The sequence below is a fragment of the Vulpes lagopus genome, chromosome 1 (assembly GCF_018345385.1).
Source record: "Vulpes lagopus strain Blue_001 chromosome 1, ASM1834538v1, whole genome shotgun sequence".
NCBI classification, from domain to species: Eukaryota; Metazoa; Chordata; class Mammalia; order Carnivora; family Canidae; genus Vulpes; species Vulpes lagopus.
Genome location: NC_054824.1, coordinates 15,205,974 through 15,416,162, shown reverse-complemented (window position 1 = coordinate 15,416,162; position 210,189 = coordinate 15,205,974). Strand labels below are relative to the sequence as shown.

The 210,189-nt window shown below is 38.0% G+C and overlaps 5 protein-coding genes, 1 long non-coding RNA gene and 1 pseudogene across 18 annotated transcripts; 2 read left to right on the top strand and 5 right to left on the bottom strand.

Annotated features, from left to right (window-relative positions):
* Positions 1–3,382: 3,382 nt before the first annotated feature.
* On the bottom strand, positions 3,383–19,846 carry COQ3 (coenzyme Q3, methyltransferase). The gene is made up of 7 exons (XM_041773740.1): positions 19,692–19,846; positions 17,448–17,565; positions 14,490–14,642; positions 13,836–13,935; positions 12,673–12,915; positions 5,654–5,813; positions 3,383–4,250 (listed from the first exon to the last, which is right to left on the bottom strand). The coding sequence occupies exons 1-7, from the start codon at positions 19,798–19,800 to the stop codon at positions 4,030–4,032; spliced, it is 1,104 nt and encodes a 367-aa protein (XP_041629674.1). The 5' UTR covers positions 19,801–19,846; the 3' UTR covers positions 3,383–4,029.
* A 526-nt stretch (positions 19,847–20,372) lies between these two features.
* PNISR (PNN interacting serine and arginine rich protein) lies at positions 20,373–47,025 on the bottom strand. 6 transcript variants are annotated; one of them, XR_005990625.1, is made up of 14 exons: positions 46,900–47,025; positions 39,172–39,251; positions 37,059–37,177; positions 35,265–35,453; positions 33,657–33,880; positions 32,019–32,190; positions 30,459–30,649; positions 29,195–29,332; positions 28,594–28,693; positions 27,787–27,840; positions 26,576–26,746; positions 24,458–25,568; positions 23,307–24,215; positions 20,373–20,662 (listed from the first exon to the last, which is right to left on the bottom strand). XR_005990625.1 is itself a non-coding variant. In XM_041773646.1 (13 exons), exons 3-13 carry the CDS (start codon positions 37,144–37,146, stop codon positions 24,185–24,187), a joined length of 2,469 nt encoding a protein of 822 aa, XP_041629580.1. In that variant the 5' UTR covers positions 37,147–37,177; positions 39,172–39,251; positions 46,900–47,025; the 3' UTR covers positions 21,957–24,184. The 6 variants fall into 6 exon arrangements, 4 of the variants coding, with proteins under 4 accessions (XP_041629580.1, XP_041629604.1, XP_041629597.1 ...); XR_005990627.1 differs by having other exon boundaries at positions 24,098–24,215; XM_041773646.1 differs by lacking the exon at positions 20,373–20,662 and having other exon boundaries at positions 21,957–24,215.
* Positions 47,026–47,353: 328 nt separating this feature from the next.
* Positions 47,354–48,267, top strand: LOC121501572. Its single transcript, XR_005990639.1, has 2 exons — positions 47,354–47,699; positions 47,860–48,267. It is a non-coding gene; the product is annotated as an uncharacterized LOC121501572 (long non-coding RNA).
* A 4,112-nt stretch (positions 48,268–52,379) lies between these two features.
* Positions 52,380–124,831, bottom strand: USP45 (ubiquitin specific peptidase 45). Of its 7 annotated transcripts, none has more exons than XM_041758691.1 (18): positions 124,787–124,831; positions 119,676–119,785; positions 115,146–115,318; positions 113,693–113,796; positions 108,799–108,899; positions 96,168–96,307; positions 95,302–95,397; positions 91,820–91,950; positions 85,499–85,586; positions 70,102–70,183; positions 68,101–68,192; positions 66,791–66,847; positions 66,328–66,465; positions 63,647–64,214; positions 61,894–61,991; positions 60,220–60,306; positions 55,950–56,103; positions 52,380–55,139 (listed from the first exon to the last, which is right to left on the bottom strand). In XM_041758691.1, the coding sequence occupies exons 2-18, from the start codon at positions 119,773–119,775 to the stop codon at positions 55,009–55,011; spliced, it is 2,340 nt and encodes a 779-aa protein (XP_041614625.1). In that variant the 5' UTR covers positions 119,776–119,785; positions 124,787–124,831; the 3' UTR covers positions 52,380–55,008. The 7 variants fall into 7 exon arrangements, 5 of the variants coding, with proteins under 5 accessions (XP_041614625.1, XP_041615372.1, XP_041617671.1 ...); XM_041759438.1 differs by lacking the exon at positions 124,787–124,831 and adding an exon at positions 124,225–124,522; XR_005988581.1 differs by having other exon boundaries at positions 55,009–55,139; positions 55,882–56,103.
* Positions 124,832–130,485: 5,654 nt separating this feature from the next.
* TSTD3 (thiosulfate sulfurtransferase like domain containing 3) lies at positions 130,486–144,373 on the top strand. The gene is made up of 4 exons (XM_041753139.1): positions 130,486–130,673; positions 142,961–143,134; positions 143,231–143,390; positions 143,662–144,373. Exons 1-4 carry the CDS (start codon positions 130,601–130,603, stop codon positions 143,732–143,734), a joined length of 480 nt encoding a protein of 159 aa, XP_041609073.1. The 5' UTR covers positions 130,486–130,600; the 3' UTR covers positions 143,735–144,373.
* Positions 144,374–151,112: 6,739 nt separating this feature from the next.
* CCNC (cyclin C) lies at positions 151,113–178,139 on the bottom strand. Of its 2 annotated transcripts, none has more exons than XM_041767679.1 (12): positions 177,843–178,139; positions 172,187–172,293; positions 171,200–171,284; positions 170,963–171,032; positions 167,730–167,781; positions 159,886–159,941; positions 158,958–158,993; positions 158,189–158,280; positions 157,480–157,547; positions 155,057–155,136; positions 153,796–153,914; positions 151,113–152,363 (listed from the first exon to the last, which is right to left on the bottom strand). In XM_041767679.1, exons 1-12 carry the CDS (start codon positions 177,872–177,874, stop codon positions 152,309–152,311), a joined length of 852 nt encoding a protein of 283 aa, XP_041623613.1. In that variant the 5' UTR covers positions 177,875–178,139; the 3' UTR covers positions 151,113–152,308. The 2 variants fall into 2 exon arrangements, with proteins under 2 accessions (XP_041623613.1, XP_041623623.1); XM_041767689.1 differs by lacking the exon at positions 151,113–152,363 and adding an exon at positions 152,536–152,994.
* Positions 178,140–181,844: 3,705 nt separating this feature from the next.
* LOC121475460 lies at positions 181,845–181,989 on the bottom strand (annotated as a pseudogene).
* Positions 181,990–210,189: the final 28,200 nt, after the last annotated feature.

Sequence of the window (210,189 nt, the reverse complement as noted above, 5' to 3'; positions counted from 1 at the left end):
CATTTGGGCAGCTAAATAAAGGGTATATGGGAATCCTCTGGATTACTTTTGGTACTTTTTTATAAGTCTGAAATTATTTTATAATTATTTATAAACGTAAAGTTTATTTTTTTTAAAGATTTATTTATTCATTCAGAGAGAGCGAGAGAGAGGCAGAGACACAGGCAGAGGGAGAAGCAGGCTCCACGCAGGGAGCCCGACACGGGACTCGATCCCAGGTCCCCAGGATCACACCCCGGGCTGCAGGCGGCACTAAACCGCTGCGCCACCATTATAACTAACTCTACTGTTATTAAAATCCAGCATACTGGGAGCACCTGGGTGGCTCAGTCAGTTGTGTGCCCCTCTTGATTTTAGCTCAGGTCATGACCTTAGAGTCATGGAATCAAATCCCCTTCCCTCAGCTCCTCACCCTGCTTGTGCTATCTCTAAAATAAATAAATAAAACCATTTAAAAAATATTCAGCATACTTGTCAAAAATAAACAATGAGGATTGACAAGCAGGCAGGGCTAGATCATGTCAGGACTTGGTAGCCATGTTAAGGAATTTAAGTCTTCTTTCTACCTTCAGAGCAATGAGAAACGATTAAAGAGTTTTATTTTTTCTTAAAGATTTTATTTATTTATTCATGAGAGACACACAGAGCGAGAGAGGCAGAGACACAAGCAGAGGGAGAAGCAGGCTCCATGCAGGGAGCCCAACATGGGACTCGATCCCCAGGATCACACCCTGTGCTGAAGGCAAGCACTAAACCGCTGAGCCACCCAGGCTGCCCAAAGAGTTTTAAGAAGTTAGGAGGAGCGCCTGGGTGGCTCAGTAGCTTAAGAGTCTGCCTTGAGCTCAGGTCATGATCCCAGAGCCCCAGGATGGAGCCTGACAATGGGCTCCCTGCTCACGGAGGAGTCTCCTCCCTCTGCCCTCACCCTACTTGTGCACTTGCTCTCTCTCAAAAAAAATAAAATAAAGTCTTAAAAAAAAAAGAAGAGGAGGTTGGGAGTGGGTCAGTTTATCAGTGAGGGCCCTAATGGGAAGCAGATGGCCCATTGAAACAAGAAAATTTGAGGAAGATTTATCTGCAGGAGACTATAAAAGTATGGGTATAGGGAACCATCCAATTAAAGCCAACAGGTGGGTGGGTAGAACAAGAAAAGAGAACTTAGGCTGACAAGGAGTGCTGTCAAAGAGGGTGAAGTCATGGAAATGAAGGAGAACATTTCAAAGAGGGAGGTAATTAACAATGGCAGGGAGCAAGAAATAAGCTGAAAAAATGGTCTTTGGGTATAGTCATATGGCCAATCTGTAACTTCAGTGAGAACTGTCGCAATGAAACAATGATGGAGGCAAGCCGACTGGAGTGAGTGGGGAAGTGAGAGAATGACAAAATGGAGACAACCCTTTTGATGTGTTTGACTGTGGTGGGGAGAGGAAACCTAGGACACCAAGTCCATCTGCAAGCTTTCCAATTATCCATTCTGAAATCAACTGGAACAGTGGGAATGCCTTTAGCAAATTCTCTAAAGCAACGCAAGTTCAAAGAATGGCTCTTTGTGGAGTCTGAAGCTTATCTACAAAATGACTTTGTTAACAAATCATAATCATATAAGATGTTCAACTTTAGTGCCCAAATGGCACCCCTGTTTTCCAAATCCAAACATGTTCATCAAAAACCAGAAAGTTTCCTAAGATCACAAGTTGCAACGATACTGACATTTTCATTTGAGAGCACTCAGGCATGATTTCAGGGGAAAGACAATGTGGTAGCATTTTTAGCGCCTCAAGGAAACATCTAGATATAAAAGATTTAAAGACGTTTGGTCTTCAAGAAAAATATAGAACACACAAATACAGCATCATTTTATATACCTGCATAGCACTTATTTACCCCAGAACAGAGCAACTTTGGGAAAAATCAAAGCTTTAGTAGTAACTGCAGTTGCTTTTTATTCTAGTCTCCTAACCAGGTTAGTTTCTGGAATCCTGTTTCCAGAAGGCTCCTCCAGGTTCCCAAAGGGTTTGGCATGTATGTGCTGGGTGCTGGATCCCACTGTTTGCAGAAGTTTTGGGAAAAGCTACATCATTTGATATCGCTCTTGTCACCACCTGCCTTGCCATGTGACTCTCCCTACCATCATTTTTAGCTACTTCTAAGTGCTGAAAGTTTTGCTCTCCTAGTGCCCATAGCCCTTTGAGCCAACCTAAATGGTCTGGCAGTATTTGTAATTACAGCCCCGCTGAGCATGCTGACTTCCTTTATGACCACAAAAAGGTGGTCAAGGTCATTGCCCAGCTTCCTATGGTTGTTCCCCTTACCCCAAATTAAGATTGTCTGCAAAGTCACATTCTTGCTTTCTCAGACTTGTTCTTTTTTTTTCTAAGACAGGTTTATAGTCTCTTTTGCTGGACCATTAGTCATAAAGTCTCCATCATTACTTCTTGCAGGGCACACTCATGAACCCAGAGTTACTGAGGGAAGGTGTGCAGATTAAACTCCCCAGCATAACCCTAAATGCTAGATTACTGCTTTTCAAAAGTTAGTAGTTCCATATTCAAAATTTTCAGCTGGGCAATCCTTACTCTACAAATATCCACTTAAAAAAACTGTAGTATCTTTTTGTGCCTATTTCTCCTGAAATTGGTCTGAAAGATCAAATTAGATTATACATGGAAGCATGAAATTTTCATCTCTTCCTTCCATCTCTTTCTTCCTTTCACTTTCCTTCCATTGGAAGTTAAGTGAAACACAGAAATAGCTATTATTGAATTACCTGTATCTCCAGCACTTAAGAATATATTTTTTAATAACTGAAAGTGTTTTTTCTCTAAAATAAATGCACTTGTTTGGGGAACTGCTTATTAATCAATTCCATTACATTGTTCTTAATCTTGTATACCAATACTTTTTTTTCCTGATAGAACTACTAGAATTTGGACTAAGAATTAAACTGTTAAATGGAGGCCAATGGAAGCTCCTAATTTTTAGCACCCTAGTTACAAAATAGCAAGTGAAGTTAAAATTATTTTTATTCTTTAAATTTCAGTTTCCTTCCCTGAAATGCCGCTGAGAACAAGCAAATATTAAGCTAAGGTAGCTAGAAAGTGTTTGCCTGAGGAGCTAAATCTAACAGATACTGACAAAGGAATATAGAAAAAGTGAGCGTAAAAGTGAAAAACAAGAGTAAGTAAAAAGCTTACCTTCTATCTGGGTCATATGCATTCAACCCATGTTTGTCACACTGGGTCAACAGCCTCTATGAATGTCTTCATATAGAGCATCTGGACTTTCAGAAAAAGCCAGAGACTCATATACTTCAAGAAGCATAAAAATACATTTCAAGTCAGTCCCTTCAATTATAAAAATGTTAGCCAAAGAAGAAAATTTCCATAACTGAATTTTTAATTGAGTTTTAAAAAGTCCTCTCTACTTAAAAAAAAAAAAAAGTCACAATAAAACATTTATGGAACTGTATAGAAATATGTCCAACATAATCCGAACTTCTTGATTTTAATGTTTGAATCCAAATGCGGCATATATTTAACAATCCATTTGCTTTCCAAACTAAAACTTAAAGGAAAAAATACATTTTATCTTCCCAAATATAAGTGGCATAAAATTATATTTGGTTTTCATAAGCCAGGAGCATAACTGCCTTTGGCTAAAACTCGATAAAGAACATAGATAATGCAGATTCCTTTAAATTAAAACACATTACGGCATAAATGTATGTGCGTACATGCTGGATGAATATATATAATCTGTAAAGTGAAGTCAAATATGCATTCCCTATTTATATAACAAAAGCTGAGGAATTTAGATGCCTAGATTACACAATACCTTGCCAAAACTTTTTATCCACAGAATAATCCCTTGAAAGTGGGTATTAAACGAAATAAAGTTTTGCCCAAGGTTTTAGCCCTTTTGGTTGGCCTTCTTTTCTTCACGCTCCACTCGCAAAAGATAAATTGTATATTTTTTTACATATGTAAACATCAGACTTTTAAGCAGTATTATGCAGTCCTTGGAAACAATTCATTTCTTCAACTCTTCCTGTACACCTGGGTTGGTGGAGTCTTTGTCTCTGAGCTCTTCTGTTTCCCCCTTAAAAACAAACTCAGCAGGTACTGGGTGTTCCTGTGCCTTGGATTTCACAGCGTGAGCTGCATAGTTAAGGCTGGTATTTTCACTCCAATGCCAGTAACCTGAGAGGGGGTTGTAGAGCATTCCTGTCACAGTTTGAACTGATAGACCATCTGAAAAAAGCAATCAGAAAGGGTAGATTTAATAAGTAATTGCCTTCCAAATGCCAAGATTCTAATGTGACTCTAAAAAGGAGTCCTAAACTCAATGGGAAAAAATACTTTGTAACCAAGTACAAATCATTCTTCACTGTAGCACAGAACATAAACTCTAAAACCAACTGCTTGGGTTCAAATTCCAGCCTGGCACCTATTAGAGGGTGACCCCAGGGAAGTCACTTAACATTTCTGAGTCTTAATTTTCTGTCATGTAAGGAACATATAGTCCTAGAGTTGTTAGAATTATATGAGATATGTGTATAAAGTAGCACAATGCTTGGAATTTGGTTAAAGTACTTAAGAAACATAAGCTTTTATTAGAAAATATCTTCCAGCAAGTGATTGTTCCTATACAGCATCTTTTTTTTTTTTTTAAAAGAGATCCTTTATTTTATTTTTTTTTAAGATTTTATTTATTTATTCATGAGAGACACAGAGAGAGAGAGAGAGAGAGAGAGAGAGAGAGACAGGCAGAGGGAGAAGCAGGCTCCATGCAGGGAGCCTGACGTGGGACTCGATCCTAGGACTCTAGGATCAGGCCCTGGGCTGAAGGCGGCGCTAAACCGCTGAGCCAACCGGGCTGCCCCCTATACAGCATCTTTACAATACTTTTTTCTAGTCTGTTTTCAATAATATTTATTTGCAGAAATCTTTAGAACTTCTTATATTGGATTGACAATACTCCAATATTCCAAGTTTACTGATATACTGTTATATGAACAAAAAGCCTGAGACATACAAGAGTTAAGTACTCAGCAGGAATACCAAATACCAACTAAATGTTTTTACTTGACAGGAACTCAACATATAAATCAAGAGCTCACAATGTGTAAAGCAGGGATAGGCACTGCAGGGAGAACAGTTTGCTTCCAAAGAGCTTACAGGCCAGAAAGGGGCTTAAAAACACCAGAAGAACCATAATATAAAGCATGCTATAAGTAGCACAAAAGACATAAAAGGAGACAAGGAAGTTCAAAGTATACCTGAGTATGGAGGAATCAGAAAAAAATATATACATAATAAGCTGATACCCGCAGGGTATCAACAGGACAAACTGAGGATGAGTAAGTAATAGACACTTGTACTTCATCCTCTAACAGATGAGGACTAAGCAGCCAAAAAGTATTCACTGATCATCTGTGATTTGCTTGGCCCTAGGTTAGGTGCCACAGGTGAGAGACATGTGGTATTTAATACTTAATCCTAACTTCAAGGAGTTTGTGATCTATTTGAGAGATGAAACCAACATCCAGAGAATAGGCCCATTTAATTCAGTGCCAGGTTGTGTGATTAATAATTATAGGTACATTAAAAGTTTTCTAAGGCCTTGAAAACTGGAAAAAATTCTTAATACTTACTTGATTCCAGAATGCTCTCTAGCTTTTCAGGTGAAATAAACTTCTCCCATGTATGAGTACCTTTTGGTACAATACCTGCAATTTGCTCTGCAAAAACAATTCCCAAGGCGTAAGACAGCTGTGTTTTGTTGATTGTAGTAATGAATAAAGAACCACCAGGCTAAAAAAAATATATACGGAGAGAAGTACCATTTTAGATGTCACGAGTATCAGTTAGGTAAAGCCTTGGCTTCCCCCACCCCCTTCCTTCCTTCCAAATAATTTAACTGCAATTAAGATGCATAAATATAAAGTATAATTTACCAAAATACTTTTTCTTTTGGGAAATGCATTATTAAAGGTAGTCTACTACAGATGTACTCACTGGGTTTATTCAACAGAGCTTAGAACTCTTAAAATCAAGCTGTGACATATTATGTACTTTCTTTTGTACATAACAAATACTTTATAATAAAAATATAGGAATGAGATCAGGCTACACTTCCATGTTACATGTCCACATTTACAGTCTAATGTGTCAACACTGTTTTCTCTTTGGATGCGGAGTCTAACTTGTTCTGTGCAGCAGAAGTGCCACATCTTGTAGAGGTGAGTAATGCCAATAAGTGTTCTCTGACAAAAACATTAATGATTGAGGTGGGACTGTTTTGTTTTGTTTTGATTTCATTAGTATAAAGAATATGAAAAGATCAAGATAAACCCTTAGATGAATACAAACCATTTATGGGACTCTGTGGGCTCTTTTTTTTTTTTTTTTAAAGATTTATTTATTATTTGAGAGAGAGAGAGAATATGCACTTGGGAGTGCTAACACAAGTGGAGGGAAAGGTATAGGGGTCGGAGAGAGAGAGAATTTCCAGCTAGCTCCCCACTGAGTGCGGAGCTGGGTCTCCGAGCTCAATCTCAAGACTGAGATCTCAAGACTGAGATCATGACCCGAGTCAAAACTAAGAGTCAGATGCTCAGTCAACTGAGCCACTCAGGCACCCTGAGTCTGCCAGGTTTTAGTGGCTGTATTTATGGTGTTTCCTATATTTACTCCCGCAAATGACAAAGATTAATGTCTGTTCCCTCTTCTACATATTCTCATTACCCTGATGGGGATAAAATGCCAAAAATTCCTTCTAATTATTACCTATATGTGTATGTGTATATATATAGAGAGAATATAGCTCAAATATCACCCCAAAACCAAAAAAAAAAAAGAGGAGACCCTGAAATGCTATAATGTGCCCTTAAATTATAAACTGAAATATAGGGCAGCCCCGGTGGCCCAGCAGTTTAGCGCCACCTTCAGCCCTGGGTATGATCCTGGAGACCCAAGATTGAGTCCGACATCAGGCTCCCTGCATGGAGCCTGCTTCTAACCTCTGCCTGTGTCTCTGCCTCTCTCTCTCTGTGTCTGTCGTGAATAAATAAATAAAGAAAATCTTAAAAAAAATAATACATAAACTGAAATATAGGGATGCCTGGGTGGCTCAGTGGTTGAGCGTCTGCCTTCTCTCAGGTAGTGATCTTGGAGTTCTGGGATTGGTTCCACATGGGGCTCCCTGTGGGGAGCCTGCTTCTCCCTCTGCCTATGTCTCTGCCTCTCTCCGTGTGTCTCTCATGAATAAATAAATAAAATCTTAAAAAAAAAAAAATGAATATCTAATCTATGGCCTACGGAATCTTAGTCTATAGAAACAGTGATAAGCAATGGTCATTTTCTTAAAAGGCTTTCCATAAATGCAAAATTAGTTTTAAATTTCACAATGCCAGCATTCCTAATATGTGTGAAAGAACCTCCATTCATACATACTGCCTGACACACAACACAAAAAGTAACGATTAAGGGGTTTTGCTTGGAAAATAGAAGATAAGCCTAGTAAAACTCATTTAAGAGGAAACACCAAGAAACTATTACATACTTAAGGAAACTAAGGAGACACAGCAACTAAATCCAACACAGAATCCAGGGCTGGATCCTGACCAGAAAAATGACATTAGTAGAAACACTAATGAAATTTAACAAGGTCTGTAGTGTAGTTAATAGTATGATGTCAAGGCGCCTGGGTGGCTCAGTCGGTTGGGCATCTGCCTTCAGCTCAGGGCATGATCCTAGGGTCCTGGGATCGAGCCCAATGTTGGGATCTCTGCTTGGCAGAGGGCCTGCTTCTCCCTCTCCTTCTGCCTACTTGTGCTAGTGCTCTCTCTCTGGCAAATAAATAAATAAATCTTTAAAAAAAAAAGTATGATGTCAATGTTAATTTCTCAATTTCAAGAAATGTACAATGGGTTACATAGAAGTCTAGGTTACATAGAAGTCTAGGACTCTGATGAGGCAGGTGAGGTGCCTATGGAACAACATGGAAGGATGCACTCACTTTCTGGAGTGTGCAAAGGTAGGGCTGGCACCTCAGCTTGAGTGTCTCCTTCCATTTTGTACCCAACGTGCCTCACTTGCCTCACCCTAGTTCCTATCCTTATTGTGTGAAATGTTAACAGTAGGAGAAACTGGGGGAAGGATAGATGGGAACATTCTGTACTATCTTTGTAATCTTCTCTAAAACTAAACTTACATGAAAAAGTATTTCTAAAAATTCTATTTAGGTAAGGGCTAAGCATTTCATCCTTTCAGCTCTTGACCTTAGGGTGTTACCTCCATTAACAACAGAATCAATATAGTAACAACAACAATAACAACATTTTAAGGGACTTATTTAAAAAAAAAAATTGGAATCACCTTCAGAGGACTACTTTTGTGGCAAATTATGTAAGCATAATCATATAATGGGAAGAATCAGACTTGGAATCTACAGATTTGACCTTAAGTCCCACTTAAGTGTCCACTGAACTTTGACATAAAGACCAAGTGACCTCTGGATTCTTGGGAGAAGATGGTAAAGTTGGAGCTCACCTCCTCCCATGGACACACAAGGCAACAACTACATATCTTCCATGGCTAAAGACATAGAGCAAAAGCCACACTGAGAAAGTTAATAGTATGATGTGATTTGGTAGGGAACCAAACCCCTGGCACAGCAACCTATAATTGGGAGGGATATCACAGGCACAGAGGCCCACCCTGAGGAGCCAGGGGTTCAAGCCCCACTTTGGGTACCCCTGGTCCCAGGGACCAGCACTGGGAAGATGAGCTCCCATAATGTCAGCTTTGAAATTCAGAGGGGCCAGAAGGCTATGGAAACCAAGACTCTGCTCTTAAAGGACTAGCCCAATACCTCACTCAGGCTGACATTCAGCAGAGTCAGCAGTTTGAAAAGCACCAGGGTTATACATGAAGGAGATTTACTGACTAATTTTAGGGCATGTGTTGGAAAGGCAGGAATCTGCAAGAAGCTTTCTTCAGGAATGGAAATACTGGGGGACATATTTTTCTTGCCCTCCTTCAGCCTAGCTGGCCTGATTCTTACAGAACTAGTTCTGACATTCTCCATCTATCTAGCTAGCACTACTCGCCCTGCTCTGGCATTCCTCCGTGGACCCCTCTGCCCTGGAGAGTGCCGATCTAAAGTAACTCCCACTCTGCCACACCCAGGAGGCAGCCTTGGTCAGATCAGTATTCTCCCAAAGCAACTACTGCCCCACCACATCTAGTGGCATCCCCAGCCAGGACTGGGGCCCCTCCAAAGAAATTCCTTCTCTGGAGAGAGGATGGGCAGCCCCACACACCAGCTTGTGGGTACCAACTGCAGCTGAGCCACTCAAGCCAGCCTGCCTGGAAACCAGCTCTGCATCCCAGTAGATCTGCAGAAGTCACAGCTGGTCATTGTGCACAGCTGGGCTGAGGGTCAGCTCTGCCTACAGTGCTTGCACAGAGTTACAGCCCAGTCACAACCTGAGGCCGCACATAGCCCATACAGGGGACACTCCAGAATGTCTGCTTCTGGTAATTGGAGGAAGGCACTATAGGGCCCACATGATGCCTTTTGACACAAGGCCACTACTTTCAAGACCAGGATACATACCTGACATACCTAATACATGGAAACAAACACAGAAAGTGAGGAGATAGAAAAATATGTTCTGGGATGCCTGGGTGGCTCAGAGGCTAAGCGCCTGCCTTCAGCCCAGGGTGTGATCCTGGAGTGCCAGGATCAAGTCCCACATCAGACTCCCTGCATGGAGCCTGCTTCTCTCCCTGCCTATGTCTCTGCCTCTCTGTGTGTGTGTGTGTCTCTCATGAATTTAAAAAAAAAAAAAAAAAGTTCCAAATGAAAGAACAAGCCAAAATTTCAGAAAAATACAAACAATGGAGATAAGCAATCTACCTGATAAGGAGCTCAAAGTGATGGCAATAAAGATGTGCATCAGATTTGAGAAAAGAGTGGATGAACTCAGAGTTTAAATCAAGAAAGAGAGAAAAAAACATAAAAAAGAATCAATCAGAGATGAAGAATACAATAACTGAAATGAAAAATACACAAGAGGGAATCAACAGCAAATTAGAAGATGCAGAAGAATAGGTCAGCCAGTAATCTGGAAGACAGGGTAGTAGAAAGCACCTAAGTTGGACAACAGACATGAAAAGATGCTGAACATCGCTGATCACCAGGGAAATGCAAATCAGAATCACAATGAAATTTCACCTCATACATGTCAGAATGGCTAAAATCAAAAACATAAGAAATAACCAGTTTTTGTGAGAATGTGGAGAAAAAGGAACCCTTGTGCACTGTTGGTGAGAATGTTAACTGGTGCAGCCACTACGGAAAACAATACGGATGCTCCTTAAAAAATTAAAATAGAAATACCATAGAATCCAGTAATTCCATTTCTGGGTATTTATTTGAAGAAAACAAACTAATTTGAAAAGATGTATGCACCTCACAGATGGGAGAGGGGGTTAAAAAAAAAGATACATGCACCTCTATGTTTACTGCAGCATTATCTACAATAGCCAAGATATGGAAGCAACCTAGATGTCCATCAATACGTGAATACATAAAGAAGATACGATAGATATATACAATGAATTATTACTTAGCTTTAAAAAAAAGAATGAGATCTTGATATTTGTAACAACATAGATGGACCTAGAAGGTATTATGCTCAGTGAAATAAATCAGTGAGAAAGACAAATACTATATGATTTCACTTACATGTGAAATCTAAAAAACAAAACAAGTGAACAAACAAAAACTAGAAACACACTCATAAATACAGAGAGCAGGGATCCCTGGGTGGCGCAGCGGTTTGGCGCCTGCCTTTGGCCCAGGGCGCGATCCTGGAGACCCGGGATCGAATCCCATGTCAGGCTCCCGGTGCATGGAGCCTGCTTCTCCCTCTGCCTGTGTCTCTGCCTCTCTCTCTCTCACTGTGTGCCTATCATAAATAAATAAAATTAAAAAAAAAAAAATTAAAAAAAAAAAAAAAGAAAACTTTAAAAAATAAATAAATAAATAAATACAGAGAGCAAACTGGGATTGCTAGAGGAGAGGGGGGAGATAGGCAAAATAGGTAAAGGGGACTATGAGGTATAAATTTCCAGTTATAGGGATCCCTGGGTGGCGCAGCAGTTTGGCGCCTGCCTTTGGCCCAGGGCGCGATCCTGGAGACCTGGGATTGAATCCCACATTGGGCTCCCGGTGCATGGAGCCTGCTTCTCCCTCTGCCTATGTCTCTGCCTCTCTCTCTTTCTCTCTCTGTGACTATCATAAATAAATAAATATTTTAAAAAAATTTCCAGTTATAGAACAAGTAAGTCATGAAGATGAAAAATACAGCATAGGGAATGTGGTTAGCAATATTGTAATACCTTTTTAGGGTGACAGATGGTAAGTACGCTTATTGTGATGAGCATTTTGTAATGTCTATAATTGTCGAATCACATGTTGTACACCTGAAACTCATATAATATTGTATGCCAACTATACTTCAATTAAAGAAAACAAAAAAGGGGGTGCCCACATGGTGCAGTTAGTTAAGAGTCCAACTCTTGGTTTCAGCTCAGGTTACAATCTCAGGGTCATGGGACTGAGCCTCATGTGGCCCTCCCCACTCAGCAAGGTCTCTGCTTAAGACTTTCTCTCCCTCTGCCTCTGTCCCCTCACCTCTCTCAAATAAATCAATACATCTTAAAAGAAAAGAAAAGAAAAGAAAAGAAAAGAAAAGAAAAGAAAAGAAAAGAAAAGAGAAAAGAAAAGAAAGGAAAAGAAAAGAAAGAAAAGAAAAGAAAAGAAAAGAAAAGAAAAGAAAAGAAAAGAAAAGAAAAGAAAAGAAAAGAAAAGAAAAGAAAAGAAAAAACCCAACAAATAAAAAGGCTATGGGATGCCTGGGTGGCTCAGTGGTAGAGCATCTGCGTTGGGCTCAGGGCATGATTCCTGAGTCCAGGATCGAGTTCCACGTCAGGCTCCCTGCATGGAGCCTGCTCTCCTTCTCTCTGTGTCTCTGCCTCTCTCTCTCTCTCTCTGTGTCTCTCATGAATAAATAAAATCTTTAAAAAAAAAAAAAAAAACTGGCTAAGTGACCTTTGACAGCTCTCAAATTCTGATCTCCTTTGGTCCAAGTTGGTCACAACAGTACCTGCTTACCTTCCTTATCTGGTGGTATGGAAAATCAATGAGATCATATATATGAAATATTCCTTTATAAGCTTAAAGCTGTTATATATATATATATATAAAGCTGTCAGTTACTTAAGAAATGTTATCTAAATCAATTTATATAAATTAAAAATGGTTTTTGTTTTTTAAGTATCAATCCAAATCAATTTCTTAGTAACTGTCATTCAATATCTATTAGGAATTTAATCCAGAGTATACCAATGAAAAAAACTTTAATTCCATTGTTTGTAATTATGTTCAGCACCAACACTTTTCAAGATTCTGGGATATCAGGATACTGTATCTGGAAAAATCCCGGTATTGAGTGCAAGCTGAGAAGCAAATGTAATCTCCAGCAGAGATACTATCCCCTAACCCTAGCTTCCTGATTTCAAGTATTATAAAACTTATTTCTATGGATACATACACACACTCAAAAGAAAAGACAAACAAGTAAAACCAAGTAAGACTTACTTTTAACACTTCACAGCAGCACTGTATAAATGTTTCTAGATCAATCACATGTTCTACAACTTCAGAAGCTACAACGGCATCAAATGTTTCTGCTGTCTCTTGCACAATCTCTTCCAGGGAACACGCTCTGTACTCTATTCTCTTATCTAGGACTGGATCAAATGATTTATGGTGCTGTGCTGTCTTAATGTTCTCATCCACAGGATCGATTCCAATAACTGAAGCTCCAAGCCGCCCTAGAGGCTAATTGGATAAAAAAAAAAAAAAAAAAAAAAAAAAGCTATTATCTTCAAGAAGAAAACAGAATACATGCTAGCAATAAAGAACTTATCAAAAAGGAAACAAGCTCAATCGTGAGGGGCTAATTACTGGAGATTATTTATGGGTACATGGAAGTTCATTAGACCATTTTCTATAGTTTGTACACATTTGACAATTACCATAATAAAAAGCTTAAGAGTGAACAATAGTCACAACAACAAAAAACTTATGAAGAACTATTTGAGAATAGCGGGGGAGGAGAGTTCTATATCCTATAGTACATTTACATGCACATAGTAGATTATTAACATACTTAATGCACTAAAGTTACTGTGTTGATAGAAGAGAGCTACAAAAGAGAGCTGCAGGGCATAAATACAAGTTTGCCTCATACAAGTTGAGACAAGTATTTTTTTATAGGGGTGAATTAGTATTCTTCCAAGCAGTCCAAAGCACCTAAGAAGGGGAGAGCACCACAAGCAGGCAATACTCTGTTAGGTTTTGATACCGAAGCAAGTACAAAAGAATTGCTTATCATTGCATTTAAACCAGTGGAAATTGACTAATCTCTTAGAAGAGACAACAAAATTTTCAAAGCTATTTGAAAGATCAGTGCTCAATTTTGTGCAAAAACAAACAAAAAACAAAAAAACACCAAAAGAATCCTCCTTCCTGTGATTTTCTGAAATTTCTATATATTTTTTAAGAAAGTAAAAAGCATATATTAGTTTTATGATGGTAAAAACATTAAGAACAATGTTAGGCATTTCTCTTTTTTAAAATAAACAATACTATTTGTTAAAAGGTTAAATGAATCATAAGCCTACTTTTTCCTCAATTATTTTACCAGTTTAAAAATGGCAGGAAAATTGTAAACCACCTAAAAATTGTAAACCACTTACTTCAGTTAACAATCCACCACCACAGCCAACGTCAAGTATCTTCATCCCAGACAAAGGTTTTCCTGGCTGGTGATGAGCAACTGTTTTTAAAAGATTGTCTCTTTTTTAAAAATCCAAAACATATAAAAACAAATTATTAATTTTGCTAATAAGATCTTAAAAGTGTACAATTTTCAAGGATATATTAAACTCTCATTTTATTTTTTTAAGATTTTATTTATTATTTGAGAGAGAAGAGAGAAAGAGAGCATGCACAAGTAGAAGGAGAGGCAGAGGGAAGGGGAGAAGCAGTCTCCCCCCTGGGGCAGGGAGACCTACACAGGGTAGTGGGTGATGGCAGGCGCTTGATCCCAGGAGCCTGAGATCATGACCTGAGCCGAAGGCAGACACTTAACTGACTGAGCCACCCAGGCACCCCCAAGAGTTGCATTTTATTTATTATTTTTTAAAGATTTTATTTATTTATTCATGAGAGGCACAGAGAGAGAGAGAGAGGCAGAGAGAGAGAAGCAGGTTCCATGCAGGAGCCCGATGCAAGATTTAATCCTGGGTCTCCAGGATCATGCCCTGGGCTGAAGGCAGGCGCCAAACAGCTGAGCCACCCAGGCATCCCTAAGAATTGCATTTTAAAAGACTTAGAGCTTCCAGAATTACCTAATAAATGGCACCCTCAGGTCATTCATAGAATGAAGAGGTGCATATACTCCTTGTTCATCCCACCACCGATGAGCCAGGGCCAGGAATGTTTTTATCTCGTTGCTGTCTACAGTAGTTTGAGAAGTACTGTATAGTCTTGTCCAAGGGTACCTAAGAGGTCAAAGTGAAGAGCCAGGCAAAAACAGACATTTAAAAAAATGTCACATAAGATCTATTATGTATATTCTAATTAACAATGTATCAGCTTCTAACTACATGTATTGCTCATTTTTGATGCTTTACAACCAGGTTTTCTCATATAATCACACAGCAAATAAATATATTCACAGATGGAATGAAGTGCCATCAACAAAGTTAATTTGCTTTCAAAGTAAATTACAATAGAAATGGAATGTTTCAAAACTTGGCCTTCTGGGTCACATCTAATAGTAAGGATGATAATAATAACAGCAACAGTAGCAGAAGTAGAAATAGTAATAGTAACCATTTATTTTGCACTTACTATATGTGGGTACTATTTAAGAACTCCATATATGTCATATGTTACCTTATTTAACCATTCTGGCAACTCTATAAGGTAGGTACTATCATTATCCCTATTACACAGGTAAGAAAAGTGAGGCTTAGAGAGATTAAGTAAATGGTAGAGCCAGGATTTGAACCCAAGTGCCCCCATCTTCTCTTCATTTCTATTATCATCATGGTCTAAGATACCATCATCTCTTACTTGAACTATTTGTTGCCCTCATCTGCTTGCTTCCTACCACATCCCCCTTCAGTTTGTTCCCTACAATGGATCCAGAAGGTTCTAAAATATAAATATGATCATGCTATTTTCCCACTTAAAATACTTCCATGGTTTCCTAGTGATATTAGGGGAAAAAAACCTCAAAATCCTTAGCATGACCTATAGTGCTCTAAATTATTTGTTCCCCATTTTCCTCCCTCCCCAAATGTACTACTCTCCTCATCCTCCCCTTTCCAGTCCTATGGGCCTTCTTTCATTTCCTTGCACTGACCCCACTTGTTCATTCCTCAGATACTTTGCATATGTTGTTCTCTCTACCTGGATCATTCTTCTCACATTCCCTTCCTTCCTGGCATACCTAATTAATTCCTTTTCATCCTTTAGATCTTAGTTTAAATGGAATGCCATCTAAGAAGTCTTCCCAGACTCTCAAAACCTGGGTTATATTCTCCTATTTTAACTCCCATATAACTTGGTATTTCTTCATGGAGCTATGTGACAATTTGATCATGTTTCCCCATTAAACACTATGAGGGCAAAGTATGGACTATTTCATTTACCATTTTATTCCCAGTGATTAGCACAGTTCCTGGAACACACTTGGTACTCAGGAAACATTTGTCAAATGAATAATCTAATAAAGAAGGCCCAGGATAGTATATAATTCACCTAAATTTAAAAAAAAAATAAAATGGGATCAAGCAGGGACTAAACAGATCAGACATTATGCCAAATTCCATGTCAAAGTATATGACAGGAAAATCCTACAGAAGTTCTTGGGTAAAAAAGGATAAGATTGTTACATTAGAATATGTAATGCCATTAAAGTTTTCTTTTCTTTTTTTTTTTTTTAAGATTTTATTTATTTATTCATGAGAGACAGAGACAGAGGGGTAGAGACACAGGCAGAGGGAGAAGTAGGCTTCTCGCAGGGACTCAATCCCGGGACCTGGGATCATGTCCTGAGCCAAAGGCAGATGCTCAGCACTGAGCCACCCAGGAGTCCCTGCCATTCAAATTTTTACTGTGTTTTTCTTAGTTACACAGAGTACATTCTACATTGATTACTTACTATCCTTTTGAGATTTAAATATCATGTTTCTTTAATATTATCCTATGAATATTATCGTCTTTTTTCATACTTCATGCAAAGCCTCAATAATCAATGACTAACATACCATAGGTAACAGTAGGTGGTTGCTTGGTTGTCTACAAATGATTTCACATACACCCAATTTGATTTTTTATTTTATTTTATTTTTAAGATTTTATTTTCATTTATTCATAGGAGAGAGAGAGAGAGAGAGAGAGAGAGGCAGAGACACAGGCAGAGGGAGAGGCAGGCTCCCTGTGAGTAGCCCAATGGGGGACTCGATCCAGGTCCCAGGACCCTGGGATCCCTACCCCAGCCATAGGCAGACTCGTAACCACTGAGTCACCCAGGTACCCCAACACCCAGTTTTAAAAAGAGCTAGCTTATTTACAAGAAGCAGCACATGCACTTGGAAAACAGAGTTCATACCTTAACTCTATGAAGCATTTTTCACAAGGTTAGAAATTGGTTTATAAAATACAAATACAAAAAGACATTACTTTGGAACGCCTGGGTGGCTCAGCAGTTGAGCGTCTGCCTTTGGCTCAGGGTGTGATCCCGATCCCGGGATCAAGTCCCCACACTGGGCTCCTTGCGAGGAGCCTGGTTGTCCCTCTGCCTGTGTCTCTGGCTCTCTCCAGGTGTCTCTCATGAATAAATAAATTAAAAAAAAATCTTTGAACAAAACAAAAAAAACCAAAAAGACATTACTTTGATTCAATCTTACCAACTGGAATTGTACAGTTATCTACCTTATAGTATTTATTGTACTCAAATCACTTATGATTTTAAGCACTGCATTGGCTGTGTCTTGTCACAAATGAGGAAGTCAAAAGTATTTCTCCAAGTAATAGTCTTACATTAAAAATAAAAGCTACCATTGAATATAGATATTCAAAGGGCATGTACTAGGTGCTTGCTGTGTTACAACTTTTCTGTAAGTTTGAAACTTTCTAAATGTAGAAGTTGTTGGAAGAATATTTAGATAAATAAAAGATACCTTAATAAAACTACATAAGCTGTTCATACTAACAGTGTTTATTAACATAATCGATACTAAACTATTCTTGTACATGATTTTGTAAATATTTGCCACAGTAATGAATAAACTTACCTGTGGATTTTCATTCTACTCAAGCAGGCAAAAGTCATTCTATAGGATTTGAACCACATGATTCTGCAATCACTGAAAACCCATGGTTTAGTTTGTGGAGTCCAATTGAACTGAATCTCTGAATAAATTGAAAAAAAAAATTGTTAAGTAATCTCTACATCCTATGTGGGGCTCAAACTCACAGCCCCAAGATCGAAAGTCATATGCTCTACCTAACTGAGCCAGCCAGGCACCTCCGAAAATAAAAATTAAATGTCTAGAGAAAGCGCTGCACAGTATAAATTCCTGATATGCATGTAATCGAAGAAACTATTTTACATGGCAATCTCATATTACAATTGATAAACAAAGGGTTTTTCCCCTTAATTTTGGATTTTATTCTAAAATATAAAGTAAAGGCCTTGCAGTCTGCCATCTAACTCTAATCAGAAATTTCTCCAATTTTAATTTTCAAAAATAATGTAGATGTAAAAGTTTTTCATACCCTCCGTTTCCATACCAATATTATGCTGCACAATTACAAAAAAATGATACTCAAAATAAAACTTTTAAACTAGGACAACACTAATTCTGAGATTAGTCAGAACTAGTTCAAATTCTGTCACGTTGGCTACATGAAATGGATTTATACATATGCTCAAACCCTTTTACACAGAAGAAAAAACTGTATGTATGTGTGTGTATATATACATATCACCCTAAGATAATCACTCATCCAGTCTGTATGTTCACACTTACTAGAGACTTGCTCTATAAACTAGTTACTCTGCTGGACCTTCAACTGCTCAATAAACATTCAGACAAAGTGGACCTTACAGCAAAGAAAATTACCAGAAACATAAAGTTCACTCAGCTGATTTTTTTTGACACTGGTGCAAAAGCAGTTCAATGCAGGAAAAAATAGTCTTTTCAATAAACGCTGTTGAAACAATTGGATACCATAGGCCAAAAGTCTCACATCTTGTACAGAAATGAACTTAAAAAAGCCCATGGACCTATTTTTGCAACTTCTCCTAAGTCTTAAATCAATTCAAAATTAAGAATCATTTAATTTCAAATTAAAAAACACAAACTTAAAAAAAAACACAAACTTAAAAAAGCCCATGGATCTATTTTTGCAACTTCTCCTAAGTCTTAAATCAATTCAAAATCAAGAATCATTTAATTTTAGATTAAAAAACACAAACTTAAAAAAAACCACAAACTTAAAAAAGCCCATGGATCTATTTTTGCAACTTCTCCTAAGTCTTAAATCATTTCAAAATTAAGAATCATTTAATTTTAAATCAAAAAACACAAAAGGGTACGCCACAAAGCTCCTCTCCTCCTACTCTGCTTTTCTTCTACCTATCGGGGCATCTCGGAGATGGAATCATTTTTCCATGTGGACACACGTGGGTTTGAATGATCATTTTTACTGGCTGCACTGGTTTCCATCATATCACGGCACCGCTTCTCAACTCTATTTGTGGCCTGTGAGTTTCCCGTCTGATCCACTGTCCTAACTTCAGCTCTAACGTCGTTTGCAGAGACCCCCGAGGTAGCATTCAAACCCCCTGCGCGGGGCCCGGGCTCAGGCCCTCGGGGCGGCTCTCGGCTCGGTCCGGGTCACGGGCCCAGGGATCCAGCCCCCCCCCCCCCCCCCCGGGCCTGCACACTCGCTCCGGCTTTCTCTCTGAACGTAAAGAAATGAATTTTAAAAAACAAAAATTTCCCAGGGCCTAACACACAGCCCCTGTTACAGGAGTTACACGTAAAGGGCAGACTTGACTTTGGTTAGTATCAGGAGTTAAATAACCAAACTGTCTTCTACAAGCAACGGGGTCAGAGAGTCATTTTCTTGATTTTCGTGTGCCCGATGGGGTCTGTGGAGTCCACAAAATAAAGCGCTACGGCTGCGTTAAATTCTTTAGGGGGGGGGGGGTAGGAGCTGGCGCCGAGAGCGCAGAGGCGCCGCCACGCAGCACGCAGAGCTCGGCGACGGCCGCGGGCGGGCCCAGGCAGGCCCCGCGGGGGCAGACGGCGGCGCCGGGCGGCCGCGCGCTCCTCGGCCAGGACCCCCCCACACCCGCCCCCCGGGAAGCCGGGGCCGAGGGGCCGCGCCGGGCGCCCGGCGGCGGCGAGGGACGCGGGACCCGTGGCGCTCGCGCGCGGCCGGAGCGCAGCTCAACTCCGACCCCCTCCGGCCCGCGCCTGCGCACAGCAGCGGCCGCCACCCCGCGGGCGCGGGGAAGCGACACTCACCGGCCCGACGGGTGAAGCGCGCAGCCTGAGCTCGCGCGCCCCGCGACCTCGACCCAAGCGCTCCTAGGAGCCGACTCCCGCAGGAGCTTAGCTCGCGGCCTCCCCACATCGTGACAGAAGGGATCCGCCCCCTTTCCGGTCCCTCCAGCAAAAGATCCCCGACACAAAGGTTCCGAGATCCACGCGCACCGCCTGGGCCAGCCTCACCACGGTTGCATTAACGGGGGTTAGAGACGCGGGACTCCACTCAGGCCCGACGTCCTTCAAACCGCGCGTGCAGTAGGTCTGTTACCATAAAGGAACTTCCGAAGTCTCTATTATGCCTATTTCTATACGACCACCTCAAGCCTCACGGCCAAAGTAGTGCTGGATCCCGCTACTTCGTACCACGTTAACTTTTATTCTCGCGTAGAATTTAGCATTTCTCTGCATTTAGCAGAGATCTCCCAAAGATACTTCTACTCCTGTAGGCCACTGACCCTTGGAATTACAGATGCATGGAAGCACCTCCTAAGAGTACAATTGCTTCCCCTTTCAAGGCACTCAAATGTCATAGAAGGGGAAGACTCTAAACTGAAAATTCAGTTTCTCCAAGTAACCTGGGAATATTCTGGGCAGGGAATACATTATGTAGTAGGTCTGTTAATCACTCAAGCTAGGCAAACTTCATTGAAAACTAAAAACGGTGATCAGTATCACTTTACTTCTAAATGTACAAAAAGCCCTTCCTTGAGTAAGAAGAGCAATGATACATTTCCAAGATTAAGAGGCAAAAAAATCATTGTACATTTTCAACAGGCAGGGTCAAATTGGTAAAGGGTTCTTTGAATGAAATTTACTGCTCAGTTAATAGTCTTTCACATATGGCTTCTTAATTGACCTCCTCCTAAGAGTGGCTGCAGATTTTTGCTATGTCCTCTTCAGAGTTCCTCAGGACACATGACCATCTCTCCAAATGAAGGCACAAAACTCTGGCACAAAAGAACATTTAGCACGTGTTATATTTGTTGGAATGACAAATCCAAGGAAAAAGCAAAGTAAAAGTATGATTAAAGTTTTAAAAGCTTTATTTAAATGTACTTTGTACCACTTCCCTAGGCTTCAGGGTCTTCCCATTACCTTTTCAACAACAAAGGCAACAACAAAGGCAATTTATAGTTATTTGCCTTAATACAGGAAACAAAAGCCTCTTGAATATCCACTAGTTTGGCCCTCATAAGCCAAACTAGCTCATTATACTTTTCTCTATAAAAATCAACAAAGGCTTTTTCAATGATGCTTAAACCTGAGTTGTGTTGGAAAGACTAGCAGTTGTAGTATTATGGCCATTGTTGGGAGATATTTCCTAGACCAATGCTATGGCCTTACCCAAATGTTGTAAAACAGAGTCTACAATTTATTTTACTATAAAAAACTATTTAGTATTTTGAAACTTAGTATTTATAAAAACTGTTTTCATTCAAATTAAGTGTAAAGTGCTCCCTTTACAGCTAACAGTTTTAACCCTTTTGAAATGATGTATGCCTACTCAGAGTTTAACTGCTGTATTTTCATATTTACAGAATTCCACATAAATTGGTAACACAGCATAATTCCATCTTAGTTTACACTATCATAATCAGATTGTGGCAGATTTAATCTTTGTGTAGAGGAAAATTCTATACATGACAAACCTTTAAGGTATATAATGTAGCTCATCACACGAGTTATGTTAAGAGCTAATAAAAAGCCTATTTTCCCATTCAGTGTTAGACATTACAGCCAAATGCAACTGAAAACCAAAAAACTTAAGAGCTAGAAGTACTCAATCAACACCTTAGAAATAATCAAATTCCACCCTTCTATAGTTGAAGAAATTGAGGCTCACAGTATTTACAGGATTTGCTCAAAATATATTAAGCAGCAGTCAGGACAATCCAATGGATCTAATAATATTTCTATCAAACCATGATTAGTACATTTTAGAAACGTCAATAAATGAAAATAGACTTTAATGTATATAAGAGAAGAAAAACTCCATTTAAATGTAAACGTTTCCATAAGACAGTATTACAGGAATTTTGGACCTTATACAATTCCTATGTAAAAATTCCCACATAAAACAAAAAGTCTCACCTACTACTTATACTTCATGTGTTTCTTTGAAGAAACAGTAACTTAGACATTGAAAAAAAAATGAATATTTGGGAAATTCACCTATTGTGTATTATACCATTAGAAACAGATGCTAAAAAAAGACATTTTACAATGGCAGAAAACATACACTGAGATTCCACACCAGTCTTTATTTATATTTTGGGGCCTTCATTAAACAAATATTGTAATTCCCTCTTTCAAATTACATTTTATTCTCTTAATGGTGTGGTATAACCCCCATTGCACAAAAACAAATATGATTAATACACTAGAAATACTTTAAAAGAGAAACCCAAGACAGTTTTATTAATCAATTCAGACCCATGATTGTCTCAAAAATCGAATCTACTGACTTTCTGGTGGTGTCATTTTAGAAGATTTCATAACCAAATTAAGTATCTAGTCAACTTATGTGTGTTAGCATTCACATCCCAAATCATGGAAGCCCTATTTCAGAAAATCTTACCACTAAGGTAAACACACTTCATTACATGTCAGTGAAATGATGATTTCTCTAAATTATCCATAAAACCTGAAAAACCCAAATACCTAATTATAACACTGATGTAGCTACTAATAATCACATATATCATGACTGTGTTTTAAAAAATATCTACAGATTTAAATAAGAAGCTTGCATATTATGGCAGAGTAAATAAAACTGTCAAATACTATTTTTGGCTCTAGTCATTTGTCTTGCCCAAAAATGTGCATATCATAGCCAACAGAACTTTTCTGTAGAATTTTATTTTGAAAATATTATTTCACCTGAAGATTGATCTAAAAAACATTTTAAGATATGAAAATGTTATACAACTTATCTATTACAAATTAATCTGATAATTCTGCAATTAGGTACATTGTGTTAGCTCACCTACATAAAAAATATTGCACATTTTCATTTTGTCTCCACGTGACTGATGTCTAAACTATATAGAATTCCAAACTATTTAAAAGTTATTCTGTGAAATATCAACTTTATAAATATCAGAACTAAATGCACTGTAAAACAACCATTTTGGTAAACATGCATTTATTCACAGTTGATTTATTTCCTCTAGATAAATGCATAACTGCTCAAAATTTAAGAACCTATGTAGAGGTACAAGAGCACACTTACAAATCTATTTCTACCTTCATTTTGAAGAAACACTGATCTTGGCAAAAATCTGGCTTATTTTAAAATGAACTATTGCTGGTAAGAAGGCATTACTTTAAAACTTTTCCGTGACCTGAACTTGTTCTTTTCCTTTTTAAACTAAAATGTAAAAGCGTTTGTTTTCAGAGATGTATCTATTGTGGCATAAGTGAATAATCACATAAAAACAGACCCTGAAAGCAGTTGAGCATTTAGATGCCTGCAGAGCCTCATTTTACTTGTAAGTTATGACTGCCTTAAATAGCTAGACCACTCACTGATCATAATTGTAAGAAAGTGACAAAACCAAATCATTTTAAGGTCATGAAATTGACACAAACCTGCATAATACAGCATTCCTCCACTGAGCTGAGGTCATATTACACTTTAAAAATATAAATAAATATACTGAATTGTGAGTCTTATTTCTGTCATACCCCAGTGTTTAAAATACGCTTCTAAAACAGAAGTGGATAACTGCAGAATACAGTTCCAGACTTGACTATTAGTGTCAAACACAATTGTTCCTTATAAATAACTCTAATGATGCACTGGCTTGATTGATTCCAGCAATTTCATTGTACAGAAGAAGTAAACCATACTTTATACACAGAAAATATATTACTTGAAAATCCTCAAAATAGGAAGAAAAGTTTAGAAAGCTTTCAAATGTTTCCAAATGAAAAGATCTATTTTTGGCCCTCTTCTACACCCTTAAAGTTGGAATTTGACAAAAATCCATGGGTACAATTTACAAACTTTGACAAACTACTAAGTTAAAACCATTTTCTTTGGGGAAGATGAGAGGAAGTACCTTTAAAACCTGTTATACAAAATTCCAGCTGCCTTTTTATAAAAGTACGTTCCTTAGATTAAAATCATAAAATTAAGGTGCAAGAGGTTAACAAAAATGAACTGAAGAGCTTTATTGACATCACAGTACATTCAAGAATAATTTTAAGAACATTACAGCTGAAAGAGAATGGCATGTTTATAGTCTTATTAAGCACTATTTTTTTTGAAAAAAATGTAATACAAAGAAATCCTATTAAGTAACTTGGAGCAGCATTTGGAAAAAGTACACCTATTTACAGATTAAAAAAAAAAAAAAAAAGATTCTGGTTTCACCTACACAGCCACAATGTGCCTCTATAATGAGACAAGCCCTTAAAACTCATGGAATTTTTTAAACATCATGGCATTCTTGCCACATCATTCCTCAGCGTTTACGACGGGGAGGGGTTGTTGATCTGAAAAAAAAAAGGGAAAAGACAAATTTAAAAATAAAAATGTATTTTAAACTAAAGAATCTGCAATTTTAAATAAATATTATTATATAGGATTTCTAAAATTACTTAAGACTATGATCATTTATCAAGTACCAAACTGAGTTTATTAAAGAGAGAGAGAGAAAGGACACTTTCAACTTTGAATAAATTCAGTCAAATTTTTTTTTTAAAAATCAGACAAAATACTTTAAAAAGTATACTACCTTGATCGGGACTTAGACTTGTGTTTGCGGCTTGCCTTCTTACCAGACCTTTGAGATTTCTCCATGGATCGCGATCGACTATGTTTAGGCTTCTTAGCCTTCTTTTCTTTGCTACTTCCTGGAGATTCAGAACTGCTCCTTCCACTAGAATCAGAGCCTGAATGTTTTTTGCTATCTTTGGTAGTACTTTTCTTACTATCCTGTCTAGAATCATGTCTGATAATTTTAACAGATATAGAACCACTCCTAGAGAATGTTCTTTCACTTTCTCGTTTCCTTTTTAACCTATCATCCTGACTACTGAACTTAAAATCTTTTTCTTCCCTTTTTTGTTTCTCTTTTCTTTTATCCTGTTCTCGTTCCCTTTCTTTGTCTTTCTTTTTCCTATCTTTATCTATACTTCGGCTCCTCTCCTTTTTTCTCTCTTGTTCTTTAGCCTCACCTTTATGCTTATGACTGCTCCCACTAAGATTTCCACGTTGATCATCAATTTTACGCCTATCTCGACTCCTACTGCGACTGGACCGATTGGTTCGCCTATCCCTTGAGCGACTTCTACTTCTACGTCTCTCTCGAGAAGGACTCCGATTTCTTCGTCTTTCCCTTTCAATGCTATTTCTATTAGATCTCCTCCTATCTCTAATCTTTACTCTAGCCCTATTGCTCTCTATTTTTATTCTGCGTGAATAACTTCTACTTCTACTCCGTCTAGCTTTAATTGTTGGAGATCTACTCCTACTATGTCTTTTTTTCCTTTTAGGAGAAGAAGATCGAGAAGAAGTGCGACTACTACCTGAGCTAGAACTGTATGAAGAGCTAGAGACAGTACTACTAGTACTACTAGTTCTGCTATTGCTACTGGAACTACCACTACTAGAACTTCCTGATCTACTCCTTCCTTGTTTCTCTTTCTCTTTATGCTCTTTTTTTGGTTCTAAAACTGACGTAGTTTCATTTGGAGTTCTTTTCTTTTCATTAACCACATCACCATCTGCTTCTCTTGCTTCTAGTAGTGATAAACTATTTTGCTCTTTATGGATAAATTCATTCATCTCTTTTGTAACCCTTTCTGTTTGCTGCTTTTCTTCTGAAACAGAAAAAGACAAAAATACTATGAAAAGTCAATTGTATAATGAAAATAACTCCCGAACTACCAAATTTCAAGCTATCAGATGATAACAGAACAGCATTGTTCAACAGAAATAGGATACAAGCCATAAGCAATTCAAAATTATCTAGTGAATACTTTAAAAAAATAAAAGGAGATGAATTTAATTTCAATAGTTTATTAACCTAATATATCATAAATATTACCATTTCAACATGTAATAAATTTAAAAGCATACTACGATATTCTGCTATTGGGGGGACACAGAAAATCTTTCAAATCTACTGTGTATTTTATACCTATGGCGTATTTCAATTTAGGGTTAGCTACATTTCAAATGCTCAATACACCAACTAGAGTACCAAAGTGTAAAGGTACATTTGAAGCAATGAGAAAAGATTTCTCTTTTGTCCAATAAGGCAACTAAAATAAGTTAGGTAATTTATAGGGAATTTTCAACTGCTAACTCAATAATTACCTTTCCAATTGTCCAAGTACGACTTTTTCAAAAACTTCAAACTATTCCTGCAGTATTCCTAGTATTATATCGACTATAAAAAACTAGTCATATGTAGTATTTTGCATTTAAAAACTTCTATAAAAAGCCCTCTATTGAAAAAAAGCCCTCTATTTCCAAAATATTACTAGCTGCATGTTAAATATCCTAGCTACAAGTTATTTTTCAATAGTTTTATAAATAGATTTCTGCCATCTCAAAAGCTTTCTTTTTCATTTTTGAGAACTTTAGAAAGAAATAAAAATACCCTAAATAGCTTAACTTACAGCTACTGAAATTAATATCTTACAAAACTAGACAAAGTTTACCTTTTATAAACTACATATTTTGAATACTAATTTTGAGACTCCAAATAAGCCAAAACTTTGGTTTCGGTTGTATCACATAATGTCTATATTCTAACGTTAATTCTATCCTTGTTATTGTTAGGTTGGTTAAAAAATAAAAATACAAATAAAACTGGACAAAAATTAAGAGAGTCTAAAAGGTATACCTTCCATCTGTTTATCATGTAACAGCTGCTGTTCTTTTTCTTTTCTCCAAAAAGCTTCCTGTTTTTGCCGGATTCGGTGCCGTAATTCCTCATCATCAGTGTCAGATGACTCAGAGCCTCTGTCACTCCTCTCATCTTCACTGTCTCCCGATCCATAACCACCCAGTCCACCTGTGTGTATAAAGCGCAGTCTATCATATAGAAAAATTATTCTATACACTAAAAAATTTTTAAGGTCTGAGAAGAAAGCTAATTTCTTTTTTCATTGCCTTATCTTGGAAGGATATGCTTATTCGGGGTGGGGAGAAGTATAAATTCTAATTCTTAAGGAGTTCATAGAGCCCTCCTGAAAATTAATAGAATCTCATTCTTCCTGGAATATTTCATATATTTCTCACCATGAAGGAATGGTGTAAGGTATAATGGTATAAAGAAAGGATAATGGTTTTGTTTTACTGTCCATACTAATCAACAAAACCATTTAACAGGGCAATAACAAAGCCTCACTAAACCAGTCAATTCAACTACCAATGATCCTAAAAATACTTCTAAAATTAATCCTTTCATTGTTCAAAGCTCAAAAATCCCAGGTAATACAATTCTCAAAGGTACAGAAATGGTATAGTGCTAAAACTACTCCCCACCCTGAAGTGACCTAAATAGTAATCATAACAAAATCACATGGGCATTTGGTTCTACCCATTTCTGTTGATCCCCACAAAGATTAATTTGAAATGATGCGGAAAAGGCACATTCAAGCTTTTATATACTTGAGAATATATCATGCAAAGAGCAAATTATGAACACATCACTACTATTATACTATGATAAGATAAACTCCTTTCCTCTACGTTAAAACTCAACTTGCTACAACACAATCTAAATAAAGGTGCTTAAAAGCATTAGTGGATAGGTTCTTCCCTAAAGCATGGATGCAATAATTTTGAAGGTGAGCTTAAATATTATCACAGCTTAATTATGAACTATTACAACTTGCCCCAATAAACTATGAATTAGTCACATTTATAATCCCTCTGTGAATGCTTTAGTAAAAAAAAGATAGACAAACCTTTTAGAGACTGATATAACCCTAAGACCTAGATTTTATAAACTGAGTAGGAATAGTACAGTTTCAAAACAGAACATGTAGAGAGACAAGGTAAGTGTGATTTTCCCTTTAAGGCCCTCTCACAAATAAGGAAAACACTTACCGAGTCCAGTGAGGGAAGCCAGTGCACTGGACTGTGCCAGCTGTTTTGCAGGAGCTTTGTATCACATCAACAACAGGAACAACATGTTAACACAAATAGCCACGATTTCATAGTCATGAGAGTCTATGGTATTGTTAAATCTACTACTATTGCTGCTTTTTGGGGAGAGAAGAAACATTAAAAACATAACATTCACTTTAAACCAGTAGCATGTCTGGCCTTGAAATTTTAATTCTGAAGTGAGCTGAAATTGGTTTATAACGAAGAAAAATGTTGACCAGTACATCAGTATTTTATTTTTGAGGCTATGGCCCATAATTTAAAATCTGCTTTTGATATATTTTCTAAGTGTTACTAAAAATATGGGAGGTGGGGATGGGTAAATTTCTTGCTTCTGTAAGAACTACAAGTGGTAAATTGTGAAAACTAAAGGTTCATAATTCATTAATGAAACTAAACTGTATTAGAAGTTATACAACAATACCACAATATCTATAAAAAAAAAAAAAAAAGCCTCTGAAATAAACTGAACATCAAGAATTTTTCCACTACGCTTTTTATGGAACAATAGCATAACTGCTCATTTGTGCTCAGGCAAGTTGGGTAAAAGAAAAATACTTGTATACTTGTATAGCTTTAATATGGTATCTACAAATCTAACCTTTCCCAGAGAGTTAAAACATGCAAGAAGAAATATTCAAGTATCTGCTAGAATTCAGCAAGGACAACAAAAAAAAAAAAGTCCAAAAGAGCCACCAAAACCAAAATACTCCCAGAAAAACAAAACTAAGAACACCCACAATATACCTTTCGTTGCTTTCCGGTGTGCATCTTTGGCTACATAATAAATTTCTTCATCTGTGACATCCAGTAGAATTTCGGTCAGAAGCATTTTTGTCAGCAACATCTATGAAAGGGTATTTTATGTGTTTATAAAAAATTAATAGCCAAAGCCATTTTATAAACATTTTTTTAAAGATTTATTTATTAATGAGAGAGAGAGAGAGAGAGAGAGAGAGGCAGAGGCAGAGGCAGGCTCCATGCAGGAAGCCCAACATGGGACTCAATCCCAGGTCTCCAGGATCACACCCTGAGCCAAAGGCAGACACTAAACCGCTGAGCCACCCAGGCGTCCCGGAAAGCAAGTATCTTGAAAATTATTCTAAAATACAAAAACTGGGGCAACCTGGGTGGCTCAGTCAGTTAAGCACCTGACTCCTGATTTCAGCTCAGGTCATGATCTCAGGGTTGTGAGATGGAGCCCCATGTTGGGCTTCATGCTAGGTGTGGACCCTGCTTAAGATTCTCTCTCTCCTTCTGCACCCCCACCTTTCCCTCTCCAAAAAATAAACAATAAAAAAACAAAATTTTAAAAATCCTATACATGGTAAGAAATTTAACATTCTACCATTTGATACTCTTTCTCTTCTTCAGTCATCTCTGGTTCACTCTGCTCTTCTTGAGGAACTGGAGATGGACTTCTGGTGACTTTTCCACTACTAGCAGCCTCAACATTTTCAGTGTCTTCATCTTCCTCATCACTATCCTAAAAAAAAGTAATAGTATGGGTAGCCCAACTTCAGGCTTATAATATAAAATCATTATCTTACACGTTTTTTTAAAACCCCAAATTAAAAAGTCTATGAAACAAATATATAAAAATGAAATTTCTAAATTATATTTTTGATATAATTTAGAAATTATAGTATATAAGTTATATAAGTTAGTATATAAGTATATAAGTTAGTAGTATAAAGTTGTTACCTGAGAGGAAATGTAAGATTATGAGATAGCTTATAAGAATCAATTATTTTAATTACTTTCCAACTTTTTTTCCTTAGTCAATTTTGACCTTATTTTACCAGTAAGTAACTAGGAATATATCACGCCAAGACTGATTTAATATCGATTATATATGATGGTCCTGAAATGAGTGGCTTGTAAAACTTTGGATAAATGGACCACATTCATGTTATTCAGTATAACCTTTTTAACTATAAATTTAAGCTATTTACCTAAAATCATGTGACTTAAAATTCTGTAGTTTCTAGATCTTAGCTGGCTCTGAAACTTAGTGAAATTTGTCCCTTTTCACTGTAAAACGGACAGGTAAGAAATGAGGTCTACGTCAGATAGGGAATGCCAGCAGTCTGTTTCTAGCTATCCGTTTTCAATACCCAAATAGCACACCTTAGAAAGAGAACTCTTAAAAAAAAAAAAAAAAAAAAAAAAAAAAAAGAAAGAGAACTCTTAAAAAAAAAAAAAAAAAAAAAAAGAAAGAGAACTCTTCTTTAGGCAAACTGTTCTACAGTTACCCTTAAAAATCCTAAGTAAAAGCTGATCATTGTAATACTCCAACAAGAAAATACAGATTTGTTTCTCAAGGTGAGATCTATCTAGCATCCCACAGAATAATTCCTCTCTGAAAAGAACATTTTCAAATTGAACTCCAATTAAAAAAAAAAAAAGAACATTTTATAAGCTTACTGCTCCTTTCCTCCTTATTCACCCTCAGTAACAACATACACAATCATAATTCTCAAAATACTTACTAAAAGTAATCTCAAGAACATTAAACTAATACTTTTCTATAGGCTCCATTAGTTTTTTCTTTTAATAATTTTCACACATAAATCACACAGACTTCCACGTTAAGTGATTCTAATACTCACAAATTTACTTCTCTGAGGTAAACGAGGGCCATCTCCTCCTTCAGCATCTTCTGTGGCCTTCTTTTCTTTTTTGGACAACTGTGAACGTTGTTGCTCCATTCTTTCTTTCTCCAACTTCTTTTGCTTTTCACGTTCCATTTTTTCAAGACCTTCTCGAATCCAAGCTGGAAGAGTCCTGCGTTTTACTGCATCTGTTTCACATGGAAAAAAGTACCTGTAAGTTAGTTAAGTAAAAATCATAAATGCAGGAGTTAGTTCCTTATTCTTGAATTTCTACAAACTTTGTGAGTAAATTAAAGAATTCTGAGTAAATAAAGAGTGCTTGTAACTATCATTCTCTACTAAGACAGTGGTAAAGCAACCCATTAACCATTATGCTTCTCTTTAAGATCATTTTTAATGATAGCAGTGAATATTGTGTTAATGCTTATAATGAGCCAGGCACTATGAAAGCACATTAAATTATCTTGCTTAATTCTAAAAAAATATATATAATAATAAAAAAATAAAAAATCACTATTACTCCATCTCTTTTTCAAATAAGAAAACTGACACTCAAAAAGATTAAGTGATGTGCTCAAAATTAAAAAGACAGTAGCAGAGATGTGGGCTAATTCCAAGCCAAACTTACACTACATTGCTTCTTAAAATATGAAAATAGAAACAGAGTCAAACAAAAGTATAAGTCTATTTTCACAATGAGAATTCATCTGAACAAATATGATTCCATAAGTTAAAAAAGAAATTAGAATCAAAAGTTAAGACTTAAACGTTCTGGTCTATTAAGTGTTTGATTTGGATTTCTAGATATAAAGTAGTGTAAGTTTGTAACTTGTCATTAGACCTAAATTAGTTGTAATATAATGATGAAAATTTAAATCTTCTGCCAAAATATTTCTGGAAAGTGAAATAATAAAAGGAAAATTAATCTGACATTAGTGTGTCAGATGAACTGGGAATGGAAAGAGACCAGAGACAGAGAACAACTAAGAAGTTTTTAAAGGGGAAACTTCATATACTGGCATAATGTATCAAACTGTCAACAATGAAAAAAATATCAAGATGCTATGGCCATGGGGCGCCTAGTGGCTCATTTGATTAAGCGAATGCCTTCAGCTCAGGTACTGATCCCAGGGTCCTGGGATGGAGCTCTGCACTGGGTTCCCTGCTCAGCCAAGAGCCTGCTTCTCCATCTTCCTCTGCCCCTCTCCACTGCCCATGCTCTCTCAATCTCTCTCTATTCTCTCTCAAAAAATTAGTAAAATCTTTAAAAGCATAAATAAGACCAAAAAAAAAAAAAATGCTATGGCCACGATAAATTTAAAATTCATCACAAAATCTGGAGTTTAAGGTAACAATTTATCTTAAAATTATTCAGAATTTTTTATTTTAGACCATTATCTTTTTTTAATTTTAAAGGTTATGCCTATAAAATCATAGGGTTTTAAACTGTCAATTCCTAACATATCAAAAGTATAACAAAACTTAAGAAAACAAAACACTCTCTTTACATGATTAAGAAATCACGTCAATTGTGGTTCACTAAACTTAAATAGCTACCAATTTGTGGAGGCTCCTGCTTCACAGGAAGTGCAATAGGTGATCGCTGCCGATCCCTGAATGATGATGGCCTTTCTCTTCGATTCTGGGGAGGTGCTGGAGGTCCTGGAGGTCCTGGTTGCCAATAAGGAGGATGAAATCCACCTTGCGGTGGACCAAAAGCAGCCCCATGCTGAAAGAGTATTGCAGTTTATTTTTCTTCACATTAATACAATATACTCTCTGGGACACACGTGTGTTATGAACTGGGACAGTAGAAATCCATGTGTGCAGCAAATCCAAGAATTCCATGGTTCTAATATCCACCGATATTTCTGTAGCCCCAAGACCTAGGCTTACTTTTTCTTAAGAAAGGTAAAGATTTTCTACCTATGTAAATGCAAAGAGCCATCTAAAATTCAGCTAATACACTATTTTCAAGAAGTATAGAAAAGGATATATGTATGCCCTTTTTCATTCTGAATCCATTTATAAACTAATCCTTCCACTACCAAGAAATCAAATGTGAATTTTTCTGGAACTAGAAAATACAGGAAAAAAATTTTTTTAATCAATTCCAACTTATTTCTTATGGGAACTTAAATTGTTTCTATAATCTAGCAAGAAGTATCTATTTTAACAAAATAAAACTATCATTAAATATTTTTTGCAATTTTGCGATTTTCAGAGGCTTTTCTAAGCCCATTGCCAACGGAGCTGTCTTGTTAACATAGGGATCTATCAAGATAATAGGGTGTAAATAGAAGCTCCTGCTACTACATCTCTTCAAAACCAAACCAAACAAAAACAGTCAGATCTGTATACCAAGTATGAGTATACCACAATGATGTGAATATGTATGAATAAAGATTATTCTCAAGGTGAATATTATTTACATTTATGTCCTTTATTAATCTAGTTAGTGAAACAACATATGCCTTTTTTTCAAAATTTTAAATTATACTAGCTCAGTTTATAAGGTAACAACTGCAATCAGTTATTTCAAAATGACGCCTAGTACCATAATTTAAGGGTGGACCCTTCCTTGGCAGAGTAGTTAGAGAAAATAAAGCCCCACATAATAATACTATTCCCCATAGAGTTCTATGTCCCTAGGAATGAATTAGATGCTACAAAGGAAATTATGTACAATTCCATTAACATGTCATGTCAGAATGGAAAAAAAAAATGACATCACTAGAAAAAGTCATAATTCTACATAGCAGAAGGAACTGCATTTAGGAAGATGGTCTGTTCTTCATGTATTTTATTCATGTCTTATCCATAATCTATTATTGACAAATAATGTATTCAACTACTGCGCATTTTCTAAACTTTATTCAACATTTAAATATACCATTTTGAAATTATTAGAAAACAAAACATCATATAGCTATTGAACTTACACATTTTTCATTTTATCCAAATCTTTCCTAATGATCCTTTATATCATTCTCCTAAGCAAATCAAAAACCAGAAAATAAGAATCTAATGATTTTAATACTCAAAAATTGGTAACTTTTCTGAGACATAATATTATGTGTTTATCTGTACAAGACTGAAAAGTGAAACACAGATCTTAGGTACTCTTGATGAGACACTTCCAAAGAATGGATTACGTGCACATCTACAATATTAAAGCAACAAAATATCTTTCACCTGATAGTCAAACTGGTTCACTGGCCCCACTGCAAAATTATCGGGTGGTCCACCAAAGTTGTGATTGTTCTGGTTAAATATATGCCTGTTGTCAGGGGCAAATTCCCCACTGTCCTGACTGTTGCTGTCTTCGGAAGGAGGAACAATGTCCATTGGGCCTGGTGTTGGTGGCATCCATGGCTGATCTGGAGGGGGGTGTGGGGGCTGCTGATGCATTCCCCATTCTATTTAGGATTTAGGCATAAAAACATTCAACAGGGGGTTATAACAAAATCAACACAAATTTTTAAGATCTCAAGAAAGATTTTTCAGCAAAGAAACAGATTTAAAAATTTATGACTTCTTGGTCAAATTCCTCTAGTATATCTTTAAAATAAGCAATTAATTAAACTAATAAATAATTCAAATGAGCTAACTCCACTCTAATTCATATCCTAAACATACGGAAATCAAATGCCTCAAATTGTTTTTTTTAATAAACGTAACAGAATCCAAAGCAATTTTTTTGTTCAATTTTTCTATTTCTGTTCAGTAACAATACCATAAAAAATAACACCTTGAGATTTTATATATAATTTCTTTCTCACATGAACACATTTATCCTCACAACATCCCTGTGAGGTAGGGAGAAATCAGGTATTATTTTTGCCAATTTCAGGAGGGGAAACTGAGGCACACAGAGGTTAAATCACTTGCCCAGGTCACAAAGAAAGCCAGTAGAATAAATTGGGGAGTGGGAATGCCAGGGTGAATCATTTATGAACTTGAACTTGGGAACCAAAACATTTTCAAACCTGGGGAAATTTGGGGTAGCTTCGAGGAAACTAGAAATAAACTACCTCACAGTATCAAAGATTAGAATACTCATTATTCTTTTAAAAGTGAGGTTAGAGTATTACCTCCTAAGTTTTCCACTCTTACATTGAGGAACAATAAGTGTCAATAGGGAAAGGGAGATTAAAACTTCACCATCAGCATACTCAAATGTAAGATTCCTCTATAAATATTTTAAAGTGACTATTAAGTTAAAAATAGCATCACAAGACACGGAAAACTGAACTAGCATCAAGAAATCTAAATCATACTGTGAAGTAAAAAAGCAAGCAAACAAACAAAAAAATAAAACATAAAAACTTATGGAAGATCTTCACTATCTGAAAAAAACAGGAAGAAAAAGATGGGTGGATGGTAGGGGCAGAGAATATTTGACAGACTAATTTGTCACATAGTGACACAGTATTTCTTTAATTAGAGGCTAGACATGTTTTGCTCTGCCAGTGCTGCTTCTGAAAAGGCCAGAGGTTGCAACAGAGAGACATAGAATGCTCTCTTCCCTAGATGCCAAGTGAGGTTTCCAGTGTTCCCAGCCCCTGTCAGCCTAGGAATGAAGAACCGAGAAAAGAATCAAACTGAGTGCCACAATGCTAGCAGACTGAGTACAGAATAAATTTAACCATAAAATTTCAAGGTCAAATCTAAATGAAACTGCCTATTCTTTAAGGAGCATTAATTTCAAGAAGTCATAAAACTAAGCAAATGAAAGTTTCATTTAATCCACATTTTATTTTTAAAATAGTCCTAAAATCTGGATAACATGAAATAACAAACCTGGTTGCCACATTCTGTTAAAGTTTGAATCCCCTTGGAAATTCCCATGATTGTTTGGACCGGATTCCATTGTAGACATGTCCTGTCCATTTGGCATCATTCCTGGTGGCTGTTCTACCATACTCTGCTGCCCCGAGGCTTCTCTTTGGGCAATCCAAGCTTGAGCCAACGCAGCCCAGTCAATCTGGCCTGTAATTTACCATAGCAGAATTTAGCAGTCAGAATTTAAGAGCTAATAGAATAGTGCCTCAACGTAAAACAATCATCTCAGCTATGCCTTACTAGAGATTTTAAATATTACAGAATATTATGGCTGAAAGGATGCTTAGAAAATAACCCATATTCGGGCTACAAAATAATGTAACCATAAAACTTTCAGAAAACACTCTTAACTGATTTCTGACACTAACTCAAAAGAAATTTACCCCCTGTATCTTAGTTTACTATAAAAACCAATGATCAGGGGCACCTAGGTGGCTCAGTCAGTTGGGCGTCTGCCTTCAGCTCAGGTCACGATCCCAGGGTCCTGGGATTCAGCCGCACCTTCGGGGGGGGGGGGCGGGGGGGGGGTGTCCCTACACAGCAGGGAGCCTGCTTCTCCCTCTCTTCCCTGCTCATGCTATCTCTCGCTATTTCTGTCTCTCTCCCTCTCTCTCAAATAAATAAATAAATTCTTTTAAAAAAATGATCAAACTCAATTCTTCTTCCAACAGGTCCTATTTAGGCCTACACTGGAGCCTAAGACTTCAGAGGAGTATAATTACCTATTCCTGTTCCTCCTCACAGTCACCCTTCTTTACATATAGCTCCCTTCTCTAGTCAAATACATCTCCCTTAACAATTTCCTAGTCATTCTTTACTCAAAATGTATTCCCTTGCAACATTAAAGGTCCTCTTCCTTCTCCAATATATATACATAATATTTTAAAATCTTATATTTTTAATAAAGAAGACAAAATAGAATACAATGTTTTTTTCACATCTCAATAAAGATCAAATAAGTATTCTCACATATTTTGGTGGAAACAGACTGGCATAACCCAGGTGGAGCTGAACCTGGGCAACGTGTATCTGATATATCTAAAACTTTTCACATGTGCAACATTGCTGTAACAAACCTAGTTCTTGGAAGTTTTTTCCCCTCAGCAAATAAATGGACAAGTACAATGCAAAAACATGTATACAAAATTATGGTTATTATTTCAAAAAGTAAAAAGCTACACCCAATCATCCAAAAGTGATGTATTAAACTATAGTCCTGTAACAGAATGCTATGTAGCTATTAAGAATAGAAATAGTATCAGATTAACCCAATAAAAGGGCAGTGGAAGGGGTCACGTTAATGAAATAAAATTATGGTGAATAACTGTTAAAACTAAGTAATACATGGGGGCTCCCTATATTCTTCTCTATATCCATACATGATCAAAATACTCCATAATAATAAGAAATTTTTAAATAATATCTATAGCATACCATCAGTCAACTATGAGTTAAATAGAATTCTAAGACCTGGCATTAACAACAGAAGTATGCTTTACTTAAGCAACACATTTAAGGAAGAGTTTCCCCTTTCTTGTGAAAAGCAAGAACTAAATCAGTCTTATAATGAAAAATATTTGTAAATCCTTTTACTCTTTGGGGAAGTCCCCTAAAGAGAAATCCATTCCCTAATATGTATGCTTTGTAATAATATTTCCAATAAACCAATTCCACTTCCCTTAATCCCATGGCCTATCTCCTACTCATCTCTATCTCTCCTTCCCCAACTTCCAATTCAATTTGTTTCCTTACTTGGATCCTGCTGGTGCTGGAATGACTGCATCCACTGTTGCTGGTTCAAGGGCCATTGCTGCCAAGGCTGTCCTCCTTGATCCCACATGCTGACTTTTAAAATAGATCTGATTTTCTACCTTTAACAAAATAAATAGTTTAAAATGAGAATGAGAGTTCTTTAATTTTAAAAGCTCACACATCAAAATTATAGGATGATACATTTATGTGATCAGAGCTCTAAAATTCTGGTCAACAGGTTGCCAGAGGCAACTGGAATTTTTAGGTTGGCAAGCAAGAGTATAAAATCTCATGTTAATGATGGTATCAGAGCTTGATGGCAAGCATAACTTTTAATCAATTTAGCTCAAAAATATGGAAAAAAATCTATTTTTTTCCAATACAGATCTCTGGAAATGGAGTTATTTTAAAGATTATAGGGAAAAAAGTGATTTTAATCTCTCCCCAACCAAGACTCACTAAAAAGGGTAACAAAACAGCTCTAGCTGGTGAAGGAAAACTCTTCCTTATAAATAATTACAGCTAATGAATGCAGAAGTAGAATAGACTTAGAAAATCACCATATTATCAAACCTAATGAAACAACTGATTCAGGAAATCTTAAAAGTTGATAGGAAATCACAAAATCAAAGGGTGCTGAACCCTACAAGGAGCCTCCCTCAAGAGGTACAGCATTATGCCCCCAGAATCACTATGAATATTTTCATCAAAAGTGTTTAACTGAAATCCACTGGAGGTTTTTTTTTTTATATATTTTTTATTTTATTTATTCATGAGAAATACAGAGAAAGAGAGGCACAGACATAGGCAGAGGGAGAAGCAGGCTCCATGCAGAGAGCCCAATATGGGACTCAAACCCGGGACTCCAGGATCACGTCCTGAGCCGAAGGCACACGCTTAACCACTGAGTCACCCAGGTGTCCCCATTTGAGCTTTTGGATCTCACTTTCAGGATAAAGAAGTTGCAAGGAACAAAAGAATGACATAAACAGTATCAAAAGAAACAATCTGACAAATCCAGAAGGTGAGATAGCCTACAAGACCAAGTTTCTTAAAATGTAAATAGCATGGAAAATAGAAGGAGAGAGAATACATGTTAGTAACTATTAAATCTAGCTGATGGGTATGAGAAAGGGGTTTTATCACATAGTCTACTGTTCTCTAAACTACTTTGAAAACTTTCATATTAAAAAGTTTAGAATTCATACAAATCTAGTATATTTGTGCTTTACCCAATACTGATATACAACCAATGACATACATGGTAAGTAGGGTATGTTTCTTTATTTTTGTACCCTGAGGCAGAGAGCAGGGATTAAATAAATATTTACTGGGACACCTGGGTGGCTCAGCGGTGAGCATCTGCCTTTGGCTCAGGGTGTGATCCCAGAGTACCGGGATCGAGTCCTACATCAGGCTCCCTGCATGCAGCCTGCTTCTCACTCTGCCTGTGTCTCTACCTCTCTCATGAATTAAATAAACAAAATCTTAAATAGATTTTTATTAAATGAATCTTTTTAGACTGACCCTTTCCTCTATTCTAAAAAACAAGACAAAAGCAAGCCTTATCATTGCAGGATCACAAAAAATACGTCAGATTAATAAGGAGTAAGAAACACCCACTAAAATAGGACAACTGTTATAATTCGGTCTCTTAAGAGTATGCAGCTCTAGTCCTTGCAGCATTCATAGAATGTTAGAGTTCTATCAAAGGCAGATTCTGACCTTTCAACTGAAGAACACCATAAATTAGGAAAGATGCATTCTTTTGTTACCTTGACTTACTTATAGTCAAGTGCACTTGATTTCTGGTTACACTAATAGTCTATTATAATGACTTCACTGGACTTTGGCAAAATAAAAACTTAATAGCACCACACCTGAGACCAACAATAGACTGGGTATCAGCTGCAAGCTACATATGCTTCTTTTTCTAATCTCTCTTCAGATTTTCTTTCTTCTTTCCTTTTTCCCCTCTCCTCTTTTGCAACTCTACCTTTAAACACTTTAAAAGCTATACAACTTACTAGAACTCTTTACAACTTTAATGAAGAGATAACAATAAATAAAATGGAAACACCCAGAAGAAATACCAACTGCTATTTTGACTGACCTCAGAGGTTCACCTTCTGTTTAAAATTTAGGTTGATTCAGACTACAGCTTGGAAGCATAGCAGCAAGATTACTTATGCCCTGAGGGGAGGGGAGAAAAAGAGTATATGTTTACTCTTAGATTATGAAGTTATTAAAATTAATAAAAACAAAGTCTAGAGTTGCAATATAAAAGTGCGATCATCTCCAAATTAATTTGGAGCTTTTTCTTCTATTTAACTTTATAATGAGAAACTATTTACCATTATAAAGTTAAGGGAAATAGATACATTACAAATGAGAAAACTTTTTAACATTTTTTCCTCTCAAAATATCTATTTACTGAAATAATTAATACAAAATAATAAACAATTTATGTACTGTCATATATGCTGAGAAACAAACATTTGAAAAAATCTCATCCACCTGGTATTAACTTAAATGGCACAAAGAAGTAATACAATGCATTAATTTAGATTTTTCTATAGAATACTAAGTTTAAAAATTAACACCAGTAAGGTGAAAAGTTTGTCCCTCAAACGTTTGCATTTTATTCCCATTAAATCAACAGCTTTTAAAAGTTGATAGAAAGACAAATCTATTCACCTTTTTATCTTCCAGCTTCTCGCACACAGCAGTCATTAAATACCAACTGAAAAAATGGAACGGTCTCTGGCTCCATTTACTTTTAAAGGTTAATGATAAAGAAATTTTGTATTTATGAGAACCAAAAAGCTAGTGGAAGCATGGTTTGCTGTATTTCCAAAGCTCTAATGGTATATCAGAACTCAATGCATAGATTTTTCTGTCATAGGTTATAAACTCACACAGCATAGGCATTATAACTAGCTATATATACAGTGCTTACCAGAGTTGCAAACAGATGTGCACTCACTCCCTACCATCATTTCCAATACACACATTTACTTCTCTAAAAATAACTCTAAACGAAGTTGCTTTTACCTATTCATTTTACTGGTTGTAATGAACAACTTTTTCTATTCTCCTTTTTAGTTTTCTGAACATCACTTGTAACTTGACCTTCAGAGCACAAGCTCTGTCTGGTTCATCACGCTACCTAAACCATTCACTAGCTGTCTGAACATGGGCAAATTATTCTCTTATAAAGAATAATCTATAAAACGGAAGATATGTGTCTACCTCATAGAGTTCTTGTAAGGATTAAATGAGAAACACATGAAAACTCAGCAGAAGAACCTTCAAAAAGGTAGAGTTTAATTCACCATAAAGATGGTCTCAGTATCACTTTAGATAGCACTCCTCAAGTTTACAACTGGGCTGGGAGGGTGGGGGACTGTAGAGTTGGTAATCAAGCCCTGCCAATTCTACTCAACTCGTTTTTCTTCTTTAAAAGCAATCTGAGACTTAACCAGATTTCATTTTGTATTTTGGAAAAAAACCTCTGCCTGTCCCTACCTCTCACAATATCATAAATTGAAGCTTTTATTACTTAAAAAAAGAAGAAACTTCAAAAGTTTCCTTATGCACAAAAAATTTTTATTTGCATATTTTCAGGAGTTTAATTTGTATTACTTGTAGCCATTTTTGTTTGTTGACCAGTCACTTCTACTTTTACTATGTTTTTCAATGCTTCTTGCCCCAAGTTTTTATGGAAGCTACTGTTCATATACAGTGTTTAATACACTTAGGCTGCAAAAAATACAAGAAGAGAGGTGAAATCGTGAGAAGCAGAACAGAAGAAAAATACAACAAAGAAGGCAACAGCAGAAGTCAAGGAAGTAAGAAGTTAGGTTTTTTTTTTTTTTTTAGAAGTTAGGTATTTAATAAAACGCTTCAATTCAGTCTGCAGTTGAAAAACTTGACTTGTCTACAGAAGATGTGTGTTAAATGAGGAAATAGGTAAAATACCAAATGGCTAGTCTTTTTGGGAAACAATTTAGCATTACAGTATTTTCTCAACATTGTAAATGCACATTTCTCTGACCCAGCAATTCCACATAAGAACTTTAAACCGAGTATACTTCCCATGTTCCTCAAAAACTTGAAGCATGTTTATAACATGGAACATCTGCTTTTAGGGTCACTCACAGGCAGAGATAAAAGTGAACCATACAGTGAATTGTTATTCAGCCATTAAAATGAGTGAGATAAAAGACTTTTATATGCTGACATATATTGATATATAAATTGCCTTAAGAAGTAAAAAAATAAATTATGATACAGCATGAATAATTCTGCCACTTGAGGGTTTTTTTTCTTATTAAGGATGCAATTTAGTGGTGCGTGGATGGCGCAGTTAAGTCTGGATTTGGTTTTGCCTCAGGTTGTGATCTCAGGGTCGTGAGACAGCCCCACATCAGGCTTCACGCTCAGTGCAGAGTCTGCTTAAGGTTCTCTCTCCATCTGCCCCTCCCCACCACATACACACAAGACACACACACTATCTCTCTCTCAAATAAATCTTTTTTTTTTTTTTAAAGAATGCAATTTGGCATAGAAAATTCCCACATTACAAAAACTCTTAAAAACTAGTGAGCTCTGGGAAGCAAAAAGAGACCAGGAAATGTTGATTATTTTGTATTTTTATCTTCTTTGAATTATTTTACCATAAATGTGTATATTTCAGATTTTATTTGAGAGAGAGAGAGCACCAGCAAACAGGGGGAAGAGCAGAGGGGAGAGACAAGCAGACTCTGCACTAAGCACTGAGCCTAATGTGGGTGGGGCTCAACCCCACAACCCCTGAGACCTATGACCTGAGCTGAAACCCAAGAGTTGACTGCTTAACGGACTAAACCATGAGTGTGTATTTTTTAAAAGTAAATCTACAGATTTTTAAAAGTCAAAGCAGCAGCTGATCAGCATAGCCCATAGTGACTGATACAGACAATAAACAACATACAATATAACTATGAGACTTTGGTTAAATTACCTAACCTCTGTCTCATTTTCTTATGAAGGATTTAGAGTAAATTTCTATAATCTAGTTAAAAAGAGTTATCTCTGGTCATGAGAATAAAATGTAGAGATATGCTGAATTTTGTAAAGGGATAGATTTTAAGAAAAGACTTAGTATAGTATACTCAGATATTTAATATAAACTTTTATGTATGTTTCAGCATCTATCACAATGCTTGATAAAGGGCTTCATTAATTATTTCCTGATGAAAGAACAGGACTGATTACAAGTGATTTGAAAGCAAGGATTTAGAAACCCCACACTTTCTTCTTCACCATATAATCTTTTTTACTAATAAACATAGCAACTGCAAAATCTGAAAAACAAGACTATGAAGTCACATACGACAATAATAAAAAAATTTATCTTGTGGGCAGCCCCAGTGGCGCAGCGGTTTAGCGCTGCCTGTGGCCCGGGGCATGATCCTGGGGACCCAGGGTCGGGTCCCGCGTCGGGCTCCCTGCGTGGGACCCGCTTCCCCCTCTGCCTGTGTCTCTGGCTTTCTCTCTGTCTCTATGAATAAAATCTTTTTTTTTTTTTTTTTTTTTTTTGATTTTAAAGAGAGAGAGGCAGAGACACAGGCAGAGGAAGAAGCAGGCATCATACAGAGAGCCTGACGCGGGACTCGATCCAGGGTCGCCAGGATCACGCCCTGGGCTGCAGGTGGCGCTAAACCGCTGTGCCACCGGGGCTGCCCTAAATAAAATCTTTAAAAATAATAATAATAATAATAATCTTGTAATTCCAGTATTTTTCAATGAAATAGCATAGCACTGTATCATTAAAAATGACATTTACACATTGGTTTAATAATAACTTAGAAAATACTGCTAACTGTTAAAGATGAGTGATAAGTACATTATGGTTCGTTACATTCTACTTTTGCACTGTTTGAAAATTTCCATAATGGTAAGTTAAAGATGATTCAGTGTACAGTTACAGAGACTTTCGTTAAATTCTTTTTTTTTCTTTCCTCAAACAAGATCTTCTTGAGAACAATCATAATTATTTGGATTCTCCAAGGTGCTTTGCCCATATTGAGTGGTAAAATATTTTATTCTTCGCTGAAATTTATCATCAAGTAAATACACTAATATTCAATGAAGAAAATAACATCCTAATACTGCTACTCTGATTTTATAGCATCAAAAGTCAATTCCAATTTATCTGTCCTTCCTTCAGTCTTAATATTAAAGATCCTTAGGCACAACTTCTCAAGTTAGGGAAATTTGATTACAGATTAGCCAGGCTGCAAACCTTTCCTTTATGGGATTAAATTAACTGCCATCTCCTTGGAAACAATTGGGATTTAGGAAAAACAAAAGTACCGATAACCATGGTCTGGTTCAGATCATCCAAGTTATCACATATGGCTAGAAAAATCTAGCTCATGACAATGATCACTGTTATGGAACGAACTGTGTCCTCTTAGAGAGATACGATTAAGTCCTATCCACACTCCCATAAACTTTGAGTGTGACCTTATCTGAAAATAGCGTCTCTGCATATGTATTTTCAAGATGTGAGGTCATACTGGACTAATGTAGGCCCTAATCTAATGATTGGTGTTTTTATTAGAGACACAGACCCACATAGGGAGAACACCATTATGACTGGAGGGATGTGTCTACGGCTAAGGAAAACCAAGAATTGCTGGGAACCACCAGAAGCTAGGAAGAGACAAGGAACGATCAAGGGTGGGGAGCTGGGAGTGGAACAAGCAAGTATGGCCCTGCAAAAACCTTGATTTTAGACCACTAGCCCAGAGAACTGTGAAGAATAAATTTCTGTTGTTTTAGGCCCTCAGTTTACGGTAATTTGTTACAGTATCCCTAAGAAATTAATACAACCAGAAATGATCATCATTTATCTATTTCTTAAATGACATTAGAACATTTATTGCTCTGAGGTTCTTAAAATTACTTATTTAAATGACAATCATTAATATTTGCAAAAGTCCTCTCACAGACTAACAGAGATGAGTGAGGATGAAAATGCAGTGTTTGTTTTAAAGCACTTAAACATCAATTGCAAAATCAGAGACAAAGAAACACATCTATCCTTTAATGGATATGGTGAAACGTTTCTCACAACACACACAAAGTTTAGAAACCACAAAATTCAACAGTCCTCTTTTCTGCCATTTCAGGCCTACAACACCAGGTGACTGACCTCAAAGCCAAAAAGAATTCATTTGTTCAATTCAGGTTAGGTGGAAATGGCCCCAGTAGAGACTAACCTTGTAATCATTTAAAATGTAGTAACTTTTGCTACTTGATGAGACATACATTCTAGTACATATTGAAATACTTTGCAGCTTGCAGATCAAAAGAGGCACTCAAAAAATATTGGAAAATTGGATAGTTTGGTCATAAATACAAAAAAAAGTGATAATTGAAAAATAAATGTAAAGAGAGAGAGCAAGTCTAAAGGAAATGACATCCCAGGAGCAGAAAGCATACATATCTTGGTTCTAATACCACTCCCCAATAAAGAGAATCAGAACCCTTAGAGAAATAACTGATTCTTCAGAGTGAGGAAAAAACATACAGTATGATCCTGGAGCATCTTGTAGTGCCAAGAAGAAAACCACTAAAAAAAATTTCTTTCAATAAAAAAATTTTTAAATTTAAAGGATGGGGGCATGTCACAGTAGACAACTGAAAGAGCTCCCAATGTCCAAAGCTGTTAAAATTTGAGCAACAAAATAAGGTAACACTGCATTACAACACAAATTAGGACATAAATATCTAAATACTGATATAAATAAATTATTAAGTAAATTGGCAGGGACAAATTTTCCATGCAGAAGAATTCCAAATAAATTGTGTAGATACTCCACCCTAAAGGAAAAACATAACCCTCTAATCCTCAAATGTAAACTGTGCAAAAGGACTTCCTTCCAATGAGTACAGTATGGAAAAGAGGAGGTGAATAGGAAAGAGTAACTACAGTGTAGAAACTTGACAAACACTACTTTAAGCAGGTGATCAAGGTCAGTATCAATGCGATAAATCACATTCATATTACATACCCTTGATAAGATGTCCTGAAAAAAGCACTGCTCCTCTGCGATCTTCCTCTCCAAAACTCCTAATGCCAGTCTTACCATGAGAAAAACATCAAATTCCAGTAGGAGGGCAACCCACAACATATCTTACTAGTGATCCTAAAAACTGTCAAGGTCACTATTATTTTGCTAGGGCTGTCATAACAAAGTACCACACACTATGTAGCTTAAAGAACAGGAATTTATTTTCCCATACTTCTGGAGGCTAGAGGTCCAAGATCAAAATATCAGAAGGGTTGGTTTCATTTGAAGGCCCCATCTCTTTGGCGTATAGTCCGCTGTTTTATATGATCTCTACTTATAAAGACACGAGTCATGAGAGATTAAAACCTACTCTAATGACTTCATTTTAATTCTTTAAAGACCCTATCTCAACATACGGCTACTTTTGAGGTACTGACTTCAACACATTTTTTGTTTCGTTTATTTTTTTGGAGTTCAATTTGCCAACATACAGCATAACACCCAGTGCTCATCCCGCCAAGGGAGGTGGATGGGGGGTTGGGGTAACTGGGTGATGGGCACTGAGGGGGGCACTTGGCGGGATGAACACATTCATTTTGGAGGGACACAATTCAGCCTGAAACACTCATCAAAAATTAAGAAAGCCTGAAAACTGTCTCAACCAAAAGAAAGCTAAGGACACATGACAACTATACATCATATAGCGTTCTAAATGGAAGCCTGGGACAGAAAAAAACACATTAAGTTAAAACTCAGGAAATATGAATAAAGACTTCAGTTGTTAATAATGTGTCAATATTAGTTCATTAGTTGTAACAAATGTATCACACTGACCTATGTTAATAATAAAGAAACTGTAAGGCAGGGATGTTTATATGGGAACTCTGTACCATCTGCTCAATTTTTCTGTAGATCAAAAACTTTTTAATTTATTTTTTGTTTTTTTTCAAAAGCCTCTTAAAAAATACAGTGTGTTAATAAATTTTTTAAAAATACAATCTCGTGAACATCTTCCAATAACCAGTTTACCATTACTATCCCTATAGCCCCACGACAGTCCCACGGGTGAATCTTTAGCGTTCAAGTTTTGTTTTGTTTTTTACTTTTGCTTAGCTGCACTTGTCACAAATTCCAAGTTAATTCTGCTCTTCTATGAGTTAACCACCAACAATCAAAATCCGTCGCGTGCCCATCAAGTTCAGATAATAATATTCACCACAAGATAACACAACTGAAGTATTGGATACTCCTCTTTCCCTTGTGAAGCCTAACACATAATGCCCATCGCTGGATAAAAAAACAGCAAAAATTCCAACTAGGGAGCCTAATTGTAGTTAACCGGAGCGTTTGCCCTTGGCTGCGCCTGCGTAGTCGGAACTCAACAGCGCAAAAGGTCCAGGTCCGGGCCCCCGCCTCCTCCGCCCCCCAGCACCCCCTGCCCATAAGGGGGGGGGTTCCCACTGCGCACGCGCAGTGCTTAACGGCCGGTCAGGAGCCCAACAATTAGTCCCTTCTCATCCGAGAGAAAACTCCCATAGTTAGAGAAAGGGGCCATGAGCAATCTCTCTAATAACCACGTTTCCTTTTCACTAAGAGCACGGCTCTGACTCACCAAGTCGGGCGGACACCGCCGCTTTAAGGAGATGAGGTTCCAGCGGTCGCGCCAAGAAGCGTACGCAGCCTACGTGTTTAAGTTATGCTACCTTCGCCCCAGAAACTAAGAAGGCTGTAATGGCCTGCCAAGTCCCCACGCGTAATTGTTCTCCACCACTTACCCACTCTGGTTCCGGAACACCGTTGTCGCCACCGTTCCGGTAATACCTCTCCAAACCTTTCGATGCTTCTACTTCTTCACGAACAAGACAAGATGGCGCCCGATTGGTTGCACCCGGAAGTGAATAATAATAACATCCGCTTGTCATCTGAAGCCATGTTGCCCCCCATCCTGGTCTTTGAGCACGTGACTATTCCCCCATTAACTTGTCTCGATGCCATCTTTGTTTTGGGCAGAACCGCCGGGACTAAGTAGTCCCCATCATGCAAGTGTCTGAACATTCCTGTAGGACACCTCTTAATTGAATCATGCTGAAACCCATTTTCATCTTTACAATGGTCAGAAGGCCAGGAGCTTAAGCGGTCAGTACAGAACGCCCTCAAATTTATTTATTTATTATTTATTTATTTATTTATTTATTTATTTATTTATTTATTTATTTATTTTTACTTCGGCAACGTGAGCCTCCTTCATAGGGGAAGTTAAGTTCCCCGCCAGGAGCATTTTCGCTTCGGAAAAGGGGGCTGAAGTCGCGGCGCTGCTTTCAGACTACGGAGGGGCGTCAGGGTCAAACCTAACCGACTCGGGCGAGTTGCTACGTAAAGCCCACAGCGGCGCGTTTCTGGTCGGGACTTGTGGAGCGCTGGGGTCTCAGGGAGCGTTGCTGAAGGGCTCCGCCTCGGGGAGACCGGACGGGAGCGACTGCCGTAGACCTTCCCTGAACCCGCGGGGATTGCTCTTTGTTAACCTCGGGACATCGCGCCCCCTCCTGGCGACATTTACTCGGCTCTACGTCACCCGGTTAGTCCCGACATGTCGTTCTTTACCCGTGACCCTTGGGGGGGGGCGGGGGGGATCCGTTTCTGTCCTTTTGCCTCCTTTCTCTCGCCTGCAAGATGGCCTCCCTGATTGCTGTGGTTGCACCGCGTTTTTAATTTTTTTAATATGAACGACTTTTAAGGTCTCGAAAGGATCTGTTTCCGGGCCAGGAGCCACAAGTCATACAAGAGAACAAGATCATCCCGGAGATACAGTGTATATTTCTCAACGAAATCTTGGAAAGTGCCTTCCTGGAGAGGAACGTGAAACTTTTGCGGAACTCAAGAGTAAACAGAGCTATCTCACTGGGGAAGTGTGGAGGGGGAAAAAAAAGGCAAATTACAACAGAATAAAATGAAGTGCATCTACATAGATATGGATGTGAGGATATAAATGCCACTTGCATGAAATTCCGTCTTCCTTAATAAAACCCTTGAAACCGAGATAGTCCTGGATGAGCATGAGAAGAAAGTCCTAGCTGAAAAGATGTGCCGGTCCTCAAACCCAAGTGGCCTTTGCAATAAAAATTTGTCTTGGGAGAGACACTTAAGAGATCACACACCTGGCAACACCATGATGGGAGGGCATGAATATTACTACAGGAAGCAAAAAAAGACTCATTCTTTTAGCCCTTTCCCCTAATTTTCACTTAGCACAAAAAAGACTACCCAAGTAGTCTAATAGATTTTTAAAACCAAAATCGTGGGGGGGGGGGGGGGGGAGGGAAGGACATATACCACATTTTATCAAGTGGTTCTCTCTGATTTTGCTCTGTGACTTTGTTTTCCAGATTTTTTTTTTGCACAGGGCCTGATTTTCAAATCTGTTTCTCTGAGAAATTATTTTTTTGTTTTTATTATTTAAAAAAAAAAAAGATTTTTTTCATGAGACACAGAGAGAGAGAGGCAGAGACACAGGCAGAAGGAGAAGCAGGCTCCATGCAGGGAGCCTGATGTGGGACCCGATCCGGGGTCTCCAGGGTCACGCCCTGGGCTGAAGGCAGTGCTGAACCGCTGAGCCACCCGGGCTGCCCAGAAATTCTTTTTTTAAAAGATTATTTGAGAGAGAGAGAGAGTGTGCGTGTGTGTGTGTGCACACACGAGTCGGGGAGGGGCCGAGGGCAAGAGAGAATCTCAAGCAGACTCCCCAGTGAGCACAGAGCTCTACTAGGGGCATCACCCCAGCAGGAGCCCAAGATCATCTGAGCTAAAGTCAGACACTGAAGGCCCCCAGGGCCCCTCTGAGAAACATTCTAATCAGAAAAAGTGCTCTGTGAAACCTGATTCCCCTACTGAAACTATCACACCTTCCTACACCCTATAATCATGTTGTAATTGCCTGTTCCCTAGTTAAAGAAATTTTCTGGTACTGTTACCCCTGCCCCCATCTCTGCTCTCCAACCAGTTAGCATACTGCTTATCATAGAAGATTTTTTTTTTTTAATTTTATATTAGGAAGAGGGAGCACAAGCAGGGGGGACTGGCAGAGGGAGAGGGAGAAGCAGACTCCTGGGCAGGAATCATGGTGTGAGCAGATGGCAGATGATTAACAGACCCAGGTGCCCCCATATAACAATTTTTCCGTTTGTCAAAGGGCTGAATATTGAACAATCCCAATCATTTTGGAGACCCATTGTCAAATGGAGATAATTATTAAATACCTCATGGTTTGTTCCTGGTGCCAACTCAAGACACTTAAGCAATCACTCATTAACAAATTGGGAAATGAATTTTATAGTCCCACTTTCCCTTGCCTCACCACTGTCATCTAGGATTGCTGGGTAATATTAGGATCTGAAGGAAACATCACACACATATACATATTGCAACACCAAACTTTCAGAATGTTTCTGTATTAAAATGTCTGTTTGAATAGCAATTGTGTACGTTTTCTGCTGCAGTCTGGTCATTTCACACCTTGATCAGAAAGTGCTGAAGCAGCCACCACCTTGCCAGTCTTGGCAATATGCTGTTTATAACTAATAGGTTAGCCAACTTCGTAAATTAAATTTTCATGAACTTCCCCTGTTTGCATTGTTTGAACTAGAAAATTCAAAGGGAGGGTATGTTCAAGTTAGTACTTTGCATGATTGTGAAATCAAGTTAGCCTCAAAATTAAATGGAAAAAAAATTAAGATGTGGAAAAGATGCAGAATTTGGAAGTATCCCTATCATTCAAGACATGAATCTTTAGTGCTAAATTCCACATAACATTCACCTTAACATTTAAGAATAAAAGTATTTAAAGCTGTGGTATATACATACATACAATGGAATGTTATTTAGCCTTTAAGACAAATTCTGATACATACTGCCCTGTGGATGAACTCTGAAAAGATTATGCTAAGTGAAACAAGACAGCCATGGGAGACTTTTTTTTTTTTAAGACTATTTATTTAATAATGAGAGACACAGAGATTGAGAGGCAGACACATAGGCAGAGGGAGAATCAGGCTCCATGCAGGGAGCCCAATGCGGGACTCGATCCTGGGACCCCAGGATCATGACCTGAGCAGAAGGCAGATGCTCAACTGCTGAGCCACCCAGGCCTCCCTGGGAGACTAACCCTTTTTTACTCATCCTACCCTACCCATCCCTCTTTGCAACTAGACAGGGCCATGTGACTTTCTGGCCAATGGGTTGTGCGACATCCAAGATGAATTTAATTGCTGATGACTGTTTAATGCTCTTTTCCCCTGCTAGAGTAGGGAGACCTGGTGTTAAAATGATAGAAGCACAATATAAAACCCTGGATTACAAAATCATCAACTGGAAAACAGTTGGTTGTACAGACTGCACAGATTCACAGGGGGTACTTTGGATGAGGAAGAAATAATGGGACGTGTGGAGTTAACTTGTTACGGTAGCAAAAACTAGGCTGTCTTTATATTGGAACGCAAACATTTTGGCTATTTCTGCTTGAGTGCAACTTTATAAATGTATGAAAATGGCTTTGGGGAGTAGGGTCCATGAAACCTCTGAAATTACATACAAAAATCTGGGTTATATGTTTTTCTGAGACTATATAACTGACAAAATGTCCCTACCCAACCTCTACATTGTCATTAACAAAAGTGAAGAGAGGGCCTCCAAATTAAAACCCTCCTCCTTTCCCCAACCCATAGCTTTGATAAATACTTATTAAATTATTGTGCAAATGAAAGATGGTCTATAACTTTCATTCTAATCTCAAAGAGCTTCATGACCCAAAGAGTTTAAATCCAAACAGGTAGATGAAACATTTTCTAATAAATTATCCTGTCTAGATAATCCAAACATTTTGAGAAACATCTGAAAGGATGAAGACTCACCCATGGTAGATACTGAAATTTGAGTGAAAATGACTATAATAAGATATTTTGTTCTGAAATAATTTCTAAAATGCAAAGGATATTTTGAATGTACAGCTAGATAAGGAAATAGTGTTGATAAATATCAATAATGTGCATTGCAAAAACTCCAGGACCAATTGTGAAATAATTTAATGTTTATTATCCATTTTTATACAGTAACATCAAAATAATGCTCAATAAGTTACATAGTGATTTTCTAAAAACACTGCAAAAAAGTAAAGATAAAATAGTAGGAATGCTATATAACCAGCATTACTCAAAATTTAAAATATAGTCATTTATCTTTTAAACAGATTTGAATTGATGACTTCTACATGAACCAAAACATTTTAAATATCTAAAAATCATCTTTCTTAATGCATTAGATAATTTTATTGCATATAACATATTTGGTTTAAGTTTATTTGATCAGGTAGCATGCAGACAAATTATGAATATGATTTTAGGAAAAGTAGAATGTTATTTTGTACTATAAAAATTGGATGAAAGTGATACATTTCACAGCTTAATCTTCAGGAAATTTTATTCAGCTATTGTGTAAAATCACTGACTAAACGCACCGTACATGCGAACTAGGAGCTATTATATATAGTAAAATAGCTGTTGGAGCATTTAAAATAAGAAAACAGGAATCAACTCATGGAACTGACACCAATTACCAGTCTCCTTGCCACCCAAAAAGGTGGTTTTCACATCTGTTTTAAGAACATTAAATAACAGAATCTTAAATACAGACATATTTGGCTATGCCAAAAAATATTCACATAATTGACACAATCAAAATTTCATCATCTTAAATAGGAAAAACTAGAGGAAACTGGGACTAGACATACCCTGTAAAATAGTTTCTATATACAGTTAGTGAAACTTCTGATTGGCCAAGCACTACTGTAGTTGTTTCAAGAACCTGTAAACATTTCTCACTTATTTGTATGGTTTCCTGAGGTTATCTAGAAACTATCATTATAGAAGCTCCACAATTTTGTACCCCTGCAAATGTACTTTCAAAATGTTCAGAATAAAAGCAAAAATTTAAATGTAGGCCCATGTGTCACTTGACATACCTTCCCTATTACAAATCTTTAGGAAATTCTTAAATATCAAAATCAAATTTATTCCATTACCAGCAGACCCTGAAAAATATTCATAAACTCTAGGCCATTAAAAAAAAATAGACTTCAGGGGATCCCTGGGTGGCGCAGCGGTTTAGCGCCTGCCTTTGGCCCAGGGCGCGATCCTGGAGACCCGGGATCGAATCCCACATCGGGCTCCCGGTGCATGGAGCCTGCTTCTCCCTCTGCCTATATCTCTGCCTCTCTCTCTCTGTGTGTGACTATCATAAATAAATAAAAAATTAAAAAAAAAATAGACTTCAGATTCTGCCTTTTTTTTTTTTACCATGAAATGAAAATAAAATTTCTTCTTTGCATTTTACTTCTGGAATACTGTCTAAAACATATATATAGGCCTCTCCATATTAAAACATGTTAAAATAGTGTCAGCACAGCCCCTGATCCATAGTAGGTATTCAAAAAATACATATTTCATGAATAAATGTGAGGTTAAGCATAAAAACTACTGCAGTACTTGAGTATGGAGGTAATGTTCTGAAGCTACAATGTATCACTCAATGAACAATCACTGTTAACTGGTACTCAGAATAAAGGTCAAAAGGTCTCCTCTTTGATAATACAGTACTGGTCCATTTCCTGGCATCCTATTAATGAAAAGAGACTTGACCTGATTCCTGCCCTTGCCTATCTCACCATCTCTGACTTTAGCTGTGTAAGGAAGGATAAAGCCAAGAGGCAACAGACAAGAATGTTCTTGTTTCTTTCCTATCCTGTTTTCTTCTTTTCCCTGTCTTTCCTTCTCTCCCCTCTCACTTTTTCTTTTGTCTATCCATCTATCAATGAAAACAGGTGACCACCCAATGAAAAATATATGCCTCAAAATGGTATCTTTTTTTAGGAGAAAAATGAGGTGACTTAATATTTACATTTGGGGGAAAGGATGGTAATTGCCATTACCAATACGGCTAACTTGAATACAGAGATTTAACTACTATTTTTCCAAAAAGTTGACTGCTCTGGTACTGAAAACTTCAATGTTAGTGGATTACAACTAGACATAAAACACTTCTTTACCTCCAAAAAAAAAAAAAAAAAAAAAAAAAAAACCCCAACATAAAACACTTTAATTTAAACAGCTTAAGCTACTTTTTCCAGGACACAACCTGAGTTTGCAGATTTTATTTTATAAAGATATATTTCTCCATTACTTCAAGTTAAAAATCAAGAAAACACTCTTATTGAAATTTCAATACCTTAAAAATAGAATTTGTGCACTGACATTTTTAAGCTCTGAGTTTTGTATATTATTGCCATCTTGAACACTAATCACACTAATCTTCAACACTCATTCACATATCAAAAGACAGCACTAGCAAACCTGACAATGTTATACAACCTTAAATGTTAAGAAGGGTCAGAGATTTGGTTAAAATTTTTTACAGCCACTATTCTTATCCTTCCTTCCTAAGAGGAGAATGAACTGGAACTAGGCACTTATCCAGTAAGTAGCTGCCTGTATATGATGTGTTGGCACTAATGATTAGGATGTTTGAACCATGCAGTTATGTGTTTTGATTCAGTAATGTCAGACACAAGTAGCCATATGTTTTAAAAAATTTTAAGCCTAAGTAATAGTAATATTTTCATGTCAAGTTCTGACAGTTTAATAATTTGTATTTGGGGGGGGGTAAACTATCATATTTTTGCTATTATTTAATTACTTAAAATCTGAAATGCCAACTTTTACACCCCATTAAAATATAAGCTAGACCCACTTGAACTTATTGATGCTTGTAAATGACAAGGAAAAGTTATCTCAAACCTCAAAACCATGATTAATATTTACCGACCTACAGAACTAGAAAATGCATATTTCCCTGTCAAGTATAATAAGAACATAATTCTCTGTCCTTTACAAATATAATTTGGTAATTTATATTTCAAAGGTATCCAATGGTCTATTTACCAATTCTGCATGTTACAATTATCAATAATTATATTATGACCTTGGCTAATTACATGCAAATTATCTTCAACTTCATCATGAATAGCCTGCAAACAATATGTTGATATGTTTCAATATTTTTTCTAGTTCTCAAAACCTGAAAGCAATAAGCTAATCAATAAATTACTTGTAGACCCCTATGATTGAAGCTACAGTGGTATCATTTTATATGGCTGAATCACACAAAATATGAGGTCACTGTGCCTACTGTATATGTTATACCAGTGTTTCCCACACAGTGGTATACATACACCACTGGACAGCCCTGAGATGATTTTAAGTGGAGTGGTACATGGGTGAACAATTTTTCTTCAATAGTTACATATTTATGTTAATGTTTATTAAAAATAATGGGACTAGCACATAAAATGTAGATACTCAAAACAAGGCTATGTTTAAAAATGTAAGGCTAAAAAATAAGATTAAAAATAATGAGTAAACAATGGCATAGGAGATAATATACACACATATATAGGACATGAGAATGGTGGTATGTGACTCACATTTAGTAAACACTGTTTTAAGGAACAATTTGATTAGCCAGCATCATTTCTGAATGTTTGGAGTAATAAGCCACATTATAAGGAGGTTTCCTTTACTGCTCAAAATCTGGGGTGTTTGTCCAGGACAAATATTCCTTAAAAACATGTGTTTACATATATTTTAAGAATATACATTTGAAAGCATTGAGTAAATTTAATTTGCTTTAAAAGAACACCAAAATGGTAAAAATCTTCAGGGGCATCTACATGCTATTTCTACAGAAAAGACTATAAAGGCACATTATGCATTATGGTTATCATTGCAGCATTTAAACAAAAGTGACCTAAATAATCACTGCCACTAATTATTAACAGATAATTATAATATCCTTTCATAAAAAAGAAGGTATGCTTGTGCACTAAGTGCTCTTGATTCTGGAACCACCTGCACGTAAGTGTCACTAACATGGACCCACTGGCCTGCTGATTCACCATCAGGTTCTTTCAAACCTAACAAGACAAAAAGAAGGATAATTTTACAATAAATATATTCTTTTTCCACATTATAAACAATATATTCATCACGAGCTATATTTATCTAATGCTAGATCTTACTGTGTGTGTTTCTTCTTGTGTTAAAAATCTTCTAAAATCAACTAACTCTTTCAAAGCATTAAGATTAATATCATTTCATTTTATTTTTTTAAAGATTTTATTTATTCATGACACACACAGAGGCAGAAACATAGGCAGAGGGAGAAGCAATCTCCCCATAGGGAGCCCGATGTGGGACTCGATCCCCGGACCCCGGGATCACATCCTGAGCCGAAGGCAGATGCTCAACCACTAAGCCATTCAGGCATCCCAGTATCATTTCACTCTAAAAACCTAGTGAAACATTAGATATACTTGAAAATACTTATTTGCTCAAGGAAAATAATCATTTTCACTGAACTAGAAAAAGGAAAAGTCAGCTTGCTGATCCATAGGCAAAGATTGTAAATTTTCGACCCCAACTCTATTCTGAGGATCTGCTAGGTCTTCAAAATCTTTTGTTGTTAAATAAAATGCTACTACTCCACTGCGATACTCAATGACTTAACACCCTGAAAAACAGTGTCACTTCACATCATCTAGAAGGGTACAGTCTTATGATATTTAAGGTTCTCTACAATTATTTAAGTACTCCTAAAAGTTTTTCACTTAACTTTAAGAAAGTGAATCCACTTGCAGTATCCATGAAACAGCTTACCTCTTCCAGAAAAGGAGGGATACATTTATTTGTTTTTTTAAGAAGAACATAAACTTAGGATGCCATACCAGGTACATTTTTCTCGTCAGTGATATGTTCCAATAATTTCCTGGAGGGTGTTCTCACTTTCACATAAGCCGTGTAGTGACCTCCTCTCATTGAGCCACTATGTTCCACTATGCCGTAGAGACCATAGAGAACTTTATCTCCCACACTTACATTCTTTTAGACAAAGAAAAAAATGAGATTAGTAATATATAGTGAAATAAAAAGGAAAATTAAGTCAAATCTATGTCCTGCTTAAACTAAGAAAAACGCAGTTAAAACTTCCCTGAGATGTGTTTGCACATGTATTAGATGGGCAAAATGCAAAAGCCTGACAGCATTTTCTGTTGGCTGGGCTATAGGGAAACAAGTACTCACACACATTGCATGTGGGAACGTACAGCCCCTATGCAGAGGTATTTCATGTTATCTAGCTAAATTACACAGGTATTACTCTTGGATTTATCAATCCTATTTGTAGGATTCTATCTTACAGGCATATGAGCAAACTGTAAAAAGACATACTATTTATTATTTTGGGTACTAAATGCAGGAATATTTGTAATATTAAAAACTGGCAACATGGGAACGTAATGTATAGTACAGGGAATACAGTTAATAATACTGTAACAACTTTGCATGGTGACAGATGGTAGCTAGCTTTATTGTGATCACTTTGTAAAGTATATAAATGTTAGATCATATATTGTATACCTGAGAAGAATATATTGTATGTCAACTACACTTTAATTAAAAATAAACTGGAATAAACCCAGATAAATTGGTCATTAAATTGGGGACTGGTTGAATAAATTATGATGCACTGAGTTATGTACTTGAAAAAGAGAGTGCCAGACTATCTCAAAATACTGTTATGAAATAATCTCCATGCTATAATGTTAAGGGTAAGGTAGAAAAAAGGATATATATTGTAAGCTGTGATTATTTAAGAGTGAAGATGCACGTACACACACACACACACACACACACACACAAATATATGTGCTTATATTTTTAAAAATTACAGAGGAATAAAACAATTTTTAGATAGTTATATATAAAGAGAAGGAAGAAACAGGTGGAATGGACATGGAGAAAAGCTATCCTTATTTGAATTTACCTTGTTTTATACATTTGATTTTGGAACTATGTAAATATTTTATGTATTTTGTAAAATTTGAAAAATTTAAGTTTAAATTTAAAAAGCAATCCCTAAAATGAAAATTTAAAAATTAAAACAGATGACTAATTTATTCTAGTTGGTAGCATAATTGTTCAGAGAGAAACCACTATGGTCACATCAAAAGAACCCAGAAGCCAGCTGGAAGTGGCTTTCAATAGCCAAACATGGATCCACATTACACTAATATATTAGACCATAAATAAAAAGTACAGTAAGTTGAAACATATTTAATGTATTCCAATACATGAATTAGTAATGCTAAATTAATTGATCATAGTTTAAGGATGCTAATGAATTAATTCATTATTCTGAAACTGGTTTAAAGGGGGGCAGGAGGATCCCTGGGTGGCGCAGCAGTTTAGCGCCTGCCTTTGGCCCAGGGCGCGATCCTGGAGACCTGGGATCGAATCCCACGTCGGGCTCCCGGTGCATGGAGCCTGCTTCTCCCTCTGCCTGTGTCTCTGCCTCTCTCTCTCTCTCCCCCCCCCTCCCCGTGTGACGATCATAAATAAATAAAAATTTAAAAAAAGGGGGGGGGCAGGGAAAGAATTGAATATTTATCTAGCCTTTTCTATAAAAACTATAAGATAACTGAATAGATTAAAGGAATTTCTCTTTATAGAAATGCTCCAGCTAATAAATGAAGGAGTAACAATTAAAATATCACCATTCTGTAATTCTTAATGAACTCATGGATCTAGCATTTGAACAGCACTGGTTGCTGGTATCATAGAAAGATAAGTGGCATAAGTACTACCTGATAAAAAAAAACAGAACACGCCCTATAAATAGCCTTAGCAAAAGGGAAAAAAGAGCATCAAACCTGAATCTGTTCAAGCGTCTTAAGAGCCAACTATCTAGTTGTAGGAAATAAAGAGGACAGGGGAGGAATCATCAAAATCTAAACCATGGAAACTACCAGAAAGAGGACTCCATTTCTTAAAAAAATAACTTGCAAGAGAGAGAAGGGGAGAGCGATGGGAGAGGGGAACTATACATTAAAAAAGACTAAAATACATTATCCAATCATGTGTAACCCTTACTTGGATACTAATTCATTTTTAAAATTTCATAAGACAACTAGAAATAGATACATCAGATGATATGAAGGAATTAGTGTTAACTTTTTTTTTTTAGTGTGAAAGTGGTATTGTCGTTATGTTCTTACAAAGGAGGAGGGAGTGATTTTTATCTTTTATAGATACATAGTAAAATATTTATGAATGAAACAATGCCTGATATGGGAAAATAGGAAAATAATATGGGAAAGTAGTAGGTGTATGGATACAGTAGGACTGGCCATGTGTCTAAGGTTTTAGAGCTAGGTGATGGATGCTATATAGGTTCGCTGCACTGTTCTGTCTACTTTTGTGTATGTTGGTAATTCTCCATAAATAGTACCTTTTAAAAATGTGTTTTTATAAATTTAAAAACTTGTTAAATTTCAATTTAATTTCAGCTTGTTAAATTTCATTTTGTTTACCACATTATCACGTTCTATGAATACTGAGTGTTAATTGATAGATGGTGCTGGTACTCTACAGCAAATAAACTGGATTCACCAAATAATTGCTTTTAAGATATGTCTGTTTTGACGAATCAATGTACTGAAAATATTAAGGTCAGTAAGCATTCCATTACATACCACAACCTAGACTGCTAACCAATAATCATGAACAGAACAATATGTGACCCCATTCATAACATTTGGTTCCCTCAAGGAAGGCAAAGTCATTGCTCTCACCTACACAGTTCTTCCATGTAAATACAGCAATTATAAACCAGCCTGCTTTCTATACCTAATTATCAAAGTATTATAAATTTTATTTTTTTAAAAGACTATTTATTCATTCATGAAAGACACAGAATGAGAGAGAGAGAGAGGCACAGACAGAGGCAGAGGGAGAAGCAGGCTCCATGCAGGGAGCCTGATGTGGGACTCGATCCCAGGTCTCCAGGATCACACCCTGAGCGGAAGGCAAACGTTCAACCACTGAGCCACCCAGGCATTCCATAAAGTATTACCAATTTTAAAGTATCATACTCAGAGCAGCCCCGATGGCTCAGCGGTTTAGCGCCACCTTCAGTCAAGGGCGTGATCCTGGAGACCGGGGATGGAGTCCAATGTTGGGCTCCCTGCATGGAGCCTGCTTCTCCCTCTGCCTGTGTCTCTGCCTCTCTCTTTCTCTTTGTGTCTCTATGAATAAATAAATAAAATCTTTTTTAAAAAAAGTATCATACTCAGCTCACAAGTACGCTATTTTCAGCAGTATACATGAAATGTAATGAAAAACAATGCATGAGTATATTGACTCACCAAAGAGAATGAACTCCACAAATGCTAAAACTGTTGTCCATTAAGCCACGTCATTCACAAGGAACAGAGAGGGCACAAAATCTGCTTGCTTCCCTCAGCAACTCTCTGCTACCAGTAGCACTGACAAGCAGCATTATCTTCCTGACCACCGTGCCTCACGGTTTACACAGCTGTTCAACTTTCCCTCATTCTGTCTCTCAATATGACAAAAGTCATATTCACTGTGTTAAGTTCCATGTTACAGATTTAACTTCACTAACTATAAAATTCCCTTTCAGGGACGCCTGGGTGGCTCAGCGGTTTAGAGCCTGCCTTTGGCTCAGGGCGTAATCCTGGGGTCCCAGGATTGAGTCCCACATTGGGCTCCTGCATGGAGCCTGCTTCTCCCTCTGCCTCTCTGTGTCTCTCATGAATAAATAAATAAATAAATTATTTTTTAAAAAAATTCCCTTTCAGAGAAGCTTAATGGAAGGAAGGAAAGGGGAAGGGAAGGAAAGGGGAAGGGAAGGAAAGGGGAAGGGAAGGGGAAGGGGAAGGGGAAGGGGAAGGGGAAGGGGAAGGGGAAGGGGAAGGGGAAGGGGAAGGGGAAGGGGAAGGGGAAGGGGAAGGGGAAGGGAGGGAAGGGAAGGGAAGGGAAGGGAAGGGAAGGGAAGGGAAGGGAAGGGAAGGGAAGGGAAGGGAAGCGAAGCGAAGCGAAGGGAAGGAAAATAAAAGGAAAAAAAGGAAGGAAAGGCCTAATACTTTTTAAGCATATTATTTACAAGTCAATTAAACATCTTAATAACGTACTAACCTTACAAGTAGCAGAACAGAACGGTGCTAAATCAAGGATAAGTGGAAAATCTACATGTCTGTTTACTTTTCGAAGACTCAAGCCAGCCTTAAAAAGACCAAAAAACAATTTTTAATGCAACAAACTATTCATCTAAATCATTGTGTTTATTAATAAATCCAAAAGAGGAATCTCAGTAGTTTTTAAAATAGCTATAAAAAAATGACTAATGAATAATCGAAAACTGATATATAAGTTCGAGACTATTCATTAGTCTGTGCATGAATTATTTCTGTAAGTTCCTAAATTGAGATGCAAGTGCCAAATATAAAATAACTGTGGCACATCATGAAATTAGCTTCTCAGATGTGACACAACCCTGTCTTGTTCACACAACATGTACACCCTTCACTAGGCATTCTTAGGTAATGAGACACGATATATCTGCTTCTGCCCTCCATGGCCATTTCACTTCCACTGAGTTTCCACATTCTTGGCTAGAGAAAAATCAAGAATTTAGTTTAATTTTTCTGTGGCTACGGATGGAGGTATGTAGAGAAAAATCACTTCCCTCCTGTGGCCCACCTGAAATGTTGCAGATATATAATCAAAGCTCCTAATCTTTTCCCTTGAGAGTTCATGGGTTTTATATGTAGGCAACCTTCCTCCCAGAGGTCAGGTTAATATTAATATTCATTTAAGTTTTCTTCTAGTCTTTTGATGATTTGTTTTATACGATTAAAATATTTATCTGGAAATACTATTGATACATGGTATACAGAGAAGCTTTACATTTTTTATTTCAGTTCTTTTTCTTAAATTCTTTAATGAGTGATCTACCTGGCTGGCTCAGTTAGAAGAGCAAGGGACTCTTGATGTTGGGGTTGATCCTGGAGTTGTGAGTTTGAGCCCCACATTGGGTGTGGAGATTACTTAAACTAAAAACCAATTAATCTACCCCTTCCCAACTGATTTGAGATTCTTCCTTTATCATAACAAAAGAGCTTTAAATAATAGGCATGTTTTATTTATTGACAATCTTGACCATAATGTTTTAACTACTATGATTTTATTTTTAAACTGGTGTCAAAGAAAATCACCCATTCTAACTTTTTCCAAAATGTTTTAGTATTTTACTTCTTTATTCTTTCAGAGAAACTATAAAATCATTACATCAAATTTGAAGAAAAAAAAAAGACAAGGCATTGGATTAACACTAAAAATAGAGGGAAAACCTGACACATGAAAAACATATAGGTTCCCTTCTCACCATAGAGACCCTACATTTGCATTATGCAGCCCTTTTTGTATTCGTCCAAGCCAGCCATGCCCAACCCACTTAGCCTTACCCACTGGTATCATGAGAGCTCAGAAACCTATGTGCACTTTGCTATTTCCCTGCTTCTAAGGATTCTTAATTTTATTTTTCATTCTCCCATACACACACACACACACACACACACACACACACACAACTTAGGTCCCTACCACCTAAATCATCAAATAACAGTATTATGAATTAAGCGATATTAATTAGAAAAGTAAACTATTATGGCTGAAAAAGCAGTAAATCCCAAATGACAATTTTTTACATTAAAAAAATTACTGTCTAATCCTTGACGGCATTTTACAAGATGTAGGGCTCTGCAAAACATATGATTACATTACTATAGTGCTACTAAAGGGACTTTTTACCTGATGGAATCTTTTAAGATGGAGAATTAGGATAGCTGGAACAGCAGAAATGAGCAATTGCTTCCTGGCATTAGTATAAACGAATTCGGCTTTCTTTTCTGAATAAAATATAATAATTTGTTTTAAAATTTCATTTTATACATTATATACCACATAACATAGTTACCATTTATAAAGAAACATCATACCATAGTATTGAATAAATTTTAGCATTGAAAATGTTAAAAAAGAAATTAGACTCTGGTTACAGGGGTGCCTCTATACTCCATTCCAAAACTCCACTGAAATGGAAGAGTTTTTTTTTTTTTTTTTTTTTTTTTAAAAAAAAGCACACACAAGGACAAAGAATAGGGGAGGTGACACTTGCAACAAAATTTTGGGAGCTGGGAAGCAGATGGACTATCGTGACTTATGTCAATTCCCTCTAGCTAGAGACCACCAAAAACACCCCTGGAGTTGAAAAAATTGGGTCATTACTCATCGTAGTGAAAGGAGATCACGTATCATGCATGGGACTGCAGGGCATTTCAGTAAGAGGCTGTTAGAAAGTAGTTGGGATGGGATTTGAATATGGTCAACAGCGTATTTAATTTGGATCAATGTAAGGTGGTATTTCTTCCTTCTCTCATCTAGATAGTTCTTTAACTACTAGTGTATTAAGCATAGTGTATTAAACACATCTTTATTCTGATACTTTGACACCTGGGGTCTTGCTAATATTATAAGGAAGGCTTCTGGCAGAACTAGCAAACTCCTGGATATAATAAACGATATAAATGTACCTTTCATATGCAAACCAACCAATCCAAAGTCCATACTCAATGCCCTCCATTATTGGGTTCTGATACTCTAGACCACCATCCACCTGCCCAAATCCCAATAGGGCCTGGAACACACAACTGAGACCACCCACAATGCCCCAGACCCTACTGAATTTATTCAACACCAGTCAATGGATCCTAAAACTTGTTGATTCCAATTCCTTCCCTTGAAACCACAACAAAGGCTCTTGTCCATGTCTCCTCACTCTTCTGCCTCCTGACCAACCCTGGTGCTTCCCCATGTGGCCCTGCATGGCATGGCTTGGGGTGCTCCCTCCTCTTCTGAGCTGTACGTAACAAACTATCTTTTCGGGAGCAACTGTCTCCTGGTCTGTTGGCCTCACCATAACTGAATAATCATAAAGCCCGCTTTTGGAAACAGCCAGTCACTAAGAATTGGAGCATTCTCTCCATATCAAGGCTAGAGATGCAGTAGGGAAATTTCTTCTGGAAAAAAGATTTCAGATAGCTAGTCCCCCTGACATACGATTCTGTGGATTTGCAGTTTTCAAGGCCGAGGTGGGGACTTCCTGTTCAATTTACTTCACCAAGTATCTATTTAAGAAGTCCAGGTACTGTCTTCAGGGCTGAGGTGCAACTATGAAAAAGATAATCCCTGCCTCCCAACAGCTAAAGGGTGGAGACAAGGTTCTTGGGTTCCCCTCTTTGGGATCTACGAACCACTGGTCACTGACTATCGGACACCCCACAAATACTAAAAACCTAAATACTAAGCAGCCTGGGTGGCTCAGCGGTTTAGCGCCACCTTTGGCCTAGGGCGCGATCCTGGAGTCCCAGGATCGAGTCCCATGTCAGGCTCCCTGCATGGGGCCTGCTTCTCCCTCTGCCTCTCTCTCTCTCTCTCTGTGTCTCATGGATAAATAAATAAAAATCTTAAAAAAAAAACCAAAAAAACAACTAAATATTCTCACCTGCACAACTGGTTGCCTCGTGGTGCCTCTGTTTCTTTGCAGTGCAATTCTCACACAGAAGCTTGTTATTCCCCATCAGCAGTTCCATAGAGGTAAACTGGTAGAGGCAGGACTGGACGGAGCATTCTCTGGAGGCGGTCACGTAGCTGTGAGAAAGGGTCTGGAAAGCATCCTGGGGGCCGGGAGCCAACAGGTGCGTCTCCTCCGAACACGAAAGGTCTGGAGCATCCGGGCGCTGGTCTTCTCTCGGGGAAGCTCTGTGTCCGGTGACAGTGCAGCTCAAGTGAAGTTCCGAGAGGGCCTCGGCCGCGCGCGCAGCCGCCTGGCTAGTCCGGGGCGCGGCGGGGCGCCCTCCCGCGCTGGTGCTCCCGCGGGGTCCGCGGCCCGGCAGCAGCCCGGCGCGCTCGGGGCTCGAGCTCGGGTCCGAGGCCTCGCTGTCCGCGTCCGCGTCCGCGCTCGCGCTGCTGTCCCCGGCGCCGGCCTCTCCGCCGCTGGCCTCGGGGCTCTCGGCGCCCTCGGGCTTCCCGCCCGCGACAGCGGCTCCGGGCCTGCCCCGGGCGAGTTGACTCTGCAAGGGGACAGTGTTCTCAGAGAGAAGGACCTTGGGGCCTTACTGCAAAAGAATGCCAGGAAGGCTCATTTACACGTCCCACAACTGTTTTTTCCAGTGCCTCTGAAATCCTAAACTACGATCATTAAGACACAGAGTAACAAATAGTTCTAATTTAAAATTAATCTTTAAAAAAAAAAAAAAAAAAGGGATCGCTGGGTGGCGCAGCGGTTTGGCGCCTGCCTTTGGCCCAGGGCGCGATCCGGGAGACCCTGGATCGAATCCCACGTCGGGCTCCCGGTGCATGGAGCCTGCTTCTTCCTCTGCCTGTGTCTCTGCCTCTCTCTCTCTCTCTCTCTGTGACTATCATAAATAAATAAAAATTAAAAAATAAATAAATAAATAAAAAAAAATAAAATTAATCTTTAGGGACGCTTGGGTGGCTCAGAGGTTGAGCATCTATCTGCCTTTGGCCCGGCGTGATCGTGGAGACCTGGGATCGAGTCCCACGTCCGGCTCCCTGCATGGAGCCTGCTTCTCCCTCTGCCTGTGTCTCTGCCTCTCTCTCTCTCTCTCTCTCTCTCTGTCTCTCATGAATAAATAAATAAAAAAAAGAAAAGAAAACTGAGCATGCTAACAGAAAAAGCTAAATCTGATAATGTATCAAGTTGCCTACAAATCACATTAAAAAAGTTTTTAAAAAGCGAAGCGCAAATTTAGATTGGTTTCTTTAAGTTTTTATGAGATAATTCAACAACCAGTTGTGTCCTTAGTGAAACAATGGGTCTAGACAATGGTCATCAGTGACTGGTGACATCAAAGATTAGACATCAAACGTTATGTGCATCTCCTTGATGGCAGTATACACAGCCAGTTAAAAGTTTTCTTGCCATAAGGCGCTGATTCTTTTTTTTTTTATAATTTTTTTAAAGGTTTTATTTATTTATTCATGAGAGACATGGAGAGAGAGGCAGAGACATAGGCAGAGGGAGAAGCAGGCTCCACGCAGGGAGCCGGATATGAGACTTGATCCCAGGATCCTGGGATCACACCCTGAGCCAAAGGCAGATGCTCAACCACTGAGCATCCCTAAGAATTTTTTTTTTAAGATTTTATTTATTTATTCATGAGAGACACACAGAGAGAGAGAGGAGAGACAGAGGCAGAGAAAGAAGCAGGCTCCATGCAGGGAGCCCAATGTGGGACTCATCCCGGGTCTCCAGGACCACACCCTCAGCCGAAGGCAGGCACTAAACCCCTGAGCCATTCAGGGATCCCCAGGGTGCTGATTCTTGATTGTAGCTCAGGTCATGATCTCAGGGTTAGAGATGGAGCCCTATTGTCAGGCTTCACACTGGGCATCCAGCCTGCTTAAGATTCTCTTCTTTTCCTTCTGTCCCACCCCCACCCTAAAAAAAATATAAAGTTTTAAATAAATGTTTTCTTTCCAAAAGTCAAATAAATAATAGAACTTGAACCTAATTAAAATTGCTTTTAGACAGAACTGCCTTAGAGAGGAAATAAAGGAAACAAAGAAACCTGTAAATACCATGGAAATGCAATAGCAAAATAAACTACTGTTGAATGTGGGAAAGTGAAAAATTACTGAAAAAAAAAATGACCTGATTCTTCAACAAATACATTACAAGGCAGGGGAGAAAGGGAAGGGGAAATCTGTAGATTGAAAGAGATCTAAGAAACATGCTATTAAGAGATGGCAATCAACTGCCACCTATGGATCTTTTTTAGATCCTAAATTCAAGTACACCTTAAAAAGCAAAAACAAAAAAGGTGTTTATGAGACAACTATAGAAATTTAATTACTGGATCTTGGCACTATTAAAAAGTCATTAATATTTTTAGGTATGATATGTTCTATGGTTATATCTTTAAAAATAGTATTTATCTTTTATATTAGAATCATTTCAAAATAATCTGAAATGGAGAGAAGGAGAATGTGGGATAGATATAGACAAAATATGATTAGTCATGATCTGATAACTGTGAATCTGAGAAAAAGGTACCTGAGAGGTTATTATATACTGTCTTCTCTATTTTTGTATATTTTTGAAACTTTTCTTATTAAAAAGTTTAAGAAAACAGATGTTTCACAAATGCATATAAATCTTACCTTATCTTTAGATGAAGACTGGGTGTCTCTGGGTTGATGAGTAGTTTCTATGGTAACAGTGTCACCGTACTGACCATCATCTGTCACTTGCAAACTTCTACATTTACTCATTCTTCCCAAAAGTACAGGTTTTGAAACCTATGTAGATGACATGCATATAACACAAAACTTCTTTAGGAAATAAATTCTGGATATCATCTACTTTTTAAAATTTCTAACTCATTTTCCTTAACATTAATTCTCAGGCTATAAAACATAATGGTTTGAAATCCCTGAGTAAGAACCATATCATAACTCATGCACATATACACAATCCCCAGTATCAAATATACTATATGAACGCCAGTATTATATATAAAAATGACTCTCAGATAATGCGGTAAATGCTCAACAAATGTCTAAATATATGAATGAATAAATGCTCTTCACAAAAGACTCATTATTAAGCTTTTTTTCTCCTTACCCTTTCTTCTATTATAGGAAGTGAAATATCAATAAAAGGATCATTCACTGAAGAGATCTTAAAAAGAAAACATATTGAGAAAATCAGTTAGAATTCTAATATATACAAAGTAGTCCCGTAAAATCTTAAAGAAATCAAACTTCCCAGGCAACTTAGAATTTCAAGTTAAAAAACATCCCTGGAACAAATAGTGATTTTAACTTGGTACAGCAGCACATATTGTTAATCAAAACAAGATATCTCAAAACCTCAACATATGCAACCCAGTTGAATTTCATAATATTGCCAATATGACTAACTTATAATATTTAAAGTAACTTAAAATAAACTGTTTAATAAAAATGATTAAAAATATAAACCTATTTTTGGTGAAATTGTGTCAGAACATAAATGAAATAGAAACATTAAAAACAATTTTTTTAAAAAGCCGTGAAGAAAAAAGCCAGAGAGCTTGACTGTGTTTTGTAGATTCTTTCAGGTTAATTCTGCTTAAAAAGATTCTCTCTAGCTTGTGAGAGAGAAATCAACTTCTATGTTGAATATACTAGAAACTTAATATGATGTTGACAAGTGCTGTGCTTTAACATGACAAGCTAGAAGAAAATGTAACATATGATCCTCGTTTTATAAGACTAGAGAGAAAAGAAAGGTACTCTATAATCTGGGACAGGAAAATGCACATAAAGACTATTCATTTTATGATCAAAATCTAACAAAAGTTGATGCCTATCATACTCTAAGCCATATACTTTCAGAAATATTCTTTACCAAGTCATTGAAAACCTATAAAAATGTTTATATATTTTAAGTTGTTAAAGTACGGATGTCATTCAAAATAAAAATGATCATTTAATTCAAAGGTGTGTGTGCTTTCAAAAAACTTCTAGTTTTACAGAACTTACATCAAGTTATATAAGTGTAAACTTTAAATAAAATGTGGTAGATCACCCTAAGTTATGTTACCACATTAAGTTATTTCTATCAGAATCACATTTTAGGGCAATGCATAGTTATATAACATAGTTACTCCCTTCCCAGAAGTTTCTCTTGCATTTCAATCCAAACAAGTAGCTAACACATTCCTCCAGCAGAACTTCACAGGTTTGTTAAGAGGAAAAATAACATTTAAAAAAGTTATAAATTATGTTTCTTCTCTGAGAGTAAAGATATACTCTAACGACATTCAAAAACTATTATGTAGTTATCTGTCACAAATAAAAACAAATGCTGATGATTATATGTGAAAGAAAACAATAAAAATGATATGACTGTAATCTATTCCGTGTTGAAGTGAATTCCAAAGCACCTACATTTGCACATTCTTCACACATGACTGTGCTAGTTAATTCACCAATAAAGATCCGATCTATGAAGTTCATTTTCACACCTTCTCTTCCATACGCTGTAAAAATAATACTTTTTAATGCAAAAAATATGTCAGCCATCAGCCTAACAATGTAACATGCTTTTTCTCTGTTGACTCAAAAGAAATCTGAGACAGATGTCCAGTACCACATTAATATATTTTATTATATGATGTTATAATGTCTTTCTCCTTAAAAATTCTGTAGGGAAAATTTGATTATCAACTATAGTAGTCTTCAAGAAATAATGAACTGTTCTTAAACTTGAGGCAAAATAAGTAGACCAATTACCACTGTTCATACCGTACCTCAACTGTTCCCATTAAACGCTTTAAGGTCTCTGTGCCTAATGTGGAGGTAGGCAGAGGAATGAGAAAGAAGATAATACTTTTAGGGCTACAGATGCCTGAACCATAACTATGGAAACAGCAGAGTAGTAGAAGACAAGTAAACACAGCATAGTGTAAAGAATTAATTTGGGCAATTAATAACTCATTTATTTGTAAGTTTGGTATAAAAATGGTAAAATTATTGTTTGGGAAATATTTATAAATCAAAGAAAATTATGCCCAAATAGGACATTAATACACCATGAATTCAATATAGTTTGAAAGGGCTGATGAGTACATGAGGCTTCATCATACTATTCTATTTTAATAGACATTTAAAACTCTTTTTTCTAAAAAAAACAAAAAAAACAAAAAAAAACTCTTTTTTCTGCAGCAAATCATGACAAGAAAATATATTAACAAACATCACTCCTCTTTCAAGCTTCTATCTTTTTTGGATCTCTAACTTCAAATTCATACAAACAACATTTAAAATCAGCTTAAAACATTATTTGAAGCACTTAATGACACAGTCGGCTTATAGCTAGATATATCAATAAACATTTTTAATATAACTATTTAGAAGTTAAGGTGACTAATAGTTTCATTAAGAAAACTGTACAAGGATTGAAAATAGAAAAGATTATACAAAAGTGGAAACCAGAAAGAAAAACTGGGCAGTTATTCTAAACATGCACTAGATGGCACTATCTCAAAACAAACAGGCAAAAAAAACCCAAAGCATACTTGAGAATCCACATTTTAAAAAATCTTGAACCCTTCACATGAAACTAATATAGCATTGTGTGTCAACTATACTTTAACTAAAAAAAAAAAGTCTTGAACCCTTAACTGCATACTGTTTGGGCATGTACAATCACAACGTGTATATTTGTTTATGAATTATAGACATGTACTATGTATATATAATACTACAAAAAACAAGTTAGAAAAGAAAATAAATAAAATGCAAATAATATTTCTAAAAGTCATCTTCTAAAAATGATGCCTTTGTACTACCGTTAATTAATATCTGAAGACAGAATATACAGTTAGGACAAGGTAAAGCACTCATACTATGACATAGAAGCCCACACTTAAATATTGATCATTATAACTGATCAGCTTTGATTAGATAATCACTGGCTTTGCCTCATACTTTGGCTGATGAAGAGCTGACATTAGGAGTAAAGTAGATATACATGCTTGATTTAGTACTTTCTCCAATAAGTGGTTGCCTTGTAGGAATCTTTGGACTTAAGCATTTTGACTAGTCAAAACTATATAATATCCATAAATCCACTCATCCAAGCACATGTCAACTGCAAAATGATACAATATGATGAAACTGAACTTCCAACCCCACAACCCCACATTAGTGTATCAGTGTCCATCTGTATATCTGATACTTCTTTCGGTTTTTAAAGTTCACATGGACCCATTCTCACATTTTCTATGACTCACTAGACTATCTTATAGCCCCTGGAGTATGTACATTCCCCATTTAAGGCCACTATTTTACAGAATTGGTTCACATAATGCTCAGTTCTTTTCCCCTTGAAAAGCAACAAAATTTTCTTCTGGGAGAAAAGTTTTAACAGTGAAAGAAGCGACATACCTTTGACTTTTTTTCTAGTATCCTCATCAGCAGTTTTAGTAGTTGGGTTGTTAAATGCTTTTAGAATGCTAGCTTGTATTCTCTATAAAACAAATAAGAATTTAGTAAGAATCTATAGTTGAATGTATTCTTAACAGGTTTAGAGTAAGTTCTCCCTCTTTTCCCTCCCCTGCCTCACTCCGCCATTGTCCCTAAAATGACGTATCATTTTAATCAGGACAAAAAGTAACAAAGACACCATGTGGAATTTCTTATCTATTGAAGAAAATCTTAACATATAAAAAGCTATTAAACTGGTCACTATGACCTTCGTGTAGATTTTATTTATACATATACATCAGTAAAGTCCAGAACATCAAATAATTTCCACAGCAAGAATACCCCAAATCTTGATTAGTTATCATTTTATTTGAATTCAGTTGTCAATAATAATTATTAGTATTAAAGTCTTTAGCAGCTCTTAGGAAATGACAAGATTTATGTTTCCATAGCTCTTGTGTATGTTTCAGGAAAGATCTAATATCCCAGAAAACTTTCAGAATGAAATAAAATCAGATTCCAAGAATAAAGACATTTGAGCTAATAAATTATCACCTTTTATACTAATAATGTCCCTACTTAGTGGATTAATGTAATCCTAATTCACATTTTGGCAGTGCAGTGACAAGAAAGCTTGTGAATTATCCTCCAAAAGTTTTTAAGTAAAGTCTTAATCACAGATTTTCGTATGTGAGACCGCTGTTTGACCTGGAGTTTCTGGTGTGAAAATGATACCTAATTCTGTTATTAAAGAAAAAAAATCATATCAAAGAGATAGGAAACTCAACCTGCAGACTTACCAGAGAATAATAAAGATTTTACATATCAGAATCCAGATACTTTCCACTGTTCAGAAGAAAATTCACAGCCTTAAATATTTAAATCAATTAAAAAGAATGAAAACAAATGAGTTAAGTAGCCAAGTCATAAATTTAGAAAAAGGATATCAAAGTTGAATGAAAGTAAATAACAAAATTCAACAAGAGTTAATGAAGATAAAAGCATACAAATTGAAGAGATTAATCAATGAATCAAAAGCTGTTTCTTTGGGTGGGGGACAGATAAACCTACTAGCCAATCTTAATCAAAGTAAGGATGAAAAGCATTAACATTGTACCTAAGAAAAAGGAAACCACTAACAAAGTCAAAGACATTTTAAGTAATCATGAGAGACTACTTTGCTCCACTTTCATGTAATTACATTTGAAAATTCAGAAAAAATTAGATAAGTTTCCAGGAAATGAGGCCCAGAAGAGATAGAGTATCTTCCAGCTTTCATGGGATCAGGGAATGGGCAGAGAGAGAAGAATGGTGCTACACAGTACTCCTTACAAAAAGCTCCAAGCCCTAACAATTTCACAGAAAAATGCCACTAAACGTATGTTCCAGAGCATAAAAAGGGGAAACTTTCAAATTATGTTCATGAAGCATATCAGTACCAAAGCTGACAGAGAATATATACAACACACACCATATCACGTATGAAAAAATTCAAAATACAGAAGCACATTAAAAGAACAGTATTTATAGTATGATGAAGACTTTTGTTCTAAAAAGTCAATCTGAGAAAGACAATTTTCATATGATCTCACTCTTATGTGGAATTTAAGAAACAAAACAGAGGATCATAGGGAAAGAGGAAAAAATAAAACAAGATGAAATCAGAGAAGGAGACAAACCATAGGAGACTTAATCACAGGAAACAAACTGAGGGGCCGTGGAGGGGAGGGAGTGGCGAGGATAGGGTAACTGGGTGTTGGACATTAAGGAGGGTATATGGTATAATGAGCACTGGGTATTATATAAGACTGATGAATCACTGACCTCTGCCTCTGAAACCAATATTATATGTTAATTAACTGAATTTAAATAAAAAAATGTTTTAAAGATTTTTGTTCTACTAATGCAGGTATATTAGGAAATCTATTCATACAAGGCATATTAACAGATATAAGAAAAAAAAACATTGTAAGATTAAATTCCTTGATTTATTACTATCATTTAGCACTGTATTAATGTTCTAGTCAATGCATTTGATAGAAAATTAAATCTCAGAGGTATAAAAATTATAAAGGAGATAAAAATCATTTGCAGATGATGAAACTTTTTACTTGGAAAAGCCAAAAGGATAAACTGAAATGAAATACTATAAATAATAAAAGAATTTAATATAGGGTACATAAATATAATGAAGTCAATAGCCTTTACACACACAAACAAAAACCAGTTAGAAGCAATGGAAAAGGGGCACCTGGTGGCTCAGTGGTTGAGCATCTGCCTTTGGCTCAGGTTATGATCCCAGGGTCGTAGGATCAGTTCCTTATCAGGCTCCCTGCAGGGAGCCTGCTTCTCCCTCTGCCTATGTCTCTGCCTCTCTCTTCAGTCTCTCATGAATAAATAAATAAAATCTTATAAATTTTATAATAGATAAAGAAGATTAAGAATTAAAAGCTTCAAGTTATAAAAAAATAAGTCATGGAGATGAAAAGTATCGTATAGGGAATATAGTCAATAATATTGTAATAATGCTGTATGGTAACACATGGTGACTATACTTACTGTAGTGAGCACTGAGGAATATATATCACTGCCAAACCAATGAACATCTGAAACTATTATGTCAATTACACTTCAAAATATTAAAAATTGAGAAAAAATAAAATGAATAAATATACTGCAGCATATAAAAAGAAAAAGAGGGAGATGCAATTCTGGAGTGCTCTCTATAGACTCCTTGCCTTTGGAAAGGATAGAGTGGAGTAAGATAACAATGATGACAACTTAAGATTTCTGTTTAGTCCTTTTCAAAGGGAAGAAAGTGTATCAAGAAGCAGGTCCCACCAGCCATTAATGAAGAGATTCCGTATATAGAGAAGGTCGAAAGTCTATGCATGGTCTAAAGTCATGCGCTGATGCATGAAAGTAAGAGAAAACCACCCTGAGAAGCATTTTCCTACCTAGCAGATTGGTAAAAATTAGAAAGTTTGACAAAACACTCTTTTGGTGAGGCTGTGGGGAAACAGCCTTACATGGCATGTAGCTGACAGACGTGAATACTGTATGCCTATGGAGGATATGAAAATTACAAACTCATATATCATTGGGTCCAGCTATCTCACTTCTATATGTATACAGATATACTTACACACATGCAAAAATAACACAAATACCTTATTCATCACCGCATTACTCATAAAAGCAAAAATAATGAAAACATACACATAAGGGAGAATCAGTAAGATACTGGTTTGATATGTTCAGGTAAAAAAAAAAAAGATAGGCCTTCCTACTTTCTGATATGGAAAGATTGCTACAATTTATTAAGTAAAAAAAAGAGAAAACTACAAAACTGCAGAAAGTGCATGTATAGTATATGCCACCTTATGAATAAAGAAAGGAGAAAAATACACACACACACACACACACCAAATGAGAGCATAAACCAGAAAGACAGCATAGTTTACAGGCAAACAGGAGGGCCAACACATAAGAGAAGCAAGGAATTCCCAGAAGCACAGAAGGAATTCCAGAATGATGCTTGTACATTAAATGTGGGAGACAACCAATCCAAACTGAAGCAGTGAGACCAGGAGACAAACATAATGTCAACACCAAAATTCCTTTTTGCTACTGTACTATGTTTTATTAAAAAAAAAAAAAAAGATTTTATTTTTTCATGAGACACAGAAAGAGGCAGAGGGAGAAGCAGGGTCCTCGCAGGGAGCCCAATGCGGGACATGATCTCTGGACCCTGGGATCACACCCTGGGCCAAAGGCAGACGCTCAACCTCTGAGCCACCCAGGCATCCCTGTGCTATGTTTTAAATCTGAGAACTGGGATCCCTGGGTGGCTCAATAGCTTAGAGCCTGCCTTCAGCCCAGGGTGTGATCCTGGAGTCCTGGGATCAAGTCCCACATCAGGCTCCCTGCATGGAGCCTGCTTCTCCCTCTGCCTGTGTCTCTGCCTCTTTCTCTCTCTCTCTCTCTCTCTCATGAATAAATAAAATCTTTAAAAAAAATCTGAGAACAGAATATATGGGGAATGAGCTGCTAATGTCCTTATTCTTCTCCCCATGCTCTGCTATAGATCAGCAGAGGATACACATTACTACCCAAAGCTGTTCTGCTTTGACCTATTCCTGAGAGCAAAGAGGTGGGTCCTGAACTCAGGAGCAGAAAATACAGAGCAGCCTCTAACCCTTTTAGAGAGCTAACACCTGGTCACTCCTGTAACTCTGTCAGTTGCTTTGATGCTGACAAGCACGGCTCAGAACACATTCATGATCTTGCCCCACTGACTTCTCCAGAAAGAAGTCTTAGAAACTCTGGGAAGCCAAAGCCAGACTATGTTCCATAGATTCTCTCAATCCTCCTTCATCCAATAATGGGAATAGGTTTGTGCTTGCTAACCAGTTGTGCAAAACTAAACAATCTAACAATCTATTAAGCATAAATAGGTAGCTCTCAAAACTATAAGAAAGGGCAAAGAAATGATTACTGTAAAAGTAAAAAAAAAAAAAAAGTGGTTTCCTCTGATGAGGATGACATGTTTGAAAAGAAAGAACAGGTGACTTCTATGGCACTAAAAACATCCTATTTTTTTAAACTCTGGGTGTGATGGTGAGGAGGGGTCCTGGTGGTAAATGACTTTACATTATGCTTTAAACTGATGTAAACATCTGTATATATTCTTTTGCATGTAGAACACATTTCATGGTAAGTTTTTAATACCTTCTCCCCAAAATTGTAAAACTGAGTTTCATTTATTAGCTGGCCTATGATCAGCACATTATATTTCCTAGAACTGCTCACTGTTCTCTTCAAGTGTATTTTGAAAGTTGATGCAAGATTTGAAAACTTAAATATATACAAAGGATATAAAAGTAAACATACAGCAATCTACGCCATGTCATACTGTCTTGAAATATATGTGAAGAAAATCAAAAATCATACAATAACAAAAGCTATTATATATTAAATAATTTCCATTCAGATGCAATAAATTTGAAAATCTAATTCAGATACTGTCTGAGCTAAAGTTGACTTTTATACTTCAGAAAAGAATTTGTTAAATGAAAACAAGCAAATTAGAATGGTATGAATTCCATGCAGAACGGAACTAAATAAAGATTCCAATAAATACCATGTTCACCTGTAAGTATTTAATATAACTATAGAAAGCCTCTCCATCTAGTAGAGATAAGAACTTTAACCCAGGTTATAAATCTATAAACTCACTTTACAATTTGAATATTCTACTAATTCAAACACGACTTTCAATATGACGTAATGAGCCTTTGCCATTATAGCTGAAATGTAAGCTATAATGTCAAACTCTTTAAAAAAAGGAAATCAGGGGGATCCCTGGGTGGCTCAGCAGTTTAGTGCCTGCCTTTGGCCCAGAGCATGATCCTGGAGTCCCAGGATCAAGTCCCGCATGGGGCTCTCTGCAGGGGGCCTGCTTCTCCCTCTGCCTGTGTCTCTGCCTCTCTCTCTCATGAATAAATAAATAAAATATTTAAAAAATAAAATAAAAAAGGAAATCAATGGAGTTGTTTAAATTATTAACTTTTAAACTATTAAACATTTGCCTTTTTATTGTAACTTAGTCACAAATTTATATTCTCTAAACTATTAGAGGAGTTAATAGGTAATCCATCAAGTTGAATAAAATAAATGAGTTTAGGTCCCTGTACAGCCTCTCATTGTTAAGAGTCCTGCTTTGAACCATTTAAGTTAAAAAAAAAAAAAAAAAAAAAAGCGATAGAGACACACACACACACACACACGCACACACACTTTGGCCAGGGAACTGCTAACTGCAGCACATTAATTAATTAGCAATGTCAAGGTCCAACTATTTCAAATCTCAACCATAAACTTCTTTCAAAAATAAAAATGTATAACACTTATAGTTTAAAAGTTAGCTGAGACTTTCTTTAAAATTCTCACCAATAAAATATAGTGATACATCTTTGAAAATAAAAATGTAGTATCATTAATTGGTGATAGCTCAAAATTAAAAGCAAGATAGTGAAGAAGCGCATATTTGTAAGTTGAACAGATCGCCTTATAAAAGAAGTTCTCATAGTCAATTTAATTTTATTTTTGTCCATGAAAAATTTACTATTTTTGCACAAATGATCCCCTTTAGCACTCTATTTGGCAAGAGCATGTTGTATCCATCAACTCTATAGTCATAAGAAAAAAAAAACTTTAATGAAACAGTATGAAAGGAGGTCAATAGTTTTTAATCATTACTAAAAGATTCTGGTGGCAGACATAACGCTGTAGCCTTTCTTCAATCAAAAACCACATGGCAGTGACAAACTACAACAGCAGCACGATTAACAGCTGTGGAGTTCCCAGGCCAGACAATGCAGCTCCTGCTTGGGTACTCACTGTAACTGACTGGCACGACTGTCCTTGCTTCCGAGACTGAATAAATCCACAGACTTGACATTTTAATTTTGCCACACCATGTAAAACCCTCAAATAGAGGAAGATAAGAGCTTTTAAGAAAGCAATGTTTCCCACTGAACTGCCTGAGTTTTTAAAACGCTGTGAATCCTAATGCACCATTATGACAAAACAATAATTTAATTGTAACAAAGAATGCCATCAAGTAATAGAAGAGAGCCAAAAAAAAAAAAAAAAAAAAAGATAGGGATAGATTTTATAGTTTTAATATTGACAGAGAAAAACAATGGAGGTAATTTTTAATTCCATTTATGATACAAGAACATGTGGTAAACATATTCTTACAAAATCATAGTAGAAAAGCAATCATTCTAGAAATGGATAATCTGAATTAATCTTAAAGTAACACCTGCATCTTCTGTAGGCTCAGAAGCATCAATATATTTATCAATTAAGATAGAAGTTTCTGTTTGTATCTCTCCCCACCTTGCTACCTTATATCAACTCCCTCAAAAAGAATGTCAATATACCAAAGTCACTGAATCAGATTTAATACTACTTCAAATAGTGAAATAATTATGGTTAAATTATAAATAACAAATTAAAAATGTATTATTTATACTAGTCACTGATGATCAAGTATTAAAACTAAACTTTAATAAGCAGTATTGTATAGAATTAAATTCATTTGGTAATCAGAAAGACAAGTTCAAATCTCCCATTCTAGGTATCAATTTCTTTTTCTTTTTTTTTTTTTTTTTTAGGTATCAATTTCTAAATCAAAGAAAGTAAGATCAAATATTAGCTCAGGAGGATTGTGCTAATGTTTTCAAAACTTAATTGTAAATCCTTGAATGGATTTTTCAAAACAAATTACAGATAAGAGGTAATGTAGTATTATCCTATCAGTTTATCAGTTTGTTCAAATCATAAAATACTCAAAATAACTGCAAATCCCCAAGAAACAATGATTTAAGAAACTGCTTACTTTTTTCCAATTCAAATTCTCAACAGAAATTGTCCATGTATTTAATTTAATTTATTTATTTATTTTAAGATTTTATTTATTTATTCATGAGAGACACAGAGAGAGAGGGGCAGAGACACAGAGGCAGAAGCAGGCTGCATGCAGGGAGCCCAATGTGGGACTCGATCCTGGGTCTCCAGGAGCATGCCCTGGGCCAAGGCGGCGCCAAACCGCTGAGCCACCCAGGCTCCCCAGAAATTGTCCATTTAAAGGTTAAGTACAGACAACTTATTCAACATTCACCAACCACCTACTATGTGCAAGGTACGTGGGATACAGAGATAATACACAGTGTCATTCCATGAGGAGATCACAATCTAAGAGAGGTGATGAAAACATAACTCTAGGAACACCTGGGTGGATCAGTGGTTAAGCATCCGCCTTTGGTTGACGGCGTGATCCCAGAATCCGGGATCAAATCCCGCATCAGACTCCTTGCATGGAGCCTGCTTCTCCCTCTATGTCTCTGCCTCTCTGTGTGTGCGTCTGTCTCTCATGAGTAAATAAATAAATCTTAAAAAAAGACATAACTCTAAATAGAAGATGATAAGGTACATAATTGAAATATATAGAGTATATCCAGGAGGGTAAATGGTGGTGGAGTAGGAGAACCCTAAGCTCACCTTGTCCCATGAATACAACTAGGTAACTATCAAATCATCCTAAATACCCCAGAAATCAACCAGAAGACTGGTAGAATAAACTCCACAACTAAAGTGAGAGAAGACACCACAATGGAGAAGGTAGGAAGTGCAGAGACCTGGCTTGGGAGAAACAGATCATGGCCGCTGAAGTGGGGAGGCATCCATGGCCTTGGAGAAGGGTGAGAGACTAGTGCACAGCGGCGCACACAGAAAAAATAAATCCTCATAGCAACTGGCTGGGAAAGCAAGAGGGCCTGGATTTTGTGAGCTCTGGCAACCAGTGGGACTTAAAATCTAGAGTTTTTAAAGGTCAGAGGGCTTGGCTGGGATAGAACCCAGAAGTCACTGTGCTGCCGTTGAAGAGAAGGCAGGCAAATAGCACATGGACATATAGTGCGGAAACAGTGATCTGAAGAGTACCTGGGGCACACCGTAGGGAAGTTATTTGCTTATCTTGGAGTGCATCCCAGAGAGACAGCATTCGAAGAGAGACCCCTCTGGGAACAAAGGAACTGGCAGGCACATTTTCCTCCCCCACTCCTTAACATAAGCACAGGGCCACCTGTGGAAGCCGCTCACTAGCTAACTTGTTTACACCAATACTTCTCCACCCCCGCCCATGGAACAGCCCCTTTACTTCACATTTACCTTAGTCCCAGGGCAGCTGGCCCCCTCCCCAAGAAAACCAGTCTAGTCCCTTGCCCACACCTCATCTCCCCATGTGGAAATTTTGCAGGGCCTCAATTCTGGCAGCAGCGGTAACAGGTCTCAGCACAAACCAACCAGAGCACACCTAGTTAAGACCTGACACATCTGAGACACATCCGGCTAGCTCAGTTGGAAGGACATGTGACTCCTGACCTTGGGGTTGTGAGTTTGAGCTCCACATTAGGTGTAGAGATTATTAACAAAACAAAACAAAACAAAACAAAAAACCAAACACTTGCCACATTCAGACCAGGGACCAAACACTGCCACAACAGACACAGAGGGCATCTGCAGATGACTGACCTCAAGGATAAAGTAGCCAGGACACAACAATAGATTGCATGCAGCACATGCTGGACATACTCCCTGAAGTGCCAGCCCTAGATAATAGGGGACATTATATAATAGGGCATTATATGATCTCTCCACAAAGCCATTACTCTCAAGAATAGGATACATAGCTGACTTTCTTAACCCATAGAAACAAGCATAGGGACTTAGACAAAATGAGAAGACAGGGAAATTTGTCCCAAATGAAAGAACAGGACAAAGCCATGGCCAGAGATCTAAGTGAAACAGACATAAGGAACATGCCTGCTGGAGTATTTAAAGCAATGATCATAAGGATATTCACTGGATTTGAGTAAGGAGTGGAAGACATCAGTGAGACCCTTAACACAGAGATTAAAAAGAACCAATCAGAGATGAAGAGAACGATAAATGAGATTAGAAACACATCTGATGATATAACAAACAGTATGCTGGAAAAAGCAGAGGAATGAATTAATGACCTAGAAGATAAAATAATGGAAACTAATCAAGCTGAAAAAAAAAGAGAGAAAAAAGAATTACACAACATGAGAACAGACTTAGGGAACTCAGTGATTCCATCTAACATAACAACACTTGTATTATAGGGTCCCAGAAGAAGACGATAGTGAAAGGGGGGCAGAATATTTATTTGAAGAAATAATAGCTGAGGGATCCCTGGGTGGCGCAGCGGTTTGGCGCCTGCCTTTGGCCCAGGGCGCGATCCTGGAGACCTGGGATCGAATCCCACATCGGGCTCCCAGTGCATGGAGCCTGCTTCCGTCTCTGCGTCTCTCTCTTTCTCTCTGTAACTATCATAAATAAATAAATTAAAAAAAAAAAAAAAAAAAAAAAAAGAAATAATAGCTGAAAACTTTCCTAATCTGGAGATGGAAACAGATAAACAGATCCAAAAGGCACAGAAAAGCCCCAAGAAAATCAACAAAAGCATATCCACACCAAGACATATTGTAATTAAATGGGTAAAATGCAGTGATAAAGAAAAAAAATTAGGGATCCCTGGGTGGCGCAGCGGTTTGGCGCCTGCCTTTGGCCCAGGGCATGATCCTGGAGACCCGGGATCGAATCCCATGTCGGGCTCCCGGTGCATGGAGCCTGCTTCTCCCTCTGCCTCTCTCTCTCTCTGTGACTATCATAAATAAACAAAAATTTAAAAAAAAGGAAAAAAAAAGAAAAAAATTTAAAAGCAGCATGATAAAGAAGACAGTTACATAGAAGGGAAACCCCATAAGGTCATCAGGGGATTTTTCAGCAGACACTTTCCAAGTCAAAAGGGAATGACATGATCTATTCAAAGTGCTGAATGGGAAAAAGCTGCAGCCAAGAATACTCTATCCAACAAGGCTATCATCTGGAATAGAAGGAGAGAAAAAGTTCCCTAGACAAATTCTAAGAAGGATGTATGTACAGGCGTACCTCAAGAAGCCAAAAAACTCTCAAATAAACAACCTGACCTTACACCTAAAGGAGGTAGAAAAAGAAAAACAAACAAAACCTAAAACCACCAGAAAGAAGGCAAAAAAAGAGATCAGAGCATAAATAAATGATATAGAAGCTAATAAAATAAAACAAAACAATAGAACACCTCAGTGAAACTAGGAGCTGGTTCTTTGGGGGGGAAAATCTATAAAATTGATAAACCTTTAGCCAGATTTATCAAGAAAAAAAGGGAAAGGACTTAAATAAATAAAATCACAAATGAGAGAGGAGAAATAACAACCAACACCACAGAATTACAAACAATTATAAAAGAATAGTATGTCAAACTGTATGCTAACAAATTGGACATCCTAGAAAACTAAATTCCTAGAAACATATAAACTACCAAAAGTGAAACAGGAAGAAATAGAAAATTTAAATGGATTACCAGCAAAAAAAATTGAATCAGTAATCAAAAAAACCCAACAAACAAAAGTCCAGGACCAGATGCCTTCAGAAGTTAATTATATCAAACATTTAAAGAAGTATTAATATCTATTCTTCCCAAGCTATCCCAAAAAATAGAAAAGAAAGGGAAATCTCCAAATTCATTCTATGAGGCCAGCGTTACCCTGATACCAAAACCAGATAAAGACACCACTAAAAAAAGAGAACTACAGGCTAACATCTCCGATGAACATAGATGTAAAAAAAGAACCTCAACAAAATACTAGCAAACCAAATCAACACATTAAAAAAAAAAAATCATTCATCATGATCAAGTGGGATTTATTCCTGGGTTGCAATAGTGGTTCAATATTCACAAATCAAGCAACATGATACATCACATCCACAAACACAGGATAAAAACCATATGATCATTTCAATAGATGCAGAAAAAGCATTTGACAAAGTACACCATCCATTCATGATAAAAAGCCCTCAAAAAGTAGGTTTAGAGGGAATATACCTCAACATAATGAAGGTCATAATATGAAAAACCCACAGCCAATATCATCCTTAATGAGGAAAAACTGAGAGCTTTTCCCCTAAAGTCGGGAATAAAACAAGGATGTCTTCTTTCACCATTTTTTATTATAGTACTGGAAGTCCTAACCACAGCAATCAGACAAGAAAAAGATATAAAAGGAATCCAAATTGGTAAGGAAGAAGTCAAACTTTCACTATTTGCAGCCAACATAATACTATATATATATATAGAAAACCTGAAAGATCCCACCAAAAAACTGCAAGAACTGATACATGAATTCAGTATAGTTGCAGGATACAAAATCAATATACAGAAATCTAGGGTGCTTGGGTGGCTCAGTTGGTTAAGCATCTGCCTTCGGCTCAGGTCATGGTCCTGGGGTCCTGGAATTGAGCCCCACGTCAGGCTCCCTGCTCAGAGGGGAGCCTGGTACTTCCTCCCACTCTGCCCCCTCTCTACCTCTATCTGCCACTCCTGCTTGCGCTTGCTCTCTGTCAAATAAATAAATTGAATCTTTTTAAATAATATACAGAAATCTGTTGCATTTCTATTTCCATACACCAATAATGCAGCAGCAGAAAGAGAAATAAAACAATCCCAGGGAGCGTGGGTGGCTCAGTCAGTTGAGCGACTGACTCAATTTTGGCTCAGGTCATGATCTCAACATCCTGGGATCGAGCCCTGTGTCAGGCTCACAGCTCAGCAAAGAGTCTGCTTCTCTCCCTCTCTCTTTTTCTCCCTTCCTCCACCGTGCATGCTTGTGTCCTCTCTCTCTCTCTCAAATAAATAAATCTTAAAAAAAAAAAAATCCCATTTACAATTACACCAAAACCAAGATACCTAGGAATAAACCAAATCAAAGAGGTGAAAGACCTATACTCCAAAAACTATAATAAACACTGATGACAGAAATTGAAGATGACACAAAGAAATGGAAACACATTCCATGCTCATGGGTTGGAAGAATAAATATTGCTAAAATGTCTATACTACCCAAAGCAATTTACATATTTAAAGCAATCTCTATCAAAATACCAACAGCCTTTTCATGAAACCAGAATAAAAAATCCTAAAATTTGTATGAAATCACAGAAGACTCCAAGTAGCCAAAGCAATCTTAAAAAAAAAAAAAAAAAAAAAAAAAGGAAATCTGGAGGCATCACAATTCTGGACTTCAAGTTATATTACAAAGCTGCATAATCAAAACAGTATGAAACTTGCACAAAAATCAACACATAGATCAGTGGAACAGAATAGGAAACTCAGAAATAAATCCACGATTTTTAAAGTTTTATTTCTTTATTTGAGATAGAGAGTGAGGATAAGCAGGTGGGACAGGCAAAAGGAAGGGGAGAAACAGACTCTCCACTGAGCAAGGAGCCAGATACAGGGCTCCATTCCAGGACCTTGAGATGCTTAACCAACTGAGTACCCAGGCACTCCTGAACCCACAATTATATGGTCAATTAAACTCTGACAAAGCAGGAAATAATATCCAATAGGAAAATATTGTCTCTTCAATAAATGGTGGTGGGAAAACTGGACAGGTACATACAAAAGAATGAAATTGGACCACTTCCTTACACCATACACAAAAATAAACCCAAATGGATTAAAGACTTTTAAATGTGAAACCTGAAACCATAAGAATCCTAGCAGAGAACACAGGCGGTAACAACTTTGACATCGACCACAGTAACTTCTTTCTAAATATGTTTTCTGAGGCAAGAGAAACAAAAGTAAAAATAAACTATTGGGACACATTAAAATAAAAAGCTTTTTGTACAGCAAAAGAAATAATCAAAACTAAAAGGCAATGTACAGAATGGAAGAGGATATATATTTATACACACACACACAGAATATTATTCAGCCATAAAATAAAACAAAATCTTGCCATTTGCAACAACATGGGTGGAACTAGAGAGTATAATGTCAAATGAAGTAAGTTAGTCCAAAGACAAATAATATGATTTTACTTATATGTGAATTTAAGAAACAAAACAAATGAGCAAAGAGGAGAAAAAAGAGAGAGAGAGAGATAAATTAAAAAACAGACTCTTAAAAAAAACAAAAAAAAACAAAAAAAAAAACCAGACTCTTAACTATAGAGAACAAACTGATGGTTACCAGAGGGGAGGTGGGAGGAAATACATAAAACAGGTGATGGGGAAAAAAAAAAAAAAAAAACAGACTCTTAACTATAGAGAACAAACTGATGGTTACCAGAGGGGAGGTGGGAGGAAATAGATAAAACAGGTGATGGGGATTAAGGAAGTATTTGTTGTAATGGACACCAGGTGATGAATGGAAGTGCTGAATCACTACATTGTACATCTGAAACTAATAGAACACTGTGTTAACTGGAACTAAAATAAAAACTTAAAAATATATATATATATATATAAAATGTATATATAAAACTTAAATATACACACGTAGAGAGATGGCTGAAAGGAGTGACACCTTCAAAAGTTGAATTCAACTAATTTAATATGAAAGCCAATAAATAGCCAATTAAGAATAGGATTGTAATAAACATTGTTTGGTAGCAGGAGGGAGTGATTAACTTTAGAAATTAACTAAATTGTCTTTAAGATAATTTACAAGAAAATATGAGAGCCCTACCTCTGACTTCACTGAAAGCTGGAATAGTACAATTGAAGGAAGAGTTAAAAAAAAAAAAAAAAAGAAAAAAGAAAAAAAAAAAAGGAAGGTCCACCTTGCCTAGCAACATAGTAACAGCGACCACAAGCATGAGTACTTCATTTTCACATGTTTGCTTTCCTACATATTAATAGAGATTAGGAAGTCTGTTTACTTTGAATGGAAAACAGGATTTCACCTACTATGACAATTATGATTGACAGGGTCTGCCTGCAGTGCTAGGTTGAGAATGATTCTGAGGCTGAATCCAGACTCAGCAGAACTGTTATGAATGATTAATAATGTCTGCTATGAGTAAAAATGGGGTGGGGGGGCAGGGGAATGGAAGATATATGCTATGTACTTAACGTCTTTAATATCTTGCATTTTCTCTGAAAAATTGTATCCTATTTGCAGGATCCCACAAAAAAGATGAATTTAACTTATTTAATATTAAAGTCAACTACCATCAATCTATCAAGAGATAAGATTACAATGAACACTGTTTGGGGAAATCTAGGCCATAAGCCATTCTTTCTTTTTTCAGAAACATTCCCTGATCCAGGAGGCTGGGATCCCATGCCCCTAGTTACAAGTGACTGATCCCTGGGTGTGTCCTAATCCAACATGGGGTAACAAAGTTTCTCTCTTAAGAATTCAGAATTGGGATTCACAGTCGGTTTTGGTTTTATATATGCAGAACTGCAACATATGTAATATATGAAGATAATGTGCTACCATTCAGAGAGAGAAGCAGAGAAACTACTCATTCTGTGAGGAGATGACCAAAGAAAATCCAGAGCCAGAGAAACCAGGGAAATAAGGAGAATATTCTCTGGATTCCTGAGAACCTTCCTGTCCCTGTATCCCCAACCTGTACCTCCCTTCACCTAGATTCTTATATTCTCTTTTCTTCATTTAAGTTAGCTCGCATTGATTTTTTTTTTATAGCCAAAGGATCTTAACTAATAAAGGATAATAGGGTTGCAAAGGGGTAAAAGAAAATATTATTTTAGAAGAAGAGGCAAGAAATATATATATAAGGGAACAAGTAGAAAGAAAAAAAAATCAAATTACTTCTTAACCTACATTAAAATGATGGCAAAAATTAATTCCTTCAGTTTTGTACCCTCTTTTTAAAGAGTATATGTGATAAACTTAACAAAACCTGACCTTTGTTTCTTCTGTCCTCACTGCATCCAGCAGATAATGCAGAAGTTCCTGACTATCCTGTTGCTGGAAACTTTTAAATCGAGGGGCCCTATGATTTAAAAACAAAACAGAAAAGAAAAAAAAAAAGGTCATTTCATCAACAATATATTACTACCATCTAAAATCATTTTTAAATAACACATAGTCAAAGATTCAAGTTAGTCTTTTTCTATTAACTAAACACTGCTCCAATTAAGATGAGATCTTAGGTACACAGAGAATAATATGGCTATTATTTATCAAGCAACTACTACATGCAAGCATAGTACATACGTGTTAAGCTTTATATATGAATGTCAAGTCATAAAATGCTCAAACAAGCTTGGGAGGCACTATTTTCTCCACTTTAAATACCAGGGCTTAGAGGGATTATTTACATAATTTATAAAGTCACAAAACAAGCAAAAAAAACAGTATTCAAACCCAACCCCCCATGATCTATTATCTTCCTATCCTGAAAAACCAAAAGAAAAAAAAAAAAAAGAGGTTATTTAGATTAAAATAAAAACTATAAACTGGTATCTCTGTGAATATATTGATTTTAAGGATTTAGCAATTAGATATCTTTGTATTAAGTAAAGGATCAGGGATCCCTGGGTGGCGCAGCGGTTTGGCGCCTGCCTTTGGCCCAGGGCACGATCCTGGAGACCCGGGATCGAATCCCACGTCGGGCTCCCGGTGCATGGAGCCTGCTTCTCCCTCTGCCTGTGTCTCTGCCTCTCTCTCTCTCTCTGTGACTATCATAAATAAATAAAAAAAATTAAAAAAAAAAAAAGTAAAGGATCAGGTGTTCTTTCTGGAGACATCATAACAAATATTTAGCTGATTTCAGTCACTTTAAAAAGTAGTATTTTCTGCAATAAACTCTAATACTAAAATAAGCATTTTGCCTTAAATGAAAATAAGTACTAAATTTAGATAGTGCTCTAAACTGGAGAAAGAATTTTGTTCAAATAATATAAAACAGTAAGAATATATTATGGCAGTATAAGTTTACAATGGTCTCCTTAGGATATGTGTAACATATCTCATTTGATATGCACAGCAGTGCTGTTACAAAATTCATAATTAATATAAACTCTGTTTTACACTTGAGAAAACTGAAGAACAAGCTGAGTGCCTGACATAAATCCAGGTCTTCTGATTCTTAAGTCCAATACTTTAAGTATTATTCCTTATCGCATAATTAATATTCACTCCAATAATGCATTAATGTGAGTCCCTGGTGCCAAAAAGCTATCTGAAATAGTAGTGAGTCTAGCCTGTAACAGGAGCCGTAAGTTCAGTTACTCTTAAGTAGCAAAAACAGCATGATGTTGCAAAGACTTTTGACTTACTCCCCTTGTCGGCTTCTCCTTTTGCATGTGGTGGTATTGCTCACCTTCTAGATCAGAGTTGAGGACAGAAACCAAGATGGACACACATCTCAACCCTATTTGGATTCCATGGCTGGAGTCCATGAAAGGCTGAAATTGCATGACATGACATTTGTGCTGTAGGCATCAAGGAAGGCCAGTGATTTAGAAGAAGAGTGCAAGAGGAAACCAGGGAATCCTTCAGAGATTTTTATCTGCTTCGCGGCAGATAGGAAGAACAGTCTATTGCTTTCAAAACAGATGCACAGGATAGAAATTATCCCTGAACAAAGGAGAAACTGTTTCCACCATGTCTCTGCCTATAGCTCCATCTCAACTATGCACAGAGCAATTACCACCTTCTAAACCACTCAAGAAAATTTAACAAAGCTAGATTTTTTTTCTTCTTCTACCTAGGACTAGGTAAAAAATTCTATGATGACTTATAGAATCTCTAATGGAGCTTATCTGAACTACTAATACCAAAGAGATCTTCAAACCTAAAAAGAGAAAAATCACCAAACATGAAAAGATTCATCCTATTCGAAATGAAGGGAACATGAAACATACACAGGAAATGTACCTTAGTAAAAGTGTTACTGTGGGAAAGAGGAGAAAACTTAAAAAAAAAAATCTCAAGTTGTAAGAAGAAAATGTATGCATACTCATGAAACAGGAATAGATTATCAAGAAAAAGAAAGTTAGGAGCACCTGAGTGGCTCAGTGGTTGAGCATCTGCCTTTGGCTCAGGTCATGATCCTGGGGTCCTGGGATTGAGTCCCAAATTAGGCTTCCTGTGGGGAACCTGCTTCTCCCTCTGCCTATGTCTCTGCCTCTCTCTTTGTGTCTCTCATGAATAAATAAACAAAATCTTAAAAAAAAAAGAAAGAAAGAAAGAAAGAAGAAAGAAAGAAAGAAAGAAAGAAAGAAAAAAAGAAAAAAGATTCAGAACAAGAGAGAATTTGTGGAGATGTCTTGTGGATGAAGATGAGTCAATCTGTTGATAATCAAAAACCTCTCTCTAGTCAAAGCATATTGACAAAAATATAAAAAAAAAAAAAAAGCTAAACAAAACAACAAAGGCATAACCTGAATTAGATACAAAATAAATCCCACAGAGCAAAAATAGAACAAAATAGCAGAGGTAAAAACAGACTCTATGGGTTAAAGGCCTGAAAGAGCTCAGCTCTGAAGAGTAAAGGAAATGAAAAATACTCCACCTCAGACAGGAACCAGAACTGGGAGCACTATTTAAGGTTGGCTGACCTTGCCAAGAGCTTCAAAGGAAGCCCTCAGGCAAACGTCTAAAGCTACAACAGAACACAGACATAGCCTAGGGACCTGAAACTAGGCCAGACCTTCTACAGACTCTCCTCACATCCCCCAAACAAGTGGCAGGCAGCAGGGTAACTGTGAGCCAGTATGAGACCTGGATCTCCAAGGCCAGCCCAGAGCGCAGAGGTTAGTTTGTATTAAAATTTGAAATTTTTATGCATAGAGGAGAGGGATATGAGGGAGGGAGGCCATGGAAGGGAGAGGAGGTAAAGAAAATGGCAGGGAAGCAAGGAAGGGTAGAGGACATGGAAGAAAGCAAAGGGGGCAAAAATGGGGAAAAGGCAAAACATTCTACTCAACAACTGTGTTCACTTTGGCAGCACATATACTAAAGAAAAATCAATAACTGAGGTGAATTTTCTTTACTCCAAAATATTTTATAGAACTGTCCCAAAGATGTTACAATATGTTAAGAGTGTACAAAAATCTAAAGACATAACTGTCAAAGTCCTATATGTTAGGAAAAGTAGGGGAAAAATTTTAAAAGGAAAAATAGATACTGATACATTAGCCAAATGAAAATATTAGAAATAAGGAAAATAAAACCACAAGTATAAAAATACAAAAGATGGGATAAATTCTAAACTATACACAGTGGAAGAGTCAATTTGTAAATTAAAGATATAATATACTATACTTTCACTCTATCTTAAGAATTTGTTGGCGCTCCGTAAGGCACATGACACACCACAGAATATCACAGAACTGAGTATATTATAGATAATGATACAGATGTGTGTGTGTGTGTGTGTGTGTGTGTGTAAAAGACTGAATGCTCTGCCCCTAAGATCAGAAACAAAGCAAAGATGCCTACTTTACCACTCCAACATTGTACTGGAGGTCCTTGCCAGTTATATAAGGTAAGAAAAATGTATAAAAGGATACAGAGTGGAAAGAAATAAAATGGTCTTTATTTACCAATGACATTATTGTCATAGGAAATCCCAAGGAATCTACATAAACCTATTATAACCAGTAAGTGAATTGAGCAAGGGAGCAAGAAACAAGACCAATATACAAAAATCAAGTGTACTTCTGCATATTAGGAATGTACACTAGAAACTAAAATTTTTTTAAAGTACCAATTTACAATAAATAGTGTTTAAGAATGTGAAATTCTTAAGGTAAATCTAACAAGATAGTGCAGAATTTGTAAGCTGGAAACCACAAAATCTGATGAGAAAAATCAAATACCTAAATAAGGGAAAAGATATCTCATAATCATACATTGGAAGACTCAATATTGTTAAGATGTCCTCTCCAAACTGATCACCAAATGCAATCTCAATTAAAACAAACTGATTCTAAAATTCATATAGAAAGAAAAGGAAAGGACCTGGAGTAGTTTAAAAAAAAAATAGTTTGAGCACTCACACTATCCAATTCTAAGACTGACTATGGAGATGGGTGGCTCAGCGGTTGAGCATCTGCCTTTGGCTCAAGGATCGAGTTCCACATCAGCCTCCCTCCGGGGAGCCTGCTTCTCCCTCTACCTGTGTCTCTGCCATTCTGTCTCTCATGAATAAATAAAGTCTTAAAAAAAAAAAAAAAAAAGACTATGAAGCTACAGCAATGGAGACCGTGCAGAACAAGGGTACAGACAGACATGTAGATCAATGGAACAGAAGAGTCCAAAAAACAGACTCAACATATATGGCTTTAATCTTCACCAGATTTTTTAAATATATATATTTTTAAAGTAAACAGAACAAAGCAAATGCAATTTTTAAATTTTTTCAAATAGTGTTTGATCCAATAATTCTATTTATCCCACAGATGTACTCTCCCAAGTGCAATACACACACATTAAATCAAATAAGTCACACCTGCATGTGCTAATATGGAAAAAAGTAAAAAACATATTAAGCAAAACAAGCAAGTTGCAAACAATTTGTATATATATCTGTGCATGGAATCACTTTTGAAAAAATAAATAAGGTACAAATAATAGCACTTCGAACTTTTATCCATGAGCATCTTTTATTTTAACAATTAAAAAAAAATCTATAAATCTTTGGGAAAGCTGGGTGGCTCAGTGGTTGAGCATCTGCCTTCGGCTCAGGTCCTGCAGCAGGCTCCCTGTCTCCCTCTGCCTATGTCTCTGCCTCTCTGTGTCTCTCATGAATAAATTAAAAAAAAAACCTTTATAAAAAACAAAAAAAGATACAAAACAAAGTTATTTTTGACAGAGCCAAAACAAATTTATGCAGCACATAGAATCCTAAAACCTTTTTAACTCTGTGAGTATCAATGTCTGACACTTTTACAGAATTTTTTATTCTTCAGGCTTGAAAAAACAGCATTTGCCAACTGAATGAAACATAATAAACCCTCTATATTTTGTACTACATTTAAAATATCATGGCACATGATGGTAAGTGATACGAGCCAGTCACAGAAAGACAGTGTGATTCCATTTATAGTCAAATTCATAGATCAGAGTGCAATAGTGTCTACCAGGGGCTGGAGTGAAGGGGAAATGAACATGCAGGCATAATCAGCGGGCATAAACTTTCACTCAAGCAAGATGGATAAGCTCTAGAGATCTGCTGCTGAGGATTGTACGTAAGTCAACAATAATACATTGTCCACTTAAAAAATTTTAAGAAGGCAGAGCTCATGCTAAGTGTTCTTTACACAATTAAATTAAAAAAATTAACATTGGTACAGTTCTATGAGATAAAGTACAATATATTTTATATGTACCATGGCACAAATAACTAGCTTAAATTGAAATCTTACAGCCTTTACACAAAGATACACAAAAATGCAAGTTTCCATTTAAAGAATTTTATTTCTAACTATTTTAGTAATTGTGGACTGGGACCTAGCTCATGAGCTCCATGATAAGGTCTATTTTTAATATATTATACATTGTGTACCCTTAGATTCTAACAAGTATCTGACATAAATAAGCTCTCCATTTTTTAGATGAAAGAAAAAAATGAAAGAATTAAAGTTAAGTCAGCTCCTTTATGGTATATATTTATTCCTAGGCACACAGATTTTGTTTTTGAACACAGAGTACTATCTTGAGAAATCCACTGAAACTCTGTTTGCCTCAATGCTCAGCTTTAAAAATAAAGAAGGCACCTGGCTGGCTTAGTCAGTAGAGCATGCAACTCTTGATCGTGGGTTGTGAGTTTGAGCCCTACATTGTGGGTAGAGTGTACTTAAAAAAATAATAAAAGTAAAAATAAGAAAACTAGATTTAGATGACTTATTATCACACCTTTTAGATTTTATAATTCTATAATTTTCTTACTTTTTGTTATTACACCTTGGGCTTCTGAATCAGGACAAAGCTCTATTTGAATCCTGGCTTTGTCACTATAAAGCAACGTAAGCTACTCAACTTCTGTGAGTCTCAGTTTCTTTATTTATAAAACGAGGATAAACAAGCACTTCTTTAGAGTACTATAAAACATAATTTACATAAAGCACAGAGCTGCAACTAAATAAATACTAGTTCTTTGTTTTGAGAGTCTAGACAATAGCGATGCTTCAGTAAGAGTGAAACTACTCATATTATGTGATACAACAGAATTTCATAACTCATAATTATTTGTATCAAGAAATTAGATGCACCCACTTCTGACAAAGCTGATTAAAAAGAACTTTAGGAGAAAGTGGTCCTTTTTCAGTCTCCTTCATGCTGTGAAGAAACAGGAACAAGGCTGAGGTCAATGGTCCAGGGCTTGAAAGTTCCACTATTAATGGGTCCTTTAAAAAACATGATCAACTCTATGTCAGAAATATGCAATTTTAAAATTAAATATTATTTAAAAATCTAAGAGTTATACTTCGCTTACATGATGACAACTAAATTGCCTTTAGTGAATTAACTTTATTCCTATGTATGTAAAATGAATATTAAAAAATAGAAAATGGAATTAAATGCCTTACCTTGAACACAAGTATACTCATATCCTCTGCCCCTTACTTAATAAAATTATTAGCTAAGAGTGAAATCACCAATCTTTAGTTGCTTATAACTTAATGTGCTCTCCTAGGGGTGCCTGATGGGCTCCGTCATGCAGCTTCATCTCAGGGTTGTGAGTTCGAGCTCCACAATGGGAGTAGAGGTCACTTAAAAAAACAAAATCTTAAAAAAATGTGCTCTCCTAAAAGTAAAATTACTTATCTACTTGATATTTGTACATCTTTATTTGTCATCACAAATTACATTTATTACCAAAACTCCATACCCTTCTTTTCCCCAAAAATTCTACTAATAAAATAAGGAATTGGAAAATAGGTCACAAAATTGGTATGTCACTCTCCCTCTTTTACAAGAGTCATAAAGCCTGACAAGAGCAGCTAAAATTGTGTAAAGAAGAAACCCATTTTATTCTAGAATTTTTTCACCTCCAGGTTTTGCTTTCTAAAATGTTATCTTCACCAATAACCCTCTCTTCTTACAATGAATAAAAAGCATATCCCAAATATAATCTTGGGACACTACAGAATGTTATCTTCTAAGACAACTGTCAAATACATTGTCTCATTCATGTATCAATGAAATACATGTTACATGGATATTTTCTACCAACTATCCTTAAAGATCTACCTTCTAACTAAAACTACAGAACAGACAAGCTATAATTTCCCATAGCTTCTGAATATCAAAAGTGCTCTCTGCCATGCTGTAGACATGAACAGACATTTCTCCAAAGAACACATCCAGATGGCCAAGAGACACATGAAAAGATGCTCAGCATCACTCATCATCAGGGAAGTGCAAATCAAAACCACAATGAGATAGCACTTCACACCTGTCAGAATGGCTAAAATCAGAAACACAAGAAACAACAAATGTTGGGCCAGGATGTGTGGAAAAAAGGAACCCTCATGCACTACTGGTGGCAATGCCAACTGGTATAGTCACTGTGGAGACAGTATGGAGGTTCCTCAAAAAATTAAGAATAGAACTACGGTATGATCTGGTAATCACTCTACCTAAAGAATACAAAACCACTAATTCAAAGGAATATATAAATCCCTGTTTATTGCAGCATTATTTACCACAGTCAAATTATAGAAGCAGCCCAAGTGTCCATCAGTTGAAGAATGGATAAAGATGTGCTATACATACAGTGGAATATTACTCAGCCATAAAAAAGAATGAAACCTTGCCATTTGCAAGAACATGGATGGACCCTGTCAGCATTATTATAAGTGAAATAAGTCAGACAGAGAAAGACAAATACCATAGGATCTTACATGTGGAATTTAAAATAAAACAAAAACCCCAAAACCAGCTCATAGGCATAGAGAACAGATTGGTGGTTGCCAGGGGCAGGGGGTGAGGGGATGAGTAAGATGGGCAAATGAGGTTAAAAGGTACAAACTTCCAGATATTAAAAGAAAAAAAACACCTATGAAAAACCTACAGTTCACTAACATCAGGAATGAAGTTAAAGACTAAATATTTTCCCCTTACTTTGGGGATTTTAGGCAAGGAGGTGTGCTCTCATCATTTCTATGCAATATGTTACTAGAGGTTCAAGGTACAATAAGGTAAGGACAAGAAACAAAAGGCATATATAATTTACAAATTATATATGTAATTTGGGACTCGATCCCAGGGTCCTGGGACAAAGTAAAACTTGTGATTCAAGGAGTAGTGATCTACATTGTAGTCCTCCAGCTCAGGTCAGCTCTAGGTCCCAAAGACTTAAGTTCTAAGAATGAAACTCTCCTCTTAGAATAACACACACCCAAAGGGTCAGCTATATCAAATTGCCTCACTATACTTCAGAAGAGGGCACTGGGATCTGCCATAAAAATTTTAAGGGGTTGAACAGGCAATAAGTTTACAGGCTACCTTTTCAGTAAAGCAAAACAACAATACTGTGTTTCAAAAGGCCTCCTTGGAAGAAAAAATCCAAGATTACTCCATTGGGCTAAGAATTTTTGGAACTCTCCTTTCTTAAGTGTTTTCAAAAGCCATGAACTATATATACATTCTCTTCCTCTAAAACACACACAGACACATGAATCCATTTCTAACTAAAAATGTTATTACTAGTGTCAGTGCTCTCCAGCCAAAGACTACCAGGAACACACTGGTAGTTGAAGAGGGATGTATTACTTGCTGCATTTAGGGAGAACACACACCATGGGAAAGCATGGCATGTCTCAATAAGAGGGTACTGGAAAGAATGGAGATAGGATTTGGGCTTTGGCTGAATAAGCTGGGGGAGAGTATAAGGAAGCAGAAGTTTGCTCTCAATTGAGTGCTGTCGGGAGAAGCAATTCTTGACTGGGTATCTTGATAAATTTTATCTCTGAGTTAGGATAACCGAAATTCCAGTCCCTTTGGGAGACAAGAATGAGGCTAAAGCTATAACTAGTAAAGAAGTAGCAGTCTCTCACCTTGGTCAAAAGAGGGTGCTTGGGTTTTTTTCTAAGTGGTAGACTAACCCTATTTTTGTCTGTGTTTAGATAAAATTATGAAGGGGACTTGCTTTGTCTTATTTTATCAGTCTCCAAGCAACCTAGCCTGAGGTTGGCTTTCTCTGAGATTGTTTGAACAATATGGCCTAACTGGGTGCCAGGACACCTTCTCAATGTTAAGGGCTGTTTTTTTTTTTTCTTCTTCTTCTTTTTTCTTCTGTTCTCACTAGCTGAAAAGCCTATTTTCACACTAGGCTCCAAAAAACCTTTTGATGCTCACTATTAAAATTAAATCTACCTTTAAAGAACTAAAATGCTGTATTTAAGCAAATGTTACCAATAACTACAAAACAGGAGTCCCATTTTGCTCAACAAAATCCAAACCCCTTTTGTTTGAAAGCTGCCTTAAATTTTTGTATTGTTAGACCTCTATCTTGAAGATATAACTTTAGAATTTTTATTTTTTATTTTATTTTTTTATTTTTTTAACTTTAGAATTTTTAAATCTGATTATTTTCAAACTGCTTTTGAATTATTTTTTCAAAATATTTTTTCAAAACATCATCTCAGTTAACAGTGCTGAGAAATATAAACGATAGATTTTGGCACCATCAGTGGTTCATCTAAAAAGATGATAAAAAAAGATGATAATATCCAGGTAGTCATACTTCTTACCAGCTGAGAGTCTGAGGGAGGAAAAATCTTGAGTTTTGTACCATTTTCTTTGTTCTCATTCATCAGTTCCATAAGAATGTAAGACTGGGCCAAGTTCTAAAAGAAAACAAACGTAAAGTCTTGGGATTTGGTTGTAATATGCCTCTGATTCTAGGGAATAGTCTCTTAGACTCTCACATGTCATCTAGCATCGCAAAAAATATTTTCCTTAAGTTTAAAAAAAACTTTACTGAGCAAATCTCACATTTATTTATTATTTCTTAAGATTTTATTTATGAGAGGCAGAGACACAGGCAGAGGGAGAAGCAGGCTCTCCGTAAGGAGCCCAATGAGGGACTCGATCCCAGGACCCTGGACCATGACCTGAGCCAAAGGCAGACACTCAACCACTGAGCCACCCAGGTGCCCCCACATTTCACATTTAATAAATGTCAGTATTGGGGCAGCCGGGTGGCTCACCAGTTTAGCGCCTGCCTCCAGCCCAGGGCGTGATCCCAGGGTCCTGGGATCGAGTCCCACGTCAGGCTCCCTGCATGGAGTCTGCTTCTAACCTCTGCCTGTGTCTCTGCCTCTCTGCCTCTCTGTGTCTCTAATGATTGAATGAATAAAATCTTTATAAATAAATAAATATCAGTATTACAGACAGAACCATGATAAAACACAGAGAGAAGGCCTTTTGGAAGCAATGTGTGAAAAGGTGGTGTATGTATGTAAGTAGCAACAGTTAAAAATATCCTAAAACAAATATGAAAACAGAGAAATTTCTAGGGGAACGTTTAGCAGTCATCAGCTAGTTTATAGGTACGTCAATAAATATAAATGAAAGTTATCTTTTATATTTTACAAAGATTCCTGATGGCTCTTACCTGCATGACTGCATTAAAAAAGCAAGTATTTCCTAAATTTGAAATTCCTTTCACAGCTGTTACACTGCTTCCTTTTCTTCCCTTCTTTTCACCTGTTTCACATTTTTCTTCACAAAGTTTCAGGATTCTAGAAAATGCACCTAAGTTACAGAACACATAACTAACATAAGATGTAAAATTAAACATATACATCTATACGTAAATCATTTGAAATAATTTAAATACATTAATTAAAATTAAGATTTCCCCCTGAATCGGTGTCCCTGAAAGGAAAGAACACAAACACAAATAAATGTCTCTGGCTTGTATCTTAACTGCTACACATTTATACCACATACCACACTGAAGGATAAATTCCACATGAATTAAATGGTCAAGCATAAAAGAATAAAGTTGAAACAAATCAAGAAGGAAACATCCAGATCTTGGTACCTAAATACCATTTCCCACTAAAGGAAATGAAGACTTCTTGAAGAAAAGGCTAATTCTCAACCTAGGGTGGCAAAGAAACAAAGTAAGCCTATAACATTTTTATTGTGCGCAGAAAATAAGGAAGTGTTCAAAGAAAGTGATGACTAGGTTGAAATACTCATGAACTACTCCAAATAGGCTCCCACTGGTCCAACGTGAATATCAAAATAAAGAAGGGTAGTAATAGTTTACTATTCACTGAACAAAATGAGAATGAGTCAGAATCAATAATATGTTTTCTAAATGGGAAGAAAAGGGAAAAACTTTTCCATACAAGAAAATGCCAACAGGGACACCTGGGTGGCTCAGTGGTAGAGCGTCTGCCTCTGGCTCAGGTCGTGATCCCAGGGTCCTGGAACTGAGTCCCACATACGGCTCCCAGCGGGGTGCCTGTGTCTCTCATGAATGAATAAATAAAATCTTAAAAAAAAAACAAACTGGGGATCCCTGAGTGGCTCAGCGGTTTGACACCTGCCTTTGGCCCAGGGTGCAATCCTGGAGTTCCAGGATTGAGTCCCATGTCGGGCTCCTGGCATGGAGCCTACTTCTCCCTGTACCTGTGTCTCTGCCCCCCCCCATCATAAATAAATAAATAAATCCTTAAAAAAAACTAACAAGAAAATGCCAAAGAACACACAGAAGAAATGTTGGAATTGTAAAATCACCATATAGTGGCAATTTTTTGGTATCATTCTTGCAACTTTTCTGTAAGTCTGAAGCTGTCAAAATGTTTAAAAAATTACGGAACTATATTATAAAAAGTAAAGTGCCTATATGTACAATACATATGTGCATCTTTTGGGCTCACTGGCTTACATAATTTATGAAAATTTGAAAATTATAATATCAATTCATTTTTCAAAACAATATGAAAATGAAGAACAACTTCTAACATTTACAAACTAACATGATTGATCATATCTATTTCAACAGCACATTACTTGCTGAATCAAAATATAATTTGAAGGGCTCTTGGGCTCAGTCAGTTAAGTGTCTGACTCGTGATTTCAACTCAGGTCAGGATGTCAGAGTGGTGAGATTGAGTCCCAAGATGGGCTCCGTGCTCAGCACAAATCCACTTGAGATTTTCTGCTTCTCCCTCTGTGCTCCCCTTTGCCCTCACTCATGTTTTTGCCTTCTCAATAAAATCTATTAAAAATATAAACATATAATTTGGAGTTTGACAAGAAATTCCCAAGTTCTCAAGTCTTTTGGTTTTAACTGAAATACTTTTAAATTCCTTTCAACCCTCAGATTTTGTAGTTCTTTGCAAATATATGCTTTATTCATCTAATACTGACATACTGCCTTGCCTTGCTAATTAATTTTTAAATATTTGGCTGTCTCCCCAACCAGACTGATGGAGATCAGAAAATGTCTTACTACTGCTCGTTTTTTTTTTTTAAGATTTATTTATTTATTTATTTATTTATTTATTCATTCATTCATTCATTCATTCATGAGAGACACAGAGAGAGGGGTAGAGACACAGGCAGAGGGAGAAGCAGGCTCCATGCAGGGAGCCTGATGTGTGACTGGATCCCTGGTCTCCAGGATCACGCTCTGGACTGAAGGAAGCGCTAAACCGCTGAACCACCCAGGGTGCCCTCTACTGCTCTTTCTTTACAGGGGTTTTGTAATGTTGGGGAGAACACACATAATAAAAATTCAATATAAATGAAAACATATCAGATTAAACAGTAGATTCAGTAGCATCTTGGCCCTCCATGCTTCTGATGAATTCTTAAGAGTAAATGAGTTAAGACATCCCCTCCCTTCCTGCCCTTTTATGCAACAGCATTAAGGGATATGAACAAGGCTGGAGGTGGCTCTGTTTTCTGGGACAGAAACAGGGAGTAAACACCATAAAGAGAAACTTGAATCTCAGGTATGGGGAGACTGATATCTTTCACAACCTATTGGTTCAAATAAGGCTTGGCATCTGCGACTTTTGTCAGACAAAAGGCATCAATCAAGGGGGAGACTCTCCCCCTAATTGTTGTTTGTGCCAAAATCCATACTTTCATAAGCTATTCTTCATGCCCATCATTTACCTGTCTTCACTTTTTTCTCCTCTTTAATCATTTCCTGTAACTTCCTGGGGTTTTGTCTCAAGCTTATCTCTTATTTCTAATTGATTTTCTAAATTGCTAATATAAATTTTGCCTTTTATATCGACTTTGTGGTTTTCATAGCTTCTTGGTTTTTCTTTTAAACATATGGAAACATGCGACCTCATTGAGAAAAATGAACTGGTGGTTTCTAAGGTTTTTTTTTTTTTTTCATTAAGTAAATCTACTTGCAGGGAAAATATTTTTCTTTCAAGTCTTAGCAACTTTTATCTGTGTCACAACATTTTCCCATAGAACTTATCACCCATTTTATTCCTTTATTTTCCTGTTCACTTTTTTTTTTTTAAGACTTATTTATTTGAAGTGGGGGGGGGGCACGCAAGCAGAGGTAGGGGCAGATGGAGAGAGAACCCTCAAGCAGACTCCCTGCTGAGCACAGAGCCCAAAGTGGGGCTGGATCCCAGGACCCAGAGATCATGACCAGAGCCAAAATTAAGAGTCAACTGCTTAGCTGAATGAGTCACCCAAGGGTCCCTGTTGGCTTATTCTTTAAACATTAGCCATTGTTACTGGATGTCTGTTGTCTAGGTACTTACGAGTTGTTTTTGACTCCCAACGCTAGAGTTCTGAGTTAACACCGAGAAAAATTAGCAAGATAGATCTCTTCTCCTACTTCCATATATTAAAACAAGTGATAAGAATTAAGCTCCATATTACAGCTTGGGGGAAAAGGCTGGTACAATCAATGGAGAGGTCACTGAAGTGCAGGGGCAAGGCACAGAGGAAAGCAAAAGCAGGAAAAAGCAAGACAGTACTCAAACCTGCAAGTGGATGTAAATGCAAATGAAAACAGCCAGTCAGGGGTTAAGAAGCACTACACAAACAAGAAGAGGCCCCATATGGGTCCTGGCTGGGTTTGTAAATGAGTCCACCTCTTCATTATATCTGAGATTCCAACTAGAGCCTAGAATTGGCTGCTTTCAGCTCTCGTTACAGTTGTTGCCACTAGATGGCTTCCTAGTGATTTTTAAGATCGTTAAAACGACAGAATAATTAAATCCAAGCATTAGCCCATCTTTTTGGCAAGGTTGTTCCTCTGGCTTTATGTTTACAAAGCTCAGTCTCCAACGGGTTAAGTGATTTGCCCAAAGTCACAATGACAGTCTTTTCATTACAAATCTATTGCCATTTTATCACCTAATTTCTCTCCAGTGACTTATGTACAATAAGAAGAATTATAAAAGATAGGAAGGCAAGAGTCTTACATATCTAGATATACACAGCCCTGACAAATGACTCCTCAAAAGTATTTTGTTTAGTTCACTTTGCCATAATACGTATATATATATTTTTTTGCTTATTAACATGAAAAAATGTTGGGGAAAATAAACTATATAGATTATAGTAACCATATATAAAATACGTATTTTTGTATTTTAATATTTTTATCATTCACTGGATAAATACTCCCAGAAATAAATTATATTTTATTCTTACAAGAACAAATAACATTTTAAAACTGTAACACACAAATGATTATGTATCTGTGTACCACATTTACCCATCAGTTTTCAAAACATCTGGGATAGCAACCTAAAGTAAACAATGTTCATAAGACCATCTGGACAAAACTGCGGGCAAAAAAAAAAAAAGCATAAACATATGGAAAAACAGATTTTACCCTTCCCTTCAGCAGTAAGGGATGACAAATGTCGAACCTAGATATATCCACGCTTCACTGTGCGATGCTTTTCAGCACCACCTGGCTCTCCATGCAGAGCCACCAAATATGGACAGCACTGCCAGAAAGAACATATCCACAGGGCAACAGCAATAAAAATAGTTTATTTCATGGTTAAATAGCCACTTCACACAAGTGGCAAGGGTCTGTTTATTGACTTTTACATGTAAGTCTGTGATAACATATTCAAAATTAATTATGCTATTAGACTTAAATAGATGAGATAATTTAAAATAAAATGACATTCTCTAAGAATTATTTAAACGTGTTTTCAAAAATTTCTTTGAAGATTTACTCACTTTAGAGAGCGAGCGAGCAGGCAAGCACTGGAGGGAAAGGGGTAGAAGGAGAAAGAGAATCTCAATCAGAGTCCCTGCTGAGTACAGTTGCCAACACTCAGGGTTCCATCTCACATCCCTGAGATCATGACCTGAGCTGAAATCAAGAGTTGGACATTTCACTGACTGAGCCGTCCAGGCACTCCAAATATGTTTTAAAGTGCAAGTCTTTTGTTTCACTAAGTAGTCCACTTATGTAACAATTCAAATTCAACTGATTTATTAAATTTCCATTGTGTGTCAGGTATTATATGAACTACTATCTGTAACTTCATACTTAATTGATTAGGATTTATAAATATAAAGACTGATACACAGAGAACAGCATAGAGATATTAAACCTCACATTCATGATAATGTCTTAGCAAAACTTTTAGAAACCAAGTAGACATGCACATTTGCTTATTAAGAAACTGTCAGCTGAGAATTTAAGATTCTGGTTTAAAACAAGGGTATCCAGGGGCGCCGGGTGGCTCAGTAGGTTAACCATCTAACTCTTGATTTCGGCTCAGGTCATGATCTCAAGGTTGTGGGATAGAGCCCCACGTCAGGTTCTGCACTCAGCTTGGAGCCTGATGGAGATTCTTTCACCCTCTCTTTCTAGCCCCTCTGCCCCATCAAATAAATCTTAAAAAAAAAAAAAATTAAAAACAAGGGTATCTGAATCAGTCTCTCAAGAATTTGACATACAAACATGTGTGTGTGTTTTATTTTTTGTGTGTGTGTGTGTGTGTTTTAATAAAAAGCAATGTATTACTTCTAACAAAATGACTATAGATCATTTTGTCTTTAGAGACAACAAGCCTTTCTCAATCTGGCATTGACTTTTAGATCATGTTCACTTTAAGAACACTTCCTTTATAAACACAGAACCAAATGCACTAAGGACCGAACTTCAAGATGTTTGGAAGTATGGGATAATTAAAAGGATATGGCTGTTACGGCAATAACAAAAAAGACAAACTATATAAAATTTGATTACCAATTATTTATTTTGTTCTCAACTTTTACCTGAAGCCATGAAATGCCCATAATTTAAAAGAATAATCAAAGATTTTCAGGGTTACAAAGTTACTATATCAAAAAGAACATACTCTATCTCACCTCACTTATCTCTTTTATATTACCAACACTGTCATCAGATGTTGCACTTAGGTAATGAAATAAACAAAGACCCAGAATGCAAAGAACATTGAGAGAAAGCTTTAGGCATTCCAGGTAAAATGTTTAAAGCTCTGTAGTTACCCTTAAAGCCTATAATCTGAATACTGAAAGAGTTGCTGGTTAACCGAGTAGACCTGATAAGTTCTATACATACCTCAGATCTTGCAAGATAGAAAACTGGGTGAAGCACCAGCAAAGAAAAAAAAAATTTTTTCAGTAACTTAGCTAAGACTAGACTATCTAAAAAGTAATCTTAAGTACCTCAAATTTTTCTACCATAAAAATGACTCCAATATAAAGATCCTATGGTTATATTTTTTAAAACCAAATCTAAAAATATTAAATCATATATAAAAGAGTAATATACAAGAAATTGTAGGTGAATATCTTCATAATCGTGGAGTACAAAAGTCTTTTCAAGGCATAGCCCCCAAAATGAAAAAAAGCTTTTACAGAAAACATTGATGGATCTGGTAATGAGAACATTAAAAACTTCATTATTGCCAAAAAATAAAACCCCTAAAAAGATAAGCAAAGCTAAATATGGAAAAAGAGGTATTTTTGTCAACTATACCCTTTGTATAATCTTTCTGGAAGGCAATTTAACAACAGGAATCAAAATTTAAGGTGTATTCCTAAACTGGCCAAAAATTTCCAAAAAAAAAAAAAAATAATAATCATCTACAGTAATAAAGAGCAAGTACAAAGAGATGCAGCTTTCATGGGAGAAAACTGAAAACAGCAACTAAGTAAATTTGTTGCCAAGCAGTATTAAATGTCTACCTTAAAATTATAAATATTTGTTATTACCTTGGTTAAACTAAAAGAGGAACACTAGTGATTCTCAAGTTTCTCATGGGCACAGGAAAAGTAAACTTATTTTGCAGTTTGCTTAAAGAAGATTGAGAGTATTATTTCCTCTGAAAATTGTCCCCACTGTAGATCATGAAATTGAGGCACCCAGTTAGTGATGGAGAGGAGATTCACATCCAGGCAGTCTGGCTTCAGATTCCACAAACTTAACCATTATGATCAACTATCTGTCTGGGTAACAGTGAATAAGGTTAATAAGTCTGACAATTTAAGAGACTAATGAAATGCTAGTGATGATATGAAAGAAAAGGCCACTACTCTTTAGCAAAAGCTGGATATAATCAATGGCTGGGTGTCTTTGGTGTGAATTTATACCTTTATTAAAGTTTATAGCTGCCCTTCTCAAAAGGTTCCTGAAAAGAATTCAGCCCTAACGCCCTAAGCACCCACTGTATGCAATTAACTTCTCCCTATATATTTTGCAAAGGTACTAGTTAGTGCCATCTTTTCAAGTACTGAGAATCACTCAAATAATTTCCCGTGTTCTGAAGTTTGGATGGAGAACTGTGGATTTATATCCCTACGAGTAACAAGTTGCTTTTTAAATGCCGAATATCTTTTTGTCCCTAGCCCCTTTTACACATGGAAATAATTATGTTTAGTACTTATTTCTGAAAATGCAAATAAATTTATTAGGTGTATGACTGTCACTTTATAGCAAAAGAAAATGTATTCCTTTTTTTAAAAGAGTTATAAAGTATTATATTATATTCAAATTGTTACTATGAAAGGGCACAATATTATTTATCCTCATTTTATTTGATCCCAAACATGCCATTGACTTTATTTCAAAAAAATATACAGCACACTTACTCCTAATAAAGCCAGAAGAACATAACTCATGTCTTTTTTACCAAAAGCATATGCTTAATGAATTTTTTTAAGGTTAATGAATTTAACAGAATATATTTTATGTCCTCTTTAAGCTCGATGAAAGTGGCATCTCACCAGTATTAAAATTTATTCAGAAAAGAATGTGGGATTGTCTATCATCTGTCTAGTTTACAAAAAGCAAACCAATATTGAATGATATTATTTCACCAGGAAAACCTATATTCAGGAAGTGTTTGTAGAATATTTACATGATATTTACAAGACTATCAAAGTGACAAATCTCTTGAGCCCTCAGAGAACAATGGCCCATTTTTAATAATACATATTTCTCTGTTTTCATAATCAAGTTTTCTTGCCTTTTTTTTAATCTTGTTATATGTGACCTTCTTATTATGCTTATTGTTTTTAGTTTTCTGGTATGTGTTTGAGGGGGAGGTATGGACATTTCTTTTTTTAAGCAAATCCTAGCATCAGATGTGAAATCTACACAGCTGTAAGCATTCTTATGGGAACCTGCACTGGGATTTCCTCAATTGCTTAATGCAATTACCTAAGCCAGTCATGTAGTATTAATGTAATTTGCCCATTTCTACAGCTGAAAAGTTTAATCTTTAAAGAGTAAAAAGACAACATTTGCCTGCCCCACTACTCCTGTACCTTGGAACCAAATGATTACTTCACCTGTCTATTTTCAAAATTCCACTAACTCCTAACCATCAGCCTTAAAAAAAAATCTTTAGTCATATAATAAATTGATACTGCACATGAATGAGTAGGTATACATACAAAGGCATTTCTATCTATTACAGTTAAGGGGTTTTTCTAAAATACAAAACTGATTATCCACTTCTCCACTTAAAAATCCATTAGTGGTTCCTAACTGCCTATAGGATAAACTCTAAACTTACAAGGCCCTACAATATCTGTTCCTACTTACCTCTAGTCTCACCCTCTCACCATCCCCCAACATCACAAAACTCAACCTGCAGCTCTATAGAATTCCCTGAACATTATCAGGCTCCCTCATCAATTAGCTAGTTCCTCTGCCTGGAACACATACTCCTTTCCTCCTGTGCACCTAATTTCTACATACCCTTCAGCTCTTGGCTTCGAAGGCTATTGCTCTAGGGGCGCCTGGGTGGCTAAGTCGGTTAAGTGTCTGACTTTGGGGTGCCTGCGTGGCTCAGTGGTTGAGCATCTGCCTTCGGCTCAGGTCGTGATCCCGGGGTCCTGGTTTCAAGTGCCACATCAGGCTCCCTGCAAGGAGCCTGCTTCTCCCTCTGCCTATGTCTCTGCCTCTCTCTGTGTGTTTCTCATGAATAAATAAATAAAATATGAAAAAAAAAAAAGCGTCTGACTTCGGCTCAGGTCATGATCTTGGGGTCCTGGGATGGAACTCCCACTCAGCGGGAGTCTGCTTCTCCCTTTCCCTCTGGCCTTCCTCTGGCCCTCCTCCTCCCCCTGCTGATCCCATGCACTCCAAAACGCTCTCCCTCTTAAATAATAAAATCTTAAAAAAGAAGAAGAAGGAGGTTCTTGCTCTAAATAAAAATAGCTTGTCTACATTAGATACTACTCCAAAGGGTCCTCATAGTCCCCTGCATTTGCTGCATCACAGCACTACCTAAACAATTATTAAGCAATTAAGTATGATTTGTCAATATTCCTCACCTGACCAGAAGATCTATTAAATAGCAGAAACAGAAATAGATCTCTTGCATTCACTATTGTATCTCCAATACCTAGCACAGCATTTAGCACGAGGTAGTAGCTCAGGTATATCAAAAGCCGAATGAATAAGATAATTTTGAGATTAGTAGTCAGGACTTTTTTTGGTGAAAATGCAAAGCCTATTCTACTTCTCAGTAAAAACTAGTCACATGAAAGCTCCGTTCAAATCAGCAAGTATTTACTGCTTAGCCACATCGAGAATCAAAGAGAGTAGAACCGCAACTTAGGTCAAATGAGGGTGAAAACAGAAAGTACAGACAGAAATGTGCTAGTTCAGCAGTTCTAAAAGTGGATCTGAAGACACCCTCCTCCTTTCCCCGTCCTTAAGGTCAAAAGTATTTTCACAATAAGCCTATATTATTTGCTTTTTTTTTTTTTTACTTTCACTCATTCTCAGTTACATAATGCAGTTTTCCAGAGACTACGCATCATATACTGAATATGAAGTAGATAGAAGAATCCAACGGTTTTTATTAAGCTATAGGTAAACAATGTAAAACAGTGCCACTTATCAAGTTTGTGTTGTTTTACAAAATAGTTATCTTTCCTAAAAACACATTATTTGTGTTAACATATCATGGAAATTATTGCTATTTTTCAGTGACTTCATAAATATTGTTATTTTTAAATTTCTAATACGTTAAATATTGATAGATATAACCTACCTAAGCAAAACTCTTTAAGTCTTCACTAAAATTTTAGGACTCTTAACGGGCTATTGACACCAAAAGCTGAGATTCACTGAGCTGGTGGTATTTACAAAAGGATGGGGCACTGGCCTAGATTTCTCTGTGCAGAGTAGCTAAATTAGATGTAATAGACGTCATTAGACATGAAATCGTTCAGGATTTGCATAACTTAACATGTGTAAAGTACAGATAGAGGCTTTTCTCAGCAGTTATTTTTCTTAGAGCAAAATATAAAAAGAATCCTTTAAAACCATTCTTATTCTCCCACCTAAATTACAGTATAGTTTCATAATCTTTTTTCATTACCATATTCAGACATTATTTTATTTCTACAGTCTCTACAACTGTCATTTAAAAATAGTTGCATAGGGGCACCTGAGTGGCTCAGTGGTTGAACATCTGCCTTTGGCTCAGGTCGTGATCCTGGAGTCTGGGCAATGAGTCCTGCACTGAGCTCCCTGCAGGCAGCCTGCTTCTCCCTCTATGTCTCTCTCTGCCTCTCTCCCTGTGTCTCTCGTGAATAAAAAAAATAAAATCTTAAAAATAAAAAATAAAATAGCTGCATAATCATAATCCAGCATTCCTACAAACCTCAATAGAAACTTTCATATCTGATTTTTAATGTATTTTATAAAAATAAAGCCTCAGACCAGAAAGAATATTACAGATTATCCCAAAAACCTTACTTCTCAAATGCCAACAGATCTTATTTTAAATCAAACTTGCCTGAGAGATATTGTAGCATGGAACACAAACAAAATGACATTTTGACCTGGAACTTCTGGAAACCTTGAATTCAGAATTAGATCTCTCCCTAACTTTGAAGGCTCGACACACTCTCAAGCTCCCTCAAGAACCTGTTTCCCACCATTCCAGGTGCTACCCATGGTTCCATAAACACAGTTAAGGGTTGCACCGGTGCTTCCCACTACTCGAAATGATTGCTTTTCTAACCTCTACCTACCCAAAATTCTTCAGCCTGAAAGCCAACTCATTCACAATTCTTTCTCACTTCCTTTCAATTGAATATTACAACCCTTTTAGAATATCTGAACATCACTCAAAATATAACTCCATTCTGCTTATCATTATTCTTTAGGACAGGAACTGTCTTATCAATCTCTATTCCCTGAAGCACCATGAAAAAGACGGAGGAACTGCTGAGGAAAATGAGGCTCAGATGAACTGTAACCCACCCCAGGTCATATAGCCAGTGACTGAAAGAGTCCAATATGAATGCCAGACCCCACACTCTGACAAGGCCCATGGTCTTTGTACCATATCATTCCATGCTCCCAACCTTATATACATTATGATAATAAATATTCAAGAAATCTGTAAAACTGGAATGAAATCAGACTGGCTTTATTCTTCAAGAAATGTCTAAGGTGAAAAAAAAAAAATCCAGATAAAACGTTTCCTACAACTGGACTTTTGCCACCGTGCCATCATATCCCTACATATCTTATTGTGGGGGGAAAAAAACCCACATTAAATGTGCAGCTTTCAGGAGGCAGCATTAAGACCAACATCTGTTCCTGAAGTGTGTTTTTGCTTTCGTTTTTTTTTTTTTTTTTTAAGATTTTATTTATTTATTCATGAGAGACACAGCGAAAGGCAGAGACACAGGCAGAGGGAGAAGCAGGCTCCCTGCAGGGAGCCCGATGCGGGACTTGATCCCAGGACCCTGGGATCAGGCCCTGAACCGAAGGCAGATGCTCAACCACTGAGCCACTCAGGCAACCCTTTCCTGAAGTGGTAAATGTCTATTATCACCATATTTCCCTGGTTCTTTATTTGAGTAGAATTGGAGCTCTGACTTGTATGCCTGAGACAGACTAAGGTTTCAATAAATGTTTGTTGAATAAATGAGTGAATAAAATTCATCATTTCTTCAGCTGTCCGAACCTGTGCTTACCTTCTCCAATTCCTTTGGTATATGTTTGCCATTACTGTCTCAGAGCAATAGCTAACAAAAACAACTGTATTTTGGGCTGTAGAAAATAGAGCTTAATCTGTAAGATTATCCTAACTCCGGGTAGTGTCAGAACTGCACTATGATTATGTAACGAATAACGGATATCATTTCAGAAATATGTCCTGGGCATTATATAAGTATTTTTAAATACATTATTTCTCAATTTTTAGAAAACATTTTCTGTAAGCCTCGCAATAAGCCCACACAATAGAAATATCTTCCTAATTTTTTTTATTTTTTTTAATTTTTTTTATTTATGATAGGCACACAGTGAGAGAGAGAGAGAGGCAGAGACACAGGCAGAAGGAGAAGCAGGCTCCATGCACCGGGAGCCCAACGTGGGACTCGATCCTGGGTCTCCAGGATCGTGCCCTGGGCCAAAGGCAGGCGCCAAACCGCTGTGCCACCCAGGGATCCCCTTTCCTAATTTTTAAAGTAAACTAAGTAATTTAAGTGGAGCCCAAATTCAAACTCAGCATTGTGTGACTCCGAAGCCCATGATCCAGTCACCACCCTCTCTAGCTTCTCATTTTAGTTATGTAAATACAACACAGGATAACATCACAAGCTTGCTACTTAGGAATGCATGGCACTTGTGTGGAGAGGTCACAGCAAAAATCTGAGGCATTATTTATGAACTTATAAACTCTATATGAAATACAGAATATCATACTTTAATACAAATTTCTTTTTTTCTTAATTTTTTTAATACAAATTTCTTTAGCAACTGCTTAACTTACTTGTTTGTGTCTTAGAAACATGTTTCTGGAGAAAATCAACTGTTTGAGCCAAAACCTTCTTATTACAATGTGTTGATAGTTTTTCATCACATTCATAACACCTGAAAAAATATAAATATGTAAGCAAATATTATGAAAGCATGTTCATTAATGTTGTACACCAGGTAATAAAGTAATAAAGTTGATAATTATCCAATCTTGTCTTGAAATGGCAGGGGAGAGTATATTTAGAGTGAGGCATTAGGAAATTCTAGAGAAGACAGTTCATCCAGAGCCTATCATTCAAAATAAAGTTTTGAGGGATCCCTGGGTGGCACAGCGGTTTGGCGCCTGCCTTTGGCCCAGGGCACGATCCTGGAGACCCGGGATCGAATCCCACGTCAGGCTCCCGGTGCATGGAACCTGCTTCTCCCTCTGCCTGTATCTCTGCCTCTCTCTCTCTCTCTCTCTGTGTGTGTGACTATCATAAAAAAAAATAAATAAAATAAAGTTTTGATACTTTATCCCAAGTGTAATGGAAAGCCATGAAGAAATCTTTAAGCAGGGAAGTGATGTGATCCAATTTATATTTTATTTTACTTTTTAAAAAAGATTCTTAATTAATTTTTTCATGAGAGACACAGAGAGAGGCAGAGACATAAGCAGAGGAGAAGCAGGCTTCCTGCAGGGAGCTGATGTGGGACTCGATCCCAAGCCCCCGGGATCATGCCCTGAACTGAAGGCAGCTGCTCAATCACTAAGCCACCCAGGTGCCCCCAATCTATATTTTAAAAACATCACTCTGACTAATGTCAGATGGAGGAAATCAGGAACAGAAGCGGGTAGATCAGGGTAAAAACAGTAGATCTGGAGAAAAATGAACAAATCTACTTTACACATATTTCAGGTAGAAACGGGGAAGTATAAAATAATTGCCATGGAAAGGGGGAAGTGGATGTGGCATAAGTCCATGATTCTCAAACAGGATCAATTTTGCTCCCTAGGGAACATGTGGGAATGTTTTGAGACATTTTGGTTGTTAGAACTGGGGAAGCTGCTACTGGTATCTACAAGGTAGACAGTGCTAAACATCCTTTGATGTACAGGATGGTCCTCTCACAGCAAAGAATTATCACCTCAAATGACAACAGCACTGAGATTGAGAAATTCTGGTCTAGAAGAAAGAAGACTTGCTGTGAGTTGGGAATGTTTAAAGCTGGGTGGTGGGTATAGAGGATTTCATTATATCATTTTGTTCACTTTTGTTCAAGGATTAAAAAATAAAACAAGATAAAAAGGGAAATAAAGTAACTGCTAGGCTTCTGGCTTGAATACTTAAGTGATGGAAATGCCACTTGTAGAGATGGGGAAGACTGGGTAAGCGTTTTATTTTCTTTGGGGCTTAGGTGGGAAGAGAGAGTTCCCAAAGAGATTTTTATTTTTATTTTTTTTAAGATTTTATTTATTCATTCATAGACACAGAGAGAGAGGGGCAGAGACACAGACAGAGGGAGAAGCAGGCTCTATGCAGGGAGCCCGATGTGGGACTTGATCCCGGGTCTCCAGGATCACACTCCAGGCTACAGGCAGCTCCAAACCGCTGCGCTACCAGGGCTGCCCCCAAAGAGATTTTTAAAAGCACATTCCTTTTTAGAAAACTGCCCTCCATAAATTTACTCATTAGTGCATTTAGTATTAATAAAGATTTTTTCTATGTATTCTTATTACCTGTTTCCTTTATCTTCATAAGATCCAATGGTCAAATAAAAACATATTTGAATGTATTAAAAGTGTTTTAAAATATGTGTTATAGCAGCATCACCTTACATAGTCACAATCTTCTAATTACTAGTGGTTCTGAGATTAGAACCTATAGATTAGAAATCTATAAATTAGATTTGGGTTTCTTTTCTTTTTTGGGGGGGGTTCTTTTCTAAACAGCACTCAAAATTCAAATATTTATTCTTACTCAAAATACAAGTATTACTCTATCACTTGCACACAGAAACACATAGATTCATATAGATAAATCTGTGAAGGAAACAAGTCACAGAAAACATTCCTAAAACACCTTTTCTAACAGACCATGATGGAATTCAAATAATGTAATTAGAGTTACCAGGCTTACACTATAATAAATGCTCAAAATTTACTAATGTAATTATTGCCAAAACTAGCAAAAATTGCTCATTTGCAAAATACTGAAATGTCAAGAAATTTTTATTGACATTGCAATCTAATTTTTATTTGGTATAAAATATATTGTAACTTTGAAGAGTACAAAAAGAAAATGTAAATTAAAAAAAACACAATAGCAGTGAATTTGAAGAAAAAGAGGACAGCACAACATAAATTAATTTTGTTTCCATTAGAAATAACCAAAAAAAAAAAAAAATGTAATTGAGCATCTACTTGCTATAAATGCCTTACATGCATTTTCTGGTTTAATTCCTCACAACAACCAAAAAAATATTATCATCTTAAAATTAAACAGCTCAGGGATCCCTGGGTGGCTCAGTAGGTTAGCACCTGCCTTCAGCCCAGGGTGTGATCCCAGAGCCCCAGGATCGAGTCCCACGTCAGGCTCCCTGCATGGAGCCTGCTTCTCCCTCTGCCTCTTTCTATCGGTGTGTCTCTCATGAATAAATAAATAACATCTTTAAAAAAATTAAATTAAACAGCTCTAGGGATGCCTGGGTAGCTCAGTGGTTAAGCGTCCTCCTTTGGCTCAGGTTGTGATCCTGGGTTCTAGGATGAAATCCCGCATCAGGCTCCTTGTGGGGCACCTGCTTCTCCCTCTGACTCTGTCTCTGCCTTTCTCTCTATGTCTCTCATGAATAAATGAATAAAAATCTTTTTAAAAAAATTAAAGAGTTCTATATAACAATATAACTGTTAAACTTTTTAAGGTTTAAGAATTAGATGGGAAAAAGAAAATAGTCCCAAACTTTAAATTTCTGTAAATACATGTGACCAACTTGAATTTCTTCCTTAGAATGGAAAATAATTTTACAGACCCCCAAATGTGACTCAAATTATTTTCATTATAATAGAAATCTCATTCTCACAAAATGATCAATAAATTGGTCATCCTTATAACTCTATCTATGAAAGCAAAATTATACAATTAAGCATAAAAACAAAATTATAAAATCAATAGTGTTAAAATTAACAACACTATTGTGCTAGGGAAGGGGGTTTTGTTTTGTTTTGTTTTTGCTGAAATTATATCATCATTCATACCATGATGTGGTCCTATGAGCCACAGTAGAAGTTCTGATACAGGCTCACTTGAAATCAGCCTATTCTAACAGGTGTGACTCAATTCTCCCTCTACTTTCCTCTATTCCTGTGGTCCTCAAACTGTGGTCTCCAGACCAGCAGCATTGGCAACACCTAGGAACTTGTTAGAAATGCAAATACTTAGGCCCTACCCAGGAACTACTAAATCAGAATCTCCAGGCTGAGGCCCAGCAATCTATTTTAACAAGCCTTCCTGGTGATTGTGATGTGCCCCATTGTTTGAGACCACTGCTCTATTCAGACTACAGAGAAATACTTCCTAAGCTGCCACACTATGGCATCATCCTCCTCTCCCTCAGGCTCCAGTGTATCATTCACAGAATAAGCTATCTCCAAGCTTTCCTCCTTCTCCGCAGTATTATTACTTGGGGCCAACCAAAACAAAAACATATGCAGTAAGTACGTGACCTGTGCCACAAATTATGATTATCTGTTCTATAAGCCAAAATATCGTTATATAAATTTTAGAACCCAGAAGTGAAAACACAGAATTAAAATATTTTTGTCTTAAAATTGAAAATCTCTTGGAACGCCTGGGTGGCTCAGTGGTTGAGCGTCTGCCTTTGGCTCAGGGCATGATCCTGGAGTCTGACGTCGGGCTCCCTGCATGGGGCCTGCTTCTCCCTCTATGTCTCTGCCTCTTTCTCTGTGTCTCTCATGAATAAATAAATAAAATCTTTAAAAAATATTTTGAAAATCTCTGTTCAAGGAAAACTTGAAAACTTTTGCAAATTCATTCAAGGAATCTACAGGAATCTATAGACTCCATTTAGAAAATTTCTGCTGGATAAATACATATATAAAAAAGAAAAGTTTATTGTAAAATATATGCAAAGCTTTTTGATACAGTATCCACTTATACCACTGAAGTCAGTATGGTATGCTGGTAAGAAACTAGCAAATCAAAAGACTTGATTTAGTGCCTGGACTTTTACTTTGTAACCATAAAAGAGTAAATGATACTCAGTGTCTTTATATTTAAAATGAAGACACTGGACGTGGTTCCCAGCCAGGATTAAGTAGTAGAATCACCTGAAAGGTTTTTACAAAACTACAAATGCTCAGGCTTACCCCTTCCCCTGTAGGGAATCACCAAATCACTTGACTGCTTAAAGCACCTTCCTTCTCTAGAACTCTGGAATTCTGTATTAGCAAATTCATTACAAAAAATCAACTAGGAAGAATGTTTTCTTTATCCTATGAAGAAAAATTTTAAAAATGTAGAAGGATGACTCAATTTTTCCTTATTTAAATTTTATATCTGCGGGTAATATTAGTTTTATTAAAGCATTCCACAGGTTGTGTTCAGGCTAAAAAGCATACGTTGGTATAACATCTCAAAATATAGGGATCCCTGGGTGGCGCAGCGGTTTAGCGCCTGCCTTTGGCCCAGGGCGCGATCCTGGAGACCCGGGATCGAATCCCACATCAGGCTCCCGGTGCATGGAGCCTGCTTCTCCCTCTGCCTGTGTCTCTGCCTCTCTCTTTCTCTCTGTATGACTATCATAAATAAATAAAATTAAAAAAAAAAAATCTCAAAATATCTTACCTTAGAAAGCTCAAAGAAAATGGTATTTTTTGTAGTGGACATAAGTTGTAACATCTAACTTACCATATAACCCACGTGCTCAGACTAATTGTAATACAGTGAGATTCTGTTCTCCGACTCTTGTAGTGCCTCAGTGAATGATGGTTCTCTGAGTTTCTACCACAACCCTACAGAGGAATAGAATGTTATTTGTATGATCTACATATAAGTTTCTTCAAATTAATCAAAACTTAAATCATATGCAAACTTATACTGAGTTTTGGTTTTTAATTTCAAGCATGAAGAGGAAAGTTTCAGAAAGTAATAGATTCTCATTAAACTTAATTTCTTGCAAAGAGGCTAATTCGCTTTTTGTTATACGGTATTTACCTAAAACAATTACGAATCAAGTTCATTTTGCTATTATTTAAAAATGTGTACACTCACTGGGGCACTGAGCATCCTCGCAGACCCCTTCTCCTATATACACATTTTCTACTATTGTCTGCATCTCCACCCAAACCCACTGACAACTACTGAGACTCAGACCAATCCAGTAATTTCCCTCACCAGGTAAGTAAAGAAATGAGTTCCAGTTCTGGCCAATGAGACTCAAGGGGCAGTCTATTAGATGTTTCATGGAAAGTCTCGTACATTTAAAAACAAAAACAGGGAAAGGATGTACTTTTTGCCCTCTTTCTGGTCTTTGGGGATTGCTGTATGATAAATAATGCATGAAACATCTTTGGCCATAAAAAGCCATGAAAGTGAGAGTGGCACAAAAGAAAAATGGAAGAAACGTCAGTTTTCAATGTCCTTTTCATTGAATTAACTAGCCTTGAAGTGGTCCTACTTATGAACCATGTGAGATAATAAGGATTCCTCTTATTTTAGAAAAATTATACACATCTTAAATGTTATTCAAAGGATATTACAGATAGTAATACCTTCTAAGCTGTTCAGAAAAATTGTTTTGAAAAAAATCTTTTCATAGAAAAAAAAATTAATCTAATGGGGCAGCCCGGGTGGCTCAGTGCTTTAGTGCCGCCTTCAGCCCAGGTTGTGATCCTGGACACCCAGGATCGAGTCCCATGTCGGGCTCCCAGCATGGAGCCTGCTCTTCCCTCTGCCTGTGTTTCTGCCCCCCTCTCTCTCTCTCTCTCTCTCTCTCTCTCTCTGTATCTCTCATGAATAAATAAATAAAATCTTAAAAAAATTAATCTAGTAAGATGTAAAAAAAACTTGGATCCATTTCTTAAGTAAACACAAATAGGTAAAAGCAAGTAAGACATGAGAACTACTGCAGGTAGGTTGGATTCCCTTTCAAAGTATTTCTCTATACCACACATGATTACTTTCTAAAAATAACATACATTTTACTCTGCCTTAACAAATGTTTCTAAGTTCAGCCTTGGAGAGTTCTATCTAAACATGGAATAAATTTATCTTAAGTTCTAAACATTACCAACAGTCCAACTCACAATAAGCATAGAAAAATATCTAAGACAAACTCACAAATAAAAATCACTTTTCTGACCTGAAATCCACACTTGAGGCACAACCAAACGTCAGAGGGAAGTACTGGCTGCCCATCACAGAATCTTCTTTCTTTTAAACATTCTGAGCAAACTGACCACACATTCTCAGCTATTGCTTTCTTCACATGATTCACACTGATAGCATGACTTATATGCTGGCAAGTAAAACCTACTGAATAAGACAAAACAAAATTTGAACATTTTCTTTACTAAACCAAAGTGCTGTCATCAGTAAGCAAAAGTCAATAGCATTAAAATGCTGTAACTAAAAAGGAAAGAGATTTTTAAAAAAGTAACTCAAAAGGATACTACTGCATGGTTCCATTTATAAGGCATTCTTGAAATAATATAATTACAGAGTTGAAGAACAAATCTGTGGCTGCTATGGACTATGGATGGAGAGCAGGGAATGTGGCTATAAATAGGTAACCCTTGAAATGGTGATGGTACAGTCAGGTATCTCAATTGTGATGATTATACAAAACTATACATGTAATAAAAGTGCACAGAATTATACCCACGCAGACAGGCACACACACACACACACACACACACACACACACGAGGCCTTGCATATCTGGTGGAATCAGAATAAGCTTTAAGGATTGTACTGATGTCATTTCCCTGGTTTTGATAGTGTGCTATAGAAATACAAGATGTTAAATCAGGAGAGGCTGGGTGAAGAGTGAATGGAACCCCCTTGTATATCTTTTTGAAGCTTCCTGTTAATTAGTTCAAAAATAAAAAGTTTAACAAATAAACTAGATTATTTACTGAGCAGCTACTATGCCAAGCATTTTTTAATACATTTTCTTCTCATTAAGACACATACATAAAATCATTCCACAGAGCCTACCTCTGCTCTCAAGCTATTTGCATCACTATAGGGAGAAAGGAGAGAGGAAAAAACAATGGCATAATTTACAGGAACAAAAACTCTCCTTAATGAATACTACCAAATAACAAATGACTTTGTGATGAATGAATAAAGAAGATGTGGTTTATGTATACAATGGAATATTACTCAGCCATTAGAAATGACAAATACCCACCATTTGCTTCAATGTGGATGGAACTGGAGGGTATTATGCTGAGTGAAATGAGTCAATCGGAGGACAAACATTATATGTTCTCATTCATTTGGGGAATATAAATAATAGTGAAAGGAAATAGAAGGGAAGGGAGAAGCAATGGGTAGGAAATATCAGAAAGGGAGACAGAACATAAAGACTCCTAACTCTGGGAAACGAACTAGGGGTGGTGGAAGGGGAGGGGGGTGGGGGTGAATGGGTGACAGGCACTGAGGGGGGCACTTGACGGGATGAGCACTGGGTGTTATTCTGTATGTTGGCAAATTGAACACCAATAAAAAATAAATTTATTATTTAAAAAAAATGACTTTGCATGGTCCTTAGTTACCCCTTATAACAGAGTCCCACTGGGAGTCCACTATGTGTAGACAAGTGGCCAAAATAAGTTAATATGTTTTTATTTCTTCAGATAACTGTATTCTTCTCCCAAGGATACAATAACACTTCCACTTCTCCCAAATACCTGAACATTTCCATTTCTCTACCTCAACTATCTCAAACACCAAAACCACAACTCTCTGCCAAAATTAAAAAACAAAGGGAAAGACTGAGTAACTTGAAGAGGGGAACAGGAGTATGTACATTTTGACTTCCTCCACTTCCCTTCCTAAGTGTGCAGCACTCCTTTTCACCTATTCGTGAACTAGAGAGAGGCTAAGCATTAGTTCCATTTCATCCTGAAGCCTAAGAATGTGACTCCTGACAAGTGACTTGTTGTGAAACATAATTTCAACAAAAATAATGTGTAAATCTGGTGAAAGATTAGGACTTCTAATTTCATACCAAGAGCAAGTTGAAAGAATAGACATAAAAGGGGTAATTCTGAAGTCCTATATTTGAAAAGCAAGGACACATGCCATTAAAGAAACGGGGATTCTGAGGAAGGCTGATAGATGACCATACCAGTACAGGACCTAGAAGTGCTTTACTAAATGTCATTGCTTTGAGTTTTTATATTTTAAATTTCTAAGGGGAAAAATCATTCCATACATCTTTTGTATTATCCCTGAGGTGGGATCTGGCCAGGGTACAACTTAACTATTCTGATTCCGCAATTCAGACTTATAAAACTGAAATTGTTAATGAATTCAGAGATAACTGAATTCATGATAAAAGGTTTCAGGCCTCTAAATTAAATCTATTAGCATTTAAATGCTTCAACCATATATATTTATTATTAAGTAAATTTGAAAGTTTGATGTTTCCTACAAGAGCTAACCAGCATTTAAATAGCATTCACAATCTTTTGTGGGGAAGGGCAGGGAAATGTAAAAAAATATTTAATTTTTTGTGCGCAGTTTTCTGTAACTTGTTTAGTCATATAATTGTCTAAATTAAAAAAAAAACGTACAATTGTCTAAATTTCATCTGTCAAATAAATCCTCTAGGGATTCCCGAATAAAACATACAATGCATTAAAGCCTATAGTTGTTTCGCAATAACAAGTCAAAAACAATAATTAAGATGTCCACGTTTTTCACTTTAAATATTAATAAAAACTTTACAGGGAGGTCTTCTAGTTTGCAAATGATGGTCTAAAATCAACACTTCCCCATTCTCCAGAAACTAAGGTCAACAAGAATAGAAAACAAAAACGAGTTCCTTTTCAGAAAAATCATAAGACCACGTCATAAATAAAGTGGAAGGGTCCCACCTCAACGCAGCAGAGATCAAAGAGGAGTGCATACAGAAAGAAGCAGAGAGCATACTGCAGCTATAGATTTCACAGAGAACGCTGCATGCTTTGCAGACACAGCACAGAAACCTAAATCTCTGTGCTGCAACAACACTGGCAGGAGCTCCCCTATATCCAATTTTGTTTTAAGAAGCCAAAAAAGGCAATTACTAATTCACTAAGTGAGAAACAAACAAACAAACAAACAAACAAAAAAAAAAAAAAAAACAAGCCAAATTCACAGGGAACAGTCTCATCTCTAAGTCAGTCGGGGAGAAGAGATACTTTGGATTCTCAAAAAACCCAGGGCTGCGTAATCCTGTTGAGTTGGAAAGGAGTAAAAGCTAACTGAGCTCACACTCAAAACTCCAGTGGTCCTGACAGTGCCCTGGCCCTCCTCACACAAATATTCTAAAACTAACTGGCCCAAGAAAGGTGACTTACAATGAGAAATCAAGCAAAAATCTAAGCCACAAACTCTATGGCAATAGAAGAAAACCGAAAAGCATATGACACAGAAATCACTGTCATGAAATAAAAATACAAAACAGAAGCAAATGCACCAGCACGAGGTGGCAAAACAGGAGAGCAGTAGCAGAGCTCAGGAAAAAAAATGAAAGAAAAAATAAATGAAACCACAAAAAGGATGACAAAACTAAAAAGGGCAGAAAGTGAAAAAGACTACAGAAGACATTGTAAAAGATAAAAATGAAAAGAGCAAACAAAATGAAAAGGGAGCAGGAGTTTTAGAGGATTTTAAAAAATAATGAGAAGACAGGCAAGGAAGATCTAACATAGGAATCATCCCTGAAAATTTTTTTTCAGGATCCCTGAAAGAAATCATATTCACAGAATAAAACAAATGTTTAAAGATATAATTCAGACTTCCCCCAATGTAGCAATCTAGCTATCCTGAAACACTGTCCAAGTTAAAAACACTTAAAAATGGAAACAAAAATTTAAAACACCTTTTTAAATGGAGAGCTGAACTGGTGAGAAAGAATGGGAGAATCCTTGGAGGCTGAAATGGAAGGCACGAAGCTCAAGAAAAAAGCAGGCCTAAAAAAAAAAAAAAAAAAAAAAAAAAGCAGGCCTGATGCCAGCAGCTACCCAGAATCTTCTCCCAGGCTTGAAGGCCTGGCTTTAACAGGCCATGAGAAAGGTGAAAACAAAAAGATGCTAATTTTAAGTTATTTTATAAACTAGAAATGGGTAGGAAATATCAGAAAGGGAGACAGAACATGAAGACTCCTAACTCTGGGAAACGAACTAGGGGTGGTGGAAGGGGAGGAGGGGGGGGTGGGGGTGAATGGGTTGTGGGCACTGAGGGGGGCACTTGACAGGATGAGCACTGGGTGTTATTCTGTATGTTGGCAAATTGAACACCAATAAAAATAAATTTATTATTTAAAAAAAACTAGACAAAATCTCAATAAAAATATCAACAGGATGTTTTGGAACTAGACAAGGTGATTTAAATTTCATGCAGGGGATTCGTGGGTGGTTAAGTGTCTGCTTTCAGCTCAGGTTATGATCCCAATGTCCTGGGATCGAGCCCCATGTCGTTGTGCTCTTTGCTACCTGCTGCTCCCCCTACTTGTGCTGTCAAATAAATAAATAAAATCTTTTTTTTAAATCTTAAAAATAATGGATAAAAATTCATATAGAAAAGAGTAAAAATAAAGAATAAAGGATTTGTTGATGAAAAACATAGATGGTTATTTCCCCCAATGCTATTTAGGATGCCAGATATGACAATTTACCAGCAATGTCGTCTGAAGAGTCTTCATCACGAGGTATAGCAGGCCTTTTACTTCTTTTGGCTTTCTCAGGCAAAGCTTTGGAAGGCTCTTTCACCCGCATCTGTTATTTACTGAAAAGGTTGGGGTTAGGGTGAAATGAATACATTTTAATCCTCAAAACTATTTTACTTCATGTATATTAAAATGGAAATGACTTCAATTTTAGGTATTGAACTTCATGTATATTAGGTATTTTAGGTATTTTACTTCATGTATATTAAAATGGAAATGACTTCAATTTTAGTTGGCTTGGTACATTAACAGAAGAAGAGAACATCAGATGTAACCAAAGAAATCTTTATTAAACCAAAATACAAATGCATATCATATTTGACTTTCGCCAACTACTCCCTAGATGATGTCCAGGTGAATGACAAAACTAAAGTTTTGACCAAGGGAATAAGTGCTGCTTCTGGGTCATGTGCTCCCCTTGCCCTTTCTCCCACCCCACTAGCTAGGAAATTAGTAGAAATTGGAAAAGCCACAATGGGGCAGGGAAGGAAGCCAGGTGCCCAGCACAGCAGAGCCAGCCTATCTGCACTATATGACCCAGCACTGAACTACTGAGAGAGAAGTAAATTGTTTTAAGCTGCAGCATTTTTTTTTTTTTGGTGAGGCTTTCCCCCCACATTTTTATTATGAAAACACTTAAACATCCAGAAAAGTTAATAGAACAATATAATAAACACCCATATGCTTACTACCTAGAATCCACATCTAGAACATTTTGCCCTATTTGTTTTATCTAAATATCAGTATGTACAGATACTGAATATGTGAATATATTTACTTGTTTTTGCTGAACTACTTCAAAGTAAGTTGCAAAGAGCATGTATCTTTGTGCCCCCATAGACCATACTTTCAATAGCAAGGTTGTATAACGCCCCATGCTTAATTTGTTTCTTTCTTCATAGTGTTACTTACCTCTGTCCTTTCTGTTTCTTAAAAACCCAAAATTAATTCTTAAGATTTTATTTATTTTTTTAAAGATTTTATTTATTTATTCATGAGAGACACAGAGAGAGGGAGAGACACAGCCAGACTCCATGCAGGGAGCCCAACATGGGACTCGAACCCGGGTCTCGAGGACCTCGCCCTGGCTGAAGGCAGCGCTAAATCACTGAGCCACCCGGGCTGCCCAATTGTTAAGATTTTAGATTAAAGATTAAGCATCTTTTCAAACCACTGTATTTGGAGTCTCTGCCTAAATCCTACCTAATATCATCTGTTCTATGGCTAAGCTACACTGCAATTTTAATGGCTATTTGTTTATTTGCTTTTATTGATCAAGGTGGAAGAAACTTTCAACTCAATAATAAATTCTGAATCTTGGGGTGCCTGGGTGGCTCAGTCAGTTAAGCGTCCGATTCTTGATTTTGGTTCAGGTCATGATCTCAGGGTCATGGGATTCGGCCCCATGCCAGGCTCCACCCAGTGGGAAGTCTGTTTGAGATCCTCTCCCTCTTCCTCTGTCTCTCCATGTGTTTGTGCACATGCTATCTCTCTAAAATAAATAAACCTTTAAAAATGAATACATAAATAAATCCTGAATTTTTTTTCCTTTAAGATTTTATTTAGAGAGAGGCAGAGACAGAGAGAGAAAAGCAAGCTCCCCACAAGGAGCCTGATGCAGGACTCGATCCTAGAACCCCAGGATCACGACCTGAGCCAAAGGCAGACGCTCAACCACTGAGCCACCCAGGTGCCCTAAATTCTGAATCTTGATTCAGAATATTCATGAGAGACAGAGAGAGAGGCAGAGGCTTTATATTCCACATAAGGAGCTTTTTAGTTTACCATTTTTAAGAGCCATTTCTTCAACTCCAGAGGTCATCACTCTTGAACTGAGCTGCAACAAATTATGGCCTTCAGGGTTAGAGATGCACAAGGCCTCTGAGTTCCTTGACCACTTCATTTCTGACTGCCTTTTCCCTCCAAACTTCCTCATCCACTCACTCTTACCGTCCTACCTTGCAAAATCACTAATTCAAGTATTCCATTCTCTAATCACAAATTCGAATTCTTCCAGCTTTGCCTGTTCAGCCAATCCTATTCACCTTTAGTGCCCAGCCTGACAAGAGGTTGCATCTCACCACGTGCTTCCATGATCACTATAGCAAGGCAGGGAGATGGGGAAGTAGCAAATGGAGTGCTAGGTCTTAAAGCTTCACTCGGACATGATGTGTCACGTCTCCTCACATTTTAGCAGTCCAAGCAAGTCATATGGCACATTTAACTTCAAGTGGACATGGGTAGGGGGTAGGATGTGGGCTGTGTACAAAGAATGCAACCTTACTATGTACACAGAAGGACAAAACACGTGTGCACAGCCTTAAAGACTACCACATCACTCCTCTAACAGAACTCCAAACCTAGGGGCCCCTGGGTGGCTCAGTAGTTGAGCATCTGCCTTCAGCTCCGGTGGTGATCCTGGGGTCCTAGAATAGAGTCCTGCATCAGGCTCCCAGCAGGGAGCCTGCGTCTCCCTCTGCCTAGGTCTCTGCCTCTCTCTGTGTGTCTCTCATGAATAAATAAATAAAATATTATAGATTTTATAATAGATAAGAGTTACAAACTTCCAGTTATAAAATAAATAAGTCATGGAGATGAAAAGTATCGTATAGGGAATATAGTCAAAAATATTGTAATAATGTTGTATGGTAACAGATGGTGATGCCAGGGTCCTGGGATCGAGTCCCACATCAGGCTCCCCGCATCTCTCTCTCTCTGTGTCTTTCGTGAATAAATAAATAAAATCTCTTTTTTTAAATAAATAAAATATTAAAAAAAAAAAAAACCCAAACCTAAATGAACCCAATTAAACACTTTCACCATGTCTGCATCCAAACAGGCTGGAGAAAATCTTCTAAGAAAGCAGACTGGGTCCACCAAATTCATAATCTCAATCTCAATCTCAAATGGATCAAGACATGCCATTATCTACTACACTTCCTGGCAAACCTACTTACTTACTCCTCACACAGCCATCCGAAACCTTCCTCATTCTCCCAAACCTTTAAAAATGAATAAATAAATAAATCTCCATCTCCCTACTTCTCAAGAGAGTATCTAGTCTTCTGCTTTACTGAGGGAAAAAAGATATAATCAGATGGCAAATGTCATCTTTCCACCACCAAACTTACAGACTTCCCTCCAACTATTTCAAATTGATATCCTGAAAATATAGGCGTAACTAAAAGAATCCAGGAAAAAAAAATGGCTCCTGGAAACTGCTCATACCTTTCCCCAGCTTCTCAAATCACCTCTTGATAAAGACAGACAGAACACATAGATAGTGCTTGCAGAATAACAAAAAGAACCAGGTATTTGACCTACATTCTATAAAAGGTCTGTAAAAGACAGTGACTTAACTTGGCCACATAGTCAATTTCTAGTGATTTTTCTGACACTTGCAGTATGTCTAAACATAGATATAACTCTGGACGGTAACCCACTATTCAGCACGTATCTGTATAGCTCTCTTTTTCTTTCCTTTTTAGGCAGAAAGAGACAAAATTAAAATCCGATGATTAGATCTTCAAGTACTTCCTATCACCAATATTGCATCTGGGGATCCAAGACCACCCTCACATTTGAAGATTCACTGGAAGGACTCACAGGACTCGGCATGTAGTTGTACTCATGGCTAACTTTTATTACAGCAAGGCAGTATGGACATACAACCTGAGCATAATGGAAAAAGACACAGGTGAAGTTTGCAGGAATCCATGTGCAGGCTTCCTTATTATGTTCTCTTCCTCCCAGAAAGGGTCAAACAGAGCGCATTCTTTCTCCTCAGTGAGGAAAATCCAGCAATGTCTGTGCAATGTTTCTGCCCAGGGAAGCCCATTACAGACTCACAGGCCAGGGTTTTTTCTGGGGGCTGGTGACTTCGACACAAACAGCAGTGCAAGGCATAAACTATATTGTTCCCAGATGCCAAACAAGGTGTAGCCTTGCAAGCGGATCTTTCTAAGGATAGCCGTCTCAGGCCTGGTAGGTTTATTCTTTCCAGGACAAATAAGTTCTGGCCCTTTCTTTCATGCGGTTTCCCAAACAAATCTTTCCAGCTTTCAACTTTAGTATTCCTCTAACATGTCTTTTCTCTGCTGTAAAATGTGCAACTGAGTTGTTTAGAAATGTTAAAAACACACACACACACACACACACATGCTAGGGGTGCCTGGGTGGCTCTAGGCCTTAAGCATCTGCCTTCCACTCAGGTCATGATCCCAGTGTCCTGGGATCCAGCCCCACCTCAGGCTCCCTGCTCAGCGGGGTGTCTGCTTTTCCTCTCCACCCTACTCGTGCGCTCTCTCTCAACTAAATAAAATCTTTAAAAAAATAAATTAAATTAAAATTCAAACACATGCTATACAAACAAAAGCCCATAGTCTCAAAAAAATAAAACAAATTTTCCCCCACCCTTGGACTGTTGGGTAACTATCTTCAGCGCGGGGAGGACACAACTCTCCTTTTGGTACCAGGCTCAAAGATGAACAGCACTTACGTGCTTCTGCTGAGCATCACGCTCGGCTCCAAGCGCGCCAAAGACACTGTCCCACTGGATCCCAACCACCTTACGAGACAGGTCACTATTCCTGCCCCCGTACACGCTGGAAACAACACACAGAGGGCAAGGGACCTGCAGAGGTCGCCGAGCCAGGGGGCGGTGCACGGGGACCGAGACCCCGGCGGACCCCGGCAGCCCGTCGCCAAGGCGCCCACCACCAGCACCCAAGTTCCTCAAGAGAAAATGGGCGGGAGGAGGGCGCGCGGGAGGGAGGCGGGAAGGCTGTCGGGCGGCGCGGGGTCCCAGCAGGCGGAGGCCCGGCCCCTCCCGCGGCCCCTCCCGCGGCCCCTCCCGCGGCCCCTCCCGCCCAAACACCCTCGGCCGCCGCCCAGCCCCGCCGCACGCACGCGGCCCCCGGCGACCGCCTGGAGCCCCCGGGCTCGCGGAGGCGGGAGCGCGGAGGGGGCCTCGCCCAGGCCCGTCCTGCCGCCAGGCGCTGCGGCAGAACCGGCGGAGACCCAGGCGCTGCAGCGACCCCCGCACCGCAACCCGGACTCACCACGCCGGCCGGGCCGCCGCGACTACAACCGGGAGGCACTGCGCCTGCGCGGCCGACCTCGGGCCGGCAGGGCGGGGCCTCGTGTGCCGACCCCGCGGGAGGGGCGGAGGGGCCGTGCCCGGGGGGTGGTGCACCGGGGTGGGCGGGGCATGGGCGGGGCCTCGTGTGACCTCCCCACGGGATGGGCGGAGGGGCCGTGCCCCGGGGGTGGTGCTCCCGGGGTGGGCGGGGCATGGGCGGGGCCTCGTGTGACCTCCCCACGGGAGGGGCGGAGGGGCCGTGCCCCGGGGGTGGTGCACCGGGGTGGGCGTGGCCTCGTGTCCCCTCCCCACCGGAGTGCGGGGGGCCGTGCCCTAGGAGAGATGCAGCCGGGGCGGGGCAGGGGCGGGGCCCTCGTGCGTCCGCCCCACAGAGGTGGCCGTGCCCTGGGGGTGGTGCACCCGGGGTGGGGCGGGGCATGGGCGGGGCCTCGTGTGACCTCCCCACCCGAAGACGGGGGAGCCGTGCCCTGGGGGTGGTGCACCCGGGGTGGGCGTGGCCTCGGCCGTGCCCTAGGGGTGGGGCACCCGGGGCGGGGCCGGCTCGCGGGGCGCCTGCGTTCTCGACGTCTGCCGAGCCCCGGAGGCCAGGCTAATCTTAGAACGACGGCAGAGCACTCCAGGCTGCCCCCGAAAGTGCCTGGAGCGCGCAGCTCTGGTCTTAACGGAGTCGGGCTTAAGTCGCACTCGTTGCTGAGAGCCTGAAGGAGTAGCCTCCGACAATAGTGACATCTGACATTTGGCATGTTATCTTGCATTTTTCCCCATTATTACTGGCTTAATTTCTTGTCCCACACCTGTACACTTCGAAGTTCCATTATCCGTCAAAGTGGTCTGCATATGTTTAGTAAAAATAGTTGGTTTGAAAATATTCTATTTTTAAAGAGTTTATTTTTTCCGAGAGACACAGAGAGGCAGAGACATAGGCAGAGGGAGAAGCAAGCTCCCTGCGGGTAGCCCCATGCGGACTCGATGCCAGGACCCCGAGGACACGACCTGAGAAGGGCAGATGCTCAACCATTGAGCCACCCAGGCGCCCAGAAAATATTTTATTTTAATGATTCTGCAAATATCAACACTAGTTGTGGGTAAGTCCTACGAGCTTTGTAATCTTTCACAACTCTTCAGCAAGGAGACAAGTGTGGCCTTATGGATAGAATCTTGGATTAGGAGTCTAATAAGGTACCAGAGATAAACCAAAAAACTCTGACTTTCCCTTAAAATTTCTAATTCATTTCTTACTAAATACCATTATTTCTATGTACAGAACTGGCAAAGGAAGTTACTAGTTGTTAACATTGTATTTATGGAAACCACTCCTTCAATAAATGTAACTAAGTACAAATATGCCAGTTATTGTACCTGGTATAGGGATAAAGAATAACGTTTTGAAGTAGGAGAATTTTTTTCTTTAGGGAGAAATATCTTTTCCCTATTTTTTTCTTTAGGGAAAAAAATTCCCCAAATAAGAATAGATTGTATTGTGATGTAATTGTCAAGTCAAAACTGTCTATATTACCGAAGTTTTCATTTATTGTAACATCAAATTTGAAATAGCACATGGAGGAAAAAAAGATATGCAAACTTGAACAAACCTAAATAATTTCCATACTAAATTACATTGCTGTAAGCAGGATTTTTAAAAATGTATCATATACTGGACTCCCAATTTACAGTAAAAAAAAAAGAGGGGGGACTGAATTAGAACATAGAAATTTAGGAATTAGGGGCTGCCCAGTGGCTCAGTAATCCTCTGCCTTCAGCTCAAGTCAGGATTCCAGGGTGCTGGGATGGAGTCCAGGTCAGCCAGGAGTCTGCTGCTCCCTCTCCCTCTGCTCCTCTCCCTGCTCCTGCCCATGTGCTCTCTCTCTCAAATAAATAAATCTTTTTGGAAAAAAAGAAATTTAGGAATTATACAAACACCATACAATTTTTCTTGGAAATGACAAAGTTCCAAAGCTACCTTGATTTCTAGAGGTTTACATATTATTTTACAACTTGATTTTTTTCACTAGACAGTATATCTTGGACATAACTTTATATTAGCCTCATTCTTTTGACTAGTTGCTTAAAACTCCAGTGAATGGATGTATCATTTTTTTTTCCCAATCAGTTTTCTGTTGATGTACCTTTATCTTGGCCCACTTGTGCAAATACCATCAGAGAGATAGCAGTGGAAATGCCGAGTCAACAGATAAATTCATTTTAAGTTTTGATAGAAACTCTTCCCCCAAAAAACTGCATGAAAAACAATACATTTCCTAATTCTTCATTTGATTTGTCAAATATCTGGATACTTGTGAATTTAGAAAGAAATGGGGAAAATCTCCTCCTTCCCAGTTGCCTTTCACTTATGTCATGCCAAGAAATAAACAAGTTGTTTGAGAATCAATGATTCATATCATCTCAGCACTAGTAGATCTTTCCCAGGAGAATTAAACTATTTTTCTCCCTTTCATCCCACTTTAAGCCTTCCTGACTCTCTCTGAAGAGAAGAACTTGGACACTTGTCCAAGGAACAATGATTAAGACTCTCTTTTGTTTTTTTTTTTTTTGTTTTTTTTTTTTTTAAATTTTATGTATTTATGATAGTCATACAGAGAGAAAGAGAGAGGCAGAGACACAGGCGGAGGGAGAAGCAGGCTCCATGCGCCGGGAGCCTGATGTGGGATTCGATCCCGGGTCTCCAGGATCGCGCCCTGGGCCAAAGGCAGGCGCCAAACCGCTGCGCCACCCAGGGATCCCAAGACTCTCTTTTGACAAGACTTTTTACTATAAGAACTCTTAAATAAACCACGTCTGGCACTGTGTTACGTACGGGAAGAGCTATTCATCTTTCGAGAGAAAAAATCCTGCAGAAAAATATTTCTCAAATAATTAGTCATGAACATTGGAAAAAGAATTCTTGCATAATATGTGCTCTTGCGGGATCCCTGGGTGGCGCAGCGGTTTGGCGCTTGCCTTTGGCCCAGGGCGCAATCCTGGAGACCCGGGATCGAATCCCACGTCGGGCTCCCGGTGCATGGAGCCTGCTTCTCCCTCTGCCTGTGTCTCTGCCTCTCTTTCTCTCTGTATGACTATCATAAATAAAAAAAAAAAAATATGTGCTCTTGCAAAAGCCTAAATCAAATTGAATGCGATTTATTGAGACCAAGCACACATTGTTTCATTGTTTCCATATCTGTGTTCATACTACCTATGGTTTTTTTTTTTTTAAGATTTTATTTATTTATTCATGAGAGACACAGATAGAGAGAGGCAGAGACACAGACAGAGGAGAAGCAGGCTCCATGCAGGGAGCCCGATGTGGGACTCGATCCTGGGACTCTAGCATCATGCCCTGGGCTGAAGACCTGAAGGCGCCAAACCGCTGAGCCACCCAGGGATCTCCACTACCTATGGTTTTAATGTATTCAGGAGAGCTTGAGGATGCCATGGAGAGTACATGAATTTACAATATATAATGACATTTTAGTTCAAAGCTAATTCACAAAATAGGTTATATAGAGACTATAGCTAAATTTTATTTTTTTTATTTTTTTATTTTTTAAGATTTTATTTATTAGGGACACAGAAAGAGAGACACAGGCAGAGGGAGAAGCAGGCTCCATGCAGGGAGCCCGACGTGGGACTCGATCCAGGGTCTCCAGGATCACACTCTGGGCTAGAGGCGGCGCAAAACCGCTCAGCCACCAGGGCTGCCCTATAGCTAAATTTTAAATAATTTGGAAAAAGATAATTGTAAGTGATGACACTGGCATAGAAATTTGAAATGGTGCTACTATTAAATTATTGAAAATTAAATAATCTTAAAGTGCTTAATGAAATTATTCCTTGGACACTACTTTAATAATGCCATTTAGAAATTAATTTTTAAATTTTCCATTGTAAATTAATTTACAGTTAAATATAGCTTCTGTTATGTTGGGGGACAAAATTGAGAATAAATTTAAAATAAGGTAATGAACCACAGCAATTATAAACTACGTGGTGCATGGAATAACACTCCCCACCCTCAAAGGTGTTCTAATTCCTGGAACTCATGATCACTTTACCTTACATGGCAAAAGGACTTTGCATATATGATTTAAATTAAGGATCTTAAGAGAGGGAAATTATCCTGGATCATTCAAGTAGCCCTAGAGTTATCACAAAGGTCTTTAGAAAAGGGGGGCAGGAGGGTGGGTCAGAGGAAGAATAAGGGATGCAACAACAGAAGCAGAAGTCAGAGGTAGAGATTTGAAGATGCTAAACTGCCGGCTTTGAAGATGGGGAAGGGGACCACTAGCCAAGGAATGCAAGCAACTTCTAGTGGATATAAAAAGTAAGAAAAGAAATTCTCCCCCAGAGCCTTCAGAAGAACACAGGCTTGCTGACACCCCAATTTAAGCCGAGTAATCTGACCTACAGAACTGTACCTAATAAATTTTGCTTGAATCCAGTACATTTATGGCAATTTGCTACAGTAGCAATTGCAAACTGACACATTTTGTAAAATAGTTGCACCTAACTCTGACAAGTTATGGTCCATTATAGTCAAATATCAAAGTTGTGGGGGAAAGATGACAGCATGAGATTACCTTAATACCGACATCAGTTGAACCAGCTATTGGAGTTAAGAGCAATTCTTAGAAAACCATCCATGCAGTTTGCTTTATTTTATTTTTTTAATAATAAATTTATTTTTTATTGGTGTTCAATTTGCAGTTTGCTTTAAATTAATCTACAAGGGAATGCGGGGGCGGCTCAGTGGTTGAGCGTCTGCGTTCCGCTTGGGTAGTGATGTGGGGTACGGGATCAAGTCCTGCATGGGACTCCCCGCGGGGAGTATGCTTCTCCCTCTGCCTATGTCTCTGCCTCTCTCTCTCTGTGTCTCTCATGAATGAATGAATGAATAAATAAATAATCTACAAGAATCCTATTATGGGGACGCCTGGGTGGCTCAGTGGTTGAACGTCTGCCTTTGGCTTAGGGGTGATCCTGGAGTCCTGGGATCGAGTCCTGCATCAGGCAAGCTGCAGGGAGCCTGCTTCTGCCTCTGCCTATGTCTCTGTCTCTCTGTGTCTCTCATGAATGAATAAATAAAATCTTAAAACAAAAAAGAATCCTAGTATAAAGTGGGAAAAAAACTTACTTTAAATCTAGAAATTTTATCTTTTTTTTTTAAAGATTGTATTTATTTATTTATGAGAGGCACAGGGGGGCGGGGCAGAGACACAGGCAGAGGGAGGAGCAGGCTCCCTGCGGGGAGCCCGAGGTGGGACTCCACCCCGGGACTCCAGGGTCACGCCCTGGGCCGAAGGCGGGCGCCACACCGCTGAGCCACCCGGGCTGCCCTTTGGCTCAATTTCTACTTCCCACTCTTACACTTGTCTCTCTTTCAAAAATGATAATCCAAAAATAATAATAATAATAATCCAGACCAAAAGAGCAAGCCCAACTCTCCGTTTCTTTCCAAAGTCAAGTTTGAGAGGCGGGGCGCGGTTGGCGCTCCGGGTTTGGGCCAGCGCCGGGCTGGGCTGGGGGCGCTCGAGGGCGCGGCGCGGGGGGCGGGGCGGGGGGGGGCGGGGAGGAGGGGCGGGCGGAGCGGGCGGGGCGGCCGAGAGCCGGGAGGAGGAGCGGGCGGAGGGGGCGGAGCGGGCGGAGCGGGCGGGGCGGCCGAGAGCCGGACAGCGGGCGCCGGGTGCGCGGCGGGCGGGCGGCGGAGAGCGGGGCTGCGGCCGGAGCAGGGAAGCGGGGTCCGGGTGCGCCGCGGGCCGGCGTCGGGGTGCGGCGGATGGCGCTCTCGGGGCCGCTGCTCGGGGGTGCGCGCCGGGCGGTCCTCAGGTCGGCGGAGGCTGCGCTCTGGGGTGAGCTCAGGGTCCCCGGGGGTCCCCGGGGAAGGAAGTGGCCCGGGTGGCGGTGCTCTCGCTCCTTGAGGCTACCGGTTAGACAGGAGACCCATGATTCTGGGCCCCTGGGAAGACAGCACCCACTCTCAGTTCTCGTTCCTTCGGGTCCCGGGCTGCTTGGGTCTGGGGGTGCCCCTGGGGGCCGCAGGGAGAGGTCAGCGCTGCTGCTCGGGGCAGGCGCGCGGGAAGAGGCTGGTGCTCCACCGGGCGGCGAAGGTGGGCTCGCGACGCCGGGGAGCCAGGGTGCCGGGGGAGCCAGGGCGCCCGGGGAGCCAGGGTGCTGGGGGAGCCAGGGTGCCCGGGGAGCCAGGGCGCCCGGGGAGCCAGGGTGCCGGGGGAGCCAGGGTGCCCGGGGAGCCAGGGCGCCGGGGGAGCCAGGGTGCCGGGGGAGCCAGGGCGCCGGGGGAGCCAGGGTGCCCGGGGAGCCAGGGCGCCCGGGGAGCCAGGGTGCCGGGGGAGCCAGGGTGCCGGGGGAGCCAGGGCGCCCGGGGAGCCAGGGCGCCGGGGGAGCTAGGGTGCCGGGGGAGCCAGGGCGCCCGGGGAGCCAGGGTGCCGGGGGAGCCAGGGTGCCGGGGGAGCCAGGGTGCCCGGGGAGCCAGGGCGCCCGGGGAGCCAGGGTGCCGGGGGAGCCAGGGTGCTGGGGGAGCCAGGGCGCCCGGGGAGCCAGGGCGCCGGGGGAGCCAGGGTGCCGGGGGAGCCAGGGCGCCCGGGGAGCCAGGGTGCCGGGGGAGCCAGGGCGCCCGGGGAGCCAGGGTGCCGGGGGAGCCAGGGCGCCGGGGGAGCCAGGGTGCCGGGGGAGCCAGGGCGCCCGGGGAGCCAGGGTGCCGGGGGAGCCAGGGTGCCGGGGGAGCCAGGGTGCCCGGGGAGCCAGGGTGCCGGGGAAGCCAGGGTGCCGGGGGCTCCAGCTTCGCGAGCGACCCCTGGGACCCACTGGGGGGCCGCGCTCGGGGGCTTGATGGCAACAGTCGCCTGGGATTATAACACGTTACAGCTATTAAAGTACCGTGCTGATTTCACAGGCGGCAGAACAAGCCAGAGAAACAAGGGTGTTAGTGGAGGCCTCGGGTGCAGTACTCGGAGCAGGCTTCCTTCCAGTCCCTTCTTTTTGCTTCCCATGCTGCCTCTCCTTTAGCACAATTTTTATTTGTAGATGCAGCTGCAGAGACTGTGGCGTAACACTGTGCCCCCAGCTCTCCCTCCCAGTTCTTCCACTTGAACTGTTGGTACCTCCTCTGTAGTTTAAAATGTGCTTTAAAATTTTTTTTTTAATTTATTTATTCCTAAGAGACACAGAGAGAGAGAGGCAGAGACATAGGAGAGGGAGAAGCCGGCTCACGGGGACTCGATCCCAGGACCCCAGGATCCCAGGATCACGTCCTGAGCTGAAGGCAGATGCTCAACCGCTGAATCACCCAAGCGTCCCTAAAATGTGCTTTTTCTCTGCAAACTTGTTTGTTGAGCACCTAGTAATGCAGGCCTCCTGCTGGGGATGCAGCCTCTGCAGTTCAAGTCACGGTTTTGGGGAGAGACAGACACAAGGAAACAGTCCCCACACATGGCCTCATGAGACAGCTATGGAAAAAGCTACGATTGTACCTGAGTTGGAGAAAGTGGTAGAGAAAAGGTGCATTTTCATTTAAAAATTTTTACTAGTGTGGTGCCTGGCTGGCTCCATTGGTAGAACATGCAACCCTTAATCTCAGAGTTGTAAATTCAATCCCCAGATTCGGTGTAGAGATTACCTAAATTTTTCAAAAAAAATTCTACTAGTGATATATTATTATGTTCCCATTATATTCAAATAGACAATAAAGCACAGCCTGCGTTCCCCTTTATATACCCTCCCACATTCCACCCTCCTCTCCAGATGTGGTTTGGTACCCGTCCTTCTAAACACGTCTCTATGGTTTAGAATTTATGCCCCAGAATTCCTGTCCCTGCAATCGTACTCCCCAGGAATAGTTTCATATTTCCTTCCAGATGTTTTTCTGGACATTTATGAAACCTAAGTATTATATTGTCTTATGTGCATATAGATCTCAAAGGGGAAGCTTTTTCATTTAGCAATACGGACATCTCTCCAAGTCACTAAATGTAGGTCTGCCTCTTTCCTTGTAAATGCTCCGTGGTATGCTTCATCATTACTTTTTTTTTTTAATTTTTATTTATTTATGATAGTTACAGAGAGAGAGAGGCAGAGACACAGGCAGAGGGAGAAGCAGGCTCCATGCACCGGGAGCCCGATGTGGGATTCCATCCTGGGTCTCCAGGATCGCGCCCTGGGCCAAAGGCAGGCGCCAAACCGCTGTGCCACCCAGGGATCCCCGCTTCATCATTACTTTAACCATTTCCTGTATGAACATTTAGGTTGCTTCCAATTGCCAGGATGGGTTTCTGATCTTTCAACCAAGACTTTCCAAAGAGAATGCAGTCAATCCTTGTCTTCTTCATGACTTGAGGCTGCTAACAAGCGAGGTCGTTACTTAATCAGTGACCCCTGTAACACTGAAAATGGCCTTTGTCTCCTGCATTTCCATGAAGACAAAAGCTTGCTGTCTACCTTTATTCTCTGAAGCTATCCTCTCAAATCTTTTTCTGCTAGTTTTGTTGTTCTTATCTTCCTTTTAGCTTCTGTTTAGACTTAGGCGGAAGCAGGATCCCAAATCTGACCTACTAAGTCATGTGCACTATAGCCGAGTGCCTTCCTGACACACCTGTGTGGTGGCAGGAAGTGAGTGAACTCTGACGTACTCCATCCTGCCCTATCTTTGCCCTGAGTTCTGACCTCTGTAAGATAATAAGTAGCTTTCTGGGAGGTAGCCAGGTTGTATACAGGCCTTTACTTGATCCTTGTCCTGGGGCTGCAAATAACAGTGGAAAACACAGAGGTACCCTTGTCAACATGAATCAACTGCCAGAGTAGAGGATGCTTTAAATAAGGAGGGAGGTTGGGGAAGGTGGGGACCTGGGGACTTGTTGGGCTCTTTCAGGGAAAGTACTGTGATGAGAATAGTAAAAGGAGATGGAGAAGACAAGTGACTTTGAGAAGCTGAAAGATAGTGTAAGGTGGTCCCATCTGCTGTTAAACTCACCATTTCATGAAGTAAATGCATTGCCTTACCTAAAACTTCCATCTTAACCTTCATTCACTAGGATGGTTGTTCACGTGCTTTTCACATTTTGCTGTAAGTGGTTGCCAAAAAAATCAAAATATTTATTAAAGTGATTATATCAGAAGTTATAAAATGTTCACTCTAAACCCAAATACCCATTTGAGAAATAAGCACAGCAAATGTTTTTCCTAATATTTTCTCTCCAAAGTAACAATCATTATTTCTACTATATTCTTTCTAGGTTATGTGTTGTTTATATTGACCGTTACATGGTCCCTAGTATAGTTTTCAATATTCAACAGATACTGACATGGGTTTTCTAAAGTGTCAACATCCCAAAGAAGAGGAGGGATGAACCAGAGAATTTATTTTATAACTGTGGCAAGAGTGAGTTGCTATTATTATGATTGTTGTTATTATTAAATAAAAACTGTTATGTCAAATAAGTACATTTTTCACATCAAAACTTTATTTATTTGAAACTATAAAAAGTATACCAAAATGAATTGGTAGGAAATAATGGTAGACTATTTCTTTTTTTTTAAGATTATATGTATTTATTCATGAGAGACAGAGAGGCAGAGACAGGCAGAGGGAGAAGCAGGCTCCCCACAGGGAGCCCAGTGCAGAACTCGGTCCCAAGACCCCAGATCACGACCTGAGCCAAAGGTAGATGCTCAACCACTGAGCCACCCAGGCTCCTGGTAGATTATTTATAAGAAATTTAGTTTAGTATTTTTTTTAAGATTTTATTTATTTATTCATGATAGAGAGAGAGAGAAAGAGAGAGAGAGGCAGAGAAAACAGGCAGAGGGAGAAGCAGGCTCTATGCAGGGAGCCCAACTTGGGACTCGATCCCAGGACTCCAGGATCATGCCCTGGGCCAAAGGCAGGCACTGAGCCGCTGAGCCACCCAGGGATCCCCTAGTTTAGTATTTTAAAGTACAACATATAGTATAAGACTATGCTATACAATAATATAGAAAAGAAGCTAAGTTTATGAAAAAATAAATTCAGAACCCAAGTCATGTATATGGTTTCTATATTTAGTTTCCTTAAACATACAATTAATTAAATTGCATTAGACTAATTGAAATTAAATAATTTAAAGGATAGGGGTGCCAGGATGGCTCAGTTGGAAGAGCACAGTGACTCTTGATATTGGTCATGAGTTTGAGCCCCAGTTGGGTGTAGAAGTTATCTAAATAAATAAATAAATAAACTTTAAAAAATTCAAAGAATAATTGAATCTAGAATTTAGAAATAATGTTGAAGTAATCCTAAATTTCTTAAGTTTTTTGTTTGGAAAAAGTGCTTATTTCTACAGGTCTCCTTACTAAAAAGACCTGATAATTGTAGTAGAAAAGCAAACTTCTAAACATGTAAACAGTATGGATCAGAGCATTCTGAATTATGCTAGATCTTCAATTTGCATAGTCTAATATGATGTGATTTTAAATATTTTTAGGTCATCGTACTTATTTCAAACTGAAATTTGGGTTGGTTGGTTGATTTTTTAAATTTTTTTTGAACTGTAGTTATTTGAAAAACAGCAAATGCAGAGACAGGTGTTTTCTGAACTCCTCTTACCCATCTAAAGACAGATCCTCCAAAAGGATCTCAACTGTCATAAATCCCCTCCCCCAGAATTTCATCAACCAGGGAAGATTAACTCATCATAGGAAAGGAGATCAGAACTCAACACCACACCCAGATTTTGTCACAAACTGTCAAACTTTCCATCTCTGTTCCTCTTAGGGCCTATTCATCCTTCCTAAACATCATTTACTCTCCTCTAAGAAGCCTAAGACCCTTCTCCATTTTCCCTGTTAAAGATGAGAATTCTAGGGGCGCCTGGGTGGCTCAGTAGTTGAGTGTCTGCCTTTGGCTCAGGTCGTGATCCCAGAGGGCTGGGATCGAGGCCCACATCGGTCTTCCGGTATGGGACCTGCTTCTCTCTCTGCCTGTGGCTCTCTCTCTCTCTCTGTGTGTCTCTCATGAATAAAAAAAAAAAAAAAAAAGGATGAGAACTCTAATTTTTTTATCTAAAAAATATATATTTTTAAATTTTTACCTTTTCTACCTTCATCCATTTCTCCCACCCCATACTCCCTGCCTCTGGCAACCACTAATCTGTTCTGTGTCTATAAGCTTGGGCTTTGAGAGTTTATTTTTTTGTTTGTTTTAGGTTCCACATATGAGATCACACATTATTTGCTTTTCTCTGACTTAGTGTAATAATACCCATGTCTCAAATGACAAGAGTTCATTCTTTTTTATGGCTGAATAATATTCGTGTGTGTGTGTGTGTGTGTGTGTGTGTACTACAATTTCTTTATCCATTGACACTTGGATTGTTTCCATATCTTGGCTGTTATTTTTATTTTTTTAAGGATTTATTTATTTATTTATTTATTTATTTATTTATTTATTTATTTATTTATTTATTTGAAAGAGAGAAAGCGAGAGTACGAGCAGGGGGAGACAGAGCAGCAGACTCCCCACTTAGCAGGGAGCCTGGCGTGGGGCTCCATCCCAGGACTCTGGGATCAGGACTTGAGCAGAAGGCAGATGCTTAACAGACTGAGCCACCCAGGTGCCCCATATCTTAGCTGTTATTAATAATGCTTCAGTGAACATGGGAGTGCATATAGCTTTTCAAGATAGCATCTTCATTGTCTTCAGATAAATACCAGGAGTGGAAATGCTGGATCATATTGTAGTTCTATTTTAAAATTTTTTAAAGATTTTATTTATTTATTCATGAGAGACACAGAGAGAAGCAGAGACATAGGCAGAGGGAGAAGCAGGCTCCCTGCAGGGAGCCCGATGTGGGACTCCATCCCGAGACCCCAGGATCACGCCCTGAGCCGAAGGCAGATGCTCAACCGCTGAGCCACCAGTCATCCCCCTATTTTTAATTTTTTGAGGAACCTCCATACTGTTTTCCACAGTGGCTGCACCAATTTACATTCCCACCAATAATGCACGAGGGTTCCCTTTCCTCCACATCCTCACCAACATTTATTATGTCTTATCTATGGATAATGGCCGTTCTAGCTGGAGTGAAGTGATAACTCATTCTGGTTTCAATTTGCATTTCCCTGATGATTAATGATGTTGAACATCTTTTCATTTGTCTTTTGGCCATCTACATGTTTTTTTTTTTTTAAGATTTTGTTTATTTATTTGAAAGAGAGTGAGAGTGAGAGAGATCACAGAAAGAGAGGTAGAAAGAGAAGCAGTCTCCCTGCTGAGCAGGGAGCCTGATGCAGGGCTCGATCCCAGGACCCTAAGATCATGACCTGAGCTGAAGGCAGATGTTTAACAACAGAGCCACCCAGGCATTCCATCTGTATGTCTTTGGAAAAATGTCTGTTCAGATCTTCCACTCATTATGCTTTTGTATATTATATATAGATCTGTAGCAGAAATCATATATATATATGTATAATGTGATCTATTGTGCACACTTTTCTGCATTTTTTCTCACTTAGGTATTTAGAAGTTTCCATGGCAGTACACATAACTCTCTTAACCACTGCATGTATTCCACAGTATGGATTGCCACAGTTTATTTAACCAGTCTCCTGATGGACATTTTGGTTTCTATTTTTTGCTGTTAAAAATTTTTTTCAATAATTATCATTGTACATACCTCTTTGTGTATATGCACAAGTATTTTACTAGAATAGATACCTATAAATGAAACTAATTGGGCTGGGGACAAGTGGCATTTAACAGTCTTCAAGGAGAGTAAGAGTGTGTCAGGTAGAGATGAGGAAGGGAGGTATTCCCTTCAGAAAGAAGTGTGCAGGGATCCCTGGGTGGCTCAGAGGTTTAGCCCCTGCCTTCGGCCCAGGATGTGATCCTGGAGACCCAGGGTCAAGTCCCATGTCGGGCTTCCTGCATGGAGCCTGCTTCTCCCTCTGCCTATGTCTCTGCTTGTGCTCTCTCTCTCTCTGTCTCTCTCATGAATGAATAAATAAAAATTTTTTTAAAAAAAAATCTTTAAAAAAAAAAAGTGTGCATAAATCATGAAGGAAGGCGAAAAAATATACTTAAAGATTGCACTGTATAGATTATCTAAATTTCACAGCAACTCAGAAAGGTTAAATAATAGTATTCCTGTTTTACAAATAAGAAACTAAGTCCCAGAGAGTTTATATAATCTGCCCAGGATTACAGAGCTAAATGGACAAGCCAGGATTTGAACCTGGTTTATCTGACTCTAGAATCCCTGCTCTTTCCATTGTAAAAATGTAGTGAGAGCACATGTATACTTTTAACGTAGCTGGAGGGAAGGGTTATTGAGGCAGAGGAGGAATGAGGAAGAGGAGAAGGTGTGGTAAATTATGCTGGTAAAGTAGGTTGAAGGACATAATAGAACGTACTAAGGAGTATGAACTGTGTCCTATAATGTAGGCTGTAGGTAATACCCAGGTGAGGCTAGATTTACCACTGTGCCAACAGCCAAACTGGAGTTTATTTAAAAATTAGGCTCTAAAATGTGAATAATCAGTTACAGCTTGTGTTACTCTCGGGAAGCCCTCAAGAGAACCCTACATCATCCCAATAAATCCCAAACAGACAGTTTTCCTTCAGTGTAGGAACTGATTGCTGTTTCTTTGATCAAGCAAAGGATGAAGTGATTGATTTACACGTGGAAGCCCCCTTGTACAAAAAGATACACTAAAAAAAAAAAAAAAAGATACACTATAGCTTTACCTAAAGAATTAGTGTGGACTGGAGGCTCATACCGTGAGAGGCTTGGGGGGAGCTGAGACTTATTAGGGGAATATTTGTACTTTGGCTCAGAGTGGAAAGCTAGGAAAACTATTCCTCACTGATTATAAACCTGTTTTCCAATGCCCCCCCCCCCAAAGTATAGCTGAATTAGAGAAAGTTCAAGGTCAATTTGATTCTACAATATAAGAAAAACATAACTGGGGGTACCTGGGTGGCTCAGAGGTTGAGCATCTGCCTTTGGCTCCAGTCATGATCCCGGGGTTCTGGGATCGAGTCCTGCATCAGGCTTCCGGCAGGGAGCCTGCTCCTCCCTCTGCCTGTGTCTCTGCCTCTTTCTCTGTGTCTCTCATGAATAAATAGATAAAATCTTAAAAAAAAAAAAAAAAAGAAAAGAAAAATACGTAACTATCTCTGATTCAGTGGCAGAGGTTACATGCTGAGATGATGTTTGCTTCCCAGTGTGAAGTACCACAGTCTTGATTTTAACAGTTTTTTAAATTACCATACTTCTCCAGTTCCTAACAATGAGGAACTCAGGAACAAGTGTGAACTCAGCCTACTGACTTTTTATATCTGGGAATTCACAAAACAGCATGTTGAGTGAGAAATAGTTTTATCCCAGGCATTTTAAAGATCTAATCTTGTAGATAACATGAGCTGACTTTTCAAAATCTGAAGAGGATGGGGAAATTTGTATTTGTATTTTTTTTATTTTGTTTACTGTGATAGAAATATACATAACATAAAATATGTCATTTTAACCATTGTTGAATGTACAATTCAGTGGCATTAATTATATTCACAACATCGTGCAGTCATCACCACTATATTTCCAAAAATTTTCATCACTCCAAACAGAAACTCAAGCCCACTGGGGAATAGCACCATTCCCTCCAACTCCTGGTTACCTCAAACCTACTTTCTATGAATTTACCTGTTCTAGATATTTCAAATAAGTGGAATCATAAAATATTTGTCATTTTGTGTTTGGCTTACTTCACTTAGCGTGTTTTCAATGTTGTAGTTTCGTGCTGTAGTTATGTGTTAGAATTTCATTCCTTTTTCTGGCAGAATGATATTCCATTGTGTGTGTATCCTACATTTTATTTACCCGTTCATCTGTTGAATGAGCTTGGGTTGTTTCCACCTTTTGGCCTTTGTGAGTGATTGTGAATAATGCTGTTATGAACATTGATGTCTTTGTTTGAGTCCCTGTTTTCAGATCTTTTGGGTACATACCTTGGAGTGAAATTGCTGGGAAACCTGTATTTTTAAACTATTGTATTCGTCCATTTCCCCATCTTTTGCTATCAGTGAGAAAGGCAAATGAAAGTAGAACAGTGTTTGGTTTTTATAAGAAAATATGGTGCTTCAGAACTCACTTTTGGCTTTTCTTAACTACTTAATAAATAGAACCATAAAACATCTCTTTTGGCCTATGTTTAATCCACAGACCTTATTTAAATTTCATCAATTTTCCCACTGATGTTTCTTATCTGCAGGAAATTTACTGAGACGTGAAAGGATGAACCAAGGAAGAATGGGAACCTCTGGTTCATACGTGGTGTTCTCCAACTAGTTCTTTACATTTAATGCTCTATTTTGGACTACTTACATTAAATAATATTCCATTGTATAAATGTACCACTTATAACCATTCCCTTATGGATAGACTTCCAGCTTCTTTCCATTTTTCAGTATTGTAGAGAATGCTGCCAACATATATATTTATACATACACACATTTGTATGTATTCGCGCTAATACTTCTGTATTAAGATAGATTCCTAAAAGTAAAATTGTGAGGTAAAAAAGATATACATACATAAAATGTCATTAGGGCTAAATTTTCCTTTCAAAAGGTTTTAACATTACACATTCCCAACAATGTACAAGAGTACTAATTTCCTCATACCCTCACTAATATTTGGTGTTATCAAATCTTTATTTACAAACCTGACAAAATTTGAAAACTTTTGTTTACATCTTGTATTTCCTTCATAAGTAGTGAGACAGGGCATTTTTTTACATTTTATTAACTATCTGTATTTTTCAAGTCAAGTTCCCTGTTTTTGTTTTGACTGTTTTCCTAGTGAGAATTTTGTCCTTTTCCTATTTGTACGGGCTCTATTAATACTAATGTTTTGTCTTTTCTATGTTACAAATATTTTGTCCCTGCCTGCCACTTGTCTTATTATAGCACTTTTATGAGGTCAATTCTTTATGACTTTTGATTTTGCCATGTTTAGAATGGCTTTCTTATCCCAAGATCTAAATTATCTGCTCATATTTTCTATTAGTATTTCTAAGATACTAGTTTTTAGGTTGAAATTTTAATTTATTTACACGTAAGGAATGAGGCCATAGCCTGCTTAAAGTTTCTTCCTGATGCCTAGCTACATATTTATTGAACAAAATTTCCCCATTGATCTGACTGTTACCAAATACCTAATTCTCATAGATAGAATATTGTGTGTTTCTGGACTTAGACATTTAAACCTTTTCCTGTGCCAGTTTATACTATTTAAACCAATTTCACTTTGTAAGATCTTTAATATTTTAAGCAGAATTTGGAGCATTATTAGTTACCTTTTTTTACAGTAGTCATTTTGTTGTAAAATATTAGTATGTTTTATTTTTATCCTATTTTTAAAAATCTTTTGGGTTTTCTTTCATGTTTAAAAAAACAATTTGGGGGCAGCCCTGGTGACGCAGTGGTTTGGTGCTGCCTGCAGCCTGGGGTGTGATCCTGGGGACCTAGGATCGAGTCCCACATCGGGTTCCCTGCGTGGAGCCTGCTTCTCCCTCTGCCTGTGTCTCTGCCTCTCTCTGTGTGTCTATGAATAAATAAATAAAATCTTAAAAAAAAAAGAAATTGGAGGGCAGCCCCGGTGGCGCAGCGGTTTGGCACCGCCTGCAGCCCAGGGCGTGATCCTGGAGACCCAGGATCGAGTCCCGCGTAAGGCTCCCTGCGTGGAGCCTGCTTCTCCCTCTGCCTGTGTCTCTGCCTGTGTCTCTGCCTGTCTCCCTCTCTCTCTGATTGAATAAATAAATAAATCTTAAAAAAAAACCAAAACAATTTGGACCTACAGAAAGTTGCAAAGGTAAAAAAGAGTTCCCTTTATTCTTACTCAACTTCCCCTAATATAAGCATCTTACATAGTACAGTTTTTGAAATCAGGAAATATTGACATAATACTGTGAACTAATCCACAGACCTTATTTAAATTTCATCAATTTTCCCACTGATGTTTCTTATAGTCCTAGATCCAATCCAGGATCCTATGTTGTATTACGCTGTATGACTCCTTAGTCTGCTTTAATCTGTGATAGTTCCATAGTCTGTCTGTCATAACTTTGACACCTTTTAAGAGTACTGGTTCTTTGTAGATTGAGTTTATCTGAGATTTTCTTCTGATTTGATTCAGAGTATACATTTTGGCAAAAATACTAAGGAAGTGATGTAATCTTCTTTGAGCATATCAGAAAGTACGTGATGTCAACATTTCTTACTAGTGATCTTTGAATAATTGGTTAATGTAGTATCTTTCAGCTGATTCCTTTTGTAATTAGTAGGTATCTCCTAGGGAGATACTCTCCTATTTCTCATCATAATTTCACCCACTAACTCTAGCATCCACCAACATCTCTTGCTGAAATAATTATTATTGGATTGTCAACCTAATGGTGATTTTCTCTTCAAAATTCGTTCTACATTTATAAATTGAAATAATCCCTTCTCCCCATTTACTCAATTATATCCTTATATCAATATGGACCCATGGATTTATTTTATGGGTTATTACCCAGTACCATATTATGTTACCAATTATTTTTTTTAAGTTTTTATTTATTTAAGTAATCTCTACACCCAATGTAGGGCTTGAGCTGACAACCCCAAGATCAAGGGTCACATGCTCTTCGGAGCCAACCAGGCGCCTCACCAATTATTTAACAGATAGTAACAGTGCCTGTAAGTACTTACAAGTGTAGTCTCAAATGTAAGGTTCCCACATCTAACATATGGCTTATTATCTTCGCTTGCAAGGGGAAATTAAAATTTTCTTAACATTATAAGTTGGATCATGGTAAGACTTACAAATTATTTGCAAGATTCAGTTACCAAATAGTGAATGTGTACTTACAAGCTCCACAGAATTAAGGACTTGGAGAGTAGAATATGAGCTGGCCAAGGCCAGCCATTATGCATGGAGGGCGAGACGGTAGGCTCTTACAGGGTGTGTGCAAAATACACAGTACAGTGAAGTCAAAAGATCAACTACAGTTAGCTGACTGGAGCCAGAGGGAAACTCCTTTGACCTGCTTTCCAGATATTAATAGCAATGTTATTTTGAAGGTGCCTAAATTATTTTATTCTTTCCAGGTTTGAAGTCAATAAAAGGAAGCTGCCACAATTTTTGTACTGCTATTTTTAAAGATGTCACTTATAAGGAACTTAAAAACCTCTTGAATTCCAAAAAAATTATGTTAATTGATGTTAGAGAGACATGGGAAATTGTCAAGTATGGAAAAATCCCTGGGTCTGTCAATATACCACGTAAGTGACATGTATCTCGAACTGATTCATCCCACAAAAGTATATATTGAGTAATTTACTGTATCTAAAATTTAATTCAAATTCTTTTTTTTTCAGTGGGTGAGGTAGGTGAAGCTCTACAGATGAACCCAAAAGACTTCAAAGAGAAGTACAATGAAGTAAAGCCATCCAAATCTGACAGTCTAGTGTTTTCTTGTTTAGCCGGAGTGAGAAGCAAGAAGGCATTGGACACAGCAATATCCCTGGGCTTTAACAGGTGCATAGATAAAGTATAAAATGTACTCAAGAATGTGCATAGCAATGTTTCATATGTATTACATTTTTACTGGTCTACTGAAAAATTTCTTATAATTACTGTGTTAGTAATTGTAGGCTCTTATATTTTCATCCTACTCAAAAGTAACTCTTATAAATAGGCTTGAGGTCTAGAGTAGTCATTGTATCTCTAAATCACTAAAGTTTCTATCAACCTTGTGTTATAAAGCAGGAGGAAAGTTTACAGCACTAACCTTGCTATATGTTTTCAGTGCTCAACACTATGCTGGAGGATGGAACGAATGGGCAACCCATGAATTTTCAGAGAAGAAACATGAAAATTGAATTCTGGAACACAAGTTGGCTCTTTTCTTGTGTACATGCAGCCTAGGATAGTGAAATGAACAAAAGAATAACAATCTAGCCCTGGCATCACTGGCTAATGGGAAGGGGATTTTGTGTAATTCAATTATTTGTTGAATCTTTCCTTTAACTATAAATTGAGAATACTACTTGCCCTTAGCTATTTCCAAAAGCTACTGATAATTGAAATAATGTATATGACTTGCCATGGAAATATAAGGTTGGGATTCTCGAATTTTTAAATAGTTTAGTATAGTACAATAGTTTTCCTGAAGCCTGGGTTACTTATAATACCTAATCATATTGTATGACCATTTGTGTTAGCATAGCGTCTATTCATTGAAGAGGCTATGAGCTAGACAAGTTATCTTTTTAAATGATTAAAATACTTTTTTCCTTTGTAAATTTCCCAATTTTAGAAAATTCATAAAAGTTATTTTCCTATTATGATATACAGTACAGATATTTTTGTGGATCTACTTTTCACCCATGAGTATTTACTGAATGTTGAATAATATAAAACAGCTAGTAAGCATTTCTTGAACATCTTTTCTTAGTTTAGATCCTATGCTAAATATTCCAAATGCTAAAAAGATAATAAAAAAGATGTGATTCTTTTCTCAATATGTTTGATTTCTAGCAGAAACTTATAAAACTTTATCAGCTTATAAAAGTTAAATTTAAAAAAGCGGACTTAGTCTTAAAACACCAAGAATCTGAGATCCAGAATAGTAGGTGAAATATGAACAATGAAAATACATTAACACCACCCAAAAACTTATGGCAGTGTTGTAACCAGCATGATAGTGATACGATCTGCAACTTAAAAAATTAATATGATCTATAAAGATAGAAATAACAACAGTGATTGCTTCTGTAGAGGGAAGATTAACTGGAAAAAGCAAGGAGGGAAATTTCTAGGGTGATGGAATTGCTTTAGATCTTGATTGAGGTGTTGGTACACAGTAATACATTCATCAAAATTCACTGGACACTTGAAAACATACATTTTCTGTAAATTAATCCCAATTAAAAATAATGAAAATAGGAGGGAAAAAGTTTAAATGTAAAAGACTCTCACTAGCATGAGTATATGCCTTTGGAATGTCAAGTCCTATATTTATCAATGCCCTAGTGCACTGGTGCTTCCTTCCATCTGTGCCTTTCCAGACCCAAATGTGTTTGGTCTCTTTTATGTAGTCATTCAGACCACGTAGGCCTAGGAAGTAACTATAAGAACTTGGTTTGTCGGGGGATCCCTGGGTGGCGCAGCGGTTTGGCACCTGCCTTTGGCCCACCGCACGATCCTGGAGACCCGGGATCGAATCCCACGTTGGGCTCCCTGCATGGAGCCTGCTTCTCCCTCTGCCTGTGTCTCTGCCTCTCTCTCTCTCTCTGTGTGACTATCATAAATAAATAAAAATTAAAAAAAAAAAAAAGAACTTGGTTTGTCCTAAATGATATTATAAAGCCATGGGGAATCTGGGGTAGAGATGTGATGTGGCCACCTTGAACTTCTATTTCTGATAATGTCAGTCTAGTTTCTAGCAGAGCAAATTCCCTACAAGAACTAGAAAAGCTGGGAAAAAAAAAAAAAACACCTGCACACATGCATGAATGCAGGCTCCTCGATGTTGGTTCATCCTCTACAGCTTTCCTTCTCTCTGCATCATATAGCTCTTCAAATCCTCGCTGCCTTAGTAATTCCTTCATGGCTTTAAACTGATCTTATTGATATACCTATATAGACAAATGTTACTAGGACAAATATACTAAGGTGGGATTTGAAGAGCCACAATCTGAGAGAGAAGGGAAGTTGTGGTTGAAGTACTGGGCCCATCAAGAAATAAGAACCTGGGTAAATACACCAACCATTTTAGTTGGAAGCCCTGGGAAACTATACCCGAGGAGTAAAGGTGACCCAGAAATTGATCAACCCTCAGAAAATGTAAGACCAGCTTTGAATCCACTAAATCCCTGAATTGAGGTGATCTTCCTGATACCCTAAGTACCTACCAGCAGTAAATCTTCTTGTAAGAAAGATGTCATTAGCTGGCGCAAGGGGTTGGCAACAATAAGTATTTTAGGTTTATGGGCCTTAAGGTCTCTATTGCAACTAGTCAGCTCTGCTACTGTAGCACAAAGCAACGAGAGACAATACACAAATGAGTGAGTGTGGCTGTATCTCCACCAAACTATGACCACTTTGGTTTGAATTTTATATTTCATGTGTTCCAAATAATCTTCTTTTATTTTTCAGCCATTTAAAAATATGGCAAGCATTCTTAGCTCAAAGGCCAGGCAAAGCTAGACGGCAGGTAGGATTTGACCCATGGGGCATAGCCATGAACCACAAATATTCCCTACAGTTCTTCATATTTAATGTTCAGAATTCTATAAAACTTATCAGAAATAGCAGTAAATAAGACCTCATGATTGAAAAAGAAGAAAAACAACAGAACAAGGTAGAAAAAGAAGGAAAAAAGACACAATAGAAACAAATCTACAGATACGTGTCAGAAAATAACTGATTTTAGGGCAGCCCCTGTGGCGCAGCGGTTTAGCACTGCCTGCAGCCTGGGGTGTGATCCTGGAGGCCCGGGATCAAGTCCCATGTCAAGCTCCCTGCATGGAGCCTGCTTCTCCCTCTACCTGTGTCTCTGCCTCTCTCTCTGTGTGTCTCTATGAATAAATAAATAAAAATCTTTAAAAAAAATAACTGATTTTATATATTCAATAACTTAGGTGAGAAAAATTATTAAAGTAATGGAAACTACAAAAAGTATCAAATAGAAATTCTAAATTTTAAGAATACAGTAACTGAAATTAAAAACCCAGTAGATGGTGGATGGGCTTAACAGACACAGGTAAGGATTAATAAAAATGAAAAAAAATGAGGTACATATTAACGTGATGACTCTGAATATTTAGAGAAGTAAATTACAGAAACATGTACAATATAGTTTGAAACCATGCAAAGTACTGTTATTTATAAGTATATGTACATAAGTATAAATTCTGAGAATAATAAATAGCAAATTCAGAATAATTTCCTTTGGGGAGAAGCCACAGGAGACTTTTTAGCATGTTTGTTGGTTAAACAAATATTTTACATTTTGAATATATGGGATAGGAACTTAGTATCTCTAACTTGGAGGCAGGCAACTAAACCAGATTTTTATAATTATAATACTTTGGATTCCTGATGCTTTTTAAAAGAAAACTTATGATAATGTTTCCTATTTACCCAAATATAATTGTACTTGTATCATTTTGAAGATAATATATTTTATATTCTATATTCAAATTTATAAAGACAAGCCTCATTGTCAGTTATTCTGAAATAAAAATTTAACAAATGTATCTGAAGCTTCACTGACCTTTATACTAAAAGTCTTAAGAGTAAAATCATTACTAACTTCTATGGTATTGGATGCCTCAAAATATATAACATGATTTAATACATAATTTAACAAGTGGCTACATCATGTTTCAGAAATGTAGAATGGCTAGATTACTTTTTAAAATGCTGAGCCACCTGGGTGGCTCAGTGGTTTAGCGCCTGCCGTTGGCCCAGGGCGTGATCCTGGAGTCCCGGGATCAAGTCCCACATTGGGCTCCCTGCATGAAGCCTGCTTCTCTCCCTCTGCCTGTGTCTCCCCCCCGCCCCCCCGCTCTGTTTCTCATGAATAGATAAATAAAATCTTAAAAATAAAAATAAAAATAAAATGCTGTATGTACTGCTCATAGTTCTCATAATAGGATAAAAGGAAGCTGTCCTAGAAAAACTGGCAACAGTGGACAGGCTCAGAGTTCTGAGTTAAAGTGCGTCAGTTGGGGCAGCCTGGGTGGCTCAGCGGTTTAGCACTGCCTTTGGCCCAGGGCATGATCCTGGAGACCGAGGATCTAGTCCCACGTCGGGCTCCCTGCATGGAGCCTGCTTCTCCCCCTGCCTGTGTCTCTGCACCTGTCTTTCTCTCTCTGTGTCTCTCATGAATAAATAAATAAATAAGAATAAAGTGTGTCAGTTTTCCTTCATTTACATTCTCTTACTTGCCTTATGATCCCACTGAGGTCTCTTGCATTCTGATAATGCATCCCTTTGCTATCTACTATGTATATGCCATGGAAATACTGGAGAGAGGTAGGATCAGGAGCTAACCTGTGAGAAACTGGTACTATTGACAAATGGAAAACTGAGTGCTTCTACCATCAGTCAGTAAAAGTAATTTCTCAGTGTCTAAAAGGGCAGCAATTAAATAACAGAAAAGTCTAATTTTGTCACCTTTTCTCAGTGCTGCAAGTGTCGCCAGGAGCAAGGACAGAAAGGAAAAAGGAAATTTTAATAAAAGTATCATAATAGTAGAATCTGGCTCAAGTATATTCACATGGGGGATAATAGTATTGTTTTGAAGCTTACATAAGATAATGTATGCCCAGTATACTGTTACTATGTGGATCCGTACAGTATGGTACTTGTTTACATAGGCAGCTGATATTTTAGGTTGCATTCATTTGACATTAATGGGTAGAGTGGCGAAACTTCCAGCTAAACATGTGTGGGCAAGAATGCCAGTGAGATCCCTTACTGCAGGTGGGAAGATAAAATGAAACTGAATGCTGTACGATGAGATACCTAGGTCCCTGACCTCACTTGTCTCCAAGAACTCTGAATGGTCCAGCTCACTACCACCACACATAAAGCCAAAAGCTTCCTTTCTAGGAAAGCTGACTCCTTGGCAAAGAAAAAGCTTTAGAATATTTTGTTGGGGGTGGGAGGGATAATAACGAAAACACTTTGTTGTTCCCTGAACCTATAATGAGGCCCACGACTGTAAAGTCCTACCCATGCACACAGACCTCTCACTTATCATCTTGGGCCTTTCAAATATCAAGGATCCTGAGACAATTAAAGCAAGATTCTAACTTGAAAAATTATGACCAAAGAGAGAAAAGGAACATCAAGGAAAAAGTGTTAATGAAGGAAACAAAAATTTTTAAATGACCGAAAAGCCCAAATTAGTATCTGTAGAATGATAACACACTGCATTCTCAAACAAGAACAAGGTGCTACTTAAAAAGCACCTTTTCTGAAGCAACTAGAGGTGTAGTCCATTAAAACAAAGGCAAAGAAAAAGATAGGATTCCCCCTATCTTGGCTACCTAAACAAAGATGAAGGGTTTGGGGAAGAATGTTTCCTTGTGAGAAACCTAGGGAGTAAATGAATAATAAGTGATTCTGGTGATAAATAAAAGATAAAAAGTAAACTGAGCAAATTACAACCAAGGCAATTACCCTCCTTTCATAAAGACAAAAATATTCTCCAAGAAAGGAAATATACCACAGTATACTACAGAACACAATGTTATCTATATATACTTAATATATATATTATTAATTTAACAAAAAGTGTACACTTAAATTGAGAAGACAATGGAACAGAAGTCTTATTATTATATAACCGGTTTGGTGGGGAAGCAGGAATAGATGGAGGTGTGTGAGAAAAAAGTGAAATCTTCACCTTCCAGAGTAGGAAGTTACTAGATAATTTTACTACTGAAAAAAGAATCAAAACACTGGAGGGTAAACAGAGGAGGCAGTAAGGTGAAGTAATTAAGAGCATGGCCCTGGAGGCCAGCTGCCCAGGTTTTAAGAATTAGAACCTAATCCAAGCTCTTGTCACTTATTTGACCTGTGATTGGTAAGTTAACTTTCTGTTCCTGAGTTTCCTCCTCTCTACAATAATTGTTCTGAGGATTAAAGTACTTCATAATATAGGAAGCTGAGAAAATTCTTGTCATCTAAGTGCTCAATAAATGCTATAATTATATGCTTGTTACTTGGAAATGTGGAAGTAACACAACAGCAAAGAAATAACCAAAAGTTGCTCTGGGGAGCAGGAATGAGCAGTAGGGAGAATGGGTCAGGGGTCTAACATTTTCCTTGCCTTACAGCAGCACAGTCCAACAACTATAATGCAAGCTGTTTAGGTGATTTAGTTGTCTTACATTTTAAAAAGAGGTGAAATTAATTTTAATAGTGTCTTATTTGGTCCTATCATCATTTAAAATGTGTAGCATTAAAAATTAGATATTTTACTTTCTTTTGTTTTTGTCCTAAGTACTGAAATCTAACATGTATTTTTACATTTATAGCACATCTCAGTTTTGACTAGCCACATTTTCAGTGTTCAATAGCCCCATGTAGCTAGCTAGTGGCTCTCACACTGGGTAGTGCAGCCTACACGATTTGATTTTTAAAAACAATACATGTCATCAATGGCTGACAAATTACAGAAAGAGACAATCAACTATGATATGCCCTCTAATGGAAGATACCTTATACAGTAGTCTACCTTTTCAAAAAAAAATTTTTTTTGAATCTGAACTTGATCAAGACTTACAGAAAATACTGAAAAAGGAACATGTTAAATGGCACCTCAAGGATACAATTAGCAAGATCCATATTGGTGGGATACTCTTAGTAGATAATCAAACCACAAAGGGAAATTTAAACAATAAGATGGAAGAGGAACCATGAATTTAAAAAGATTTTAAGGATTTATCAATTAATTGCAATGTTTGGTCCTTATTTAGATCTGACTAGAATTATTTAACAATTTCTCCTGATAAATATAACTGAGAATTTCAACAATGAATATTTGATAGTACAACGTTATTTTGACTAATTCTTTAGGTATAATACTTCTGGTTTTTAAAGAGCCATTGTCTTTAGGAATATATACTGAAATAGAGATGAAAGATGGTATCTTGGATTTGTTTCAAAATAATATCCATTTTATGGGAAGCAAATGTGAGTTTAATGAAATGAAATTGGCCACGAATTAATCATTGTTGAAACTGGGTAACGACACATGGAGTTCATTACACTATTTTATTTACTCTTGTATATGTTGTTTTAAATTTTCTATAATAAAAATTTGAAAACAAAACACCAAGTCATATGTATTGCTTTTCAAAATAAAAATTTTAAAGGAATAAAAGAGAGCTCAAATGAAAAATTAGGGTCAAGTCAATGATTGTGATATATAATCAGTCTGCTCTTCCAACCCAAACCCAACCTTAATCCTTTCATACCCGAGGAGAGCTTTTTTCCTCATTTCTTATCCTGCCCATAAGCCTACAAAACCTATATTTATCATTGGTATTGACTTTACACATAATCTCTCAATTTATCTAATCCTCTCCACAAGGAAGGAGAACTCTAAAGTCTGTTTATAAGCCATTTGAAATTACCCAACTTGACAAACTATAGAAGACATTAATACTGATCCAAAGGAAGAAGGACTCAGAAAACAAAAGGCAGATTAAAAAAATAAATTCAAGACACTAGTCAATATAGCTGGAGAACTTTACTTTTATTCTTGAAGTTTTATACTAGGAAGTCAACATTTAATTTAATAATCCATTGTTCACAATTGATTTATAAAAAATTTAATCCTTAAGTTGTACATCAATATCCTATGACTCCAAATTTTATCACTCTCCTTCAAATCTGAAGAAAATGATTATTTTAAGTTCCACAGACAGCACAGTCCCACTGACATAACATTTAGTTCAAAGTCCTACACTCATGAGAATTAAGAATAGCCAGTATCAAACTGGCCTGAAACCTGATTGTGTTCCTGGCTCAGGATACCTGTAGTAAATTTGTAAATCCACACTAAGACACAAAAATAAACTAGGGTGTGATGTCATATAAAAAACTTTTCACAGTAGAGTAAAAATTAACATTAAAATGTTACCAAATTTCAACCATATTATGGTATTTTATCCAATTAGCTTTCAAAATGCCTGATTAACTGTGAATCAAATGCAAAGAACATCATGTAGGATTTTTTTTTTTCAAAGTTTGCCCAGCACTTCAAAATGGTTATGGAATTAATATAACTTTTAAAATGTCAAAGTATGCTATACATATTGCACTTTTCTGCTAGGCTGGGCTAGTATCTTCCATGGCAAGATACTAAAACTATTGAATAAAATACACTTTTAAATCAATAGGTACTTGATTAATTTCCCTGAAATTATCAACATCATTACCAAAATCTTCCAGGATTTTGTAAGATTTGATTCCTTAAATACAGTTTTAAAGTTTAACTTAAGGAGGGAAAAAAACCCTCATATATTTGACTTTTTATGTCCTTTTTTGGTCCTTCAATGACCAAAGAGAATTTTAAACAAATTATGCTTCATGTTTCTTGGCTTAATAAAAAGCTACAATTTCTATTATCCAAATTAAGAAAAAGTATACTAATCAAAAGCTATTAATTTTGAAATGTCTATGTAAGTCTGTCTGTAGGTCCCCTTAGAACCTTTCCAAGCTTTTATAATCAATTATAATCAATTTTAATCAATTATGTACTAGAATCAAATTAGGTAAAGAAAAACTTATTTTGCAAAAATAAAATCACTTCCCAATATGCTTGACAGAAACAAGCTATTCATTTTCATTTGTGTTCCATTGAAGACATAACTGAAATCTGTCCAATGGTTTATTTCCAACTGGTCCACTATGGAATTCTTCGGAATGTTTTAAGATTGGCTGTAGCTAGAGTTCTGACTTCCATTTGGACCCTGCTCTCCTTCACTGTTCAAGTGGGGAAGAAAGAGATGTTATACCAATTAAAAGACTCATTTTTAACACCCTGATAAGCCAACTAATTTTTTAAGTTAGTTACTCTGTGGTACAACTCTACAAAACAAAAGCATTCCTGATTGTAAGACACATATATGGAAAATTAAAATACAGAAGACTAACATTTGGTTTTATATTTTTATTCTTATGTAACTTGGTGCCCTCACACATAACAAGCATTCTGGAAGTTAGTGTCCATATACACTCAAAAAATTTAAATAAGGGTATGGGATTTCATTGTCATTACAGGTATCACTCAACATAGAGATAAGAACTTTTGAACAAATTTCCTATAAAATTAAATCTTACATATAAAATCTTATATCTACTAAATGTGATAATCAAGAAGTGTTCTTTCAAAAAAATTACTGTCCAAAGACATAATAAAATCACACATAAATACAACAAACTATAAGTCAGAAAGAAAAATGGCAATTTCCTGAAAAATGCTGAATACGTAAAATAAAATTAACTAAAACTGAAAATACCAGTAACTGTGGCAATAGGATTATTGCCTTATCTTGTCCATCATCATCTTGCAGCTTCAGGCCCTGCCACTAGTGGAGAATCACTCAGGGAATTTCTGCAAAAAATGCATCCAAAGGTAGCTGTTTGAATGACTGCCTTAAACAGCTCCTTGTAGAAGTCAAGTATTAATTCTTTCCAAACAGCAAGAACTTACTAGACTACAAATCCATCCTAATATTATATAACTTAGTTTTTTTTTATCATTAAGATGGATAGCATTTCTTTGTTTCCCTTCTGACAGTTTTTCCTACTCCAAATGATCTGATATAGTGAGTGCTAAAAACCACTGAACTAAATGAAAAGATCCTATAAAAAACTACCAAAGAAAACCCTTGTAGCACAAGTGATTCATAGTTAGCAAAATTATGTTACTATGTGCCATGGATCTTCAGGTCATTTAAAAGCCAGAATTCCTTATTTATAATATCAGATTGATCACCTAAGTTTTTGAAACCTGCTATTGAAATTTATAAAACAGGATAATAGCCATGGGGGGGCAGGGTCACAGAGTCAAATGGACAGGTGATACTACACAATTCTTTATCTTTGAATTTCAGATGAACTAGCCTAATTCTGTTCTGTTTAAATTAATGTACAGTATATAGCCATATGTTGAGGGATACCTGTAAGAGACCTGCCATTACATCAGGAAAAGTTAACAAATGATCAAATTAATGTATTTTTTTAAAATGAGACACTGTCAATCTATCATGTCAGATTTTTTAAAAAGTCACATAAATCATGAAGTTTGGAAGAAATTTCATGAAAATAATAAATACAACATAATCTATGAGAAAATATAATGTACATGAAAGATATAATTAAGTGTAATCAATAATTAAAATCTACAAAGTACCTGTTTGGAGGAGGTTTTGGTTTCGGCATCTTACTAAGAATAGTTGCCATCTCTTTTCGCTCATCAAAATTCTTCCACTGCTCATACAGTTTTAAAATAACCCTGATTATTTCCAAAATCTAGAAGTAAATATTTGAAAAGTTCTCAATGGCAATGTCAAGCAACATTTAGTATGTAAAAAACACACATCCTCAGAAAAGAGTGAAAAGATAGTCTCTGTCCTTAAGTATTCAAGTTAAATTAGGCAATCTTGTTAAACTTGAAAGCAGTATTTTTACCACACTGCTCTGTAGGCTTCTCCTTCTACCCTCTCATCTTTTAATAGGTATACCTTTCCATCCTTATCCATCTCTGCAGTTAGTTTTCTTCTATCTGCTGATATCTTGAACCAAAAAATGTGAGGTACTGGCAACAGAGGTCTAAATCATGAAGATATTCCTTCATGTATGTATGCCACTACAGAGTACACTCTTCTAATACCGATTGGGTCAGACAATTCAATGGGAGTTGGTACATGAAAGACATTGTTTTATTTCTCTGTTAACTGCTCTACACAAGTTAAGGTGCTCAAAAATTGGCAGCTATAAATCTGTCAGATCCAGTTTCTAAATTAGCCCTCTTTCTCATCTGAGTAGACCTCACATTGGATTGATTCTAATGCTATCAACATTTCAGGAGAAAAGGCAGAAAAAAGGGCAAAACCCATTTTGTCAGGAGACAGGCTGTGTTACAACAATTTAGAGTAGTATTTGATGGTCTCTAAGTAGCTTTTAAAATAATCCTGAAAATTAGAGGCAGCTTTGCAATTAAGCAAACCAAGTTTACCATTCTGTTTAAACCTAAACCCAAAAGAGAAATATCACCTAAAGAGTCAACATCAACTCTTTTTACCAAACTTGTTTCTTAGTATTTTTTACCAAAAATCTTAGCCTGGTGAACATCATAGGATTTTAGACTCATGTTAAGTAAATATCATATTAACTTTAAAATGTCAAAGTTTATATTCAACCAAGGGAATTTTATTTTTATTTTATTAATTTATTTTTTAAATGTTTTAATTTTTGTTTTAGAGAGAAAGTGCAAGAAAGGGAAAGGAAAGAGGGAGAGAGAATCTTAAGCAGGCTCCACACGCAGTGCAGAGCCTGAATTAGGGCTCGATCTCACAACCTTGAGATCATGACTGGAGCCAAAATCAAGAGTTAGACACTTAACCAAATGAGCCACCCAGGCACCCCTCAACTAAGAGAATTTTAAAGAATACCTTCTCCATATCCACAGAAAGCTCAGCAAACCACTGTCTGGCATCTTTCTGCTGAACAACACAAGCTACATGTAGACAAGCTAGAAAGAAAATGAGAGAAAAAGGCCCATGTTTAACCACAAATATGGAATGCAGGGACTTAGAACTAAAGATATTCACTTAAAATTTTCACGTGCATTTTCCAATATTCTTTTTAAAAATTACATAGATTTAGCTAATAGTTACCAATAACTATCCCATCAATTTAATGTAATACAGAAAAAATTACTAGACTATATTAAGGTTCTTGACATCTCCAGCTGCTCACTGTGTACCAGTGATAGTACAGTTGCTCTGAGATTCAGAGCATGTTAGGAAAAAATTCAATAAGGAAACTAGAGCAGGGAAATGATCCCTGAACAAAGGAGTGGTCAAAATACATCCAGGAGTCAGTCTGACACACACACACACACAGAGCGCCAATAATATTCTGATAAATTTCAACTGATTATATTTTGATATTTCAATTACAAGAAGTGTGTGCCTACTTAAAGTTACCAGCACATGAGCAAGTCAGGCAAATACTGGGCACCCCAGTAACGAATTCAGTGTTACAATCAAATGGAGCTTAGAAAAAAATGTAATGCCCTATATACAATATAATTACAGTTGACCTCTGAACAATATGAATCTTAGGGGTGCCAACCCCTCTGCAGTTAAAAAAAAATCTGCAGGTAACTTGACTCTCCAAAAACTTTACTAATAATCTACTCTTGACTGGAAGCCTGACTAAATAGCAGATTAACACATATTTTGTGTATCTATTATATTCCTTACTCTTATAATAAAGGAAGCTAGAGGAAAAATGTTGTTAAGACAAGCATAAGGAAGAGAAAATACATGTACAATACTATAAAAAAACCTGGCTGTAAGTACAAGGCCTGCACAATTCAAATCCATGTTGTTCAAGGGTCAACTATATACACATTACACACACTATAAACATTAAAGGAGCCCAAAGACAACAATCTACATCATAATTTTGCCTGATATAACTCCAACAAGCAGCTTGGCTACACTGAACTCACACCAGCTTCGTAAGTTATATTACCCTGGTTTAGTTAACCATACGATTTTGTTGAGGATGACATTCTAAGCAAACAGTGACTCATATGTGAACTGACATACTGGTTGCCCCAAGTTAAATGAAGCTGTAAAGTAGGGTGTAGGCCCTGATGGGACTGAAAAGCCAAAGGACTGAAATTAACAGGTAATTAAAATACAGTGGGAAATGTCATAACAAGGAAAACACAGAGTAAATTAGAAACAAAAAAAGACATCCTAAACCCAGACTGAAGTGATATAGGAAGTTTGGGCATAGGGAGGGTTATTACTAAAGAGGTGATATCTGAGACAAGTCTTAAAATAAGGTGAGAATGTAAGCAGAGAATGGTATGTACAGGTTAAAAGAAGTTGTGTATTTTATCCAGAAATTGAGTGGTAAAAGAATAGGGGGAAAATCAAGATGACAAAATCTTGGAAATCAATAGGAAAAAGAGAAAAGAAACTAATAGGTGCTTAATATATGGCAGGCATTACTGGTGTTCTAGAAGATATCTCATTTAATATTTGCAACAGTTCTGTATGTAGTATCCCTAACATTTTGCAATTAAGGAAACAAACTCAGCAAGGTTAAATACTTTTCCCACAACTGTAAAGAAAGCAAAGTTTAAACCTAGAACTATCTGACTCCAAAGACTATGTTCTAACTAACCCATTACACTGCCTTCCACAGATAAACAAATTGGGAGCTAACTTCTCCCTCCAGCAAGGCACTGACTACAGAGGCTCCTTTACTGTTTTATTTTTATTTATTTATGATAGTCACACAGAGAGAGAGAGAGAGAGAGAGAGAGAGAGAGAGAGAGAGAGGCAGAGACATAGGCAGAGGGAGAAGCAGGCTCCATGTACCGGGAGCCCAACGTGGGATTCGATCCTGGATCTCCAGGATCGCGCCCTGGGCCAAAGGCAGGCGCTAAACCGCTGCGCCACCCAGGGATCCCCCAGAGGCTCCTTTACTGAACCTCTGAGGACTGAAATGGGCTCAGGAAATAAATGACAGGCCCAGTTATTCTATATAATTTACAAGTAATATTAACAGGCTTAATTCTGAACTTTTTCTCCTAAACAAAAATGTTCTATTCAAACACTGGTCAAAATGATTTTAAATGATTTAAAACACAAACTTAACAAGAGAGGGGAGTGAAAGGGGCAATAACTCTGACCTCTGAAAGCTGCATATTATTAAAAGTTCACATGCCAGGATTAGTCTATTATTTCATGAAATGTAAGAACATAGAGTATAATAGGGTGAAATTTCTTTTGGGATGACCTAAATAAGCTTATAACAATTTAACTAATAAAGAAATACCATGCTTACCTACCTAAAGCTATCATGAAAGGAGGATACAGTAGGCAAAGATCCGTTCTGTAGGTATCATTCACTATCCTCCTATAGAAATGTAAATCATATTATTACTGAAATCAGAACCACCTTATATGATTGTACATCTCCCTCCAGAGAGGGCCAGAGTTCCCATCTTTGTACATATTTATTTCTTTTAATATTATTGAAGCATAGATATAAAGGTGAAAACATCAAGGAAAAAAAAGATGGATACATGAAAATGACAATGAATAAGCATTTTTTAATGGATAAAATTACAGCTAAATAGATTTTAATTTTTTATTTTTTTGCTAAATAGATTTTAAAACTTAAAACCTTACAGTAAATTACAATATAATGATTTTTCCAATTTTTCAAAAATTAGAAAATCAGAGGAAACCATAAATTATACAATATGTATATTAAATACCAATACAAAGCATTCTATTTGAAAACCTGTCTTAATTTTTATGTAAACAATGTTTTTTATAAGAATCAAATTTTAATGGAAATAATAAATAAGAATCCTTACCAATTTAGCATTTATAAATATAGTTAATTAAAATTCAACGAGCAGATATTTCGCTCAACATACAATATCTTGGGGCACTAGTTTAATTACTTTAAAAATACTAAACTTGATATTCAGTTGTCAACCTTCCTAGCTAATAACATGTTACACTATGAATAACTTCTGTTCTAATTACCATGCAAGGGGAAGCAACATGTCTTCTTGGCCCATGTCCTGCACATACTGGAGCAAAGGTCTATAAGGATGATACACTATCAAGCAACAATCCTAGAAACAGTTTAAAAAATGTGTATTGTATAAAAACAGATTTATTACAACACAAAAGCTTATCATTACCCAACTGATTTATAATTGTGTATTTCAAAATGTATTTCTCTAAGTCATGCTTGCTTCCCTCTTATTCTCTTAAGCAAGCAGTATGGCAGCCCTAAACTCTACTATAATAGTGAAGGCAGTGCTCTCTCTGGAATATACCTTGGTAAATCGGTTGGCAGTCAGTCAGCATCCATTCCCTTAGAGACTCAAAGTGTCACATCTGCAACACACTGAAACCTCTTATTAGCCTATAAATCCATAATTCCCAACTGGAGGAGCAGAATTCTGCCAAAGACATAATCTATCTTTAAATAACACCACACACATACACAAATTGTGCAAATAATTTACAGTGGCTTAATGTCCTGACTGGTTTGCTTGTAATCCTTTTACCATAGTTACTATAGAACAGAAAAATTTTTCATCCTAAGTGGGATATATAATTATTTTACAGGCTTGTGAGAGGATATAGGTGATGATACCACTAGATACTGTGATTTCACCATCATGTATAACTTGGATGGTTTTAAAATGCACCTCCCTACAAATCATTTCTTTAAATATTTCTGACTTCACTGTAGTTGAAAGTAAGTTTTACTTTATTAATCATAAGGAAGTAATATACTTACCATTAGTTCTAAAAGATAGAATTCACATTCTAATATCTGTTTTAAAAAAAAGATTACAAATGTCAACATGAAACAAATTAGATGAGTCTACTTAGTCTAACATAACAATTCATACATTAATGTAACATAGATTTTTACCAAAAAATTTTTTAAATCAAGAAAATATACACAGTAGTTTATATCAGAATGAACATGCCCAATAAAAATTACTTTTTTACTACCATACAATGCAGGAAATTATTATTATAAAGGATTTTAATCCTTATAGAAAAGTCAGCCTCATGTAAGCATTACTACTTTACTTTAAAATATTCTGTGTAAACTTCAGATTTTCCAATATACCTTCCACTCAACAAATGCAAAAAATGCAATTATCTCTATTTATGTGTTATTCTTATATTACAAATCAATAAAAGGAAAGAATACTGAATACAAAACAAAAATATACAATTTACAGAGATGAAGAAATCTCTTACAAGTTAGGAAAAGGAGATGTCTATTAAAAATGTTAATAGAAACCTTCTAAATTAATGTAAAGTTTCAAATATGGTTTTCATATTGTTACATTATAGTAGTTCTCAGTCCTAGCTGCACACTAGTATTGGGAGCTTTTAGAAAATACCAGTCCCCAGGCCTGAAGCCTAAAAATTCCGTTTTAGTTGGGCTGGAGAGCCCCTGGTATTAACATTATTAAAAAGTTCCCAAAGTGATTTGATGGGCATCCAGGCTTGATAACCACTGCTATTAAGTACCTTTTTTTAAAAAAAAAGTTAGAACTTAGCTTTAATTTAGAATTAAAATTTATATTTCTGTAGTATTTAAAACTGCCATTTATAGGAAACTGTTCAATTTATTCTAACATAAAATGGAGCTAGCTTATACAGCTTTGAAAACAGGTTTTTGTTTTTTTTTTATAACATATACTTACATGGTTCATCCTATAAGGAAATTCCTTTGGAAAGGCATATGAAAATCTAGTTTTTACTGCAGAAAACAAAAAAATGACTTAAACTAAGAAAATGAAAAAGTAAATTAAACCAAAATTTCTTTAACACCGTGTAGAATATTAGAGGAAGGGCTAAATCACTTTTAGTAAGAGCTCTTAGAGATGCTTAGGGACCCAGATTTTGTTTTTTGTTTTCAGGCAAGTAGAAAGCACTAAGTGGCAGGAAGCCCTAACTATATTACAATTAAGAGAGAGCTTTAATTATATACTTCATGTATTAAGAAAGGGTTCTGCTGCTTAAAAAATAAAGGGGTTGGATAAAAAAAAAAAAATCACTTAGATTTTTTTCATCTCTAAAATCTTTCCAGCTCTAGAATGATATTGGTTTTATTTTTCAGTAATTTAGCTTGGAAGGAACACCAGTTATATATGTATTCATACATACGTTTATATGAATTGAAAAGATAATACAACCAAAGAATGTTAATAGTGGTCATCTGAGATTTAAGGATTTTAACTAATCTGTACTTTCTATAATAGATACTTTCTTATCAAAAGATACATTTTAATAAAAGTATAAACATACATCCAAAATTCTCCAGCACTTTTCCACACCACGCACAAACATATAGTTATTACTCTTCTTTGTCACTAAGTACAAATGAAAAAAACTGTTGATTATAAATCCTCTATGTCCTCAAAATGATAAGTATACACATTTAAGTACTACTTGAGAAAACTGTATTCAAATCACTATGATGCCACATTTCATCAAGGGACTGACTACAGATAGTCTCTAGAGGATCTGTTCTGTGATTTCTTTCATTTTTATAAAAACCAAGACCTCACAAGGATTTAAATTTTTTTTCATTTAGCCTACATACTTTATTTTCAAAAAGTTTTATTTTGGGGCAGCCTGGGTGGCTCAGCGGTTTAGCACTGCCTTCAGCCAGGGGCCTGATTCTGGAGACCCAGGATCGAGTCCCACGTCAGGCTCCTTACATGAAGCCTGCTTCTCCCTCTGCCTGTGTCTCTGCCTCTCTCTCTCTCTGTCTCTCTCATGAATAAATAAATAAAATCCTAAGAAAAAAAAGTTTTATTTTGTAAACTGAGGAATCTAACAACTAATTTAGATAGGTAACATCTGCCAAGATTTGAAACCTGAGCCATTTCAAGTTGACTTAGAAAATTTATACTTAAGCTTTCCTCTTCTTCTTTATTTGAAAACATACCTAATATTAAGGTTTCTGAGTTTTACAGATCCTTCTGATCTAAACAAGATATAAAGTATACAAGTAGGAACGCCTGGGTGGCTCAGTGGTTGGGTGTCTGTCTCCAGCTCAGGGCGTGATCCCCTGGTTCTGGGATCAAGTCCCACATCGGGCTCCCTGCATGGGGCCTGCTTCTCTCTCTGTCTCTCATGAATAAGTAAATAAAATCTTTTAAAAAATTAAAAAAAAAGTATACAAGCAAAATAGGTACTTAGATGATAACTAATCAACAAAGTAACATCTCTGTACATAAAACAAATCTACATCCCCAACTCTGAGACCTTGACACCTAACATTAAGATTTACCTGATACTGTTAGCCTTTCTTCTATTCCATGATAAAATTGATTTTCTATCATCTTCTAATTCTTTTCTAATTTGTGAGGAAAATTAGAATGAGATTGCTTCTTTCTTATTTGTATATTCTCATTCTCTATTGCTACCTCTACCATGTGTGTATTTGTTTTTCATCTGCTCAACTGACAGTCTGTACTTTTCTTTTTGTACCCTTAACCATTCCTCCTCCAATAAATCTGTCCCATCACTTATTAAATGCTCAAATTTCTCTTAAAAACAAAAACACATAAAACCTCTACCAAATTATATTCCTCTGCTTTTTAAAAGTAGACTATTTTTTAGAACATTTTTAAATTTATAGAACTGAAAAGGTAAGAGAGCTCCTATATACTCCTGTTATGGGCTGAATTTTGTGTCCCCCCAAATTCATATATTGAGGCTGCAATCACCCTGTGATAGTATTTTGAGCCACCTCCAGATTTACGGAGTTATGGAGTTAATTAGGTTTAGATGGGGTCATGAGGGTGGGGTCCCCATGACAGGATTAGTGTCCTTATAAGAGGAAGAACAATCTCTCTCTGCCATGAGAGTACAATGAGAAGGCAAGCTGTCTGCTTGCCAGGAAACAAATGGCCAATCATGGAACTGATCAAGGCAGACACTTTGTTTGATCTTGGACTTCCCAGCTTCCAGAACTGTGAGAAATAAATGCCTATTATTTAAGCCACTTAGTCTAAGGTATTTTGTTAGAGCAGCTGGAAGAGACTGAAATAACCTCCCATCTGATTTCCTTTGTTTTTTTTGCTTGTTTGTTTGTTTTGTTTTGTTTTATGATAGTCACACAGAGAGAGAGAGAGAGAGAGAGAGGCAGAGACACAGGCAGAGGGAGAAGCAGGCTCCATGCACCAGGAGCCCGATGTGGGATTCGATCCCGGGTCTCCAGGATCGCGCCCTGGGCCAAAGACAGGCGCTAAACCGCTGCACCACCCAGGGATCCCTGATTTCCTTTGTTATTAACATCTGATATTAGTATGGTACATTGTTTAATTAACGAACCAATATAAATACATTATTATTAATTAAAGTCCATAGTCCATAAACTATGGACTATCTCCTTAGTTTTTTCCTAATGTCCTTTCTCTGTTTCAGACTCTCATCCAGGAGACCTCTACATTTACTTGTCATGTCTCCTTTAGATTCTACTTGGCTGTGACATTTTTCCAGACTTTCCATGTTTTGATGACCTTGGCAGTTTGAGAGTACTGTTACTTTCTTTTTCAAGTAAAATTTTGTTGTTTGACCCTCTACTGGAATTTGTTTGATGTTTATTTAATATTTAGATTGGGGCTGTGGGATTTTGGAAGGAAAGATGAGAGAAGTAAAGTGTCATCGCATCATATCAGATGAGAGCTACATGCTACTAGTGATTTATCACTGTTGAAAAGGACCTCAATCACTTGGTTGAGGTAGTGTTTGTTGGGTTTCTCTACTCTGAGGTTATTTCCCCCTTCCCTTTTTATAAAATACACATTAGAAGGAAGTCATTATGCACAACCAACACCTAAGAAGTGGAAATTTATGCTTTTCCTCTTTGAGGGTGTAGTTAGCTACATAAATTATATTAAATTCTTATGTAGTAGAGACTTATCTCTTCTCCCCCCATTAATTCAATAAATTATTTACATCAGTATAGACTCATGGATTTTTTTTATACTTTGGGTTACAAGCCAATATTACTTTTTGTTATTGTTATTGTACAAATTCTTCTGTCTTTAGTCATTGAGCCCTTTCAGTTGAATTATTTGTCCCTTTGACATATCCCCATTAAGGTAGGTGTTTTGTTTTGTGGATTTTTTTTTTTTTTTGAGCACTTCCTTATTTATTGGCATTAATGCTCCAGGTCTGTCTTGTATAGTTCCTGTCCCAGTCATTTCTCCAAGGAGACCTAGTTTTGTTTTGTTTTGTTTTGTTTTTTTAATTGGAGAATGGTATTAGAAACAAAGATCTAGGCCCTAAGAGAATTCATTACTACTGGGATGTCATTATAGACTCCCTCTAAATCTAATCAATCATTGCATGGATCTTTCTGGTCTCCTCTTATTTGTATATTCCATTCCAACTGTGAGAAACCTGGCTCTCAACATCTGCCATCCATTTACCATGGATGTATCTATTTACTGGAATTGTTCAATTTCAGATACAAGTATAAACAGTACCCGAATTGTTAACTTGTACCCACATTAAGTATCAAATCTCTCAACTAGAGTATAGTGCTTACATCCAGTTCCTTTTGCCTTTAGTCTTATAAATGTACCTCTTCCCAAAGTTACTTAGGTCAGCAACTCCCCTTACCTACTTTACTGAAATTATTTCATATATTTGTAATATAGTTAAATTCTCCTTTTCTCAGCACCTACTCATTTCTTAGTTCTTGGCCATCTCGCTTCAACTCCTACCCCATAATGTCTAATGAAGGCGACATTCTCTCTCAAAGATCACAAACCCAAAGGTCTGGTTTTTTTCCTTTGGTACTTATCTTCGAAGCAGCGCAAAGACACCAGGCAACTCTTTCTCTTAAAATTTATCAAGTTCAAATTTCTGTCATTGGTCTCACATTTCTAAGAGGTTCTACACTTAGAATGTCCAAGACTAAATTCAACTCTTTCTAAAACTCACTTATCTCTTCTGTACCACCTTCACCTTCCCAATGCCCAGGCAAAACACCTCAAAAACCATTTCTGACTTTTCTTAAATCCTTGCTTTTCAAAAGTCCTGCTGACTCTATAATGCAAATCTAGCTTGCTTGTTCTCCTTGCTGGGGGCCAAAAACATCATTTTAAGCCTTCAATAGTACTCGCCTGGGTCACTTCAATAACTTCAAAATAGTATTTTTCTACTTTAAACTTGTTAGGTTTTATTTCTCACAGCACCCCGTGGTGATGGCACTGACTACAGTTTGCAGTTTTTTAAGTATTTCAGAAGGATTCTTTTGGGTAGTTTTTAAATTGTGGTAAAATACACATTATATAAACTTTATCATCTTTACCCATTTTTAAGTATGCAGTTCAATATTAAGTATACTGTTTTTAAATTGTGGTAAAATACACATTATATAAACTTTATAAGGTTTTTAAATTGTGGTAAAATACACATTATATAAACTTTATCATCCTTACCCATTTTTAAGTATGCAGTTCAGTATTAAGTACCTTCACAGTTGTGCAACCATCACCACAATCAATCCCCTGAACTTTCATCTTGCAAAACTGAAACTCTGTACTCATTCAATAATTCCCCATTTCCCCTCTCCCTCCAGCCCCTAACAGCCTCTATTCTACTATTAATTTGATTATTCACACTATTAAATGGAATCGTATAGTACTTCTTTTTGTGACTAGCCTATTTTACTTACCCAAATGTACTCAAGGTTCATCCATGTTTTGTTTTGTTTTTTGAGATTTCATTTTTAAGTAATCTCTGCACTCTACATGGGGTTCAAACTTACAACCTTGAGATCAAGAGTCATATACTCTACCAACCGCAAGCCAGGTGTCCCAAGGTTCATCAGTGCTGTAGCATGTGAAAAACGTGAAAATCTGTCTACCTTCAACTCACATTCTCCTCCAATTTAGCTTACATTATTCTGCCAGATTTACCTTCCTAATGCACAATTCTGGCATCATCCTCATGTTAAGAAATAAAGCCTTCAAAGGTACCATGATTGTTAACAGAACAAATTTCATGGTCTTCACTGAAGGCCCCCTATTACCTGGCCTTAGTCAGGTAGAGCTTTTCCCAGCAATTTCTTTACTGACCATTCACTGAATGTAACTCATTAGTTTTCTCTATTTTTGACCACACTATTTGATATTCCTAGACTATCTTTCTTTCCCTTACATTTCCCCAGGGTCAATGTCCATCTTTCTTTACCAAATTCTATTTAAGCCCTTCCAGATTTATCTAACATAACCTTTTACCACTCAAATATTCGCTGCAGTCTCTAATTCTCTATGCCACTTATTTTTTCTTTTGTATTAATTTTGTATATGCATGTCTTATGTTCTCGTCCTTAAATTCCTTGTATTTATCTTGTATCTACAACTGCAACCAATGTGGTGTTTCTAGTGATGATAAAATAACACTGTTATTGATGCTAACGAGTAGGCACTGAAGTCTACTGAATATATTATGGACTGAATTGTGCTCTCTGCCCCTGCCAAATTCCAATGTTGAAATTCGGAGATATTCGAATGTGACTGATTCGGAGATAGGTAATTAAGAGATACTTATGGTTAAATGTGGTCATAGGGGTGGGCACAAATTCTATAGGGCTGGTGTCCTTAAAAGAGTAAGAAACATTAAGGGTACACACCCATAGAGAAAGGGCCATGTAAGAACACAGCAAAAAAGGTGGCCATCTGCAAACCAAGAAGAGAGGGCTCAGGAGAAACTAATTTATTAACACCTTGATCTGGGACTTCAGCTTCCAGACTGTGAGAAAATAATTGTTGTTTAAATCACTCAGTCTCTTAACACTTTGTATGGCAGGCCTAGCAAACTAAAATGCCAAGCAAGATATTGTTCAGAGTTTTACTGATATTAACTCCTTTGATCCTCAAAACAAGCCTTGAAATAGATATTATCATATTATCTTGCAGATGAGGAAAATGAGACACAGAGAGGTTGTATTTTGCTCAATTTGCCACACAGAAAGCAAGAGGGCTGAAATTTGAAATCTAAGCTATAGGGGCCTATATAATAAACTAAACTTTTTCAAATAAACAAAAATATTCTACTATGACAATTTCCTATTCATTAGTAACCAAACACTGTTACAAATATACCTTTACAGTTCTGCATGAGAAATAAACCTTAGGAACAGGTATCTTTATATATATATATATATATATATATATATTTTTTTTTTTTTTTTTTTTTTTTGAGAAAGGCAGGGAGAGAGAGTGCACATGCATGAATTGGGGGGGAGGAGTAGATGGAGAGAAAGAGAGAATCTTGAGCAGGCTACACACTTAGTGCAGAGTGATGCAGGGCTTGATCTCAGAACCCCAAGATCATGACCTGAGCTGAAATCGAGGTGGATGCTTAACCGAGCCACCCAGGCACCCCAGTATTTTACATTTTAAAAAATATACACCTTCTAAAAAATCTGGAAAACAAAAAATGCCATTAAGAAGAAAATAAGGCACCTAAAATCCATTACTTACAGATAAGCATTGCTAACATTCTGGATCTCCTTCCAGTTGTTTTTGAATTTTTAATAACTCAATTTTACAGAGGGCAATTCAATACTTATCAATACAATGTGATACATCTGCTATATAAAATTCTATGGCAAAAGTGATTACTACTCTGCTATCCTTAAAAGAGTAAAATATGGCATGGAAGACTACACTCTTTTCAGAAAATGGAATGACCCAAAAATATGAAAATTTAGTCAGCTTCACAAACCTAAAACCAAAAATCCTTCTGCCTCTTCTATGTAAGATCACATAAATTAAAAAAAAAAAAAAAAACTACATTATTTTTCATCTTTTGTTAGGTGCTACCTTTGTTCTTAACTCATGAAGATGGAGCATAGCATAATGTTAATACCTTGTATACAATATTTTATAATCACTAGTCTATATTGTTATTTCCTTTAAAGACATGACTCAGAGACAACTAAACCCCACCTTTTTAGAAAAAAAACTAAAGCCAAGAGGTAAAGCTATTTGCTCAAGGCTATATAGCTGCTGCTTAGAACTGTGGCTCACTACTATAGTCAGCATTTTTTTTTCCTGTACCATGTTTTTCAATATGAAGGCAAAATACATAATTACCATCAAATTATTGTTACACAACAATACACAACAATAACTAAAGAAACAGTTTACCCAAAAGAATGACACAATGGCTTAGTCATTATGAAGCAATAAAATATAAATAAAACTGGGAAATAAGTTTTTCTTTACTTTTATTAGTTAAAATTAAGAGCCACTGAGCTGATGTTTTTGGACAATAGCTAACTATCCATTTTTAGTATTAAAAATAATGTCCTGGACATAATTCTCTAAGTGGTCTTTTAAATTTTTGTATTTTAACTTTATTTTTAGCCAAATACACTAGCCATAAATATGACCACAAGAGATTTAATAAACCCAACCAATCTTTCACAGGTCTCATAAACTGAAAAGCATTAAGGTCCTGTGGCACTTTTTTAAAGAATTATATCCTTAAAGTAGTATCCTTTTACACTTACATACAGAAGTAGCAGCAGAAATCAATCTTGTATTTGAGACTACTCCAAATTCCTAGAGAAATAAAAGTGAATGAGATTCAGGTACATGGTAAGCCAATGAACCTAAAGGTATCTGGGATCTATTCAAAACAAAGTATTTCCTTTGCCCCCCACCATGTTTGTAGTCTGTCATTCATCGTCTACCTATTTGAGGCATAAGGTACTTAACTCTCTAAACATGTTACTTTTTTTTCCCCTTATAATTGCTGCAATAGGACAAATATTTAAATAGTTTTGTCATTTAACATTGAGAGGTACCAAATTAGAAACCAAGCCCTAAAGTAACAGTGCCAGTTTCCTGCACTCCAATTAGTTTCCAAAAAGATTTTTTAGATTCTACACTTAATGGCAAGAAAAATATTAAGTATGCTTCCTATTCAACTGAACCTGGACTAACAAATAGGTACTTTATGCTATTTAGTAATAAAGCAGTTGAATCTCAAAAGATAAACTTATACTATCACCAAAAGAATTCCAAAGACCACAGAATCTATTATTCTATTTGAAAGAAGACAAGAATGATAGAATAATAGAATGATACAGTATAAGACTTTTTTTTTTTAAAGTAGGCTCCATGTACACCCAGCCGAACACGGGGCTTAAACTCACAACGCTGAGACCAAGACCTAAGCGGAGATCAAGAGTCCAATGCTTAACTGACTGAGCCACCCTGGCACTCCAACATACAATTTTTTAAAAAATAATTTCAGCCTTATCATAAAGCAAGCTTTTTTTTTTTTCTTTTTTGAGAGTGTGACTGGGGATAGAGGGTGGGGGGGAAGGGCAGAAGAAGAGGGACAGAATCTTAAGCAGACTCTGTGATGAGTGTGAGCCCAACGCAGGGCTCTATCCCACAACTCTGAGATCCTGACCTGAGCCGAAATCAAGAGTTCAACACTTAACCAACTGAGCCACCCAGGTGTCCCAGGACTTCTGTCAGTTCCCATTTCCTCATATACATTGTCTCATTTAATATGATTAACTAACCAGGACGCCTGGGTGGCTCAGTGGTTGAGCATCTACCTTCAGGGCATGATTCCCAGATCCCAGGATCAAGTCTGGCATCGGGCTCCTTGCGGGGAGCCTGCTCCTGCCTCTGCCTATGTCTCTGCCCCTCTCTCTGTCTCTCATGAATAAATAAATAAAATCTTTTAAAATAAATAAATAAACCTGAAACCACAGTAACTGAAACTAAAAAGTAGATGCCTCAGACATCTTAAAAGTCATTTCTACATAATTCCCATACAACTTGACAAAACACAGAAAGATTTGGTCACAGTTAAAATTTAAAAAATAACGCTATAACCAAATATAAAAGGATACTTTTTTTTCCAGGAATAATTCTTTCTTTTAAAGTAATCTGGACACCCAATGTGGGGCTCAAATTCATGACCCCGAGATCAAGAGTCATATGCTCTACCAACTGAGCCAGCCAGGCAACCGGATCCAGGAATTATTCTTTTTTTTTTTTTTTTAAAAAAAGATATAATTTATTTATTGAAATAAATAGAAATGAAGATATTACTAGCATACACCCCCAGGAATTATTCTTTATCCAAAATTCTTTTTTTTTTTTAAGATTTTATTTATTTATTCATGAGAGACACACAGAAAGATAGAGGTAGAGACACAGGCAGAAGGAGAAGCAGGCTCCATTCAGGGAGCCTGAAGTGGGACTTGATCCCAATCCCGGGACTCCAAGATCATGCCCTGGGCAGAAGGTGGCGCTAAACCACTGAGCCACCCGGGCTTCCCTTTATCCAAAATTCTTAAAGTGAAAACTTTCACTCACTAAATCATATAACAAAAGATATTTAACAAACTAAACAAATTAAAATCCCCAAGTTAATTTTCTAGAGTAGAAATTTATTAAAAGATTTTGTCTAAAAAATAATAATAATAAAAGATTTTGTCTAGATTTTCCATACTGGTTGTGCTTCATAATACATCAAATGACATGGTAATATTTGGAAAAACCACTTCATAATATGAGCTTTTTATAAACACTTTCTTTTCCCACTAAAGAGCTTAGTAACAACAACAGGGCTGGTTCTCTCCCTTTAAAATACCACTTGTAATTAGAAAATCATAAACCTCTAGAAAGTCTGTCTTAATATTATTTCCTAATAGAGTCAACTCTCATTACTTTAGGTAATATTTGGAAAACATGCCTTAAATAATCCTAAATAATGACTGGAGCAAAACTAAATAAAAATTGAGTGCCAAAGGGAATTATAAACCTACTAGGTTTAAATTACATTTATTTTTCAAGAATACAATTATGATTCTAAAGACATCTAAGAAACATAATACAAAGGTTTCATAACATTAAGAATACATATATTATGATGAAAATCAGTCTATATATCCTATTACTGTCTGGGTTTTAGCTGTGCTCTCTCAAAATTACCGAAAAAGAAAATAAGGTGAGCAGAGATTGGGTCTCAGCTCCAAGTTCCCATCTCTCTTCCCTTTCCCTCACTTAATTTCTCTACCCTCACTGCCCTAATAATTCCTCATTGGAATCTATATGACTAGAGCCACACTCATCCTTGCCTTCCCTCCTGCTTTCTCTATGGTTTGGAAGGCAGCCATTATCAGATGGCAGGGAGGGAAGACAGTAGGACATAGGAAGCATATGGTGAGAAGGAGGCACATGGGAGGAGGTACTATAATACAGGTTATAGTAAAGAAGCTGTGGCACTTATGGAATACTACTTAGTGCCAAACAGTAAATGTCTTAGAGAACCTAGAACAAAGCAGTTAAAAGCATGCAATTAGTAGCCAGACTCCCAGGGTTCAAAATACTGGCTCTGCCACTTACCAGCTCTATGAATTTAGGCAAGTTTCTTACTCTCTATGTAACTCAGTTTCCTCCTTTATGGAATGAAGATATTACTAGCATACACCCCATTGTTTGTTATAAGGATATTATGAGTCAGTTATAGTTTAAAAGGACTTAGAATAGCACTTACATTTACATAAGTAGCATTTACAAATTTACAAAGTAAATGCTACATAAGTGTTTGTTAAATGAATGTATAAAGACGTATATCTTTGATTTTGTATGAATTTCAATACTTTGCATAAATCTCCATCTGTCGTTATTTTTATACAGGTAATATGAAAACTAGGGCAGATTAACCAATGTGCATTGTGTATACTTCAATGAAGAACAGAAAACTATTTCATACCTCTACTTTGGATGCCAAAAACACACATGTAGGAGCCATTAATACAGGATCTATACTTTTCAGAGAATACCTAAAATATGATGAAAACAAAGTTAAATGTCATTCATATAGAAAACATTCGGAAAAAACAAGATAACTCAATGCAAGCACATGATTCATTTATTTATACTAAGGTTCATCAACATTACGTTAAGCGTTTCAAACAGGCGTAACATAATCTCAAAATAAAAGTCCTACCTGGCATAGAATCTCTTGAAATAGACCGTAGCAGTGGCAATAACTTGTTGTCTTAATTTAAGATGTTCACCTAATGCCTGAATAACTAAAAGAAAAATAATAAAGTTTTAAATGTTCTTTTGTTATCATTATGATATTAACATTGAACAATAACTTTCATGTGGTAAATCATAACTATACTAATTTTTAACAAAGAGAAAAACCTACATATGGTTTAAAGCTCTACTTGGATCACACTGGGTTAGGACTAGGATTTGCAAATCTGTTAAAAGAATATAAATATGCATAAACAACAATAAAAAATAGAAACTGTCCCCAAAGCAAACACTATTCTTATATTAAGAAGATTGAATGATAGGTATTTCCCTCTATCTTCTAAGTATTTTCAGTGTTTTTCATATTATCTTTAGAAAAAAGCAAAAGTAAAATATTAGACAGCTATCAAATTCACCTCAACTACCACTTTATAAAGTTTATTAAAAAGTCCATAATGAATTCTCAAAACAATAGAAAGGCAGGTTTCCAGAAAAGTGAACTGGTTTTAGAAAGATCAGGTAACAAAGCTACATGGCAGAGCAAGGATCTTCTGAGTCTAAACCCCCTTCCCTCCAAAGCAAACTTGGAAGATAAAAATGACCAACATAGGAGGTCAACCCAAAGAATCCATTTATCCTCAAAATACTTGCTTTAGCCAATCTTAAATTGACTTAATAACATATTATAAAGGTTTAGAGAGATTAATGACACTTTCAAACTATCTTGAGTGTCCCTGACATGTAAGATTCACAACAGACTTTATATCACTTAGAAAGATAAATATAAGTTATGAAAAGAATACATGTATAAATAAAAATGTTAAGTAGGGACTAAAACAGCTCACCATAGATTACTATACAAAAGTTTTAATTCAAAAAAAAAAAACAAAAACAAAAGTTTTAATTCAGAGGTAAACAACTATACCATTTCAGTTATTTATTTTTTTTTTACCATTTGTAAAAAATATTTGTAATTTCCAATACTCTTCTTCTGAGAGAAACTTTAAATCCTTCTGGCGTTCCTTCAACAGATCTTGTTTATCCAAAATCCATTGCAAACTAGAAGAACAAAGATGTTAAGACACGTTACAGAAAATCAACTAAGACACAAAAAACATTCTAAGACTGAACAAGTTGTGAACATTCTAAGAAATACAAAATGCCAGAAGTAAACTCAGAAGACAGTATTTTTCACATTTCTTGAAACTGAGAATTATCTCACTAATGAATGTAAATATGCTCTGAAAAAAATTCCACTCTAATTTTGTCTTTTTCATTCTCTTTCTCACTACCTTACACTGTTATTGCATTGGTTTTAAGACTCTGATATCAAGAAAGATCTCACAGTCAGTGATGCCTTAGGCTTTTAATTGGCAGCACGTTTATTTTTTTCCTAGTGATACATAAAATAATAGTATAGTTATTTGGCACTAAATGATGATACCTTAGATTTGAAGTATCTTTTCTTAGTTGTTCATGAGTAACTACAGTATTTAATTTCTCGACTTCACAAATTCCAATCATGTTAAAAGCTGCTTTGTAATTTATTACACTAATAGCCTCCACTTGCCTAGTTAAGTCTACTATTTTTAACCAGATATGAAATTGAAATGACCCAAAAAACCACTCTGCAACTTGCCTTTGTCACTCAGTATGTACTGGAAGTCTTTCCATGTCAACAAATTTGTTATTCAGCATCTCTTTAAATCGCTGCACATCATTATGGATGGATTATTTATTTAGTTAATTCCTATTAACAGATATGTAGCTTATAATTTTTTATTATTAAAAATAAGACTTTAATGAATAGCTTTGTACTTCACCCTTGTACATTTGGTTAATAATATATTTAAAAATAATTTCCTAGAAATAGAACTGATTGGTTGGTTTTGCTGATAACTTTGACATTTTCAGTATGTATTCCATACATCATACCAATTTCCATTCCTATTAACAGTACATGAGAGTGTTTTAAAATATTTAAACCCTCTATGGGTTACTGTTAATCTTTTAAATACTGTACAACTTAAAGGCAAAGTAGTATCTTACTGTTTTAGGGGATTTTGTTTTTTAGTTTACTTCTGAGGTTAAACATTTTTCCAGGCCTTATTGGCTAAATACAGTTCTTCTTTTGTACACTGTAATTCTAACAACAGTTTTTCTAATGGGATGGTCTTTTTCATGATTAAAAGATTCTCATGTAATTTGCAAATTATGGATAGTAAATCATTTGTCAAATACACTGAAAACATTTCCCAAGTTCATGATCTCTTAATATTTAATTATTTGTAATACAGAAATATGAACCACTCAACACCAACCCATTTTGTACTTTGATATTATGCTTGTCACAAATGGGAAGGCCTTCCCTGACACAAAATGACTAAAAAAAAAAAAAAAAAAAAAAAATCACCTACATTTTCCAATCACTTAAGGCTTTTTTCTTTCAATTTTTCTTATTTCTATGCCATGCTATTTTAAAACATAAAATTAAATTATTGAAAAAAATTAAATTATTGAAATCTGGTATGGAAAATACCCTCCTTGCTGCTTACTATTCTTTAGAAAATTTCTCCATATTCTATTACATTTATTATTCTAAGGCTTGAACTTTTGAAGTATGTTAAGTCCCAAAAAAGGAAACTCATTCAAAATTGTTTGGGATTGCATTAAATTTACACATCAATATAGGGAGAAGTGCTATCTTTACAACACTAGAATTCAAACTCCATTTATTAAAATCTTTATGTTCTACTACAGAATTTAAAAATTTTCTTCCTATAGATCCCGCACATTTCTTTAGTTTATTGTGTATTTCATATTTCCCACTGCTATTGTATTTTATGTTTCCATCATTCATTTAAAAGAAAGCTCTCCACTTTTACATTTTGTAACTGGTCACTTTATTAAATATTATTTATAATAATTTGTCTATTAACTGAATTTTCTGGTTAATTTTATCTGTATAGGATGACAATTTTGTCATTTTTTATATCTCATTCTATTAATTGTATTGAGTAGCAATTCAGAACAATGTTAAGCAGGCACTCTAATTTTCCTAATGTTTCACCATTAAATATCTCTTATCATTCATGCTTTGATGTTCTTACCATGTTAAGAAAGCATCCTATTTTAGTCAAGAATAGATGTTGAATTTTAATAGACATCTTCTGATGCCTTCACTGTTTATTAACAGATTTCCTAATATCGACTATATTTCTACAAAATCACTACCTTTTTTAATTACTAGTATAATGTTAGGCTCTACTTGTTAATACTTTATGATGTTCACATCAATATTCAAAACGGAGACTGTTCTTAGTGCTACCTTTGCTAGATTTTATCAATGTTATTGTAGCTTCATAAAGAGAACTGGAAAGCTTTCTTTCAGTGTGAACTGAAATGATTTCAGTAGCAGATCCTCTTGAAAATGGGAAAACATATACCCATGAAATAACGTGGGTATGGAGCTTTTTAAATGTTTTAGCTTTCAACTTTATTACCATGGAGATAACCCAAAGGTACATTTGGATTTATTTTTCTCATTCCTAATTTTGTATCTTTGTATCATCCCTCTTTTCCTTGATTCAAGTAGCTGCAGTTTAGTCTACTGTTTTGATTTTCCCTCCCAAAGAACTAGCTCTGATATTTTCTATTTTTTCTTTTAATTTGTTACTGTCAGTGTTATCTTTAATAAGTCTTTCCTTTTTTCTCCCTAGGATTTATTTCACTATTTTCTTCTTTATATTCTTAAGTAGACTATTTTGATTTATTTTTATTCTTTCTGTTATTCTGGATTTTAGTTTATAACTTTGGCTTTGGTTACATCCCATAAGTGGATATACATTGATCTCATGTTATTTACCTGATATTATGTAACTTTATTTTCAGTTTCCTCTTTGATACAATAAAGTATCCAGGACAGATTTTGTACTTTATTTCTTTTACCTCTTCATTAGTTCATTCAGTGAGCCAGCTAGTATTTAGTGTCCTTCTACTTTTACTGCAGTAAGGTCAGAGAATGTGTTGTGCTTTATTTCAACTTTCTAGAAAATATTGATTCACTCTATTCTGGAATTATCGTTAACTCCATCCTCACAACCACTCAATGTTTTTAAAAAGATAAATTTCACAAATATTTAAGTTTTTCCTCACAGCACATAGAATGGAGGTTAAACCAAGAACACTTATAAATACCAAATCTCCTGAAATTTAAGATTACATTTTAAGATTCACCATTATTTCATGTGCTACTGAGAAACAAACTGTCATGCCCACTTCAGAAATGTTAAAATGTTCATCTTCAAGACATAACACACAGCATATTACGTGTCAGTTTTCCTCTTTTACCCAAATCTTTTTTGTTTTTTTTTTTTTGTTTTTTGTAATCTTCTTGTTGGTTGGTTTTCCAGAATTAATCGCCTTGTCTTTTTCACTTGTAACCTTTTGTAGATCATGATTCTTAAGAGATCTCAGTGGCCCCTTCCTCCAGGACTATTTGAATTGGGAGGCAAGGACACTTTGAAAAAAGCACATTTAATATTATAACAATTTTATATTTCAAGAGTGAAAAGAACAAATGTTATAGATCTTGTCCCTCGTTTGCTAAATGTTCTTACTATGCCAACAAGAAATCAAAGTATAATGAAAATACTTATCGAAAGGCAGGCAGAGTCTTTTTTTTTTTTTTAAGTTGAAAAATGTCTGTAACTTCTGGTAATCAACAGCTAGCTACCTATCAATTCTTCCACTTTTTTTTTTCAAAGTTTATCAAAATGCTACCTCTTCTTTAAATACTCTGTACTTAAATTTTGCCCAAGTCGTTATTACAGTGAGCAAAAACAGCGCAAAATAAAAATATGATCAGAAGTAACGTTACTACAGAATCCCAACTCCGCAGCACCACTTTACAGCAAGAGGAAAATCCGCTTTTCTGAAAACAGGTTTCCAAACTCACTGTTTATTTTTTCTTCTCTTACGAAGGACTAGAAAACAGAATGAATAGGAACCCATCTTCTTCACAGAATCACACCTTCAATCACAAGGACTAATGCTCTCTTGGCATTAAGATATATTTACGCTAAAATATTATAGCAGCGGCTTCTGCTCGTCTTTCAACCGGACAGTGGAAAAAGCCTAGTCAAAGTTCAAGGAGTCCCATCACTCACCTTTCGGCCTAAACAAATGTATTTAAGGGAAAATGTTTTTTGTTTTGTTGTTTTGTTTTGCTTTTAACATTACTCTAGTTCTTTCGTGGTCACTAACAAAAACAGAAACTGATGAAACGGTTTAAAGAAATCGGAAAAGTCACTGGAAAATAAACGTAAGGCACAGACTAATGAAACGGATAAATTTTGAGAGCGCTTGCCCTGTACCTTACCAACAACATACACCTCCACCTGGGCGTAAGGTGGCGGCGGGAGGCGGTTAGAGAGCAGAAACAAGACAGTCCCCACCGTCTCCTCGGAGTACTATCAGATCCGCTCAGGCTAGAAGGTCATGACAAAAGACCACAATGCCGACTCCGGGAGGAAGCCCGGCAAAAGCGAAGCGCAACTGTCCTCGAGCCGGCCTCACAGTCCGGAGCTGTGCCCCACTGGCCATACCTGCGCCCACCCCACCCCACCCCATCCCACCGCATCCCATCCCACCCATCTCACCCCATCCCACCCATCTCACCCCATCTCACCCCATCCCATCCCACCCATCTCACCCCATCCATCCCACCCCATCCCATCCCACCCATCTCACCCCATCCCATCCCACCCATCTCACCCCATCTCACCCCATCCCATCCCACCCATCTCACCCCATCCCACCCATCTCACCCCATCCCACCCATCTCACCCCATCCCACCCCATCCATCCCACCCCACCCCATCTCATCCCACCCCACCCATCTCACCCCATCTCACCCCATCCCACCCCATCCATCCCACCCCACCCCATCTCATCCCACCCCACCCATCTCACCCCATCTCACCCCATCCCACCCCATCCATCCCACCCCACCCCATCTCATCCCACCCCACCCATCTCACCCCATCTCACCCCATCTCACCCCACCCCATCTCACCCCACCCCATCCCATCCCATCCCACCCCATCTGACCCCACCCCATCCCACCCATCCCATCCCACCCCACCCATCTCACCCCATCTCACCCCATCTCATCCCACCCCATCTCACCCCACCCCATCCCATCCCATCCCACCCCATCTGACCCCACCCCATCCCACCCATCCCATCCCACCCATCTCACCCCATCCCACCCCATCCACCCCATCCCACCCCGCTTCCAGGCCTAGCTTATCCAACAGTCCCAAGTTAAACTCCTTCCTTCCAGAAAGACCGAACCTCCTTGGCCCCCTCCCTCTCCCGCTCACACATCCCCCCGCCCCCCCCACCTACCCCTCGAAACGCGGCCAGGGGGCGGGGAGAGGGGAGTCGCCAGAGAAAAGCGCATCCCGCTTCCGGCCGCTGCCGCCTCCCGGGAGACCCCGCGGCGCTCGGGACAGGGGCCGGATCCAGGCCAAGGGGAGTCGCAGGCCCGGTCCTCACCGACTCCCAACCACAAACCCCGGGAGAGAAGACGGAAGATCACTTACTAATGGGAGCTCTGCCAAAAGTTCCCTGCCATGGGACACAGCTTGCCCTGATAAAAAAGCACCAGCCGGCGGAGCGGCCCGCGGAGCGACCATAGACCCAGCCCGCCCGGTAACCGCGCTCCTGGATCTGATCTGCTCGGCTCCGCTCCGCGGCGGCTACGGGGAGAGGAAGAGGATGGCACTCTATTCTCCTTGACGCCGGCCGGCAACACTCCACACAGTAAACCCGTTCCTACGGATAAAAGTTCCGGCCCGCCCCGCGGTAGCGGAGGAAGCCGGCGGGGAGCAGCCAGCCTGTGGGCGCACGGGGGGGGAGGGGGGCGGGGGGGGCGGGGGGGGGCGGGAACTCGAGTTCACGGAAGGCTCTCGGCGGTCGGCGGCTCTCGCGAGACTTGCGTCCCGGTTCCGGCCTGGAGCTCGGGAGCTGTTGTCCGCGAGCCACGTCCGGTCGCTGAGGGAGGCGGGCGCGTGGGCCGCTTTGGGGTTTTTGTTCCTTCATCTTACAGGCCTGCCCTGTGGCGCCTCGTTAAAGTGTAAGATTTCCTGGCTTCGGTTCTTTCTCCTGCTATTGAGAAGACGGATAAAGATCATTTTGTCCTCAAGGACCTGTCAGAACCTGCCTGCCGCAGCCTGAATACGTCCTCAACCGGGTCCTTTTGGGCCGGAATGCAAACTTTTAGAGAGGCGGTGCTTTGCGGTTGCCAGAGACGGCCCGGTTTGCAGAACTGTGGAAAACATTTTTCCTTCATTCCATACGTATGTATGTGTATACACCTCTAAGTACCAAATAGAAACAGCCAAAAATGCAATGATTTAATTTTCTTAAAAGATTTTATTTACTCATGAGAGACACACACAGAGAGAGGCAGAGACACAGGCAGAGAGAGAAGCAGGCTCCACGCAGGGAGCCCGACGTGGGACTCGACCCCGGGACCCCGGGGTCACGCCCTGGGCTGAAGGCAGGCCCTGAGCCGCTGAGCCCCTCCGGGGCTGCCCACAATAATTTAATTTTACAAGGTAAAATCACCTGTATTTCCCACTTTCATTATCACTGTGACATTGTATTTATTGTAAAAGTTACCATTCTGAATAATCGGGTACGCCTGAAAGCTGTCCCTAGCTGACCAGTGTTCTGAGCGGCTTACGTTATTTTTCAGCTAAGTGAAATAAGAGAAAGACAAATAGCATGTGATTTTATTCATGCGCAATTTAAGAAACTAAACAAATGGAGAAAGAAAAAAAAAGGCAAAAAAAAACCCCCAAAAACCCATAATCTTAAATACAGAGAACAAACTGGTGGTTGCCAGAGAGGAGGCGGGTGGGAGTGAAAAAGATGAAGAGGATCAAGAGTACACGTACCCGTGATCAGCGTTGAGTAATTGCCACGGAGCCAGGAGCCAGGATGGTTCCGAGGCAAGGATATACGAAGAAGGACTCGGAGTGGGCAGCCCGAGTGGCTCAGGGGTTTAGCGCCGCCTTTGGCCCAGGGCGTGACCCTGGAGACCCCGGATCGGGTCCCACGTCAGGCTCCCTGCATGCGGCCTGCTTCTCCCTCTGCCTCTCTCTCTCTCTCTGTATTCTCATGAATAAATAAATAAAATCTAAAAAAAAAAAAAAAAAAAAGACTCGGAGGCTCACTGAATTTCAGTGTGGGGTTCCACGGACCGAGAACCCTCCACCGGAGGGGAGGCTTTGTCTCATCCAGCTTTTATTGAGAGAGCTAGCAGATTAGCTATAGGAATGATTAACCTTGGGAAACAGAAAAACATGTTCACTTCAAAGGGTGAGCGAATTGTCCCTCACAATGCTTTTCTGCAGTCCTGCCGGATGAGGTGTAAGGAGGCTATTAACTAACTCCAGGAGGAGCAGTGGAAAAGCTGTCTCTGGAGAACAATGTGGTCAGGAGTCAGCGTGCTGGCTCAGGGCCTCCCCTAACCCCGGTGTGCTGAGGGTAACTAGATGCAGGGCTCAGGTAAGCTCCCCAGCAGCTTACCCACAAGCAACGTAGAGAATTACTGAATCCGTCTATTGTACATCTGAAACTAATATAACCCTATATGTTAATTATACTGGAATCAAAAAATTAAAAAGATAAAATTAGAAAAAAATTTTTAATAAAAAGACTTTATTTTTCACTTTGTGGGTGGAGACCAATTAGGATGTAGTGACATTGTGAGTCTGATAAGCATTTTCTCCGAAGGAACTAAAATACCAGGTATGTCAGAAACAGCAAGTATTACAACAGTATTATCTTAAAATTTTGATTCATATATATGCATATATATATGCACATATAATGTGCACGTGTAATTACCATAAAGTCTGACTTGAATCACAATCACCTCCATGGTGGTTTACTCAGAATTTCAAGGATCTAGCATACTTATATCTTTCAGCTATTGCATCTTGGCTCTGGGCCTCTAGGCTTGAACCAGAAATGTTACAATCATTTCCCCTCATGCCTATTGACCGGAATAGGCCCATGACTCCCAACTTCACTACAAGGGAGGCTGAGAAATGTAGGGGAACATGTAGTATGTTTGAACAGTATTGTCTGCTACCCTGCAGATAACAATAAAAAAAGTTTGAGAAGTGGTAACTTAAAAAATACTAGGCCAGGGCACCTGGGTGTCTCACTTAAGCTTGTGCCTTTGGCTCCAGTCATGGTCCCGGGGTCCTGTAATCCAGGCCCATGTTGGGCTCCCTGTTCAGCGAGGAGCCTGTTTCTCCCTCTGCTTGCTGTTCCCCATGCTTGTGCAGGTTCTCTCTCTCTTTTTCTCAAATAAATGAATAAAATCTTTTTTTTTTTCAGATTTTATTTATTTATTTATTCATGAGAGACACAGAGAGAGAGAAAGAGAGGCAGGCTCCACGCAGGGAGCCCAATGCCGGACTCAATCCCGGGGCTCCAGGAACACACCCTGGGCAGAAGGCAGGTGCTAAACCACTGAGCCACCCAGGGAACCCAAAATGAATAAAATCTTAAAAAACAAAAAAAAGCAAACAGGCTATAGGCTACTTCACAGAGGCTCAGAGTTACTTCAACTCTGAGGTTTTTAGCAGTTCAGTATCTTTAAGAAGACAAGGACACTGCAACAAGTTAATATTGTTAAATGTTTTGTTCTATGTGCCCCTATTATACTTTGTTTCTACTACTAGGGTAGCATTGTTTCATGTCTAAGTCTCCACTCTTCTTCCCTACAAAACTGAATTCCTTCATCTGTGTACCTCTTTTTGTTCAAGGCATAACACATGGTAGGCACAGAAGACACTGGTATTTGAAACTGAGGTATAAATGGGCAAGGTGCTTAAAGAGAAAATATGTAGCATTATAAACGCAGAGTTAGGTGTAAAATGAACATGTAGAATGTAAAATAGAGATAAAACAAATGGCTGAGGCCTTGAAGATTCAAGTCCCTTTCTTCTGTGAGCTCTTTTAGGCAATTTACCACAAGTGTCACATAGAAATTCTTTCCACATTTCTGCAACCTGGTTTCTGCTTCCCAACCAGAACTCCACATAGCCAGCAGCTCCAATGCTCCCCGTGGCTGTGTAAGTCAGGGACCTGAATGAAGCTCAGTCTTCGTTAGCTTCAGGGCAAATCATCTCTGAGGGTACCCTGTAAATGTAGGTTGAATTGAACTGACTTGAACCAAAAGCTAACTTAATTTAAGGATTTCTGTGGTGGGATAGAGCAATTTATCAAAGCTCTTAAAATGCCTGGAAATCCCAGTTTACCTGGATGCAAGAGATAATGAGCCATATAGATTTGCTTAGTTTTACTGATAGTTTTTTTAAACTTTTCTTTATAATTTTAGTATTGTTTCTCAGTCCTCACTACTCAATCACCTACTTAATTACTTAAGGAAATCAATTAGTCCTGTCCCTTCTAATTTTTGACTTATGCTTTTCAATTTTTTTTTTTTTTAAATGATAGTCAGAGAGAGAGAGAGAGGCTGAGACATAGGCAGAGGGAGAAGCAGGCTCCATGCAGGGAGCCCAATGTGGGACTCGATCCCAGGACCCCAGGATCACGCCCTGGGCTGAAGGCAGGCACTAAACCGCTGAGCCACCCAGGCGTCCCACAATCAATAAATTATTGATGCTAGTATTACACTTGATCTTAGCCAAAAGGCCGAGAAGTGATGCTAGTATTGATTCTCCTGTGATTTAAAAAACGTATTTATCCTTTTTCCTACAGTGCCTTCTCCAGAAGTATGAATGCTATTTCTCAGAAACTAGAGCCTATAAATATAGTGGCTTTATCAAGCTCACTTAGCTGGCTAATGGCAAAACAGCAAGAGTCTAGTTCTTCAGATTCCCAAAACAATGAGCTTTTCACCCAACAATACAGTTTTAATAAAACAATAATGACTGGGATGCCTGGGTGGCTCAGCGGTCCGGTGTCTGCCTTTGGCTCAGGGCACAATACTGGAGTTCCCGGATGGAGTCCCACATGGGGCTCCCTGCAGGGTGCCTGCTTCTCCCTTTGCCTCTTTCTGTGTGTCTCTCATGAGTGAATAATAAAATATTTTAAAAATAAGATAAATAAAACTATAATGACTAAGGTACTGTAAACACATTATTTCAGGTTTGTAGAAGTTTCTCTTCCTAAGCACTTGTATTGGAGACCACTCATTACTTTTAATTAAATTATTATTGTAATTTGCTTTGGTACTAATAGGCTTTACTATGAAAATATCCTTTCCTCTATTTAGTCATTCACTGTGCTTCCCTTTAATTTCTGGAAACCTATATTTGTGGAAGATGAGTAAACCTCTAACTTATGGTAAAACACATACAGTTAAGAACTCAGTCTCTAAGACTGATCAAGGTCAGGTAATAGCTCTGCCACTTACTAGTTGTATAACTTAGCTCAAACTGCTGTAACAGAATACCACACACTGGGTGGCTTCAACAACAGACATTTATTTCTCAGTTCTGGAGGCTGCAAAGTCCAAGAACAAGGTGCCAGCAGATTTGATTCCTGGAGAGAACTGTCTTCCTGGATTGCCGTTGGGTATCTTCATGGGCAGAGAGAGACAGACAATAAGGATACTAATCCTATCATCAGGGCCTCGCCTTTATGATTTCATCTAAACCTAATTCACTCCCAAAGGCTCCCCCTCTAAATACCCCTGCGGGTATCAGAACTTCCACATATGAATTCACATTCAGTCTATGTGAATAACCTTGGTCAAACTACTTAATCACTCTGAACCTCAGTTTCTTCATCTGTAAAATAGGGATAATCATAGTTCCCAACTCACAGAGTTCTGGTGAGCTATAAATTAATCTTAAATTGGAATAGTGCCTAGAAAATGTAAGAGCTCGATAATTCTTACATTTTACTTATTTTTACTTTTAGCTTCCATTGTATAAAACAAGTTTAGATTCTATAATCTGGACTATAAAGAACTCTTTTCAGAGGTAAGGAAAATAGTGCTATCTTGGTACAAAGATGTACTCTGCCTCTTAATACTAGTCCTTGACACCTTAACAACTGCACTCCACAGAGAACAATAATAAAATATGTTGATTTATAATGTGCCAGTTTATTTATGCCATTAAGTGTTTGTTTTGCCCTGTATACCTCTAGGTTTGGAATCTCCAAATAGTTTAGGGATTCCAGAATTCACTTTCTGGTTTCAGGTCTCTAGGATGGCCTTTGAGAGAAGACACTGTATATCTTAAGAAACCTGAGAGCCAGAGGCTAGTATCCTTATTGTATGAAGATTCCCAGGACCAAAAAATGCACCCCCCTAAAAAGGATTTTATTTATTTGAGAGAGAGAAAGAGAGCAGGTGTGGGAAGAGGGAGGAGACTTCTTACTGAGCAGAGAGCCTGACATGGGGCTCCATCCCAGGACCCTGGGATTGTGACTTGAGCCAAAGGCAGATGTTTAACCAACTTAGCCACCTAGGTGCCCTGAATGGCCCTTTTTTTTTTTTTTTTTTGAATGGCCCATTTTTAAGAAGATTCCCCAGAACAGAAAAAAGTCCAAATAATTGGTGATTGGCCTTCAGTCCAGGCAACGGGATTCATCTGGGGAAGCCTATCAGGATTGTGATTGCAACTAAAAGCTAACAAGTAATTATGTCATTTTGTTTAAACAAGAAAAAAAAAAAAGGAAAATTTGTGGAATATATAAATGGAAGTCAGAACGGTCAAATTGACAGAGTGTCTCTATGAGTTTCTCATTGCTGCTATAACAAATTACTATAAACAGTGGCTTAAAACAACACATTTTTTTCATCTTACAATTCTAAGGTCCTAAATGAATCGGTCTCACTGAGCGAAAATCAAGATGTCAGCAGGGCTGTGTTCCTTTCTAAAATCTAGAGGAGAATCTGTTTTCTTGCCTTTTCTATCTTCCAGGGGCTGCCCACATTCCTTGGTTCATGGCCCCTTTCATTTTCTTTTTTTTAAGATTTTATTTATTTATTCATGAGAGACACACACACAGGCAGAGGGAGAAGCAGACTCCATGCAGGGAATCTGCTGCGGGACTTGGTCCTGGGACTCCAGGATCAAGCCCTGGGCCAAAGGCAGGCGCTAAACCACGGAGCCACCCAGGATCCCTGCCTTTCATTTGCAAAGCTAATAATGCCAACTAATTCTCACAAACCAGAACTCTCACATTCGCCTCTCTTTTCTATACTTAAAGCTTGTGCTTATTATATTGGACCCACCTGAATAATCTAGAATATTTCCTTTAAATTCAACCAATTAGCAACCTTAATTCCATCTGCAGACTTAACTCCCTTTTGCCATTTAACATATTCACAGGTTCTGGGTATTAAGATTTGGACATCTTTGGTTGGGGGTGGGTGTATTATTCTGACTTCTGCAGCACCTTCGGTGGCTCTGGCTCACAAACTTAAATATCTAGGCTCTTCAGCAGGTAAATTCTTAGAATAGAAGTGGATACATCTGAGTGTTGTAACTTGCTAGCACTAACTGCAGCTAGCTCCTCTTGATCTAAAGATTTTATTTATTTATTCATGACAGACAGAGATGGAGTGAGGCAGAGACATAGGCAGAGGGAGAAGCAGGCTCCTCACGGGGAGCCTGATGTGGGACTCAATCCCGGGACCCTGGGACCATGCCCTGAGTCGAAGGCAGACGCTCAACCACTGAGCCAGCCAGGTGTTCCAACTCCTCTTGATCTAAATTGTATACCTATCAAGAAATCTTCCAATAGTAATTTGGCTTTTCACATGGATTTTCCTATAGAAATACAATGCTCTTAGAAGTAAACAAAAATAACTGATAAATTTGGCAACTATTGTCCACATAAACCAATAAATTTATACTTGGTTTTTAATATATGAACTTCACTGGGGATGATTATTGTGTGTTCACACCTAAGAGATGATCTAGATGATCTAAACCTAGCTGGCAGCTCAGGTTTCTGAGTGTGGAAGTCCAAATGCCTTAGTGGCCTTCCCAAATGATCAAATATGACTTTAATATACTCTTTCTCTTCAAACCCAAATGCAGAATGGATCTTATCATCTGGCTATGGACTGGATGCTCTCTTCTATTACATCCTTTATCCCTGCAACACTGGCCAATTCCCTTCCCTCTTTCATTCATTTTTATTTCACATCTATATATTTTAATTAGACTCTTGGTTACTAAGGTTACTTCCAGAAATTTACAGTTCACTCTAAAGATATGACTGACACTAGAATTGTATCTAGAAAACTGTCGAAAATTGAGGCATATTTCTCTGTTTTCTGTTTTCTTGTTCCCAACTGGCCTATATAGTCTCCCCGCTATGCATCTGCTTCATTGTTTCTGCTCATTATAACTTTACTTTGTATGTTCTTCAGCTTTTGTCTACATCATAAACTTTCTTTTTTTTAAAGATTTTTTTATTTATTCATGAGAGACACAGAGAGAGAGAGGCAGAGACATAGGCAGAGGAAGAAGCAGGCTCCTTGTGGGGAGCCTGATGCGGGACTCAATCCCAGGACCCCAGGATCATGACCTGAGCCAAAGGCAGACACTCAACCACTGAGCAACCCAGTCCCTACATCATAAACTTTCAACTTCAGTTCCACTTTACTTCATTTTCTACTTATTTCTTCTGTTTGCCTGTTTGTTTACATAGATAAAGGTCATACACACGAGCAAGGTGTAGCCTTGATTAGATTGACCATGATTGGCTTAGAGTGGTGATTCTTAACCATGACTATACCTTAGAATTGCTTGGGTTGCTTCTACAACATTCCATTTCTCAAACTCTAACCCCAGGCCAAATGAGCAAACACACCTATATAGTATTCATATTCCTGTGTGCTTATTTATGTTTGAGCAAGGAGAAAAAAGGGAATATACATCAAGGCATTAAAATGATAATGGGATTAATGGGAAAGAGAATGGGGCCACTGCTAGGGTGTGGGGTTTAGGCAAAAAATTTTGTGGGGGTCTCTCTCTATAAACGTTCTGATTAAAAAACATACTCCACTGGAACCTATAAGGCTAAAAACAAAAAGAACTGTATGTAAGCACTGTACTCTGGGGATCCCTGGGTGGCTCAGCGGTTTAGTGCCTGCCTTCGACCCAGGGCATGATCCGGGAGCCCCGGGATCGAATCCCACATCAGACTCCCTTCATGGAGCCTGCTTCTCCCTCTGCCGTGTCTCTGCCTCTCTCTCTCTTTCTCTGTGTGTGTGTGTCTCTCATGAATGAATAAATAAAATCTTTAAAAAAAAAACCCACTGTACTCCTGTTTGTACATCTGTTTCTCACAGGAGTATAGATTAACAATTTTGAACTTGTTTTACATGCATGCTGAGGTTGAATGCATAAGTAAATGGATAGTACATAATGGGAACCAGGTTTCTCACTGTCAGAGAAAGAAGTTACAAATCATCAAGTGAAGAAAGATAGAATGAACTCTATGGTAACGAATTAGAATCAGAGATTACAGAATAGCTCTGCTCATCTATATACACAGATACGTATGGGGTAGGTATACATAAGTTTGTATATGTGTATTAGTATACATATGCTAAAATGTATATATATAAAACATATATTATATATATATGATTATATTATATATATATAATTATATATATATATAATGTGCTGAGAGGAGTTGGAAGCACTTATACCTAATTGTAATGAGTATACTCACACCCAAATCTTGGCTTGTAAATACCACTCTCCAATAAAAGGAACCCAGGATCCTTGAAGGAATGGGTATATCTTAAGACTGAGTAGAGAAAATACAAGATGGTTCTGACACATAATACCAGCGAGGAAGGAAAGTACTCCCAAAACAAAAAATTAGGATTATTTCAGAACACAGAAGTCAACCTGAAAGAGACCCCAATAGCCTAAGCTGAAACAATGTGAGCCAAAACAACAAAATAATGTGGGATTATAACCCACGTAACAAAATACAAACACTTGAATCAATACTGATATATAATTGACTAAATAGATAAAAAGAGGTAAGACTTTTTTAATGAAGAATTCCAAACAACATATGTAAATATTATTTCCACCATGAGATGGAACTTAATTCCTCTCCCCTTCAGTATGAGCTGAACTTTGTCTTGCTTCCAAAGAATGGATTATGGAAAGAGAAAAATGGCGACTTTATAATGGAGATACCCAGCAAACACTACTTTAACTAAATGATTAAAATTAACAACAGCAGTGATAAATCATGTTGATAGTATATATTCCTGACATAACATTATGAGAAGAGCACTTTGCCTCTGTGGTTTTCCTTCCAAAGGCCGATAACCCCAAATTGGTCATGAGAAAAGCATCAGACCCAAATTGAGAACCTTTCTATGGAATGCCTGGCTAGTATTCTTCAAGATATTAGAGTCTTCAAAAACAAGGAAAGACTGATAAATTATCACTGACCAGAGAGAACTAGGGAGGCTTGATGACTAAAAGTAATGTGATATTCTGGGTGGGATCCTGGAATAGAAAAAGAGCATTAGTGGGAAAAATCTGAATAAAGTGTGGAATTTAGTTAATAATAATGTACCAATATTAACCTCTTAATTTTGACAAATGTACCATAGTTACATGAGTTGCTAATATTAGGGAGAGAGAAATGGGTAAAAGATATACAGAAACTTTCTGTACTATCTTTGCAATTTTTCTGTAAATTAAAATTATTCTAAAAAGATTTATTGTAAAAACTATATATACTCTAAATTACAGGGCCCTGAAGCATGGGCTAGAGCAATATTTCCCTTGACTAAGAGCAGTGCCAGCTCCCATTTGCTTTCCATGTGGTTGGTTGAGGCATGAGCATGTGGTGATCCTGGCCAATGCAGTAGAGGAAAAATCTACAGAGAGCTCCTGGACAAGGTCTTCATTGGTCTTAAACTGTAGTATTTGGAGGGGGAAAAAAATCAGTCTCTTTTCTGCTGCTGCTGATTATTATTATCTGTTTGTTGATGGTTCTTAACTGGGGGTTATTCTGACCTTTGTGGGCCATTTGGGATTGTCTGAAGACATTTTTCCTTGTCACAACTGTGGGTAGAGGTCAGGGATGTTGCTAAACATTCTACAATGCACAGGACATCCTCCCCACATCAGTGACTTATGCAGCCCCAATAGTGCCAAGGTTGAAAAGCATTATCATATTTTCTTTTCTTCGTTTCTCTCTTTCTGGTGTGATAGGAGGAGGGATATCAAGAAATACAGCACATAATGAAAGCCTTCAAATGGTCATATGGGACTATTTATTTAACTAGAGGTGATTAGTGGCAACACTGGAGGCAAAAGAATCAGGTACCCATGGTCAGTAAGGTAATTGCCTTGGATAAGCTGACTTAAAAGTTTAATTTGGAAGCCATGGTTCAGTCAAGCTGCAATAGAAAATACTTGACTCTGGTGAGTTACTGCTCTAATGCTATCTCTCCTTACAAATGATAAATATAATAATGATTGGAAACACTCTTATTATGAGTTATCTCTTAAATTCACATTGTCGATTACAGAAATCCTTATTCAGTTGTTGGGTGATCAATTCTTGATCTTCTATCTCTGTGAAATCAAATTCAGCCACCTGAAACATCACCATACTTAAAATTTTTACATGTACATATTTTATTTAGTCCTCTTGACAAACCTATTAAGTAGATATTATGCTCTTTTTATGGATGACAAAGCTTGACCTGAAAGATTAAGTGAGGAACCAGGTCTACATATATTGTATGGTGGAGCCAGGATGAAAACCAATCTGTGTATCTGGAGTGTGTATGACTTCTGTGTCATACTGATACTGCTAAGAAGGAATAAACTAGTTATGTGTCAACACTGAATATATTAGGGGCCAGCAAATATCACATTCCAAAAGGCCCTTGCACTTTAAGTAGGCATTTAATTACTAGCAACCCCTCAATGAATATGTATTGATTACACTTTTTAAAAAATGTGCTTAATGGCATGAAGAGTTAAGCATCAGGCCAAGAGACCAACAAGAGCTCTTCCGTGAACCAATCACAGAGCTTTGGACAAATTACTTAATTTATCTGAGACTCAGTTTTAAATTCAGAATGACAATACCTGCTGGGCCTACTTTGCAATATTGGGACCATTTACTGGGAAGTTCTTTGGAAAATGTGATTTGTTCAATAACTGAAAGGTTTTGCAGTCTCAAATTTCGAATTCAAAGAATCCCATTAGGTAGGGAACCACTCCTTTGGAAAAAACAGCTCAGCCCAGCTACATAGACTTGATTATGGTATAAACCTACCTCAACATCCCACCACAAGTCTACACATTGGCTGGCTGGCCACAAGTCTGGCTAATATTTCATTCTTTCAATGGATCCTACTTCTCTGAACCCGTTTTTCTATCTTTTTCACTTGATTCCATCACCCCTCCATCCAAACTAATCAACTTCTTTTTCAAAGTCTTTTTCTGGAGCTGAAGAAAAGGAAGTATGTGTCCAGAGGTTAGACTCTCAGAGGCATTCTGGACAAGAAATTTCTGTCTTTTTTTTCTTACCTCAGGCTGTCATTAATCATATTTCATATTTTCTCTACATTATCATATTTTGACATCTCAAAAAATCCTTCTGGCTGGGGACAGACTGCCCTTATCAGGGCTAGCCAATTTGTAGAGATTGCAAAGGGTCTAGCTCAGAGCATGCCTGTGACATGCAAACTAACAAATCCAGAGCCATACCTTCATTACCTTGCCCTTATATCCCAGGAGGCAATATTCCTCTGTCCATCATCCCAGGGCCAAGAGCCAGGCAACTAGGAACCACCAATATAGCCCCAAACCCAAGGAAATTATCAAACTACTCAGTCTTAAACTGTTCACCCTGCCCTGTCTTACTTTTCCCAGAGGACCCCAAATAGAGAATCTTTCTAAACATACTGATTGCTCCTGCCTTTGCTTCCTGACCCAAACCTGGTGTTCCTCTGGTGGGCTTGTGTGGTGAGCTATGCCTCTTGTTTGCAGCGGAACTTTGAGTAACATTAATTTTCTTTCAATGGTATTGACCTCTGTGTCATTAGTCACCTTTACAATAAGATCTAGGCACAGAACACAGGCCCAGCAGATCTTTTCAAAGCCAGAAGCTAAGGTAGCTTAAAAAGGAAATGGAGTCACTAGTATTCCAGGGCAAGGGCGTACATACTTCATGATTCTAATTCCCTTAATGATCAGTCCTTGATCTAGGTTAAAATAGTAAAGAATTCATATGCTTAAATACAGTTTCTTTGTAAGAAGGGAACATGAGACATAGTGTTAACCAACCCAACCCCCGTTCTTTTTGTTTTCAGTCCTTGCACTGAACTCTTCTCATTCCCTTTCTTCACCTTATTTATTGTCTTTGTCTTAATGTCATGAGAGCAGAATGGCAGATTATTTTTTTAAGATTTTATTAATTTATTCATGGGAGACAGAGACACACAGAGAGAGAGAGAGAAGCAGAGACACAAGCAGAGGGAGAAGCAGGCTCCATGTAGGAAGCCCGATGTGGGACTCGACCCCAGGACTCGAGGATCATGCCCTGGACCGAAGGCAGGCGCTAAACCGCTGAGGCACCCAGGGATCCCAGAATGGTAGATTGCATTTAGACCTTAAAGACAGACTTCTTTCTCTAGTATATATAATATCCTGACCATTTTATTCCATTCAGAATGTTATAACAAAATATCATGCACTAGGGTGGCTTAATAACAGTAAACATTTATTTCTCACAGTTCTAGAGGCTGAGAAGTCCAAGATCATGACCCAGATGGATATCTGGTGAGACCCTACTTCCTTGGTTCACAGAGGGCAGCTTGTCTTTTCCTTGAATCCTCACATGGCAGAAGGGGAAGGGATCTCTCTAGGGACTCTTAGAAGACCATTAATCCCATCAATGAGGGGGCCATTCTCATGACCTAAACACCTCCTTAAGATCTCACCTTCTAATACCATCACACTGAGCATCACTTTTTTTTTTTAAGATTATTTATTTATTTATTCATGAGAGACACAGAGACAGAGGCAGAGACATAGGCAGAGGGAGAAACAGGCTCCATGCAGGGAGCTTGATGTGGGACTGGATCCTGGGACTCTAGGATCACTCCCTGGGCAGAAGCGTAACCGCTGAGCCACCCAGGCGTCCCTTGGCATTAGGTTTCAACATATTAATTTTGGGAGAACACAAACATTCAGACCAAAGCATCTTTTAAAAAAATTTTTTAGAGATTTTATTTTTCATTTGAGACAGCATGAGTGGGGAGGAGAGGGAGAGGGAGAAGCAGACTCCCCCCTGAGCCAAGAGCCCTATGTGGTGCCCCATCCTTGACCAGAGATCTTGACCTGAGCTGAAGGCAGACAGCTTAACCACCTCAACCACCCAGGCACCCAGACCAGGGGATTTGATACCATAAGAAAATAGGTAATCTGCCCACAGAACACAGAGCTGATCACTGCAGGAGATCCCTCCTGTCATCTTTTACCTTATTCCCTTCCCCCTGCAGACACAAGAAAGAGGGAGGTGATGGTTCTAGTTCTATCCCCCTGACCCTGTTTTCCTTTCTTGTCCTTTTTGAGGTGACCTGTGGAAAGGTGGCCAAGTGGTGCCATCACCTTTCCTACAGCTGTTCTTGATACATGATTCTGCATTCCTTCAACTAACTGCAAGTAGAAGCGCGTGAGGTCAGATGCCTGGCCAGTGTGGTTCCAGTCGGTATGGGTGCGGGCACGCAATGAGCACTCCACCAACACTCGTTAAATGAATGAGCCGTTATCTTACTGCGAGTTTCTGTGCGCTGGTTACAGCTCCAAGAGCTGACAATAGGGAAGTAAACCCTACACTGCGCTTCCTTGGGAGGCTGGCCCTGGGGAACAAAAGCAGTCGCGAAGTACTCTGCCCAGCAGAGGGAACCCCCTCCCGGCGGAAACTGGGGCGGGGCGGCGCTGGGTGGCCTGCGCGTCCGCCGGCTCGGTGGCGTTCACGCTCCTCCGGCTCCCGCAGCGCCCACCGAGCCGCAGCGCGGCGGCAGGCCCGGGAGAGGCTTACGCGCCAGATGATTCCTCCGGACCGGCTCGCCCGGGGCGTTGCGCTCTCGCTCCCAGACGCCTCCCGGTGCTCCGGGGTTCGGCGGCACACACCTGTCGACCGCGTCTGCCCAGCTGCGGCTCAGTCCCGCAAGGACTCCGGGGAGCGATGCCCTCCCCCGCCTCCACCAGGCTGCGGACCAGATCAGCAGCGGGGCCTCCAAGAAAACACCCCCCAAACAAAACTAACCGAAACCGGCAAATGCACCTCTAAGTTCTTCCTCGCGACCTCACCCACTTCGCTCTGCGGATGGGGTGAGGACTCGGCTTTGAAGCCGGAGGCAGGGCCTGAAGCGCAGCCTCGGGGGCGGCCGGGGCCCTGCGCGGTCCTGGGCTGCTTCCTGCAGGTCCCCTCGCTGGGTGCTGCAGCTTCCCTCCGGAGGGGAGAACCGAGGCTGTGGCGCTTCCTCTCCAAGCCTCAGGGTTTATTTATTTTACTTTATTTTTAAGACTTTATTTATTTAGAGCAGCCCGGGTGGCTCAGCGGTTTAGCGCCGCCTTCGCCCAGGATGTGATCCTGGAGTCCCGGGATCGAGTTCCACGTCGGGCTCCCTGCATGGAGCCTGCTCCTCCCTCTGCCTGTGTCTCTGCCTCTCTCTCTCTCTCTCTCTCTCTCTCTCACTTATTTATACATGAGAGACACACAGAAAGGGGCAGAGACACAGGCCGAAGGAGAAGCAGACTCCCCACAGGGAGCTTGATGCGGGACTGGATTCCAGGACCCGGGGATCGCGACACGAGCGGAAGGCAGATGCTCAAGCGCTGAGCCACCCAGGTGCTCGAAGCCTCAGATTTTAGCTGGAGCCAGAGAAACCCGCCTGTCCAGAGGCCCAGCGTCACGGCGAAATTCCAGAGAACTTGAAGTTCTTGGATCTTACCCGGTGAATGCTAGGGGAGACCCCAGGAGGGCGCGGGGCTGGCGGGGGAGGCGGTGCGTGAGTCTCCTTTCTGAGCCAGCTTTTGCAGACCTGCCGGGGCTCAGGAGCCCAGGGAACATACTATCTTTTACTTAAGGGTTCTGAAGCCCTATTACCCCTGCCTGACGTCTCCAAACACGACCAACGCTAACGTGATTGTGTGGCGAATTCGGGGGTGGGGGTGTGGGGGGGTGGAGATGGGATTAGCCAAGGAGAAATTAGGGCAAACAAAGGAAAAAGTAATTTCTCACTAGGTTTATTGCCTCTGCACTTGTGTCTCTGTCACTTGTGTTTTACCTAAGGGTAGTGTTAGACTTTACCAGCTATGTCAACTTGACAATTTCAACATTTCAACAAAAGTTTCCTAAAGAAAAAAAGCCCTCCTTCTTGATAAGCATGAGTTCCTGTTTGTGTTTCATAACAGACAGAATTATATTGTGCGCCACGGACACAGGAAACCGATCACTATATTTTACAGTCACAGTCATGGATTTTCTGTATCTATCCTTAGGATGGAGTACTTAAATTGACTGCAGGTCTTTTTTTTTTTTTTCCAAGCTGTGGTTTTAACTCTGTGACTAAGGAGAATTAATTTTACACATTCAAACCTTTTTTTTTTTTTTTAAGGACTAGATAATTATGATGATAATAGTCTTTGTAGACTTCCTGGTCTTGCTCCAGGAACTAACTGACTGGGCGCCAAATCCCTGACTTTGGTCTATTTTCTCTCAAACATCAAAACTGGAGTTTAATTCCAAACATGTGCCCGGGAGCACAAAAGTGAACTGGACAATCTTTTCCTGAACGTGATCCCGACTTTCTTTGCAATGATCGCCAAGCTCCGCAGACCTTTTGAAAACTGTCTGCAGTCACCTTGCAGCGCTCCTGAAAACATGGGGCAAGATCATGTGTGAAGGGCCTAGAATGATGCTTGTGCCAGCTGCTCTATAATAAGCGCTCATTACGTGTTCATGGGAAGCGTGAATGATGCATGAATTCGTCTGGGGTGCTCACACTTAGAGGTCTGTTAATCAAACTTTAACAGATGATGATGAATTCCTGCTTCCCTTTTATGATCATTTATGCCTTTGTCACCAAAATGCTTCCCACCTTGAGAATCTGACGCCAGCCTGGTACCGTGGTGACGGCACCTGCCTCGCTCTGATTTCGGCCATGGGGCAATCGGGTTAGTAGCGCCGGGCAGGGGACGGACAGGGCCCACAGAGGAGCCGCCCAGCGGTGCCCGCCTCCTGCCAGCAAGTTCTGGAAGCCGCCGGGAGGCGCGTGGGTGCACGCACTTCAGCGAGGGCTCCTGCGGCTGCGCGCGGCTCCCTGCGAGCCCCAAGGCCAAGGTCACCCCGACACAAACCGACCTCTAAGAAGGAATTGGAGCTGCGTGAACCGTCCCCAGCGAAGTGGCCAAGGTCTTGCGTCTTGATCGATCTGGAGCGAGCATTTTTATCTTTGCTTCCTTAGGAAAACAGCCTGACCGCCGCAGGGGTCCAGCCCTGGAAGGAAGGGAGAGGGGTCCCCTGCACCCGGAAGAGGCCGGGGTGCTCCTCCACCCTACGCGTCGGGCTAAGGGGCCTCGCGCTGGGTCCGGCTGTCGGATGGAGCCTCCGTGGTCACCGGAGCGGGCTTCCCCGCGCCGGGAGTGGTGCCGCCCCAGGTAGCCCAGGGATGGGGACGTCCCTTGTAGGCGGCAGGCAGGGTCCCCGCCAGCTAGGCGAAGATCCCCAGCGTTTTTCTCAATGTCCCTGCTTGCTCAGCATCCGCTTGTGTTGCTGCGGACGTCCCCCAGGTCGCGTAACTTTGCAGAAGCAAATGAGGTAACTGATGGAGCCACACTTCATCCCTTTCTCACTTCTGTGTCTGTCAAAGGGAGCTTTGCATGGAACTTTCTGCACCGGATCGTCACTGTGATGGAAGGAAGTATATAATCTGATGCCCTGAGCAAATCATTTTTTTGAAGAGGACCCATTTAATCATTGTAAAACTCCGCTAATTGCATTGCCCCAGAAAGAGGAATCTTTTTGAAATCCCAGCATTCACTGTAACATTTGGTATTTCTAGAATGTAGAATAATTTGTTGGAAATTATTTTTCCAAAGAGGAAGTAGAGTTGTAATGCTGTTACAAATTTCTAACCAGTTTTTAAAAGGCCAAACAATGCTGAAAAGTAAATTAGCTGTAAGTACGGGAGGGCAAATATTAGTTACAAAAAGTAATGAAAACAACTATTAAAAACTAGTTCCTCTTTTTTAATTCTCTCCCAGCAACTGTCTTCCTCCTCCTTCAATCCCCAATTTTGCAAGAGGAAAAAGCAAAGTAAAATACCCACATCTGATACTTAGATTACAGATATTGTTGTCAAATTATTCAAATGAGCACCCAAAGTTTCTCTCTTTTAATGTGGAGATCAAACTACCTAGCAAGCTGGGTAGAACTGAACAAGTTGGGCAGGCAGGAACTCTCTTTAGGACAGGACTTTCCAATAGTTGAAGTACTAGTTCCTTTCAATTTGTACATCCAAGCTAACCTTGATCTTCTCAGGTGGAAAAATTCTACCAAAGTAGAAAGTATTAAGGAATTTGGAGTATGTTTGGGAAGATATAAGTTTGCTGAGAGCAAAAGGGCTTCTTTTCTCTTCCACTTAATACCATTTTTATACAAATATCTTGTTTTAAAATGAATATTTCAGCTTACCAGATCTCAGTATCCTTAATCTTAGATTTATTTGGTAATATGCAAAAGGGACAGATTCTTAATGTTAACTTTATCCCATGTTTATTGCCTTGGGTGCCAAGAATGAAATGCCATATGCTAGGACTTTGAAGATATTACAACCATCCTTAGTTCACAAATTCTTTCCAACTACCATCCTTAGTTCACAAATTCTTTCCAACTTGGAAGAGAATGTAACTTTCTTCCTGAGATCAAGCAATATTTACTTTTCTTTTCCATGTGTTATCCTCCAACCTTCCATTCTAATAACAGGAAGGCTTGAGAATTAGTTTTCATTATATAGATAATATGAAAATAAGTAGGAGTGGTTTTCATGGTTAACACACACATTTACCTTATTTTCCTTGTAAATATTGGATGGAGTCTAGTTAATTCTCCACTGTTCTCATCTTAATCATATAAAATAATCAAAGTTAGAATTTTGTCAGTAATGCTATCCAGCATTTAAACAATATCAATAATTTTTTAAATTGCTTTACTGGCTGAGAGTAAAGGCTAAAGCCTTTACTAAATAGCTATGTTTTTTAAAATGGAATAGATTCCAATAAAGTGCAGCCTGTGTTTTTACTATTCTCATTATTATATAAACATTTTGTCACTTTTTACAACTTTCTTTTTCTTTTTAAAGATTTTATTTATTTATTCATGAGAGACATAGAGAGAGAGAGAGGCAAAGACATAGGCAGAGGGAGAAGCAGGCTCCCCTCAAGGAGCCCGATGTGGGACTTGTTCCCTGAACCCCAGGATCACACCCTGAGCTGAAAGCAGAGCTCAACCACTGAGCCATCCAGGCATCCTGCTTTTTACAACTTTCAAAATATTTCAGTTGCCTTTAAGATTTATTTATTTTTTGAGGGGGGGGGGCGAGAGAACGAGCTGATGGGGCAGAGAGAGAGGGAGAGAGAATCTCAAGCATAATCTGTGCTGTGTGGAGTCTGACAGGGAGGCTCTATCTCATGACCCTGAGATCAGGGCCCTGAGATCACAACCTGAGCTGAAACCAAAAATCAGGCACTTAACTGACCATGCCACCCAGGCACCCCTCAGTTGCCTTTTTATTATTTTGTCCTTGGGTCACCGGCATGGCTTGGTGGTTGAACATTTGCCTTTGGCTCAGGTGGTGATCCCAGGGTCCTGGGATCAAGTCCCCCATCAGGCCCCCTGTAGGGAGCCTGCTTCTCTCTCTGCCTATGTCTCTGCCTCTCTCTGTGTCTCTCATTAATAAATAAATAAAATCTTTAAAAAACTGTTTTGTTCTTAAACACACCAAAAATTTTGAGAGTTTACCCACAGGCTATATCTGCAGAGAGCTATTATTGAAAACAATAAATTGCCCTGAATTTATGCCTGTTTTTTGATGACTTTAAAGTGATTTGGTGAGATTTCCCCCATTTTGGGATATAATTTATTTGCTATGAGAGAGGAAGTATCTCTCCTTTATTGGACCATAAAACATTGAGGCCAAAGAAGTTCAAATATGACTAGAGTAGAGGACTAAAGATGGGTCCTGAAATAAGAATCTTTATCTCTCAGATGTTCACCTGTTCTGGTATCCGTAAGTATCAAGTTAAGATGTCCTGTGGAATTTATTTTAATTGAGCAACTTAGAAGAGTCATATTTATTTCATTTGACTTACATCTTACCTATATACATTTATATTTAAAAAAAATATATGTGAAGTTTAGGACCTGGAGCCTTGTGATGTCCCTTTGGTTCTGAGATACATGGCTTCATGAGATACAATGCAAATGAGTGTTTGGAGTTGTCTAGTAACTAGGTTATGGTGGTATTTGGTAGGGCTGTGTTAGAAGGTAGGAGTTGAGCCAGGCTTGGGAGAAAACATGGTTGCCCAGAGGAAGTGATCAATTCAAATTAGACCATAAACTATCTTGGTTTTAGACCCCAGGATCAAAGCTCTTTAGATAAATGCACCTAAAAAAGCTCATTTAGATCCTGTTCACTCAAATTGACTGAGCTGCTTGCCCGAGAACTGGTGGCCATGTTGAGGGTGACGCTTGCAGGTCAGTCTTCCTACCTGGAATTGAGGAGTGCTAGTGACAGTGCCAATCCTTCTGACTTCCAAGAAGAGGCATTAGAAGGCCAAGATGAGAAGAAGATATTGCTTCTCTCACCTCCCTTTTTAACTACTCTAGAGGAAACACGGTGAGGTGGAAAAGCCCACTGCATCTCTCATTGTTTGTATACCTTTGGCAAGTGTGGCTACCTTCCATGCCTCAGTTTCCTCTTATCAAATTGAGAGGGTTGCAAAAGAACAAACATAGTGGTCTGAAGGGGTATCTGCACCCCAATGCTTCTAGCAGCAACGTGGAAAGAGCCCAGATGTCCATCAACAGATGAATGGATAAAGAAGATGTGATATAGATATATATATATATCACATCTTCTTTATATATATATATATATAGCGGAATATATATATATAGTGGAATATTACTCAGCCATCAAAAAATTGAAATCTTACCATTTGCAACAATGTGGATGAAACTAGAGAGTATTATGCTAAGCAAAATAAGTCAATCAGAGAAAGCCAATTAGCATATGATTTCACTTATATGTGGAATTTAAGAAACAGAACAGAGGATCATAGGGGAAGGGAGGGAAAAATAAAATAAGATGAAAACAGAGAGGGAAACAAACCATAAGAGACTCTTAACTCTAGAAAACAAACAAGGTTGCTGGAGTGGGGGAGGGGGGAATGGGGTAACTGGGTGATAGGCATTAAGGAAGTCATGTGCTAATAATGAGCATTGGGTGTTATATGCAACTGATGAATCACTAAACTCTACCTCTGAAACTAATAATACACTAATAATATATGTTAATAAAATAAAATAAAACAAAATAAAATATTTTTAAAATGGAGAGGGTTGGACTAGATGGCCATTAAGGCCTTCTCAGTTTTGTGAGTTGATGAGAGATGAGGAGCCATAGGATTAAGGATTGAATTGCTGAACCTCTCTCCCAATATGCCAAATGTTTTCTGGGCTATGTTGCTATCAACCATACTGATTTAACTCTCAAGCAATTCAGCAATTGTCCCTTCCTCTCCTTTGAGCCATCAATATTTTCCTCTTGTGTGAATTGCCATCATCAGACAAGCCTACTGTAATAGGAACGAACTTTTGAAAACGCTTTGATCTCATATCCCCCTAAAGTTACCACCCTATATTATCTGGTTCCTTTTATAGTAAAACCCATTTAAAAGGTAGTTTATGGTCACTGTCTCTACTTCCTCTTTTCCCATTGTCTTTTGAAACCCACTTATCAGATTTTCATTCCTATTAGTCCAATAGAAACTTCTGCCAAAGTTAGCATTGACCACCATGTTACCATCTCTAATGATCAGCTCTTAAATCCTCATGTTACTTGACCTTACAGCAGCATTTGACAGAGATTGTCATTCCTTTTTTGTTTCTAGAAACCTCGCTTGACTCCTTTGGTTCTCTAACTTTCTTTTTTTTTTTAAAGATTTTATTTATTTATTCATGAGAGACACAGAGAGAGAGAGAGAGAGAGGCAGAGACACAGGCAGAGGGAGAAGCAGGCTCCATGCAGGGAGCCCAATGCAGGACTAGATCCTGGGACTCCAAGATCACTCCCTGGGCCAAAGGCAGGTGCCAAACCGCTGAGCCACCCAGGGATCACCTAGTTCTCCTATTTTACTGGTTGCTCCTTCTGTCCTCTCTGCTGGTTCCTCTTCACCTCTCTGACTTCTAAAAGTTAAATTGTCTCAGGGTTCAGTCCTTGAATATTTTTTTTCATCTCTATCTGTACTCACTCCTTCAATAATCTTATCCATTATCATGACTTTGAGTACATACTTTATGCTGATGACTTCCCAATTTATATCTCCAGCCTGACAGCTCCTCTAGTCAAAATTTATACATTCCAACTTCCCACTGAATTTTTCTTTACTTGAAAGTCTAATAGCTCAAATTTAATGTGATTCTTGTGTTCCTCCCCAGATTTGCAGCTCCTTCTGTGTTTTTCATCTTACCAAATGACAAATCGATACTAACAATTTGCTTATTCCAAAAAACTAAGCATCATCATTGATTCCTCTTTCTTTCATATTCCAACTCAGTCCATCAGGAAATATTGGTGGCTCTGCCTTAGAAACATCTCCAGAAGTTTGTCTCTTCTCATCAACACCACCACTCCCCAAAACCACCATCATCTCTCTCCTGTATAGTGTTGTAGTCTCCTAACCAGTCTTTGCTTCTATGTTTGTCCCTTTCATCTTATTGTCAATATTATAGCCATTGTGATCCTTTTAAAGTCAATTCTAATTGTATTGCACACATGTTCAAAACTCAGTAATGATTTCTCGTATCACTAAAGTAAAATCCACAGTTAACATGACTCAGAAGGCCCCATGTGAACAGGCCCAGTTATTTTCTCTCTAATCTCATCTACTACTCTTTCTCTCACACAATCTTAGCTAGTCATATTGGCCTTTTTGCTATACCTGTGTTGTGCCCAAGATTGCGAATCCGAGAAACCACCGAGGAGCCGACACCAATGCAAGCGCACGAGGGTTTATTAGCAAGCTCGAGCTTGGGTCCAAGTATACCCGACACAGCGGAGCAGGGACTTGGACCCCGAAGTGGGTTACAGCTGGGTTTTTTATAGGCTGGTCTAGGGGATTTTCAGAAGGGGTGGAGGAATTTCTCAAGTTCTGTTTACATTCTGATATAGGGCTTTCGAGAGCATTGAGCTCTGTTCTCATTCTAATATGGGACTTTCTACTACGGTCATGGGCTCTGTTGTCTTTCTGATATGGGATTCCCTGCTGAGGACATTTCTGCAGTTTTTCCTGTAAAGTTCAGCTCTTATTCACAGGGGCCTAAGATGGCTGTACTTGTGCTAATGCTAAACTTTAGGTGGGATGGCCTTAATTTTTCTCAGCCTCCACAACCTGGAATTTACTAGGCATGTTTCTACCTCAGGGCCTTTGTACCTGTCCCAGCTATCTTATATGGTCTCTCCTTCATGCCCATTGAGTCTCAAGCATCATCTTATCAGAGAAACCTTTCTTAGCCATCCCATATAGAATAGCATCTTCCTCCATCATCTTGCCATTTAACTTGCTTTTATCTTTTTTTTAAAAATAGCATTTATCATTTCAGATGTTTATCTAAAGGAAGAACTGTTCTAAGGTCGGTTAATTAAAGAATAAGCCTTTGGCCTCCTTTGAATGTTGATTTCTGTCCTCAGGTTTGTTCCCTCATGATTGATTATTGCTATTCTAAGCATCTTATCATCACACAACATTCCAAGACAGAAATAGTGGGGACTCTTTCCTTTTGGACTCCTCTTTTTTAAGATCAGGCTAAGCCTTATCCATGTATCTCCAGAAAACTCGCCCTCGTGTCTTTTTGGCCAGTATTGTCTCACATACCCATTCCTTTTTTTGGTAAGATTTTATTTATTAATTCATAAGCGACAGAGAGAGAGGCAGAGGGAGAAGCAGGCTCCGTGCAGGGAGCCTGACATGGGACTCGATCCCAAGTCTCTAGGATCACACCCCGGGCTGCAGGCAGTGTTAAACCGCTGCGACACCGGGGCTGCCCTCACATACCCATTCCTAAAGCAGTCACAAACAAGAGGCAAAGAACTGCTATGATTGGGGTAAACTAATCAAGAGTCACTTCCTGAGATTTAGAGCATCTTAGCATTCCCTAAAGCACTTAACCAAGAAAATCTGGGTTCTATTAGCAAGAAAGAAGTACAGACAATAGCTATTAGGTGGACATCTTAACAGTATTTTCTACACTTGTGAACAATTAAAACTCCTGTTTTGTTGGCCATCTTTTGTCTAAATTGTTTGCTCTCACATTTCTACGGAGCAGATATTTGAATCAATGATTTATATCTGTTGTATTTAATTCTGTTCGCTCATAGGAAGTATAATTATTATCTGTTGCCAAATAGTGAACGACTTTGAAAAGTAGAGGCAGAAAACAACTATTTATTTGCTCGGTATTCTGAAATTTGATCTCGGCTTACCTGGATGGATGTGTTTGCGGGCATCACCTAGGCTCATTCAATTGGCTGTAATCCTTTGGTAGGCATTTGGTGGCTGGACCTTTCTCTCCATGTGATCTTTTACTTTTGTGGAGATGAGATCAGGCTTCTTCACAGGGGTAATCAACAGTGTACCAAAAAGGGCACGCCCTGGGGATCCCTGGGTGGCGCAGCGGTTTAGCGCCTGCCTTTGGCCCAGGGCGCGATCCTGGAGACCCGGGATCGAGTACCACCTCGGGCTCCCTGCATGAAGCCTGCTTCTCCCTCTGCCTGTGTCTCTGCCCCCCCCCCCTCTCTCTCTCTCTCTCTATATATATATATATATATATGTCTCTCATGGATAAATTTTTTTTTTTTAAAAAAAGGGCAAGCCCAAAGTGCAAAGACTTATCAAATTTCTGCTGGTGTCACATATGCTGATGTCCCATTGAGCAGAGAAAGTCACATGGCCAAGTCCAGAGTCTATATGGGAGGATATACTACACCTGAGCATGGATACCAGGGGGTTTGATTTCCTGGGGATGATTATGTAACAGTTTACCACAGTAGAAAACTATTGAAAAGAAAATAAAAATTACTGGAAGAATTGTAAAAATCAAAGAGCCATTATTTTTGGAATTCTATACAACTTCTCTAAGATGTGACTCAGATACAAATAATGAGACTACCACGTATGCAGAGTAAAACTTTTACTGTGTACAACTTATTATGCATTTTAAAAATAATTATCTAAAAATGAATTCAAGTAAGGATGAAGGTAATAGAATCAGGTACAGGATAAAAATGAAGCATCTTCCTAAATATTTTTTCTTTCTTTCTTTTTTTAAAGATTTATTTATTTGAGAGAGAGAGAGAGAGAGACAGCAGGAACAGGAGGGGCAGAGGTGGAAGGAGAGAAAATCTCGAGCAGACTCTTCATTGAGCATGGAGCCAAACTCATGCCTCAATCCCAAGCTCCTGAGATCATGACCTGAGCCAGAGTCAAGAGTCAGGTGCCCCAATTCTCTTCTTTCCTTCTTTCTTTAATTAATTAATAAATTTTATTTTTAAAAAAGATAGTTTATTTATTTGAGAGAGAGTCCATGTATGAGCCTGTAGGATAGTGAGGGACAGAGGGAATCTCAAGCAGAATCTTCTTTTTCTTTTTTTTTTTTTTTAAGATTTTATTTATTTATTCATGAGAGAGGCAGAGACATAGGCAGAGGGAGAAGCAGGCTCCCAGCAAGGAGTCAAATGCAGGACTTGATCCCAGGACCCCGGGATCATGACCTGAGCCAAAGGCAGATGCTCAAAAACTGAACCACCCAGGTGCCCTCTCAAGAGAAATCTTAAGCAGACTCCCTACTGAGTGTGAATGCAATGTCAGGATCCATCTCAGAACCCTGAGGTCATGACCTGAGCTGAAACCATGAGTCAGATGCTTAACTGACTGAGCCACCCAGGTGCCCCCTAAATCTTTTTCTTGTACAAAGCAGCAAAGCTCTGTCCTGCTTTATTTTCTCTCTATTGGTCTTATTTTTTTTTTTCTATTGGTCTTATTTTATTCAGCATCCTTGGGTTATAAAAACAAAAGTCAAGTTATTTAAAAAGAACCAGAAACTTATCTTCAGCCTGTCAACTTAATAGCTTGCCTACCTATCCTAAAAATACATGCCCTTCCTGCTCTGGGGTGAGAATGGAGTAAGTAGCTTCTGATAGCTGCTTTTCTGTTATACCACTCTTTTTGGGCTAGTAGGCACTGAAATGTCTGTTAAGTCATCAGAGAAGAGAAACTATTTTGCTGAATCATATTTTTCCTTACAAAATCTTGAATCCAGATGCTGTCCCAGCAGAATCCATTTCTCCCCATGCTTGCAATCATACTAATCCAGAAATCATCCCATCTTTCTCTGTGGTTCAATTGCAAAGAATTCTAACAGCTTCTTACTTTTCCTTCCTTCTTTTCCTTTTCCTCTGTCCTGCCCTTCTATCACTTCCTCCTCTCTCCCTAGTTCTTTTTAAATTATTCCTTTATCTCAAATCAACTCAACTCTTCACATGACTTAAAACTTAAGCAGCTGAAAAAAAAATCAAAACAAACTTAAGCAGCTGAAATGAAACAAAGTCCTCTGTTGTCACCACCAGTACTAAAATTAAAGACCATATTGTTATGATCTTTAGTTTGATCTTGGAAACCAGTAAGAGTACCTCCTTCATGGTCAGTGATGGGAATCCGCTTTTTCTTCCTGCACTTAACACGGTTTTGCATTTATTACTTTTCCCTGATAAGAATAAAATATGTCACATAGCTGTTTACTAATAAAAATGACTAAATTAATCAGTTGTGAAAAATAAGAAACTGAAGAAGATAGATGCCATGCAAGTAACTTAATGTCTTTTATTAAGAGCTACTTTATTAAATACACTTAAACCTTGGGGCAACTGATAATGTCTACAATTTAGAACACAGAAAATCCACGGATGCACAACATTGTTGTTCTGGATTCAAAGGATGTCTTTATTTTATTTTTAAAATATTTTATTTTAAGATTTTTTTATTTATTTACTCATAGAGACACACACACAGAGAGAGAGGCAGAGACACAGGCAGAGGGAGAAGCTGGCTCCACGCAGGGAGCCCGACATGGGACTCGATCCCGGGCCTCCAGGATCACACCCCAGGCTGCAGGCGGCGCTAAACCACTGCACCACAGGGGCTGCCCTTAAAATATTTTATTTATGTATTTAACAGAGAGAGAGAGAGGGAATATAAGCAAGGGGAGTGGCAGGCAGAGGGAGAGGGAGACGGAGAAGCAAGCTCCCCACCAAGCAAGGAGCCTGATGCAGGGGTCGATCCCAGGGCCCTGGGATCATGACCTTAGCTAAAAGCAGACGCTTAACCAACTGAGCCATCCAGGTGCCGCAGGACGTCCTTATTTTTTAAAAAATTAAATAGCAGTTTTCAAGAGAATGTTTCCTGTTTTAGTAATAACTCATAATTTTGTTTTAATTCTCCAGGTATTTGGGGTAAAATAAAATCAGTGGTATCTCAGTTTCAAAGGTTTCTTTATTTATAAACCTCCCAAATATAAAAATTTAAAAATTACAAGGAAATCTAACGTCATTTTATTGATAACACATAAGTAAGGCCAAAGCCCAAAAGGAAACAAACCAACATGTTCCATATGTTAGTAGTAGCACTTAGGAATTGCTTTTAGGGATCCCTGGGTGGCTCAGCGGTTTAGTGCCTGCCTTCCGCCCAGGGCATGATCCTGGAGACCCAGGATTGAGTCCCACGTCAGGCTCGCTGCATGGAGCCTGCTTCTCCCTCTGCCTCTCTCTCTCTCTCTCTCTCTCTCTCTCTCTCTCTGTGTGTGTGTGTGTGTCTCATGAATAAATAAATAAAATCTTAAAAAAAAAAAAAAGGAATTGCTTTCAGCTGTGAGTAACAAGACCTTGTGCCTTCCTCTTCATTCTCCCCACACACCCAAAGTAGTGGTCCAAAGACACCAGGTTTATTTTCACCTAAAAGAAGTCCAGACAAGTAATTGGTGTAGTGATTCCATTAAGTCATCTGCTATCTTGCTTCCTTGTATCTTTCTGTTTGTGCATCCTTGGCACATGACTTCCATACCTGGGAAGTGTTTTCATGGACCAAGATGGCTTCTTTAGCACCAGCTGTTTGTCTGCTCTCACACATGAGAAAAGGCAAAAGAGGGCTAAATTTCTCCTTTGTTTCAGAAAACATTTTGCTTACATCACATTAACCAGAATTTACCCAACCCAAAGAGTCTGGAAGACACAGTTTTGTTCCAGACAGCAATGTAACCAGTAATGTAATGTAGGCAGATACATTACATTCCTGTTAGATACATAGGAAGCAAACAAAAGACTGATAGGTGACTAAGGCAATATGGAGAAATCATAGCATGCTTTTTTTTTTCTTTTTGGCCACCTATGAAGACCCTTCAACTATAATTGCCTTTTACCTTCAACTATTGACTATCTACCCTGTGGCTTCATCTGTCCTCTGTTTGTAGGTCAGAAGCTCACTTTCTCATGTTTCTTTTAACATCTAGGGCACAGCAATGTGGCTTATGCTGTAAGTCAGATGCTACTATCTAGGACTTTGATTTGGAATCAAGTAATATGAAAAAGCAAATGCTTGTGTGGAATCTATTTTTATGAAGGTAGTAGCAGTGATACCAAACTCCCTGTGGCAGCAGTGGCAGAGGCCCGTGCTCAGAGTTGGCAATGCAGTTTGTGGGGTCTGTGTCCTGTACAGTTGCTATTTCCAGTGAAGCCACCTATAGTCTAATTTTGGCAATTTTCCTGGAGAGTGGGTTGGTAGCCTCCAAGTCTGTCCTTCTGCCATGTGCTTAGAATCAGAACCATCTAATATCTTTTTCTGATTGAACCTTTAAAAGAGGGTTTCTGATGTTTGTACCTGGATTAGTTTGCTAGGGTACCATAACAAAATACCACAGACTGGGGGGCTTAAGCAACAGACATGTATTGTCTCTCAGTTCTGGAGGCCAAAGTCAAAGTGTTGACAGAGTCGGTTTCTTCTGAACAACCTTGGATCTAAGGAAGGAGCCATTCTCTGACTCTCTTTGGCTTGTAGATAGCCATCCTCATTTCATATGTTCTCCCTACATTCATAGCTATGTCTAAATTCCCCTTCCTGTAAGGACACCAGTCATATTGGGTTAGGGCCCATCCTAATGACCTCATTTTAACTTGATTACCTCTATAATAGGGAAGTCTCTTCCTATTTCCTCTTCCTCTTTGAAGTCTCCAAATGTCACATTCTGAGGTGTTAGGATTTTGACACATGAATTTGAGGGGGCACAGTTTTACCCATCATAAGAATTCTCAATGATGCACATATGTCTTAGGGCATTAAATTAGGAGCACTGTATCCTCAAACTCTTTAGTAATACAGAGGACTCACCCTCTCTCCACTGCCTTCCATCCTTCCTACTAGTTTCAAAAACAGAAATGCAGGACTGCAAAGGTCAAAGATGAATGTGGGATAGCTTCACTGGTTTTTTTATTTTAAAGGAAGGTATTTGTATAAATAAAATGAATTTAGTCCATTTATAATTGACTTAAGCACAGACCACATTTGGTGGGTTCTATTCCAATTAAGAAGAGGAGGAGGAGTTTTATTCAATGCCATAGGATTAACATTTTTGATTGTGACAGCTTTGGACACCGTGCCTGTGGGTTCCTTAGGCCTGGTGGGGCACCCCTGTAGCTGTGAATTCCAGATGGTCTTTTAGATTGAAGACTCTACATTCTCTCTGGCTCATTTTTGCTACAGCTTCTTAAGATCACAGAACTGAAGGACTTATTTTTTTTTTCCCACAGATTTCAGTGGGAAATATTGACACTGTATACATACTCACCACCTGCTCCAGAACTCTTCTCTCCAACTGGATTTCTAAAATAAATCTAATTTTTAAATGACATTGTATTTTGGAAAATTTCCAACACATACAAAAGTAGAGAGAAGAGTATAATGAACCTCCATGTACTCATCACTTAAACAGATATCAACTTATGGCCAATTTTGTTTCATCTATATCCAGTTGTTCTCAACTGGGAGTGATTTTGCCCCCCTGAAACATTTGGCCATGTCTGCTGTCCTAATTAGAGGAGGGATACTACTGGCATCTAGTGGATAGAGCCCAGCCAGGATGCTGCTAAAAATCTTGCAACAGGACACCTCCCACAACAAAGAATCCTTCAGTCCAAATGTCAGTAGTGCTAAGGTTAAAAAATCCTGATCTATAACTGTACCCACTGCACTCCACCTTAGAATTATTTGAAGCAAATCCTAGACATTACATTTAATCTGTTAATATTTTAGCATGCATCTTTGAAAAATAAGGATAAAGATAAACATACTATAATTATTCCACTAAAAATTAATATTAATTCCTAATATCATTAAATATCTAGTCAGTTCTAAAACCGCCAAGGAGGGATCTGCAATGCCTTTTACAGCCTAGTCTCAAAAATCATACACTGTCATTTCTGCTATATCCTATTTGTTACAAACAAATCCTGAAATCTGACCCACACCCAGGATCCGCCTTTGGAAGAGAGGATTGTTAAAGAATCTGTGGACATATTTTAAAACCACCACATCCTTTATGTGCCTTTAAATCTTCTGATTCCTCTCCTTCTCCACCCCTGCCCCCCGCTGCAACCTATTTGTTAAGTATAAAAACAGGTCATTTGTTCAGTAAGGGTTCCACAGTCTGTTATTTATTTGTTTGTTTGTTTATTTATTTATTTATTTGACAGAGAGAGAACACAAGTTGGGGAATGGAAAGAAGAGGGAGAGGGAGAAACAAGCTCCTTGCTGAGAGAGGAGCCTGATATGGCGCTTGAACCCAGGACCCTGGGACCATTACCCAAGCAGAAGGCAGATGCTTAACCCACTGAGCCACCCAGGCACCCCCCACAGTCTGTTATTTATTATTTGTTTCTGATCATATGCCTATAGATTTGTTTATCAAGTTCATCTGCCTCTCTATTTCCTATTATTAGAACAATCATATTCAGGTTTAATTTTGTTTGCTTGGGATGCCTGTGTGGCTCAGTGGTTGAGCGTCTGCCTTTGGCTCCGGCGTGATCCTGGAGTTCCCCCATCGAGTCCCACATCAGGGTTCCCTGCACGGAGCCTGCTTCTCCCTCTGCCTATGTGTCTGCCTCTCTTTCTGTGTCTCTCATGAACAAATAAATCTTTAAAAAAAATTCTTTTTGTTTACTTGCTTGCTTGTTTTGGCATGACTATTTCATAAGCTGTGTTTTGCATACTTCCACTCAGAGGCACATAATATGCAGTTGACTTGCTATTTGTGATGCTAGTTATCATTGATAATCATTATCTTCTACATTATTTTACGAAGTGTTGTAGAGCAATAATGTTTGCATTTTTGATCTTCATTTATTAGCCAGATTATGTCTGTAAAGCAAGGCTTGTCTAATCAATTATTTGCTGCCCTGAGGTACACAAAACTGTATCCTATGTAACTGCCTAAGTGCCTTCTGGTGTCAAGAAGTCCTGCTGCATTTGATTTATGATGTACAATTTCCAGCCTAAGAGTACAATGCCTTATAGGGCTCAGAGAGTGGTAAGCATAAGTATTATCATAAAAACATTAATAACTAACATTATTACTGAGTACATTTTTGAGTATATCCCATGTCCTGAATGCTGTGTCAAGCACTTTGTATCAACATCTCATGATTTTCTTAACAACTCTGTGAAGTAGTTCTTTTTTTTTTTTCTTTTCTTTTCTTTTTTTTTTTTTTTTTTTTTGAGGGATGGGAGAAAGGGGTGGAGGGAGAGGGAGAGAGAGATACTTAAGCAGTCTCCACATTCAGCATGGAGCTATTTGGGGCTCAATCTCACAATCTTGAGATCATGCCCTGCGCCAAAATCAAGAGTCCCATTCTTGAAGCCTGAGCCGCCCAAGTACTCTGAAGTAGGTCTTCTTATTACTCATTTTTACAGATGAAGATACTGAAGAATAGAAAGGTTACCCTTGGTCAGGGTCATATGGCTAATAAGTCTCAGAGGCAGGACTTGAATCCAGGCAGTCTGACTCCAGGGCCTACTCTTTCAACCACTGAGACATTCCATGATAATTTAATGATCCTCATAGAGGATGGCAGATGTATGAAGTCAATTAAATCTTCTGAATGCAGTGTGATCAAGTGAAAATGGCTTGGGCTTTGAACTCAGAAGGATGTGAGAAGAATTCTGTATCTATTATTTACCATGTGACCCTAAGGAAGCTTCTTAACCTCTCTGAACTTTTCTCATTGGTAAAAGATAAATAATAAAATCTACTTATTAGTGTCACTATGATGGTTAAACCTAACAATATTTTTGTGTTGGTCATTTAAAAAAATGATTTAAAAAAATGTATGGTACTCAATAATAAAAAGACAAATTGCCCAAATAAAAAGTGGGAAAGGAATTTGAATAAATATTTCTCTGTCGAAGATATACAAATGGCAAGAAGCACATAAAATGATGCTTGAGCTCTAGTCAGTTAGTCATTGGGAAATGCAAATCAGAACCA

Bases quoted from the DNA above. Each gene is read 5' to 3' on its own strand.
- PNISR (XM_041773646.1), bottom strand. From the start codon at position 37,146: ATGTGGGATCAAGGAGGACAGCCTTGGCAGCAATGGCCCTTGAACCAG. The intron at 29,333-30,458 runs GTGAGTATTAGA...ACTTTTTTTTAG, and splicing joins TACCTCAGAGAAGTAAATTT to GATAGTGATGAGGAAGATGA. The intron at 26,747-27,786 runs GTAAGTGTTTTC...TTATACACACAG, and splicing joins GGCTTCCCTCACTGGACTCG to GTGGACTGGGTGGTTATGGA.
- TSTD3 (XM_041753139.1), top strand. From the start codon at position 130,601: ATGGCGCTCTCGGGGCCGCTGCTCGGGGGTGCGCGCCGGGCGGTCCTC. The intron at 143,135-143,230 runs GTAAGTGACATG...TTTTTTTTTCAG, and splicing joins TGGGTCTGTCAATATACCAC to TGGGTGAGGTAGGTGAAGCT. The intron at 143,391-143,661 runs GTGCATAGATAA...ATATGTTTTCAG, and splicing joins ATATCCCTGGGCTTTAACAG to TGCTCAACACTATGCTGGAG.
- CCNC (XM_041767679.1), bottom strand. From the start codon at position 177,874: ATGGCAGGGAACTTTTGGCAGAGCTCCCATTA. The intron at 171,033-171,199 runs GTAGGACTTTTA...ATCATATTTTAG, and splicing joins TTCAAGAGATTCTATGCCAG to GTATTCTCTGAAAAGTATAG. The intron at 153,915-155,056 runs GTATTCTTTAAA...ATTTACTTCTAG, and splicing joins TTTCTGTGGATATGGAGAAG to ATTTTGGAAATAATCAGGGT.
- COQ3 (XM_041773740.1), bottom strand. From the start codon at position 19,800: ATGTGGGGAGGCCGCGAGCTAAGCTCCTGCGGGAGTCGGCTCCTAGGA. The intron at 13,936-14,489 runs GTAATTCTGGAA...TTTTTAAAAAAG, and splicing joins CTGAGGGTGCCATTTATTAG to AGACAATCTTTTAAAAACAG. The intron at 4,251-5,653 runs GTAAGTATTAAG...TGCTTTTTTCAG, and splicing joins AGAGAGCATTCTGGAATCAA to ATGGTCTATCAGTTCAAACT.
- USP45 (XM_041758691.1), bottom strand. From the start codon at position 119,775: ATGCGGGTGAAAGAGCCTTCCAAAGCTTTGCCTGAGAAAGCCAAAAGA. The intron at 68,193-70,101 runs GTATGTCGCTTC...TTATTTTTACAG, and splicing joins TACTAGAAAAAAAGTCAAAG to CGTATGGAAGAGAAGGTGTG. The intron at 60,307-61,893 runs GTAAAAAGTCCC...GGTCTTTTTAAG, and splicing joins ATCTTAAAAGATTCCATCAG to GCTGGCTTGAGTCTTCGAAA.